The sequence below is a fragment of the Apis cerana genome, linkage group LG14 (assembly GCF_029169275.1).
Source record: "Apis cerana isolate GH-2021 linkage group LG14, AcerK_1.0, whole genome shotgun sequence".
NCBI classification, from domain to species: Eukaryota; Metazoa; Arthropoda; class Insecta; order Hymenoptera; family Apidae; genus Apis; species Apis cerana.
The window spans coordinates 6498811-6710189 of NC_083865.1; the positions used below are offsets into that span (position 1 = coordinate 6498811).

Genomic DNA, 211379 nt, shown 5'->3' on the forward strand with positions numbered 1-211379 from the left:
ATAGTGAGGAAATTGAGGAATTAAGGATGGCAAAATGATCATATTGCCTTGAAAAATAGGGAATATTTGTTTGGAAAACGAATCAGAGTGGGAAAAGCGAGGTTGCTTTTTTTAATAATAAAAAGAAGAAGAAGAAAAGAACATCGTTTATAAATCCCATTTATCAAAAAGCTAAATGTTTCGTCTACGATCTACCCTCTACCTAATATAAAACGAATTGATGATGATGAAGTAATCCGTACCATTGAAAGCTGAAGAAAATTCCTGAAACAGATTATGAACAGAATTAGTGAACAACAGAATTAGTGAAATAACAACAATAATAAAGGTAATTAATTTATAGCAAATGAGAATCACACATTATTTCGTATCTATTTTTTCTTGTTTATTTTCTTCAATTCATACCTGTAACAAACTCAATTATTGGATTAGTAATTAAAAAATAATTTACATCTAGGAATAAAAAAATATTAAATAAAAAAAAATCAAATTATCAAAATGTTGTTAAACAATTCGTGATTTTAAATGAAAGATATTCATCGATAAAAAGAATAAAAACATTTTTTAACAATAAACAAATGCTCTTAATAAGGGGGATGCTGAAAGAGAAAAATGACAAAAAGGTAACCAGAAGGGTTACTAAAATAATTATCCACTCAACAAACCGAACAAATCGTGAGTGGAATTCTTTTTATTTCTTCGCAACACTAATATATTAAAATCTCAAAAGAAAAACGCGAAGAGTGCTTATTATATTTTTAATGCATTTCTTCATCAATAAAAAGAAAAAAATAAAAAAAGATAAAAGATTCGCGAAAAACATATACGAAACTCTAATAAATTAATTAATTTATGCACTGTTAACTTATTATAAACGCAACACTAATAGCGGAAGATTGCAGCCATAATCAGAGATTGTTGTCGTACAATCACCCTTTGTACAGTCTGGCTGTAATAGGTGATTCAGGAACTGGAACGTACTTCCACAGTCCAAGTGGAAGAAATATGGGCAATTTGGGTAAATAGACGCAACACTACTATAAAAACGCGATATTTCATCAACGCAACACTAATTCTTCAAATGAATTTAATATAAAATTTACTATTATTCTTTAAATTTAAAAAACTACTTTTCATATATCACGACATCATAAATCGTAATTATATTAAAGAATAAAATCAAATTTATATTAAAAAAATAATAATAAAAAAATAGACTAATTCATAATGAAAATAATTAAAAGCAATCGCGATATTCTTTTCAACGCAACGCTAATAGTAAACGCGATTATCATTTTGTCGCAACTCTAATTCAACCCGTTATTTATCATTCGCAACACTAATGCAAAACCGCGATTTGCCCAAGATGATTGGATGAACGATGGGCCAGCATGCAAATTGGCCAGATACGATACAACAACATATACTACGTATTACTAAAACGAGCACAATGACAAAGTAGTAACAATGACTTCCCATTCTTTGGATCCAGATAAAATTCAAAAAATGAGAAATCATTCGTTGCAGCCCTCTTCGTGACAGTTTGTCGGGCCTCTTCGGTCTTCTTTCTTCGGGTGCAATACCCGCTGAAACTTAAATCTAGGCTCGAGATTCACTAATCGCAAACCAAAGAAAAAAAGAAAAAAAAAGGACTAAATCGCGTAAGCTAAGTGCACATGGACGACCAACAATCGCAATGATCGTTCTCCGTACATGCACAGAATCTCGAGCGCAACGTTCGTTTCGAAAGCAAATCACGACCGCGACCGCGAAATTCGAAAACTCGACGAGCAAAACCAGAGACGAATGGCATTGTCATCCATTCGTTTCAGCTTCGCTCTCGATTTCTCAAATTTTATTTCCTGAAACAGATTGTCACGCGAAAACGCGCCTACCCGATCGGAGACTGTGACAACCTGCCCGGCCCTACCTACTTATAATTAACAGACACACCAGAAGTATACTACCTATCCTACCTAGCCCTATATTTAAAAAAATTTGGCAAAACAGGCATACCAACACATTCATTCCACGATTCTCACACATAACACTCGGGCGCAAAAGCCTACACTAGGAAAACGTCCCGGGACGCCTCCGACACCCGAGCTTGGCACACTACTCGCATACTCTAACTTTACGTACCATTTTCCTGAAATCGACTGACGATAGCTAGTGACCATTGCGTGAAACGCGATAAAAACGCGTGTATCTATATTTTAATTGTGAATATTTATGAATACGTAACATTTTTTAAAATACTAATCACCAGATTAAATGTTACCATTATTGTAACCATTATTATAAACCAAAATTGTACAATTATTGTAATTTGAGATTAAAAATTAATCTTACTATTTATTACTTATTCGCAATATTTAATTGCGAATGTGATTGCAAATTGTGATTGAACAGTGAAAGAAATAATAATTGGAACGACGCAATTCCACAGCCTAACCATACACACACAATGTGGAAATTACGTCGTGCACGATACACTAACGCATCGTCAGTCGCTAAAAATTTGTATTAACTTATGAGCTAAGATCATCATACCCATTGCCTCTCTCTCACTCAAGTAACACCTGGGCACGTGAGTGAGTTCCTGGCAATGAACATGGAAAGGGTTAAACCTGAAAATCCTGAGCTAAAAAGATATTAATATATCCATTTTGTATCTAACGGGCTAATATTCTTTGACTTTGCATTATATATTTCAAATTGTATAATTATATAAACTATATTATATATTTCAAATTTTTATTATATTTCAAATTATTTGTGACTCTATTTCATATTTTATTTCATTAATTATTGAACAAATTATTGAATATTAAATTTTTAATATTGAATTAATTAAAAAGGAATTAGAATTCATTGCAATTTAATATAAATATTAATAGAAATACCCTCAGGCGATTCCTTCATCAGAGCATATTTTCAAAATCACAAGAACAATATTCAAAACTTATTGCTCTGATTCTAAAATCTACCTGTCGCGAAATGTCTTCTTACACAAAATTTACTTCATATTTGTACGAATAAAAATTGAAAAATTTACTATCTACCAGTTGTTGTAAATCATATTGAAGTTATATGAAATTATGTGACAATCACAATAATCAAATTGATCAAATAACTTAAAATGTTATTCTGAAGGATTTTGAATTAAAAAATTCAAACTAATTATTGTATTACACTGATAATTATATAATAATAATTATTATATGTTTTGGCATTATTAAAATTACTAAACATTTTATATTAATCAAAACGCGAAGCGTAAGAAGACCCTAGCCTGAACTAATAAATAAAACACAAAAGAAATAATCGTTACTACTCGCGGATAATTATTATAAATAAATATCCGCGGTCATTGTGCTCGTGCAAAATTCTACGTATACAACCAGTCACTCGTGTCGATTCGGATCTTTCATCCTACGACATGGTTGAATGACCGGAGGAACCAAAAAGCATGCGACTCACCATATGATGCGACGAACGCCTTCACTGTTACCGTAGCCCATCAGGTACATCAGGAAGTCATCAGGTAGAAGAAATCTGTGACAAAATATCATAATTAAAAACACGGTTCTGATTACTTGAAAAATTCAAAAATTAAAATAGGAAACTATTAAATATACAACATGTAATAATGATATTAAAATTCCAGTTAATTTCTATTTAGAAGAATAAAAATTTAGATATATAAAAGCGTAATTACCTCTTCGCGTGATGGATGATCGCCTTATTCTCTTGAGAGAAGCACTGACTCTACCCTGTGCCGAAAACGAATATTTAAAATAAAAAAATAAAAATAAGAAGTTAACAACGCGTCCGTATAAATTATAATCGGCGAACAAACACTGATTCTATCTTCGCGTTTGATCATTCTAATTAAAATTTAATTTAAGAGCTGTTGTGCTCTAAAAAAATATTCAAAATACTATAACGAAGCAAACACTGATTCTACTAACCACATTGCACGTGGTCACAAATATTTTTTAAGATTAAAATCCAAAAATCTTCATAAAGATCATCAGCATCTGTGAAATAAAATATGAAATATTGTATTGTAATTTTTTTCTTAAAAATATAACATTCGTTATTTAAAATCGTAATAATAGTAATACAAAATAAAACTATATTTAACTTCAAATATTAATAAAAAAATTAAATTTCTAATAAATTTTAATAATAATAAAAGTATGAAATTCTAATGTAAAAGATTAAAATCTAAAAATGAAAATCTAATGATTCTTCTTACCTCTTCGCGTGGTGGATGATCGCCTTATTCTCTTGAGAGAAGCACTGACTCTACCCTGTGCCGAAAACGAATATTTAAAATAAAAAAAAATAAAAATAAGAAACTCTAATAACGCGTCCGTATATATTATAATCGGCGAACAAACACTGATTCTATCTTCGCGTTTGATTATTCTAATTAAATTTAATAAGAGCTGTTGTGCTCTAAAAATATTCAAAATACTATGACGAAGCAAACACTGATTCTATTAACCGCATTGCGCGCGGTCACAAATATTTTCTGAAATTAACATTAAATTAGTAGAGGGATGGGGAATAGAAGAAAAGAAATATCTTTTGATACTTTTCTTCTTCTTATCGAGCATTTGTTCTGGAAATATTGCCTTTCCATTTTAACTAATCATGAATTACGTATAAAAATGTTACCAATTATTTATTAATATCTGAAATTTAATAAAATATTCCTTATCAGATTTTAAAATTTAATTTCCAATGATAAATCATTAAAATTTTCTCATAAATTTTTAATTTTTCATTTTTCTTTAACTAGAACGTAATTTTATTATGAATTGCTTAACAACAATCTAAATTAAATAATTCAAGAAAACAGAATAAAAATTTATACATACGAAATATAAAATTTTTACCACGAAAGAAAGTCACCAAGACGTCCATGGCGTCCATATTGGATTTTTTCCCGCCTTCGAGAATATTACCATACGCTATCAATTAAATCTGCGCAGAAGAAAATCAAAACTTCTAAGTAAATGAATAATATGTATGAAATTAGATTATATTAAAGTATCAAAATAAACCAAATCAAATAAAAACTCACGATATAAGCCATCTTGTAATTCGACACTCGAATTATATATGAGATACGAACGAGGAATTCAAAATTATTTAATTGTCAAAAACTACCAATTCTAACAATGTTGAATAAAATACTGAATAAACGTGTATTAATTAACGCACAAATAATAACAAAAGTAGTATAAAAAAAATAATAATATTAAAATACTGTGCAATAAATAGAACATATATCTCGAGAAAATTTCAAACGTCTAATCGTCACTAAGAATCAACGAACAATGTCACTTTGCGCTTCGATTTCGCGCATCGAATAACAAGATGGAGAGGGGATACGCTCGACAAGTCGAAACATGTTTGAACACAAATCCAATTTCTCAGAAGTGAAATATCATAAGAAATGTTTCTAGCCTCGAGCAAAGTATAAACGATAGACCAAAAAAAGTAAACAATAAACATATACGCGGGAAGACGCAATATATATACATTCGGAAAAATATGCTATACTTGAATGATACTTCGACTTCACGAAATGAATACGTAATAAACCGTAAAAAAGTTCTTTTACTTTAATATGACTAAAATGATAAAAAATAAAGATCAAGAAATTGTAAAATAAACGTACGTAATACGATTAAAATTATATCATAAAAAAAACCAATATATGATTTCAAATTCTGTCTCGAAATATTCCGATACGGGACACTAATGACGCAATAGACGCAAAATGAACAATCGAAGGAAAAGACACAAAGATACGCAAAGAACTAATTAATTTCGTTTTCACTATACCGAATGGATTATTTGAAAAACTAAATTAACAATAATTGATAAATTTGGTAATAATAAAAGTAAAATAACTTACTGCGTAATCCGAATTCGCGACGACACATCCACTTCGCACAATTTTCAACTGTAGACTGACGACATGCGCAGTGTGATGCGCACTGCGTTGCGCACTCCGATGCGCACTGCGATGCGCACTTATTCGTCCCGCGTTTCGAATTAAGGGATGTTCTGATTGGCTGGCTCTTAATGCTTATTTTTTTCATTCAAAAATCGCGCGAAAAATTGAAATATAATATAATACATAAATTAATTTTTGTTGCTTGTGGAATTGGAATCCTGTAAAGATATACCTATTGGAAAAAAAAAATTATTAGTAGAATTACTAATTTAACAAGATAATGAATAATTATAATGGAAAGAAGGAATTCAATAAAAAAATTAATTAAATTTAAATAAAAGTAAAAACAAAAATAAAAACAGAAAAGAAATTTAATAAAAAACTTAAATAAATTCATAAAAAGTGAAAAAATAGAAAGAGAACATAATATAAAACTGAATTTGACAAATTTAATAACCGAATTTAAAATAATCAAAACACAACAATTGAATTTAACTTTAAAATAAATAAATTTAAGGAATTAAATTATATTAAATAAGAGAGAGCAATGTCGATGTAAAAATCAACAAAAGAAAAAGCAGAAAAAAATATTTAACATAATTAATTCTGAAAAAAAACGAGAAAATATATCTAAGATTCAAAGAGGTTAGGAAAGATTGAAATACAAGTAAGATACTTTAAAATGGGATAAACAAAATCTGAACAGAATTAAAATATAAAGAAAAAATAACATTAAAGGTGAATAAATCTAAAAAAAATAGTAGAGAATGTAAATAAAATTTGAAACATAAATTAATTTAATTGGAAGAATAAATATATATATATATATATATAAATTAATAATAGAGTACATAAATAATGAATAATGAAAAAATTAAAAGAGAATATAACACAAAAAGTTAATTACTATAAAATAAAAAATAAAAAGAAAGAAAGAAATAAGAGAATAATTTTATATCAAAATTAAAAAAAAATTCAAAAACCTAAAACAACAAAGAAAGAATTTAACATAAATGTTCTTGAGTTAGAACAAACATACATAAAAAAGAAAATTTAATTATGTTTAAACGTTTTTCTTGATTTAGATAATATTTCTGTTAAATCTTTGTTCTTTATTTCAATTCTTTTAGACTTTTTAACTTTGAGGTTAAATTCTTCTCCAATATTTTAATTTTCTTTTATTACTTCATGATAGTTAACTTTTATATTATAATCTCTTATTATGTTTTATTCATTATTTACATATTACAATGTAAAGTATATTTTTTATATGTTGCAGCATTATAAGATTTAGTTAATTGTTAATGTTGCATCATATAAAAGAACTTATTAATATGATATATATAAATAATGACAAAATATAAAAACATAAGAAGAAAATATAACATAAAAAAGTTAACTATAATAAACTAAAAAAGGGGTTAAAACATAACTGAAGAACGTTTTAACCTTAAAGTTAAAAAATTTAAATTTAAATCTAAATCTAAAAATCTAAAAATCTAAAGCATCAAAAAATTTAACAAAAGTGTTAATTAAATTAGAAAAAACATACATAAAGAAAAACATTCAACATTGTAAATTTGATAATTTTTTTTTCCAAATGTTTTCCTTGATTCAATATATATATTTAATATAAATATATATATTAAATATTTATGTTAATATTTGATATGATAATATTTCTGTTAAATCTTTTTTTATGTTTCAATTCTTTTAAATTTTTTAATTTTCAGATTAAATTCTTCTCCTATTTTTTTCAATCTTATTTATCTCATTTATTACTTTATAACAATTAATTCTTATATTATATTCCCTTTTTATGTTTTATTATTTATGCATCACAATGATGAATTCTTTATATATTTATATATAAATAATGAATAAATAAATATATATAAACATATAAGAAGAGAATGTAACATAAAAGTTAATTATAATACAATAAAAAAAGACTGAAATATAACTAAAGAATTTAATTTCAAAGTCAACAAAAATCTAAATCTAAAAAAAAATCTGAAATATAAAAAAAACAAATTTTTGTTGTTGTTGTTTCTGTTTAAATGTTTCCTTTAATTTAAATAATATTTCTATTAAATACTTTTTTATATTTCATTTCTTTTAGACTTTTTTTAACTTTGAGGTTAAATTCCTCTCCAATGTTTCAATTTTTTTTATTTTATGGTAATTAACTTTTATATTATACTCTCTTTGTGAGTTTTATTCATTATTTATGTATTACAATGTTAAATTCTTTCTTTATATGTTGCAGCATTGTAAGATTTAACTAATTGTTATATAATTGCAATATGTGAAAGAATTTAATATTGTAATATAAAAGTAATGAATAAATAAATAAATATGCCAACACATAAATATATATAAACACATAAGAAGAAAATGCAACATAAGGATTAATTATTATAAAGTTAAAACAGATTGAATAGCTGAAGAATTTAATCTCAAAATTACAAAAATCTAAAAAAACTAAAACATCAAAAAAGAATTTAACAACAATAATGTTAATTGAATAAAGAAAAAAAAAAAGAAAGCATAAAAAAGAAATTTAACATAACAATTAATGAAATCTAACAAAGCTGCAAGATATAAGAGAAGAATTGAACATTCTAATATACAAAAAGAATAAGAAAAATATGGAAGAATTATTTAATCTAAAATTTAAAGAAATTCAAAGAATGTTAAAACATAAAAAAGATTTAATGTAAATATCAATTGAATTAGAAGAGACATATATAAAAAAAAGTAACATAATACTTAATTAAATCTAACTGAACTTGAACAATAAAAATTGTATATTGCAATAAATAAACATAAAAACATAAAAAGAGAATATAACACAAAAATCAACAATTATAAATTAAAAATGATTGAATCACAGGATAAGACTTTTCTCCAAAGAGGATAAGGTAGGGTAAGAATGAAGTATTATTGCCATCTCTTAGTGCTTCTAGAAAAATATTTCTTTAAAAAGATGTTTCTAGCTTGCAAGAGATGGTGCTCATGTTCAATTCTTATCTTATCTTTATTCACCATTTCTATTCATTGCTTATTTCTTATTCTTTTCTACGTGTTTCATTAGTGACATACGTAAAATTAACGTATAAATGAAATACGGACGAGAAATAGATTGACGCGACATCTCATAGGACTTTGTAAAATATGTTCTGAACCGAAAAAAGATTAGAGCTACGCCGTCTAGCGTAGTATACTCTAATTACGTACACAATTATTATCACTCAAAGTCACAAAGAAAAAAAAAGTCTTACACTTTATAATTTTCACAAATTATTTTATTCACAAATAAATTTTCCTTTCATTGTATGTTTACAAAACGTTCAAACTTTTGATCACTATTATTTCAATAAATCTTAACTAATAATCTAACTACAAAATAAAAAAAATAATCATTGAAATCGCGTGCGCAGCCAATTAGCTCATCTTATTTGCTATAAAATTTATAATTGTATCAAGGATACGATTATGAAGAATATAGTAAATAATAATGATTTTCCAGGTCTCACCGCGTGGAGGTGCTGCGAATTGGAGACCCACCCTATCCACGATCCCATCCACCCTCCTTTACGCAAAAATTTATTTAAAATCAATAATAAATAAATCTTCCTTTTGATATAAATTTGCAAAACGTTCAGATCCTTCGATCGTTGTGCAAAACAAACAGCAAAAGGAATTCTAAAGAACCCGGCGCGGAAGACTAAACGTGAAGATAAAATTAAAATTAAAAGATTTTCTATCAATATTTTACATTTCCATCGGTAGGAAAATGAAAAATGATCGATAGTAAAAAGCGTGCGCAAAAAAAAAAGAAAAAAAATAAGCAAAATAAGCATCCCAAAAAGCGTTACACCATTTTACCCATCTACAGTGTCTACTTTTCTACAATACACTACTTTATTTAATAAACCCTTGATCGTGCATGCACTTAATTCTAAATACGTTTTCTTTAATCAGTATCATACAATCTTCTGTTCCTGTAACAAGAAATCCTGAAACAAATTTAAATAAAAATATAACATTAACATTTTACTTATTCTAAAAGTTCTTTTTCGTATTTCCTATCTATATAAGCATTCAAACATTTTGTTTCTAACTCTGCCTATTGAACATCTAACAAATTCTCTTCATATCAACATTCATACTCATTGAAGACACACAATTTTCAAAAAATTTATGAAATGACATGAAACCGCAAGAGGAGATCAGTACATACTAATGATGGTTAGTGAACAAAGTCACTAATGCAAAATCAAGTATCAAGTACTTGTTTATAGTGAGGAAATTGAGGAATTAAGGATGGCAAAATGATCATATTGCCTTGAAAAATAGGGAATATTTGTTTGGAAAACGAATCAGAGTGGGAAAAGCGAGGTTGCTTTTTTTAATAATAAAAAGAAGAAGAAGAAAAGAACATCGTTTATAAATCCCATTTATCAAAAAGCTAAATGTTTCGTCTACGATCTACCCTCTACCTAATATAAAACGAATTGATGATGATGAAGTAATCCGTACCATTGAAAGCTGAAGAAAATTCCTGAAACAGATTATGAACAGAATTAGTGAACAACAGAATTAGTGAAATAACAACAATAATAAAGGTAATTAATTTATAGCAAATGAGAATCACACATTATTTCGTATCTATTTTTTCTTGTTTATTTTCTTCAATTCATACCTGTAACAAACTCAATTATTGGATTAGTAATTAAAAAATAATTTACATCTAGGAATAAAAAAAATATTAAAAAAAAAAAATCAAATTATCAAAATGTTGTTAAACAATTCGTGATTTTAAATGAAAGATATTCATCGATAAAAAGAATAAAAACATTTTTAACAATAAACAAATGCTCTTAATAAGGGGGATGCTGAAAAGAGAAAAACGACAAAAAGGTAACCAGAAGGGTTACCAAAATAATTATCCACTCAATGTAAATCCGAACAAACCGTGAGTGGAATTTTTTTTATTTCGCAACACTAATATATTAAAATCTCAAAAGAAAACGCGAAGAGTGCTTTATTATATTTTTAATGCATTTCTTCATCAATAAAAAAGAAAAAAATAAAAAAAAAAGATAAAAGATTCGCGAAAACATATACGAAACTCTAATAAATTAATTAATTTATGCACTCATAATTTATTATAAACGCAACACTAATAGCGGAAGATTGCAGCCATAATCAGAGACTGCTGTCGTACAATCACCCTTTGTACAGTCTTTTTGGCTGTAATAGGTGATTCAGGAACTGGAACGTACTTCCACAGTCCAAGTGGAAGAAATATGGGCAATTTGGGTAAATAGACGCAACACTACTATAAAAAACGCGATATTTCATCAACGCAACACTAATTCTTCAAATGAATTTAATATAAAATTTACTATTATTCTTTAAATTTAAAAAACTACTTTTCATATATCACGACATCATAAATCGTAATTATATTAAAGAATAAAATCAAATTTATATTAAAAAAAAAATAATAAAAAAATAGACTAATTCATAATGAAAATAATTAAAAGCAATCGCGATATTCTTTTCAACGCAACGCTAATAGTAAACGCGATTATCATTTTGTCGCAACTCTAATTCAACCCGTTATTTATCATTCGCAACACTAATGCAAAACCGCGATTTGCCCAAGATGATTGGATGAACGATGGGCCAGCATGCAAATTGGCCAGATACGATACAACAACATATACTACGTATTACTAAAACGAGCACAATGACAAAGTAGTAACAATGACTTCCCATTCTTTGGATCCAGATAAAATTCAAAAATGAGAAATCATTCGTTGCAGCCCTCTTCGTGACAGTTTGTCGGGCCTCTTCGGTCTTCTTTCTTCGGGTGCAATACCCGCTGAAACTTAAATCTAGGCTCGAGATTCACTAATCGCAAACCAAAGAAAAGAAAAAAAAAGGACTAAATCGCGTAAGCTAAGTGCACATGGACGACCAACAATCGCAATGATCGTTCTCCGTACATGCACAGAATCTCGAGCGCAACGTTCGTTTCGAAAGCAAATCACGACCGCGACCGCGAAATTCGAAAACTCGACGAGCAAAACCAGAGACGAATGGCATTGTCATCCATTCGTTTCAGCTTCGCTCTCGATTTCTCAAATTTTATTTCCTGAAACAGATTGTCACGCGAAAACGCGCCTACCCGATCGGAGACTGTGACAACCTGCCCGGCCCTACCTACTTATAATTAACAGACACACCAGAAGTATACTACCTATCCTACCTAGCCCTATATTTAAAAAAATTTGGCAAAACAGGCATACCAACACATTCATTCCACGATTCTCACACATAACACTCGGGCGCAAAAGCCTACACTAGGGAAAACGTCCCGGGACGCCTCCGACACCCGAGCTTGGCACACTACTCGCATACTCTAACTTTACGTACCATTTTCCTGAAATCGACTGACGATAGCTAGTGACCATTGCGTGAAACGCGATAAAAACGCGTGTATCTATATTTTAATTGTGAATATTTATGAATACGTAACATTTTTTAAAATACTAATCACCAGATTAAATGTTACCATTATTGTAACCATTATTATAAACCAAAATTGTACAATTATTGTAATTTGAGATTAAAAATTAATCTTACTATTTATTACTTATTCGCAATATTTAATTGCGAATGTGATTGCAAATTGTGATTGAACAGTGAAAGAAATAATAATTGGAACGACGCAATTCCACAGCCTAACCATACACACACAATGTGGAAATTACGTCGTGCACGATACACTAACGCATCGTCAGTCGCTAAAAAATTTGTATTAACTTATGAGCTAAGATCATCATACCCATTGCCTCTCTCTCACTCAAGTAACACCTGGGCACGTGAGTGAGTTCCTGGCAATGAACATGGAAAGGGTTAAACCTGAAAATCCTGAGCTAAAAAGATATTAATATATCCATTTTGTATCTAACGGGCTAATATTCTTTGACTTTGCATTATATATTTCAAATTGTATAATTATATAAACTATATTATATATTTCAAATTTTTATTATATTTCAAATTATTTGTGACTCTATTTCATATTTTATTTCATTAATTATTGAACAAATTATTGAATATTAAATTTTTAATATTGAATTAATTAAAAGGAATTAGAATTCATTGCAATTTAATATAAATATTAATAGAAATACCCTCAGGCGATTCCTTCATCAGAGCATATTTTCAAAATCACAAGAACAATATTCAAAACTTATTGCTCTGATTCTAAAATCTACCTGTCGCGAAATGTCTTCTTACACAAAATTTACTTCATATTTGTACGAATAAAAATTGAAAAATTTACTATCTACCAGTTGTTGTAAATCATATTGAAGTTATATGAAATTATGTGACAATCACAATAATCAAATTGATCAAATAACTTAAAATGTTATTCTGAAGGATTTTGAATTAAAAAAATTCAAACTAATTATTGTATTACACTGATAATTATATAATAATAATTATTATATGTTTTGGCATTATTAAAATTACTAAACATTTTATATTAATCAAAAACGCGAAGCGTAAGAAGACCCTAGCCTGAACTAATAAATAAAACACAAAAGAAATAATCGTTACTACTCGCGGATAATTATTATAAATAAATATCCGCGGTCATTGTGCTCGTGCAAAATTCTACGTATACAACCAGTCACTCGTGTCGATTCGGATCTTTCATCCTACGACATGGTTGAATGACCGGAGGAACCAAAAAGCATGCGACTCACCATATGATGCGACGAACGCCTTCACTGTTACCGTAGCCCATCAGGTACATCAGGAAGTCATCAGGTAGAAGAAATCTGTGACAAAATATCATAATTAAAAACACGGTTCTGATTACTTGAAAAAATTCAAAAATTAAAATAGGAAACTATTAAATATACAACATGTAATAATGATATTAAAATTCCAGTTAATTTCTATTTAGAAGAATAAAAATTTAGATATATAAAAGCGTAATTACCTCTTCGCGTGATGGATGATCGCCTTATTCTCTTGAGAGAAGCACTGACTCTACCCTGTGCCGAAAACGAATATTTAAAATAAAAAAAAATAAAAATAAGAAGTTAACAACGCGTCCGTATAAATTATAATCGGCGAACAAACACTGATTCTATCTTCGCGTTTGATCATTCTAATTAAAATTTAATTTAAGAGCTGTTGTGCTCTAAAAAAATATTCAAAATACTATAACGAAGCAAACACTGATTCTACTAACCACATTGCACGTGGTCACAAATATTTTTTAAGATTAAAATCCAAAAATCTTCATAAAGATCATCAGCATCTGTGAAATAAAATATGAAATATTGTATTGTAATTTTTTTCTTAAAAATATAACATTCGTTATTTAAAATCGTAATAATAGTAATACAAAATAAAACTATATTTAACTTCAAATATTAATTAAAAAAAATTAAATTTCTAATAAATTTTAATAATAATAAAAGTATGAAATTCTAATGTAAAAGATTAAAATCTAAAAAATGAAAATCTAATGATTCTTCTTACCTCTTCGCGTGGTGGATGATCGCCTTATTCTCTTGAGAGAAGCACTGACTCTACCCTGTGCCGAAAACGAATATTGAGAATAAAAAAAAAAAATAAAAAATAAGAAACTCTAATAACGCGTCCGTATATATTATAATCGGCGAACAAACACTGATTCTATCTTCGCGTTTGATTATTCTAATTAAATTTAATAAGAGCTGTTGTGCTCTAAAAAATATTCAAAATACTATGACGAAGCAAACACTGATTCTATTAACCGCATTGCGCGCGGTCACAAATATTTTCTGAAATTAACATTAAATTAGTAGAGGGATGGGGAATAGAAGAAAAAGAAATATCTTTTTGATACTTTTCTTCTTCTTATCGAGCATTTGTTCTGGAAATATTGCCTTTCCATTTTAACTAATCATGAATTACGTATAAAAATGTTACCAATTATTTATTAATATCTGAAATTTAATAAAATATTCCTTATCAGATTTTAAAATTTAATTTCCAATGATAAATCATTAAAATTTTCTCATAAATTTTTAATTTTTTCATTTTTCTTTAACTAGAACGTAATTTTATTATGAATTGCTTAACAACAATCTAAATTAAATAATTCAAGAAAACAGAATAAAAATTTATACATACGAAATATAAAATTTTTACCACGAAAGAAAGTCACCAAGACGTCCATGGCGTCCATATTGGATTTTTCCCGCCTTCGAGAATATTACCATACGCTATCAATTAAATCTGCGCAGAAGAAAATCAAAACTTCTAAGTAAATGAATAATATGTATGAAATTAGATTATATTAAAGTATCAAAATAAACCAAATCAAATAAAAACTCACGATATAAGCCATCTTGTAATTCGACACTCGAATTATATATGAGATACGAACGAGGAATTCAAAATTATTTAATTGTCAAAAAACTACCAATTCTAACAATGTTGAATAAAATACTGAATAAACGTGTATTAATTAACGCACAAATAATAACAAAAGTAGTATAAAAAAAATAATAATATTAAAATACTGTGCAATAAATAGAACATATATCTCGAGAAAATTTCAAACGTCTAATCGTCACTAAGAATCAACGAACAATGTCACTTTGCGCTTCGATTTCGCGCATCGAATAACAAGATGGAGAGGGGATACGCTCGACAAGTCGAAACATGTTTGAACACAAATCCAATTTCTCAGAAGTGAAATATCATAAGAAATGTTTCTAGCCTCGAGCAAAGTATAAACGATAGACCAAAAAAAGTAAACAATAAACATATACGCGGGAAGACGCAATATATATACATTCGGAAAAATATGCTATACTTGAATGATACTTCGACTTCACGAAATGAATACGTAATAAACCGTAAAAAAGTTCTTTTACTTTAATATGACTAAAATGATAAAAAATAAAGATCAAGAAATTGTAAAATAAACGTGTACGTAATACGATTAAAATTATATCATAAAAAAAACCAATATATGATTTCAAATTCTGTCTCGAAATATTCCGATACGGGACACTAATGACGCAATAGACGCAAAATGAACAATCGAAGGAAAAGACACAAAGATACGCAAAGAACTAATTAATTTCGTTTTCACTATACCGAATGGATTATTTGAAAAACTAAATTAACAATAATTGATAAATTTGGTAATAATAAAAGTAAAATAACTTACTGCGTAATCCGAATTCGCGACGACACATCCACTTCGCACAATTTTCAACTGTAGACTGACGACATGCGCAGTGTGATGCGCACTGCGTTGCGCACTCCGATGCGCACTGCGATGCGCACTTATTCGTCCCGCGTTTCGAATTAAGGGATGTTCTGATTGGCTGGCTCTTAATGCTTATTTTTTTCATTCAAAAATCGCGCGAAAAATTGAAATATAATATAATACATAAATTAATTTTTGTTGCTTGTGGAATTGGAATCCTGTAAAGATATACCTATTGGAAAAAAAAATTATTAGTAGAATTACTAATTTAACAAGATAATGAATAATTATAATGGAAAGAAGGAATTCAATAAAAAAATTAATTAAATTTAAATAAAAGTAAAAACAAAAATAAAAACAGAAAAGAAATTTAATAAAAAACTTAAATAAATTCATAAAAAGTGAAAAAATAGAAAGAGAACATAATATAAAACTGAATTTGACAAATTTAATAACCGAATTTAAAATAATCAAAACACAACAATTGAATTTAACTTTAAAATAAATAAATTTAAGGAATTAAATTATATTAAATAAGAGAGAGCAATGTCGATGTAAAAATCAACAAAAGAAAAAGCAGAAAAAAATATTTAACATAATTAATTCTGAAAAAAAACGAGAAAATATATCTAAGATTCAAAGAGGTTAGGAAAGATTGAAATACAAGTAAGATACTTTAAAATGGGATAAACAAAATCTGAACAGAATTAAAATATAAAGAAAAATAACATTAAAGGTGAATAAATCTAAAAAAAATAGTAGAGAATGTAAATAAAATTTGAAACATAAATTAATTTAATTGGAAGAATAAATATATATATATATATATAAATTAATAATAGAGTACATAAATAATGAATAATGAAAAAATTAAAAGAGAATATAACACAAAAAGTTAATTACTATAAAATAAAAAATAAAAAAGAAAGAAAGAAATAAGAGAATAATTTTATATCAAAATTAAAAAAAAAAATTCAAAAACCTAAAACAACAAAGAAAGAATTTAACATAAATGTTCTTGAGTTAGAACAAACATACATAAAAAAGAAAATTTAATTATGTTTAAACGTTTTTCTTGATTTAGATAATATTTCTGTTAAATCTTTGTTCTTTATTTCAATTCTTTTAGACTTTTTTAACTTTGAGGTTAAATTCTTCTCCAATATTTTAATTTTCTTTTATTACTTCATGATAGTTAACTTTTATATTATAATCTCTTATTATGTTTTATTCATTATTTACATATTACAATGTAAAGTATATTTTTTATATGTTGCAGCATTATAAGATTTAGTTAATTGTTAATGTTGCATCATATAAAAGAACTTATTAATATGATATATATAAATAATGACAAAATATAAAAACATAAGAAGAAAATATAACATAAAAAAGTTAACTATAATAAACTAAAAAAGGGGTTAAAACATAACTGAAGAACGTTTTAACCTTAAAGTTAAAAAAAAATTTAAATTTAAATCTAAATCTAAAAATCTAAAAATCTAAAGCATCAAAAAATTTAACAAAAGTGTTAATTAAATTAGAAAAAACATACATAAAGAAAAACATTCAACATTGTAAATTTGATAATTTTTTTTTCCAAATGTTTTCCTTGATTCAATATATATATTTAATATAAATATATATATTAAATATTTATGTTAATATTTGATATGATAATATTTCTGTTAAATCTTTTTTTATGTTTCAATTCTTTTAAATTTTTTAATTTTCAGATTAAATTCTTCTCCTATTTTTTTCAATCTTATTTATCTCATTTATTACTTTATAACAATTAATTCTTATATTATATTCCTTTTATGTTTTATTATTTATGCATCACAATGATGAATTCTTTATATATTTATATATAAATAATGAATAAATAAATATATATAAACATATAAGAAGAGAATGTAACATAAAAGTTAATTATAATACAATAAAAAAAAGACTGAAATATAACTAAAGAATTTAATTTCAAAGTCAACAAAAATCTAAATCTAAAAAAATCTGAAATATAAAAAAAACAAATTTTTGTTGTTGTTGTTTCTGTTTAAATGTTTCCTTTAATTTAAATAATATTTCTATTAAATACTTTTTTTATATTTCATTTCTTTTAGACTTTTTTTAACTTTGAGGTTAAATTCCTCTCCAATGTTTCAATTTTTTTTATTTTATGGTAATTAACTTTTATATTATACTCTCTTTGTGAGTTTTATTCATTATTTATGTATTACAATGTTAAATTCTTTCTTTATATGTTGCAGCATTGTAAGATTTAACTAATTGTTATATAATTGCAATATGTGAAAGAATTTAATATTGTAATATAAAAGTAATGAATAAATAAATAAATATGCCAACACATAAATATATATAAACACATAAGAAGAAAATGCAACATAAGGATTAATTATTATAAAGTTAAAACAGATTGAATAGCTGAAGAATTTAATCTCAAAATTACAAAAATCTAAAAAAACTAAAACATCAAAAAAGAATTTAACAACAATAATGTTAATTGAATAAAGAAAAAAAAAAAGAAAGCATAAAAAAGAAATTTAACATAACAATTAATGAAATCTAACAAAGCTGCAAGATATAAGAGAAGAATTGAACATTCTAATATACAAAAAGAATAAGAAAAATATGGAAGAATTATTTAATCTAAAATTTAAAGAAATTCAAAGAATGTTAAAACATAAAAAAAGATTTAATGTAAATATCAATTGAATTAGAAGAGACATATAAAAAAAAGTAACATAATACTTAATTAAATCTAACTGAACTTGAACAATAAAAATTGTATATTGCAATAAATAAACATAAAAACATAAAAAGAGAATATAACACAAAAATCAACAATTATAAATTAAAAATGATTGAATCACAGGATAAGACTTTTCTCCAAAGAGGATAAGGTAGGGTAAGAATGAAGTATTATTGCCATCTCTTAGTGCTTCTAGAAAAATATTTCTTTAAAAAGATGTTTCTAGCTTGCAAGAGATGGTGCTCATGTTCAATTCTTATCTTATCTTTATTCACCATTTCTATTCATTGCTTATTTCTTATTCTTTTCTACGTGTTTCATTAGTGACATACGTAAAATTAACGTATAAATGAAATACGGACGAGAAATAGATTGACGCGACATCTCATAGGACTTTGTAAAATATGTTCTGAACCGAAAAAAGATTAGAGCTACGCCGTCTAGCGTAGTATACTCTAATTACGTACACAATTATTATCACTCAAAGTCACAAAGAAAAAAAAAGTCTTACACTTTATAATTTTCACAAATTATTTTATTCACAAATAAATTTTCCTTTCATTGTATGTTTACAAAACGTTCAAACTTTTGATCACTATTATTTCAATAAATCTTAACTAATAATCTAACTACAAAATAAAAAAAATAATCATTGAAATCGCGTGCGCAGCCAATTAGCTCATCTTATTTGCTATAAAATTTATAATTGTATCAAGGATACGATTATGAAGAATATAGTAAATAATAATGATTTTCCAGGTCTCACCGCGTGGAGGTGCTGCGAATTGGAGACCCACCCTATCCACGATCCCATCCACCCTCCTTTACGCAAAAATTTATTTAAAATCAATAATAAATAAATCTTCCTTTTGATATAAATTTGCAAAACGTTCAGATCCTTCGATCGTTGTGCAAAACAAACAGCAAAAGGAATTCTAAAGAACCCGGCGCGGAAGACTAAACGTGAAGATAAAATTAAAATTAAAAGATTTTCTATCAATATTTTACATTTCCATCGGTAGGAAAATGAAAAATGATCGATAGTAAAAAGCGTGCGCAAAAAAAAAAAGAAAAAAAATAAGCAAAATAAGCATCCCAAAAAGCGTTACACCATTTTACCCATCTACAGTGTCTACTTTTCTACAATACACTACTTTATTTAATAAACCCTTGATCGTGCATGCACTTAATTCTAAATACGTTTTCTTTAATCAGTATCATACAATCTTCTGTTCCTGTAACAAGAAATCCTGAAACAAATTTAAATAAAAAATATAACATTAACATTTTACTTATTCTAAAAGTTCTTTTTCGTATTTCCTATCTATATAAGCATTCAAACATTTTGTTTCTAACTCTGCCTATTGAACATCTAACAAATTCTCTTCATATCAACATTCATACTCATTGAAGACACACAATTTTCAAAAAATTTATGAAATGACATGAAACCGCAAGAGGAGATCAGTACATACTAATGATGGTTAGTGAACAAAGTCACTAATGCAAAATCAAGTATCAAGTACTTGTTTATAGTGAGGAAATTGAGGAATTAAGGATGGCAAAATGATCATATTGCCTTGAAAAATAGGGAATATTTGTTTGGAAAACGAATCAGAGTGGGAAAAGCGAGGTTGCTTTTTTTAATAATAAAAAGAAGAAGAAGAAAAGAACATCGTTTATAAATCCCATTTATCAAAAAGCTAAATGTTTCGTCTACGATCTACCCTCTACCTAATATAAAACGAATTGATGATGATGAAGTAATCCGTACCATTGAAAGCTGAAGAAAATTCCTGAAACAGATTATGAACAGAATTAGTGAACAACAGAATTAGTGAAATAACAACAATAATAAAGGTAATTAATTTATAGCAAATGAGAATCACACATTATTTCGTATCTATTTTTTCTTGTTTATTTTCTTCAATTCATACCTGTAACAAACTCAATTATTGGATTAGTAATTAAAAAATAATTTACATCTAGGAATAAAAAAAATATTAAAAAAAAAAATCAAATTATCAAAATGTTGTTAAACAATTCGTGATTTTAAATGAAAGATATTCATCGATAAAAGAATAAAAACATTTTTAACAATAAACAAATGCTCTTAATAAGGGGGATGCTGAAAAGAGAAAAACGACAAAAAGGTAACCAGAAGGGTTACCAAAATAATTATCCACTCAATGTAAATCCGAACAAACCGTGAGTGGAATTTTTTTTATTTCGCAACACTAATATATTAAAATCTCAAAAGAAAACGCGAAGAGTGCTTTATTATATTTTTAATGCATTTCTTCATCAATAAAAAAGAAAAAATAAAAAAAAAGATAAAAGATTCGCGAAAACATATACGAAACTCTAATAAATTAATTAATTTATGCACTCATAATTTATTATAAACGCAACACTAATAGCGGAAGATTGCAGCCATAATCAGAGACTGCTGTCGTACAATCACCCTTTGTACAGTCTTTTTGGCTGTAATAGGTGATTCAGGAACTGGAACGTACTTCCACAGTCCAAGTGGAAGAAATATGGGCAATTTGGGTAAATAGACGCAACACTACTATAAAAAACGCGATATTTCATCAACGCAACACTAATTCTTCAAATGAATTTAATATAAAATTTACTATTATTCTTTAAATTTAAAAAACTACTTTTCATATATCACGACATCATAAATCGTAATTATATTAAAGAATAAAATCAAATTTATATTAAAAAAAAAATAATAAAAAAATAGACTAATTCATAATGAAAATAATTAAAAGCAATCGCGATATTCTTTTCAACGCAACGCTAATAGTAAACGCGATTATCATTTTGTCGCAACTCTAATTCAACCCGTTATTTATCATTCGCAACACTAATGCAAAACCGCGATTTGCCCAAGATGATTGGATGAACGATGGGCCAGCATGCAAATTGGCCAGATACGATACAACAACATATACTACGTATTACTAAAACGAGCACAATGACAAAGTAGTAACAATGACTTCCCATTCTTTGATCCAGATAAAATTCAAAAAATGAGAAATCATTCGTTGCAGCCCTCTTCGTGACAGTTTGTCGGGCCTCTTCGGTCTTCTTTCTTCGGGTGCAATACCCGCTGAAACTTAAATCTAGGCTCGAGATTCACTAATCGCAAACCAAAGAAAAAAGAAAAAAAGGACTAAATCGCGTAAGCTAAGTGCACATGGACGACCAACAATCGCAATGATCGTTCTCCGTACATGCACAGAATCTCGAGCGCAACGTTCGTTTCGAAAGCAAATCACGACCGCGACCGCGAAATTCGAAAACTCGACGAGCAAAACCAGAGACGAATGGCATTGTCATCCATTCGTTTCAGCTTCGCTCTCGATTTCTCAAATTTTATTTCCTGAAACAGATTGTCACGCGAAAACGCGCCTACCCGATCGGAGACTGTGACAACCTGCCCGGCCCTACCTACTTATAATTAACAGACACACCAGAAGTATACTACCTATCCTACCTAGCCCTATATTTAAAAAAATTTGGCAAAACAGGCATACCAACACATTCATTCCACGATTCTCACACATAACACTCGGGCGCAAAAGCCTACACTAGGGAAAACGTCCCGGGACGCCTCCGACACCCGAGCTTGGCACACTACTCGCATACTCTAACTTTACGTACCATTTTCCTGAAATCGACTGACGATAGCTAGTGACCATTGCGTGAAACGCGATAAAAACGCGTGTATCTATATTTTAATTGTGAATATTTATGAATACGTAACATTTTTTAAAATACTAATCACCAGATTAAATGTTACCATTATTGTAACCATTATTATAAACCAAAATTGTACAATTATTGTAATTTGAGATTAAAAATTAATCTTACTATTTATTACTTATTCGCAATATTTAATTGCGAATGTGATTGCAAATTGTGATTGAACAGTGAAAGAAATAATAATTGGAACGACGCAATTCCACAGCCTAACCATACACACACAATGTGGAAATTACGTCGTGCACGATACACTAACGCATCGTCAGTCGCTAAAAAATTTGTATTAACTTATGAGCTAAGATCATCATACCCATTGCCTCTCTCTCACTCAAGTAACACCTGGGCACGTGAGTGAGTTCCTGGCAATGAACATGGAAAGGGTTAAACCTGAAAATCCTGAGCTAAAAGATATTAATATATCCATTTTGTATCTAACGGGCTAATATTCTTTGACTTTGCATTATATATTTCAAATTGTATAATTATATAAACTATATTATATATTTCAAATTTTTATTATATTTCAAATTATTTGTGACTCTATTTCATATTTTATTTCATTAATTATTGAACAAATTATTGAATATTAAATTTTTAATATTGAATTAATTAAAAAGGAATTAGAATTCATTGCAATTTAATATAAATATTAATAGAAATACCCTCAGGCGATTCCTTCATCAGAGCATATTTTCAAAATCACAAGAACAATATTCAAAACTTATTGCTCTGATTCTAAAATCTACCTGTCGCGAAATGTCTTCTTACACAAAATTTACTTCATATTTGTACGAATAAAAATTGAAAAATTTACTATCTACCAGTTGTTGTAAATCATATTGAAGTTATATGAAATTATGTGACAATCACAATAATCAAATTGATCAAATAACTTAAAATGTTATTCTGAAGGATTTTGAATTAAAAAAATTCAAACTAATTATTGTATTACACTGATAATTATATAATAATAATTATTATATGTTTTGGCATTATTAAAATTACTAAACATTTTATATTAATCAAAAACGCGAAGCGTAAGAAGACCCTAGCCTGAACTAATAAATAAAACACAAAAGAAATAATCGTTACTACTCGCGGATAATTATTATAAATAAATATCCGCGGTCATTGTGCTCGTGCAAAATTCTACGTATACAACCAGTCACTCGTGTCGATTCGGATCTTTCATCCTACGACATGGTTGAATGACCGGAGGAACCAAAAAGCATGCGACTCACCATATGATGCGACGAACGCCTTCACTGTTACCGTAGCCCATCAGGTACATCAGGAAGTCATCAGGTAGAAGAAATCTGTGACAAAATATCATAATTAAAAACACGGTTCTGATTACTTGAAAAATTCAAAAATTAAAATAGGAAACTATTAAATATACAACATGTAATAATGATATTAAAATTCCAGTTAATTTCTATTTAGAAGAATAAAAATTTAGATATATAAAAGCGTAATTACCTCTTCGCGTGATGGATGATCGCCTTATTCTCTTGAGAGAAGCACTGACTCTACCCTGTGCCGAAAACGAATATTTAAAATAAAAAAATAAAAATAAGAAGTTAACAACGCGTCCGTATAAATTATAATCGGCGAACAAACACTGATTCTATCTTCGCGTTTGATCATTCTAATTAAAATTTAATTTAAGAGCTGTTGTGCTCTAAAAAAATATTCAAAATACTATAACGAAGCAAACACTGATTCTACTAACCACATTGCACGTGGTCACAAATATTTTTTAAGATTAAAATCCAAAAATCTTCATAAAGATCATCAGCATCTGTGAAATAAAATATGAAATATTGTATTGTAATTTTTTTCTTAAAAATATAACATTCGTTATTTAAAATCGTAATAATAGTAATACAAAATAAAACTATATTTAACTTCAAATATTAATAAAAAAATTAAATTTCTAATAAATTTTAATAATAATAAAAGTATGAAATTCTAATGTAAAAGATTAAAATTTAAAAATGAAAATCTAATGATTCTTCTTACCTCTTCGCGTGGTGGATGATCGCCTTATTCTCTTGAGAGAAGCACTGACTCTACCCTGTGCCGAAAACGAATATTGAGAATAAAAAAATAAAAAATAAGAAACTCTAATAACGCGTCCGTATATATTATAATCGGCGAACAAACACTGATTCTATCTTCGCGTTTGATTATTCTAATTAAATTTAATAAGAGCTGTTGTGCTCTAAAAATATTCAAAATACTATGACGAAGCAAACACTGATTCTATTAACCGCATTGCGCGCGGTCACAAATATTTTCTGAAATTAACATTAAATTAGTAGAGGGATGGGGAATAGAAGAAAAAGAAATATCTTTTTGATACTTTTCTTCTTCTTATCGAGCATTTGTTCTGGAAATATTGCCTTTCCATTTTAACTAATCATGAATTACGTATAAAAATGTTACCAATTATTTATTAATATCTGAAATTTAATAAAATATTCCTTATCAGATTTTAAAATTTAATTTCCAATGATAAATCATTAAAATTTTCTCATAAATTTTTAATTTTTTCATTTTTCTTTAACTAGAACGTAATTTTATTATGAATTGCTTAACAACAATCTAAATTAAATAATTCAAGAAAACAGAATAAAAATTTATACATACGAAATATAAAATTTTTACCACGAAAGAAAGTCACCAAGACGTCCATGGCGTCCATATTGGATTTTTCCCGCCTTCGAGAATATTACCATACGCTATCAATTAAATCTGCGCAGAAGAAAATCAAAACTTCTAAGTAAATGAATAATATGTATGAAATTAGATTATATTAAAGTATCAAAATAAACCAAATCAAATAAAAACTCACGATATAAGCCATCTTGTAATTCGACACTCGAATTATATATGAGATACGAACGAGGAATTCAAAATTATTTAATTGTCAAAAAACTACCAATTCTAACAATGTTGAATAAAATACTGAATAAACGTGTATTAATTAACGCACAAATAATAACAAAAGTAGTATAAAAAAAATAATAATATTAAAATACTGTGCAATAAATAGAACATATATCTCGAGAAAATTTCAAACGTCTAATCGTCACTAAGAATCAACGAACAATGTCACTTTGCGCTTCGATTTCGCGCATCGAATAACAAGATGGAGAGGGGATACGCTCGACAAGTCGAAACATGTTTGAACACAAATCCAATTTCTCAGAAGTGAAATATCATAAGAAATGTTTCTAGCCTCGAGCAAAGTATAAACGATAGACCAAAAAAAGTAAACAATAAACATATACGCGGGAAGACGCAATATATATACATTCGGAAAAATATGCTATACTTGAATGATACTTCGACTTCACGAAATGAATACGTAATAAACCGTAAAAAAGTTCTTTTACTTTAATATGACTAAAATGATAAAAAATAAAGATCAAGAAATTGTAAAATAAACGTACGTAATACGATTAAAATTATATCATAAAAAAAACCAATATATGATTTCAAATTCTGTCTCGAAATATTCCGATACGGGACACTAATGACGCAATAGACGCAAAATGAACAATCGAAGGAAAAGACACAAAGATACGCAAAGAACTAATTAATTTCGTTTTCACTATACCGAATGGATTATTTGAAAAACTAAATTAACAATAATTGATAAATTTGGTAATAATAAAAGTAAAATAACTTACTGCGTAATCCGAATTCGCGACGACACATCCACTTCGCACAATTTTCAACTGTAGACTGACGACATGCGCAGTGTGATGCGCACTGCGTTGCGCACTCCGATGCGCACTGCGATGCGCACCTATTCGTCCCGCGTTTCGAATTAAGGGATGTTCTGATTGGCTGGCTCTTAATGCTTATTTTTTTCATTCAAAAATCGCGCGAAAAATTGAAATATAATATAATACATAAATTAATTTTTGTTGCTTGTGGAATTGGAATCCTGTAAAGATATACCTATTGGAAAAAAAAAATTATTAGTAGAATTACTAATTTAACAAGATAATGAATAATTATAATGGAAAGAAGGAATTCAATAAAAAAATTAATTAAATTTAAATAAAAGTAAAAACAAAAATAAAAACAGAAAAGAAATTTAATAAAAAACTTAAATAAATTCATAAAAAGTGAAAAAATAGAAAGAGAACATAATATAAAACTGAATTTGACAAATTTAATAACCGAATTTAAAATAATCAAAACACAACAATTGAATTTAACTTTAAAATAAATAAATTTAAGGAATTAAATTATATTAAATAAGAGAGAGCAATGTCGATGTAAAAATCAACAAAAGAAAAAGCAGAAAAAATATTTAACATAATTAATTCTGAAAAAAAACGAGAAAATATATCTAAGATTCAAAGAGGTTAGGAAAGATTGAAATACAAGTAAGATACTTTAAAATGGGATAAACAAAATCTGAACAGAATTAAAATATAAAGAAAAAATAACATTAAAGGTGAATAAATCTAAAAAAAATAGTAGAGAATGTAAATAAAATTTGAAACATAAATTAATTTAATTGGAAGAATAAATATATATATATATATATATATATATAAATTAATAATAGAGTACATAAATAATGAATAATGAAAAAATTAAAAGAGAATATAACACAAAAAGTTAATTACTATAAAATAAAAAATAAAAAAGAAAGAAAGAAATAAGAGAATAATTTTATATCAAAATTAAAAAAAAAAATTCAAAAACCTAAAACAACAAAGAAAGAATTTAACATAAATGTTCTTGAGTTAGAACAAACATACATAAAAAAGAAAATTTAATTATGTTTAAACGTTTTTCTTGATTTACATAATATTTCTGTTAAATGTTCTTTATTCTTTATTCTTATTCTTGTTCTTTATTTCAATTCTTTTAAACTTTTTTAACTTTGATTAAATTGTTCTTCTCCAATATTTTAATTTTCTTTTACTACTTCATGATAGTTAACTTTTATATTATAATATCTTTTTGTATTTTATTTATTATTCATATAAAAAACATACAATGTGAAGTATGTTTCTTTTATGTTGCAGCATTGTTGCAGCATTGTAATTTACTTAATTGTTATGTTGCATCATATTTATTATTATGATATTATGATATTATGATATTATTATATATATGATATTATATATATATATAAAATGATAAAATATAAAAACATGAGGAGAGAATATAACATAAAAAAGTTAACTATAATAAAGTAAAAAAAAGGGAACATTGAAATTGAAAAACTTAATCTTAAAAAGTTTAATTTAAAGTTAAAAAAAATTAATCTTAAAGTTAAAAAAAATCCAAATCTAAATCTAAATCTAAATCTAAATCTAAAAATCTAAAATATCAAGAAAGAATTTAGCATAAATGTTAATTAAATTAGAAAAAACATGTATAAAGAAAAAAATTAAATATTGTAAATTTAATAATTTTAGTTGTTTTTTTATAATGTTTTTTAATATAATGTTTTTTTATATGTTTATTTTATAATGTTTTTTTATATGTTTTTTGATTTATATTTTGATATTTTTCTTGATTTATTAATATTTTTGTTAAATCTTTTTTTATGTTTCAATTATTATATATATGTTTTAAATTTTTTTTAATTTTCAGATTAAATTCTTCTCCTAATTTCAACCTTATTTTACTTTATAACAATTAATTCTTATATTATATTTCCTGTTTATGTTTTATTATTTATGTATCACAGTGTTAAATTCTTTTTTTATATGTTGCAGCTTTGTAAAATTTAATTAATTGTTATGTTGCATCATATAAGAAAATTTAGTATATTGATATATAAGAAAGTTAGAAATACAATATTGAAATGAATACCAATTCTAGATAAACTAAATAAACTAATAAAAATATAGACAAAGTAAAAATAGTGCAAGAAAAATTGTAATAGGATAAGAATTGACTATCAGTGCCATCTTTTGAATGATGGAAACAAAACTTCTTGCTGAACAAAATAACATAAAATAAGAATTATACTCAAAAGATGGTATTAATTCTTAATTCTTATTTCTATTTATCTATCTATTTTTAAAAAATGTATCTATTATTCAATAGATAGCATTAAAAATCAATTCTTTGTTTTTTTGTTAGTTATCAATATTTATTTTATTTGTAACACTTTGGATATGATCCTGATTTCTCAATTTTTATCCTGTTTTTCTCCTATTATTTGCTCCTTTATCTCATTGTAAAAAATTCATGCGCTCAAGAAATGCCGATTTCTGAAATTTAATCTTCTTTTTTCTAATCTATTGATTAAAAATAATAAAATTATAATTAATATTGATTAATAAAATTTATTCTATTATTTATATATTGTACATATATTTTTTAATATTCATGAATCTAAAAATTTGTTATAAAAGATATCTCAAACATTGATATTTTTTGTAATTGGTATTTTAAAATATGATATCTCACAAAATGTAAGTTTATATTTTTTTCATCTAAAAATATGTTTATTTTATATTTAATTTTTAATAAGATTAGTTTATTTATTATTTTTACTATTTCAATTATGAATTATAACAATAATATATTACAATTATATCATAATAATTTCTTCTTATAATACACGTTAATAATAATAAATTCTTATAATACATATCATTTATATATAAGAAAATACTTATAAGATAAAAATTATGCAAAATTATATAATTCAATATTGATAAAGTTTTATTTAAAAAATAACAAAATTCGTATCTAATATTTTTCGATAAGAATACATAAAAACATTGAGAATTTTATTGTCTTTTCTTTATAAATGTTCAATTTCAAAAATATAATTTAAATAGCATTTTTTTTGTTTTCATTGAAGGATATTTATCTTTGATTCATTAATAATAAATAGTGTATTCATAAAATATAATTTATTAATTTTTAATTGGTTATTAATTCTTATTTATAAAATTTAACATTAGTTCAATGAATTTTGTTGCATGATTAAAATTAATTCTGGAAAAAGTTACAATAAAATTAATATAATTTACAATTAAGAAGAAAAATTAAAAAGAAAAAAGAATACAACAAAAAGTAATGAGCGAATGCTCAAATTTATTTTATTAAGAGCAATAAATTTACAGAATGTTTAGGCGATACTGCTAGCATTGGATGCAATCCTGGGCCATAAATCTGCACATTCTTTTGCAACAGGTCCTGTAATAGCTGATCCTTTCATTTCACCTTTATTATTCACAATAACTCCTGCATTGTCTTCAAAGTATATAAAAACTCCATCCTTCCTTCGAAATGGTTTTCGCTGCCGTATTACCACTGCAGGCATAACTAGAAAAAAATAGAAGAAAATAATATAAAAATATTATTTTTTATATTATATTTTTATTTATTTGAAATCATAAATTTAATTATTAATAAGGATATAATATAATTTAAATAATAAAATTAAACATTCTATACAGTTAATTTCTGCATAAAGAATAATGTAAATAATACAAAAATTAATATAAATTATACAGATTAATAATTACAAATAAATTTATTCATTTTTTGAAAAAATATTGAATTGAAAAATGATTCTAATTACCCTTTTTTCTAAGTTCAGGTTTTCCTTTTTTAACTGTGGCAACAATCATATCACCTGATCCAGCAGCTGGCAAACGATTTAATCTGCCTTTTATTCCTTGAACTGCGATAACATATAAGTTTTTAGCACCTATAAAAAAAATTTAATTATAATAATACTACAGATTTAATCAAATTGAAAATTGAATATCAAATGGTGCATAATCAAAATTGTTAAAATATTGTATTTTATAATCTCATTATTTTTTTCAATTTAAAATTATTTAAATAGAACATATTTTCATAATTTAGTAATTATATAATCTTCACAATATTATTTTCTTTGAATAAACAACTTAATATTTATGATATAAAATAATGTTATTTATATATTTTAAAATTACAGCAATTTATTTATATAAAAATATGTAAGAAATTTTTAATTCTAATAAATGAATAATTTTCTATTATTTTAAATAAAAATTAATATATAAAAAAATATTTGTGAAATTCAAATGACAATTATTAACCATGTGTTACTTTTTCATAATATAGCCAATTTTTCTAGGTTAAGTATTATTTTTACAACTTTTTTGCAATTACTTACCAGTATTATCGGCACAATTTATGACTGCACCAACTGGTAAACCTAATGATATCCTAAATTTTGCTCCTGCAGAACCACCACGTCCTTAAAGAATAATAATTTCATGTTAATTGTTACTATCAATGGATATATCTAACATGGCATTTCTTTCCAAACAATCATCGATTTTTTGAAGTTCCATTATTATTAATGAAAAATTATTTTTGCAGTTGTATATAATAATTATTTATTCAGCTTTTGTATATTTCTTTTTTAACTGATAATACATATTTAAATGGATTTCTTTGGATTTTCTTTCACCCTGAAAAACAACTTACCTCTCTTCGACATCTTGCTGTATTTAAAAGAGAAAGAAACTGTCGTTTACCGCGCACTAGCTTTGCGCAATCTTGACTGTTTCCGACGCGGAAATACTCTCAATATTTAAATGATTTTAGAAAAATTGTTATAATTTTTCATTTAAATCATATCATAGAAAATTGAAAATTGCAATTTTTAGTATTTTTTCTTCCATGTATCATTTATAATCATTTATGATATTTAAGTACATCTATAGATTTGGAAATTTATGTTAATTATATAATTAAATGAAAATCTTTATTTTAAGAAATAAATAAATTTTTATTTTAAATATATATATTTTTTCAAATTCATAATTTATATTATAAATATTTATTAAATAATCTAATTTATATTATCACACACCAATTCTAATATAAAATATAAATAAAAATATTTAATATGATGTAATAATTGAATAACATTTAATTATAATATATAAACTTATATAACTCTATAAATAGTAATATAATATTTTATTGAAATGTTAATGCATTAATTTTACAATAAAAATGTAAAATAATCAATACATAAAAGTTCCTTTTTCCGCTAAAACGTTCACTTGTTTTGCCATTTGATGAGGTTTGGAATATTACGAAAAAATTAAATTTCATCGTTATTAACATAATATTTAAAAGATGCCTTGTCCACTATTAGCAGATTCTATTACTTTAGAATTGGAAGGTAATTTTCAAAATCTCAGTTTTAACATATATATTATTTAAGTTAAAATATAAAACTTAACCTTTTAAATATGTATTATTTATTAATTTTCCTTTTACAATATGTATGAATAACAATTTCATTTACACACAAAAAAATTTCTTGTAAGTCACAAATCTTTATTTAATTCTATTTGTTTTTTATTTTATAATTATGCAAAAATATCTATTAACTATCTATTATTAATAAATTTTTGAAATTCTTTTTTTTTATTTTTTTAGCTCAGGAACCATGGCCTCAAGAAATTATCTTATATCAACCATATGAAGTTGAACAAATATTACTACCTGATAATGCAAATTGTTTAGCTGTGCAAGCTTTTCTTAAAATGTGTGGCATTGATTTTCAAATAGAACCAAGGAGCAATGCAGAATATATGTCCCCATCTGGTCGTGTACCATTTATTAAATGTGGAGCATTTTTAATACCTGAATTTGATAATATTGTGTCATTCATAGGAAATAAAGGCACAAGTTTGTCTGATCATTTAACTGCAAATTGCAAGGCTGATATGAGAGCTTATATGTCATTAGTAAACAATGTTTTTGTAAATGCTGAATTATATATTTGTTGGGTTGATGAATTAACTTTAAATGAAGTAACTAAAGTAAGACATGGAAGTGTATATCCATGGCCATTAAATCATTTTTTAAATTGGCAAAAAAGAAAAGAAGTTATAAAAAAACTCAATGTACTTGGATGGTATAATAAAACTATAGAAGAAGTATGCGAAGAAGTAAAAAATTGTTGTACAGCATTGTCTGAAAGATTGGAGGGTAGTGATTACTTTTCTGGAGATAAGTAAGTATAAATTATTAATTTTAATTGTTATATTTTTAATATTTCAATTTTTTCTTTTTTTTTAAAATAATTTTTTTTATTAAATTAATATTTAAAAATAAATAAATATTAAAAACATTTCATATTCATCTAAAATATAATTTGTTGACAAGTATGCTTATTATTATTTGTTTTTGGAAAAGACCTACTGAAGTAGATGCTCTTGTATATGGTCATGTGTATGCTCTCACTTCAACCAATCCTCTCCCATCCACTGTTCAAGAGATTGCTTTAACTATACAAGAATTTCCTAAATTACTTGAACATACATCAAGAATTGATCGAAATTATTTGAATAGAACTGAATGTCCTGTTGGTGATTTTGAAGTTTCTGCATCTTCTTCAAAAAAAACATTATGGAATTACTCTGACTCAATTGAAGCATTACCACCACTTTCAGATGATTCTTTTGAAATTCTTTTTTTGAATCCTTAAATTTCCTATTTTAAAATAATTTTAATATTTCAAATATTCATTTCTTCAATTTATGTATATGAAATATATTTATTCAACTAATTAATTCATAGTTGACAATTTTTTTATTTCATTATATTTAGGACACCTAATGAATTGGATGCCTTAGTTTTTGGACATATTTTTACAATAATTACAACACCATTACCTGGTAATAAACTAGCAAATATTGTCCAGAGTTATCCACTGCTTGTACATCTCTGCAAACGCATTGAAATTAGGTATTTCCAGCGTTCGGAAGATTAGGTAGAATTTTCCTCGGGCTCTAGATATGTTGAAATAATGTGCTCTGATTGTACTGATATGAAGTTCCTGTGTTATGCACGCATCCTTGATAAAGAAGAAAGTAAACGTGTAAAGCCAAAAATATGTAATATTTTATAAATAATTATTTTCAAAAAAACTGAATAAATCATTTTATTAGATCATTTTTATTATATAATATAATATATATATTATATATATTATAAATATATATATATATATATATATTATATATTTTATAATAAATAAATAAACATTCAACGTATCTAAAGCCCGAGTCAGAAAACATAAGAAATAGTAAGTTAAATAAAAAATAAAGAAAAATATGATAGTTAAACTTGTTATAGCTGTTAAATATATGCACATTATATTAGCATTGAACATGAAATATCGCTGAATGTATTACTGTAAACATATAATACTGCACGTGACATTTTTCAGCATTTTTTCTCCTCAAGCGATAGGAATGAAATAAAATAACAAAATGTTGGAGGCGAGAATTAAGTAACACGACTTTGGAGATTTTCATATGTATATTCTTGGAAAACGACAGGAATGCATAACCGATAAAAGGTATTCGTAAATTAGACGTTTTATAAATTTTGTTTTTTTTATTTGTCAAATATTGTTGAAAACGATTATGTTTAATGATCATTGTTTATTTTTTCTGCGATAATTATTTTCAATGTACTTGTTATCAACATTTATTTTTAATTTGATTAAACTATTTAAAAGAATTATGTACAATAACAACTGTTCTCATATTAAGTATATGGTGTTAATTGACAATAAGTACCTTTTTATCATAAAAATTGTATATATTTAATTAATAATATTTGTTATTTTGTACTTTAAATAACTCTTATCCATTATTTACTTTAATTGAAAGATTTTGTTAGTTACACGAACTAACTTATATTTTTGTGTAAAAAATATGTATATTATTATTAATGTGCATTAATTTTTCAATGCATATTTATATTACATATATCTTTTACACAATATGATTTTATTACTCTTCTAGTCAATTCAATTTATAGCATATTTTTGTGTGAAATTGTAAAATATTTTTAAATATTATATGTAAATAATATAATGATGTACAATAACGTTTAAATTAAATGTAAGTTATTGGAATAATATTCGAATTATTTTTTTCATTTTTTTAACTAATTTGCGAAATAAATATTTAATGACAATTGCATAATTATCCCCTATAATTATGATAGTATATCTGTTACATATTTCTTGTCTCCAGCGTTTAGTTAGAATAAACAAAAATTATATTTTCATCTTCAATTTTTTTTATTAAAACTTATATTTTATTAATAGAGAAAAATTCTTGTTTCGAAATATTGTTTGTAATTTAATACCTTTGCGTATAGGAATATCATTAAATAAATAGCATTTATTTTCTAATCACAACAATTTATGTTTAAATATATTCATTCTTCAATGATAAATAAAAGATTAAATAACATAAGGACTTATTTTATATGTAACAAGCATGTATTTTCCTCAGCTCCCTACTATTTTTATTTCTTCTAGTAATTTTTCAATAACAAATATATGTGAAAATTATGATTATAATACATATGAGAATACAGTATTCTAAAGAAAAATATAAGTAGTTCATAATTTGTTATTCATAAAGAAAAAAGCTATTATATGGAAAAAAAATACATACTGCAATTTACAATGATAAATCAGTCATTTTTACTATCATATAATATATTCATAGAAAATTAAATTAATAAATTAAATCTTATTTGATAAATTTATGTAACATCTTAATACTTTAAAAAATTTGAAAAAAAAAAACAATAAAAGAAAAAATAATACAGTACAGAAAAATCAAATATTTTCATATTTGTAATAAAATGATTGATCTTACACATCTGTAAATTCGTGATGTGAAATGCGCATACAATCTTGAAGTATAATAAACTACAAGATGTAACATGGCTTTACTAAATTATGATTTTTCGATATAAATTTCTGACTATAAATTACACGCAATTCTATAATTTTATTAGATATAGCAGGGTATAACGATATAATTGTCACACACACGCTTATACAGATACGTACATATCAACATGTACTTGTATAATTAAAAAATTATGAATATATATATTCATACTCAAAGAACTTGTAGTCTACACTGATTTATACTTGCAGTGCTCAATTGAAAAATTTAAAAATTTATATTTTTAATATACCGATTAAAGATAATTAGAGATCATATTTATTTATAACTAAACTTGAATAGAAGACATATTTTCATAAAATGAAATGTATATATTACTATATGATAGAAAATATTTAAAAATATAACAATTATTTGCACAAAATGATAACTATAAACAATAATTATTTATTCTAAAAAATTTATAGCATATTTTAACTAAAAATTGAATTATTTGTGCGAAAATGTTTAAAAATATATAATAAGTCAAAAATATAAGCTATAATTGTAATTAACATAAACATATCTTTGTTTTAAAAGTACAAGTTTAATATCTCCTCAAATCTTTTAAGTTTAAAACTTGTTAATATATGATTTTTACTATGTATGGATTATTCACAGAAATAAAAACTAGTGAAAACGGAAGTTATTTGAAAATGGAAGTTTATATTTTGTTCATCTATATTTATTCTATCAGTATATTTTGTTACTAATCAATGAATTTACTATTTTTTTAAACAAATAATTAAATTATTGCAATAATTTCATCTCATAAATGATATTTCTGTTTAATTTATTTTATAATTAGATAAATAATATTTTTTATTAGATAAATTAGATAAATGTTTTTCATATCTCCGTATATAATGAATAATAATAGTAATTGATTTCATAATTTTGTAATTATATCATTTAAAAAAAAATTAAAAGTTGAATTTGATTGAATAAAAATTTTTGAACAAAAAATGTGAATAAATATGTTTTGATTTCTAGCATCTCTTAATTCAATGTATCTTTTAATTAACTTTTAGTTATTTTTTATTATAAGAACATGATATATATTTTAATTGAAAGTTATTTATAATTTGCTAGAGCAATTTATCAACAAATATGTAACTTTGATTTTAATCAATTTGAATTAAAATATTTATAAAATTTACTTGCTCTAGCAATTATTAGTATCAAATCTTGATTGGTCTCTATGTAATTCATAAAGTTTTATTATTTGATATTTATTAATTGGTACCTGCCCAAAGTTTGATAAATATAGATTCTAGTAACTACTATACATTGTAATATTTCTTAACAATGTTAAGATATTGATTTTTCAAATACATTTTTAAATTTTGTAATAAAATTAATTTAAGTTCACATTTAAGAACACAAGTACAAAATTTATTATATTTTATAATAAATTAACTTCTTTTTTATATATCTTATGAAAATCATAATAATTATTTCAATTTGTATTAAATTGATTAAATTTTGGTTTTTAGTCAGTTTAATGATTTTTTTTATAAAACATTATTTAATACACCGGTATTTTTTTTTTTGTATTATTGCACGTTTTGTATTAATATCTTACAATTATCTGTAAGATATTATACATATACGTACCTATGTAGGCTAGCATATTTTTTAAATTTTAATTTTGCTTATCAACTAAATTAATTTGATAAAATTAGAATTAACTAAATTAATCTGGTGGTAAAAAACTGAAGAGTCGAAATTGTTCTCTAATACGTGGTCTAACATCTCCACCCTAAAATGAATATTTATATTATTATACATAGCAACAATTAATATTTAATATATATGATATTATATCATTAGCATTATATGATATAATAATATAATATAATATAATATAATATAATTATATTATTATTATATATCATATTATATATTATATTATTAGTTATATACAAATCTCTTAATAAAAAATTACTTTATAATTAATAAATACTTACCCAATTTACTAAATTTTCTAAGAAAGGTAACAATTTCATTAATTCATTATCTGAACGATCAGCAAACCAACTTTCTATAGGAATACCATTTTCTAACTGTAAAACAATATTTTTCAAAAATAAAAAATAATTTATTTTTTTTTTTACTTTTTTTAATATTTCAAAAATATTTTTTTACCTGGTATCCAAATGCTTGTGGACTATTATCAATAATAACAGTTTTAGATAAATCTCTACCAAGTATAGATAAATCCTTGATATAATTTCCATTTACGCAAACACAGTGTTCTCTGAACAGACGATACTTGATCAATTTTCGTGTTGGATCTAATAGATTCATTAATTTATTTGCATAAACTCGTTTACTCGCAGTAAAAAGAATAACTTCATATAGTGATGAAACATGTTCTAAAAATTCACGAAAATAAGGTCGTGTTCTGACAAACACTGTGTACGTTACATCTTGAAAGACGACAGGAAAACGAAATGCTGCATCCGAAAGTTCTTGTAAACTACAATGAACTAATGTTTCATCCTATAAAAAAAAAAAATTTTTTTATATTCATTTATCCATTTTGTAATATTTTTTAAAATTTTATTAAAATTTTATTTTTATTATTTTCTTTTTTATTTTCATATTAATTTATATTAATTATTTTTTAATTAATTAAAAATAATTTAAAATATACATACTAAATCTAATACGAGACTAAATTCTGGACTACTTCTTGTTTTAAGAGGAAGAGCAGGACATCTAGCTCTCATTGCTGGAGTTAAAGGTGGTAAGTGTTTAATGAAGACATAAGGATCAAATGGTTCCCAATCTTCTTGGACATGAGTAACCATATTTTCCATATCACAACTTTCTACTATTTCCTCACTTCCAACTTCCATATATTCAATATCATGATAATTATTTTCAATATCATCGGAATCGTATTTTTCAGTAACATTTCCATTTGTATCAGATGGATGATGATGGCTTAGACTGTACATGGTTGATGTACCATACTTTGTAGTAGCAAAATTAGAATCATATTTTGACAGATGACTGTCAACAGAACATTGATTTTTTGACAAATTACTGTTATTCGCATTATTATTGCTAAGTGCGTATTTTCCATTTGGAAAATACTTTTCTAATGAATAAGAACGAGTTCCATACATGGATGCAGAATGCATTAAACTATAACATTCTTCAGATATTTCTGTTTGTGAGCAAGAAGTGGAGTAATATAGCGATCTAGTATCTGTAACAAACAGAATTTATCATTTGTAAGTATAATATAAATGTACATATGTAAAATCAAAGAAATAAATAAGTTATATATTATTTTTATAAATATATATATATATATATATACATATATAATATAAATATATATACCAATATTTTTACTTTCTTCATCATCCAATATATATGAAAAATCTGAATTTGATCCTATGGATGCTGGAGGCATTAGATTTGACAGTATTGATGCACTTGGAACTGAAGATTTGAAATCATTTATACTGGATATGGAGGAACAACATGTGTCTGTATTTAATATGGATGAGTATAAAGATAAACTAGTTACATTCCAGTTTTCTTTAGATTCTTCAGAAACTTTTGATACTGTTGTACATTTTGCTGGCTAAATAATTTATATTTATTACTTTTTGTTTAAAAAGCAAATTAACTTATAATAAAACTTACAGTAACTGCATTTTTTGTAGAAGTTCGATGTAAGGGTGTTGAAGTAACCATTGATCGTTTTATGCATTTTCTTCTACGAGGTCCTCTCACTCGTCTACTAGGCGCAGATTTTGCGAAACGTAAAACATTTTCTTTACAAGCCTACGAAGATAATAATCTTTTTAACAAAACTGAAGTGAAGTCTTTACATTAACCAAATTGACTTCGATTGTAGTTCTAAGAAATCTAAGTGCATAATATCCTTGAGAGTTAGTCAGTCACTCATTAACCGTTGATTAGTTAGAAAGTATTTCTTTTTAAGCAATAGTGAAGTTTGTTTTAATAAATGACCTGCAAAGATCATTTATAATAAGCTAATGATAATAATATAGTTTGAAATATAATTGAATCCATATCTTGAATAGAAACATAAAAAAATGCAACATATGTAAGAATTTAAGTTTAGAATTAGAAAGAAAAAAAAATAAAAAATAATGCATACCTCTTTTAAAAAATGAGTACATCTACGTCTCCATCGTGTCAGCCTACCATATTTGTTTGGTACATTAATGCGATGATTATTATTATTTACAGAAGGAAGTTTTCGTATGTTTCTAACTTGTACCCGATAATTATATATTTTAGTTTCAGATGTACAACTTATATTTAAACGACCACGTAGTCTTCTACTAACATGTTCACTTCGTAACCACATTTCAGACAAATATCTAATTGGCCTAAAACAATAATGAAATTATAAATCATTACTACATTGTTAAAAATAATAAAAAAATACATAATTGGTCCTTAAATATAATAAATTTTTTTGAATGTAATCAATAAGATAAATAAATTTACAAATACATTACATAATTTTAATTTGAAGATTAAATAATTTCTTCATTCATTTTTCATAAAAATATAATAATTTTTAATTAAAAATATTTCTCTTACTTATTATAATGATTAATATATTTAATACTCTAATATATTATTATTTATTTATTATTTTTCTTTTCTTTTTGATTAATCATTTAAACAAAATATTTTTTTTAAAATCATTTTAAATACAAGCTTTATTATAACTTTAATAAAATTAAATACAATTGTAATATAATTTTAATATATTTTTTAAATTTTTATAAATTTTTTATATGATTAATTACTTATAAATTTTTTAAATTGTATTAACATATTTAAAAAAAAGAATATTTATAAAATATAATAAAAAAAAATTACAAAGAAAAAAATAAATTATTGCAGAAAAATCAATTCATACATTAAATAAAAATATAAATAATTAAAACTATTAATTATAAATGTTTCATCATATCTTAGAAATTGCGCGGGAAAGAAATTCGATCGCATCATAAAAAGGGGCGTTCCTAATCCACAATTATTTGTAGTAGTTATATATATGAAACATACATATATTTGTAGCAAGCGTCACACTACGTACACACAACATATACATATACGAACACATATATGCATACTCAGAGTGTATATCGATTTATATGCAGTGTGATACTCGGTTATATTTTCTAGTATCCTCAGAAATAGTATGTATTTCAGATACATAATCAATATAATCATTACAAATCAAATAAAAGACGTATTATAGAATAAACTCTACACGATGCTCATTTTACTTTATGGTTTTGCATATTGAGTATAAATCGGTCGAAAGTTTGAAAGTACAATGTTGTGCCGCGGAAGCGGCGGCACCCAACAATTGTAACGCCTGAAAATTCCCGCGAAAATTATCTTGCATGAATAAACACCTAACATATGTTTTAACATATGATATCGCTTACCATATTTCTCAATTAACAAACACACTCATTAAATAAAGAAACAAGTCGATATGTTGCGATCACACGCGTTTCATTCAAATCCGTTGCTCGCATTCACTTTTCATCCCCCCGAAACTAAACAATCATGGCTACGGCGTCACTCGAAAATACATCACGAATCAAATTCAACACTTCTTTATTAATATACATTAATTCGCTTGAACATAGTTAAAATTTTTAAATTGATTATTTTCTAATTTAATCACTGCAAAATAATATCGTAAAATTTTATCTTGTAATAAATATTTATTGAAATTTGATTATTACTAGAAGTTTTCCGGTTACAGATGCGACATCTATATTTTAAAGACATTTCTTTTTAAAGCGATTATCTATTAAGAGAAATCGAATCAAGTATTGTTTCTAAATATTAATTAATTGTAGGAATAATCCAAAAATTCAAACTACATGTATAAAATTACATGTACAGAAAGATTATATATATGAAATTTTTAATATATAATAAAATAAATTCAGATATTTATTTCGCGATAATTATATTTAGATAATCTCTCTAATCTTTTCTAAATATGTTACATATATTTTAAATAAATTTGTATTATATACATATCTAAAGATATATTATATACATATCATTTTAAATATAATAAAATAATACAATAACTAATTATATACAAAATAAAAATAATTTATAATAATCAGATAATTCATTATTTAATATTTTCCAAGATAAACTTTAATATTTTCTATCGTTTACAAATATTTTCAAAAACATAATAAAAAAATTTGTGCTTTTTTTTTACAAAAACATTAAAAAATATAAAGCTTAAAAATGTATGAAGGCACAATTTCTATACAAAAATAGCAATAAATATTTCAGACTTTTATTGAATTTTTGTGTGGCTATTTACATTATTATATCATAATTTTTCAATATTATATCAATGTAAGAATAGCGAATAATTCATATTATTTATAAAATCGTACTATATACTCTAATCGCAATTAATTCAATATTTACAATAGCCAAGTTGTACATCAAATATGTACAGCAGCATGGCATGTATATATAATTTATAATAATATAATAAATCAATTTTCGCTTAATCAAATACATATTTAAAACAATTTTTGTATACTTGCTTCGACTTCCTAAGACTACATGTTTTGATGTGCTATTTCATTCAAACACGAAAGACCACATTATATTACTTTTGCTTTTGCTCAGTACAAATAATAATGCTAACTCAAAATTAATAAATTTTGTTATTTATAAATATTATGCTATATATAGCAGTTATTTTGTTAAGATACTATAATTAAGAAACATAAAACAAATTCGTGGTTACTTTTATACAAATCAAAGTATTTGAAAAAAATATAAATTTAAAAATGTCAAATAAATAATTAAAGTTATTATGATTAACATCTTAAGTGTTAAAATTGATAATTGAATATATCATTCTATCAAAATCTATTGTAATTTACAGAATTAAAATATTTATATTACAAAGATAAAGATAACATTTTTACCTTTGTTGTATGTTAATGGAGAACTTATAAGATTTTCGGTATACAAATTGAAGATTCTTTTAAAAATATTTCACCTTAGATTCTTTACCTTATACGTGTACATGAAAGTAAAAATTTTATGATAAAATTTATTGTACACGTAATTATAGTTATAAAAAGTTTACTACTTGGTTATGTAGCAAACATTGTTATTTCGAATTAGAAGCAAAGAATGCAATGGTCAAACACCATTGGATGCTGTGGAACTATGAAGTGGTGGTTTTAATAAATCATGATATTGCAACAAAGCTTCTCGTAATGATCTTGATACTTGGCCTGATGCTGTAGCTATTGTACATTCTACTAAACAAGGATATAGTCCAATAAGTTGTTCCCAAACTGATCTCTCAACTAAAAAATAAAATTCATTTATAAATAAAATCTAATAAGTTATATATGTTACTATAAAAGTATTAAAATTAAATACATAAAAATATTAGAAAATATTATTTTTTGTATATATAATTACCTTTATTAGGTGGTGCTTTTTTTAGTGAAATCACAAGTGTCGCAACAGCTTTCAAAACAAATGAAATTTCTGATAATCTGTACCTAGGAAAGGTTAATATAATAAATAATTATATATAGGATGTCCCATTTTAATCTCTCATAAGAGGAAATTAAAAAGAGACATCCTATATATATAAATATAATAATATAAATAATATATATATATATATTATTTTCAAAATAGTATTGTTCAATTATTAATATAGTTAATTAAAATAATTTAACTTATCGAAGTTGTTATATGTTTATTATAATATGTTTATTAAGAAAAAAATGTTAAACTTTACACGAAACTATTACCTAGGTAATGGACATTTTCCACTTCGTCTCTCATTTTCAATATATCGTCGCAAAACTTCTTGAAACCTATGAAGGAGTGCAGTTACTGCTAATCGTCCAGCAACACCTCCCTCATCGTTTTCAGAGTTCTTGGTTGTATCATGATCTGATTCACTATTTAATCCATCCAATAGCGAAAATTGAAGTAACGTTTCAAAACATGTTTTTGCGAATTCTTCTCTTAATTTGGTTTCTCCACTATTTTCTAGAATTAAAAACAAAAATTTTATATTCACAGTTTTTTTTTCAATGAATATAAATAAAAATTTACCAATATTTGTTGTAGTTGCTGAATGTATAGAACCTTTATTTAGTAACATAACTACGCGTAAAATAAACTGATGAGGTATATGCTGAGAATGTGGTAAAACTTCATCTCGTAAAAGTTCCATCACTTGACAGTCTACTGCTTCATCTGCTTGAATTTCTTCAACACCTCGTTCTACATTTAATACACTGTAATAGAATATCAAAATATTAATTTTAACAAAAAAAGATAAAAATAATGAAAGTATATTTCTATTCTATAATTTTTCTTATAATATAATAATTTTGTTTCTAATTACCTTTTTGGAAATAGAAAATCATCTAAGGTACTCGCAAGTTCCGGCCACATACTTTGAAATTGTTCTGAATATTTTCTAGCTAAAGGTAAACCAGTATGTAAAACAGCAAGTAAACTAGTAACAGCTAATTTCCAAGTTGTTGGTGATGGGCAAGCATATTTCATTGATAAAGGCACATGCAACGCTTCTATAATATGCTTTAAAACTTGTCCCTCTATAACTGCCATTTCATGTGCTGTCTTTTGATACAATGTTACAATCATTGATAAAGCTTTCTCTCCAAAAGGAACATAATTCATAGTTACCCAATCAGTCTAAATAAATAAAAAAATTAAATAATATTTGTTTAACAACAATAGTGATTAATTAAATATTAAAATTAAATAAATACGTACAGATACACCTCTAATTTGGGAAATATGTTTTGTTGGAATTTTACCATAAGTGGGAGCTTCACAAGCTAATTTTGAAAAATTTAAAAGTTGAAGAAATATTAAAACAATCATGGTTCGTAAATTATCAGGTCCATTTAGTGCTTCCTAAAAACAATTTTATTAATATTGAATTTAAAAAAAAAATTTTGATAATGAAATAAATTATATACTTTTTGTAAAAGCTCCATTGAATGAAGTACGCCATCTTGTAAATGAGTAAGAACAACATCTGGCATAGTAGGTAAAATATATGGTGTTGATTCACCATGTACCGGAACTGCAACTGCATTTTTCAGTACAATACAAAGTTTTTGTAAATCAGGACTAGTAAATCTAAGAAACAAAAAAAACAACAAAAAAATATGTATATATATATGAATTTTTTCTTTAAATAGGAATAATATTAATTACATGAAAGATACAATAAATATAAATATACTTGTTTCTAATATGTTGAAAAACAGCTGGAAATATATGAACTAATGCTGTTAAAAATGCTTGAGATGGTACATAAGGTTCTGTTTCTCCTTCTTGAGGTGGTGTTGTACTTTCCATTCCGATATTAAGCCAAACGCGCCAAGCAACAATCCATAATGCTTCCGAATCATTTGAATGAATTACTTCATTATTATCACTTCCTTTTTGAAGATATAAAATCTCTTGAAATGATTTTAAAGCTGCCAATGATACCTATAATATTAAATATATAATAAAATATAATTATTTCATACATATATTCTTTTATAACTATAAACATTATATGTGTATACCTCGTTATTTTTACTGAGTGCAGAATTTTCTATAAATTCCAATAAAAGAGACCAAGCTCTAGGAAAATCGCCCAACATTTGCAATAATTGTCGTTTTGTATTAAATACTCTTCCAACACCACTTAATGTTAATACCTACATGGATTAATCCTTTCATTAATTCACATATTAATGCATGTTATAAGTACATATATAATACATTTATATAAGTATTAAATAAAATATTAAATAATATATATTATCTACCTGTGTTTCTGCCCATTGTTTTTGTGCTGTGTTTCTACTATGATGAATAAGTATATTTCCACTAGTATCCACTTTTTCACTACTGGCAGAATTAGATAAACTTCTTACTTTATCTAGCAATGGAAAAAGAACCTGCCAAAGTACAGCTTGCCATGTTGGTTGATGTAACAAACTACCATGTGCAGATATAGTAGAAAATAGAGTTTGACTAGCTGATTTGCGTACAGCAGGTCGAGAATCCACGCATAAATCACCTTAAAATATATATATATATATATATATACATAATAATTTTTTATATTTTATTTCATATATAATATTCCACAATATAGTATATTACCTAATCTTGCATATAAACACATCCAAAGTTTATCAAAGGGTGGCATATTTGTTGTACCAGGAAAATCCGGAAATACAGATGACGAATCTCCTTTTAATGATACACAAAGTTTCTCTTGATTTTGATAAAAATAATCACTTATATTCCACTGAAAAAATAATATAAAAATATAAACATTAAATTAAATATAATTTATAAAACATATAAAAATCTATTTAATTGAATTATCAATATATTTTTTAAACGGTACAAAAGAATTATATGAACACGATCATAATAAATTTTATTTGCCTGATTTGTCTTGATTTTAATTTTATTCATTTGAGACATTTTTCACTTCAATATTAATAATTTTAGATGCTTCTAATTTCTTCTACAACTGAATATATGTACGTCTTTTAATTATGAGTTTCTGCTCTGATGTATTTGAAAGGAATTCCATAATCTGTAATCGAAAGTTTAAACCAAAAGTCACCGAATTCGCGTAATACGTTACATTCCAGGCTTTTCTCATATTAAAAAAAAGGAAAGAAATAAGAAAAAAAAAAAAATATATATACATAACAAAATTAATAAAAATTAAAAAAAAAATTAAAATATTTTAATCATAGGTAATCCATTCTTACCATTAATCCAACAGCAGTTAATGAAATATTTAATTCTTGTGTCTGAGAACCAAACTTTGCGGCTGTGTCAACACAAAGTGGAAGACATCGCCAAGGCATCACTGGTAGAAAATCAGTTACTACCAATTGTAAACATTGAAAAGCTATTCGAACTAAAGCTTCTCTGTAAAATATATAAAATTAATTAATAAAATTAATAATTTATTATAAAATTAAAATAAATTATATTTCATTAGATCAAAATCTTATATTATATAATTATATTATTTATATTGTATAATTTACCCATGATGATCAGATACTGCTCCAATAATACCAAGTACCAAAGGCCAGCCATGATATAATGTTTCTCCTGCTCCATGTAAAACTTGTAAAACACACTCCAATTGTCGTTGTCTTACATCTCCATGACGAACTGATGATAATTCTGATAAAGGTCCTAAAAGTAATGTCTGCAACTTCTATAATGAAAAAACAAATTTTATCAGTTTTATTTTATTTTTCATTAAAAAATGATTTATTAAATAAACATACTTGATTATCGCGCAAAGGTTGTGGATATTTGTGCTGAAGTGCCATTTTTACGAGATATGTAATAGCTTCGACTCCCCATTCTCTCATACGAATGTGCGGATGTTGACAAACTTCTAGCAAATGATTTGTTAATGGTCTCCATAAAACTTCTACTCGCGGTAAGTTTACTAAACCAGTTTCTAAAAGTTTAGCCACAGCAAACAAGGAAGGTTCCTAAGACAAATATATAAACTATTTTTTCTCTTTAAGAAATTTTAATAAATAAATTGCAAATTGTAATTACTTAATTATATTGAAGTAAATTTAATAGAGATAAACCTAGAATTACCCGTGTTAATTGATAAAAATTAATTGATAAAAAAAATAATAGAATAATCACAATTATCTAAGCAATATTGGATTCATTTATCAAATAAAAACTGAAATATATTTAAATAAACTTCAGACATTCATAGATAGTAGACAATACTAATTTTAGTCAAGATTTAATTCTAGATCTATCTTTTCTAGTTTTATCTCTAAAATATATAATAAATATATAATAAATATTTTTTTAATCTTAATATTATAATATAGAAATTATACTTACTCTATTAGAATAAGCTAATTCCATAGCTTCGTGACTTAACTTGCACAGCGCATCTATTAAATGATGTAAAGCTACATCGTCAAGATGTTGACTACTTTCAAATAACCTGCTAAGCATTGCGCTAAGTACAGGTAAATCTGCCATAACTGCATTTGTAAGTACTGCATTTGGATCAGCTGCAGTTCTTCCAGCTTTCAAGGATCCTCCTGTAGAAGGCTTTAAGCCAAGTATCCAGACAAGATGTTGTAATGTTGTAAGTACCAAATGCCATGCACCACCAAGTATGCTTCCATGACAATGTGCAAGTGATAATAAAGCGCGCATACATTGTAAATTCTTTGCTGTTAACATAACTGGACCTTGATGTGCACCTATCAATAAATAAATTTTTCATTTTATTTAGTTATGAATAACTCTATAAAATATTTATCAATTTTAAATTATCATTACATACCAACTGGTAAAGAAGCAGTAGGTAATGGAGTACCAACTGCTACTACCTGTTGCCTATAATCTGGTTCACCAATAGTTACATTATATTGAGTAGATTCTTGTTGCCTTGCAGTCGGTATACCTTGAGGAGCATTGTATAATACAGTTAATGCATAATTAGGAGGCAATGATGCTTTACATATTGCAGTAATGAATGCATCACGTGGAGTTTGCAACTCCAATTGTCCACATAAGGATGCAAAAGTTTGTATTGCTTTTAATACATTTTCTGTTGCAGATTCATCGGTGCTAATAATTATAATACAAAATTATTTCTATACATTATTAATAAATTTTAAATATCATATTAATAAAATAATTAACAAATTAATATTTTTTACCTTGCATCTATAAGAGGACTTAGTGCTGCTAATAAGCCACACCAACTAGAATTAATGAGTTGAGTATGAAGTTTTCGTTCAAATTCGGTAGGTTTATAAGATTGATTTCCAGTTCCAGTATCACTAGTACCATTAATTGCAAGAGCTATAGATCGTATAATATCTAACAAACATGCATAAGCTATGCTTATTCCATAACCAATAGGAATCTGTGGTGGCTCAACTTTATCAAGCATATCTAGGCTAAAAATTAATTAAATCATTTATAAATTTTTATAATTATATTATAAACAATTAAAAATATATTTACTAGGTTGATTTAGCTTGACCACTTGTAAATGTTGCAACAACTGGTAACCAAATGCCACGCGAATAAAAACCTGGTTGAGGTGAAACACCAGGTCCAATAGGCATTCCCGTAAATAATGGAGAAGCTGCACTTTGAGGAATTGTTGTACTTGTGGCTAATATCATAGATATATTAATGATTTTAGAGGTAATATTTTATTATTGTTATAATAAATTAATATTTACCCATATTAGTTTGATTCATCATTTGAGGATTAACAAAAAGACTATGTACATAAGCACCTAAACTATTTACGATATCTTGAAAAATATTAGTTGCATGAGGCTTCAAATCATAACATTCACAAAAGTTCGTCAAAAGATCAGCTTGTACTGTCATCTTATGTAAAACCTCTAAAGCTAAAGCTCTTTGCCATGTTGGTTTATCAGGATCCAAAAATTTAACAATTAGAGATAAAAATATTTCACATTCTGTCACCTAAAAAATTCAAATTCATTATTTTAATTTTAATATTTTTTTTAAAACATTAAAAAAGAAAGAAGTAAAATTAAAATATATACCAAGAGAGAATGATACTTTTGTATCAAAATAGAAACAACTCGAAGAAGCCGCATACTAATAGGAAAATAAGGTTTATCTAAAGGTGTAGCTTGTTGAAGTGATGCTGGTACTGAATTACGATATTTGATATTAGGTGAAAATAATTTGATTACAAGTGCACATACTCTTTCCTTTAGCAAAAAGCTAAATTCTGGATGCTGAAAAAATTAAAAGTTGAATAATTATGATATACATATAAATTCATTGTTATTCATTATTAAATACCTTAAAAAATACTGATGAAAAATTTGTTAATACAGATTCTAACAATTCCAATCCAAATGTACGTGTCATTTCTGTAATTCCAATTAACCAATAAGGTTGATCTGCATTTACTAATTGCACTAAGTCCTAAAATGATTTTACTTGTAATTATATTGAACAATTTAATAAATTATATAAATGAACTTACTTGAAACATTAAATATGCATCAGCAGCACATGGTCCTAAACTTTTAGGTGCCTGATTAGTAGGAATTTTTAATTCCTCCAAATTTATTTCATCTGAGTCTTCATTGTCAGGACTTTGTTCATCTTCTGCAACAACACGCTCAAATACTAATGAAACTAATTGTCTTACTGTAGCTCCTGCTGTATTAATTGTTGTAGAATCTTTTGTAAAATGTAAACGAAAACACAAAACCAAATTCTGAAAATGAAATATATATTATTCTCATATATTACTTAAAATATTGATATTACAACTTTTTTAGATAAAATAAATTATTACTCTTGCAAGTGTTTCTCCATGAACAACAGTATTACTAGTAAGTAAGAGAGTTACAGATTGTAAAACTTTAACTTCTTCTGTTCCTGTTTCCATCAACATCCATAATGTATCTGTAATATAACGAGCACCTTTCTGATCAACAGCTTGTTGAGTAATTAATCTTTGCATCATATTTAAACAAAACTGAAATAAATAATATAAATAATAAATATAAAATCATTAAAATTAATATAAATTTATGACTTCAAATATACCTTAATAATTTTTACATCTTTACTTTCACAACCTTGAACTAAAGGATATAAAATTTGATTAACAATATAATAAATTGGAGCACCTGAAGCATTTGAAGCTGTTCTTATTTTTGCAATTCCTTCCTCACATGACTATAATAAAAAATATATTTATTTTAGTTTTTTAAAAAAAATGATATAAATAACGTTATGGGAAAAAAACTTGAAAGACACAAAGTTAAAAAACTAACCTAACTTTTATTTAATGTTATATAATAATATGCAATTAAATATTATAATTAATAATAATAACATACTTCTTTGATTTGTGGATATTTTTTTTTCGTCTCAGAAGCGAGGACTTTTAAATCAGCTTGTAGTGATTCCAAAAATTTGGAAGTATTTTCCGAATTAGCTCCGATAGTTGTACTTGCCATTATATCAAAATTCTTTTTTTATAATGTTATCATAAAAATCTATTTCATTGTAAGTTATAAATAATTTCTTGAGGAATACATATTGCCATAAGAAAATTCGTATCTAACTGATAGTAGGTGAGTTGGCACATCCCATACCGATTATCAGAAATGACAACGAACAGGTGACAATCTAGTGGATTTGTCTCTACGCATTTTTAAATTTACGTCATTTTAATAACACTTTATAAAATAATTACTTTGATATATTATTAATCTTTTGATTAAACTTTTCTAAAAATCGTGTTTTCTTACGATTATCAGTTATTTGCATTTTAATTGTAACACATTCACGTAAATAATAAACTGTAGAATGCAATGGCGCTGATAACTTATATATCGAAATCATATTTTATTATTAATCATGAATCAATTTATAAACTAGAGTGGAAACTCATACTACAATCAAACAATATATTATTTGAAATTATATTTATATACATAAAATATTTTTATAAATTCTAATATTTATTATGTATTTTAATTAATTATATTTTTATAATATTACATATTTTAAATTAAATAAAATTTGTAGAAAATTTTTATAATATGAACTTATAGAACTTTTTTTGACAAATCACTAATACTGAACAATACCATACAGTATTTCATCCTACATGATACATCCAATCTCAAAGATTTATAGTCTGAGATTTCCAGTCGTTTCTTCGGCGTGTTTCAATCGTGCTTTGATATTGAGAGGAATTATATTTTTTCTTAAAGTGTTTGATAAATTATAAGAAAAAGTGTCGCGAGAAACCATTTCTAATACACAGAGGAACGAAGTTCCTTACAAACTCGCGTATAAACTTCGCAATCAACCCGACTTAAGAAACGTAACTAACTTGTCGAGAATGACTGCAATTACGGCAAGCGGCGATGGGCGAAATGCTCATGGACAAGCTTATAAAGATAAAAGTAAACCAACGGATATTCGTAGCAGCAATATTAATGCTGCAAAAGGTAAATACATAATAATATTAAAATGTTTCACTTTTCATTGATTATTTTTTATACTTTTAATAAAAATTTTACCTTATATGGTCATATTGTAACATACTGTAATTATTTTATCATTACAAATCTAAAAAAAATATTAAAATTTATTTTATAAAATTTAAAACATATTAAATATATTTAAATGAATGTAATACATATATATGTATAATGTAACGCATATATGTGTATGTGTGCATGTGTATAATTGAAATTATTTAAATTATTTAAATTATTTAAATTTTTTATTCAAATTTTATGAATAAATTATATTGATGTATATTTATATATTTTTGAATAAAATTTTTATCTAAAAAATATTTAATATTTCAGCTGTTAGTGATGCAATTCGTACTAGCCTTGGTCCCAGAGGAATGGATAAAATGGTAAAATTAAATCTATATGTTATCAATTAAACTTCTTCTTTTTTTAATTAAGTTATTTTTCTTTCTTCTTAATTGTTTTTAATTAAGTTATTTTATATAGTAATTATATTTTATTACATATATTTAGATTCAAGCAGGAAATGGAGAAGTTACAATTACAAATGATGGTGCTACTATTTTAAAGGAAATGAATGTTGTACATCCTGCAGCAAAAATGGTAATTTTTTATTAACATTAAAAACATTAAAAATAGTCTTTTTATTTTCATATTTTTTTGTGTTTTCAGTTAGTTGAATTATCAAAAGCACAAGATGTTGAAGCTGGAGATGGTACTACTAGTGTTGTCGTTATAGCTGGTTCCCTTTTAGAAGCTGCAGAACGTTTATTACAGAAGGGAATACATCCTACTTTGATTAGTGATTCTTTTCAAAAAGCTGCAGCTAAAGCTGTAGAGATATTGACAAATATGTCTATCCCTGTTGATTTAAGAGACAAACAATCATTAATTAGAGCTGCAGCAACCTCTTTGAATTCAAAAGTATATATATATAAGTTTATAAATATTATTTTGAAATACTTATAAAATATAAATTTAAATTGAAATAATATTTTAAGTTCATAAAATATTAATATTTCTTTTTAAGGTTGTCTTTCAACAATCAAGTCTTTTAGCACCATTAGCTGTAGATGCAGTATTAAAAGTTACTGAAGAAGGAAAAGAAAGTACTGTAGATCTCAATGTAAGAAAATAGATATTTACATTATATTTAAATAATAAATATATTAAATTTATATCTTAATATCATTACATTTATAGAATATAAAAGTAATCAAAAAATTAGGTGGTACAGTTGAAGACACTGAACTTGTAGAAGGATTAATCTTTACACAAAAATCCTGTAATGTTAATGGACCAAAGCGTATTGAAAAAGCAAAAATAGGTTTAATTCAATTTTGCATTTCTCCACCTAAAACGGATGTAAGTACTACAAAAGAAAAGAATATATGAATGTGAATTTAAATATAAAATTTGATTTAGCAAAACATTTTTATTGGTTTAGATGGATCACAATGTAATTGTATCTGATTATGCTGCAATGGATCGCGTTTTAAAGGAAGAAAGGACTTATATATTAAATATTGTGAAACAAATTAAAAAAACTGGTTGTAATGTACTCTTGGTACAAAAATCTATTCTCCGTGATGCTGTTAGTGATTTAGCTATACACTTTTTAGATAAAATTAAAGTTATGGTAATTAAAGATATTGAGCGCGAAGATATTTCGTTTGTATGCAAAACATTAGGTTGCAGACCAATCGCATCATTAGATCATTTCGTTGCTGAAAATCTTGTTAACGCAGAATTATGCGAAGAAGTACAAACCGGAAGCTCTAAATTTGTTAAGGTTAATATATTTAAATGAAATATGATTTATATAAAATTATAATAATATTTTTCTATTGTAAATATTATTTTTTAAATTATTTTACTCTATTTCTTTTTTTTTTTTTAATTTTGTAGATTACTAAAATACAAAATCCTGGGCCTACAGTAACAGTTCTTGTACGTGGCAGTAACAAATTGGTTTTAGAAGAAGCAGAACGTTCGTTGCATGACGCATTATGCGTAGTGCGCTGTTTAGTGAAGCAAAAAGCTTTAATTGCTGGAGGTGGTGCACCTGAAATAGAACTTGCATTAAAATTAGGAGCATATGCCCAAACTTTAACAGGTGTTGATGCTTATTGCATTAATGCTTTTGCAAATGCATTTGAGGTAAATTATATATAACATTTTTATAGTTTAGTTCTAGAAATACATGTAAATTTTTAACACATTTTTTAAATATGTATTTCGAAATGTTATAGATAATTCCATCAACACTAGCAGAAAATGCAGGATTAAATCCTATTGCAACTGTAACAGAACTTCGAAATCGGCATGCTAAAGGTGAACATACTACTGGAATTAATGTGAGAAAGGGTTCAATTACTAATATTTTAGAAGAAAACGTGATTCAACCACTTTTAGTTTCTACAAGTGCTATTACACTTGCTTCGGAAACTGTTCGCAGTATATTAAAAATCGATGATATTGTGAATACAAATCAATAATTTGTATCAAATTTAAATTGCAAAATTTAAATTTTGTCTGGATTATGAAATATCACATTACATTTTTGACTTCATATTTAGCTTCTAATATTTTTATGATTTATTAAACTAATAAAATTTGTTTTTTTCATTGTATTTTAAAATAAAATAAATCTGCTTCACAAAATAATTTATTTTATATTCTTCTTATAAATTATATTTTTTAATTTCATTAATATTAATATATACTAAATAATATGTATAATTATGAGGAATGAAAGTTACTTTCTTAATAAAAATAATAAACTGCATGTAAAAAATTATTTTTATTTTGTATGATTTTTGAAAATTAATGCTGAACAAAACACAGAAGTACAAAAATTAATTTAAATTTTATTATCCGTCTTTGCAGAGTTAAATCTAAGCTCTTTATGTCATGTAAAAAAAACAAATATAATTTTCATACATATAATAATATTGAAGATTAAAAAGATTATATTTTTTTGTACATTTCTATTTTTAATAAAATATATCATCCATTCATTGAATTGAATATTAATACTATTAATAATTTTATAAAATTTTAAAGATTCTAAAATCTTTTTAATATAAAATATATATTTAAAATTTAATATTTAAATGCAAATTAGATGTTCCAACATATTGCACAATAAATTAAAATATTTTAAGACATATATAACAAACATTTAGTTTAAATCTTAATATAATTTATCAGAAAAATCTTTTAAACATTTATATACTTTTCCATTTAAAAAATTTTAAAATATATCGCCCAATAAAATAATCTGTAATTACATTTTGTAAACAAATAATAAAATATATATAGCTTATTTATAGCTTACTTTATATTGGACAATAAAGGACTTTATATCCTAAAATAAAAATCATGATAAAAATGAGATACAGTCAAGTAAGTGTGAGACCAAATCTCTGGGCTATTTCTGGTGTGTGTGAAGTTGCAACTGCGAGTAAAAGTGGTACATCTGCTGCATCGAGATCGAGAGCATATGTCAGATTTGCAATACTAGCATCACATATTTCTGTTGTCAATAACATTTCTGCTAATGCTTCACTTTTTAACCACATTTCTCTTAGTTTTGCTTCCAATATACCTATACACTATAATTGAAATAAAAATTATAAATATATGCTATCTTATTTTAAATAAAATGATTATTTTAAATATTTTTATATATTTAAAACATTTTTTGATATTTCTATCTAACACTTAAAATTAATAATAATAATTTCTTACTTGCGAAGCTGAACGATATTTTCGCCATAAATAAGCAAAGCTTTCCAACATATTCGCTACAAGTCTTGACATCCCAATCGGTAATGGTGCAGTATGTAAGGGCATATTATTAGATATAATTCCAACATGCCAAGTATCTAAATCGGCTAAAATACAAAGTGATTCGGCAATTGATTGATCAATAATCGGAAAACGTACACTGGCAAGACATTCTTCACGTATGCAGTACCACCATTCTTTGTTTATTTCAGATTCATTTTTATTTTCTTCTTGCTGAACAACTTTCTTTTTTCTTCTTTTTTTCTTTTTTAATAAACCTTGTAAGACTAAACCCCATGTATAGGATGACTCAGAATTATTTAATCCCTGTGATTCTTCAGATTTTATACTATTTTGTAGAAGTGTCCTTGTAAAACCAGTATCCTGGGGTAAATCAGTCTTCTTTATTTTTTTTGTTCTGTAATTAGAAATTTTACATCTACAATTAATCTTATCTGTTGTCAATATTTATTATAGTCCGCGACACTAACCGCGGCATAGGTAATTCAACGACACTGCTAGCTTCCATCAAAGTTTCTAGACTATTTGATCTAGATAATCCAACATTTCCATCGCCTACAGTATTACCACAAGTACGTAATACTTCTGTTGCATTTGTAGGAGTTTCAAGAACTTGTTTATAATTATCATAATTCTGTGATGGTATATAGCCTTCCCCGTTACATCTTTGGCAAAACCTTAAAGATCTTGGAGATACTCCTGGTGACTGAATACTTTTAGATGATTCAGGAAAGTTTCTTTGAATAATTTTTCTCAATACACCTTCCGGCAATTGTGCAGATGTACTTGGTACCCTTGTGAACATATATGAACATTGACAATTATATCCAAGTCGTGGTCGTGACAATGTTTTCATAGATTTTTCTTCATCGCCAAGTGTAAAAAAGACATAAGAATCTTTCATCTCATTAACTGTACTTTGACCAGTTTCAAATTCTGGTCTGGTGGAATATAATTTTAATGTACGTGTATCATCAAATTCTTGAAAAGTATCTATTTTAGAATTTATATATGTTTCTTCTAAATCATCACCATCCATTTTTTTTTCAAAATTTCGCAGAGAAACTTCAGAATAGTTTTGTATATCAGTCTTTGTCATGTCAATATCTTGTGATACAATTTCGTTAACTATTATTTTAACTTTGCTTGATGCACAAGTTTTTTTATCAACAATACTCTTTATATTACTATCATTATCTTGAGGGAATTCTTTCAAAGTAAATTTTGTATTTCTTTCAGATTCTGATGATTTCAACACAAATGAATCTAGATTTGATTCCATTGTAATACTACGTTTAAGAGAGCTGATAGATCCTTCTACTCTTAATCTTTCGACGTTGTATTGAGGATAAGAGTTTTGCATAATAGCATTGTCATTTTCTGTATCATATGAAACCTCTTGTACAGGAATTTTTTTTCTAATAGATGTATGTAATACATGTTGTGATGCCAATGATTCTCGATCATTACATGTTATTTTTGTTGTGAATAAATGCGGTCGTTTCATTTTCGCTTGTTCTAGAAGATTTGCAGCTTCTTGAATATCTTGTTCAGTAACGCAACAATATTCTTGTCGTTTCTGCACTACTCCACTACGAATAAAATATGACAAAAAAAATAAAACAGAATTAATCAAATTAACTTTTTGAGGATCACCCGCAACAACTGTATGTGCAATCTTGATAGGATTACTTAATGCACCATATAAGTCACCTAATTGAGCCCATAATGGATTACAAGGATACCAGGTACCTAATTTCTCCATCTGAAAAAAATATAATAAATATATTTTGTTCCTAAATATGACATGGCATATTGAATTAAAGCAAGGAATTATAAAGATCTGAATTATTTACCAATTGTCGATCATGAATTGGCAGTGTAGTATATATCCAACCAAGATGATACGTTAAAACAGCAGTTACAACAGTACTTAAAAAACTAAAATATATAAATGTTAAAATTTCAATTTAAAAACATAGTATTTTTCATTTAAATACTTACAAATTAGTCGATTTTGTATCAGTATTATCTAGCAATTGACACATTTGTTCCAAACTATGATGCAATATACTCATTTTATGTTCTATTTTCACTGAATTAAGTAATACATCATGCCATAATAAAGGTGTACGTGAATATAAATCTGCGTTTATATTTGTAAGTAAACGCAATAACGAAACAATGATTCGTGAAGAAGATCTATAGAGTCGTTCAGGAAGCTGCATTCCCTTATTTTGAACATTGATATTAGCTGATTCAATAGAGAAATATCGTAAACGATCCAGCATTCCTTCTAATAAAGCCATATGCTCTAATAGACAAGTTTCTATTTTTCTGTAATGCAAAACAACATGCTTTTTTAAATTATTATTTTTGATATAATAAAATTTTATGTAAAATGAAGTTAAAATTAAAATAAATTAATAATTAAAATATTCATTAATAATCTTAAATTAAATTTCAACCTTTCATGACCTTCAGCTAGTTGCACTAACATCGTTAATCCAAGTCTCGTTTTATGACGTTTAACATGACTATTTTTATTATCACTTCCATTTTCGGTCCAATATTGAATTCCGAAAGTATCATCGGAATCTGATCGTGTTAAAGAAGTAGATGCTGATCGTAACCACCTTCGACGTAAACTCGAAAGACTACCAATACCGGAAGATCCATTACTCTCCAACGATTGTGAACCTGAATTAATATCGTATTACATCTCAAAAAATAAATACCAATAAATTGTTTTTATATAGTTCAACTTGAATCGATATAAATATATATATTTAACTTACTCCCTGATGGTGGTGGTATATCTATATTCCATCCACTACCAGTACTAGAACAAGAATTTTTTCTGATATCAGCGTTTAATTCTGATCCCGATAAATTTCCAGAACTTGGTCGAGATACTAAAAAATTAAATTTTCACATATATATCTAATTCCAATTGACTTAATTTAAATTAATAATATTATTGTATTATTTTGAAAATGCTACATACACATGGTTTGCATACTGGAATTAGAATCAAAATTCACGGAACGACCTAATCCTTCGTCCGAAACTTTCTCGCTGAAACATGATTGAATAATAAATCAAATATTGTATCCATATATCAATTGTAATGTGAAATCGATAACTGTCTTATTAAGAACGAATAAGCTTACCTCTGTTTGCATATATTGTGTTCTGTAATTGGAAAAACTTTTGTGCACATGATGCGAGATGGTGAATTCATTGAATGGATCTTGAAAATAAAGAATACATGAAAGATTATTTTATATTTTTATAAAATATTAATATCATTTACTTTCAACAGAATTTTGTTTTTATATTTTACCTTAAATGAAGATCCTCTGTACGTCATCGCCACCGTACCAAATACCATTTCGCTTAATAAGCTCACATCATCTTCGCTTATTTTTTCTCGCTAAAAATTTATAATTATTTATATAAAATAATATTTTGAAAAATATATTCATTAAATACAATTTTTTATATAATATTAATTAAAAATTGTTTTTTTTAATAATTTTTCTTTACCTCAAAGATGCGATTGTTTCCGAAATTAATTGAATCATCATTCGAACCAATATTGTTTTTAAGCTTAAACATAGCTGTTTTATTTTTACACCATTTTTTCTCCAAAGAAAGAGAATCAAAAAGAAGTTTTCTTCCGCGCCATTCGCATTCTCGAAACAATAAGATTCGAACTCGACTTGTTCCAATGCATAACGCTGAAATTCTACAAATATTGAAAATCATATACAATGCAAACTGATAATAATATCAAAAATAAAAAATTTGTTATGGTTTTCAAAAAATATTATCATGCTAATAAATCATAGTATATTTAAAAAATCATGTAAATAAATAAAATAAAATTGTTTTTTAAATTACATGAGAAATTGTATGAAACAATTTTAATCTTGTAATCTTCTAATCTTTAATTTGTAATCTTCTAATATTATACTGAAATAATATAGTTAGTTTTCCTTATGTAACTTTATAATCTATGTATAGCAAATATCAATTTTAAGTACATAGTAATTTCACGATTATTAAAAATAATATTCCTATCATGCAAAATTTAATATAATTTATAATAATTAAATCTCTTATTAAATATTTTTATTCAGTATTTATTTATTATATATTATATATCGTATTATATATCAAGATCTTAATAAAGATATAATTTTTTTTTATTAAAATATAATAAAAAGATATAAATAATAAATGTGCAATATAAATATTTAAATAGATTAAAAATGTTTAGAATAAATATTCGTAAAGAATTAATATATAGAGGTCAATTTTGCAGATCGATGCATAAGCCAAGTCACGAGCATGTTAGTAACGATGAGATTATGTCTCCCGCCAACGGACAAATAGAAACGAACGTAACACAAAATAGGTTAAGGTAGATTGAAAATATGGACTTCAAAAAAAATGGCAAGTAATATATTTTTTTCTTTTTTTTTTTCAATAAAAATTGATTTTCTCTGATAGGAGAAATGTAGAATAATTATTGGAATAATATGGAAGGCTTCGATGATCGATACGCTATGTCAGCAATAGATATCGAAAGCATGAATAAGATCGATAAATATAGAACAATGACGATATAAAGAGATATGTACAAATAAAATGAATGGGAATAAATAATGAGGTATACTCAAAAAAAAAAAAATAGGCAACTATTCTCACCTATCATCTTCTTCTGTTCCAACGTTTGATGCTACAATAGTTTGAACGTTGTTTTTGAAACTCTTCCTCGAAAGGAACAGCTTATCAAGCAAAGGCATCATAAACGAACGATCGTTTATAGCTACCGCATTGCTTGCTAACTTTGTTTCGTTTTCGGTCTATCATGTCACAAGGAACTGCACCATACATGTTCACGAGTATCAGTCAACTGTAAATAAAGTCACGTGCGGAGGAGTCATATGATTGTCCGAGATTACTATGTCTCGTTCAGTCGACATCGAATGGAATGTTTTCCGGCTCTTTTCGTTCTTTGCCGTCACTATTTATTTCACTTCTCGCAGGCCAGGGAACCGGTTCAATGAAATGCTGATAAAAATATCAAAAGCATGATAAGAATAGGAAAAAAAACAAATTCGTACAATCGAAACCGATTATTGACTGCGCATGATAATTTGATTATGATAGAAGTTGTAAAATGTGCCGCAAGAGTGCAGTACTTATCAATATTAACGATTTCGTTGCAATCATATTTGAATTTTTTTTCCATTTTAAAAGTTATTAGACGATAAAATATTTTCAAGACGGTAACATAGTTTCAAATAGTTAGTAAGTTTCCTATTTATTTTATTTTTTACATAAAAAAAAATTATATTAAAAAATCTCGATAAAACAATAAGAAGTGTAAAGTATCTATAGAAAAGAATGTTATTTTAGAAAGAGAATCAAGAATTTTAAAAAATATTACTCATTACATACATATATATTAAATAACATTTATTAAATTGGTAAAATCATTTAACGAATCGAAATATATAGTGATTTTATTTGCAAAAAAATAATGTATACATCTAAAATTAAATATTTAAAGAATTAATAAATCGATACATTAAAATAGTTGAAAATATGGAAAAATTAAATGTTACAAATAAAGTCTAATTCTTTTGCTTCATAATCTTTAGGATCTCGGCGTACAGGAACATCAAAATCAATATTTCTACGCATTTTATTAGCCAATATAAGACGATGGACATATTCTGTATCCCTAATATCTTCTGATGTATCAAACGCTCGCTTAACATAATTTTTATTCGATACCGGCATATATACCGGATATTCAATGTTAAAGGTTATAATTAGATCTCCTTTTCCTTTTGGATTTTCTGGTAATGGTAATCCTTCTCCAAGTATGCGTTTCTTATAATCTGGTCTATTTTATAATAAAAAAGAATGTTATATATTTTTTTTATAAATTATTATTATATTATTATTATAAAATATTATAATTATATTTTATAATTATTATTATAAAATGATAGAATTAATATAAAACAATATAAAATAATATAAAATATTGTCAATTTTTTTTATTTAAGAAGAATCTGTCAATAATTATATTTATTTCTAGGATTTATTATATTAAACGTAAAATAATTATTCATAATTATAAACAAGCAAGGAAGGAAAGTAAAATGGATTGGAAATGGAGATGGTGACACGTACGTGATGACAGACGTTAGTGGTATTCGAAGGGTTCTGTCGTCGAGGGTGTCGACGGTGACCACTGTTCCGGTCAGTGCCTCTCGCAGAAAGATATCGACCGTCATGTGCAAGTCAGAGCCCTCTCTTCGGAAGGTCTCGTGAGGCCGGTCCTCCGTGATGAAGATTACATCCGCTACGCTGACGTGCTTAAGACTGAGTAAAGATATTATGCGAACCACTACGATTAACCCATTTCTGTCCGTCATGAAATGATGCATTTTAAATGCATCCTTGAAATTCGACCCAATATAAGCAAAAACATTGTAATAAATTTTTATGAAAAAAAAAAAATGAATTTGATTCTATTTTTATTTACGTATTATAAAAGTACGTAATAAAAATACTTTTATTTTACAGAACAGAAATGATTTAAATTTGAGCATATTTTATTAAATAAAAGAAGACAAAAATATTTTTTTTAATTATCATTAATAATTTACCAGGTATTTTCGTGGGTCCTTGGTCACCTTCCTCTGGAAATGTTATCCTCGTTCCTGTCGGTATGCCTGGTTTAATAGGTATTGTTAAAATTTTTTCTTTTACCACTGTCATAGATTTATCGTCTCCCACCAAAACCAATCTCTGTATTTTCATTTTCTTAATTCCGCCAAGAAAAACCTATTCATATCAATCGAAAGAAATAGATCTCTTAAAATTGATTATCAATACAAATAAAGGATTAGGATCTAGATTAGAGTATTTGATAAAATACACTTGATCAATTGTATAAATAATGATAAGGGATTAACATAACATAATGAATAATAAATTTGTATTCATAAATCTTAAAATTTATAATTTATGAAAATATATAAATAAAAAAATATAATTTGACAAGTCACACGTTATCTACTGATTAAAACTGGGAACAGAAAACTATAAATAAATAGAATATCGATACGATACCTCCAGAAGGGTTAAGTACAAGGTTTTTATCAGAGGCTCTTCTTTACGTTTTATACCCCGCCCCTCGGGAAATTCGAGCAGAGATGGAGACTGCGTTACTGCGTAGATTAGATCAGCATAAGGACTTTCGGTACCGAAGAATTCCCTGTAGAGATACTTCTAATGAGAAAGGTGTAGATAGATCGGATCGTAAATATTCAAAGTTTTCAAATGATTGTTAAGTTAATCATACGCTTAGATAAAATTACGGATTATATAATTGATATAATTGATATAATAATATTGAAATGTATGAAATTAGAAGAAAAAAAATAGAATATAAATAAAATTACGAAAAAAGACTATATTCTATGAAATTTCATTTATTTTAGTATAATATTATTAATATTTATAATATTTATATAATATTTTATTTATATTCTTATTGTAAAAATTAAAAAAAAATATTCTATAATAATAATACGATTTGAATACCTATAAGTTCTCATCGGTTCTCCATGATAAACATATGGACAGATGAATTCTTCGGCTCCAGGTATGCCATTTTTAAGACCTTCCTCACCGAATTGATCATATACAGTTCTTTTAAGAGGATCTGAAAGCACATCGTATGCTTCAGTTACCAAAGCAAAAATAGTACTTAAACTTTCATCCTTTGCTCTTTTAGGATTGTATCGTATCGCTAAACGTCGAAATCTGAAAATTATAATGTAATTAATGTAATACATAAATTATTTAATTAAAAAATTAAAAATTATATTGAAAATAAATGTTTATTCTTATATTAAAATAATAATTGCAATATAATCTGATCAATTAATTATTATTATTCATTATTAATGTTGATGAGATTTTGCAACATAAAACTATTGTCGAATTAATGAAGAAGATAGAAAATAAATATTAATATTATAAATTATATTGTCTTACTCACGCTGTTTTGATTTCCAAATCGTCGCAATCTTTTGTCAATGATAATACACCATAGTAATCTATACCACGCTTATCGCATGTACAAGCTTCGTCGCATGACATGATTATTTTATTTTTATTCTTTTGCTAAATTTTTAAAAATTGTTTTATTTAAGTAAAAAAAAAGAATTTGAACAAGATGGTGGAAGAAACACTTACACAAGCGACTATCTTCTGTTGTTACATATACACGGCTGATGTCATGGAAGAATGTCGATCAAAAAATAAAAGAAAGAAAATCGCATCGTTTCTTAACGATTTTTCAAGTGTTATCAACAACCAACGCGCCCCTCTCGACAACGAAATACAATCTACGCTCGTGTGTTAGCTTTTGTAATTATTAAACGTCTCATGTCCGACATTTATTGTTGAACACAGAACGATCATTAAATAGCTATTTATTGATATTCCATCTAAAGAAAAGATTCTCATGGATGCTTCTGAATTAATTTTGAACCTCGTGCAGAAAGGTGAGAATCAAAATAAGAATTTCTTTGTGAATTTTATTCATTATTGTTGCCAGAATTATTAACAACGTAATAAAAATGTAATTGATACTAATACTTATACAATTTATTTCTTATTACGATTTTTTGTTTCAAAACACCATCATTAATATCGTTTGAAATTTTATTTTTTTAATTTATTTAATTCAGTTTCATTGTCTAAATATTATCTAAATATATATATATTAACTTTGATTATGAAAATATATTTTTTTATTAAGAAATATAAATAAAATGAAATAATTTCTAGCCGCGGTTAAAACGGAAGTTAAGGAAAAAAATTTAAGCGATTGCGAAGGATTTTCTAATTGTGATAGTCCATCTCCTAGTCAACATGCAATCGACAACAATTCATTTTCCTGTAGCGCGCCTGAAAAGTCGCGAGGAAATTGTAAAAAGGAAAAATCTGAAGAAGAAATGTTCAAGGTTTCCTTGGCGACGAACGATGAAGATTTGGAAAACGATAAAGAGAATGTATTAAAGAAGAAGATACGGTTGGAAGCGAGACAGATTTGTAGTAATCGTGAAAAAAGCGATGAAGAGAAAATCTTCGTGCTGCAGCAACTCGGTCGATCGCAGATACGTCCAGAAGGATTCCCAGCATTTCTATGCATCGATGGGAGAATTGCCGATTCGAATGGAGTTAAACGAAAAATCCCACGACCAGCGAACGCTTTCATGTTATTCGCCAATGAATGGCGAAAAAAGCTCGCTGCGGAAAATCCTCGGGAGTCTAACAAGGACATTAGTGTTAGGCTAGTTTTTTTCCTTTATAATACATAATATTAAATAATAGTAAAATATTTATATTTTATATTTTTATTTTATGTAGAACTTATTCTTTGTATTAAATATCTTCTTTGGGTACAATCAAATTTTATATACTTTCAATAATTTAAAAAATAATTTAAAAAATATATATGCATATATAGAATATTGTAAATTATATTTTTTATGTTGTACAGATTAGGCATTCTTTGGAAGAACATGGCAAAAGACGTAAAGGAAAAATACTTTGCCCTGGCCCGGGAAGTGGACGCGGAGCATAAGAGGAAGTATCCCGGTACGCTTTATGCCTATAGTCTCTCTTCAAACCAATATGACCTCGTTTTCGCGTTTGTAGCGGCTCGTCGAAGTTTACCGATACGACTGAATGTTCGTGCCTCGCGTTTGGTAGGTACACGATAGTTTCTTGTATCCTTACAAACACAAAAAAGGATAAAACATCGTGAAAAATGATAGATCAAATTTGAATGAATTCATACATTTATCAATCATCTATGTACAAATTCTATAAAGAGAAATTGTAAATTAAATTTTAAGCGGTAATCAATATTGATTTTAAATTTTTTTTTAAATCAATTTCTATAAAAATAATTTCATTTTCAATTTATTTTTATTTTCAGCGATTAATAACTTTGATAATTTACATTTGATTTTCTTAATATTTTGCAAAAAAAAAAAAAAATTGCGTTTGGTTAATAGGAGAAAAAATATTACCAGTCATAAATGTGTTAATGATCGACACTAAACATTTAAGAAGTTCTCACGGATTTTGCAGTGAGGATCTGCATACAGCTAGGAGGACATTTAGTCGCGTGAATGCTCAGTAACACGGGATATGTGAGGAATAATCGCGCTTGTCGGTGGGTGTAGGTAGTAGGTAGGTAGGTAGAGCGCGGTCGTGTATCGGGCAGGTTCCTAGAGTCGCGTCGCAATCAATACCTCCGGTCTCTACTGTTCCCTCCTGCCCGTTCCCCGTCACTCACCCGAGAATATTTCTCCGCTTGCCACCCTGTGCCCTGTACCTCGACCCGCAAAACTCGTATCGCTCTGCTATCCCACCCACAAATCGACGAGCTATAATCGCATTTTAGCTCCTCCGCGATCGTTCGCTTTCTCCTCTGTTAGCTAATCACAGAATTCAGGACGAAAAAGTGCAAGAGACACATATGTATATTCATTGTGCATAAGTAATAGACGTAATGATTGCAACATAATGATTGTAAAATGTAAATTTGTCTGATACAATACATAAAATAGATACTTTACAGAAATTATGTAAATCAAAGTTGAAAAATAATTTTCATGATATAAAAATAATTTTATAGGCTTATGAGTACCTTATGAATTCATGATACTTTTCATTTTTTTAAAGAAAAAATAGTGATTGAAAAAAATATTAAGCAAATTTTTAGAATTTTTGTTTGTAACTATAATGTTATAAAAATAGAATTTAATAATGTAAATTGATTGGGAAAAAATGTTGCATTGTAATGCAATAATTATACTCATAATGTATTTTGAAATTGGAAAAAATTCTAATTTTAGGAGGTATTATTTCCTTTATACTTTTGAGATATAATTTTTTATATTTAGAAAAAAGGGACTCATTTCTTTTTCTTGCTCGGTTATTTTGATTCTATTTTATGATTATGCTTTTTAATGATAATATGATGTTTTGATCATTTGATTATTTCACGATTATTTGATTAAATTATTTTGATTATTGGCTATTGATTATGCCGTTTCTGCGATTCGATGCATCAGTTTAGTTGCACGAATTGAGTGACATTAGAACGGTTTCGTAGGGGATACGAGAGTGTGCATATTCAACTATTGTAACTGTTTTAATTAATAGCGAATAATCCATGAATGCCATAGATGAACCGATACATCGAACGCAAATAGTAATTGCATATTAGACGGATCGATCGTTTGAGCCAATATCTGTTTCACTCTTAACGTAATCACATTCTCTTTTCTATTATCATATTTCCAGTGAAATTACATTAAATTAACATTAGTTTAATAAATAGTTGAACGAGAGTTTTTCTCATGAATAAACGAAAATTAAATAGTGACAAATGAATAAAAAAAATTTAATAATAACATTCTTTCACAAAATGTTTCAAATTTAAAAATTAAAACTCCTGATATGAAAAGAAATGAAGTAAAGAAAAAAAGTGTAATAAGTAACAAGGATTGTGAATGGTATTGTTTCATCGAATATTATAAAAATGAAAATCATAAAGATCAAGAATAATCAAAGAAAAATGACAAATGCCTATTAATTCTATAACAAGGTAGGAAAAATATATTTCATTAAAGAAACTTTTCAAGAACTTCTATTAAAAAATCATATCATAAATCTTTTTCCAATAATATTTTAAAAAAATATTTTCAAAATAGCTTCTTTAAAAATTAACTTCAAAAATTTCTATTTTTTACAGAGATTCTAATCCAACATCTCAATTTATTGATAGATAAACAGTACATTGATTATAAATTATTATATAAGAAGAAGAAAAGAAAGATGAATCGTCTTCGCGGATGAAGGGCAACGAGCAACCACATAACCAGTATCGGATTGAAAGGGTGCAAAGATTCGGGCTAAATACACTGCTAAACGGTAGTCGTGCAATCAACGATGGGCCAGCGCATAGCGAGCAAGCCGAGTGGTCAATTAAGATCACCGGAAAGTGTCGATATGCTCTGCGCGAGCGTCCGAGGACGCGGGCGAGCGGACTCGCGTGCATCTGCGCGACTGCATCGCACGCGTGACGAGGAAAAAGAGGGGTGACGCACGGTCGCACCAAGGGAAGCCGTCAAAATGTCGAGGCTCGTGCATCCAGCAGGCATATCGAGCCAAAGACACGCGAGGGAGGAGTATTCCTCGCTCTCTCCTTTCCACTTGCTCTCCCTCTGTTTCTCTCTCCTCTCGCTGTGTGTAACGATCGCCGGTCATCGATCCGCTATCGCATCGACGCGATGCTTGGTTACTCGAGAAAACGAGAGCCTCCCGTTGCTGCGAACGTCACGCGGATTTTCCTTGAAAAGCTCAGGATTGATCGGATCTTATGTTTGATTAGATTTGGAATTTTAGAATCGATGATCCAGAGATCTACATTAACGCTAGAATTACGCATGATTAATGTGAAATTTATCAAAATGACACGCTGTTTTGTAATTGCTAAAGATATACACCTGATAAAATTATGTTAATTTTATTAATCTTTATATAACTTTATAAAAAATGCGTTATTATATAGAATTGTTTTTAAAATAGCAATTGAATAAAATTAACCGAATAGATAATGAATTAAAATTTTGAGGAGAAGAGATTTTTGAGCTAAAGTTTGTAAAATGATTTTTACATCTTTGATTGGTGTAAAATTGTTTGGTACTTTTTCAAAATGAGTGCAGTAGATGTTGATATAACACGATAAAAAGATTACTGCAATACTCCCGTATAACAAGGCGAAAAAAATTACTGCAGTCCTTGTAACGTGGTAGATAAATTTCAAAGTACAACAAAAAACGAGGGACTTACACTTATGCACGAACTTTTTAATAGTTAAGTATGCTTTTTTATTATAAAAAATAATTTAGAACTCCATCAAAATATTTGTTTTTTTAATTATAATAATTTTTCGAATTTTAAATATCATCTACGTCTTACTATATAATTAAGATAAATATATTTATTACATTTTCAGAATAGTAAGAATATTTTCAGAAGAGAACGAATAAATCTCGAAGTAAGACTATAATAAAATTTATGTTCCAAATATATATAACAAATAAAGAAACAATGAATGACGAAATAACGCATAATATAGAATCACGATTCAAGTTAAATGGAAAAGAAGAACCGATATGGACCAATACACAGCAGCCGGAGTAAACGATCCATTTAAAAGGCGAGTTCGAACTCTGGGGTAATCGATGAGAGTTGCCGAGTGGAGGGATGGTAGCAAGAATAACACGACACCTCGATCAACTCTTCTCTCTTGAACAAAAACACGTTCAATTTCAAGTGAGACGGATCCTTTGACAGAGGATCAACGAGGAGGAAGCTTTTGCAAATCGATAGGCGGACGAAAAAGGGTTTCTTGGGATATTTTGCGCACATCGGGGGAGACATTGAAGGCCGGAACTCTTTTCGTTCACCTCGTGGCTTGAACGCTCTTCGCTCACCAGGGTGGGGAAAAAGCCACCCTCTTGCTAGACCAGCCCCTCCCTCTCTCTCTCCCTCCAGCTCTGTCGGATTCGTCGATGACGAAACGCACACGTAAATTCGTCGACGTGCACGGTGCTGCCGCTCGCAAAATCAGTGCGATCCAAGTGCACCGCGAGGCAGGAACACGGGTCTCCCGTGCGCGGCCTATCGTTCCCGCTTGCGGCACGCGCGCCTCTTCCTGAGAAGAGTATCAGTCAGATAGCGGGAGACGCTCGCGTAAATAGGTCGTTGGATACTGCGTTAGACGAAGAATAAATAGCCAAGAGAAATAACTTCGAGGAGAATAGAAATTAAATTTATGATTGTGATTGGAATCGAGAGAGTGATAATGAAAAGCGTAAAAAATCGAATGGAAGAAATCATAAGCTCGATACAAAAGTGATAGATGATATTTTAACTGGTTGAAAGTGATTCATCAGTAGATTTTGTCCAAGTAATTGAATAAACATCGTGAAAAAGGAGAATAATTGGAGAATAAAAACGATCAGTGCGTTAAACATTGGAGTTTTGCATTGGAGATTAGGTGTACGTGGTTGAGTGTATTTTTAATAAATCATCATGATTCGAATGATGAATAAAACAAATAGGGTACATCTATTTGTTTGAATACAAATGAATTTTCAATCATATCATTGATCATACAAAACTGTTTAAAAAGAAGAAAAGCTTCTGTAAAAACTTATACAAAAACACGAAGCGAAATTAAAACATTCGTGCAGAAATAAAAATCAAATTTGATTTAGATGATTGAAAACACGATTCTTTGTTAAACAGATGAAAATAATTTCGTTCAATTGCTCACAATAAACTGAAATAAACTACTGATATCGATTGTCGTCAGAAAAACGTGAATTCGAGATACGTGACGCTCGAACAAATTAGAAGAAAAAAACGGGAGTGTGGGAGGTGTTGAAAGAAGAGAAAAAGCTTCGAGCATCGATCTTGCGCCCGATGCAGTTACTATGACGCGGCTTGTCCAATACGTTCAATTGTATCCACTTTGGAATCGACAGGTCGCGTGGCCCTCGAGCCAAGATCGTCGGGTCTATAGTTAGTAAGTTTCTATCAGCCTTTGCGAATTGGATCAACGGCTACGTGGGGTAAACGATGACGACGAGGAGGACGAGGACAACGTCGGCGGGGACAATAATGACGCCACGCGCGACGGGACTAAAAACACTGGGTCTTCCCGACGGAATGCAGGAGGCCGATCGAACGCCTCCCGATGTACCCTTCTCTTACGTGGTCTTCCCACGTAAATTCTATTTGCTGACATATATGATAAAACAATAGAAAAGAAAGGAGAAGACGAAAATTTAAGAAAGAAGATAAATTGTAAAGAAGCAAAAAGAAGAAAAAGTAAAAAGGGGCCAATTTTTGCGATTCTTCCAATAATAAAAAAGAGAGAAAGGGAGAGAGAAAGAGAGGGAGAGAGGGAGAGAGAGAAAGGGAGAGAGAGAGAGAGAGGGAGAGAGAAAGAGAGAGAGTGAGAGTGAGAAAGAGAGAGAGGGAGAGAGAGAGGGAGAAAGAGAGAGAGAAAGACATTCGATCTCGAAAGATTTGAAACGATTCGTAGATAAAGTAAATTTGCCTCTGGTTATGTGTTCAAGGCTCGCTTGATAGGATTTAACGCGCAAACGTGGCTGATAAGCTTCGGGAAGTAAAGAAGTCATTCTTTGCGGCGCGATAAGGACCGCCCTTGGTCGCAAAGATGGACTGTTGCAACTACGTCGAGGCTTACGCGGCAGGGAGCCACTTTTATCAACAACAACATTACTTTTGCTATGATAACATGAACACCGATTACGGTGGTTATGAACCGCCACCGATCTCCAATGCAATCGAAACGAGCGCGCGATACAACGGGACTGTAACGCCTGCGTATCCTATAGGTATTTAAATGTTTAAAAGAATTTGTGAAACAAGCACTTGTTATTCATTTCAAATGTTAATTATAGTTATGTTTTACATTTATTTAAAATTATTAATTAATGTAGTGTTTATAAATGATTGATTAATTTACTTTTAATTTTAAATTGAAAGAAAAAAGAATTGTCAGCATAAATTTGTCACTAAAATTTGTGACAAAACTATGAAAATCAGTTAAAAATGAGGTGGAATTTAATTATATTGTGCATTGAATCTTAAATAGACTAATAGTGAGATCTAACGCACATGCGTGAAAGTCACGATTAGCTATTAGTAATATAGAAATATTTTTAAATGTTATATTATTTTCTCTTGTTGCAAGATTATTTGAAAACGGTAAAATTAATTTTTAATTGCGTTCTTATTGCAACAAGTTTTAATATTGTGAAAAAATATGCAAACTCTATGGAATTATTTAAAATTGCCCAGGAGTAATATGTAAACTAAAAATGAAATATCTAATGCTTGAGAAGATCTAATCTTACATATATATATATATATAAGATTAATAAGATGTTAATTCTTAGTATTTGCATTTCTTATCTACTTTTTCGCGAAGCAAAAAGACTATACAAAGTGACTCAAAAAGACAATCGATAATTCATTACTTACTCTATTTATTACTATTCATTTTTAACAAATTTTCCCTTTTAATCATGTAAACTTAAAATAATGTTACTTTTGTGTCATTTATAGATTAAAAATCATCCTAATCATCTTTCCTGTAGATATTATTTTATTAATGCCAATCTAATACTATTATAATATTTTACGTGTAACAGTATAATAAATATATATTATAATTTCATTATAAAATTTAATAATCTGTAAAAATTTATAAAAATTAAATTTCTAATAATTTTAAATGTTTTACCTGTTTCACAGATTACGTGTACAATCCCAAAGAAGCGAGACTACGAAAAGCGATGCGCGAACAGAGCCGCGAATTATCCAGACGATCGATCTTGCAGAGCGCGATCGCACGTGCGAGCGTGATCGCTGGTCCAGTCACTTCCGGCGGCTTCCTAGATCATCAGCATCGTTTCGGCTGCGTTTCCTCGGCTAACATACCGATGAATTCGTCCATGGAACCGGTTCGAGTCGCGGAACCTTGGTTCCAATCGACGCCTCGTCCAAAACCGATCCATTCACCCCGAATGACCGATTGGTACGGAAACGTGGCCGATCCTATCGAAAGACTGCAAGTAATGGGTGCAATGCATCAACGTGGCCTCGATAAATGCAAAGACGTGATGAGAAATCAAGCTGTGGCCAGCGTGGCCAATACCGTGTCTGCTGAATGCGGTGCTACGTTTTCGAATAACGGATATCCGGTCGATTTCAGCGATGTTAATAGGGAAAGGGAGTTGCGTCGCCAGGAGAATATGGAGTACAATGAATTCACTGATGGTCAGAAATGGCATCCTTATCAGGTGAGTGTTTTTCTTGGAAATTATACAGGGTGTCTCTGTGGAATCGTGGTGGTTTTTGAAGTCGGTTAGTAATAAAATGCTTTTTTGTAAAAAAATTAAATGAAAATAAAGAATAAAATTTTGTAAATAAAAAAATATCCTATATTATGATTTGATTGAAAAAAAAGATTAAACAGTCTTAATGTTAAAATAGCGAAATTATTCGTTTATAGATGATAACTGAATAATTGAAAATTTACAAAATTTTAATTATATACATGGACAAAGATTTTTTTTCATCGCTAGAATTCTTTTATCAGATTTATTCCATAGATAATAATTTATTTTCCTAAAAAATTTCTATAAATTAATGTTGATCATAGAATGGCGGGAGTGCTCATCAACATCCCAGAACGTCTCATCCTTCCCAAATGAGCAACATTCTTCACCCAAATATTCAGAATCCTGGTCCACATGGACATGGGCCATGGGGTCAATTTTGCCATAACGTATTACCACGTAAGCGAAGATAAAATCCGATGAAAAATCTATGAGATCAATGAAAAATGAATTTCTATCGTTCTTTCATAGATGCTTCGTCTATGCCTCGAAATATTGGAGTTCGAGGGCCGCGTCACACTGTGTTATTACGGGATCGTGTACCCGTTAGACACTGTGAATTTCCTGAAGAAACAGCGCGAATGATGTACAATCCAAGCAAACTCGATATTGAGAATGTACGAGCATCGTATACGCCTCCTGAACATCAGGTTTTCCTTTTCCTATTTTACACAATTGCGGAATATATCTACGAATAACAAGAAAAGAACAAAGAATCCGTCCAATAGAAAACTTATTATTGTGAATAATACAATAGATAACGACTATATAAATTTTTTTTCAGATGCCAAGAATGCTAGAAACTTCGGTAAATTCTGTTATGGATTCTGCGTCCACAATGAGGATTCGCCGTGAAGATGATGGGCCCAGATGGGAGCCGAGCGCTATAAATAATAGAATGTCTATGGATAACCTAGCTGCAACAACGGTACAACATGCATTTACGATCCATCCTTCAAACTAAAACTTCATAAATAGAACGTAACTAATTAATTATTAAATATTATTCAATTTATAATCAGGAATCTAGCATATCATGCGAAAAGGAACGCGAATCTCGGCGATCTGTCGAAAGATTTGAGCCGAAGAAGAAAACTGTCAGTAAACAGCCGTTGCCTGGTTTTCACCAAGCATTCGGTTCCACAGAGATCGGCAGGTTCTCCAGATCCGAGTTTTTCGTGAATATGGTGGGCGAGAGTGGTGCAAGCGTGGAAGTCGCCGACACGGAAAGTACTAATGTAAGTACGGATCGTATGTCAGAGATAAATGGGGTTGCAGTTACAACTGCGACGCACGATACATCCGTGGTCACCACGACCGCAACGACGACCGTGAGGTCATTCGATGGCGATGATAGTGAAGAAGCGAGCTTCGAAGACTCGAATAACGATCTCGTCGCTTCTACGTCAATGGGCATGTATTGTGACCAGCCAAATATTCCTCGATGGCATAGTCCTCACGTAGGCGCTATAGGTAGCGAAATTTAAACGAATCTTTAAATTTTTTCGTGGGCTAAGTATCTTTCCATTGAAAGTCTTACATAGAATTCTCAGTCAGTTATTTTCAAAGTGTGAACATTAAAACATTTTCTCATAATCTTCATTCTGGATATTCTATTGCAAAGGAACGATAAAAAAATGAAATTAAAAAATTTGTATATTTTGAGATATATATTATACGTAGGTATTTACAAATTCGATTAATTATCAATTTTAGTATTTTCAATTTTGCATGTATGATCAAATTATAAATAAAGTTGTACTTAACATGAACTTTTTTTACAAGTCTACGAATGTTGCATTTATTTATATCTTATTGAATAATTAGCCCTCGAAAGAAATTAGCGATTCATCATGGACGTGAATTATGTCCAATTGTTTGTAGAATTATAAATTATTTTCTTCGACGTTCAAATAATCTGATAATATTTTATATGAAGGAAGAATCATTTGTTGTTTGTAATTAATAAATTTCAGCGAATTTATTTAAATCAATTTCTTAAATAATTATAATTTCTTTTATTTGTATAAATATTTTTAGGACAAATATTTTTGATTCGTCGAAGATTAATAAATGACGTACGAAACATCCCGACAAACCACATGTTTTACTTACATGTTTGTCGAGATTGTGCCTTTAAGAGAACTGTGAAACTATTAACACATTCTCTACCCCATGTACTATTTTCGATGTACATTGAAACTTATTTTCAGGCCAAGTGATATTTTTGTCATTGATAGATAAAATATAAAAAAATTCTTAAATTAATTTTCATTATACGTATTTCCTAGTTGAATGTTTTATTAACGTAAAAGAAAAGCAGAGACAAGAAGAAGATTAATCACATATGGCCTGAAAATATATATTTATTCAAAAATGAACTGGCAAAGAACGTGTTAAAGGTCTTCAAAATTCTTAATCAAAAAAGAAAAAATCAAAAGCAGCACGATATTTGCGGGTCTCGTACGTCAACTATATTAAGCTGAGCAACTTTCATTAATATATTAATATTGAAATTTTTCAGATAAAATATTTTATATGATTTAAAAAAAAACAATTTAATATAAATTTTTTTCCTTCCAAAATTTCAATTATCAGAATATTATTTAAGATATCTTTTTATTATAAAAGATATTATAAAATATTAATATAATTTGTAGGTTGCTTATACTTAATAAAGAAATATAATCAAAATGTGTCGATAAAAGTACTTAATCGGCATCTTCCATCAAGTTGTTAGATATCGCCGATGATACACTTAAGATTAGTGTACCGACGATGAATTATATGAATACATTAAATATATATATATATATATATGTATTATATATATATATATATTTAAAGAATATATTGTACTTATATGTATAATGAAGAAACGAAAACGCGCGACGAAGAAGTATATGAATTATTTAGTAGAATAATTAGGCGACACGTATTGCCGCGCGGAGAAACGTATAAATAAAAGTGATTAATATTACGAACGTAGGAAGTCGAGAAGCCGACGAATACATGCACTTCTGTTCGTGAAAAATATGTTTCTCTTAAGGGTGTGTACGGTAGTTTTGCATTCAGAACTCTTTTATTTCTCGAAAGAATTAAATATTGAACAAAAAAAAAAGAAGTAAAAAGAAAAAAAAATATCACCACTTAGTATGTTATTCTTCTAAAATAAGTAAAAAAATTGGATCAATTTTATAAGTTAAGACTATAGACAAGTATAGATAAGATTATAGTTGTAACGCAAATTCGAAAAACGGGGCACATAAGATTTATTGGAATTTTTTATACATCCATTTTAACGTATATTTAATATTCCATTTACTATGGCAACTTTGGGACCTTTTTGAATTATAAAATAGAAGAAAAAAAATGTTCGCATTAATATTTCTGAGAAGTGCGATATTATATCTAATGATGCAAGATTTATTTTACTCGTTAAGTTCATAGTAAAGTCTACAATATTTGAATTAATAGGAAAATACGATAATATTTGGATAAGAATATCTTCAAGCAGAGAAACTTTCATCTTTTATTAATCTGAGTTAAAAAGATTATTTTTTCTCTTATTTTGAAAATAATATAATTTCTATTTGTATTCCTTTTATAATCGAGTTCTGAATCCCGTGCAGGCACCTATAACTCGTGTTGATTGATCTATCGGTACATCGACTTGACATAATTCGTGCCAGCTATCCTGTACCTATAATGGGACCAAATTAAAAGAGAAGCTTTTATTTCGCGTTCACCGTCGCGCTTACGTCCCACGTAATTTATCGCGTATGAAGAACCTTCCCTTGTTTCCGTTCGCTCGATTGCTTCGAACAAAGAATGTCATGTAAAATATCGCTTAACACACTCAATGTTATTTGATATAAAATAATTTTAAAGAAAGTACATTTAAAGATTATATTGAATTTTTTCTAACGAGGATAATAATTTCTTTAAAAAAAGAAATTTCTTTCTAAATAGATATTAATTAAACACAGCAATATGTGTTTATAAAATTTTAGACAATAACGTAACATTAAAAACAAAATATATTTCAAATTTCTTTTTCCATTTTCTTCTAATTTATTTGACCATTAAGATACTTTTGTCATTATAATATTGTGCGTGTTAAGTGAGAATTAATGTGAAAGTAAGTGAATTTAATTGAAGGAACATTACTTTTTAACAAAAGAATAGAATAAATAGCTTGAAAATTGTGTGATGATTATTCGATCAAGTTGAAGATTTATAATAAATATTGATCGAGCGTAATAGAAACATTTAATGATGATAACATTCAACTTTTTTGTTCTTGGATGTATAAAAACATCCAAGAGGCATGAAATGATGTAAATGCTGTGATTTATTTTAAAATTAATCGTAGTTTATAGTGGAACACAGCGGTGAAAAACGCTGAATATCGTCGCGACGTCAGGAAAGACGAGTTGTGATAAAAAAAAAATTCTTTAAGAAATTTTAACGATGTGTATGTAATTGTTTGTCTAGAACAATTGATCATTTGTTGTTTTAACTTTTGGATTATTATTGTAAGAGCACTTCATCGAGGTCCAATCTTTTCAAATTTTTCACTAGTAAGGAATATAACGATAGTCAAAATCTTTTCGCTGTACAGTGTATACTTCCATAAATTAATTTCATGTTTTAAAATTTTTTGAAACTTTATCGATATAAAATATTGATATAGATATATCAAATATTTATATTTATTAAAATATAAAAAAATGCAAATGATCAAAGAAAAAAATCCTCTCATTGTATAATATGTATAATACGTCTTTATAAATTAATTTTTTATATTTTAACAGTGATAAAAGATGGACCTAATATATATTCAAAGAATCAAACAAAGTATCTCATAAATGGATCAAAAGTTAAGACAACCAAGGAATTATATCACGCCAATCTCGTCATCTCCAAAACGTGAATCCTATGACGAAAATATTAGAGATGCGTTAATTACTTGAAAATTTTAATAATTTTGTTACTTTGATCTGTCTTGTTGGCGATGCAGACTGTAATATAGAATTACGACTTACGTCTTACGATTAAGGACGAATAAACTATAATCCGAGTTTCATTATTGGCAACGATATTAAGCGTAGAAGTAGTGATGTTCAAACCACTGAAGGAAATGTGAAAAGATAAAAAAAAGTAATGAAAAATAATGAGAGAGAGAGAGAGAGAGAGAGAGAGAGAGAGAGAGAGAGAGAGAGAGAGAGAGAGAGAGAGAGAGAGAGAGAGAGCAATGTCAAAATAATTGTGACTAAGAAAAGTTAACCCATATTATAAACTCGTAAATGACTTTCTGTCTAAATATTAGCAAACCTATTCATTCTAACCGCTAGAGGAATGTGTTAAGCGATCGAAATGTATAGAAATGAGAAACGATTATGAACCATTGTACATCTCTTAAATCCTACAAGTGCCAAGTTGGTGAGAAAAGTCCTTACAAAGGCTCGTGTTATTAAGTATCAAATTCCAACTCGAAAGAAAGAAAGAAAGAAAAAAAAGTATATTTCGCGGCGATTTTAACTCTATCAGTTTTTGAACATTGTAAGAGCAAGTTTAGCTCTTAAGCTCGATTTAGTATCTATTTTACTATCAGATAAACGAATAGTCGACATACATAATTTTAAATTGGATCAAATTCGTCAAGAACGAATTTGCCTATTTCTTCAAAAGTAAAATAAGTAAAAAGAAAAAATAATAATAATAAAGAAAGATAGAAACTGATGGAGTTAAGAGCAGCAAGATGGAACTTAATGATGACAAACGTTCTTTTATTAGTACAGTTATTATTATGTATAATGTGAACTACAATAATACCGGTATTATTGAGCTTAAATTCACTTTTAATTCGAACACCAGCTTAAGGAGCGAAGTCCTATAATAAATTTGAACAGAGAAATAACAAAATGTTTAAAACAAAGAAACGTAAACAGTGTAATGAAAATAAACTAATGCGACAGTAAAAAAAAAATTTAAAAAAAAATAAAAGACAAAACAAAAAATGATAACGTTATTGTAACGTTGTTATCTTATTTTCTTCAGTTACTTCCGAAGACTTACCTCTCCACTCCTGTCATCTTCCCTTTCTCATCGAGATCCTGTGGGATTATGGGAACTTCGGCTGCCATTCACAGAATCACGGAAAGTGGTGAGATTTTGTCGCGAATCACGCCGGAAGAATGTTGCTGGTTCGCCACTCAATCCAGATGTGGAGTATCTAGAATTTCGGACAATGTCGTGGTAAACAATCATAATTAAGTATTAAATTAATAAATTAAAATGATTCGTTTAATTTGAAAATTAAATATAAAAATCTAAAATCTTTCGATATCGCATAATAATTGAGATTCTATAAAAAATTCCATGAAAAATAAGTCGAAAGTGCAAATTTGCAAATGACTTTGCTTCGTTTTTCTAGGAAAACGACGTTGAAAATTCATCAGGTCAATTTAAAATCATCCCTTTCACAGAGACACCCTATGTAAAATATTACGAATTTAATGTAAATTATACATATACTATAGAAATATTAAATATGTATATGTCACATACATATTAATTGAAATTAATTGATATAAAAATTTATAGAATTGTACGGCTTATTTGGATTGCTCTCATCACGCAAGAGATAAAGAATGGTACTGTCAAACTAACACGATGAACACTCATCCGTCGAAAGTGCATCGTCAACGGGAGAATTACGAATCTTTTATGAGCGAAAGAGGTGATGGAAGCTACATAATAATCGGCACACCAAGTAATGGAAATCGAAGTAACAATGGTAGAGTTGGGGATGATGATTTTGATAATGATACTCGTAAACAAACAGCTGTCAAAATGGAGAATAATGATTCTCCGAAGCATACGAATTTTTCTTCTGGAAAAAAAGATGGAAACATTTGATAATATCATTTCAATGGTCTTATAATGTTTTATAAAAAAATGCTAATTTTTTGTCTAGTAATTATAAGATTTTTTGACAAGTACTACTATGTACAATTTATAGATATTACAGCCAGTGAAGAAATCACTAAAACAATTGCGTTTAGTTCTTTATCATCTATTTACTATACTTTATGTAACAGATTAAGTAATTATAAAAGTTGTTTTTTTTTAATACTTTCTACCACTCTTTACTTTTAATATATTGAAAGTTTAATAATATGATAAATAATATATATATTATATATATATATAATATATATACATATTATATGTTCTCTTGTACATTTATCTTGAGTTGAAAAAAATACACAATTTATAAACTAGAACCAGAGTGGTTGCAATTTTGTTCAAAAATTTTAAGAAAAAACATCTTCTATTTAAAAAATATTGATATATCAATACTTTATACTTAATTTTTTTACTTAACAAATGCTCAAAAATATATTAATTTTAAAATTATATTAACATTTTAAAAGTATAATTATTATAATTATTCTTTACCTGATAAAAAAATATATTTTGATATGAATTATCTTGGTATAAAAGAAGCAAGAAAAGAATTATCTGAATTGAATTCTATTATGTTCTCGGAAAATTTCATTCATCAAATAAAAAAAAAAGAAAAAAGATGTTTGAAGACCGTCGGTGACCGGTAAAAGGGATTGATCGCTTCCGTTTCTGTGTAAGAATCCACCGGTAGAATGCAATTTGTAAATAGTGGAACAAAGACCCTATGGGTATGCTTTATCACGGTGATCGTAATCGTGGATGTTTATTATAGATGAGCCAGCCGAAGGCGGCATTCTTCAAACGTGATGAACGAACATCGTGGATTGGACCTCCCAATCCGTCAGGTGAGCTACCTAACCGGCAGGTAATGACGGACGGTATATCCGTATCGTAAACGAGTCGTACAGTCGGTGGACATTGCGTAGAATTTTCGAGGTAAAAGTTTTTCTTTTCCTTTTATTGCCACCGTTGATGTATCTGTGTAAATTGTGGGATGCTGCATCGATGATTCTGTTGTCTTATTGAATTGTTAATACATATCCATAAAAAAGTTACAATTAAAAATTAATAACACATCACGTTATATTTTTCAGGAAACAGTTCAAATTCAAAATAAATTCAAATCTGCGATAATTTTTGGAATTCTGAGAATTAAAAATGATATCAAATTGATACTTTTATTGATTATAATATAATAATCAATTCTGAATTTCAATGACTCGAAGACATTTGATAGTTTTAAGAATTTTACGAGTTACAAGATCACTTTCAATAAGAGATATATGATTCTTGAAATTCTGAAAACTAAAAATGACTACCTTTGACAATTTTATGAGTTTTATGAGTTATAAGTGATGAAGTTGCAAATGAAATTATATATCCTTCCTTGACTTAGTTTGAGAATTATCACATGGCATCAATTTTGCTAATAACCGAAGTGCACAGGTAACCGTTGAACAAATTAAGGATCGACTATGGTATATAGTGTTCGTGTAACAGAGATAACTTCTCGGTTACGTCTTCGTTGCTTCGCAGCACCGATATCGCGACTTTTCCTTCCACAAAATTACTAGGACAAATATCAGCCAGGGCTGAATGATTGCTTTACCAGCCAAAACCGCGCACGATAGCAAACAAGGAACGGTCCTGCTCAAATATCTACTCGCGATACATCGGTCAGTCGAATGTAACTTGCTGTTGATTTTTGTCATTTGACTCGAAATGGTCAGTCTGACTGACTGCTCGTCGAAATGGTTAACTGTTTCGCTTTGTAGCTTCAGTTTCTTCTAACTTTTTCGAGGAACGAATTATCTTCGTATAATTTTGTTTTCCAAAGTGAAAAATTATATACCATGTTCGACGTATTAATTTATTTCATCGATCTTTTAATTGTTATAAAATAAAAAAAAATAATAATTACCATCATGCAGTTTATTTCTTCTTTTTCTTTTTCTTCCTTCTCCAAATAAATTGAAGTCTTCAAAATCGCACAGCCTTAAATAACACATCTATCACAATGTTCTCACCCTTTTAGAGTCTTCTTCATCACGACGACTCTTAATCGATCTATGCAACCAATGGACCTTTTCCTTTCGCTGCACTTTCATCTTAAATAAAAAAAAAAAGAAAAGAAAAAGAAGAAGAAAAAAACCATCGACTACTACTCGTCGAACGTGAACCATCGAGAACGAGCAAACAAGTGGTGGGTTGACGATGAAGAAGGAGAGGCTGATCGAAGAATCGCAAGCTCTCCTCGGAGGTGATCGGAACGCGCGTATACCAGCGAAGACGACTGTTCGCGACTGTCGCGTGGGCGGACTGGCAAGCCTCGTGCTTTCAAAAGGATCGACCAACCGTCGTATAATCGTAAAATGGTCCCGTGCATGGATTGGCCGGGGAAACGTAGGAAAGGCGGCGACCAATGTCCTCTATCTTCGAAAAGAATCTAACCGCCAGTGAAATCGCCGTTACGAAGCATGGATCCTTGCGACCAATCGACGATTTTGCCTTCGAGGCCTCGGGGGCTCTCGAGAGTCCGCCATACTGTCCCCGGAGCTTTCCTAATTTAGAGTTTAATTAGCACCTGAGGAACAGGAGAACCGTGCACAAGCATCGATTGGATGGTAACCATCGTGGAAACAGAGAGAAGAAAGACGTCGAACAGAGACGACGATATGTCAGCAGTCAGTCTTCGGATCGTCTTCGCCGACTAGTGTGAAATATCGCGCCCAAGTGTTACGAGCACGGCCACGCGGCCGCGGGGACCGAATAGTCTCGCCGAGGAAATAGATTTTCCGTCCTTCTTCCCGTTCTTCTTCGACACTTTTGTCTCCTCTTCTGTCTTCCCCCTTTTTTTCCATTCTTGGGAATCGTTAATTCGATTTGAAAATCGAACTAAATTTTATAAGTTGAAAGAAGGATCTCTTCTTCCTGTTTCCTGTTTCCATTAATTCTTCGATTTCTTCCTTTCATCTTGTGATCTTCTTAAGCCAGAGAGATAGTATAGTGTTCGTTGAGAGTAATATTTGTATTTGATTGAAAAATAATACAATAGAAGAGATTAGTTAGTTTTTCTGTGAATTGGATTACGGAGGTGTAAGGAAGAAATATTATCGTAGAAGTCGAAGAAAATATTTCTTACTTCTTCCGAGTCGCACATCTCGGGTCAGAGAGATCGAAGAACGAATTCTGGAGATCGGAGACAAGAGAAAATGCAACCAGCTCCGGCTACACCCGGTTCTCCAACACGGTCATCTTGTTGTGAACGAGATCGCGAACGGGAAGTTCACGAGGATCGTGGAAGAGAGCGGAACAATACTGGAAGACAAAATCGAATGACTCCGGAGGAAGATCACGAGGAAAGAGGCAATGAAAGGACGGTGATTTCGGGACAGAATCTTGGTGTTATGACTGTTAGCGGAAATCAGGGATTATCTCTTTCATTGTCACTCGAAGACAGAGATCTATGGACTAAATTTCAATGTTTGACCAATGAAATGATTGTAACAAAGAATGGAAGGTGAGTGATGATCGAAAAAACTTGAATAAATTTAAAAAATTTTGAGAAAAACTTCTATGAAAAAAATATACATACATGAGATTATGTAGGAAGTTGGAAATGATATTGATAAAACGCTTTTCTTTCTATGTTATTGCTAGTCATCGTTAAATCTGATGATATTAATTCGATTTTATTTTATAACACTAAAGTGGCAACTGTCAGTTTGGAAAAAAAACATTGATGCATTAAGTATGAACGATTTATCGATGATTATTTATGCATGAGTCATTTACACATTTAAAATAGTATATCACAGGTTTCACATTTAAGAAACTTGAAGGATCTGTTGGTTGAAAGGTCTGAAGTAAAGATGGCTCTTCTTCATGCATAAAAATGTATTAATTAGAACATCAGTGCGAACAAGGCAGAAGGTAAAAATAATAGTTCATATACACTAAGATAAAAAGAGAGGGAAAAGATACCGCTCGTGGAATGAAAAAAAGATCATTACAAAATGTTACGAAAAAAATTCACGCAATGAATATTTCATGTTTGCTTCAAAAACAGGATAACATTCTTCTCTTGTAATTGAATTGACTATTTGTAGTCTCTTTCACACCGATCTAAATTAATAAAAAAAACACAATCAATTACAAATATTTTTCTTTCAATCAAATTTTATATTATGCATCAAATTTGATTCTTCATTTTTTTTTCTTTATTTGATTCTAATATAACGTTTGGTAAACTTTTTTTGGATTTTATTATATCTAAAAATGTTAATATTATTTTAATTATTATGATAATTGCCACAATAATCAAATATTATGTATTATGCTACAATATACAACACTCTTCCTTTACATTGAAGAAAAATGTTTCAATTCAGAAAATGAAGAACAAGATGAGCAAAATCTAGTCAAGGAAATACCTTTAAATGTCTAAGGCCGGCAGATCAAAAGATTTGCCACAGCATATCCTGCCCGACTACTTTTATGATTCGTATATTATTAAAAACGATTACAGTTTGTCGACCGCGTTTTTCATGCAGGAATATCAGTGTTTGTGGGCACACTAGCAGAAACCAGGGAGTTTTACGCAGGATTGTGGGCATCGTAAAATTTTATTGTCGGTGTGCCGGCTCGATTCTTCTGCTATCCGCCGCCTTCAGTGTTACTTTCATTAGTGTTTATAAAATTCTCTTCTTTTCGAGATATCTTCTTCGTTATCACTTTACAAAATATATCTTGTGGTAGCTAATACAATCGAAAATTAAATAAAGATAAAAGAAACATATTGATAAAATATCTACATGGAACTTATATTCATCTTCGATTTTACTTTCAGACGGATGTTTCCTGTTGTTAAAGTGGTTGCAAGAGGATTAGAGCCAAAAGCTATGTACACTCTTCTTCTTGAATTCGTTCAAGTGGATCCACACAGGTAACAAAGTGTATAACTTAAAAAAAACAGAAAGAAAAAAATTTTTAATAAACTTATTAAACTTATTAAAAATTATTTTATAAATGTTATAAATGTATAATGTGAAAAATATATATTTGAAAATTTTATTTATAGATGGAAATATGTTAACGGAGAATGGGTCCCAGGTGGAAAAGCGGAAGTCGCTCCTCCGAATCCAATTTACATTCATCCAGAGAGTCCAAATTTTGGATCTCATTGGATGAAAGAAGCGGTATCGTTTGCTAAAGTGAAATTGACAAACAAATCCAATGGAAACGGGCAAATTATGCTAAATTCATTACATAAATATGAACCTCGAGTGCACTTGGTTCGCGTAGATGCAGTGGAAGAAAGAACGGTATAAATTTCTCCAATTTATAATTCTATATAATACTAATTAAATGCAAACAAATATTAAAATTATTTTGTTAATTGTGCTATTTCGATATGTAAATGATATTCAGGTGCTCACCTATCGTTATCCTGAGACACAATTCATAGCGGTGACAGCTTATCAAAATGAAGAAGTTACAAATTTAAAAATTAAATACAATCCTTTTGCGAAGGCGTTTCTTGACGCTAAAGAAAGACCTGCTGATCCGCAAACTTATCCGCAATGTAAGTTAACTGATTACAGATTATTAACATTAATTTATAATTTCATTGAATACATATTGTTCATTGGTTATATTGAAAATTAGAAATATATTTCAAAAAAATGTGGAATTATAAATTACAGACACTGGCGCTTGGTTTTTACCACAACCTACGATGGGATACGAATATAACACAGCCACGGCCATTGCGGCCGCACAAAATCAAGCATCAGTGACAGTCAATAATCATCTTTCTAATTCTTGTACCGTTTCCACAGCTGGTCACAGGAGTACTTGTAGATCAACGCCTTACACTTTGAGACATAAATACATTCAAGATGGTAAATATTTATATTTTTTATTAATTTTATAATTTTTTTATTTTTATAAGATATATATTATTCAAAATAAATAAATCTTTGGATCATTACAGAACAACGCGCGGATCCGTATGGTTCAGTACAACTTTTGCATTCTACAGCATATGTAGCACCACCAGGATGGTCACCACGTAGTCCAGAATCTCTGCAAAATTTGAATCCAGCTTGTCTTCCACCTACGCAGGAATGGCCCACATCTCCTTCACCTTCACCAACTTCATCTTCACATGCAGTATTCAGTAGAAGCGTTGTTGGAACAGCATCACCAACCACAGCTACAGGATGCACTTTATATGTGCCATCAAACCTATCTTCTGTTCCTCAGGAACACAATCATTGTACTGATACTTCAGCTTGGATTCATCCTACTACTCTGTCAGAGCAACAACAACAGCAACAACAATCTTATTTAAATTTAAATTTACATTTACATCATCAAATGTCATCTTATACGTCAGTTCCTCATACAGGATTACATCATACTTTACACTCAAATGGAACAGATACCGTTCCTCCTGTTGACGAATATGTTCATGAATATCATGCTTCTCCTGTTCAATCAACAACGCCCGATCGTCATTCACAACATCATCATTCTCAAATGCTACATTTACAACCAATCCAACAAGCTGGAACAGTCTCTCCTGTTAGTGTCGAATACGATACTCCTTCGAAAGAACATCATATACCTGTTAGTTATTCTGAACAAAATGCAGACACATTAAATGATGTACAGTCAGATGAAAATAGAAGATATCTAACAACGGTGATTGATAGACATCATCGACAAGATTCAGATATTGCAAATAATGATCATCAAGCTACTGCTTGGACACCATTGACACCACCGCCGGCACCACAAACTACAGCAATTTGATTTCTGTACATGATACAAATGATCTTATTTAAGGTATGGAGTTGCTATTTGATAATTTCTATATTTCTTTTAATAATTAGGTGACTAAGTATGAACGAAATCATATTATATTTACAAATGCATTTGGAGTGCAATAGAAATGATATACATAAATAACTAAAATTATTAATAGATATATAGATATGTTAAAAAATATCATTCATGAAATGAATATTATACGAATATATAATAATGAATACCAATATAAGCATTGAAAAAAATATTAAAATAATAAGATTAATGAAATAATTTAATAGATTGTCAAATTATATATTTCATAATTATTTAATATCGAATTTAATGTCGAATCCGTCCTAAAATCGTGTTAATGTTTTTAGATAATATACATTAAGTATAACAGTAAAATATGCATATACCGTTTCCTTGGAATTAAAAAAATATCGTAATATCATAAGTTGATTTGTTTATACTTGACATATGATAATTTATTCATAGACAAATATTCATGTATATACATTTCTTAAATAGAAAAGCATAAAGGCACTTACATTTTCTTAATAATTTTAAAATTTATATGCAAATATACATTGATAAATATATTATATATACAATAATTAATTCTGTAGAATTGTTCGTAATCAAAATTCTATAGAGCAAAATTCTAATAAATCAATAATTTATATAAGTATACAAAAAAAAAATAGTACAATTGAAAAAAATATATAAATATTATTCCTCACTTAAAATGATATCCAAAATTCTATAAAATTTGTTTTTACTTGCTATCTTGAATTAATAATTATACTAGTATAATAACTAGTATAATAATTTATGATGGCAATCATATTTCTAATTTTTTCTTTGTAATTTATATTTATAAAAAGAATAATATTTTACTGATATAAATACTTATGTATTATCCAAACCAATGATTACCCATACAATCTCTTGTCCATTCTGTTTGACATATCCAACACCAATGATAACCACATCCTGCTCTAGTGCAAACCATATGCATGCATCCTCCTAGAAAATAATTTCATTAAATTAAGAATAGAAAATTTATTGAAATATAATTTTTTTTATTTTTAAAGTACCATCTCTTTCAGTTGGTGTTCTACATTTTGGACATGGTTTTGTTGAGATTTTAATAATTTTTTTACTAGCTTCATCCCATTTTGCCTAAATAAAAAATCGTGAAATATAAATCAAATAATTTTAATTAATAAATAAATGTAAATATTAAAAGTATATACATACATCATTAACTTTTTGTGGATCAAGTAAATATCCCGATTTATGCAAAGCATTTGATGATTCTGATTGTTGCAATTCACATTCTCCTAAATGATAACCTTGTAAACATCGTCTACAAAAAACATACTAGAATATAAAAGTATATTATTAATATTGTAATTAAGTAAAATTGTTGTATTATGTAGAATTTTTTATTTATATAATTACCCCACAACCACCAAAACATTGAATTTTTCTGCATTTATCACTACCATCATCTGGAGATTCTGGTATGATACCCATACCACAATCTGGTCTTGGACATAAAAGTCCACCAGCACGTAACACATATTCTTCTGTGCTAAATCTTTGATACTGTTCATACTGTATATGTATTATTATTAATATTTAAAAATTATTTAAGATTTATATAAGTACTTTATTTTCTTATATAAAGTACCTGTTCTGGAGTAAGAAGATGAAAATGATGTATTTCAGGAACAAAAGAATTTGCACATCCTGCTGGACATGGTAAAGTATAATAACCACTAATATTATCAAATTGGAATTGACGTTCTCTTAATCGAATTGAACAATAATCTTTAAAGCAATCAAGACAAGTCACATGACCAGCTTCACATGGGAAAACCAAAACCATATCCCTATAAAAAATCAATATTTAAAACTATTATAAATTTTTACTCATATAAAATTTAATATTTCAATATTTAATTACCTAACATCTGTACAAGCAAGACAAGGTATTTTTCTTAAGTTTGGTTTTATAAGATAAAGAGGAACTGCTTCATCCTCTTCTCCTAAACTAGTATGTTTCCCACACTTAAAATAGAAATGTGCATATAAAACTTGTGATTCTGTATCATCATTAACAGTTATAGGTATTGGACAAAAATTATTTTCACAATGAACTGTTATTCTTTTTGGTTGTAATACATCTGGCCAGCATTGAGGATCTCTATCTACTGTAACTGCTCCACTATTACAAGTTGCACATCTTACTCTTAATTTTCCAATTGTCACAGATTTACATGGTGTTGTACAATATACAAAAAAATGTGCTCGATTCTCTTGTTTCTCTATAAATATAAATGCATATTATTTATATAAAATTATAATTAGTTACCATTATATATTGATAATTATTTAATATTTGTTTATTTAATATTTATTTCATCTATATATGTTTACCCTTTAAAAGGTTACGATTATTCTACCTTCCATGGATGAATTTTCTTGCAGATCTGATTCATCTAAAGGTAAATCAGTAAGAGTTTCATTCATTGGCTTTCCACCACTATCATTTAATTCAGAAATTTCAAGAGATTCATCAATGATATTGGTATTTTTATTTTTATTTAGTCTTTGTGATGGAGTTCGAATTGCATGCAATATACTTTGTTGTCCCAAATCACACTCCTATAATACAAAATTTGATTAAACGAGGTTAAATTTGATTAAGTGAGGTTATCACACTTAAATTGCTTTATACTTTGAAAAACATGATTGTTAGCAAATAATTTTGCAAAATAAACTTACTTCTATTATCGTTGAATTATGTAGTTCTTTTCCTGCGAATATTATTTTTATATCTTCAGGTGATGTTCCCATTTGAGAAGCTACTAATTCTTTTACGTTTTTTATATCCCATTTTGGATCCAAATCAACAGCAAATGTATTTCCCGTATTAGTTTTCACGTATATGCTTAATGAATTAGTTATTTTTCGCTTACTAAACCAAATTAATTGTAACATCTTAAGAAATACATTTCGTATAAAGCCAAAAAAGAAACTCATACCGTTAATGCGAATGTCGTTTATTTTGACGCTTTTTAAAGACGAAAAAGGATAGAAAATATTATTGAAAGCACAATAAATTCAGTGAATATTTTTGATAACAAATAAAGTATTGCAATTTATAATTTGAAAATGAGGAAAAAATCAAATAATAATAGAATGAATTCTGCAATATTTTTAATATTATAAATAAATAAGGAAAATATAATTTCATTAAAATTAATATAAAAACTTTTTAAATACATCAAATATATATTTATTTCATATATTCATATTCTTTGCAATACAAAAGTTATCTTTCGATAGATTTCAATTCTTTTTATATTTTTCATTCTGTGAATTATAGAAAAATTTAATTATAATGATAATTCTTTTTAAGCAATAAGTATATTTTATGTGATTTTTTTGGAATTGCATATAAAATTAAGAAATATTAATAAATGATGATAGAAATAATAAATAGAAATTATTAAATATCATTTTTACATAATTTCATTCTTAGTTTGTTTTTCTGGATGCAAACATATACATATATTCGAATCATAATTCGAAAATATAATGTAAATTTAATTATATAAATATAAATTTGAATATATAATCATAAAAATATATATATAATTTATAAAGAGTCAAGAAAAAATGTTTATCTCCATTGTGGAAAAAATATTGTGGAAAATTAAAGATTATTCAGCATTCTATAATACTGAACCTATTTTTAAATAAATATAAATATAATTTTACATATATATAAATAAGTTGTTCTTATTTAAGAACAATTTATAATTGCTCATTTTGTTTGTTTATATTATAATTTACTATTTTTATTGATTTAATCACAGGTTTTTTTCTTTTTTCACTCAATCTTTCTTTTTTGCAATCTTCTATTTTACCATCTGATTCCTTTTTAATTATTTTTTTTAATGGAAATACTGTATGTTCAGATTTAATGTCCTTTGAAATTGTGGGTGACATATTGTACATTTTTCTTTCTTTTTCAAATAATCGTGATGCAAATCGGCGAACTCTATTTATCCTTTGTAATTCCGAATCTGATACATCTAATATCATTTTTCTAGATTTCTTAGATTTAAGCTGGAAATTTTCAATATTTTTTTTTTTTCTTTTTCTTTTTCCATTCGGACTATTTAAATCTTCAAACTTCTGATTAATATTTTGCTGTATTGAAGAAGAAGAACTAGATGTTAGTTCTATTACATGTTCTTTCTGATTTTTACATTTGTGAAGAAATTGATTTAAGGTCATCCCTTTGCATTCATTGTCTTCATTTTCGGGGTATTTGTATTGGTCATAAACACGAATCCATTTTTTAGAAGATTTATCCCAATATCCACGCACAGTATCCATTTCTTTATATATTCTGTTTGATTTAAAATCTTGTTTTTTTCTTGCTATTTTTTCTTCATATTGCATCTCAAAATTTTTACCTAAAATATATAATATGTGATTAATATGTACTAATATTATACATACGTTAATATTTAATATTTAATATTTAACAATATTTTAATAAAATAAAATTTTATTTATTAATTTATTTTAATTAATATTTTCAGATTAATTTTAATATACTTTTTTCATTTTCGTTGCTCATTTTTTTAGAATGTTCTATTGATGACACATCTGCTCTATAAACAGGTGATTTAAGATATCTACCAATATTTTCATGATTATCTCTAACAAAATTTTCCCAAAGAAAATCACTTTTGGTTGTTGGAACCGATACATCAATCAACCATGATTTACATTTTTCAATTCTTACATCGTTTTTAATTTGTTTTTTATTTCTAACTCCTAAATACGTTTTAATTATATTTTCTTTTTCTAAAAATACAAATACAATTAGTTACATATTATCTTTTATTTTAAATAAGTTAAGTATTAATTAACTAATTTTAATATTAATTAATAGTATAATATGATTAAAAATAATGAAATATTATAAAAAATAAAAGCATAATAATAATATAAAATAATATGAAATATAATAACTAAAAAAATAATTACTTAGAAATAACTTATCGTTTTCATCATCAGAATCATTGTATTGTACATAAGACAACGGTAAATCCTTCAAGGGCAATAGTTCATTTTCTTGAAAATTAATTTTTTCTGGACTTTCGATCTTCCATTCTCGAGGGCGTAAAATCGGTGATTCTAAACATTCTTCAATAAAACAGGGTGCTTCTCGAATTTTTTCTGGCGATTTTAAATCTCCAAACAAGATATCATTTTCAGATCTTGAAATAATCTTTCTAATTGAAGATTTTCGCGAGACTTCATCGCATGTTTCCCAATTTTCATCAGAATGTATTTGTATTATTTTTTCTTTTGATCTTTTTTTCTTTTTTTTCTTTTTCTTTTTCTTCTCTGTTTTTTTCTCTTCCATTTTATTAATATCTTCTTTTTTCTGCTTTAATTTCTTTTGCTTTAATTTTGTTTTCTTTTTTTGTTTCTTTTCAATATCTTTAGTTACAATTTCTCTTCTTTTTTCTTTTGTACTCGATGAAGAATTAGTATCAACTGCAGATACACTTATACTATCTGGTTTATTTATTTTACCAAACACAGGTGTGCTACAAAAATTGAAACTCTTTTTAGATCGACCACTTATGTTGGATTTTCTTTTTAATTTCTCAGCTGAAGAAGACATTTTATATCTCTTAAGTCAATGATATCTTTTCTAATAAATTCAATATATGATTCATACGTATATCATGATTCTATTTGAATAATACATTGATAAATTTCCGATATCATTCGGAAGTCTTACTATTCTATTAAACGAAGGGTTACAAATACTGATGAATCACGTTCAAAAGGGTGTCGATGTCGATAAGCTTCCTGTTTCTTTTTTTACTTTTAATAGGATAACATATAAATTTGTTCATTCTTTTTAAGAGACAAAACAATTAATTGAATATTTAAGATTATTATTATTTCTTCATATAATCAATTTTTTTGAATGAAAATTTAGAATTTGCTTGATATTTTTTTAACTTATTGTTTAGTAATTGCAATTTAAAATTTTTTAATTTAATTCGATTAAGATTAACAATTTGATTTTTTATAGTTTGATACTTTTCACAAATTCAAAATTCAAGGATTATGACTTTCTTCTCTCAGTTCAAAGTTGAAGGATTCGATAATTTGCACAATTAAAAATTTTCATTTTTATGATTTTCTACAATTTATATATTTTAATGATTATTTTAATTTCGAAATTTTAGAATTTGGCAATCCTTTAATTCAAAATTTCACTATTTCTTAATCTTCCGCAATTCAACATTTGAATAAATATATTCCATTTTTTAATTATAATAATTTAAATTGAAATGCAAATTTTTATTTTTAATGCTAATTCCAAAATTCCACTTTCAATGCTTGTGAATATTAAATATTTTCGACGTGAATGTCAGCACACGACTGGAAACGTTCCCAATAAAGTCTTCCACGCACAAATTCAACCTACAAATTTTCCATATGTAAATATATTCAACCTATAATAGCCTCAGGAAACAGTTTTTGCTCATAAGAATACCAAGATTTAAGACAATATATATAAAATAGAATGCTTATATGAAGTAATGTGTTAATTTTGTATTTAAATAGGTAAGTGTTTATATTTAAATTTTAGATATAAAGTTACCGAAAATGAAACGATAATTAAATTATCCGCATAAATAAATGTCAATTTTTCTAATTTTTAGAACAATTCATTTTAGATTAGTAAATCGTAAAAATCATCGCGAAAATTCTTCAAAGGTTATTATTTCTATCGAAATAATCGAATCGATATGAATCAACTTCCGTAAAAAACAAATCACAAAATAAAAATCTGAATAAAGTTTTAAATTTATTATGTATAATTTATAATTATATCATAAAAATAAAAGTTTTTTTTTCTAAAGAAATTAATATATTTTACGAATATATTTTAGATTTAAAAAAAAATAAAATAAATCAAAATGCGCCATTCGCGATGTCATGTTGTTACGGCACTGGTTTCCAAAGGTACCTACTACCCGCCAGCCACGCAGTAGACCGTCAGTGCACGTTGGCTCATCGCATCGGTTACGTTGTTTTCGTTCCATTAGTTTTGAATTTGACAGTTAACGTCGCAATTTTCAAGTTACGACTTCACCTTTCTTTTTAGTATTATATTTCGCGTAAAACATTGCCTTGCAACTTCATTTTCTGCTCATATATTTGTTCGAATCGAGTATTGAACAGATCGATTGGTCGTATATCGCAAAATCGATATTGTAAAGGTTAATAACAAGAGATCGAAGGGTGAAACGATTACAATGCCGGCAGACGCGGAGCTCAGTAATCTGCTTAGCAGGAGGCAAAGGATCAACGACGAGCTTGAAGAAGGAAAAGATGTGAAAAAGCAATACAAATTCGTGAACGTTTATACTGAATTCCACGAGTTATCCCGTCGTGAGATCAAGCAGTATGAGCAGACCTTCAACAGGTGAGGACCTTCCGTTTCTTTCTTCTCATATCCATTTAAAATTTTATCCGTGGATCGTGAATAGAAAAAAGCCAAAAAAATTTTGTCATTTTTCGTCATTCTTAGAACAAATTCCTAGACCTATATTTTTTTCCACTAAAGATCTATTTTCATGGAATTTTTTTGTGCGTGATAAAGTTTATATAGAATTGTTAGATCTATATGCTTATATACGTAGATTAGATATTGAATGTAGATATATATATATATATATATATTTTATATAAATTTTCTAATATCAATCACACAATGTATATTAAATTTAAAAAAAATAATGTGAAATATTAGAATATGTTTGATTTATTATTTTTTTATAAATCAGATCTTTATTGACAATAATTAAGATAATAATAAAGATTAAATGAAAAATTAAAAAAAATGGTGATTAAAAATATAATTTCATTATAATAAATCCAATACATGTGCATAAAAATCCAATAAGCAGCTGTTTATAAAATAATTTCAAATAAATCTATATTTTGTATTATTATCTATAATATGTGTAATGGATACATACGAAATATATTTTGAATTGAAATATATATATACATATATTGCTTTATTCAACCATATTTGATTTTTTATTATCGGAGCCAATAATAAATGGCTATTTGATTCAATAAATTAATATCGAAATAAAAATTTATGCGAATAATTAACAATTAAAATTGGTTGAATATAATATCATGAATATTGTTCAAAAAATTTTGTTCTTTTTCATTCTTAATATTGCGAGATAAAATGTAAAGAAAATCGAGAGTGAATCATGACTTTTGTCGCGTTTACTGTGGTTTTTCTGTTTGTTTGTGTTTACTCGCTCGAGTTTACGTTACTCCCTACAGAAAGATCATGTTCCTTTGGTCAGATATTTACTTTTTACGTATGAGAATATACAAAATAATACGCAAGATATCAGTTGTAATATAATATAACCTATTTAATTACATTTGGTATTTTGCTTTGACTAATCATTAAAACACTTTTGTTTATTAATGTATATTTTATTTTTAGCTTATAATTTAATGTACAAAACTTCAAACATAATATATATAAAATTTTGAGAGCATGAAGATATTATTTGTTTAGAGCATTCGTTTGTAGAAATTGATTCGAAATACGTATAAGTACATTCTAATTCCATGATTGATATTTGTTTGTATAGTGATCTTTGAAAAAAAAAAGAAAGAAAAATTGAAATTAAGACATTATGAAATCGCACATAACAATTGGTAATATTAATAGTTTCATAATAATGATAAAGAAAAGAATCTTCTCCATGAATTCGTATAACCGTATTGGAGACCAGAACAGACGACCTCGAGGTTTGTCCTCTGTCTCTCTTGTTCTTCTTATAGGTATTTCGGAGTCAACCGGACAGCAGGTTTGACAAGGCAAAAGGCAGGGTGGACGACCACTTGTGGTGCATCCTCGAAAGCCTTGTGCACGATTATTTCGCGGTCTAGCTACAAAATTTTAGCGATGCAATTATTATTATTTAATCATTATGACTGCTGAAGTTATCAGGATAAAATAAGGAGCATATTTTCGCGCGTTTTTTATTGACTAAAATAGTGTTAAATAATTAAAAAAATATTAATTGTAGAGAACGAATTATGTCGATATTTTTGATTCATTAATATTTGTTAAATGACAATTTTGACAATGGTACACAATTATCATGAATATTATTTTGAAATTATTAAAGAAAGTAAGTGTTAAAATTTTGTATAACTACATAATTTTAATTTCTATCTTACATCTTTTTTATATAAATGATAAATTATTATAAATTATCATAAAAATTAATAGAAACATATTATATATTATCATCTTATTCAATTTTTTATAGATATCATTATAGATAGATATTTTTTTTCAATCTCATTACCAAATATACTTATGCAAATTCATATTTTTATAAATGCAATAAAAAAATGAAACGTTTTTTTTATTACATTAATGAAGATGATTTTTAAATATAATAATGTATATTTTAAATATGTTAACATATTATATGTATCTATATATTTTTGCATAATTCAATTTTCTAAAAGTGCATCTTATTCATTATTTTTGATATGAACCGCATACAGTACATTATATCAGCAAACGAAAATAGCTGAACTGCATTCCTCACGGCATAGGCGCTGATAAAACAAACGTCATTCAATTATTTATACGAGATCCGAGTCGATGTATCCGGTACAAAATTTCACTGTGAAACATAAACACGTGGATGAGGTATCGTACACACGATGGATGATACCTCAACCGGAAAGACTCCTGGTACTCTGCAACGCTATCACCATCCAAGGAGTTGTCCTTGTCTTTAGAGAAACCAGTAAGTACATATCTACTTTTCCTCGCTTGTTTCTTGGTCTTGCCGATCTTACCATGGTCAAACAACTTTTTTCCTCCCAATGAAATTGCAGCATTGAATTTTACTGCACAGGAAGAATAGTTCAAATCCTAACTCTATTCAATTTTCCAGTCTCTAAAGAGTGTAATGGTGCTTTTGTTTTTAGTTTACGGGATCTTGAAATGAATCGCTCGCCTTTTATGAAAGAAGTAACGAATATGGAACGAATCTTATGCTTTTAGAAACTTGTAAGAAGATTTGGATGTAAGGTCTTTATTGATTTTGAAATCTAATGAACAGTTTATGAGAATTTTATGTAGGATTTTCAGTCATGTAATATTGAACAAATTAAAGATAATGAGTTATAAAAAGATGGATTAAGAAGTATTTGAAGGTTATCAAGATTCTAGGTTTTGATGAGAATTTCGTAAAGATTTTGTTATAATTTCTTGTTCAGCTAAAAAGCTGATTTATACAGCTTTTTCTACAGTTTTATATAGTGAACTTTATATAGAACTTTTATAGATGTTTCTGTCATATCTTGAATTATTTTAAAAATAAAATATTTGTTTCAATATTTGTGATATTTATAATATTTCAATATTTTTATAAATCAAGTGAACAAAAATGATAAGTGATTTATCATTAAAAGCAATTTCATTCGAAAGTTGGCTAAAAGTTCATCTATTTACAAAAAAAGAGACATCCTCCCAGAAAAGAGATATATACAATATCCTATAAAGTTTCCAACTTTTGGATCAATAGTATCGTTAAAAGTTTTAACGTTTTTCTCCTTAACAATCATTGATAAAAAAAGTTTCGGAATTTTAGAGATAAAAATTTATCATATCGATTTCCGTGCGACTTCCAAGAAAAAAAATCGAAATAAAAATTTATCAATTGGAGTACCTTTCGTAGAAAGTTGTAATAAAATAACAATCGATTCTTCAAAGAATATTAGCAATGTCCATTGATTCTTATGGATTTTTCTTGAAAATATAATTATTATTCCAATCGTATTTTCTGCTTAGAAGTAGAATTTCAGTCATCAAAGCGATGCAAGTACTACTCACCTTACCATCCCACATGTGAGTGCAATTTAATCCCATAGTCGTAAACATTCTGTAAAGAAATAGTAATCGTTTTTAATAGCCATTCAAACTTAAAAACACATACTTATGAGCATTTTTTGTCTTAGGTCATAATGTCGAGCATGTATGCTGAAATAATTAAAGGATTTTTTTATTCTCCTTCTTTCTCCTTTTTTTCTGATAAGTATTATTATAAATTTAAATTTTTTTATTTTATAATAATTAAAAAATTACATATTTATAATCTAGTCTCAATTTATCTTAAATTACAGTTAAACAATTTCTCAAGATACTAATATGTATACAGAAGAAAAATCAGGTCTCTTGATACGTATACAATATATACATAACTTTCATTTGCGTTTTCTGAATTGAGAGCGGTTCATTATATTCATAAATGTATATTCAATTCAATACCGCATTTCATTTAAAAATTTATCAAGTGAATTAAATGCGAATGACAAGCTCGGCAACGTGATGAATGAATCAGAATTGCATGTATACATTATACTACTTAGACGCGTGTGAATCAAAACGTTACATAGGTTACGTAGCTTTACCTATAGTTAGTCACGAAACGAATTTACTGTGCATGTTCTTCGATCACTTCCTGTATAGCGCGACGTAACCTCTGTCGCATATGAAATTTGGAAACGGCCAGACTTTGAACGTGTCTACCATGAAAAATAATTTTCTTGCACAGTGTATACAAGCAGGATACAAGCTGGAACAATGTAATGAATACGTTATATCGTATTTTATACCGGTTTTGAAGATATGTGTACAACTGTTTTATAAAAAAGACAAAGAAAGAAAAAGATTGATCGTCATATAACACGCAGACGGAATATGCATACCTCTGACGCATATAATTTAGTGGCAACAAATAGATCTGTATCTCTTGCTTCTCGAATGGTTGGCCATCTGTAATTTATTGTCGGTCAAATTCAGCTGCTTTGCATAGTCTAACAATCGATTTATTAATTTAATCATCGATTTATTAATGGTCATTGTTTTGGAAATTCTTGAAAATCACGAGGTAAGAATAGATTTCTTTAATTCGTAAATTGATTATTTTAAGTTTGAGAGTTTTATAAATGAGGTATAGATAGATAGTGAAGAATAAGTGCATACTTCAGAAGAAAAATTTGTTTGGAAAAGATAATAATAACATTTTAATGTTTATGAAAATATTTTAATATTAGAACATGTTGTTAAATGAAGTTAGAATATTATACGTATGAGACCAGTTATGAGACTGATAATGAAAACTGATCATCCAACAAAAATAAACAGCTATGAGATATTCTTCAAACAGATAACCAACTAGCATTATGAATGACAAATAATGACACATTAGCGACATGACATTAAGTAGCTGTCACACAATCAGCTACAACATTTACAATTTAAAAGCGGAAGTAATTTATCGTGATATGTATTATTGTTCTATGGCGCTAATATTCAATAATATTATGCACTATATATGATCATTGAACGGCATTATAATTTATATTATGCATATGAGAATGATCAGTATTGTCATAATTATTTTATGTTTGAATATTTTCATGATTTCTTTTTAAATCACTGTGAAAAAATAGAATTAAAAGAAAAAATTAATCCTTTGATAAAAGACGAAATCAAAGAAGGAATAATTATTATTATTTTATTTAATATTTAAAATGCAAGATCTATATTCATATGGTATTTTTTACTCAGAAATATTTTTCAAACAATTTTTCAAAGTTTTTTTACATTCTAATATATCCTGTATTCGATACATAGTTAATTAACTATAAAACTATTCATTATAAATAATTGTGAAAGTAAAATATCTAATTCTCGTAGAAAGAAAATGATTTCTAGATATTAAGCAAGAAATAAAAATACATAATGATGAAATATCGAGAAAACCAATGTAATGATAAATAGTCAAGTAATATTTATCACGCTTGAACGATTATAAATACGTATATCTCATTTTTGTATCAGATCTGATGTAAAGATTCGTTAATATTTGATAGTAAACGTGTAGTTTGTCATTTTCTCTAGGATGCAACCAAGTAGATTGCAATTATCTTCTCGCTAGTTCCGGTTTCAATAGCTATCTAACCTCATTTTACTTCAAATTTCTATTATCTTGTAAATAATTTTAAGAAGAATAATTTTTTGAATTAAAAAAGATATTTTTAAAGATTTTATTATAAAAAAATAAATTATTTCATGATAAAAGTAGTGATAAAAGTCATGTAAAAATTTCAATTTAATTTCATATTTTCAAATTAATCATAAAAGTTAAATTATATGAAACGTTTAACATTTGTAATTTGTAATTTAACAAAATAATATTAATTTAACAGATATAACATGGAACGTTAAATGAAATTACTCAATTTAATAATATTTATTTATAGTTCTCCATTTCTTATTCCACATACTGGTGGAAAATATTTCTATCGCATTAAGATACATTTAAAATCATTTAATATCGATTTGAAAATCATGATTAGGCTAAGAAAGTCATTAAAAATCTGGAAGTTTCATCAAACATGTACGATGTGTCAGTATTTGCGTGAAATTTCTATCGTTAGAAATGGCTGGGTGGACAGATGTAATTACATCCGAACGGATAGAACAGTTTTCTGAAATACTATCTAAAATACTTAGAAATCGCATTGTGAAATTCGTGAATACCAACAACCTTTTACTTTTACACGACAAAGAAACCGCGATATTGCTTGTTATTTGCCTCGATTGCGGTTCAAATCGAACTATATTTTTTGCATTGTGTAAAAGATCTTTTCTCGCGGTTGTTCTATGGTTTGGTGTATTCGACATTTCATCTTAACCAGAGATACTCGATTAAATTATGATATTAGATCGATACGTGCACTGCTACAATTTTATGATTGGAATATGTTTAAAAATATGAAATTAAAACTGGAAAGTTGCTTTCAAATGTTATTTTTTGTTAGTGGATATTAAGAGCAAAAATTATTCTCGAATAATCGCCCTCAAAATGTTCATTTGCGAAAAATATTCATGAGAGCAACGATCCAGAAGAAGAATTTTCATATCAGGCATACATTATAATTCATTTAATGTGTAAATCGAGTAAATCTTAATTATATATCGTATTTTCTTCATTTTCTCGTAGAATGTATAATCGATCGATAATTTCCACCACATAAAAGTTGAGATTCAATGTTATCAGAAGAAATAGATTCATACGGAATGCGATTCTAAGTTTGGGAAACTTGTACAACGAAGGTAGAACCGTTACTTCAAAATCATTCGCAACAATCGTGCGTACTGAATATATAAACAGTGTTAGATATTTATTCGACGACACGACCATGAAGATATTTTATATCGATCAGTTCGATGCTTTTATGGTTAGCTTTTATACTGAAACAATGTCAGATATTTGCGTCAAGAATGGAATCGTGTTAACCTAATTTTTTCTCTTCAAAGTAGATATTATTATTAGGAGGTTATTATTAGAGGGATGAAGATTGATCAGTATTCCTCTCTATCTATCTTATTGATCATTATCATGTTTACGTTACATTTCGTTACTTTTTTAGCTTTTTAAAAAAAATTTATTCCATTTTTAAAACACTTTTTTGTACAGTTGCATTAGTATGATTGCAAATTTAAAAAATTCTTAAAAAATTGAAACAAAGATTTAATAATTTAATAAGAATACATGTATTTAGGTATATATTTATGTATTAGCGTTAATTTAAACGTGCTATTCATTGTCTTCATATAGTCTAGAGACTTGTACTTGAATAGTTAGTCATTATTGTACCCTTCAGCCGGATTTAAGGGTGTTTCTCAGAGTCAGCGAAAATCAAGTGCATTTCTAACGCACGAGACCATGTTAAGTATCGTGCACAATAAAACCGTTTCGTCGTCTTTTTCATTCTTATTCAACAGTCATGCTCAATTGCACTTTTCTTTATACCGTTCCTCTTTTGTCACACTCTCGGTCGCATAATCTTCATCATACATCATACTGGATGCATACGTTGCTTTGTATACCGGTTATGATTTTGAGCTGTTCAAATTGTAAGATTTGAATTATCGAGTCTCTATTCCATTATGTATTTGAATATGCATCTTGATTATTCTAATTTTTAAAAAATAATTTTTAAAGGAAACTTTAATATTTACAATCACTTACAAAAATCTTTATCTATGCTACAGCCATTTTTACTAAATTTAAAATTTTATTTTAACTTTACTATGAAATTCATATTCAAAATTACTCATCAAATTTACTATATTTAATAAATAATTAATAAATAGATTGCGAATGTATAAATATCTATTAATGAAATTGATCAATGAATTTTAAACTAAAAGAAAAATTTGTTTCCAAAGATTAATAGATGATAAATAAAGCACATTTGCAACTTTTTGGTGATCGTGGATAAGAAATCGAGTAGTTGGAAAATAAAATTTCAGCGCCAAGTCGCAGAACAACGATGACGTCTTTCTGAATACAAAAGAAGAATCTCTGCATCGATCTTGGAAAGAATGGTAGTAGAAGGGTGAGAGGAAACATATCAGGCAAAGTACCGACAGTCACCTTGACCCAGTTCCCTCTGGGATAGTCTTGGGAAACGATGAGGAACGAATCGAGCACGACCAATAATGCAAGAATTGATTTTGCGATAACAATAGTTGGCTACTGTGTATAGTCATAAAGTAACTGGCCTGATTTTAAATGGTTCACATGATGATTTTTTTTTTAAAAAACTTAGGCTAGAAAAAGAAAAGAAAAATCGATATACTAATAATATCACGAAAATTGAATTTATTTTTTGCCTCTTTTTTAAATTTCTTGATGAAACTGTAATAAATGGAGTGTCAGGGATAGAGATAAAATTTTAATGGATCAAAAGGTCAAGCATGAAATAAATCATGATCGTTTCGCATCTAGCTTGAGAAATTTATAATATTGAATTGAAAGTAAATCATTGTTTTCTTTCAATTATGTTAATTAGTCGTGATATATAATTAGTCGAATTTTATTTTATCAAAGAATATTTTATATTTATCAAAATATTGTTCTCTTATAAATTTAGAGTAGACATAATAAAAACTAGCTTGGGTATATTAATATAAATTGAATAAGAATGATAGAAGACATAGAAAGAAATTATGCTATTATAAAGCTTTATAATTAAATTACGTGATAATATACTTATAGATAATATATAGAAATATTAACAATTATTTTATAAATAATTAATTCGTAGAAAAATTTAATTGACAAACTAATCAACATTATAAAAAGTTTTAAGAAAAATATTCTATTTATTAAAACTATTTCACTGACTAAATCGAAATTAGTATTCATTATTATCATTCGAATAATTTCGCTTCTTTAATTACGTGAATCGAATGTCGAATCATTGAAAGATTACATTTCACCATAACGTTGTTATAAGTCTTTCAAACGAGACGTTCACATTGATATTCGTGGATTAAACAGACTTATCAATTCAATATTCAAATTGGCTGTGAAATCGCGAATGAATCACGTATAAAAGGAGAGATAGAGTTCACCAGATATATATATATATACACACACCTATACTCGTCTCCCACTCATATTGATCAGAGCTGTTTGACCGTGCTTATAAACGTGTAACCTCGACCTTCAGACGATTCTTTCTCTCCACTTCGGCCAAAAAGAGCTTCTTCAAGTTTATACCTACAATCAAGTTTTACTTATATAATGTGTTTGAAGAAAATGAAAACAAACTTTATGATAAGAAAATAATTAATCGTTAATGTATAAAAATCATTAAATAATTCAGGAACATGTAATAATTAAGATATTTGAAAAATTACAACAAAGAAAAATTGTTATGATTTTATATTTACTTATTGAAAATTTTTGTTAAGAATTTTATTAATATTTAATCGTTAATTTTAATATTTTTCTTCAAATTTATATTGTACATGAATATTGAATTTAGAATTATCGTTAAAGTAACCGCTAAGAATTATTTTTCCTACATATCATCCGGACTGGAAATTAAACGTATGTTAATCACATAGAATTATCGAACCTATATATGTATATTTATTAATCGTAGTGATTTAAAAAATCTTGGAAAAAAACACAAGATAGGTCGGATATCATGAATCATCGTGAATTTTATCCGCGAATATGGGTATAATAATGATTATGCAACACAATTTACGTATATCAAATTACTATTTTTTGCAATATCAATTCAAGAGAATTAGAACCGGTTTAACAACCTTTCCAATCATATGTGTCAGAGATTTTATCCTCCGTTTGGCCTGATTATGCTTATGCGATGATTAAAAAAAAAGAAGTACATGTGATTATTTAACCGCGAATGGTTATCTGATAAAACCGTTATCACGTCTGTAAACTAGAGATGGAGGAAGTCGAGCGATATCCCACTCGAGTAGGCTCGATTTTATGAAGAATTTCAAGATTCGTTTCAATCCTAATTCTTGAAAATATAAAAGTTTATTTATATCAAAATATCTTGAAAAAAAATCCAAATGCTATAATTTTTTATATTAGATTAAAGATTTCGTTGACAAAATGTTACACGTAATATTATGCAATGATCGAATTTGCATCAAAACATGTTATAAATATCGTAGAACAACCGTAAAATATTCTATATCTTTTTCCAGTCCATGAAAATTTTCAGACTTGGATCAGATCAAACTGAATTCCACGGATGTTATCGAGCGATGTGCTCCGTTGATTCCGCGTGCAACATGCGGTATATAATTCCCTTGGAAAGCTATTCGCGAGTTGGTTATCGGGATCGTTTACACGGAAAGTCGATTTCACGAGCTTCCGGCTCGCGGACAAGCCTCCAACGAACTCCTTAACCCGTTGACATTCTCTTATTCCCGATTTCGAGATCGGTACACCAACGATTGTCGATCGTTCTCACGTCCTCCCTTCCTTCATATAATTGCGTTACACGCTAATTAAAGTAACGAGTTGCTCGATCAAAGGGGGCCAAACGCTTTCGTTTGCATTCATTCAGGACGAGATACTCGAAAAAAATGCGGCCAGACGTTGGTCGGGAAGTTTGTGAAAGAAACTTGCCAACAGGATATACATATTTGTGTTTCTGGAATATTTTTATCCTCGCATAGCGAATTTTAGTGCTTAGTCGTTTTATAATATTGTGAAAAAAATGTGTAAAAGATATTGAAAAATTGATTTTTAGACTCTTGAAATTTTTTAAAAATATAACATATCTTTTTTTTCCGTTTTTGTAAGGAGATTTTGATTGATATAATGATTTAATTCATTCAAACGTGGTCATCAGTGATCCTCATGGGGGCTATATCCGGTGATTCAATATCTCTTCCTGACTAATTTGTTAACCCTTCGACAACGGATGTGGAAATTTCATGTACAAATTTAACTCTTCTATTATATTTTTAAAAGCAGCAGTAATAGTTAAAATTTCTTATATAAATTTCTAATTTTTTTTTAATTTTTCTAATCTTTAAATACATATAATATGAATAAAAAATATTAATTATTGTTTTATTAAAATATATATATATATATATATATGTTTCATCTAAGCAATGAAAATTTTAATAATCGAGAATTAAGTTTCTTGTGCGATCTCTATATTAATCTTTATCAAAGTCGTCATTTAAATAATTCATAATTAATTATTCACAGATTCGATGATGGTCACGATGGATTTCTCGATTTATCCGAACTGAAACGTATGATGGAGGTTTTGGGAGCACCGCAGACCCATCTTGGTTTGAAAGCGATGATACAGGAAGTAGACGAGGATGGCGATGGACGTATTTCCTTCCGTGAGGTTTGCAATAATTTCTTATCTTGATTACCGTTCATTTTCGAGAAGCTCATTGAATGCGCAGCTACCAGTTTCAACCAGTTTTCCTTCCTCTATTACGAAATATAATAACACGTGAAAAAGCCGGAAATAATTCCATATTTATGTAACGATTCGTTACGGAAATTGATCATATAGTATATTATTTTCGCGAATACTTTCGTTATTTCAAGTTAGTTTCACCATTATCGTTCGATAGATCATTGGAAATATGTATTCCATAGTAGTAGACTCGAAACTTTCGAAATTAAAAATATTCATATTTTTTTCCTTGCGAGGAATTTTGATTTTTAGATTTCTTCAAATTCGATGATGGCCAATTTAAAAGAAATTACCTAATAGAATTTTTTTTACTTTCCAATGTGGAAGTCGTTTTTATTCTTCTCGACGAGCATCGAGTTCAACGCGTGGCAGCACGTGCCATGTACACACTCCATAAAAATAGTGCCGCCCCATGGGGTGCTCGACGCGATGTTCTTTCACCATGGTCTGTGTTTGTTCTCCATGTGTGGCCCTGGCACATTTGTGGGGGTCAAACCGTTCTATTTCAGTGAAATACATTGAAGTAAACTTCTTTTTCGAAATAACTTGGTAAAAAGCTTGGTGACTAGCGGCAGAATGCTATGAATATTATACGCGTGATAAATAGTCCATGAATGTTTATGGAGTTGTGGATAATTTTAATATTGAAAAAAATACGATACACAAATAAAAGTTGGGTCACTCGAAATTTCGAAACTGTTCGAAACTCTAGATAAGGAATAATTTATATAAATAACTTACAGGAATTTCTAGTTTAATAAATTTATTTTTATCTCATTCAAATTTATCTTTAGACTTTAAGCTTTTAAGAGTGATTTCAATTTATTTAAAAGATAAAGATTCAAATTCAATATTCGTGTCTTAAAGTAACTAGAATTTAAAAGTTTTTAAAAATACTCATTCAAGTCTGACACGCATGTTTCTATTTAGTTTTCTGTTTTAACAATTTTATTTAAAGAAAGTGTTCGAATATTTTCCCTGATTAGCGTATTCCATTGTACTCCGCGCTACATCGAATGTCGCAACACCTGTTGAAAAATCGGGAGCGTGCGAAGTGTATTTTGCATGCTATCAAAGAAAACTTTCGCTAAGGAAATCGATGTGTCGACGTTCGTCGTACATAGAGAAGAATAAAGTGGCGAGTGCGAAAGACACGCGTGTACGCCAAGAAGAAAAGTCTTCGATGCAAATGCATACCTGGACGTTCCTACGTGACTTTTCATGGCCCGCGAACAAAGCGTTCGATCTCCATACACGCGATCGCCACCCGTTTCATAGATCATCGTGAATCACTCCGCGTCACTGAACTCGACCGTGCTGACCAATGTTCCACCTTCCGTTCCTTACTCATCGCTTCCTCGATGCAGATCTCGCACAGTTTTATATCGAAATAACGAACAGCGGCTGCTAAACGTTTCCGGCCGAATAATGATAATAATTTTATTTCTGTTTTTGAAATATATGCTGTGGATAATGATGATAAGTTTTTAATGAAATGACTATAGCATTTTATAACGTAAATAACGTAGTATTTTATTACATATATTTTTTTATTATATGAAAATTAAATTTAATAGATCGAGAAATTAAAAAATAAGATTCGTATCTTAATCTAATGTAAAAAGAGAATGATATTTTGTATCGATGTATTATTTTTATTTAATCGGTAAATCGATTCGAAATAAGTAAAATATTTATGCAATGATTTGATAATCTCTAGGATAATGTAGAAATTTTTCTTGATATAGAAAAACTTTAAATATAATAGTCTATCTAAGAAATCTTTTTCTTAAATAATTTTTTCAGATTTTAAAAATTAGAGATTCAAAACAAGATTCTGTAAAAAGAACTTCTTCTCTTTTAATAGTTAAACACATATGATTTATAACTTGTTACAGTTTCTCTTGATTTATCGTAAAGCACGAGCTGGTGAATTAGAACAAGATTCTGGATTGGGCCAGCTTGCACGTCTTACAGAAGTCGATGTGGATGAAGTAGGAGTAACAGGAGCTAAACATTTCTTTGAGGCTAAAGTATGAATAATTTCTTAAGTTTTAATTATTGAATTGTCTGAAATTATACCATATTATTTTTCTAGAACTTAAAATTTAATATTCATGAGAATTGTCAATAAATGATCCAATTATACTTTATAGATTCAAAGTTGCAGATCCCAATACAAATTAGTTATTAATTAGTAGAGAGGAAAAAAATAATAAATAATTTAATACTTTGAGTCAGCAAATCATTTTACTTAAATATATATATTACAATATTTTTAAATTGATTTCATTAAATTGATTACAAAAATGATTAACTTAGCTATTTATTTTTCTTATTTAATTATCGTTTTTTTTAATTAATATTGTAATTATTTTCTATAAAATTTATTCACGAAAAAGTTAACGAAAATTAACTTTTCTTTCTCTCTACAATATATCGATAATCAAACTATAAGTATTTTGCATTGTTTCATCATAAAATTATTATTGAAAATCGATTAATAAACTTAATTTTTTTCGTTTGTATACATATTATCGATAAAACTTCAAATCTGGAAAATAACGATACAACAAGTCATAGCCATGACAAATTCAAGATTCACGAAAGCGTATCCGTGTTAATTAACGTTTCCTGATGCATCAATTACTGTTTTCACAGATCGAGCAACTACGGAAGGCGAGTAAATTCGAAGATGAGATTCGCATGGAACAGGAGGAACGAAAGCGAGAAGAGGAGGAGAAGGCAGAAAGACGAGCGCAATTCAGACAGAAAGCAGCTTTATTTGGCAATTGAAAGTAAAATATGCGAATCGAAAGTGTTGAGCTCGTTCTCTGTACTTTAACGAAATTACAAACGAACTTCTTTAATTCGATTCAGTAATTTCGTACAGAAATTGGCCCACTAAGAGAATTACGTAGATCAAATATAGTTTTACAATAGCATAATGCTGAAATCGAACAAAAAAGTTTTTTATTCTGATTTATATTAAGTTCGTAGAAAATTTTTAACAAATTGAAATATATATATATATATATATAGAGTGATGTTATTTTTAAGTTAACTTTAATAAAACTTTATATATTGTCAATCAAATGATAGATTGCAATGTTGGATAAATTCATTTGAAAAATTTTCAAAATAAAAAAATTTCAAAATAATTTTAATAAAATATATGATTTAAAATTTTATTAAATACGAATTAATATGAAATTTATTTGAAAAATAAATTGTATTTATCATTGTTAAATTTTATAAAATGAAATTTTTTAAAATAATATATTTATTGTAAATCATATTTAAATCATGTTTGACAATATATTAAAATTAAGAATTATCGATATTTTATCTTTTAATTTTATTACAATAGATAATAAATGTTATCTGTGAAAACAGAATAAATTTCTTATAACACATTTTAATTTTATAATGTTTGCGATGTTTTTTGAGCTTTTCACAAATTTATATTAAGAATATTTTATATGATTGAAATTGTTAAAGAATAAGAAGATAAAAATTGAACGTTTTATTAAAGTTTCTTTTAATATTCTTAGATTATTTTGAATATATAAATTAGAATTATAAAACTTTTAGCAAATGCACGACTGATATTGATATAAGTATATCTGAATTTAATGTGTACATGTATATATATATATATATACATATATACATGTAATATATATATATATATATATTAATTTATATGATAATTTGATTTTATGCAAAGATATGACTTCAAAAGGAAAACATTTCGCAACATATGTTTGATTTTTTTTTATTGTTTCTAAATTAAAATGTAATTTTATCGAGAATTTTTTAAAATTTTTCTTCTATTTATACATTTCTACAATATTTAACATAATTAAAATACATCGAATTTTTTTTTTATTGATTATGAGACTTCAATAATTATGCAATTATGTTATATTTTATCGAAAAATTAAAATTATTCAGTTTTAAATCAATATTAAACAAAATATTATAATAATATATATATTATTTTATTATTGATTTAAAACTGACTAATATTAATTGTTCGATGAAATATAATATAAAACAATTTCAAATTATTTTTATACAATTTTTATAAATAATGTGTTTCACAAAAAAAATATTAATGTATAATTGTTGCGAATTGTACATAATGAAATATATAGCTTAAATAAGTTTGTAAAATTATAGATTGTAAATAAATTTTTTGTTCTAAAACATCTTTTAAATACTTTAATTAATAATTAAGATAAAATTATATTATTTTATTATGATTTTGATATGTACAAATTGCATTAAGCTTGCGATATACATATGTATTAGCATATTGCAAATTAATATAAAATAAAAAACAAATACTAATTCAAAATTAATATATATAAAAAGTTTTATTATTATAATAATATATAATTTTTCTTAAAAATAGAAAAATTTCATAAATCATATTTTCTCAAATTATATTTTCTTAATATCAAAATCACAATTTATAACATTAAAAAAAATTCTTGTTCAAATTTATAATTTTGTATTACAAGAATATAGTTGGAAAAGAAGTAATGTTCAAAATTTTTCTTAATTATAAAATAAACAAGTATCTTATCGGTTTTTTATAAATTTATATTGAATGAATATAATTTGAGAAGTAAAAGAATGAAAAAATTTTTTTAAATTTAATGTAAGTATTTATTTATTTTATACTTATTTTACTTAATAATTATTCACATAGAAATTAAATACATTTTAATCATTTTTTAAATATAATTATGAAATTTAATATACTTACTCTGTTTTATATCTATTTTATTAAACTACAAATATATATATAACTACAAATATATATATAATGTGTATATGTAATATATATAATAATATTATAATTATAAATTAGCAAAAAAATTAAATTAAAAAAAATTTACATACTCGTGGTGCCATCTCGCGTTTGGACATTGGAAGTTCTGACTTATTAGTAGGAACATAGAATATACAAAGAGGTATTCGTGACGTCATAAACAAAGACAGTTCTGTGTGAGAAAGATAGAGAAGTTACGTGCTACTAATTCTAGTTATACGGCTCCTATTATTTCTCACTTCGAAAACATTATATTAAAAATTAATTAATTATTGTTTTTTTTCTAGTAATTTCTTTACTTTTAAACTCGTATGTTAGAATTAAAATCTTAAACAATTTTCTTATATAAATTTTAATGAGAAATTTTTTTCATTTAATTATTTATTAACGATTAAACTGACATAATCAATATATGGTGGATTTTTATATAAATTCTTCATTAATTTTACATTATTATAAGATTTATTTCTAAATAAAAATGTATGTATTTCAAACATTGTTTTCTTATCTATATTTCCATATAATTTTTATTTATAATTTTGTCGTTATTTAAATGAATAAATTGTTTGTTTATTATTCGATCACAGATCAAAAATTTGTAATTGAAATATATTCTATGATGATCATTAATAAATAATTAATTGAAAAGAATTTCTATAAAATTTATATAAGAAAATTGTTTAAGGTTCTAATTTTAAGATATGAATTTAAAAATGAAAAAATTATTAATAGAAAAATTGTAATTAATTAATTTTTAATGCTTTGAAAGAAGTAAGAAGTATTAGGAACCGCATAATTAAAATTAGTGGCACGTGACTTCTCTATCTTTCTCACACAGAACTTTCTTTGTTTGTGACGTCACGAATACCTCCTTACATATTCTATGTTCCTATTAATAAGTCTGAACTTCCAGTGTCCAAACGCGAGATGGCACCACGAGTATGTAAATTTTTCTAATTTAATTATATTTAGAAATATATGAATGTTTCAAAATAAGAAATTGACAGAAGTATTAGGAAAACATATAAAAATAGTATGTATATATATGTATATATATATATATATATATGAATATAATATATTTATAATATAAAAATATTTATATACTAAAAATTATACAGATTGAATTTATTACATGTTTTTATCTTTCTATTATACGATTTTATTTATTACATGTGATTATTACATATGTGTAGTTCTTAATATTATACGTGAAGACTTCTAATTATTTGCTATCATTTATTTTATTAATAAATAATATTTTCTATATAAATTTTACGTAAAATATAAAATAATTTAAAATTTTTATCTGTTTTAAAAGATATGAATTATTAACATATTTTTACTTAAAAATTATCATTTATCAGCAATTAAAGGTAATATTAAACATTGATACAAATTTTTCACGTTAAATTATTTACATTTGTTATCATCTGATTCTTATCAATATTTAAAAGTCTTCATGTAGCATATTTTATACAGATTGATAATAGACTTTGATAATATATTGTGGAATAAATATCTCCATATAATGGCATCAAATCAGGTATATAAAATTTAAAGATATTAAATCAGTTTTTTTTATAAAAAATATTTTTAAAAAATTAAAAAAAAATATTTTTAGGTTAAAAAAATTGTTAATTTGTATAAAACATTAGCACAATATCCATCTCTAAATGGTGCAAAAATTTTTGAATTAAGTGAAAATAGAATATCAATTTTAAGTGCATGGTCTCAAAGAAATTTGGAAAGGAAAACAAATCAAAAATTTTGTCAGGATCATATTTTAGATTCAGAACTACAAATACAATCTGAATGTTTTCCTATTGATATTACTACAGAGTATGATACATATATGTTATAGAAATAAAATTTATTTTATTTTTATGATGTACATCTAAGAAAAAATTTTTTATATTAAAGGCTTTTATCAGATTATACTGAAGATCAACAATATAAAGCTGTATTAAGACAAACTACAATTGAGAATACTACAAAGCAATTTATTGAAATTTGGGATAAACAAAAACTTATAAAAAATTATGATTTAGCAGCATTAGATGTGCATGGAGATGTATACACAGATTGTAATTATTAATTCTAAATTATATATATATATATATAAATATATATAAATATATATATATAATGTATTTAATTAATAATGATTAAAAGATTTTGTTCTTTCTGTTTTAGCTCAATTTGCTTCTTTTCAATGGTCTCCAGATAAAACAAAAATATTATACATTGCTGAAAAAAAACTACCAAAATCTGAACCATTTTATAAACAAAAACCATGTAATAAAGAAGATAAAGATAAAAAAGAAGAAAAAGAAATAACAGTGGTAAATTATTTTATTTGTTTTTATAATGTATAATTAAAATTTAGAATATATAATTAAAATTTTGTCAATAAATATTTAATATAGGGTAATGAATATATTTACAAGCCTCATTGGGGAGAACAATTGGTAGGTAAATACCGTCCAGTTGTTGCTGTCCTTGATACAACAACAGACACAATTTCAGTTCTCTCAGGTATACCAGATGAATTATCGCCTGCTCAAGTATTATGGGCTGAAGATAGTGAAAGTATAATTGGTGTAGCATGGAAACATGAACCAAGACATTTAGGTCTCATTGCCTGTACTAATAGACTTTCTTGGATATTTTTATTGAAAAATGGAGAGTACAGTAAGAAATATTTTATTACTTCTTAATTTATAAAATATATATTTTAATAATAAATATATATTTATATTAATAATCTTTTAGAAAATCTTTCAAATGATGGATGTGCCGTCCATAGTCCTAGGTTTAGTCCTGATAGAAAATATCTAATTTGGTTGGAAAGAGAAGCAGGTGGTGCACACCATAATGCTCACAGACTTATGCATCTTGAATTCAATTCTGAAAATTTGAAAGTATTTATATTAAATACAATAATATATATTAATCATAATAATTGTATAATTTAATACTATTTTTAAATTTGTATTGTTATTTTTTATTTAGGTTAAAGTACTTATAGATATTGTAGAATCAAGTATATCTATTCAAAATGCTGATAAGTTTTATGGTTTGTATGGTCGTTTACCAAATCGATGTTGGAGTAATGATTCACAATATGTATTTTTGAGTACACCTCAACAAAATAATACACGATCTTATATTATTCATACAAGTAAAAAAACAAAATATATTTAATATTTATTAAATATTTTTCTCCTTAAAATGAGATTGTAATATAATAAAAACATAATTTAATTATAGAAACGAAAATAATAACGGAGATTCAAAACGATAAAAGTAGTCTTAATATTTTGGATGTAAAAAATGATGTTATTGTGTTTTTGGAAACTTCTCTCTTGGAACCACCTTATCTTACAGTAGGAAGATTTGATTCAGAAATAATTAACAATGGTTTTATTAAAAGAAATAAAATTTCTATTTCCACAATGATTCCTGGATCTGAAAATTTAATGTACGAAGCTTCCGAATATGATTACGATAATGACGAAGAAATAAGTAAGTAATTTATTTTAACGATAAAAAATATAAATTAAATATTTTTTAATGATTTTGTAGAACATTTTAACTTTATTTATTTTGGACCAAAAAGTGGAAATGATAAATCTGTACCTTTAATAATTGTAATACATGGCGGACCTCATTCTAACTATGCAAATTCATTTATACTCGACTACTTTTTGTTTGTTTTATCAGGTAAATATTCGTTTTACATTAATGATTAATATTTAATATTTGAATTATCATAATACATAAATTATTTATTTAAGGTTTTGCAATAATACAAGTTAATTATCGTGGTTCTACTGGAATGGGTTCAAAAAACGTTGAATATCTTCAAGGAAAAGTTGGAAATGTTGATGTAAAAGATTGCATAACTGCTACAAATGAAGCTTTACAAAAATACTCGTGGTTAAATCCAGATAAAATAGGACTTTGTGGTGGTTCACATGGTGGATTCTTAGTCACTCATTTAAGTGGTCAATATCCAGTATGTTCATAAATTGCTTGGTATTTTTATCAAATGTTGAATTGAATAAATATATTTTTATCTAATTTGTAAAATTAATATAACAATTAATAACAACTTATTTTTGTAGAATTTATATAAAGCTGTTGTTGCAAGAAATCCTGTAATCGATATTGCCGCTATGTTCACTATATCAGATATTCCAGATTGGTAAAACATTAATATATTTTTATATATTTTCATGTTTTTTTAATTGAATTTCTTTTGGAATTATTTCATTTATATTGCAGTCGCAATACTCTGAATAAGGAAGAAAGAATTAAGTAAGCTTAATAAAATTAAGCACAATAAAGTTTAATAAAAAAAAACTGATGATAGAAAGATTGAATGTAAAATTATTTTAATTATAGATTTTATAAAGCATTTTTATTTCAGGTGTGCTGCTGAAATTAATTATTCTTTTGATGAAAATATACCAATCTCAGAATCAGATCGAGTTGAAATGTTTGTGAAGATGTTTAAATGTTCTCCAATTATTCATGTTGACAAAGTAAAAGCTCCAACCTTATTATGCATTGGTTCAAATGATTTACGTGTACCTCCATCTCAAGGAAAGTTATGGTACCAACGTCTTAAGGCAAATAATGTTAAAACTAAGTAAGCAATTAAAATAAATCAAGTGCAAATCATATTGTATAATGTTTCTCAGGCTAAATTTTAAGATAATATAATATTCGTATCTTTATTTTATTAATAATTATTTATAATTATTGAAAAATCTATGATTTTTTTTATTTCAACTTACAATAATTTCTTAATTTTGAATTTCATTATATAATTTTGGGAAACATTATTGTATTTTTGTAATTTAAAAGCTTTGTTAAGTTGCTTACATTATTTTGCAATTAATTATATTACAGGATGCTTCTTTATGAAGATAATCATCCATTGGCATCAGGAACTGCTGAAATTGATAATGTTATCAATGCTTGTTTATGGTTACATGAACATATCTCAACATGTAATACAGATTCACAGTAATGAAAATTATATTATAATTTTATAATTAAATATAAATTAATATTAATTAATAATTAATAATAATTTTTTTAATATGATTAAAAAACAATTTTATATAAATATTAAATTTATTAAATACTGTATTTTTACAATATTAAAAGACACTTACAAGCTATAAACAAAATATGTCCTAAAATAACTTTTTGTTGCTGAATAATTGACATTTCATAATGGCCATTATATTTTACACATTATAAATCTTATACTTATATTTCAGTATAGTTTTTTTTATAATTACGTATACTTTTTTTAGAATGTGTAACATAAAATATAAAAATGTTCAATTATAAACGTTAATATGTATAATATTGATCAAAAAATTGATATAAAATGTTAAAAAAAAATTGATATTCTTTCTTCGAGTACTTGTTTATGTGACTACATTTAATTCATTCAAAAAGGCACTCATTCATATCATATATTTGAAGACTGTATTATGTACAGCAACATCTAATTAAAACATTAGATAATATGCTGTCAATATGTATTAGTTATACATAAGAACTTATGTTCAAAATTACGATCTAACAGAATTAGTTTGTTCTGGAAACAATGAGTCGTAACTAGGTGGTAAATCTTTATCGGCAACTGCTGAAGAGACCGCGATTTCTAACATTGGTGCCGTGGGAACTGGTGGATTTACAGATCGTTCGGTATCGCGTGATAATGGCGCTGGTCTCGAACATACATTTGGATCAGCACAATCCATAGACCAACATAATTTTTGTGATCTTTTACATATCCATAAACACATAACAAATATGATAAAGCATAAAATCAAGGTAGTCACTGCACCTACTGTTACTTTTGTGCCAGTACCAGTGCTAATAATTTCATTCATGCTACTTGGACATTTATCTTCATCAGAACAAATACCTGGTACACAATTGTATATTCCATCACAAAAAAAATCATTCAACATACAAGTATTGAGACCAATTGGTGTGTATTTATCTGAATCTATATTACTGCAATCTATAATATTATATAAATATATTAGATTAAAAATATAATTTATTTTAATCTTTGTAAAAAATTATTAACATTAAATAAACTTACTTGTAAAAGAAGTATAAGCAATATTAAGAGTAAGAAATTCTCCCTCTTCTAATTTTTTTTTTGAAATGAATATTTCAGTTTCTAATTCTGCAGATTTTTTACTACTTGGATCATATTCAGCATAAATTCTTGTTAATGATTCAGATAAATGCATTCTGTTTTCTGGTTCAGGAACTTCATAATATTTTATTTTACTGCGATCAAGAAAACCACAAAACTTCTCTGTCCGATGATCATCTTTTCGTTTAAACTAAAATAGATTTTTAAAAATTGCTATATTTATTATTATTATTAAATACTAATTATATATTATATATTTAATTATTTTATTATTAATGTAATATTAAGTTTATAATTTTAATAGTAATTCTAATAATATTAGAATAACTTTAATAATTCTAATAATAATAATTAAACATAATTAATACTTAAGTTAATACTTACTTGTATATAATCTATACATTGTGTTTCATTTTGTCTAAAAGACATTTTTTGAATGACTCCAAATAGTCCATATCCTTTAGCTGTTACAAGTTTGAACTTGCAATGAAAATTAGTATGAACATTCCATCGATCCAGCATGTGTTTTGCTCGGACTATCACTGCACCAATTTTCATATCGATAGTTGACATTTTACTATTAAGTATATGACACAATTTTTCCATATTCAAATCGTCTACAAGAAAAAATTATATATTAAATATCATTTTTAGAAAAAAATCTATTGTATTTCTTCAAAAAAATCTCACATTCAACATAGTGATTGGAATACGCGCACGAACTATAATTCATGCAATTGTTCACAAAAAATAATAATAAGCAAAGAAAATATAAAATATTCCATTGAGCCATTTTTATAGCAACTGTCAAAAAGCCATAAAGAAATGGATAACGTCACCATCGATTACCAGTCGATGATGTCTATGGCTAATTTCTTAGAGAATATGAGTAAGAAAAAGAGAATTATAAGAATTATTGTAAAATGTTTTCAAAGAATCGATTAGATTTAATTCACCATCTATGCAATTCGGATATGTCATTCCTTGCGTATCAAAACAAAACGAATATATCCCAAGTAAACTAAGATACGAGAGATCGAGATTGAAATCGATAATCTCGACAAAATATATTTTAAATGAAAATATATACATTTCTGTAAAAATATAATTATAAAAAGAATAAATAAAATTCTTGAAGTTTTGAAAACAAAATGAAAGTTATGAAGATTGACTATGGAAATGTGGAAATTGGTAAAACGGCAACAAAGACAATAGAGATATGGAATGAATCTTATGTAAATATATTTAATATAATTAATTGTATATACCTCAAGATATAATACTATATAATATTAATATACATGTATACATTAATATTATGTATATTACTTATACATTAATATAAAAAAATAAATTTTATAATCTCTTTATTTTTAAATATAAAATTTATAAATCTTTTTAAGCATTTTTTTTATTTTATTACTCTATTAATTTTTTTCTATTAAGTTTTTTCGAAAAAAATTGCATTTTTGACATATTTTTAAGAAATTTTATTAATTTATACGATATTGCAGAAAGAACAATTATATCAGGTTCAAAGAGATCCGATTACAAATCCTTTGGATCATGTATTTCATTTACATTCTTATACTTGGACTCTAGGTCCTGATGAAAAATTTTTATGTGAAATTTATTATCGACCTTTAGTCGTATCTTCTAGGAATGTTGATTATTTTATAATCATAGATAATAATGGAGCATATATGAAAATTATTACGTATGGATCTAGCATTGGTATCTTTATCTTATCTTATATTAAAATTTTAATATATAAAAGTATCTAAATATTTAATGATATAAATTTTACGTTTATATTTAGCGCAAGTTTTGAATTTAATTTTTAAATGAAATTATGCACAGAAAAATTAATTTTATATTTTAATTTAATATTTCATTTAATATTTTGATTTTCTTTTAAATTAAATTTTAAATTAAATTATATTATTTTGATTTTTTTTAATTTTATACATTTCATATTTTAAGGTCCTAAAGTAATTTCTTCAACAAAAAGAATCTTTATGAATACAAATAAAAATTCTAAGGTTAAAAAACGAATTAAATTATCGAATAATTCTAAAGTTGCAGCGACTTTTATGTTTAATATAGACGAAAAACATAGGATTTTTCAATTAGACTCAAGATATGGTGTTATTAATGCTTATTCTTATAAATATGTTACGATTACATTTATGCCGCCAAAAGAAGGAAGATATACTTATTATTTGATTATTTTAATTTTATATCAAGTAAATAAAAAAAATTTAATCAAAATTTATAATACTTAGTAGAGAATTATTCTTTTATCCATTTATTTATAAATTTGATTATAATATAGGAACCAATTATTATAGAATTATATGGTTATTGTTACTCAGTATTTATTAAAAAAGAAACTTTAAAATCTATTCCTTATCCTTGGATGGAAAAAGATGGTTTTAAAGGATATATGAGAGATGCTACTGATACACTAGAATATTTGCCTCCTGCATCTTTATCAAAGCATTATTTCAATTTTGGTCAAGTAGATGTTGATGTAGAAAATATTATTCAGAGAATACCTCGCTCAATATGTCTCACAAATCATATCCATTCAAATTTATTAATCATTTGGGAAAAAGGTATGTCTGGAAGAAAGAATTTATATACACAATTAATTTTGTTCATTGACTTTTTAATTTATTTCTTATATAGATACTGATGGAATTTTTTACATAACACCTTCTGAAATGGTACTTCGTAAGAATCAATCTGCTTTATTTGAACTTACATTTAATCCTAATATAAAAAATAATCTTTTTGGAAGAGAGATTATTTGTTCTGTTTTCTTGGAACAAGAGAAGCTTTTTACTTTTCCATTTGTTTTATCAATGACAGTAATAGGTTTGATATTATATCATAATAAAAATATTTAAAATTTGAAAAATATTTTATGCTAGAGTTTAAGATTTTTTATTTACATTAAAAATTGAATATGAATTAGAAATGTTTCAAATGATAATGAAATATGTTACAATGAAATATTATATATAATATAAATAATATAATAATATAAATAATATATTATATAATATAAATAAAACTTTAAGTATGTTTTAGGTCATTCTTTTCCTATTACATCAAGTGGGTGGATTCCACAATATGAAATTCCTCAAACAGTAATAATGCCACCAAGTGTACCACCATATCCAGTTTATACCACTTTTCTGATTAAAAGATTTGGTCATTTACCTCTTATGTTTCAATTTGTTTCACCATCAGCAAGTCATTTTATTGTAAAACCAATGCTTGGTGTAATTTATCAGTATGACAAATAATTTAATATATTTAATATATTTATGAATTTAATTTTAATTAAAGATTATTAATTATTAAATAAATTACAGAGATTATCAAATAATTATTGTTGAAATGACATCTAAACCTAAAAATGAACAAATTTATATAGAAAGATGGACAATATACTTTAATGGGAATACAAAAAATGAAAATTATATAGATTTTAAAGGATATGCAGAGTATGCAAATCTTGTTTTTAATAATAATAATTTATTAACTTTTCCATCAGTTTTGCCAGGTTGCCAACAATTTTTACAACTTGGAATGAGAAATGTTACTCGTCATCAAATAAAGTAATTAATATTTTTATTTAAAAAGATCTATAAAACTATCTTTAAATAAATAATAATAATAATTTCACATATTCATTTACAGATATGAATTTTATAAGTTACCATCTGAATTTAAGGTACAATATATCCATGGAAAAATCGATGCAAATGATACATTTTATCAAGAATGTATGTTTGCTCCAAATGAAGTAAATAGAGATTATGATTTCGAAATACAATGCCTTTTGATTGTTATAAAAAATGGAGCTTCTATTGGTTCAAAAAGCTTTGTAAATCTACGTATTCGTGGAAGTAGTGAAATGGGATTATTAGAAGTAAAAATTATATAAAATAACTTTAAAAATCGATATGAAATTAATATGAAATTATTGACATTCTTATAATTTCAAATTTTAGGCACATCCAAATAAATTAAATTTTGATGAATTAGAATATAATAATACTAAGACATTATCTTTTGATCTTGTTAATTCTAGTTTGGTAGATATTTATTATACATTGATTTGTACTCATCGTAATTGGGAACTTGGAGATATTAAAAGAGATGTTAAATTACATCCTTTATCAGAAACTATATTTGCGGGATCAACTAAAAAAATTCTAGTTTCTATTACTCCACACACAGCAGTATATTATGAATTTATAATTCAATATGTAATAAGAATTAATTTTAATTCAGATATATTAGTAAATAGATATGATCCAATAGAAATTTGCAGTGTATCTTGCATGTGTATTTTGCCCACAATAAAAGTAAAATTAAAATTTATTCAATCATAGAAATGATTAAAAATTGCAATATTTATATATATAATATATATATTAGGTAGACAATTTATGTGCCTTTGGATATAATCAAGATTATTCAATACACATTAGCAAACAATTTTTATGGAATCGATTACAAATAAACAAGTATATATATTTTTTTGATTGATTTTTTTTTAATCGATTATATGACTGATTAAATTATATTATTTATTTGTCTTGTTTTTAGATTAAATGAAATTTTAGTAGATTTACTACCAGGAGAAACAGAAACTGTAAATATTAACCTTTTACCAATGACTCTAAATAAAGGAACTCTTTTATTAAAATGGGTAATAATCAATCCTTCAACATTGCCTATTTCTCTAAAGATGAAAAAAATCAAACAATGTTCTTGTGAACCTATTATAAAAACAATTGGTTATTTGCCTCGGCGAATAGAAATTGATTGTATTCATAAAAATATTTGTGAAATATATTTAAAATCAAAAATGCTAAAAGTATGATTTTTTAAATTGTAAAGTATTTAAAAAAATATTTTCTTAAATTGAATATAGATTTAGAGAAACTATTGATTGATTTTGCAGCCAGAAGAAGAAACTGTGATTGGTATGAACATTCATTACATATTAGCTGGAAAAACAATTATGTCTTGGGATCTAAATATTGGACATGATCGTCACATTATTTTTAATGTGACTGTTGATTGTTTAACAGAACATGATTCACAAGATAATTTCTTAAGTACTCCATCAATAAATTTTGGAAAAGTTTATTTTGGAAATAAAGAGCCTACATATAGGGTATAATTTCGTATATCTTTCAATAATATTTTAAATTAAAATAATAAAGATTAGTATAATATTTTAGGCACAATGGATATTTAATATTACGAATAAGGATTTACCATATTCCGTAGATATTAATAATATTCATAAAATGAATGAGAAGTATCAATGTGAAATTTTTGCATGTTTAACACAAGATGGTATCATAAAAAGTGGAACAGCTGTACCTCTTTTATTTAAGTTTCAACCAAGAATGTTTGGTGAATATAAGGTAATATAAATTAAATAATTAGATAATTTGAAAGTTATTAATATATATGTTTTTAGATAATATTTCCAATAATTATGGGTGATAAAACAGAAGAATTGACATTACAAGGAGAATCAATTTTTGATTATAAATTAGTTAGTATTTGGAGAAGAATACCAGCTTTTTGTGCTTGTAAAACTCCACTATTTCCTATATATTTTAGTGTTGATTCCATGAACTTATGGAATATACCTACACATAATATTATTATTAGAATGCTTTTAATATATAACAATTTAGATTTCGATGCACTTGGTTATAAATGGAAATGGTATTTCTTAAATTTTTAAATTTTCTAAAATTTTTTTTCATTTTTCTCTAAATTTTTAAATATAATTTCCATAGCCAAAAAATACCAGAACTATTGAGTGTCGATATATTTCCTCGGAAAGGTATATTGCAGCCAAATTCGGTACAAAGTTTTAGAGTCAAAATTAAAACTTCAGGATATCCTGGTCGAATTGATTTTCATATACCATGTATGTTTTTTAATGCTAGTAAAAGACGAGAATATCAAAGAAGCATCATTAAACATGATATTTTAAGTCAAGAATTAAAAGAACAATTTACTATTACGGAAAAAGGCATTTATGTACCAGTAAGTAATTAAGATAATATTATTTATAATAAATTCTATTATAAATAATTATTATGTTTTATATAGGAACCATGGATAAAAATACTTGATAAACCAAATAAATACTATAAAACATTAAGTATACGTTGTTGTATATATTCTGTGGAAGATGAAAATATAAAAGTTAAATTATTAAGAGAACTAAAAGCTGCTCCTTCAAGTGTAATTCATTTTGATGATAATAAAAATTATAATAATGTTATAAATGAAAAAGAGCTCTATATAATAACACTTATTTTGGAAAATTTATTATGGTAAAAATTTTTTTTTGCGTTATTTTTATAATTAATTATTATTAATTATTAAAAATAACTTTCTTTTATAATAAGTCTATATAATTAAATTATATAAACTTTTATATAATTATTTTATATAATTATATAATTAAAAGTTAAATTAATAATTTTCAGGGATATTGTTAATACTAAAAGATTTATAAAAGTAATTGAAAATAATTTAATCCCTATAAGAAATTTGTATTATACTCAATTTACAATGGATATTTCGGAGCGAAAAAGATTAGTACGAAGATCATATATATCACCACCATTAAAAATTATAGAAGCAATACTAGAACGAGTAAAGAAAAAAATAAATTTTATTTATATATCAATTTTTTATCAAAAAATAAATTATTATTTTATAGATGTCATTTGATATAATTCATGAAGAATTCACTTTAAAAGTTAATCATTTAATTCCTGATGAAGATGTTCGGCATCGAAACTATTTCAAAATGTTACCTAAACAGAAAAGAACAGATCTTCAATTTGAAATTAGAGAAGGTAGTTTATTAATTTCAATTTTTTGAATTATAACTAAGATAATGTATATTTAAATAATATATAATTTTTTATTAGATGAAGATGATGAAGATGAACTAGATATGCAACATATGAAACCAGGATATAGAATATCTTTTGCAAATACTAATACAATCTAATATGATTATAAAAATTTTCATTTATTTACAAATATATGACATTTATAATATATTTGACATCAACTAATTTTTTTTTCAAATGGATCTGGAATACGTTTAAAGATGGCTAAAAACTTATCTCCTTTATTTCTTGTTACTTTTTGACCTTCTTCTGTGCTTTCATATAATTTCTCAATAATGGGATCTTGATCCTTTAAAAAAATAATTTTCAACATAATTATAAATTTTATTTTTTTTAAAACATAGACTTACCAATTCTTCTTTAGAAATATTATCAAATAATGGGTGTTCTTGAAAATGTTTTACTATCCATTCATGTAAGTCTTTAACATCTGTTACTGTATATACAATGGCCTTAAAATAATATTTATATAATTATTTATTGATATAAAAAAAAAAAATAAAAGTGTTTAAATAATATTATATAAAATATTACGTCTTCAGCTAACACATAAGCATATTCTGCCAAAAGTGTCTTATTTATAATTCTCCATTTGTGTTTGGATTTTTTAAAATGTGGATCTGGATATAAGAAAAACATCTTCTTCAACTACAAAAATATATTTAATAAAGATTATTTTTAATAATTAAAAATATAATCAATATAGATTTAAAAACATAACTGTATTTTTATTATACCTGGCCTTTTTGAAAATAATTTGGTAAATATTTCATTGCATTAGTTCTCAAACATGCAATATTTTGATATTGTCCAGGATATTGTGATCTTAATGCAGCTATACGATCCATAACATAATCAGAAACTTTAACTCTAATCTCCATACCAAGAATTAAATTATCAGGAAACATTGGTGATAATGTAACTATTAAACAAATATTTCATTGATAAGAGATAATGAAATATAATATAATATAATATATTATAATATACTATAATATACTAATATAATAAAACATAAAAAATATTTTTATACCTAATAATCCTCCATAGCCACAACCAATATCTACAAATTCAACACATTTCTTTGCATCATCTTCTTTAGATTCTTTGTTAAATGGAAAATAAAATGGATATAATGAATTCCAATTCATTAAATCAGGTTTAATAGGACTGAAATTGCATTTAAAAAAAGAATGAAAGATGTTTATATAAAATTATTTTTTATATTTATTTTAATATATATATTTTTTTATAGAAAATAATTACATACTATTCTAAACAGTGGTCTGCTATAGGATTCGAATGTGCACGTTGTCTATAATATTTTTTTTGTGGTAATGGTAGTGGATTTGACATAGTTGTCAAAAAATAATCCACGTGGGTAATGCACGAATAACATAACCTAAAGAATATTAACCATTATAAAAAAATAGAATAAGGAAACAATAATATTGACTAAAATATGTTACATATTGATTTTTTTAACACAATATAGATATAAAATAATTATTATATTAAGAGAAATAGAAATTATTTATTATAAAACAAATATAATTATATATATTATATATATAATTATATATAATTTGTTCTGTATAAAGATATAAATTAAATTAATATTAAACAAATTAAATATTATATATAAAACTTCAATTTTTCAAGATCATTAACAAGATCATTAAAAGATTTATTTTTTCTTATTTATTATATGTTAATCATTTATCATAATATTACACTTATCACTTTTCCTCCAATGACTTAAACGAGTTAATTTATTTTAAAAGTTAATTTATATAAAATATAAATATAAATTAATTTATTAAATATCATAGAGAATATATTAAGTATGAATTGATTCAATAAATAAAATATAAATATTTATTCTTATTAATTCTTACACATAAATTTTAAATTTTTCATAATAGATGTTTTATTATTAGTTACAAATAAAAATGAATTACTAATTATTTTAGAATTCTGCTTCTAATATTTTTGATTCAATGTTAAACAAATAATAGAATGAGTGTGAAAATCATTAATAAGCAGCTAGATTAGATATAGTTAGCTAGAATAAGAAATGTCACTAATTTTATCTCATAATTTATTTTGCTTTTGGATATATGGGATGCATTTGGATACATAATAAGAATATAGAAATATTAGACAAGATATATATAAGATGTAAAAATTGCAAAAGAAAAATACATAAATTACTAACATTATTTTATAATTAAATTTACTTCTATAACTTTCAAATAGAATAATGAAATATAAAATAATAAAGATTTTTTAATGAGAAAAGCAAATATTAAAAAGAAAGATATATATCTCATTAATGTTTATTTGTTTAAAAAATTAAAAATATTACAATTAAGTTTGAAAAAAAAGTCTTTTATTTTTTAATTAATATATATTACTTATTTATAATTTATTTCACTTTAAATATATTTTTAAAATTGTATGTGTAAATACAGTTCTGTAATAATTTTCATACTGAATTTAAATTAAAAATATTTAATCTTTTGTTTAATTTTAATTAAAATATTCTCTGTGAAAAAAATTTAAATAATTAATAAAATAAAATAAAATTTTAAAATTCTTATAATTTTTTTAATTTTCATTAAAAGTTTTTTTTCATAATCTTTTTATAATTAATCTTTCTTTCGTAATCTTTTTTTCATAATCTTTTTTATTTTGATTTATCTTGATTTTTATTTGCGAAATTAAATTAAAAAATTTTAAAATTAATTTATATTATACAGTTTTATATATAAATGCCTGACAGAAGTATGGCGCACGTGCATAAGAAATCAGCTGTTCAATGTTCGTAGCACCGCCTGGTGGTGATGCTATGAACGTTGAATGAAAAAAGACGAAATACGTTTGGTGTTACGATTTTATCGTGTGATTGGATGATTTTCTCAAATCGTGTAATTGACGCAATGTGATCTATGATTTAGTCGAGAATCATGTTTCTAAATTATATCTGTGCGATCCATGTTATTGAATAACGGGATTCGGCTTAGAAGTTATCGCGTTCTCTCAGGTGAGGTTAGAATACTCTTGATAAAAAGCTATTCATTACTTCCGAATAACAGAAAATCGCTTTGAAAAAATTTACTTAGTACCAAAAAAAAAAAAAAAAAAATTTGCAGTTTTTTTATATGATATATATTTATATTGAATTTGATAATTAAGAGTACGTATTTACTTTCTTCATGCATTTAATGAGATTTAAATAAGAAATGTTTTTATTTTTTCTTTGTCACATATTTACAATAAAGCAAATTTTTATATATCATTATTTAAAAATGTATACTCTTTTCGGAAAATTAATTTTTTTATTTCAAATTTAGTTTTATCGATATATTTTTATAATTTTTTTTTTTTTAGATTGAATAACTACGGTTTTCAATCTTACATGACGACGGATATCCGAGAAAATCTATCTTTTGTTTAATTGGTAAGTTTAATAAATTAAAATTATTTAATATTTATAATGTGTATAATACTAATGAGTGTAATATAATATTTCATGTTATTATTATCTTTTTTTTTTATTTAAAATTATGCGAAGTTACTGGTATCATGTAGAATATCAGTAACTGATGCTTTTAATTTGCATAACTTTTTTTTAAATAATTTTTTTTATAAGAAATTGATGAAATCGTATTTTATTATATATCACTATATTATAATAAAAATATTTAAAATGAAGGAAAAATTTGTTATGCATATTATAAAAATTGTAATAACATGAAAAAAATTACTGATAGCTAATCATTTAAATTATTAGACAAAAATTTGATAAAGTTATAATTTTGTAGCAATTTTATTTCTTAAATAACATTAATAATGTATAGAAATTAAAGTTAAGTGGAATAATATACTTTTTATTTCAACATTTCTCATATAAAATCATATAATCTTAGAAAGAATATAAAGATTAAATTCATTAAAAAAGAAATATTATATCATATTAAATAATGTTTATACGAATTATAATAATTATATATGAAATTTAATATGGAAGCTTTGTTTCAAATATTTTTAATTTATTTGTTTATTTCGAAAAAAATAACAAATTTTATTATTTTTCATTTTATGTAATGAATCATATTTATACTCATAAATAATTATTAATCTTTTTTTTGGATATATGAACAAACCCAATATTCAATTTTTTTCCAAAAAATTCCATAAATTAATCCCATAGATTAATCATAAAAAACACAAAATCAAGAATATATATATAATGCCTTTGTGTTGTACATTTATATTCATGAAACAACGAAATCGTTGGCACAAAAGCAGACTTAATGGAAACACCTATTATTTATTTCCAATGAGGAGATTAGGTTTCTTATTAGCAAGTGGAATCGAATTAACTTGCTTTCTTCTATATACATATACATAACCGAACATAATACGTCTCGGCAATGAAATGATACTTTCATTATTTGAAATAGACGCCGTCATAAATATATGTGTGGCAGGTACTAAGTAATTTGTCATTGATGTGTTAAATACTTTTTAACTTCTGTTATTAAACAAAATGAACGCATGGCTACCAGATCCACGAATGTGGTTGACATTTGAGGCAGATTCTAACTGGGTAAATAAATTTTGAAATTCATTTTCTAAATATTATTGCGCGATAAAATAATTGAAATAATATTAGATTAACATTATCTATAAATTATTAAACATAAACTTGGATAATATATTTGTAAAATATAACTTATTATTAAAGTAAAATTCTTCTATTTTTATAATAGAATGATTGTACACCATCTCTAAAAATTTTTATAATATTTATATAATATATAAATTATATTTTATAATATTTATATATTTATATAATTATATATAAACTATAATTTTTTATGTGTAAAATAAAAAACGAAGAATATTTAATTGGAAAAAAATAATTAACAATTTATATTCATTTAAATGTATGATTCATTTATATGTATAAAATATAAAGATTTATAAAATAGAATGTCGATTTGATACAATATATTACATTTCAGTGAATTATCAAATTAAATATAATCAAATTAAATAAGAATATATTTTATTCTAACCTAATTTAATTTTTTTATATAATAGCTTAAAAAGAATGATAATCGATTAACTATTACTTAAAATATTTTATGTTCGTTTATAAAATTTGCATGAACATCATTAATATTTTGAAGTTTCTTAGAAAAAATAGTTCAGAATATATCATTAATTCATGGATCGATCTTTTGTGTTTTATATTTTGTCAATTCATAAAACCTCGAAGAATGCGAAAGTAGAATCGTGACTTGGCATCGAATACCATAATATATACAAGTTTTGATTCATTTATTCTTATTTGAAAATTCTCTGTTCCATTTAATATTTATATTTATGTATTTGAAACGGTGACCAATGATATGATTTGTTATCGTCAGTGTGACCGAGATTCGCATTAAATTTGTAAAGATCTATCATAATCTTGTTCATTTTTTTGATTTGATAAATCACTGAAATATATTAAATGCAAATAAATGACAATGTGAATCATTAAATGATAAATAGTTTGATAAAAGGGTAATAATATATAAGTAATAAGTTTTGAATATAACTTAATTAAAAATTAAAAATTTATTAGGTTAGGAATACATTTTAATGACTCTAAAATATAAGAAATTTTAGTTAATATAAATATGTATCTATATAAGTAATATATAAATATAATTTTTTGAATTATATTAAACTTTTTTTACTTTACTTTAATTTTTTTTTATTTTTTAATTTTCGTAGTTTAAAATGAATATAAATTTTTTATAATTTTTGAATGAAGAAAATAGTTTAAAATGTGAAATGTAAAGAATTTTAAGTATTAAATATTAAAATATTAAAAAGAAAAATTCTGAGAATATTAAAACTTTTTGCAACATCCTAAGTATCGATTATTTTTCAAAAAAGTATTTCAATTTTTATGAAAAAAATTATAATTACATAAGTTATTATACAAGTAATTAAGAAATATGTATACATCGAAAAAAACTTTTTATTTAAATTTTTGATGTTCAATTACTATCAAAATGTGTGCAAAAAAAAATAATTTATAGAAACATGTCAAATTGTGATATATTAAAAAAAAAAGAAGATTTATAGAAATCACTTAAAAAAATAAAGATTTGCAGATAATTGTTTCATAAGATAAATTTTGTTTTTAAGTATTGTTATCTTTGTCTTTTTTTTCATTGATAAAGCAGGAACTTGGAAAAATGTAATATTCTGTTATGGAAAAGTTTTCTTAACAATTAATTATCTTTTAAATATTCTTCTGATATTTTATATTTTATATTTATATTTTATTATTTTTTATGATGTATATAATAATGTATTTTGATTTATCAAAAATTATAAATTTCATTATAAAAAAAAATCTAACTATTAAAAAAAATCCAAAATTAAAACTTTTAGATTAAGTTTAATTAGATGCATCATTTAGTAATTTAAAAAATTTTATTCGTTTAAATTTTTAAATATTTTATTTTTATTTTTTAAAAATAACATTAATAAATATTGGTTATTATAGAATAATTCACGAAAAGATAACTAAATAAGATATTAAAAATTAATTCAATATTTTTTTTTTCACAGCAGATTCAAAAGCATTTTTTCATTATTTCTATTTTTCTAATGTCCTTTTTATTTTCTATTATCATTAAGAAATAAATAGAGTCATTCTATTGAATCGTTTTCTATCAAATCTTTTTTTGTAAAATAATTACTTTGTATTGCCAAAAATATTATAGATTTATTTCTTCAGAAAAGAAATGTATTTCATAAATATTAGATATATTAAATGCTGTTAAATCTTCTTTGACTATATTCAGCATGGAATGTTATTGAATTGTATATACTATATTTTATTATTTATTTTATTACAAATACATTTGATATTTCATATATTAATAAATAAAGAACAAGTAATTTCAAATGAAAAAATAAATCATATATATAAAAAAAAATTTTGTTACAAAAGTTAAAATTTAAATAATTATAATATTATTTCATTCAATTAATTTATAAATCTTAACATAAAGAATTTTTAAATAAAAGATAAATTCATAATATTTGACATAGATATTTATTATATATTATTTTAAATTTTTTTTTATATAATTATAATACAATTGTGCTATTTTCTATGCTACATATATATTATAGAAATTTTAGAAATTTTATTATATATTATAGAATATAAGATTTCAATCTTTTTATGAGATAATTTATTTAATTTATTCTTACATAATAACAGATCATATTCATATGATCATATTATCATATATACATTTTTGCTCAAAGAAATTTATGATAGATTTAATTAAATACACATAATGAATGGATTCAGAATGGAAAAAATAACAATGGAATTTTATCATACATGTTATTATTTATATAATATTTTTATAAGCATTATTATTTATAAGTATTCATTTTAATGAAATAATTTGTAATAAAACATTTTATATATATATATATATAAATAATTTTATTAATATATTAATAAATTATTTATTAATATATTTATTAATATATATTTTAATATAAATTATATATATATACATACAAACTAATAGAATTAATAATTTATTATTTCTCAATGGAATCTGCAAATTATAAATTCAAATCATTCATTAGAAAAATTAATCATATGTATTTTACTATATTATACAATTATTGCGAATAACATCAGTAATAGCTGAGTGTTACTTTATTCATAATCCAATGAATGCATTATATTTTATAGGAACTTTTATAAGATTGAAAAAGTTAAAAATCAATTGAAAAAATCAATTGATTTTCTAATTAAATTATATTCTAAAATCAATTTATATCTGCATACTATGTAAATGTTATTATACATAAATTTCTCTGACTTTAGGTTTCCTAAAGATCTATTAAAGTGTGATGATGATATTAGTTCAGTTAGCAGTTGATCCAGGAAGGTTACCCTTTAACAAATGAACAAACGATAAGGATAATTATTGTGCATCGTCAAAAGAGAATCTATTTCAATTTTAGACGAGTGTATAAATCACGATACCGCCATCCCACTCGTTGTTTTCTAGCCAGTGAGCGATAGTAGAGGATGATCCATCCACGTGGATTGCCCACATGAGTCAGGTATCGTGGTTAATTGTTCTCGCGTCTCAGTATACGAAGGATGTTAGTCCGATCGAGTAGCGTGTTTGTTCTGCTCCTCAAAATATATACATTCACACATTTACTGATTGCATTTTTTTTGATCGTTTTTCAATACTGATTCTTTAAAAAAACATGAAATTTTCGTGTAAATTTTTAATCAATTATTTGAATTGTAAAAGTGATTTCGAATCATTGTATTTCATGTTGTATTTTACGTTTTAATGCGTGCATGAAAATGGTGTTTTTATGTAATTTTTTTGTTATATAGATTTAATTCTGTTTTATTTTTTTGATCTGATATTTTGGTGATTATGTGAAAATTATTTTTAGTGATTATGTCTAATTATAAGTTACATATAAGGTTGATATTATGCATTATTTATAAGAATCCTTAAATTGATATTGTGTATCCAGTTTTTAATTGGAAAAAAATTAATTATTCATATTGATAATATTTTGATAATATTTTTATAGAAGATTCTTTGTTTTTTGGTATATCGTTTTTATTAATGATCTAGTTGTATCATAAAATTTTATCATTTACCATCATTTGTGCAATTTTTTAAATATTTACACATAGTAAAATGATTATGAGTATAAATGATTAATTATATAATTATATGATATGATACGTGAGTGATCTTTTTTTATTTCATTTATAATAAGTTTCAGTGATTTTCCAGTTTTTTAAAGGATTATTAATAATTTAATTGATTTTGAAGATTTTTTTGTCTCTCGTAGATATTAGTATTTATTCAATTGTTGAATAATTCAATATACGTACGAATATCATCATGATTCGTTCAGGTGCTTTAAATCATCCTTGTAATCTTGTAAAGGAATTATTAACTATTTTTCTATAAGAAAAAATTTACAAAAAAAAAGGATAAAAAAATAAAAAATATAATTATAAAAAAGATAAAAGAGATTTCGTAATTGATAAAAATTGTGGAAAATGATGAAAATTATTATATATATAGAAAGAGGAAGACTATTAACATTTTTAATAGTCATTTAAGAAACTTTGTTTTATAACTTTTGGCATTAAAGTGGCGAAAATACCGTATGCGCTTATTTATAATTTGATAAATATTTAGATGAATAAGTAATTTATTGATATTTACATTTTGAAATTTTTCCATTTATAGCACATACGTAAATGAAAAACATGACAAAAATTTTTTTCAAAAGAAGAGAATAGACAGAAACTGTGAAAAAATAAATAAATTAAATTTAAAAAGAACAACATTTATAAAAAAATATCTGATATTATTTTGCAATTATTTCTGGATATTGGATATAAATAATAAAAAAAATTATTTTAAAAGGTATATTATGTCTTAAAACAATATTGAAATATTTTTTATTTAAAATTATCGTAATATTATATATAATATATATTTTAATTGATTTATTTTCCTATAAATCTACTAAATCTATACAAATTATTCGTTTGAAAGGAAGTTTCATAATACTTGTGATCAGTGTTATTGAATTGGTAGATAATCGAATTCAAAGTCATGAAACTAAGTGCAGATAATTATCCTTGGAATTTGGTTCGAGTTATTAGAAAATTATCAGATTAGCTATTAATACATTTTCACAGAATGCGTTACCTTGGCTCCAGTCGTAATATATTATAGTTCGAAAGAGATATAATTATTTAAAACTGATAGTGAACAATATTTTTTTGTTTTACTTTTTTTTTTTTATAATATTTTTAAATGTTACGTTATTTAATGATAAATTGTCGGAAAGTTTCGCATTTATAAAAATAGAGAACACGTAGGTGAGCATCGATCAATATAAGAAGATAAGATTTTATGTATTTTGTCGTGTTAAGTGATATTTCAAAGGACTTTTGAATCAATAATTTGTATAGAAGAAGTTGTATTTAAATTTTATTTAAATTTAATTCTTCTTTATTTTATTCTTTGATTAATTCATTTTTTGTTTTATCTTCTTTTTAATTTACAGGATTTTTTTTTAATTGCAGGATTACAGGATTGTATAATTTTTTTAGGAAGAAATGTGAAAATCAATCAAGAAATTATTTTTCACATATATAAATATACTATATATTAATCATATATTAATTGAAAAATAGATCAAGCATTTAAAAATCAAGCAAAAACTATTATATTTACAAATATTATAAAAAATAACAATTGCAAAATAAAAAATTATGAATAAAATTCGATTGAAAAATTATTAGAAAGAAAAATCAATCAAAATTTATTTTATTGAAATTTTCCATGTCTTTAAAGTATAATTGAACAAATTAAAATCAAAATAGATATTACCTTGAAGCAATAAAAAAATACATAGACTTTTATCTTGTTTTTATCAAACACTTTAAAAAGAAGTGATATATTCGCAAGATAAGTATAAAATTGTACGATAATGATAGATTGGATTGTAACCGAGCCTTATGCATTGGTTGAACTTTCTTTTCTGCCTGCACAAAAGATATTTCAGTGAAAGTTTAGTACTCGTTCGTACAACAGCTGACCCATTGATTTCCTCTCGAACACAGTTTCGCATTAGTTTATTCTAGCTATTTTTTAATTCATTGTTTATCATGGACTCTTTTAAATTATTCTTTTTATTGCTCCTCAGACATGATATTAAATATCGATATATATTATTTTGGAATAGTGTTCAAATTTGAAGAGAACAGATTTACTATAAATAAATAAAACCATAGATATCATGTTTTCTTAAATTTATTAAATTTTCTTAAATTAATTTATAATAATTATTCATTTACATGTATTATATTTCTCTAGGGATATCTTACAAGAATTGTTGGCTTATATCGCTATATATATGTCATTTTGATAAATATTTGCAACAGATATTTGAAAACAAAAATAATTTTTTAATCTTTTTATTAATTTGAATTTATGATGATTAATAAATGAGACAATTTGAGATGATTGATAATAATTTTATTTGATGGATTATTATTATTATTAATATAAATAAAATAAAATATATGTTTTTAATATAAATATAACGATGCATTAAAAAAACAAAGAATTTTTCAAAGAGAATTATCAAAAGATATTGATAATTGACAAGTTAATTCGTCTTTCTTGACTTTAATAAGATTAAAGAATCTTGATTTGATTTGAGATATGACAAGAAGCAATATTGGATTGTTCATTTGAAACCTTATAATTATTTGTCAAAGTATTAATTGCATATTCAGTTTTTTATATAATATTTCAAGAAAAGAAGAAATTTATAAGTCACTCGATTTAATAATTATCCATTCGTAAACTGTTATCCAATAAACGTTTGATGTAAATTGTAATAAAAATGTAAATCTGAAAACGTGATATTTTTAATACTTATTAACGAGATATTGAAAAGATAAGATATTTAAAAAAGTGTTAAAATTTAAATGTTGGAACGATGAATTAACATGTTTACTTCGTACTCGATATTTTATATTTTTACTGTATATTTACAACAGAATATTTATAACAGAACATATAAATAGCTTATAAAAAGTGATAAAAAAATTCCTATCAGCAGCGAACGTGTTAACGCCAAGTTAAAGTGCAGTTTGTTAAAAGTGCTTTCATTATCATGGATATCTCAACTTCGAGCGGTTTACGAAAGAATGATAATTTTTAAGCGATCAGGAAAGGATCTATTCGATAATTGATCGATCGATAGCGGGGATTTATTTCGAAACGTTTGTGTGAAGAAAAGTGAAAATGTCACATTTTCGATTGAAAAGTCGGAAAAATTCAACCGATTCAACGACAAGTAAGAAATCGAGACAGATTTCGAGCCATGGAGAGTATCGAGGGATTCAATTCACTTTATTGAAGAGCCATTTTCACGAGGTAATGAAACTTGAAAGAAACTTTTAGATTTAAAGTATTCTTATAAGATATTCTTCAAATATTTGGAATAAATCATTTTTAAAGTACAATATTTATGGAGATCAAAGAAAATAAGATCTTTTTTCTTGTTGAAATTATTCTCCTAAATTCTTTCTTTTTTTAGATAGCAAGGATTCTAAATGGAAATTTTAGATTTAACATTTTTTTAATTGAAAAATACAATTGAAGATATGATCTTGTTTAATTTCAAGTTTAATTTATCTCTAATATCTTATGATTTTTATAAATGAAATTAATCCGAAAAATTGTTCCAAATTCAATTTACTACATCCCATATAGTGTGATATCTCTTGAAATAGTCACTTCATCGTTATGAAGCGAGCCATCCTGAGATTTTTTGCGCGCAGGCGTTGCGGTCAGAAATATATTTGGCCGCTTTGCCTTCTTCTTTCATATACTCAATAATTCTTCGCCACTTCCGCTGTATGTGTTTAATTAAACCACTGAATTCGCGAGAATTTTTTGTTCTCGTTTTCGTTCATCTTTATTCATCGTTCGAAGTTTCTTTTTAATGTAAATCGAATTTTATTGCGAGCTTTAAAAGCTTTTCAATAAAATCTGATTCGAGATACATCCGATTAGTTTAATATACGGCTAGTTGGAAACCGTTAATCTATAGGATAGAAATATCTATACAATTGAATATTGAAAATTACAAAAGATTGGAAAATTAGAAATTTGATTTAGGTTACATTTTATTGTATCTTTGATTTCTAGATCGATTCGCATCCGTTTAAATTTCCTGTGTATCGTTAAATGGATATTCAATAGTTGTAAACAGGATGTGTCCAACATGTTATTCCAATAATTGAGAGACTAAACTTGGATTTCCATACAAAGAACGATACGTTTGTGTTATATCATGCTTGACAAGTAGAATAGAATTCGATCAATACTCGATACTGCGGATATTTTCTAACCTAGAATATTGTGATTTTTACAATAAGTCTTTGTGCAAGGATTTATGTTTCAAGGAAATGTCCTGAAAATCGTATCGAGAGATGTTTGAAGTTAATACACAATACTTTTATTCCGTTTATTTTTAAGAAAAGTCTGTAGTTTGAATAAAAACTTATTCATAGATATTCATTCATAGATATTCATCTCCACGTTCTCTTAGATCGAGTTATATAAATAGTACAATCTCTATAGCATTACAATCAGCAAAACTAGCAAAACTCAGTCACATTTGATCGTTTATTCCTCACCAATAAAATATCTCTACGTGGTTTCATTTCACATGTTACACGTAAGTAATCCTGATCATCTCAAATAACCAGTCAAAAATAGATTATTAGACAGAGAAACCCGTTTTTAATTACAGATCGTTTCCTGTGTCTCGTATCTCCAAGCTCACCTCAATTACTCAAACCTGTCCAATGAAGATAATCCTTGGATCGAATTTAAATGCCAACTTCCAAGAATTTATTAGGTGTTCCAAAAGTTCTATCTGTTATTTTTATACGCGGTTTCTTGGTGCAAGAAATGTATAACGTGATTTATTTTTCATTTTCACTCGTTTCATCATTATACTCCAGCTCCAGTAAGTTAAGCGTTTCTTTTATTTAAAAATTGACAATATTATAAATTAATTAGATTACAGATTATTATTTATTATTTCAAATAAATTCAAATAAGTTAAACTCATTTTGGAAAAATAGAATAGTACAAATATTTCGATTTTCTTTACGTAAAGCATATAAAATTTTACAAAGCATCATTGAAATGTGTAACTATGATCCACTTCATTATTTTATTTCGTTATTCATTATTTCGGAAAACTATTGAGAAAAATTTTTTAATAACAAACCGAGTATATATCTCTCTCTCAACGATATATCGCGCGAAGCGATTCAGCGTCTTCGCCTTCTCTAAATCCAAGTTTAGATATATTTATGATAGAGGGGCACGACTATTTTCGTTTACCTTCGATGGTACGTGCCAATGCACGAACACTGGGTGCGACAGTGATTTATCCGTCTCCGTTCATACGGAGACGGCGAAATCCGCGTGTGCCAGAAAGAAACCTCGTTGTGACAAGCTTGAACATCCCTCAGTGTCACGAAAGAGGGTGTTTGCATGACTGCCAGAAGGAATACGAGAACGTCGTGATCGTTGATCGACGAATAAATCGAGGAACAGACGATGTCCTCTATCCTTATTGACATATCACGAATCCACGAATCTTTTCGATCACTGTGCACAGGATCTGATTCGGTAGTACTTTTATGATACTTGTGTGTGGTAGAATATTATTCGAATATCAAACATTGTGAATTCTAAATTGAAGATGTTGAAAAGTTGTTGTGAATGAATTTTGAAAAGGCTTGGAAAATAATTGTGCAATTCTTCGAGAATAATGTATAAAGATGAGTTGTTATAGGGATTTAAATATTAATTAATGGTGTCTTAAATATCAGTGGATTTCGAGAAAAGCATTTTGATAATTGTGTTGTAATTGTGTTGTATTCTTAAACTTTATGAATTTGAAATTGAAGATATTGAAAGTATAAAGATATTATACGTTATGAATGAATTTTGAAAAAGCTTAGAAAATAATAAATAATAAATTTTAAGAAATATTTAAAAATAATATATGAAGATGAGTTATTATAAATATTTCAAATATTAGTAAAATTTTGAGAAAAAGTTTTTGGATAATTAATATAAAATTGTGTTTTAAAAATTCATATATTCGAATTTTGTGAATTTAAAATTGAAGATGTTGAAAATGATAGTATTATAAGTTTGTGAAGTGTAGTGAATTTTGAAAAGTCTCTGAAAATAATGTGTAAAATAATATCAAATGACGTCTAAAAAATTATAGAATAAATATTAGTGAAATATTAGTGAGAATAGCTTTTGGATAATTAATGTGAAATATCCATACATTAAACATTATAAATTTGAAGATGAAAGTTTAATGTTAAAGGTATAAATATATTAAATGTTATTTATATATTAAATAGAAATGAAATTTTGAGAAAATATTCTGAATAATTAATGTAAAATTATATTACATATAATTCTTTTAATAGAGCATATTAAATTTGAAAGGAAAGCTTTTAAATCATTCAAATATCATCATTATAATGTATATATATAAAGTTTTGAAATAAGTAAGAGATTCATTCATTGATAAATTAGGTAATCGAATTCTGATCATCAGTGAACGTATTAAGCTAGTTTTGTAGTTTAAACTATTCGATTTGATTGATAGTTCGTGTTTCTGACGTAAGCTACATTGTCTTGTTTTATAATTGGCTCAATTTATAAATTATATCTATTTGAAGTTTAATTCGATTATTCGAAAATGATTTTGGAATTTTTCTTTAGATATTTCTTTATTTATTGATCATTTTTAACAAATTCACACAGAAATGAGAAATATATATAAGCTGGTAAATATTCGTAAATTGCAGTTGTAGGTTTGATTTCTTCATTCTAGATTTAATATAGATGATTCTAATTTTTAGGAAAGTGTTAAAAAAATATTGTATTTCATAGTGACATTATTTGTCAATTATAATCTCGTTGAATATTTGGTTTGATTATTAATGTGAAAAAATTTCAGTGAATTTTTGTGTGATTATTATTTCTATTGTATCATCTATCATTATCCAAATGAAGCGAGATGATATGTTAATGATTGGATTGACGTGTTTAGTAGCGAGTTCTGTTTTTATATTTTTAATTTTTTGATTTATTTTATATATCCAATTAATAAAAAGAAATAATTTAATATATAATAAATTCTAAAAATTTACTTTATACATATATATTTGAACTATCTTATTAAAATATATAAATAACTTTTAGATTTATAATTGACTTTTTATTTATTAATCATTTTTGAAAAATTTACATGGAGACTCTTTAACTCTTTGTTAATTAATCATTTTCTCAGATTCATTACTATTCAATTAAATCAAATTAATCGTTATATTTGTGATATCGCCAATACGATCATTATGAATCATGATAGTAGTCATTGCATAGCAACATGATGCCAAAAATGCTTTTACGTGATATCTCTCAGTGTGAATGTTATTGGGTGCCAGGCTGAATTATAATATATATTTTGATTAATTTGATTTCTATTTATTATTCATAATTTATTATATGACAATTTATTAATTAAGATCATTATATGACTATTTATTAAGTTTATAAATTAGCAATTTTTTTGTTAGTAATTTTTCACATATAAATATAGAAAATATTAAAGTTGAAATAAATAAAAAACTTCAATCACTAATATTTTATGTATATTATATTGTATATAATAATTATAATTAATTTATTTTCTATCAAATCATCCATCACTTTGGTTTTAATTAGCATCATTTAATTTTACTTTGCACTCTATATTTTTCACGATAAAAATTATTAAGCATCTTTATCATATGTAGAATACAAATAAAAATTGAGTAACCTGATTAAAGAAAAATTTGTTCAATTCTTATATATCAATTCCATATATGTATCAATCATAAAAATAAGAATTAAATTATTTGCAAATTTGCACCCTTTATCCACGAAAAATAAAATTATTTAAAATACAATATTAAAAATCTGTGATTATAAAAATATATCAAGAATTAATTTTCACGATCAAAATCATATTATTTTGATCGTTTTTCTATCATTGGATGAATATATTTTTTTGATCGATAGCATATCAATTAAAAACATATTTTATCACGATATTATCAAATTATAAGATAACGATAATTATCTATTCGATTGGCTTTGATTTTTTAATTTACTTCTCAATAAGCAATCGAACGTGATACATATTTTTAAATCGTGTCTAATAAAATTACAATTCGTATATAGACTGCGCATATTTATGAAAAATTTAAATGTAAAAAAACTTTGCCGAATTCTGATATTCGAAGAAGCATAAAATGATATCTGAGGCAGAGCAAATCTTATAAATTTTGTTTTGCATAAACATCCAGTCTATTCATATACCAGTGTTTAAACTATTTTCTATGTGTAAATTTTCCAACGGCGTATATGTTATTTTTATTGCAAAAACCATTCTAATTTTTTATTTCAATTTCGTGCGTTGCAATTTCGCGATAACAATTCTTGCGCATATATTTTGATGAAAAAATTTTCGAAACTTTTATCTATTTCAAGAAATATTTATTTATTTATTCATCGATATTGATGTGATTTGTTTTTAAAGTACGGTTTGAATATGAATACATTTATGCCAATTTTTTATCAACTATTTAAAACGTTTTCTGAAATTTTTGGTTGTAGTTTTTATGCGCATTTATGGAAAATTTAAAAATGTGCACAAAATACGCATTACAAAATATAAAAAAGCACAGAATATTCAAAGCAAAGTGATATTTAAAAACCTTTATTCGATTTTATCTTTATGATGGCGATACCTTTTATTTTTGTCGCATAATCGCAACAATTTTTATTATAAAACGAGTGATAATATCTTCAATGTTTTATTTCATCCGAAGAAGAAGAGAACCAAGAAGAAGACAATGTTATTTAACATGACGTTACAATGTTCTCTTTTGACAAATATCATTACACGATATCTAGCTTCAAAATGGAAAAAAGTTCGGACATTGTACTCTACGAGTGGAAGATTTTTGTTTAATTAATTAAGATCATCCATATTAGAAAAAATATTATATATAAAAATATTATCTCACGATTTGCTTCATGTTACGAAATAACTTTCGATTGTACAACACATTGATTGATAAGATAAGATCAATAATTCTTTATATTACGTGTTTATATGTGCAGCAACAGAACGATAAGTACCGGACAGCGTGGACAAGGTATGAAATATTGTTATTCTTAATGGAAAACGAAATTGAATGGTCAGTGATCGATAAAAAGAAAGTATAATTGATCATAAAGAGTAATAATTTGAAGAACGAGTGATTGATCGCAAGTAGAGACGAAGATTCGCGTGTCGAAAGATGTTACTTGTGTTTAATTTTGATTTTCCAACAAGGAACATCGGTAATTTCATTAAGTTCGTGTAAAGAGGAAACACGAGGCAATGATCCAACGGTTCGTGTACGCTTGGTTTCTCAGTGAAAATCTATATAAGTCGAATGTAACACGAATATGAGCGATACATCAACGATGCGTGACAAAAATGTTGCGTTTAAAGCTTGTTGACTTGCATGTCGTATGGAATTGGAGTGTGTTCTTGGATATCGTGAGTATTGATTATTCCGGTTATTTTAAAATTATGATTAATTAACTCGTCGTAGAGCAATGAGAGTAAAGTAATACTATATTTTCCAGAACGTATAATTTATCTAAGAGAAGAGATTTTGTATTGTTTTCAAGGAGAATTGTAATCGATACTCTATTTCCATGAAACAACATCGATTTTTGTAAAAAATACAAGGAAATTTTCTGTAGGAAAAAAGAAGATTTGTATCGGCAACAAATGAAATTAAAAAAAATATTGTTTTCTATGCTTAACATCCGATCTTCACGAAGATTCAATATTGATTTTTATAGAAACACGAAAGATTTTTCATGGGAAGAAAGAAATTTATATCAAGAATAAGCGAAAGAAAATAATTTTATTTTTATCTGTAATTCTCGATATTTAGAATTTAATTTATCCAAGAAGTAATATCAATCATTTTATATGAAACATAGAAGATAAAAATATAGTGCAATAAGACAAAGAATAGAGGAAAACATATACGAATCGTTAGAAACGTAAAGAAACATTGAAATTTTATCTTTTCCAAGATAATTACGCAATCCAATATCCACAAATTAATAGGAAATACTAAATTATTTTCAAGTAACTGCAACACGAAAACATCTCCCCTCGAGGATTCGATTCTATATCTTCCACATTTTTTATTCTATTTTCTTCTCGAACGTTTTCCATAGATATGACGAACGAAATGGTAAGCAACGTTTATTCGTTTAAAAGTTTCCTTGGATGTTGTTTCTAGATACATTTCTCAGAATTGTCTCGATAATATCGTGTCAAACTGTCCGAAATTGTGTCATTCTTAAATAAAACGTAGTAAAGATTGAAACTTCTTTCTATATGAATTAAACGATCTGAATATAATTGGACAAAATTTTTAACAAAGATATTTTTGAAATTTTAATATTGACAAATAAAAGTGTTGATTATTTGTGCACAAATGTGATTTATGTGATGAAGATTTTTATCATTGAAATTTGTAACATTTTCATTTGGATTTTTCAAGAAGTGATAAGGAATAAAATATCTTTATTTTTATTAATGATTTATTTATTGTTAATATTTTTTATTAAAAATAGATATAATTTTTAAAGTTATAATATAAGTATAATTTTACATTGAATGAAAATTTAATTTCTATTTCGAAGCAGATGTATAGATACACAGCTTCGAGAATCATTACTTCGCTGGATGATGTGATAAATTGTACTAACGAGAAATAAATTATGATTGTGTAATTCGTAAATCGTGCGAATTGTTTCGTAAACGTGATTTCGTAAAAGATTGCACGTGATTTAAACATCATATGAAAAATCATTAAGTTTTTTTTATCAATTTGAATGAAAAACTTGGAAAGAGAGAGTTTTGATACAAATGAATTAATAATAAATATTGTTGAAATATATTTTAAGCTTCGATAGAAATCTATTGAATTGCTTAATCATAAAAGACAATGAATTTTTATATACATATATAAAAGAATTGCATAAAGTTTAAAGTGAAAAGAGACTGCATCGAGTAAAAAGAGATTGATGAAAAGAAGATCTAGTGTTTTAATGATGACTTTATCGACCTCTGCTGCCAATTATAATTATCATTACTAGAATATGAGAGTATTTCCTGACATTGACCTGCTTTCTATGGAATACGCGAATGAGAGGAGCAATTTACTGAATTCTAATCGAGAAAATGCCGCGTCTCTCTCATCCTTGGTTCCACAGGGATTGGCACGAAGTTACGGATCATTTTCTTCTTATCAACAGGTGATACAATCGATCTGGAACAGAAGCAAACAGGTACAGAAAAAATAATGCCGATAAAATATGTTTAATCAATCGGTGAATAATTATTTACTTGACAAAAGAAGACGATTATAATATTTTTTCTTTTTTTTAATTTTCTTATTTAAAAATAATTATTCTTATTATTTATAATGAATGTATTGAATGTTAATTGATGTTAATTGTTGTTGTAAGAATACATTTTTAAAAAATTTGATATTGAAAAATATTATTATTTAGAAAAATTTTATATATTTTCAAAAACTGGAATTAACAAATCTTATTTCTGGAATTCATTCTGGAGTTCATTCTTGATCTATAGTCAAGTATGTACTATAGTAATGTATAATAATTTTTTCATAAATTTAATTTTCTGCTTGAAAGAAAATTAAATTTTTATGCTTTATTCTTTTTTCATATAAATTATTTTAATGATATCGCATTAATTTTTTTTTAAATGTGAAAATTAAATTTCTGAAATTGTGAATTGAAAATGATGATTTAAAATTAGATCGAGTTTTTATTTCGAGCAAATAAATTTCAACGAATTCTAAAGGATTTCAAAGATTTTCCATAGGTGAGCCAATTCTAAGGTGATGTAATATTTTACATTCTTTACGGTTCGTTTGTATTTATATATATATCCAAGCTATAAGTTGAATGTTATATTTACTTCATAAATATGAGGAAACCGGGAGCAAGATTTTGAATTGAATTAAACGAAAACGATTTAGTGTCGTTTTGTCAGTTTGCCTGGACAACGTGCCAACATTTTTCGACGTGTCTCGAATGAAGAATGATAGATGCAACAGTGTCTTTAAACGTTTTCTGTACACCTTGAATCGCGTTTGGATTCAATTAACACGATTTATTCGTCTATGAAATTTAGAACGATTAATTGCACATACATGAAGTTAAATTGATTGAATTAGTGTTTTAAGATTTTTCATTTTTTTTTCTTTTTTTTTAAATCCTTTTTTCAATTTTTCTCGACTTTCTTCTCTTTTATTTATTATTATAATATGATCTTCTCCAATTATTTTCACGGATCGATCAAAATTTTATAATCGAATAACGTAATGTATAATGACATAAAATACATGTAAATATATGTAAAAATATGACATATGATATGATATATTTTTACATTTTTTAATGGTCGCAATTGTATGTTCCATTATTTCAATAAATGAAACCAGATACTGATCTTTATTACTCACCAGTTATGACGTTCCAATATTTGCTCTCCTCCGCGACTTTTTGCCGCCTTCCTGATCAATTTACAATAGTCGATTCATGGAGATAACGTGAATAAATAATTGGTTCTAGATCTTTATTTGCTGAATGTAAAAATCAAATACACCTACTATCACATTAACACCGTAAATTTCCATAAATAATATAATTTTTTTAATGAAATTTGATCGAGATATCTAGAAAAATTAAAATGTGAAAAATATAATTATCTGTGAAAGTTATCAAAAGTTATCCAGAAGAGAAAGCAAGATTTCTAAAAATTGTAAGAATTAAATAGATAAAATCGCATCATAGCACGTTGGAATTAAATGTCCCCAAGCGCAGTTACATATTTCTTTTTATAAGATCTAACAAACGACATATTGTACAATTGATTAGTTTGTTGAGTGCTTTAATTGGCCCAAGTGCTGTGAGTAGTGCAAGGACGCGCAGTCTCTTCGCCTAGTTCTATAGAGTAAAAGTATTTTTCTAACTGAAAGTTTCTATAAAGGTTATTCTGCTCTCCTTAGTTGTTGCATTAACGTTTGCATTCGTGATTTTATTTTCGTCAATAAATAATTGCATTCTTTGAAATTGATTATATTGTATTTTTTAAATCATTATAAATATGAAAAGAACTTTCAAGAATTTGTCTATTTTTATTGGTATTACAATATTCTAAAAATTCTAAAAATTTAATTCGTTTATGATAATGACAAATAATGACAATCTATGATAAAAATAAATTTTAATATAAAAAGGAAAAATGATGAAAGAAAATTACAGAACTTCAAAATTTTTGAAATATTGGAATTTTGATTAAAGAAAGAACTGTTATTGTTATTTGTTGATTTAAAGATTAATCGATAAAATTTTTTCTTAAATTGTTACATTGCTGTCGCGATTAAAGAATATCAAAAGACTATGCACAACAATTGCGTGATTAGACTGTACTTATCGTGGAATGCAAACGAATGAAAGAAATCTCTGTTTGACAAATTTACCATCCAATATTGCATTCTTAACAATGGAGTATCTTTATTTAAACGCACAATGTTTGCGCATTGAAAAATAACAAATGGCTCATATTTTTTTTTAAATTTATTGCAAATTATATTTTTATTTTTGTTCCATTCTTCGATTCAAAAGAAATAATAAATTCGTTCATTCTTTTTCCTGAAGAATTTTAATCTATTATTATATAACGCAAATTAGAATATTTAAATGCATAGTTTTTATGAAATAGAAAAATAAAATTAAAAATTTATATTATAAAATATCATAAAATAATTAAAAGAATATATCTTATTTTCTCTATAAATTCTTCGTAATTCTTCCGGATTTTTTTTTTATTTGGAGAAAAAATTTTATCGCCAAAATAAATACAACACTACTATATGAAACATATGAAATTCAGACTAAACATCGCGAAAATCGAATAAATTATTTCTTGATTGTATAGCACAATTTCTAAAGTACTTAAACATGATAACACTCTAAATATAAAAGACAAAACAATTATGAATAACACTGAGATGTTTGAGTTACAGCGTGCGAAGATAATAAAAAGGAAAATAATTTATTTCTGTGGATAGATCGTTTATTCTCTGAATACTTTATGTTCCTTTGTAATACGAACACATTGTGTCGTAAGTGTGACGCATCTACTATATCAGACAATTAGTAGTATTTCGTAAAAATGTCATTATGCACTTCAAAGTTAACCAATCTTTTCAAAGGATTAAATTTGAGAGGAAAAATAAAAAAAAAAATCTGCATAAAAAAATTGCAATCAACTTCTTTCTAGTGTCAATTAACAACAAATGTTAATGAAGCTTTTATGATAGAAGGATAGAGATAAGACAATAAAGAACCGTTTATAAAACTTATGCTTTCGCGTAATTTCTAAATACAGCTGTAAATAATCAAGACTTGAAATTGAAGGATATTAAAATTATTTCTATATGAATTCATCAAAAAATTCTTCATAAGATTCTTTATAAGATAATGAAAATTTCTTATTTTCTTCTTTTCGTATTGAATTATTATATATACAATTTTTTATTGAATCTAAATAATTCGAGCAAAATTAAAGATAAGAAGCAAAGATAAGAAAATGTTCACTTTTAAAAATTCATTTTAATTTTTATTCACAAAAATTTTTTTCTAACTAAAAAATAAAATTCTAAAATAAAAATTTATTTTTTTGCATTTTTCTTTTCTAAGATAAAAGAAGATAAAATTGTTTATTCGTTTAAATATCAAATTACACGAAACATCGATACCAAGAATGAGAAAAATCCCTCGATTAGGAAGATTTCCTCTATCAGCTGGTATTGTAGCGTAATCAAATGAAATTTACGACGGTCAGTCTTAAACGATTAAATCAATTTATTCGATTACGTCACACAATACGATTCTCCGTGTTCTCGGCACCTATATAACGATCGTTCCTCTATCGAATCCGACGACCGTCTGCCTTTTGTGTCGATTCGATTTTCAATCTCCCCCCTTTACGATATTTTTGTCCTTGTGACGCGTGAATCAATGAATAACTCTCTTGCGAATTTCCTCGTTTCGAAATTCTTCGAATTTATTTTCGTATTAAATGATATGGATTATCGAGAATTGAACATTTTTAGAAATAAAAAAAAAATAAAAAAATAAAAATATACAAAAATATTCGAAACTATATTATGTTTTAAGAATGAAAACAAATTTTTATTCAAGCTCCATTTCTTTAATCAGGTTCATAAAGTTTCTGCATAAGAATTCATACTCATAAGTAATTAAAAAGATTAAGACTAAAGATATTATATGAATGTTAATTATATTTGTGATATCTTTGGAGAATCGATTTTAAAAGACGAAACAAAACATGAAAGTTGGTATATAAAAAAGTCGATTGAAGCTTATTTATTAAATTATCATAATAATTTAAGATTGATAAATAATATAATTATTTTAATTTCTAGAATTCATGTATATAATAATGATGATAATTTCACCGATGCAAAGGAATATATTTATTATTTAATCATTTAATGTTATTCCATAAATTATTCCATGAAATTCACATTAACACAATTATTAATAATTTTATTATTTTATTTCATAAAACAAGAAGCTCATCACGATATCCTTATTCACTTATTTTGTTCATTGTAACATTTTCTAGCAAAATATTCGACAATAATTGCACTATTATATATAAAATAAATAATCTTCCAAAAGAAATATTTTAAAAAAGCTGTAAAAGCTTCATAATGTCAGCCATTCAAAAATTTTCATTCTTTCCATCGAAAAGAATGGGGCGCGTTTTACATTAATGCGAAATAAAAATCTATACAAACTCAGACTTAATAACTAAGTAAAATACGCACTACGTTTAGTTACACGTAGCAGGGTTAATCAAATGGCTTTCCGCAAACAATAGTGTACCGATGTGGATGACGACTGGAGCACGACGAGAGAGCACGTTGTTAATACACGCGATTCCGCACGACTTGTGTACACGACTTTAAAGATCCTACGTCGGATATATAAATGTCGCACGATATGCCAGACGATGCTCTTAACCGATCTGTTGGCGTCGCGGATCGCACGCGTTTCCCAGTGGATCTCGTGCGTTTTCAAGAAGCCATAAGTAAAGGTGCGTTCGTTTCGAGGAGGTGACGAAGGAATAGAAGGAGGATTGGAAAAAAAAGGGGGAAAGAGATGACGACCAGAAATTTGGAAAAGATGCTAAGGCTCACCACGTTGTCGAGGGTCCGTCTTTTACGGTATTGAATATATTATTGTCGATGAAGGAAATATAATTTTGGATTTTATAGGGTTTATATTTTAGTCCACGGTTCACAATATTTATAGTAATCGATGGAAGATGTTATTTCGTAATTTCAACTTTAGGATTCGTTGGTTTGATGTAATAAGGAAGAGATAGATGATATTTTATAGAAAAAATATCTAGAATAGATATACAATAGAATATCTGTGGCGTTGGTTATGTAGAGATTTGATTGAGAATCTATCTTTGTAAAGTATTGATTGTGACTTTAAAATTCACAAAATGTAAAACAGATAGATTATATTTTACTATATTTTTGTTTCTATAGAAAGTAATGCTTTCTTTTTATTTAAGGCTGTTGAAGAATATTATATAAAACTTGGATTTTGTAAAATTTATGGTACTGAATAATGGTGATTTAAAGTTCATAGTATAGATATATTTTACAATTCATATGATGGAGAATATTTTTATCTTTTTGATTATGGAATTGAATGTGTGTTAAGATTGATGGGATGGCAAATATTTTATTATATTTTGAATTTTATGAATGAATGTGATTTAAAATTGAAGAATATCTGATCATATTTTCTGAATTTTGAACAGTTTGTATTTTATGATATTGAATGTGGTTTAAATTTTATGAGATGGAGAATATCTTATCGTATATTTCCAAGTATAGGTGTTTAAAATGAATAGGATGGATGATATTTTATTGTACTTTGGATTTTATGGTTTCCTTTGGTCGATCAAGGTATTTTTATCTATGGATTTTCTTTTTTTAAACATTCCTCTCATAAAAAATTTGAATGATTCTTATCATTTGTATTAACATTATAATTTTTGATAACTTCTCAATGGTAAAATCTGTTCCTTGAAATAAACACTTATTTTACGATCTGTCTCTATTGATCTAAGATCTTATGATACTTCCTTAGTTAGATAAATTAATCGATAAAGTAAGATGTTATTAGAACTCGTGACTCATCTTTCACAATACAAATCGTGGAAAATTCTTACTTTTAAACATTGTCTTTAAACAAATAACATAAATTTTTATAAAATTTTATTAGTGAATGAATACGAAATAAAAAAAAATTCTTGGAACATAATATATCGATCATTTTAATTTCGTACATATTTATCATCAAACACATTGTAAATTCAATTTCATCTACACTATGTGCCATAATTTTTCAAAAAGTAATCACAAATTTTTTTTATCAAAGTTATTCGATAAAAGAGTTACAAGTTAAAAACACGAGATTCTAATATTTGAACAGATGGCCATATTCCATTGAGAATATTGATATTCCACTTCTATATTTCTCTTTTTAAAGAATATTTCAAGCGTACATTTTTTCACGTATTTATGCATAGTAATCTTTATCTCGGATTTTCGTTGGAGCACATCGAGAAAAGAATGCCATGCGGAAGACCAAAGATGATCGTGTTAAAATCACGACGCATCATTTTCGAATCAGTATCGAGGAGGAGGAGGACGATGAAGACAACAAAGAAGCGGAGGATCAAACAATCAGAGAGATGGACAGAAAAATTTCCATCACGATAGAAACGGATTCCAATGTAACGATCGGTGGACAAGAATCTGGAATAAAAAATTTTTCATTCGATCAGGAAGAATCTTCGTTTTCGATCAATGATCAATTGCCTGAAAAAATCTTGAACAAGAACGTCGAGGACAATTGGAACGAACGTGAGAGGCAGAGAACAAGCGATTTTCAATTCGGAACATCGATCGATTCCGATAGTTCAGAGGATCGAAACGATGATCAGAAGAGGAGGAAAATGGATGAGCTGGCGGATGAAAATTTTTCTGACGATTCTGGGAGAAGCAGGAAGCAGTTGGAGAAGATGCAAAGTGACAGTTTGGAAAGCGAAACACGATCTTTGGCCACCTCCACGGAAGTTTCGAACGAGAATCGTGGAATCTTTGATTCCAGCAACGAGATCCCTCCACCTTCGACCAGTTTTGAACAGAAGGGAAACTTTGGCCCAGTTTATTCGACGATCAAGTATTCCATCGAAGGACGCTCCTACGAGAATGCAAATTCGATCAACAAGTTGGATCACGTTGGTTCAATCTCGACCGCCAGCTACCTTCCTTTCGTTGAAATTTCCAATCCCGTTACCGGCTCCACCATTAAACGTCATGGATCTCTTTCCACGTATGAAACGAGATTATCGAGTATGAATTCTCCCGTTGAGCGCAAGAGGACCCAGAGTACGAACGAGAAGATGTTGCAACATTCTAAGAAAGCACTTCCTCGATCGAGCGAGAGGAAACAATCAATAATAACTACACCAGAAATCCAAGAAACCTCCGCGCTTGACCATCCAATTGTTTCTTCCGAAGTGTCTCCGCTTCTAGTCAGACGATGTTACAAATTCATGCCCACGATTCCACCACACTCGTCGAGTCTGGAAACTGGAGAAAATTCGCTCGAGACGAGAGATATCGTCACGAATAAATCGGGAACGAGAAACACAGAATCATCGTTTACGTTCAACGTTGATCCAAATTCCAAAGATGCATCCAAATCTTCCAAGATCGAAGAACTCGCCTGTCCATCCATCCCTCGAGTCTCCCCACTTTTACTCAGACGATATTACAAAATCATGTCCACACGTTCGTCCAGTCTGGAGGAGATTTCGCGTAAAAACCATCAAGAAGAGGACCAAGATACGAAAGAACCTATAACCAATAATCAAAGCATTAAAAATTCAGAGGAAGCGAATCAGTCGAACGCAGCTCAAAGAAGATCGACTTTGCCTACGTTGAATATCGATCTAAATTCAAAAAGTGTATCCAATTCGCCCAATTATCAGGACGGGCAATTATCAGTGTTGTCGGGCACGAGCGTTAATCCCATCAGGCGATCAAGTATCGCCAGTGCAGCTATTTGCTCGAGTTTAGCCCCGAGTTTGGTCAGCGCGTCTCAAGGTATTCCAAATTGTTTATTGCCTATCTCGGATGAGAAGGAAGTATCGAACGTTTCTACGAATATTGGCGACCATGGAAGAAGCGGTATCCGGTTGAAATTGCCGTTTCTAAAGATTCATATACCCGTACAACAACCAGCGACTAGTAGTTGGTCGGCCTCGAAGGAGGATGTTGGCCATCATTATTCGCATCATCATCATCACCATCACCATCATCACCACGTGTTTCCTCATTTTCATGTACCTACGTTTACGTTCACCGCGACGGCCACCGATGGCACCGAATCCGGCCGGAAGTTCAACTTTGGGATTCGAAGGCACTCGCAGATGGTTAGTTAGCGATTTTTGACGAGTGATTTGTTCCCTTGAGATGGGAAGAAGCAGCTTTGATTAACGACGAGATTATTTATCGAGTGATCGCAGGCTTTTTTCGTGTTTGTTTCGAGGTTTCCGATGTCGATTGTTTTCGATTAAAATTGAATTTTGATACGAAATATCAAACTTCTTAAATAATAATAATAATAAATAAATAAATAAAAAAGGTACAATCTATACCTGGAAACCTGAAACATTAACAAAATGTTTTACATTAAAAAAATGCTGTTTCATTTGCACGAAAATCGACGTATAGCTCGATCGTTTGTGAGAAGGAATCCATTGCAAAAAAAAAAAGTTTCCAACGATTTTAAGGAAAACATGACAAATATGATGCTTTAAAAGAAAAATAGATTTGATCGATGTTTGTCTAAAATAGAGATTACAATGATCATGTTTTCTTTCGGGATTTTTATCTTCCATTTTTTAAATAATTGACGTTTAGATATTTCTTATAAATATTTAATTATAGAAGATTCAACAAACATGTTTAATCACGTTTAATCGAATCATCTTAGAAACGTCTTATTTCTTAATTAATTTTTTGCATTCGATCGTTTTATTTTTTCTTTGTTAATTGATTATATTCAAAAATTGATTTTCTTTGATGTATTATCATTTTAATCAGAATTTCTTTAAAATTATAAATGCGAGATTAAAGACAGTGAAATCATAAAATCTCCATTCAATTATACTATGAGATATTGCTTTACTTACGAAATTCAGTTTCACCATTTATACGGTGATAACGTTTCATTATTTATCTTCATTCTTTTAATTTATTAGCCAATTTAGATAAAACAAGGTGTAGAATTTAGTAATACCATAAACTTTTAGATAATAAGTTATTATATCTATTATAGTTATAAATTAATTATAGTCTCGAACTTGTCGTATTTTTTAAACGATTAAATTCTTTCGTGTAAAATTTACACTGTAGATAAAAAATATTATTCATTCATTTTTTGCAATGTTGACTAATAAAAATATTTGATTGGATGGCATTACGAGATAACTTGTCCAATAGAATTTCGCTGGTCTCTCATCTTATCAGTTTTTATTTGCAACGATATTGTATTTATCCATAAGTAAATTATTTTTTACATCGTGTATTCGATGTAAAAAATACTTCAATATATTTTATCAGGTGGATCCAATGTGTATTTCAACGATTGAGATTTGATTCGCATGGATTGATTAAGATTGTGAATGTGAATGAAAATTTATGTGTGTGTACATTTTATCAAAGTACATTAACACTAAATCTAATATTTAATATATATTCTGTTTTATTTAATATGTAAAGCTATTTTATACACGTTGCTTCTTAAATTTTAACGAAAGATTATATATTGATATATTAAATTTACCTTAAAGCTTGAAGTATTAATTCTTTTCAATAGCAAATATTAACAGCCTTATTACAATCAAGCTTCATGTTTGATTTATAATATAGAAGTGTTTATTGTATGTAAAAAAAAAAAGAATAATTTGCATATTTCATTTTTTGAAATATTAATCATTGAATAAATATTTCAATGAATTGATACTTATATCTTAAAATCTTATATATTATTCAATCAATTATCTTTACTTTCTTTAAAATTTTATTTTAATCCTCGAAAAAAGAATAAAAAGTTTACGAACGTTGAAAGATTTTACGAAAAATCGTTGCATAAAAATGTTATAACAATATCCAAATTATTTTTTGCATTTTATCCTTTTTTTTATATTTTTCTTTCAATTAACGTTCTGCTGTTTCTGATTCAGTCTTTATCGTTGACCCATATTCCATTGTGTTCCCTTGAAATATGTATAAGTTCTACGTATACTTTGCCTCGCCCAGAAACCGTGAAAATTATTTGCTGCTCATGTGGTTCCATTAATGAACAATGAAATTTTCTATAATTTTTGTTCTAAATAAAAATCATCTTAAATATTCTGATAATTTTTCAATTGTTTTTCTAACACATTATTAGATCATTTTTTTCTTTTTTGTTATAAAATCGATATAATAATATAGATTAAAAAGTATTGAAATATTTAAAAATACTAAAATTTTATTTTTGATAAATTTTTGATTATAAATTTATTTGTCTCTTCTTATTATTTTTTTTTTTGCTTGTTTTTTTTTTACAGATTTTTGTTTGTTTTCGATGTTAAAAATATTGTACGACTTATTAATTTAACTTTTATGACAACAGCAAATTGCTTGTATATATATATTTTATGTTTTAAAAGCAAGTTATCATAAAACTCTAAGTATATCTCAAATTTCAATATATTTAAAATAAGAACAATAATTTAATCATTTAATTAAAAAAATATCCAATATAAATAAAATTTAGTGTGATTTATTTATCATTTGATCTGATTTATTTTTCGATTAAGATATAATTTTTGCAAATTGTGCCTTTACTTACACAGTAATTAATTTGTTTTGCATTTAGCTTCCAATTAGAGAATATAAACATAAACAATTCTCCAATTTTTAATCATCTATTGATCTAAATCCATTTTTAACAAGCTAATACTATTTTTCACAGACCTTGCATCGGACTGACTCGATGGTATCGCTCTGCTACCGATCTCTTGCCAGCTATATCACAGATGATAATCTCGCTGGTCTTCAAAATTTCCTCGAGAATAAAAGAGTGCAGATCGATGACCGAGATGAGGTAAAATATTATTAAAATAATCACTTCAATTCGAATTAAATTATTTTTCTTCAATTTCTCTTTTTTGTTCCATATGATAAACTACTTGTCTCACTTCTGAATCTATATCTACTTCTGTATCTTTGCATTAAGATGATGTATAAAAAAATTTTTTATTTTTTACATAAATAAACTGAACCATTTTCCTAATATCTTTATTCTCTTTTCCTAATCTTTATCAGGCGTAGAATAGAATTTTCATATCTATAAATTTACAATTTCAATAGATTTATATTGATTATAGATTACATAATTATCGAATTGAATTTTCAATGGTCAGACTCTAGATAGTTCATCATTGTTCTTATAATAGAATGGTAGCACAGCCCTCATCCTTGCAGCAACTAAGGGGAAAATACATTTTGTGCGAGAGCTCATCAATCATGGAGCGGATGTCAATGCGGAGGACGGGGTTAGTTGTTACTGTGTATTATATCATCTATGAAATTTTTGAACATTTCTTTCATTCAATTATACAATAATCTAATCAGTCAATTTAATTTTTTTTTAGGATAATTGGACAGCGTTACTTTGCGCGGCCAAAGAAGGACACACGGATGTGTGCCTTGAGTTACTCGAGCATGGTGCTGATTTGGAACACAGAGACATGGTGAAGTATTTTTTTAACCTTTTTTCCTTTTCTTTTACGATAAAAAAATTTAATTATATTTAGATAATTTCATGGTTTAATAAAGATCACTTAGTTGAATGAATAAAATTATTGATAATAATAATAATAACAATAATAATAATAATAATAATAATAATAATAATAATAATAGAAGGAAAATCGTGCAAATAGTAAGTATGGAAAACATTTTATTTTTAGGGAGGATGGACAGCACTTATGTGGGCGACCTATAAGGGTAAATCGCCGACGGTGACGATGTTGCTAACACGAGGGGCTGACGTCAATGCACACGGAAATTTTCATATATCTTCGTTGTTATGGGCCGCAGGGAGGGGTTACCCTGATATTGTTAAGGATCTCATTGCTCATGGTGCTAAAGTCAATGTTGGTGACAAGGTAATTTATTTTTACTTTTTTTCAAGTTCATGTACGATGTACTTTATAAAAATGAATAATTAAAAATAGAAGAAAATCAATATTTTATGGATGTAATATTTTATTCATGTATTTCTCATCGAAGTAATACTTATATAAATGCTACTTGTCAATTTTTAGTATGGTACTACGGCATTGGTATGGGCGTCACGTAAAGGACATGTAGAAATTGTAGATACACTTTTAAAATCTGGTGCTAATGTAGATACTGCTGGCATGGTATGTCTTCAATTTTAATATTCGTGTATGAATTATTCATGATAAATAAAAATTAAATTGATCGATTATTTTTAGTTTTAATAAAATAATCATGAACAATGAATTTTAAATTTAGTTAGAATTAGATAATTAATGAAATTTTGTATGTATACAGTATTCATGGACAGCTCTTCTTGTGGCCACTCTTGGAAATCATGTGGATGTAGTATTACTTCTCTTGGAGCATAAACCAAATGTGAATGCGCTAGATAAAGATGGTTGTACGGCTTTGGCAATAGCATGTCGAGAAGGGCATCATGAAATAGCAAATGCGCTTTTAAATGCTGGTGCTTATGTAAATATTCAAGATAGGGCTGGTGATACAAATCTAATTCATGCTGTAAAAGGCGGTCATAGAGGGGTGGTTGAATCTCTTTTAAAAAAATATGCTGATGTTGATATTGCCGGCAAGGTAAAGATATATTTATTTAAAAATAATTAATCCGTCCAATTTTTATATGAATAGAAATTATTTAAATGTTTAATTATTTTTAACAACCGATCATCGATATATCAGAATATTTAATAAATATAATCACAATATTTAAATTTTATAAATATTTTAGGATAAAAAGACAGCAACTTATATAGCAGTAGAGAAAGGAAATATACAAATATTGAAGTTGTTACTAAATGCTAATCCAGATTTAGAGATTGCGACAAAAGATGGCGATACTCCGTTATTACGCGCAGTTAGATCACGAAATGCTGAAATAGTGCAATTATTATTAGATAAAAAAGCTAAAGTATCAGCCACTGATAAAAAGGGGGATACAGTATTACACATAGCTATGCGAGCAAGATCGAAAGCCATTGTCGAAATATTATTGAGAAATCCGAAAAATAGTCAACTACTTTACCGTCCAAATAGACAAGGAGAAACTCCTTATAATATCGACATTAATCATCCAAAGACAATTCTTGGACAAATATTTGGTGCACGTAGGTTATTAATTATTAAGTTATATTGTGATGTAAATATAGTAAATTATATAATAATATATTAATGTATATTAATAAATATATTAATGTTGAAATATTTGTTTTTTTTTATAAAATAAAATATTAATAACAGTATGTTTATTTTAGGGCGTCTTAATACTAATGAAGATAATGAAAATATGCTTGGTTACGATTTGTACAGTAGTGCATTAGCGGATATCCTTAGCGAACCATCATTATCGACGCCTATAACTGTTGGTCTTTATGCAAAGTGGGGTTCGGGGAAATCATTTCTGTTAAACAAGTTGAGAGGTAATATTTGCCATGATTCATAAGACATTGTAAGCTATTATTTTATATTTTATAAAATATTTATATATTGATAATAATTTTTCAGAGGAAATGAAAAATTTTGCGCGTCAATGGATAGATCCTGTATTTCAGTTTTCTTTCTTACTCTTCATTGTAGTAACTCACGTATCTTTATTAGTGGGTATTACTATAGGTCTTGCTCTTCAATCATGGATTATTGGTCTTGCCTGCGGTATAAGTCTTATTTTTATTACATATGTTTTTTTGATACTTGTTTGGTATGCTAATAAAAGGTAAGATTATAAATCTAAAAACCTATATTTTATATAGTTTTCCAAAGTTTAATTTTTAAATATTTCATTGTAGATACGATTGGTATTGGCCATACAGTTTTACAGTAGCTCTAACTACAAAATTAAATTCATTGAAATTACTATTACAAGTAATTTTTTGCCATCCTCCTGGTGGCCAAGTTCACGATGGTGTTACTGTTCAACCAATAAAATTCTATTTCACTGATCAGACCCGAGTCGGTACGACTGCTGCTGGAGAGAATGCAGTAGTACAAATGGTAGGATCTCTTTATGACTCCATCGAAAATGATTTTGGTTCTTTATCTACACGACTATACAGAGCATTCAGACCAAAACCAGATAAGTCAAGAACAACGTGGAAATGGAGACATCTTTGTTGTTTGCCATACATAGTTATATTTGAATTCTGCTTTTGCAGTTTACTTGTTGGTATCTCTGTACTTACAGTCTACCTCATCGATATTTCTAGCAGCGAGTGAGTAAAAATAAAATAAAATGTGATTTTTTAGAAAAAGCAAATTAATTAAAATTATTATTATTATTTATTTATTTTTTTCTAATTTTTAATACAATAGACCAACAATAGAAAGAGTTACGGCACACATAATTATGATAACCGTTGCCTTAATATTAGCTATTAGTATAATAGCAAACTTATATACATGGAGTCGAACATTACAAGCGCTAGTTTTCTCTCAAAGACGACATCTACAACGCAGCATTTCTAAATTAGAGACTTTAAAAAGCGAAGGTTTTATACAAACATTAAGAAGCGAAGTCAATTTAATGACAGATATGGTATAACATATTATAGAGTAATATTTTTTATCATATTATTTTTTATATTTAATAAAATTTTTATAAAAAATAAAACAGGTTAAATGTCTAGATAGTTTTATGGCACAACAAAGCAGATTAGTAATAATTGTGGATGGTTTGGATAGTTGTGAACAAGATAAAGTGTTATTAGTTTTAGATGCTATACAAGCATTATTCAGTGATAATGGTTATCCATTTGTTGTTATATTAGCAATTGATCCACATATTATTGCTAAGGTATTGTAATATCATTTTTTTTATGAAATGCTATATATAAAATGAATTTTTAAATAATAAAATTTTTATTTTTTTCATTCAGGCAGTAGAAATCAATAGTAGAAGATTATTCACAGAATCTAATATTGGAGGGCATGATTATTTACGTAATATGGTTCATCTTCCATTTTATTTGCAAAATAGTGGTTTGCGAAAAGTAAAAGTTGCTCAACAAACTGCCCAACATACTAGAAAAACTACATGGACCGAAGCCGAAGAAAGCGTTAATTATACTGCAACTAGTACGATGCATCATTCTGTTTCTAATAGAAGACTTAGTACAGAATCTGCTATAATGAATAGCAATGAAAAATTGAAACCACAAAGTAGAAAAGGAAGTAGAAAATTGCGATTAAGCGAATCAGTCGCTAGTAGTATTGGTAGTAACTTAAATCGATTAGGCGGAGCTCAGGATCTTAATAAAATGCTTCTCACTGACGATTATTTTAGCGACGTTAATCCCCGTAGTATGAGAAGATTAATGAATGTCGTTTATGTCACTGGTAAGAAGATAATTAATTAGAGATATTCATTTCTATATGTTCTATTTATTTTTAATATATTATGTCTGTTCTTAGGGAGATTATTAAAAGCATTCCAAATTGATTTCAACTGGTATCATTTAGCTAGTTGGATCAATATTACTGAACAATGGCCATTTAGAACATCTTGGTTGATTCTTCATTATGATATGTATGAAGATAGTTTAGATGATTCCATGTCGTTAAAAAATCTTTATGATAAGTATGTTTTTTTTTAAATAATTATTTTTATTTAGTGATTTATATAAAACATTTCTATTTAAATCATTAGAATACGACCCCAAATTCCGGTGCTTAAAGAAGTTCAACCTTTATTAGAAATGGATAGGGATGAACGTAAATTGGACATTTTTTTGACATTTCATCGTTCCAGTTTACTTGTTAGTGATATGAAAATATTCTTACCATTCACAATAAATCTCGATCCTTATATTAAGAAAAAAATAAAAGAGGAACAACAAAGTATGGAAGAAGAAACAGGACATGGCCCATATAAACAATATAGTCCTTGGACTTTACATAGTAATACTCATGAATTGTGGAATGCAAATAGAAATGGTTTAGCAAGTCGTACAATGAAATCTATTAAAACGCCAAGTATACAAGGACAAATAGGACCAGTGCCATCAACATCATCATGGATACAACCATGTATGCAACCAACATTTGACTGGCAGACATCACCGTGGGTGCAAATATCTTCTATGGAACCAGTAATTAAACCACTTTCTGCAACTTCAAGCTTACCGGTATAAAATGCGATTATTAGCTCACATTATTATTATTACAATATATAATAATATTTCTATATAATTTCTTTTTTATTTTTTAGTCCGAGATTTTGGAGATAAGACTTTCTTCTTTAACAGTAAACGGAATTTGCGATCTTATTGATAGAATCGAGAATATAAATCCTAATCAAGCACCACAGTACAAACAAGTTATTAAAGAAAATAACATTAATGGTAGAGTTTTATTACATTGTGAATTACAAGAATTAAAAAAGGTAAATTTTATTTTTGTGAAATAAGTAATATAAATAATAGAATAATAATTTTTTAATAATAATAATAATAATTTACAGGTTCTTAAAATGGCTTTCGGAGATTGGGAATTATTTCGTATGGTAATTGTATCTCTTAGAGAATTAGAAATTTCATCATTTAGCACACATGAAGAAGGTCCACGAAGTGTTCGATTTACTGTAGGAACAGAACAAATTCCACGAAAAGGTACAAAAATAATTTAAGCAAATTATAGTAGATTGTTAGATTATAAAATTAAATATATTATTGTTTTATATTATTGTTTCACATTATTGTTTAAATATAGATCATACTTTGCAAAATACTTCGATACGCGTACCAACTCATGTTGAAAAAGATAAAACAACTTCAAGAACTGATGGTCCTCCTAGACGAGATCAAACTAAGCAATCAATTATGGAAAAACAAGTAAGCTTTCTTAAAACGTGATAATAAAATAATAAAAATATAATAAAAATATTCTAATAATTAATTAATTAATTAAGTATAATTCTTATTACAATCGTGCTCGGTTTTAGTATCAGGTAAGCGCAATTTAATATTTTGTATTACTTTTTTTCGGAAAAAGATATGAATAATTGATATGATAATAAAAAAAAACAAATAATTTAAAAATTTTCTATAAAACTATTAAATACAATAGAAAATAAATAAATAACTTATTTTTAGGTAACTTTAGAGGAACAGATGATTTGTGGAGCATTACAAACTTTAAATGAAGAAGCGTGCGAAGATGTATTAGATGTACCATCTTCTGCAGTAGTACCATCAGACTCACTCTCAGGTGAGCCCTCTTCCCTACCACTTTCACTGCCTCTGGTTATAGTTCAAGAACCACCGCAGCCAGACCAAAAGCGTGACACCGTACTAGAATATAGTACAAATTTTTAATGAATTTAGATCGAATATAGTTGTATAATTTAATCATGCGTGTATCATGTGTTTTTAGCATCGATATGACCACATCGCATTCAAAAATAATTCTACGAAATCCATCATTTACTATTCTCCAGACAATATAACTGTTTAAATGTTTCTTATTACACAGATTCGTATATCGGAAAAAAATCATACCAGTATTATTAATAGATAGGTGTATTTACATATAACAGGCAGTCAATAAAAATTTAATTTATTTATATATATATATTTTTTTTTTAAGTACAATATATGTGGTAGAGATTAAGGGAATTATTATTACCTTCATCCTAATGAACCTCCACATGTGTCATAAAAATGTGCCAACACGTTACGAAAGACTGGATCGTTACTATTGACAAAAAATATAAAATGAATGTTTCTTATAAAGAAAGAAAAAAAAAATAATTTTCATTGTAATACTTAATACTGTTATAATGGTTTGAATGTGTGCGTTATCATAGATATAGAAAAATATCATATACATTTTCATGTAATAATTTAGAATATTAATGATATAGCGAAGAAAAAAACTATGTTTTTTGTATTCCTAAAATTATAGAATATCTTCGTATTCTTATCTTAAATAATTTGATGCTAATACTCAATTGGTTATTGTATTTTTAATTGTAGATTCATAATACTAAAAATACTGTATTTTTTTAACAAACATTTGTAAAACAGGCTGTGATAATTGTTATCATCATTGTCAAATGAATATATTTTTCTTTTCGGGATGTTTATGCTAATAGATCTTGTATATTTAGAAAGATAAGTTTCTATATGAAAACATTTTATATACTAAAGTAAATTGCTGATATTTTTTTCCTTATTCGTGTATTCTTTTGTACTGTATGTACAATTATCCTAACTAATTGTTGAATAATTATGAATGCGAACGATAATAAAATTTTATTGAAAATTTAAGTGATATTATCTTTCTTAAACTAGATCTATAAGCTTATTGGATATATATGCTTTCATTTTATATTTTTATTACTACAACAATATTACAAATTAAATCATTTTATTAAAAACATGAATTTAATATTTAATCGTGTTTTATTTAGGTATCCTTTTATGTTTAATATTTAACATAATATTTAACATTTTATTAATCAATTAATGTTTAATAAATTAACGTTTATATTTAATCCATTTCAAGTGATATAAATGAAAAATTGGATAACGGAAAGATTTGTTTTAGGGTCCATCTCAACGGCTCCTCAAGATACAGATTATGTGATACTTCAACCTAATCCACTTTTGCATTGGGTGCCAGTCAATGATGAACCAGAAACGTCAGACGACAGTTCATTTGAATCAACAGTTCATCTTCAACGTACAAATTCACAACGTAGTATTACATCTCAACTTAGTACTAGATCAGCTTGTTCGTTTGGACGTAAAGATTTAAAAAAAAGTGGAGCCAATTCCACTAGTAGTAGACCTGCATCACTTTTTGTATCACCTCCACCTTCTCCTAGACCTGCTTTCAGATCTAAATCAACAGATGAAAATTATGTAGTTAATAATATGCCCATGAAATCGACTATCTCCACACCTATCAAGAAACGACGCTCAACGTCAACATTAAATGATGAAATAGTTTTATCAGTCCCTGTTCCAAATTCCAGCTTAGAAAAATTAAGCAAACTGAAAGATCGTCTTATGGGAACATTACCTGTCTCACCTGCTCCAGGAGAAAGCGAAGATGAATCTACACCGTTAGTTTCCGAATTATCTACTCCAACTCATTCACAATCTGATAGTGTATTTAGACATGACTGCAGTGAGGAAAACAGTAGTTCTATTTCTTCTAATAAAAGTTTACCTCGTGATGGAGAACGATCTATTGATATTGTTGATTATTCTGATACAGTTAGTTTAATGGTACGTGAGTCTTCGCATGTGCAATTTTTATCACGTCAAGATGTCGAAGAATGGGACAATCCAGAAACACCTGTTTGATATCTTCTGCTACATAATTATTAGTAAGTCTCGATATACTATTATATAATAACATACACTAATATATAATAGAAAAAAAAACCTTCAATCAAGTCGTACTTAAATCGTTTGTGATATATATTTTGAAAGATAGTCAGGCAATTCAGAATTTCACTTTGTATATAGCAAATAAAAGATGTTGAACTTTTTAGATAAAGTATTTAAAGGTGTTCATGCATTATAAAGTTATGCATTAGAAAGAACAATGACAATGCTGACAAATAATGCCTTTTATGCAACATATGTAGATAATTTAAGTTTTATAAAAGATATGTTTAATCATTGTATCGTAACATTCCTTCATAATAATTTTAATGCATTTAATCCTAGCTTATTAGTTTATTAAAAAGAAACTGATAAACCAGAAGATGTTTTTATTTTATTATAAATATATTTTGAAAAATTAATTCAAATCAATTCATAAAAATGAAATTAAATACAGATAAATAAACATTTAGTATTTTACATATATAAATATAACATATTGTAAATATAAAAAAATGTCATATTTACTATCCTATTTGACTCATATCGCCTGATACTAATTTTAAATATTAATTGTCAAATATTATGAGTAAATACATATTGATGATTTATGCAATGATTGATATTATAAATTCAACAAGATATTTTATAATAATCTGTGTTAGTAACATGTAAGTTCTCTCTTTTGCATTGTTCTTATTATCGCGTGCGTTTAATATAAAGTTATAGAAATTTTGAAATCAGAAAATAATTATTACTTTTCAATTTGAGAAATAGAATTATTTATATTATTGAAGAATAATTTATATGTTAATTTTTATTATTTGAATATATAAATTTTTACTGAAATTTTTTTTATAATTTTGTAGTAGTATTTAGTTATGTTATAAATTTTTATTTTAAAGCTTATAAACTTATGAAGACAGCATCATTTTTACAGTATTTTTAATAATTAAATGCCTAGTTCATAAAATATATAAAACATGAATTAAATATATCTTTGACAAATCTATAATATAATTTTTTAATAATATCTTTTTTATTACAAAGCGAAAAATTATACATATGTATATAACAATGTATGTATATATATATATAATAATACTTTAGGACGGAATACATTAGGGTATCAATTGATAATAGCATTGTAAAACACAAATAACATATATATTAGATTTTCAAATAATAATATTATGTGTACTCTGCTTATTACTATTAAATATAGTATATTTAAATACATAAAACATCGAACAGCGCCTTATTCTCATCATAAATGCTTATATATGAAATACAATAAGTACTTTAACAGCCTTTTGTAAGTCGTCGAAATGAGTTCTATTTTTATAATTTATATTTTGAGAAACATATTTCATGTCTTTTAAATGCATTACATAGAACAAATTTCGTAATACAATAAATTAATCAGATTTCTAAATATGAAACAATATTTTTTATCAAACTAGTCATTGTTCTTTTGTTTGAAAAAATTCTTACAGTATTTTCTCAAAATATTTTTAATTCATTGTATTACAATCTTAAAAGACATATTTTTTTTATAAAATACTGATATGTTAGTTACAAATATTAAAACTACATAAACAATAATAAAAACTATAAAAAAGAAAACATTTTGGCGGTATAATATGTTTACATAACATGATAAAAAATTAGATTATCATAAGTACAAACATATTGAAATATAAATTGTAAATTTTTTTCTATGAAAGATGCAATACATCATTGATCCCGCCTAATTTTTTATAAATAAAAATTGATAAAAAAAATTATCTTTTATGAAATGATTATATTTATAATGTAAATATCTTTAGGATAAAGTTATTTTTAATAAAATGTTTTATGGTAAATAAAATATAAATCGATAGGAATGAGCATAAATTTCAATAGTGATATTTGTTTTTCATTGTCATCAAAGGCACTATGGCAAGTATAAAGTATTATTTAAATATTATATAAATACTTTTAATTAAACTATCATTTATCTAGGCACCAAGAATTTATTTGCAAATTTGAAATAATATATAAGGTTTTTCTAATTATGCATAATATATAATTAGCTATGAGAAACTTGAAAAATATAAAAATTAGAAAATAAATCAATTTAATAATAGTAGGAGCACCATATATTATTTATTTTTTAATATATGTGTAATGTGTGTTCTTATTTATGTAATGATGCAAAATCATTTAATTTTTTATAAAAATTATAAAACAATAAATATAGAACATACATAAATAATTTGCATGGCATGAATTGATATTATATTAAAATAAAACAATTAATGGCATAGATAAAATACAAAATAAAATTTTTGTAACATATTGTACTTAGTAAAAACTATGCATAATTTTTATATTAAAGAGTATTAACATAATTGCCAAATAATATATTTTATACATTTAGAAAAATTTTTTATAATTTGAAAATATATCTTATTATAAAAAAAAAATACCAAGAAAACAATAATCTAATTTTCTAATTAGAAATTACATTTAGGTAATTTATATTTTTATTTTGATTTCTCAAAGAATTCATATAATTTATTTAAATTAAGAGTTAAAATCAAATAAAATACTTACATGAATGTAAATTATTTATAATTTGCAAAAAATACAAATACAAACTGGTCCCATTGATATGTTATTTCAAATTATTTTATATTGTCTATTTAGACAATATTATATTGCAATAGGCACATAAAGTATATCAGTGTGTATATATATATCTTAAGGAAGACAAAATTTGATAAATACTTCTTCTTCTGTTTTAAAAATATTATTCGTTATTTTTTTTGTATTTTTCATTGATTAATATTTTAAAGTTGCGTTGTAATTACAGTCTTCCTCGTGATTACAGTATGTTTAATTGGGGTTTGATCTGTTGTTGTTGTTTGTGGATCGGCTACTAACCAAGGACTTATATCGGAAACTGCCGAATTATCATCCTGAAACACAAAAAAAATCATTTATACTTTAAATTTTTTATGCATAAAATTTTAATTAAAAATATAAAAAATATCATAAACAATTTAAAAAAAACAAGCACATATTTGCATACAATTTGCTTAAGCTAAAGCATTTTTAAATGAAACAAACCAAAAACTGTTACAATTACTAATTATCAAGCATTTAAGATTGAGTCACACCTTGTGAGTAAGAGTCGTAGTAGTAGTTTGTATCTCTTCAGTTTTCACGACTCTCGCTCCATTTTTTTCTATTTCCGCTTCAGCTTTCTTTTCAACCATAGGTTGTATTTCTTTAAAAGGATTAAGTAAGCCCAAAAATGGATTTGAATCAATAAACGGGTTTGTATTTGTTTTTTTTTCTTCTTCTGTTTTTCTATCTTCTTCGATGTTTTCAGAGATATTATTAGTAATTTCGTTGTTATTATCGCTAGTAAATGGATTGAATGGATTTTGAGATTGATTTGAAATTTTAGGATTCAGTTGTGTTGTTTTTTGTTCAATTTGTCCCCAGCTATCTAGAGAAAAGTGTGTTACAGTCACGTTGTCGTCAGCAGATGGATTTATCATTGTAGTTCCGCTTACTGAAAGTGTCAGTTTATCTCCTCCCTATATAAGAAATAACGCGAAAAAAGCAAACAAGTCACATCTAAAGCTTAAAAGCAATAAAACAAACAAAAGTAAAAAAAATGAAATAAATTATTTATATAATAAATACAAAATATATCTAAAAATGCAATATGAAAATAAAAATAAAATTAAAATAAAAATATAAGTAAAAATATCTCGAATTTTTCAGATCTATTTTAGGTATTTGTCAATGACATTTACATTTTATTACTACATAATCCTAATTTAAATCGTAATACAATCTTTTATAATGTATTTGTTTAAAAAATGTTTATAATGTAAAATAATTTAATTAATGAATAGCATTCTAAAAATTGAAAAGAACTTTCAACTTTTTACTATAATAAATATATTTGAAATTTACTTATATATTTTATACGTTAATGATATTATAAAAGTTTAGTTTTCTTACCACTGATACAATTGTTGCTGCATCAGAATGCTGATTGTTTTTACCAATAACTGTAGGTGTATCCATAGACGTAATTGAAACTAAATTTGAATTCTTTCCTTGTTCTAAAGACTTTGCTTTCAATATATTGCATTTTAATGATTCTGGAGGAATAGGTGTACGCGGAGGCAGTGAAGAGGTACCACCAACTTGATTATTTGGTACTAAGGATGTTTGATTACTTATATTTTCGATAATTAAACTTGTTTTCACTGGTTCTGATTCTTTTTCCGTATTAACAATTGTTTGATTTCTAGGTTCTAAAGGTTGCTGGTCTTTGGCCAGAGATTTCAATAAGGAATCTACTAAAGGCGAAGGTGTAGGATGTACGCTAGAATCTGAAGACTTCGTACTACATTGACTTGATTGACGTTGTAAAAATTCTTCTTCGTCTAAAAAAGAAACAAAAAAAAATTTATTTGGAGAAAATTTCTATTTATATAATTATTCTGAATTTTTAATTATTGAATTATTTGAATATTCATTAACAGAATTAAAATATCTTTATGCATACTAGTAATCACTGGAGCTGATTGTGGTTGCTCCACTTGTTGACGTTGACGTTCTCTTAAAACATGACTTTGACGGCGTGCGTATCTTTGACTTGGTCGTCTTTCAAACTGTACTGTTCTACGTGCTCGATTCAATTGAGTAGTTTGAAATTCTGTCTTACCACTATAACGGAAACGCGAACCCATACGAAAGAAGTTTTGACGTCCACTAGCACCTTTAACAGGTGCACGTAATCGAAAGAAAGCATGATGTTCTACAGCACATTTCCATAAATGTTTACAAGCCTTTTCATTAACAAGCCTAAATACAAATGTATGTTCTTGTTCTCCTCTTCCTTCATCATCTTCTTCTACTACAACTAATGTTAATTTTTTTTTTTTAAAATCTAATCGACCAATTTTCGGCCAAAAAAATAATCCTATTTTTTGTGTTCCTTCAAAAACTAGGATTCCGGTTGGCGTTAAACCCAAAGAATATTCACATGCATCTTTACCAAGAACAGTATGCATATCTACACCATACATATCTAACCATTTTGCTTTACTGAGATAAGCTGATTCAGCCTGTGCTGGACTAAGACCAGAACATTTAGTATATTCTTCTAATATTTCAAGTTCCATTTGCTCTGTTTGACCTGGTACAAATCTAAATTCTGATACTGTAGCTGCACTATGTATGGCAGGATCATAATCACCAAGTTCAGCTAAAAATACATATAATTTTAAAAAATATTAGAATATAAATTTTTTTTAACTTATTCATTTTTTTTTTTTATATATATTTTTTTTTAATACATACATTGAAGAGCTAAAGCAGCCAACTGTACAGCAACTTGATGAGGACAATGAAGTTTTCCTTCCAAGACATCTTGTTTAAGTTGTAAAAAAAACTGATATCTTGTTAATTCTTCACGTAAAGTATTAGGTTCTGATGAATAAAACTTTACTTTAAGCCGTAAAGTATATGGTGGTCCAACTATATAAAATATTGCTTATTAATATTAAAGAAACAAATATAATAGATTTTAATAAATAGTTTTAAAAATGATATATTTATGTTAATAAATAAAAAAGAAAAACTATATATAAAACTATAAGTATGTAAAAAACATACTTTTTACTTGTTTTTTTATTGGTTTTGTAGGATCTAGCCAATGTTGAACATTATTACTATCTGTATATTGCAATCCAAAATAATCTTTTTCTATTAAATCTAAGCTATAAAATACTTGTTCATATAAATCACTAGCCAATGCTTTTTTCTGTAACACAAAAATGTTTATAAAAATAAAATATCAAAATTCATAATAAAAATCTATATATAAAAAGCTAGAAAAATATTATTTTCTTTTCTTTTATTTATATTAACTACATATATTCTCGACAAGAAATTAACACTTAATAGTACTGATTCCATCATGATGACATTTTCCAAAAATTTATTTTTTAGAAATATAAAAATCTATTTTTAATAAACTATTTTTTAATAAACTATTTTACTTACTGATAATTCTATAGGCAAATCTGTACCATCAAGTAACACAACTCTACATTGAACAACATTTTTATTACTTAGCAATCGTTGATTTTTAATTTGAGAGGACGTAGTTTGTCCACTAACACTACGAGCCCTGCGTCGCGATAGAAATCTTAACATTTTATTTGACATACGTCAGAATAAATTTGCTGGTAAGCAATAACGATATATTGACCCAAAATGCTACATTCCTTGTTTTACATAGATATATGTTTTTTCATGATACGTTGCGTCGGTTAATACGCCCACTTGTACACGAAACACAAGTATAATATATTAAAACGATCACAAAAAAAATGATAGTTAAATGGACATATTAAAAATAATATTACAAAAAAAATTTTAAGTTATATTTATATTTGTTGACTAGACATAATAATTCGCGAGTAATCGCGAAATTCAAAGAATCCGGAGAAGATACACATCTCTCGGTTACAATAAAGCTATAGATATTTTTTTTATCGCTAATCAGATGGCGTTAGTCTCAATTTTGAGAATACTCAAACCATAGACAAAATATAAAATAGATCTACTATCTTAGAGAATTTTGTGTTTAATATTTTGAAGTATACAAATACCGAATAAGAAATCATAAATCATAATACATAATACAAAAAATTATGAAAAAATAAAAATGTATTGTCACATTTAGAAAATTAATTAAGGTGAAAATTTATAAATTGAATTAATAATTATAATGTTCTTTACTACATAGAAAAGTGTTTCTAAAATAATTATGATAAATTATAAAAATATACGATAAATTATGAGTATTAAAACTTTTTATAAAATTAATAAATGTGTAAAATTATAATATTAGAAATTAAAAATTGTTATAATATATTGTTATAATATAATATATGATAAATTATAAAATTAATTAAATATATTAATATAATATTAAAAATTATAATATTAAAATTTTTCATACTTTAAAATATTCGTTTAAAATATGACTATTGCAAAACTATTTTTTATAAATTAGTTCCAGTTTGATTATTGAAATTTTTAGAGATGTCGAGATTATTCGACTCTATTCGATTTCGCATGTAATTTAAAATTATGAACAAATATCATGTTTAAAATATATATTTTATTCGCAAATATTAATTTCTTTTATTTTTGAGTATGTATATTATGTATTGTTGTTTAAAAGTGCTTTAAATACATTTATTCGTAATTTAGTTAATTTATTAATTTAGTTAATATATTTAGTTAATATAATTAATTTAGTTAATTATAATTAGTTTATTAATTAGTTTCGCGTGTCATATTTGCAAGTGTCATACATTTCATTATTATTATGAAAAAATGAGAATTTTACTAAATAAGTAATTCTTTTATGAATGCCTAATTTATTTTTAAAATGTAAATGTTATTTTTTATTCAGTTTTTATTATTCCAATTTTTATTTAATTTTATTATATAATATATAATATATTTTTATTATATATAATTATATATTTTATAATTATATATTATATATAATTTTATTTAATTTTAATTATATTCTATTTTTAATTTAATATTTTATGCTTCTTAAATGTGCATTAAATATAAATTCGATTTTCATTTCATATAAAAAGCAAAAATGAGAAATCATTTAAATATTTTCTTCAATCAAATTTAAAAAATTGATATGTAATGAATAGATTAAAACTTGAAACTAAATTTTAATAAAAGCTAAATTTTAATAAATTTTTAAAGCATAAATTTTATACTAATAACGATTTTTTTTATAAAATGACATTTAAAATATTATAATATTATAACAATATTATAATAAAAATACAATACAAATCGAAAAATAATATAAATTTTAGTTTTAATAAAAATATTGATTATTATATATAATGTCGTAATGAATTATTAAATCCATAAATTAATTATAAAAATTGATCATTATAAATCTTTTTGTGATTATTTTTTACATAAAATGATTTAAAATATTTTAATATTGTATAGATTGAAAATTAATATTTATATATATCGATAGATATGTAATCGATAAATCGAATTATAACAATCGGCAAAGTACTATCGCCGAACTTCGTAACTATTCTTCTTCCGTAAATATAAAGCAGGTCGCGTGAAAGCAGTCATTTGTCGATGAACTTAATCGAGAGGAGGATGTTACAACATTTTGATTAAATTTTTATTTATAATATAAAGAATAATTTTTTTTATTATTTAACAAAATTTATTTTACATTAACATTTAATATTACTATAAATATATTATAGTATACACAAATAAACTATTATACTTGTTATTTAATTTATTTTTTAATTATTATTTATTTATTATATATATATTTTTAATTATTATTTATTTATTTATATATTTATTTTTTTAAACATTTATTTCTTAATTTATTTATTCCTATAATTATTCATGTATTTATTTATTAATTTATATTATACTTATATTTCATTTATTTATTGATAAATTTATTATTTATTTATCATTTATATTATATTTATATTTTAATTTATCATTTATACTTTTTTATTAATTTATATTTTTACTTCCATTTATTACTTAATTTATATTTTTATTTATTTATTTATTGATATATAAATTCATTTTTTTTTTATAATAGCATATAAATTTTAATATATAAATTTTATTTTTTATTATGAGTCTTAATGTAGTCACTTCCTCGTTGGTGAGACCTGGTAATTGATATCTATTTTTATATTGTATTAATTAATTAAAAAAATATTTGAAAATTGTATTAAAAATGTTAAATTAAAAAGATTGTATTATTGAATTATATTAGAAAAATTAGTTTTGAAAATTGATGCCAAGCTAATAACAATACTAATTTTTTTTTTTATGTTTCAGATATATTTTATATAATTTTTAATTTCTATAATCTAGATTTTGATAATGAATAATAAATAAATAATATAAATTATTCTAAGAATTGAACATGAGTACCATCTCTTGCAAGCTAGAAACATCTTTTTAAAGAAATATTTTTCTAGAAGCACTAAGAGATGGCAATAATACTTCATTCTTACTCTACCTTATCCTCTTTGGAGAAAAGTCTTATCCTGTGATTCAATCATTTTTAATTTATAATTGTTGATTTTTGTGTTATATTCTCTTTTTATGTTTTTATGTTTATTTGTTGCAATATACAATTTTTATTGTTCAAGTTCAGTTAGATTTAATTAAGTGTTATGTTACTTTTTTTTATATATGTCTCTTTTAATTCAATTGATATTTACATTAAATCTTTTTCTTATGTTTTAACATTCTTTGAATTTCTTTAAATTTTAGATTAAATAATTCTTCCATATTTTTCTTATTCTTTTTGTATATTAGAATGTTCAATTCTTCTCTTATATCTTGCAGCTTTGTTAGATTTCATTAATTGTTATGTCAAATTTCTTTTTTATGCTTTCTTTTTTTTTCTTTCTTTATTCAATTAACATTATTGTTGTTAAATTCTTTTTTGATGTTTTAGTTTTTTTAGATTTTTGTAATTTTGAGATTAAATTCTTCAGCTATGCTTCAATCTTTTTTAACTTTATAATAATTAATCCTTATGTTGCATTTTCTTCTTATGTGTTTATATATATTTATGTGTTGGCATATTTATTTATTTATTCATTACTTTTATATTACAATATTAAATTCTTTCACATATTGCAATTATATAACAATTAGTTAAATCTTACAACATATGCTGCAACATATAAAGAAAGAATTTAACATTGTAATACATAAATAATGAATAAAACTCACAAAGAGAGTATAATATAAAAGTTAATTACCATAAAATAAAAAAAATTGAAACATTGGAGAGGAATTTAACCTCAAAGTTAAAAAAAGTCTAAAGAAATGAAATATAAAACAACAACAACAAAAATTTGTTTTTTTTATATTTCAGATTTTTTTTTAGATTTAGATTTTTGTTGACTTTGAAATTAAATTCTTTAGTTATATTTCAGTCTTTTTTTTATTGTATTATAATTAACTTTTATGTTACATTCTCTTCTTATATGTTTATATATATTTATTTATTCATTATTTATATATAAATATATAAAGAATTCATCATTGTGATGCATAAATAATAAAACATAAAAAGGGAATATAATATAAGAATTAATTGTTATAAAGTAATAAATAAGATAAATAAGATTGAAAAAAATAGGAGAAGAATTTAATCTGAAAATTAAAAAATTTAAAAGAATTGAAACATAAAAAAAGATTTAACAGAAATATTATCATATCAAATATTAACATAAATATTTAATATATATATTTATATTAAATATATATATTGAATCAAGAAAAACATTTTGAAAAAAAAAATTATCAAATTTACAATGTTGAATGTTTTTTTTTATGTATGTTTTTTCTAATTTAATTAACACTTTTGTTAAATTTTTTGATGCTTTAGATTTTTAGATTTTTAGATTTAGATTTAAATTTAAATTTTTTTTTAACTTTAAGGTTAAAACGTTCTTCAGTTATGTTTTAACCCCTTTTATAGTTTATTATAGTTAACTTTTTTATGTTATATTTTCTTCTTATGTTTTTTTATTTTGTCATTATTTATATATATCATATTAATAAGTTCTTTTATATGATGCAACATAATAATTAACTAAATCTTATAATGCTGCAACATATAAAAAATATACATTTACATTGTAATATGTAAATAATGAATAAAACATAATAAGAGATTATAATATAAAAGTTAACTATCATGAAGTAATAAAAGAAAATTAAAATATTGGAGAAGAATTTAACCTCAAAGTTAAAAAAGTCTAAAAGAATTGAAATAAAGAACAAAGATTTAACAGAAATATTATCTAAATCAAGAAAAACGTTTAAACATAATTAAATTTTCTTTTTTATGTATGTTTGTTCTAACTCAAAAACATTTATGTTAAATTCTTTCTTTGTTGTTTTAGGTTTTTGGATTTTTTTTTTTTAATTTTGATATAAAATTATTCTCTTATTTCTTTCTTTCTTTTTTATTTTTTATTTTATAGTAATTAACTTTTTATGTTATATTCTCTTTTAATTTTTTCATTATTCATTATTTATGTACTCTATTATTAATTTTTTTACATATATATATGTATATATATATATTTATTCTTCCAATTAAATTAATTTATGTTTCAAATTTTATTTACATTCTCTACGTTTTTTTTAGATTTATTCACCTTTAATGTTATTTTTTCTTTATATTTTAATTCTGTTCAGATTTTGTTTATCCCATTTTAAAGTATCTTACTTGTATTTCAATCTTTCCTAACCTCTTTGAATCTTAGATATATTTTCTCGTTTTTTTTCAGAATTAATTATGTTAAATATTTTTTTCTGCTTTTTCTTTTGTTGATTTTTACATCGACATTGCTCTCTCTTATTTAATATAATTTAATTCCTTAAATTTATTTATTTTAAAGTTAAATTCAATTGTTGTGTTTTGATTATTTTAAATTCGGTTATTAAATTTGTCAAATTCAGTTTTATATTATGTTCTCTTTCTATTTTTTCACTTTTTATGAATTTATTTAAGTTTTTTGTTAAATTTCTTTTCTGTTTTTATTTTTGTTTTTACTTTTATTTAAATTTAATTAATTTTTTTATTGAATTCCTTCTTTCCATTATAATTATTTATTATCTTGTTAAATTAGTAATTCTACTAATAATTTTTTTTTTTTCCAATAGGTATATCTTTACAGGATTCCAATTCCACAAGCAACAAAAATTAATTTATGTATTATATTATATTTCAATTTTTCGCGCGATTTTTGAATGAAAAAAATAAGCATTAAGAGCCAGCCAATCAGAACATCCCTTAATTCGAAACGCGGGACGAATAGGTGCGCATCGCAGTGCGCATCGGAGTGCGCAACGCAGTGCGCATCACACTGCGCATGTCGTCAGTCTACAGTTGAAAATTGTGCGGAGTGGATGTGTCGTCGCGAATTCGGATTACGCAGTAAGTTATTTTACTTTTATTATTACCAAATTTATCAATTATTGTTAATTTAGTTTTTCAAATAATCCATTCGGTATAGTGAAAACGAAATTAATTAGTTCTTTGCGTATCTTTGTGTCTTTTCCTTCGATTGTTCATTTTGCGTCTATTGCGTCATTAGTGTCCCGTATCGGAATATTTCGAGACAGAATTTGAAATCATATATTGGTTTTTTTTATGATATAATTTTAATCGTATTACGTACGTTTATTTTACAATTTCTTGATCTTTATTTTTTATCATTTTAGTCATATTAAAGTAAAAGAACTTTTTTACGGTTTATTACGTATTCATTTCGTGAAGTCGAAGTATCATTCAAGTGCATATTTTTCCGAATGTATATATATTGCGTCTTCTCGCGTATATGTTTATTGTTTACTTTTTTTGGTCTATCGTTTATAATTTGCTCGAGGCTAGAAACATTTCTTATGATATTTCACTTCTGAGAAATTGGATTTGTGTTCAAACATGTTTCGACTTGTCGAGCGTATCCCCTCTCCATCTTGTTATTCGATGCGCGAAATCGAAGCGCAAAGTGACATTGTTCGTTGATTCTTCGTGACGACTAGACATTTGAAATTTTCTCGAGATATATGTTCTATTTATTGCACAGTATTTTAATATTATTTTTTTTATACTACTTTTGTTATTATTTGTGCGTTAATTAATACACGTTTATTCAGTATTTTATTCAACATTGTTAGAATTGGTAGTTTTTTGACAATTAAATAATTTTGAGTTTCTCGTTCGTATCTCATATAATTCGAGTGTCGAATTACAAGATGGCTTATATCGTGAGTTTTTATTTGATTTGGTTTATTTTGATACTTTAATATAATCTAATTTTATACATATTATTCATTTACTTAGAAGTTTTGATTTTCTTCTGCGCAGATTTAATTGATAGCGTATGGTAATATTCTCGAAGGCGGGAAAAAATCCAATATGGACGCCATGGACGTGTTGGTGACTTTCTTTCGTGGTAAAAATTTTATATTTCGTATGTATAAATTTTTATTCTGTTTTCTTGAATTATTTAATTTAGATTGTTGTTAAGCAATTCATAATAAAATTACGTTCTAGTTAAAGAAAAATGAAAAAATTAAAAATTTATGAGAAATTTTAATGATTTATCATTGGAAATTAAATTTTAAAATCTGATAATGAATATTTTATTAAATTTCAGATATTAATAAATAATTGGTAACATTTTTATACGTAATTCATGATCAGTTAAAATGGAAAGGCAATATTTCCAGAACAAATGCTCGATAAGAAGAAGAAAAATATCAAAAAGATATTTCTTTTTCTTCTATTCCCCATCCCTCTACTAATTTAATGTTAATTTCAGAAAATATTTGTGACCGCGCGCAATGCGGTTAATAGAATCAGTGTTTGCTTCGTCATAGTATTTTGAATATTTTTTAGAGCACAACAGCTCTTATTAAATTTAATTAGAATAATCAAACGCGAAGATAGAATCAGTGTTTGTTCGCCGATTATAATATATACGGACGCGTTATTAGAGTTTCTTATTTTTATTTTTTTATTCTCAATATTCGTTTTCGGCACAGGGTAGAGTCAGTGCTTCTCTCAAGAGAATAAGGCGATCATCCACCACGCGAAGAGGTAAGAAGAATCATTAGATTTTCATTTTTTAAATTTTAATCTTTTACATTAGAATTTCATACTTTTATTATTATTAAAATTTATTAGAAATTTAATTTTTTTTAATTAATATTTGAAGTTAAATATAGTTTTATTTTGTATTACTATTATTACGATTTTAAATAACGAATGTTATATTTTTAAGAAAAAATTACAATACAATATTTCATATTTTATTTCACAGATGCTGATGATCTTTATGAAGATTTTTGGATTTTAATCTTAAAAAATATTTGTGACCACGTGCAATGTGGTTAGTAGAATCAGTGTTTGCTTCGTTATAGTATTTTGAATATTTTTTAGAGCACAACAGCTCTTAAATTAAATTTTAATTAGAATGATCAAACGCGAAGATAGAATCAGTGTTTGTTCGCCGATTATAATTTATACGGACGCGTTGTTAACTTCTTATTTTTATTTTTTTTTATTTTAAATATTCGTTTTCGGCACAGGGTAGAGTCAGTGCTTCTCTCAAGAGAATAAGGCGATCATCCATCACGCGAAGAGGTAATTACGCTTTTATATCTAAATTTTTATTCTTCTAAATAGAAATTAACTGGAATTTTAATATCATTATTACATGTTGTATATTTAATAGTTTCCTATTTTAATTTTTGAATTTTTCAAGTAATCAGAACCGTGTTTTTAATTATGATATTTTGTCACAGATTTCTTCTACCTGATGACTTCCTGATGTACCTGATGGGCTATGGTAACAGTGAAGGCGTTCGTCGCATCATATGGTGAGTCGCATGGTTTTTGGTTCCTCCGGTCACTCAACCATGTCGTAGGATGAAAGATCCGAATCGACACGAGTGACTGGTTGTATACGTAGAATTTTGCACGAGCACAATGACCGCGGATATTTATTTATAATAATTATCCGCGAGTAGTAACGATTATTTCTTTTGTGTTTTATTTATTAGTTCAGGCTAGGGTCTTCTTACGCTTCGCGTTTTTGATTAATATAAAATGTTTAGTAATTTTAATAATGCCAAAACATATAATAATTATTATTATATAATTATCAGTGTAATACAATAATTAGTTTGAATTTTTTTAATTCAAAATCCTTCAGAGTAACATTTTAAGTTATTTGATCAATTTGATTATTGTGATTGTCACATAATTTCATATAACTTCAATATGATTTACAACAACTGGTAGATAGTAAATTTTTCAATTTTTATTCGTACAAATATGAAGTAAATTTTGTGTAAGAAGACATTTCGCGACAGGTAGATTTTAGAATCAGAGCAATAAGTTTTGAATATTGTTCTTGTGATTTTGAAAATATGCTCTGATGAAGGAATCGCCTGAGGATATTTCTATTAATATTTATATTAAATTGCAATGAATTCTAATTCCTTTTTAATTAATTCAATATTAAAAATTTAATATTCAATAATTTGTTCAATAATTAATGAAATAAAATATGAAATAGAGTCACAAATAATTTGAAATATAATAAAAATTTGAAATATATAATATAGTTTATATAATTATACAATTTGAAATATATAATGCAAAGTCAAAGAATATTAGCCCGTTAGATACAAAATGGATATATTAATATCTTTTTAGCTCAGGATTTTCAGGTTTAACCCTTTCCATGTTCATTGCCAGGAACTCACTCACGTGCCCAGGTGTTACTTGAGTGAGAGAGAGGCAATGGGTATGATGATCTTAGCTCATAAGTTAATACAAATTTTTAGCGACTGACGATGCGTTAGTGTATCGTGCACGACGTAATTTCCACATTGTGTGTGTATGGTTAGGCTGTGGAATTGCGTCGTTCCAATTATTATTTCTTTCACTGTTCAATCACAATTTGCAATCACACTCGCAATTAAATATTGCGAATAAGTAATAAATAGTAAGATTAATTTTTAATCTCAAATTACAATAATTGTACAATTTTGGTTTATAATAATGGTTACAATAATGGTAACATTTAATCTGGTGATTAGTATTTTAAAAAATGTTACGTATTCATAAATATTCACAATTAAAATATAGATACACGCGTTTTTATCGCGTTTCACGCAATGGTCACTAGCTATCGTCAGTCGATTTCAGGAAAATGGTACGTAAAGTTAGAGTGTGCGAGTAGTGTGCCAAGCTCGGGTGTCGGAGGCGTCCCGGGACGTTTTCCCTAGTGTAGGCTTTTGCGCCCGAGTGTTATGTGTGAGAATCGTGGAATGAATGTGTTGGTATGCCTGTTTTGCCAAATTTTTTTAAATATAGGGCTAGGTAGGATAGGTAGTATACTTCTGGTGTGTCTGTTAATTATAAGTAGGTAGGGCCGGGCAGGTTGTCACAGTCTCCGATCGGGTAGGCGCGTTTTCGCGTGACAATCTGTTTCAGGAAATAAAATTTGAGAAATCGAGAGCGAAGCTGAAACGAATGGATGACAATGCCATTCGTCTCTGGTTTTGCTCGTCGAGTTTTCGAATTTCGCGGTCGCGGTCGTGATTTGCTTTCGAAACGAACGTTGCGCTCGAGATTCTGTGCATGTACGGAGAACGATCATTGCGATTGTTGGTCGTCCATGTGCACTTAGCTTACGCGATTTAGTCCTTTTTTTCTTTTTTTCTTTGGTTTGCGATTAGTGAATCTCGAGCCTAGATTTAAGTTTCAGCGGGTATTGCACCCGAAGAAAGAAGACCGAAGAGGCCCGACAAACTGTCACGAAGAGGGCTGCAACGAATGATTTCTCATTTTTTGAATTTTATCTGGATCCAAAGAATGGGAAGTCATTGTTACTACTTTGTCATTGTGCTCGTTTTAGTAATACGTAGTATATGTTGTTGTATCGTATCTGGCCAATTTGCATGCTGGCCCATCGTTCATCCAATCATCTTGGGCAAATCGCGGTTTTGCATTAGTGTTGCGAATGATAAATAACGGGTTGAATTAGAGTTGCGACAAAATGATAATCGCGTTTACTATTAGCGTTGCGTTGAAAAGAATATCGCGATTGCTTTTAATTATTTTCATTATGAATTAGTCTATTTTTTTATTATTATTATTTTTTTAATATAAATTTGATTTTATTCTTTAATATAATTACGATTTATGATATCGTGATATATGAAAAGTAGTTTTTTAAATTTAAAGAATAATAGTAAATTTTATATTAAATTCATTTGAAGAATTAGTGTTGCGTTGATGAAATATCGCGTTTTTTATAGTAGTGTTGCGTCTATTTACCCAAATTGCCCATATTTCTTCCACTTGGACTGTGGAAGTACGTTCCAGTTCCTGAATCACCTACTACAGCCAAAAAGACTGTACAAAGGGTGATTGTACGACAGCAGTCTCTGATTATGGCTGCAATCTTCCGCTATTAGTGTTGCGTTTATAATAAATTATGAGTGCATAAATTAATTAATTTATTAGAGTTTCGTATATGTTTTCGCGAATCTTTTATCTTTTTTTTTTATTTTTTTTTCTTTTTTATTGATGAAGAAATGCATTAAAAATATAATAAAGCACTCTTCGCGTTTTCTTTTGAGATTTTAATATATTAGTGTTGCGAAATAAAAAAAATTCCACTCACGGTTTGTTCGGATTTACATTGAGTGGATAATTATTTTGGTAACCCTTCTGGTTACCTTTTTGTCGTTTTTCTCTTTTCAGCATCCCCCTTATTAAGAGCATTTGTTTATTGTTAAAAAATGTTTTTATTTAAAATGTTTTTTTTATCGATGAATATCTTTCATTTAAAATCATGAATTGCTTAACAACATTTTGATAATTTGATTTTTTTTTTTTTTTTATTTAATATTTTTTTTATTCCTAGATGTAAATTATTTTTTAATTACTAATCCAATAATTGAGTTTGTTACAGGTATGAATTGAAGAAAATAAACAAGAAAAAATAGATACGAAATAATGTGTGATCCTCATTTGCTATAAATTAATTACCTTTATTATTGTTGTTATTTCACTAATTCTGTTGTTCACTAATTCTGTTCATAATCTGTTTCAGGAATTTTCTTCAGCTTTCAATGGTACGGATTACTTCATCATCATCAATTCGTTTTATATTAGGTAGAGGGTAGATCGTAGACGAAACATTTAGCTTTTTGATAAATGGGATTTATAAACGATGTTCTTTTCTTCTTCTTCTTTTTATTATTAAAAAAAGCAACCTCGCTTTTCCCACTCTGATTCGTTTTCCAAACAAATATTCCCTATTTTTCAAGGCAATATGATCATTTTGCCATCCTTAATTCCTCAATTTCCTCACTATAAACAAGTACTTGATACTTGATTTTGCATTAGTGACTTTGTTCACTAACCATCATTAGTATGTACTGATCTCCTCTTGTGGTTTCATGTCATTTCATAAATTTTTTGAAAATTGTGTGTCTTCAATGAGTATGAATGTTGATATGAAGAGAATTTGTTAGATGTTCAATAGGCAGAGTTAGAAACAAAATGTTTGAATGCTTATATAGATAGGAAATACGAAAAAGAACTTTTAGAATAAGTAAAATGTTAATGTTATATTTTTATTTAAATTTGTTTCAGGATTTCTTGTTACAGGAACAGAAGATTGTATGATACTGATTAAAGAAAACGTATTTAGAATTAAGTGCATGCACGATCAAGGGTTTATTAAATAAAGTAGTGTATTGTAGAAAAGTAGACACTGTAGATGGGTAAAATGGTGTAACGCTTTTTGGGATGCTTATTTTGCTTATTTTTTTTCTTTTTTTTTTTGCGCACGCTTTTTACTATCGATCATTTTTCATTTTCCTACCGATGGAAATGTAAAATATTGATAGAAAATCTTTTAATTTTAATTTTATCTTCACGTTTAGTCTTCCGCGCCGGTTTCTTTAGAATTCCTTTTGCTGTTTGTTTTGCACAACGATCGAAGGATCTGAACGTTTTGCAAATTTATATCAAAAGGAAGATTTATTTATTATTGATTTTAAATAAATTTTTGCGTAAAGGAGGGTGGATGGGATCGTGGATAGGGTGGGTCTCCAGTTCGCAGCAACCTCCACGCGGTGAGACCTGGAAAATCATTATTATTTACTATATTCTTCATAATCGTATCCTTGATACAATTATAAATTTTATAGCAAATAAGATGAGCTAATTGGCTGCGCACGCGATTTCAATGATTATTTTTTTATTTTGATATTCGTTAGATTATTAGTTAAGATTTATTGAATTATTAATAATGATCAAAAGTTTGAACGTTTTGCAAACATACAATGAAAGGAAAATTCATTTGTGAATAAAATAATTTGTGAAAATTATAAAGTGTAAGATTTTTTTTTTTCTTTGTGACTTTGAGTGATAATAATTGTGTACGTAATTAGAGTATACTACGCTAGACGGCGTAGCTCTAATCTTTTTTCGGTTCAGAACATATTTTACAAAGTCCTATGAGATGTCGCGTCAATCTATTTCTCGTCCGTATTTCATTTATACGTTAATTTTACGTATGTCACTAATGAAACACGTGGAAAAGAATAAGAAATAAGCAATGAATAGAAATGGTGAATAGAGATAAGATAAGAATTGAACATGAGCACCATCTCTTGCAAGCTAGAAACATCTTTTTAAAGAAATATTTTTCTAGAAGCACTAAGAGATGGCAATAATACTTCATTCTTACTCTACCTTGTCCTCTTTGGAGAAAAGTCTTATCCTGTGATTCAATCATTTTTAATTTATAATTGTTGATTTTTGTGTTATATTCTCTTTTTATGTTTTTATGTTTATTTATTGCAATATACAATTTTTATTGTTCAAGTTCAGTTAGATTTAATTAAGTGTTATGTTACTTTTTTTTTATATATGTCTCTTTTAATTCAATTGATATTTACATTAAATCTTTTTCTTATGTTTTAACATTCTTTGAATTTCTTTAAATTTTAGATTAAATAATTCTTCCATATTTTTCTTATTCTTTTTGTATATTAGAATGTTCAATTCTTCTCTTATATCTTGCAGCTTTGTTAGATTTCATTAATTGTTATATCAAATTTCTTTTTTATGCTTTCTTTTTTTTTCTTTCTTTATTCAATTAACATTATTGTTGTTAAATTCTTTTTTGATGTTTTAGTTTTTTTAGATTTTTGTAATTTTGAGATTAAATTCTTCAGCTATGCTTCAATCTTTTTTAACTTTATAATAATTAATCCTTATGTTGCATTTTCTTCTTATGTGTTTATATATATTTATGTGTTGGCATATTTATTTATTTATTCATTACTTTTATATTACAATATTAAATTCTTTCACATATTGCAATTATATAACAATTAGTTAAATCTTACAACATATGCTGCAACATATAAAGAAAGAATTTAACATTGTAATACATAAATAATGAATAAAACTCACAAAGAGAGTATAATATAAAAGTTAATTACCATAAAATAAAAAAAATTGAAACATTGGAGAGGAATTTAACCTCAAAGTTAAAAAAAGTCTAAAAGAAATGAAATATAAAACAACAACAACAAAAATTTGTTTTTTTTATATTTCAGATTTTTTTTTAGATTTAGATTTTTGTTGACTTTGAAATTAAATTCTTTAGTTATATTTCAGTCTTTTTTTTATTGTATTATAATTAACTTTTATGTTACATTCTCTTCTTATATGTTTATATATATTTATTTATTCATTATTTATATATAAATATATAAAGAATTCATCATTGTGATGCATAAATAATAAAACATAAAAAGGGAATATAATATAAGAATTAATTGTTATAAAGTAATAAATAAGATAAATAAGATTGAAAAAAATAGGAGAAGAATTTAATCTGAAAATTAAAAAATTTAAAAGAATTGAAACATAAAAAAAGATTTAACAGAAATATTATCATATCAAATATTAACATAAATATTTAATATATATATTTATATTAAATATATATATTGAATCAAGAAAAACATTTTGAAAAAAAAAATTATCAAATTTACAATGTTGAATGTTTTTTTTTATGTATGTTTTTTCTAATTTAATTAACACTTTTGTTAAATTTTTTGATGCTTTAGATTTTTAGATTTTTAGATTTAGATTTAAATTTAAATTTTTTTTTAACTTTAAGGTTAAAACGTTCTTCAGTTATGTTTTAACCCCTTTTATAGTTTATTATAGTTAACTTTTTTATGTTATATTTTCTTCTTATGTTTTTTTATTTTGTCATTATTTATATATATCATATTAATAAGTTCTTTTATATGATGCAACATAATAATTAACTAAATCTTATAATGCTGCAACATATAAAAAATATACATTTACATTGTAATATGTAAATAATGAATAAAACATAATAAGAGATTATAATATAAAAGTTAACTATCATGAAGTAATAAAAGAAAATTAAAATATTGGAGAAGAATTTAACCTCAAAGTTAAAAAAGTCTAAAAGAATTGAAATAAAGAACAAAGATTTAACAGAAATATTATCTAAATCAAGAAAAACGTTTAAACATAATTAAATTTTCTTTTTTATGTATGTTTGTTCTAACTCAAAAACATTTATGTTAAATTCTTTCTTTGTTGTTTTAGGTTTTTGGATTTTTTTTTTTTAATTTTGATATAAAATTATTCTCTTATTTCTTTCTTTCTTTTTTATTTTTTATTTTATAGTAATTAACTTTTTATGTTATATTCTCTTTTAATTTTTTCATTATTCATTATTTATGTACTCTATTATTAATTTTTTACATATATATATGTATATATATATATTTATTCTTCCAATTAAATTAATTTATGTTTCAAATTTTATTTACATTCTCTACGTTTTTTTTAGATTTATTCACCTTTAATGTTATTTTTTCTTTATATTTTAATTCTGTTCAGATTTTGTTTATCCCATTTTAAAGTATCTTACTTGTATTTCAATCTTTCCTAACCTCTTTGAATCTTAGATATATTTTCTCGTTTTTTTTCAGAATTAATTATGTTAAATATTTTTTTCTGCTTTTTCTTTTGTTGATTTTTACATCGACATTGCTCTCTCTTATTTAATATAATTTAATTCCTTAAATTTATTTATTTTAAAGTTAAATTCAATTGTTGTGTTTTGATTATTTTAAATTCGGTTATTAAATTTGTCAAATTCAGTTTTATATTATGTTCTCTTTCTATTTTTCACTTTTTATGAATTTATTTAAGTTTTTTGTTAAATTTCTTTTCTGTTTTTATTTTTGTTTTTACTTTTATTTAAATTTAATTAATTTTTTATTGAATTCCTTCTTTCCATTATAATTATTTATTATCTTGTTAAATTAGTAATTCTACTAATAATTTTTTTTTTTCCAATAGGTATATCTTTACAGGATTCCAATTCCACAAGCAACAAAAATTAATTTATGTATTATATTATATTTCAATTTTTCGCGCGATTTTTGAATGAAAAAAATAAGCATTAAGAGCCAGCCAATCAGAACATCCCTTAATTCGAAACGCGGGACGAATAGGTGCGCATCGCAGTGCGCATCGGAGTGCGCAACGCAGTGCGCATCACACTGCGCATGTCGTCAGTCTACAGTTGAAAATTGTGCGGAGTGGATGTGTCGTCGCGAATTCGGATTACGCAGTAAGTTATTTTACTTTTATTATTACCAAATTTATCAATTATTGTTAATTTAGTTTTTCAAATAATCCATTCGGTATAGTGAAAACGAAATTAATTAGTTCTTTGCGTATCTTTGTGTCTTTTCCTTCGATTGTTCATTTTGCGTCTATTGCGTCATTAGTGTCCCGTATCGGAATATTTCGAGACAGAATTTGAAATCATATATTGGTTTTTTTTATGATATAATTTTAATCGTATTACGTACGTTTATTTTACAATTTCTTGATCTTTATTTTTTATCATTTTAGTCATATTAAAGTAAAAGAACTTTTTTACGGTTTATTACGTATTCATTTCGTGAAGTCGAAGTATCATTCAAGTGCATATTTTTCCGAATGTATATATATTGCGTCTTCTCGCGTATATGTTTATTGTTTACTTTTTTTGGTCTATCGTTTATAATTTGCTCGAGGCTAGAAACATTTCTTATGATATTTCACTTCTGAGAAATTGGATTTGTGTTCAAACATGTTTCGACTTGTCGAGCGTATCCCCTCTCCATCTTGTTATTCGATGCGCGAAATCGAAGCGCAAAGTGACATTGTTCGTTGATTCTTCGTGACGACTAGACATTTGAAATTTTCTCGAGATATATGTTCTATTTATTGCACAGTATTTTAATATTATTTTTTTTATACTACTTTTGTTATTATTTGTGCGTTAATTAATACACGTTTATTCAGTATTTTATTCAACATTGTTAGAATTGGTAGTTTTTTGACAATTAAATAATTTTGAGTTTCTCGTTCGTATCTCATATAATTCGAGTGTCGAATTACAAGATGGCTTATATCGTGAGTTTTTATTTGATTTGGTTTATTTTGATACTTTAATATAATCTAATTTTATACATATTATTCATTTACTTAGAAGTTTTGATTTTCTTCTGCGCAGATTTAATTGATAGCGTATGGTAATATTCTCGAAGGCGGGAAAAATCCAATATGGACGCCATGGACGTGTTGGTGACTTTCTTTCGTGGTAAAAATTTTATATTTCGTATGTATAAATTTTTATTCTGTTTTCTTGAATTATTTAATTTAGATTGTTGTTAAGCAATTCATAATAAAATTACGTTCTAGTTAAAGAAAAATGAAAAAATTAAAAATTTATGAGAAATTTTAATGATTTATCATTGGAAATTAAATTTTAAAATCTGATAATGAATATTTTATTAAATTTCAGATATTAATAAATAATTGGTAACATTTTTATACGTAATTCATGATCAGTTAAAATGGAAAGGCAATATTTCCAGAACAAATGCTCGATAAGAAGAAGAAAAATATCAAAAAGATATTTCTTTTTCTTCTATTCCCCATCCCTCTACTAATTTAATGTTAATTTCAGAAAATATTTGTGACCGCGCGCAATGCGGTTAATAGAATCAGTGTTTGCTTCGTCATAGTATTTTGAATATTTTTTAGAGCACAACAGCTCTTATTAAATTTAATTAGAATAATCAAACGCGAAGATAGAATCAGTGTTTGTTCGCCGATTATAATATATACGGACGCGTTATTAGAGTTTCTTATTTTTTATTTTTTTTTTTATTCTCAATATTCGTTTTCGGCACAGGGTAGAGTCAGTGCTTCTCTCAAGAGAATAAGGCGATCATCCACCACGCGAAGAGGTAAGAAGAATCATTAGATTTTCATTTTTTAAATTTTAATCTTTTACATTAGAATTTCATACTTTTATTATTATTAAAATTTATTAGAAATTTAATTTTTTTTAATTAATATTTGAAGTTAAATATAGTTTTATTTTGTATTACTATTATTACGATTTTAAATAACGAATGTTATATTTTTAAGAAAAAAATTACAATACAATATTTCATATTTTATTTCACAGATGCTGATGATCTTTATGAAGATTTTTGGATTTTAATCTTAAAAAATATTTGTGACCACGTGCAATGTGGTTAGTAGAATCAGTGTTTGCTTCGTTATAGTATTTTGAATATTTTTTTAGAGCACAACAGCTCTTAAATTAAATTTTAATTAGAATGATCAAACGCGAAGATAGAATCAGTGTTTGTTCGCCGATTATAATTTATACGGACGCGTTGTTAACTTCTTATTTTTATTTTTTTTTATTTTAAATATTCGTTTTCGGCACAGGGTAGAGTCAGTGCTTCTCTCAAGAGAATAAGGCGATCATCCATCACGCGAAGAGGTAATTACGCTTTTATATCTAAATTTTTATTCTTCTAAATAGAAATTAACTGGAATTTTAATATCATTATTACATGTTGTATATTTAATAGTTTCCTATTTTAATTTTTGAATTTTTCAAGTAATCAGAACCGTGTTTTTAATTATGATATTTTGTCACAGATTTCTTCTACCTGATGACTTCCTGATGTACCTGATGGGCTATGGTAACAGTGAAGGCGTTCGTCGCATCATATGGTGAGTCGCATGGTTTTTGGTTCCTCCGGTCACTCAACCATGTCGTAGGATGAAAGATCCGAATCGACACGAGTGACTGGTTGTATACGTAGAATTTTGCACGAGCACAATGACCGCGGATATTTATTTATAATAATTATCCGCGAGTAGTAACGATTATTTCTTTTGTGTTTTATTTATTAGTTCAGGCTAGGGTCTTCTTACGCTTCGCGTTTTTGATTAATATAAAATGTTTAGTAATTTTAATAATGCCAAAACATATAATAATTATTATTATATAATTATCAGTGTAATACAATAATTAGTTTGAATTTTTTAATTCAAAATCCTTCAGAGTAACATTTTAAGTTATTTGATCAATTTGATTATTGTGATTGTCACATAATTTCATATAACTTCAATATGATTTACAACAACTGGTAGATAGTAAATTTTTCAATTTTTATTCGTACAAATATGAAGTAAATTTTGTGTAAGAAGACATTTCGCGACAGGTAGATTTTAGAATCAGAGCAATAAGTTTTGAATATTGTTCTTGTGATTTTGAAAATATGCTCTGATGAAGGAATCGCCTGAGGATATTTCTATTAATATTTATATTAAATTGCAATGAATTCTAATTCCTTTTTAATTAATTCAATATTAAAAATTTAATATTCAATAATTTGTTCAATAATTAATGAAATAAAATATGAAATAGAGTCACAAATAATTTGAAATATAATAAAAATTTGAAATATATAATATAGTTTATATAATTATACAATTTGAAATATATAATGCAAAGTCAAAGAATATTAGCCCGTTAGATACAAAATGGATATATTAATATCTTTTTAGCTCAGGATTTTCAGGTTTAACCCTTTCCATGTTCATTGCCAGGAACTCACTCACGTGCCCAGGTGTTACTTGAGTGAGAGAGAGGCAATGGGTATGATGATCTTAGCTCATAAGTTAATACAAATTTTTTAGCGACTGACGATGCGTTAGTGTATCGTGCACGACGTAATTTCCACATTGTGTGTGTATGGTTAGGCTGTGGAATTGCGTCGTTCCAATTATTATTTCTTTCACTGTTCAATCACAATTTGCAATCACACTCGCAATTAAATATTGCGAATAAGTAATAAATAGTAAGATTAATTTTTAATCTCAAATTACAATAATTGTACAATTTTGGTTTATAATAATGGTTACAATAATGGTAACATTTAATCTGGTGATTAGTATTTTAAAAAACGTTACGTATTCATAAATATTCACAATTAAAATATAGATACACGCGTTTTTATCGCGTTTCACGCAATGGTCACTAGCTATCGTCAGTCGATTTCAGGAAAATGGTACGTAAAGTTAGAGTGTGCGAGTAGTGTGCCAAGCTCGGGTGTCGGAGGCGTCCCGGGACGTTTTCCCTAGTGTAGGCTTTTGCGCCCGAGTGTTATGTGTGAGAATCGTGGAATGAATGTGTTGGTATGCCTGTTTTGCCAAATTTTTTTAAATATAGGGCTAGGTAGGATAGGTAGTATACTTCTGGTGTGTCTGTTAATTATAAGTAGGTAGGGCCGGGCAGGTTGTCACAGTCTCCGATCGGGTAGGCGCGTTTTCGCGTGACAATCTGTTTCAGGAAATAAAATTTGAGAAATCGAGAGCGAAGCTGAAACGAATGGATGACAATGCCATTCGTCTCTGGTTTTGCTCGTCGAGTTTTCGAATTTCGCGGTCGCGGTCGTGATTTGCTTTCGAAACGAACGTTGCGCTCGAGATTCTGTGCATGTACGGAGAACGATCATTGCGATTGTTGGTCGTCCATGTGCACTTAGCTTACGCGATTTAGTCCTTTTTTTTTCTTTTTTCTTTGGTTTGCGATTAGTGAATCTCGAGCCTAGATTTAAGTTTCAGCGGGTATTGCACCCGAAGAAAGAAGACCGAAGAGGCCCGACAAACTGTCACGAAGAGGGCTGCAACGAATGATTTCTCATTTTTGAATTTTATCTGGATCCAAAGAATGGGAAGTCATTGTTACTACTTTGTCATTGTGCTCGTTTTAGTAATACGTAGTATATGTTGTTGTATCGTATCTGGCCAATTTGCATGCTGGCCCATCGTTCATCCAATCATCTTGGGCAAATCGCGGTTTTGCATTAGTGTTGCGAATGATAAATAACGGGTTGAATTAGAGTTGCGACAAAATGATAATCGCGTTTACTATTAGCGTTGCGTTGAAAAGAATATCGCGATTGCTTTTAATTATTTTCATTATGAATTAGTCTATTTTTTTATTATTATTATTTTTTAATATAAATTTGATTTTATTCTTTAATATAATTACGATTTATGATATCGTGATATATGAAAAGTAGTTTTTTAAATTTAAAGAATAATAGTAAATTTTATATTAAATTCATTTGAAGAATTAGTGTTGCGTTGATGAAATATCGCGTTTTTTATAGTAGTGTTGCGTCTATTTACCCAAATTGCCCATATTTCTTCCACTTGGACTGTGGAAGTACGTTCCAGTTCCTGAATCACCTACTACAGCCAAAAAGACTGTACAAAGGGTGATTGTACGACAGCAGTCTCTGATTATGGCTGCAATCTTCCGCTATTAGTGTTGCGTTTATAATAAATTATGAGTGCATAAATTAATTAATTTATTAGAGTTTCGTATATGTTTTCGCGAATCTTTTATCTTTTTTTTTTTTATTTTTTTTTCTTTTTTATTGATGAAGAAATGCATTAAAAATATAATAAAGCACTCTTCGCGTTTTCTTTTGAGATTTTAATATATTAGTGTTGCGAAATAAAAAAAATTCCACTCACGGTTTGTTCGGATTTACATTGAGTGGATAATTATTTTGGTAACCCTTCTGGTTACCTTTTTGTCGTTTTTCTCTTTTCAGCATCCCCCTTATTAAGAGCATTTGTTTATTGTTAAAAAATGTTTTTATTTAAAATGTTTTTTTTATCGATGAATATCTTTCATTTAAAATCATGAATTGCTTAACAACATTTTGATAATTTGATTTTTTTTTTTTATTTAATATTTTTTTTATTCCTAGATGTAAATTATTTTTTAATTACTAATCCAATAATTGAGTTTGTTACAGGTATGAATTGAAGAAAATAAACAAGAAAAAATAGATACGAAATAATGTGTGATCCTCATTTGCTATAAATTAATTACCTTTATTATTGTTGTTATTTCACTAATTCTGTTGTTCACTAATTCTGTTCATAATCTGTTTCAGGAATTTTCTTCAGCTTTCAATGGTACGGATTACTTCATCATCATCAATTCGTTTTATATTAGGTAGAGGGTAGATCATAGACGAAACATTTAGCTTTTTGATAAATGGGATTTATAAACGATGTTCTTTTCTTCTTCTTCTTTTATTATTAAAAAAAGCAACCTCGCTTTTCCCACTCTGATTCGTTTTCCAAACAAATATTCCCTATTTTTCAAGGCAATATGATCATTTTGCCATCCTTAATTCCTCAATTTCCTCACTATAAACAAGTACTTGATACTTGATTTTGCATTAGTGACTTTGTTCACTAACCATCATTAGTATGTACTGATCTCCTCTTGTGGTTTCATGTCATTTCATAAATTTTTTGAAAATTGTGTGTCTTCAATGAGTATGAATGTTGATATGAAGAGAATTTGTTAGATGTTCAATAGGCAGAGTTAGAAACAAAATGTTTGAATGCTTATATAGATAGGAAATACGAAAAAGAACTTTTAGAATAAGTAAAATGTTAATGTTATATTTTTTATTTAAATTTGTTTCAGGATTTCTTGTTACAGGAACAGAAGATTGTATGATACTGATTAAAGAAAACGTATTTAGAATTAAGTGCATGCACGATCAAGGGTTTATTAAATAAAGTAGTGTATTGTAGAAAAGTAGACACTGTAGATGGGTAAAATGGTGTAACGCTTTTTGGGATGCTTATTTTGCTTATTTTTTTTCTTTTTTTTGCGCACGCTTTTACTATCGATCATTTTTCATTTTCCTACCGATGGAAATGTAAAATATTGATAGAAAATCTTTAATTTTAATTTTATCTTCACGTTTAGTCTTCCGCGCCGGTTTCTTTAGAATTCCTTTTGCTGTTTGTTTTGCACAACGATCGAAGGATCTGAACGTTTTGCAAATTTATATCAAAAGGAAGATTTATTTATTATTGATTTTAAATAAATTTTTGCGTAAAGGAGGGTGGATGGGATCGTGGATAGGGTGGGTCTCCAGTTCGCAGCAACCTCCACGCGGTGAGACCTGGAAAATCATTATTATTTACTATATTCTTCATAATCGTATCCTTGATACAATTATAAATTTTATAGCAAATAAGATGAGCTAATTGGCTGCGCACGCGATTTCAATGATTATTTTTTTATTTTGTAGTTAGATTATTAGTTACGATTTATTGAATTATTAATAATGATCAAAAGTTTGAACGTTTTGCAAACATACAATGAAAGGAAAATTCATTTGTGAATAAAATAATTTGTGAAAATTATAAAGTGTAAGACTTTTTTTTTCTTTGTGACTTTGAGTGATAATAATTGTGTACGTAATTAGAGTATACTACGCTAGACGGCGTAGCTCTAATCTTTTTTCGGTTCAGAACATATTTTACAAAGTCCTATGAGATGTCGCGTCAATCTATTTCTCGTCCGTATTTCATTTATACGTTAATTTTACGTATGTCACTAATGAAACACGTGGAAAAGAATAAGAAATAAGCAATGAATAGAAATGGTGAATAGAGATAAGATAAGAATTGAACATGAGCACCATCTCTTGCAAGCTAGAAACATCTTTTTAAAGAAATATTTTTCTAGAAGCACTAAGAGATGGCAATAATACTTCATTCTTACTCTACCTTGTCCTCTTTGGAGAAAAGTCTTATCCTGTGATTCAATCATTTTTAATTTATAATTGTTGATTTTTGTGTTATATTCTCTTTTTATGTTTTTATGTTTATTTATTGCAATATACAATTTTTATTGTTCAAGTTCAGTTAGATTTAATTAAGTGTTATGTTACTTTTTTTTATATATGTCTCTTCTAATTCAATTGATATTTACATTAAATCTTTTTCTTATGTTTTAACATTCTTTGAATTTCTTTAAATTTTAGATTAAATAATTCTTCCATATTTTTCTTATTCTTTTTGTATATTAGAATGTTCAATTCTTCTCTTATATCTTGCAGCTTTGTTAGATTTCATTAATTGTTATATCAAATTTCTTTTTTATGCTTTCTTTTTTTTTCTTTCTTTATTCAATTAACATTATTGTTGTTAAATTCTTTTTTGATGTTTTAGTTTTTTTAGATTTTTGTAATTTTGAGATTAAATTCTTCAGCTATGCTTCAATCTTTTTTAACTTTATAATAATTAATCCTTATGTTGCATTTTCTTCTTATGTGTTTATATATATTTATGTGTTGGCATATTTATTTATTTATTCATTACTTTTATATTACAATATTAAATTCTTTCACATATTGCAATTATATAACAATTAGTTAAATCTTACAACATATGCTGCAACATATAAAGAAAGAATTTAACATTGTAATACATAAATAATGAATAAAACTCACAAAGAGAGTATAATATAAAAGTTAATTACCATAAAATAAAAAAAATTGAAACATTGGAGAGGAATTTAACCTCAAAGTTAAAAAAAGTCTAAAAGAAATGAAATATAAAACAACAACAACAAAAATTTGTTTTTTTTATATTTCAGATTTTTTTTTAGATTTAGATTTTTGTTGACTTTGAAATTAAATTCTTTAGTTATATTTCAGTCTTTTTTTTATTGTATTATAATTAACTTTTATGTTACATTCTCTTCTTATATGTTTATATATATTTATTTATTCATTATTTATATATAAATATATAAAGAATTCATCATTGTGATGCATAAATAATAAAACATAAAAGGGAATATAATATAAGAATTAATTGTTATAAAGTAATAAATAAGATAAATAAGATTGAAAAAATAGGAGAAGAATTTAATCTGAAAATTAAAAAATTTAAAAGAATTGAAACATAAAAAGATTTAACAGAAATATTATCATATCAAATATTAACATAAATATTTAATATATATATTTATATTAAATATATATATTGAATCAAGAAAAACATTTTGAAAAAAAAAATTATCAAATTTACAATGTTGAATGTTTTTTTATGTATGTTTTTCTAATTTAATTAACACTTTTGTTAAATTTTTGATGCTTTAGATTTTTAGATTTTTAGATTTAGATTTAAATTTAAATTTTTTTTTCAACTTTAAGGTTAAAACGTTCTTCAGTTATGTTTTAACCCCTTTTATAGTTTATTATAGTTAACTTTTTTATGTTATATTTTCTTCTTATGTTTTTTATTTTGTCATTATTTATATATATCATATTAATAAGTTCTTTTATATGATGCAACATAATAATTAACTAAATCTTATAATGCTGCAACATATAAAAAATATACATTTACATTGTAATATGTAAATAATGAATAAAACATAATAAGAGATTATAATATAAAAGTTAACTATCATGAAGTAATAAAAGAAAATTAAAATATTGGAGAAGAATTTAACCTCAAAGTTAAAAAAGTCTAAAAGAATTGAAATAAAGAACAAAGATTTAACAGAAATATTATCTAAATCAAGAAAAACGTTTAAACATAATTAAATTTTCTTTTTATGTATGTTTGTTCTAACTCAAAAACATTTATGTTAAATTCTTTCTTTGTTGTTTTAGGTTTTGGATTTTTTTTTAATTTTGATATAAAATTATTCTCTTATTTCTTTCTTTCTTTTTTATTTTTTATTTTATAGTAATTAACTTTTTATGTTATATTCTCTTTTAATTTTTTCATTATTCATTATTTATGTACTCTATTATTAATTTTTTTACATATATATATGTATATATATATATTTATTCTTCCAATTAAATTAATTTATGTTTCAAATTTTATTTACATTCTCTACGTTTTTTTTAGATTTATTCACCTTTAATGTTATTTTTTCTTTATATTTTAATTCTGTTCAGATTTTGTTTATCCCATTTTAAAGTATCTTACTTGTATTTCAATCTTTCCTAACCTCTTTGAATCTTAGATATATTTTCTCGTTTTTTTTCAGAATTAATTATGTTAAATATTTTTTTCTGCTTTTTCTTTTGTTGATTTTTACATCGACATTGCTCTCTCTTATTTAATATAATTTAATTCCTTAAATTTATTTATTTTAAAGTTAAATTCAATTGTTGTGTTTTGATTATTTTAAATTCGGTTATTAAATTTGTCAAATTCAGTTTTATATTATGTTCTCTTTCTATTTTTCACTTTTTATGAATTTATTTAAGTTTTTTGTTAAATTTCTTTTCTGTTTTTATTTTTGTTTTTACTTTTATTTAAATTTAATTAATTTTTTATTGAATTCCTTCTTTCCATTATAATTATTTATTATCTTGTTAAATTAGTAATTCTACTAATAATTTTTTTTTTTCCAATAGGTATATCTTTACAGGATTCCAATTCCACAAGCAACAAAAATTAATTTATGTATTATATTATATTTCAATTTTTCGCGCGATTTTTGAATGAAAAAAATAAGCATTAAGAGCCAGCCAATCAGAACATCCCTTAATTCGAAACGCGGGACGAATAGGTGCGCATCGCAGTGCGCATCGGAGTGCGCAACGCAGTGCGCATCACACTGCGCATGTCGTCAGTCTACAGTTGAAAATTGTGCGGAGTGGATGTGTCGTCGCGAATTCGGATTACGCAGTAAGTTATTTTACTTTTATTATTACCAAATTTATCAATTATTGTTAATTTAGTTTTTCAAATAATCCATTCGGTATAGTGAAAACGAAATTAATTAGTTCTTTGCGTATCTTTGTGTCTTTTCCTTCGATTGTTCATTTTGCGTCTATTGCGTCATTAGTGTCCCGTATCGGAATATTTCGAGACAGAATTTGAAATCATATATTGGTTTTTTTTATGATATAATTTTAATCGTATTACGTACGTTTATTTTACAATTTCTTGATCTTTATTTTTATCATTTTAGTCATATTAAAGTAAAAGAACTTTTTTACGGTTTATTACGTATTCATTTCGTGAAGTCGAAGTATCATTCAAGTGCATATTTTTCCGAATGTATATATATTGCGTCTTCTCGCGTATATGTTTATTGTTTACTTTTTGGTCTATCGTTTATAATTTGCTCGAGGCTAGAAACATTTCTTATGATATTTCACTTCTGAGAAATTGGATTTGTGTTCAAACATGTTTCGACTTGTCGAGCGTATCCCCTCTCCATCTTGTTATTCGATGCGCGAAATCGAAGCGCAAAGTGACATTGTTCGTTGATTCTTCGTGACGACTAGACATTTGAAATTTTCTCGAGATATATGTTCTATTTATTGCACAGTATTTTAATATTATTTTTTTTATACTACTTTTGTTATTATTTGTGCGTTAATTAATACACGTTTATTCAGTATTTTATTCAACATTGTTAGAATTGGTAGTTTTTTGACAATTAAATAATTTTGAGTTTCTCGTTCGTATCTCATATAATTCGAGTGTCGAATTACAAGATGGCTTATATCGTGAGTTTTTATTTGATTTGGTTTATTTTGATACTTTAATATAATCTAATTTTATACATATTATTCATTTACTTAGAAGTTTTGATTTTCTTCTGCGCAGATTTAATTGATAGCGTATGGTAATATTCTCGAAGGCGGGAAAAATCCAATATGGACGCCATGGACGTGTTGGTGACTTTCTTTCGTGGTAAAAATTTTATATTTCGTATGTATAAATTTTTATTCTGTTTTCTTGAATTATTTAATTTAGATTGTTGTTAAGCAATTCATAATAAAATTACGTTCTAGTTAAAGAAAAATGAATAAAAATTTATGAGAAATTTTAATGATTTATCATTGGAAATTAAATTTTAAAATCTGATAATGAATATTTTATTAAATTTCAGATATTAATAAATAATTGGTAACATTTTTATACGTAATTCATGATCAGTTAAAATGGAAAGGCAATATTTCCAGAACAAATGCTCGATAAGAAGAAGAAAAATATCAAAAAGATATTTCTTTTTCTTCTATTCCCCATCCCTCTACTAATTTAATGTTAATTTCAGAAAATATTTGTGACCGCGCGCAATGCGGTTAATAGAATCAGTGTTTGCTTCGTCATAGTATTTTGAATATTTTTTAGAGCACAACAGCTCTTATTAAATTTAATTAGAATAATCAAACGCGAAGATAGAATCAGTGTTTGTTCGCCGATTATAATATATACGGACGCGTTATTAGAGTTTCTTATTTTTTTTTTTATTCTCAATATTCGTTTTCGGCACAGGGTAGAGTCAGTGCTTCTCTCAAGAGAATAAGGCGATCATCCACCACGCGAAGAGGTAAGAAGAATCATTAGATTTTCATTTTTTAAATTTTAATCTTTTACATTAGAATTTCATACTTTTATTATTATTAAAATTTATTAGAAATTTAATTTTTTTTAATTAATATTTGAAGTTAAATATAGTTTTATTTTGTATTACTATTATTACGATTTTAAATAACGAATGTTATATTTTTAAGAAAAAAATTACAATACAATATTTCATATTTTATTTCACAGATGCTGATGATCTTTATGAAGATTTTTGGATTTTAATCTTAAAAAATATTTGTGACCACGTGCAATGTGGTTAGTAGAATCAGTGTTTGCTTCGTTATAGTATTTTGAATATTTTTTTAGAGCACAACAGCTCTTAAATTAAATTTTAATTAGAATGATCAAACGCGAAGATAGAATCAGTGTTTGTTCGCCGATTATAATTTATACGGACGCGTTGTTAACTTCTTATTTTTATTTTTTTATTTTAAATATTCGTTTTCGGCACAGGGTAGAGTCAGTGCTTCTCTCAAGAGAATAAGGCGATCATCCATCACGCGAAGAGGTAATTACGCTTTTATATCTAAATTTTTATTCTTCTAAATAGAAATTAACTGGAATTTTAATATCATTATTACATGTTGTATATTTAATAGTTTCCTATTTTAATTTTTGAATTTTTCAAGTAATCAGAACCGTGTTTTTAATTATGATATTTTGTCACAGATTTCTTCTACCTGATGACTTCCTGATGTACCTGATGGGCTATGGTAACAGTGAAGGCGTTCGTCGCATCATATGGTGAGTCGCATGGTTTTGGTTCCTCCGGTCACTCAACCATGTCGTAGGATGAAAGATCCGAATCGACACGAGTGACTGGTTGTATACGTAGAATTTTGCACGAGCACAATGACCGCGGATATTTATTTATAATAATTATCCGCGAGTAGTAACGATTATTTCTTTTGTGTTTTATTTATTAGTTCAGGCTAGGGTCTTCTTACGCTTCGCGTTTTGATTAATATAAAATGTTTAGTAATTTTAATAATGCCAAAACATATAATAATTATTATTATATAATTATCAGTGTAATACAATAATTAGTTTGAATTTTTTAATTCAAAATCCTTCAGAGTAACATTTTAAGTTATTTGATCAATTTGATTATTGTGATTGTCACATAATTTCATATAACTTCAATATGATTTACAACAACTGGTAGATAGTAAATTTTTCAATTTTTATTCGTACAAATATGAAGTAAATTTTGTGTAAGAAGACATTTCGCGACAGGTAGATTTTAGAATCAGAGCAATAAGTTTTGAATATTGTTCTTGTGATTTTGAAAATATGCTCTGATGAAGGAATCGCCTGAGGATATTTCTATTAATATTTATATTAAATTGCAATGAATTCTAATTCCTTTTTAATTAATTCAATATTAAAAATTTAATATTCAATAATTTGTTCAATAATTAATGAAATAAAATATGAAATAGAGTCACAAATAATTTGAAATATAATAAAAATTTGAAATATATAATATAGTTTATATAATTATACAATTTGAAATATATAATGCAAAGTCAAAGAATATTAGCCCGTTAGATACAAAATGGATATATTAATATCTTTTAGCTCAGGATTTTCAGGTTTAACCCTTTCCATGTTCATTGCCAGGAACTCACTCACGTGCCCAGGTGTTACTTGAGTGAGAGAGAGGCAATGGGTATGATGATCTTAGCTCATAAGTTAATACAAATTTTTAGCGACTGACGATGCGTTAGTGTATCGTGCACGACGTAATTTCCACATTGTGTGTGTATGGTTAGGCTGTGGAATTGCGTCGTTCCAATTATTATTTCTTTCACTGTTCAATCACAATTTGCAATCACACTCGCAATTAAATATTGCGAATAAGTAATAAATAGTAAGATTAATTTTTAATCTCAAATTACAATAATTGTACAATTTTGGTTTATAATAATGGTTACAATAATGGTAACATTTAATCTGGTGATTAGTATTTTAAAAAACGTTACGTATTCATAAATATTCACAATTAAAATATAGATACACGCGTTTTTATCGCGTTTCACGCAATGGTCACTAGCTATCGTCAGTCGATTTCAGGAAAATGGTACGTAAAGTTAGAGTGTGCGAGTAGTGTGCCAAGCTCGGGTGTCGGAGGCGTCCCGGGACGTTTTCCCTAGTGTAGGCTTTTGCGCCCGAGTGTTATGTGTGAGAATCGTGGAATGAATGTGTTGGTATGCCTGTTTTGCCAAATTTTTTTAAATATAGGGCTAGGTAGGATAGGTAGTATACTTCTGGTGTGTCTGTTAATTATAAGTAGGTAGGGCCGGGCAGGTTGTCACAGTCTCCGATCGGGTAGGCGCGTTTTCGCGTGACAATCTGTTTCAGGAAATAAAATTTGAGAAATCGAGAGCGAAGCTGAAACGAATGGATGACAATGCCATTCGTCTCTGGTTTTGCTCGTCGAGTTTTCGAATTTCGCGGTCGCGGTCGTGATTTGCTTTCGAAACGAACGTTGCGCTCGAGATTCTGTGCATGTACGGAGAACGATCATTGCGATTGTTGGTCGTCCATGTGCACTTAGCTTACGCGATTTAGTCCTTTTTTTTTCTTTTTTTCTTTGGTTTGCGATTAGTGAATCTCGAGCCTAGATTTAAGTTTCAGCGGGTATTGCACCCGAAGAAAGAAGACCGAAGAGGCCCGACAAACTGTCACGAAGAGGGCTGCAACGAATGATTTCTCATTTTTGAATTTTATCTGGATCCAAAGAATGGGAAGTCATTGTTACTACTTTGTCATTGTGCTCGTTTTAGTAATACGTAGTATATGTTGTTGTATCGTATCTGGCCAATTTGCATGCTGGCCCATCGTTCATCCAATCATCTTGGGCAAATCGCGGTTTTGCATTAGTGTTGCGAATGATAAATAACGGGTTGAATTAGAGTTGCGACAAAATGATAATCGCGTTTACTATTAGCGTTGCGTTGAAAAGAATATCGCGATTGCTTTTAATTATTTTCATTATGAATTAGTCTATTTTTTTATTATTATTTTTTTAATATAAATTTGATTTTATTCTTTAATATAATTACGATTTATGATATCGTGATATATGAAAAGTAGTTTTTTAAATTTAAAGAATAATAGTAAATTTTATATTAAATTCATTTGAAGAATTAGTGTTGCGTTGATGAAATATCGCGTTTTTTATAGTAGTGTTGCGTCTATTTACCCAAATTGCCCATATTTCTTCCACTTGGACTGTGGAAGTACGTTCCAGTTCCTGAATCACCTACTACAGCCAAAAAGACTGTACAAAGGGTGATTGTACGACAGCAGTCTCTGATTATGGCTGCAATCTTCCGCTATTAGTGTTGCGTTTATAATAAATTATGAGTGCATAAATTAATTAATTTATTAGAGTTTCGTATATGTTTTCGCGAATCTTTTATCTTTTTTTTTTATTTTTTTTTTTTCTTATTTATTGATGAAGAAATGCATTAAAAATATAATAAAGCACTCTTCGCGTTTTCTTTTGAGATTTTAATATATTAGTGTTGCGAAATAAAAAAAATTCCACTCACGGTTTGTTCGGATTTACATTGAGTGGATAATTATTTTGGTAACCCTTCTGGTTACCTTTTTGTCGTTTTTCTCTTTTCAGCATCCCCCTTATTAAGAGCATTTGTTTATTGTTAAAAAATGTTTTTATTTAAAATGTTTTTTTTATCGATGAATATCTTTCATTTAAAATCATGAATTGCTTAACAACATTTTGATAATTTGATTTTTTTTTTTTTATTTAATATTTTTTTTATTCCTAGATGTAAATTATTTTTTAATTACTAATCCAATAATTGAGTTTGTTACAGGTATGAATTGAAGAAAATAAACAAGAAAAAATAGATACGAAATAATGTGTGATCCTCATTTGCTATAAATTAATTACCTTTATTATTGTTGTTATTTCACTAATTCTGTTGTTCACTAATTCTGTTCATAATCTGTTTCAGGAATTTTCTTCAGCTTTCAATGGTACGGATTACTTCATCATCATCAATTCGTTTTATATTAGGTAGAGGGTAGATCATAGACGAAACATTTAGCTTTTTGATAAATGGGATTTATAAACGATGTTCTTTTCTTCTTCTTCTTTTTATTATTAAAAAAAGCAACCTCGCTTTTCCCACTCTGATTCGTTTTCCAAACAAATATTCCCTATTTTTCAAGGCAATATGATCATTTTGCCATCCTTAATTCCTCAATTTCCTCACTATAAACAAGTACTTGATACTTGATTTTGCATTAGTGACTTTGTTCACTAACCATCATTAGTATGTACTGATCTCCTCTTGTGGTTTCATGTCATTTCATAAATTTTTTGAAAATTGTGTGTCTTCAATGAGTATGAATGTTGATATGAAGAGAATTTGTTAGATGTTCAATAGGCAGAGTTAGAAACAAAATGTTTGAATGCTTATATAGATAGGAAATACGAAAAAGAACTTTTAGAATAAGTAAAATGTTAATGTTATATTTTTATTTAAATTTGTTTCAGGATTTCTTGTTACAGGAACAGAAGATTGTATGATACTGATTAAAGAAAACGTATTTAGAATTAAGTGCATGCACGATCAAGGGTTTATTAAATAAAGTAGTGTATTGTAGAAAAGTAGACACTGTAGATGGGTAAAATGGTGTAACGCTTTTTGGGATGCTTATTTTGCTTATTTTTTTTCTTTTTTTTTTTTGCGCACGCTTTTTACTATCGATCATTTTTCATTTTCCTACCGATGGAAATGTAAAATATTGATAGAAAATCTTTTAATTTTAATTTTATCTTCACGTTTAGTCTTCCGCGCCGGTTTCTTTAGAATTCCTTTTGCTGTTTGTTTTGCACAACGATCGAAGGATCTGAACGTTTTGCAAATTTATATCAAAAGGAAGATTTATTTATTATTGATTTTAAATAAATTTTTGCGTAAAGGAGGGTGGATGGGATCGTGGATAGGGTGGGTCTCCAGTTCGCAGCAACCTCCACGCGGTGAGACCTGGAAAATCATTATTATTTACTATATTCTTCATAATCGTATCCTTGATACAATTATAAATTTTATAGCAAATAAGATGAGCTAATTGGCTGCGCACGCGATTTCAATGATTATTTTTTTATTTTGTAGTTAGATTATTAGTTACGATTTATTGAATTATTAATAATGATCAAAAGTTTGAACGTTTTGCAAACATACAATGAAAGGAAAATTCATTTGTGAATAAAATAATTTGTGAAAATTATAAAGTGTAAGATTTTTTTTTTTCTTTGTGACTTTGAGTGATAATAATTGTGTACGTAATTAGAGTATACTACGCTAGACGGCGTAGCTCTAATCTTTTTTCGGTTCAGAACATATTTTACAAAGTCCTATGAGATGTCGCGTCAATCTATTTCTCGTCCGTATTTCATTTATACGTTAATTTTACGTATGTCACTAATGAAACACGTGGAAAAGAATAAGAAATAAGCAATGAATAGAAATGGTGAATAGAGATAAGATAAGAATTGAACATGAGCACCATCTCTTGCAAGCTAGAAACATCTTTTTAAAGAAATATTTTTCTAGAAGCACTAAGAGATGGCAATAATACTTCATTCTTACTCTACCTTGTCCTCTTTGGAGAAAAGTCTTATCCTGTGATTCAATCATTTTTAATTTATAATTGTTGATTTTTGTGTTATATTCTCTTTTTATGTTTTTATGTTTATTTATTGCAATATACAATTTTTATTGTTCAAGTTCAGTTAGATTTAATTAAGTGTTATGTTACTTTTTTTTTATATATGTCTCTTTTAATTCAATTGATATTTACATTAAATCTTTTTCTTATGTTTTAACATTCTTTGAATTTCTTTAAATTTTAGATTAAATAATTCTTCCATATTTTTCTTATTCTTTTTGTATATTAGAATGTTCAATTCTTCTCTTATATCTTGCAGCTTTGTTAGATTTCATTAATTGTTATATCAAATTTCTTTTTATGCTTTCTTTTTTTTTCTTTCTTTATTCAATTAACATTATTGTTGTTAAATTCTTTTTTGATGTTTTAGTTTTTTTAGATTTTTGTAATTTTGAGATTAAATTCTTCAGCTATGCTTCAATCTTTTTTAACTTTATAATAATTAATCCTTATGTTGCATTTTCTTCTTATGTGTTTATATATATTTATGTGTTGGCATATTTATTTATTTATTCATTACTTTTATATTACAATATTAAATTCTTTCACATATTGCAATTATATAACAATTAGTTAAATCTTACAACATATGCTGCAACATATAAAGAAAGAATTTAACATTGTAATACATAAATAATGAATAAAACTCACAAAGAGAGTATAATATAAAAGTTAATTACCATAAAATAAAAAAAATTGAAACATTGGAGAGGAATTTAACCTCAAAGTTAAAAAAAGTCTAAAAGAAATGAAATATAAAACAACAACAACAAAAATTTGTTTTTTTTATATTTCAGATTTTTTTTTAGATTTAGATTTTTGTTGACTTTGAAATTAAATTCTTTAGTTATATTTCAGTCTTTTTTTTATTGTATTATAATTAACTTTTATGTTACATTCTCTTCTTATATGTTTATATATATTTATTTATTCATTATTTATATATAAATATATAAAGAATTCATCATTGTGATGCATAAATAATAAAACATAAAAAGGGAATATAATATAAGAATTAATTGTTATAAAGTAATAAATAAGATAAATAAGATTGAAAAAAATAGGAGAAGAATTTAATCTGAAAATTAAAAAATTTAAAAGAATTGAAACATAAAAAAAGATTTAACAGAAATATTATCATATCAAATATTAACATAAATATTTAATATATATATTTATATTAAATATATATATTGAATCAAGAAAAACATTTTGAAAAAAAAAATTATCAAATTTACAATGTTGAATGTTTTTTTTTATGTATGTTTTTCTAATTTAATTAACACTTTTGTTAAATTTTTTTGATGCTTTAGATTTTTAGATTTTTAGATTTAGATTTAAATTTTTTTTTAACTTTAAGGTTAAAACGTTCTTCAGTTATGTTTTAACCCCTTTTATAGTTTATTATAGTTAACTTTTTATGTTATATTTTCTTCTTATGTTTTTTTATTTTGTCATTATTTATATATATCATATTAATAAGTTCTTTTATATGATGCAACATAATAATTAACTAAATCTTATAATGCTGCAACATATAAAAAATATACATTTACATTGTAATATGTAAATAATGAATAAAACATAATAAGAGATTATAATATAAAAGTTAACTATCATGAAGTAATAAAGAAAATTAAAATATTGGAGAAGAATTTAACCTCAAAGTTAAAAAAGTCTAAAAGAATTGAAATAAAGAACAAAGATTTAACAGAAATATTATCTAAATCAAGAAAAACGTTTAAACATAATTAAATTTTCTTTTTATGTATGTTTGTTCTAACTCAAAAACATTTATGTTAAATTCTTTCTTTGTTGTTTTAGGTTTTGGATTTTTTTTTTTTAATTTTGATATAAAATTATTCTCTTATTTCTTTCTTTCTTTTTTATTTTTTATTTTATAGTAATTAACTTTTTATGTTATATTCTCTTTTAATTTTTTCATTATTCATTATTTATGTACTCTATTATTAATTTTTTTACATATATATATGTATATATATATATTTATTCTTCCAATTAAATTAATTTATGTTTCAAATTTTATTTACATTCTCTACGTTTTTTTTAGATTTATTCACCTTTAATGTTATTTTTCCTTTATATTTTAATTCTGTTCAGATTTTGTTTATCCCATTTTAAAGTATCTTACTTGTATTTCAATCTTTCCTAACCTCTTTGAATCTTAGATATATTTTCTCGTTTTTTTTCAGAATTAATTATGTTAAATATTTTTTTCTGCTTTTTCTTTTGTTGATTTTTACATCGACATTGCTCTCTCTTATTTAATATAATTTAATTCCTTAAATTTATTTATTTTAAAGTTAAATTCAATTGTTGTGTTTTGATTATTTTAAATTCGGTTATTAAATTTGTCAAATTCAGTTTTATATTATGTTCTCTTTCTATTTTTCACTTTTTATGAATTTATTTAAGTTTTTTGTTAAATTTCTTTTCTGTTTTTATTTTTGTTTTTACTTTTATTTAAATTTAATTAATTTTTTTATTGAATTCCTTCTTTCCATTATAATTATTTATTATCTTGTTAAATTAGTAATTCTACTAATAATTTTTTTTTTTTCCAATAGGTATATCTTTACAGGATTCCAATTCCACAAGCAACAAAAATTAATTTATGTATTATATTATATTTCAATTTTTCGCGCGATTTTTGAATGAAAAAAATAAGCATTAAGAGCCAGCCAATCAGAACATCCCTTAATTCGAAACGCGGGACGAATAGGTGCGCATCGCAGTGCGCATCGGAGTGCGCAACGCAGTGCGCATCACACTGCGCATGTCGTCAGTCTACAGTTGAAAATTGTGCGGAGTGGATGTGTCGTCGCGAATTCGGATTACGCAGTAAGTTATTTTACTTTTATTATTACCAAATTTATCAATTATTGTTAATTTAGTTTTTCAAATAATCCATTCGGTATAGTGAAAACGAAATTAATTAGTTCTTTGCGTATCTTTGTGTCTTTTCCTTCGATTGTTCATTTTGCGTCTATTGCGTCATTAGTGTCCCGTATCGGAATATTTCGAGACAGAATTTGAAATCATATATTGGTTTTTTTTATGATATAATTTTAATCGTATTACGTACGTTTATTTTACAATTTCTTGATCTTTATTTTTATCATTTTAGTCATATTAAAGTAAAAGAACTTTTTTACGGTTTATTACGTATTCATTTCGTGAAGTCGAAGTATCATTCAAGTGCATATTTTTCCGAATGTATATATATTGCGTCTTCTCGCGTATATGTTTATTGTTTACTTTTTTTGGTCTATCGTTTATAATTTGCTCGAGGCTAGAAACATTTCTTATGATATTTCACTTCTGAGAAATTGGATTTGTGTTCAAACATGTTTCGACTTGTCGAGCGTATCCCCTCTCCATCTTGTTATTCGATGCGCGAAATCGAAGCGCAAAGTGACATTGTTCGTTGATTCTTCGTGACGACTAGACATTTGAAATTTTCTCGAGATATATGTTCTATTTATTGCACAGTATTTTAATATTATTTTTTTTATACTACTTTTGTTATTATTTGTGCGTTAATTAATACACGTTTATTCAGTATTTTATTCAACATTGTTAGAATTGGTAGTTTTTTGACAATTAAATAATTTTGAGTTTCTCGTTCGTATCTCATATAATTCGAGTGTCGAATTACAAGATGGCTTATATCGTGAGTTTTTATTTGATTTGGTTTATTTTGATACTTTAATATAATCTAATTTTATACATATTATTCATTTACTTAGAAGTTTTGATTTTCTTCTGCGCAGATTTAATTGATAGCGTATGGTAATATTCTCGAAGGCGGGAAAAAATCCAATATGGACGCCATGGACGTGTTGGTGACTTTCTTTCGTGGTAAAAATTTTATATTTCGTATGTATAAATTTTTATTCTGTTTTCTTGAATTATTTAATTTAGATTGTTGTTAAGCAATTCATAATAAAATTACGTTCTAGTTAAAGAAAAATGAAAAAATTAAAAATTTATGAGAAATTTTAATGATTTATCATTGGAAATTAAATTTTAAAATCTGATAATGAATATTTTATTAAATTTCAGATATTAATAAATAATTGGTAACATTTTTATACGTAATTCATGATCAGTTAAAATGGAAAGGCAATATTTCCAGAACAAATGCTCGATAAGAAGAAGAAAAATATCAAAAAGATATTTCTTTTTCTTCTATTCCCCATCCCTCTACTAATTTAATGTTAATTTCAGAAAATATTTGTGACCGCGCGCAATGCGGTTAATAGAATCAGTGTTTGCTTCGTCATAGTATTTTGAATATTTTTTAGAGCACAACAGCTCTTATTAAATTTAATTAGAATAATCAAACGCGAAGATAGAATCAGTGTTTGTTCGCCGATTATAATATATACGGACGCGTTATTAGAGTTTCTTATTTTTTATTTTTTTTTTTATTCTCAATATTCGTTTTCGGCACAGGGTAGAGTCAGTGCTTCTCTCAAGAGAATAAGGCGATCATCCACCACGCGAAGAGGTAAGAAGAATCATTAGATTTTCATTTTTTAAATTTTAATCTTTTACATTAGAATTTCATACTTTTATTATTATTAAAATTTATTAGAAATTTAATTTTTTTTAATTAATATTTGAAGTTAAATATAGTTTTATTTTGTATTACTATTATTACGATTTTAAATAACGAATGTTATATTTTAAGAAAAAAATTACAATACAATATTTCATATTTTATTTCACAGATGCTGATGATCTTTATGAAGATTTTTGGATTTTAATCTTAAAAAATATTTGTGACCACGTGCAATGTGGTTAGTAGAATCAGTGTTTGCTTCGTTATAGTATTTTGAATATTTTTTTAGAGCACAACAGCTCTTAAATTAAATTTTAATTAGAATGATCAAACGCGAAGATAGAATCAGTGTTTGTTCGCCGATTATAATTTATACGGACGCGTTGTTAACTTCTTATTTTTATTTTTTTTTATTTTAAATATTCGTTTTCGGCACAGGGTAGAGTCAGTGCTTCTCTCAAGAGAATAAGGCGATCATCCATCACGCGAAGAGGTAATTACGCTTTTATATCTAAATTTTTATTCTTCTAAATAGAAATTAACTGGAATTTTAATATCATTATTACATGTTGTATATTTAATAGTTTCCTATTTTAATTTTTGAATTTTTTCAAGTAATCAGAACCGTGTTTTTAATTATGATATTTTGTCACAGATTTCTTCTACCTGATGACTTCCTGATGTACCTGATGGGCTATGGTAACAGTGAAGGCGTTCGTCGCATCATATGGTGAGTCGCATGGTTTTTGGTTCCTCCGGTCACTCAACCATGTCGTAGGATGAAAGATCCGAATCGACACGAGTGACTGGTTGTATACGTAGAATTTTGCACGAGCACAATGACCGCGGATATTTATTTATAATAATTATCCGCGAGTAGTAACGATTATTTCTTTTGTGTTTTATTTATTAGTTCAGGCTAGGGTCTTCTTACGCTTCGCGTTTTGATTAATATAAAATGTTTAGTAATTTTAATAATGCCAAAACATATAATAATTATTATTATATAATTATCAGTGTAATACAATAATTAGTTTGAATTTTTTAATTCAAAATCCTTCAGAGTAACATTTTAAGTTATTTGATCAATTTGATTATTGTGATTGTCACATAATTTCATATAACTTCAATATGATTTACAACAACTGGTAGATAGTAAATTTTTCAATTTTTATTCGTACAAATATGAAGTAAATTTTGTGTAAGAAGACATTTCGCGACAGGTAGATTTTAGAATCAGAGCAATAAGTTTTGAATATTGTTCTTGTGATTTTGAAAATATGCTCTGATGAAGGAATCGCCTGAGGATATTTCTATTAATATTTATATTAAATTGCAATGAATTCTAATTCCTTTTTAATTAATTCAATATTAAAAATTTAATATTCAATAATTTGTTCAATAATTAATGAAATAAAATATGAAATAGAGTCACAAATAATTTGAAATATAATAAAAATTTGAAATATATAATATAGTTTATATAATTATACAATTTGAAATATATAATGCAAAGTCAAAGAATATTAGCCCGTTAGATACAAAATGGATATATTAATATCTTTTAGCTCAGGATTTTCAGGTTTAACCCTTTCCATGTTCATTGCCAGGAACTCACTCACGTGCCCAGGTGTTACTTGAGTGAGAGAGAGGCAATGGGTATGATGATCTTAGCTCATAAGTTAATACAAATTTTTTAGCGACTGACGATGCGTTAGTGTATCGTGCACGACGTAATTTCCACATTGTGTGTGTATGGTTAGGCTGTGGAATTGCGTCGTTCCAATTATTATTTCTTTCACTGTTCAATCACAATTTGCAATCACACTCGCAATTAAATATTGCGAATAAGTAATAAATAGTAAGATTAATTTTTAATCTCAAATTACAATAATTGTACAATTTTGGTTTATAATAATGGTTACAATAATGGTAACATTTAATCTGGTGATTAGTATTTTAAAAAATGTTACGTATTCATAAATATTCACAATTAAAATATAGATACACGCGTTTTTATCGCGTTTCACGCAATGGTCACTAGCTATCGTCAGTCGATTTCAGGAAAATGGTACGTAAAGTTAGAGTGTGCGAGTAGTGTGCCAAGCTCGGGTGTCGGAGGCGTCCCGGGACGTTTTCCTAGTGTAGGCTTTTGCGCCCGAGTGTTATGTGTGAGAATCGTGGAATGAATGTGTTGGTATGCCTGTTTTGCCAAATTTTTTTAAATATAGGGCTAGGTAGGATAGGTAGTATACTTCTGGTGTGTCTGTTAATTATAAGTAGGTAGGGCCGGGCAGGTTGTCACAGTCTCCGATCGGGTAGGCGCGTTTTCGCGTGACAATCTGTTTCAGGAAATAAAATTTGAGAAATCGAGAGCGAAGCTGAAACGAATGGATGACAATGCCATTCGTCTCTGGTTTTGCTCGTCGAGTTTTCGAATTTCGCGGTCGCGGTCGTGATTTGCTTTCGAAACGAACGTTGCGCTCGAGATTCTGTGCATGTACGGAGAACGATCATTGCGATTGTTGGTCGTCCATGTGCACTTAGCTTACGCGATTTAGTCCTTTTTTTTTCTTTTTTTCTTTGGTTTGCGATTAGTGAATCTCGAGCCTAGATTTAAGTTTCAGCGGGTATTGCACCCGAAGAAAGAAGACCGAAGAGGCCCGACAAACTGTCACGAAGAGGGCTGCAACGAATGATTTCTCATTTTTTGAATTTTATCTGGATCCAAAGAATGGGAAGTCATTGTTACTACTTTGTCATTGTGCTCGTTTTAGTAATACGTAGTATATGTTGTTGTATCGTATCTGGCCAATTTGCATGCTGGCCCATCGTTCATCCAATCATCTTGGGCAAATCGCGGTTTTGCATTAGTGTTGCGAATGATAAATAACGGGTTGAATTAGAGTTGCGACAAAATGATAATCGCGTTTACTATTAGCGTTGCGTTGAAAAGAATATCGCGATTGCTTTTAATTATTTTCATTATGAATTAGTCTATTTTTTTATTATTATTATTTTTTTAATATAAATTTGATTTTATTCTTTAATATAATTACGATTTATGATATCGTGATATATGAAAAGTAGTTTTTTAAATTTAAAGAATAATAGTAAATTTTATATTAAATTCATTTGAAGAATTAGTGTTGCGTTGATGAAATATCGCGTTTTTTATAGTAGTGTTGCGTCTATTTACCCAAATTGCCCATATTTCTTCCACTTGGACTGTGGAAGTACGTTCCAGTTCCTGAATCACCTACTACAGCCAAAAAGACTGTACAAAGGGTGATTGTACGACAGCAGTCTCTGATTATGGCTGCAATCTTCCGCTATTAGTGTTGCGTTTATAATAAATTATGAGTGCATAAATTAATTAATTTATTAGAGTTTCGTATATGTTTTCGCGAATCTTTTATCTTTTTTTTTTTTATTTTTTTTTCTTTTTTATTGATGAAGAAATGCATTAAAAATATAATAAAGCACTCTTCGCGTTTTCTTTTGAGATTTTAATATATTAGTGT

General features: G+C 26.3%; 20 protein-coding genes and 7 long non-coding RNA genes across 66 annotated transcripts in view; 13 read left to right on the plus strand and 14 right to left on the minus strand.

Moving 5' to 3' along the window:
* The window catches only part of LOC133667302 (uncharacterized), an 8358-nt gene extending 1583 nt beyond the window's left edge, over nucleotides 1-6775 (minus strand). Inside the window, exons 1-3 of the long non-coding RNA XR_009832671.1 lie at nucleotides 5939-6775; nucleotides 4893-4998; nucleotides 243-264 (exon numbers count right to left, since the gene is read on the minus strand). This is a non-coding gene — a long non-coding RNA (uncharacterized LOC133667302). The remainder of the gene's footprint in view (nucleotides 1-242; nucleotides 265-4892; nucleotides 4999-5938) is intronic.
* On the minus strand, nucleotides 3293-4337 carry LOC133667305 (uncharacterized). The gene is made up of 3 exons (XR_009832674.1): nucleotides 4265-4337; nucleotides 3722-4043; nucleotides 3293-3558 (listed from the first exon to the last, which is right to left on the minus strand). It is a non-coding gene; the product is annotated as an uncharacterized LOC133667305 (long non-coding RNA).
* Nucleotides 6776-13151: 6376 nt separating the features above from the next.
* LOC133667229 (uncharacterized) lies at nucleotides 13152-15239 on the minus strand. The gene is made up of 3 exons (XR_009832533.1): nucleotides 14561-15239; nucleotides 14013-14336; nucleotides 13152-13848 (listed from the first exon to the last, which is right to left on the minus strand). It is a non-coding gene; the product is annotated as an uncharacterized LOC133667229 (long non-coding RNA).
* Nucleotides 15240-29908: 14669 nt separating this feature from the next.
* Nucleotides 29909-31451, minus strand: LOC107995410 (large ribosomal subunit protein uL14). Its single transcript, XM_017052914.3, has 4 exons — nucleotides 31321-31451; nucleotides 31004-31087; nucleotides 30419-30547; nucleotides 29909-30159 (listed from the first exon to the last, which is right to left on the minus strand). The coding sequence occupies exons 1-4, from the start codon at nucleotides 31331-31333 to the stop codon at nucleotides 29963-29965; spliced, it is 423 nt and encodes a 140-aa protein (XP_016908403.1). The 5' UTR covers nucleotides 31334-31451; the 3' UTR covers nucleotides 29909-29962.
* Nucleotides 31452-31593: 142 nt separating this feature from the next.
* LOC107995424 (metaxin-2) lies at nucleotides 31594-35123 on the plus strand. 2 transcript variants are annotated; one of them, XM_017052938.3, is made up of 4 exons: nucleotides 31594-32026; nucleotides 32287-32866; nucleotides 33463-33600; nucleotides 34085-35123. In XM_017052938.3, the coding sequence occupies exons 1-4, from the start codon at nucleotides 31981-31983 to the stop codon at nucleotides 34116-34118; spliced, it is 798 nt and encodes a 265-aa protein (XP_016908427.1). In that variant the 5' UTR covers nucleotides 31594-31980; the 3' UTR covers nucleotides 34119-35123. The 2 variants fall into 2 exon arrangements, with proteins under 2 accessions (XP_016908427.1, XP_016908426.1); XM_017052937.3 differs by lacking the exons at nucleotides 33463-33600; nucleotides 34085-35123 and adding an exon at nucleotides 33049-33425.
* LOC107995426 (CTD small phosphatase-like protein 2) lies at nucleotides 34925-41233 on the minus strand. 3 transcript variants are annotated; one of them, XM_017052939.3, is made up of 9 exons: nucleotides 41075-41233; nucleotides 40686-41001; nucleotides 39760-39994; nucleotides 39279-39419; nucleotides 38970-39216; nucleotides 38276-38832; nucleotides 37761-38117; nucleotides 37583-37678; nucleotides 37096-37374 (listed from the first exon to the last, which is right to left on the minus strand). In XM_017052939.3, coding segments are annotated over exons 2-9 (1701 nt in total). In that variant the 5' UTR covers nucleotides 40688-41001; nucleotides 41075-41233; the 3' UTR covers nucleotides 37096-37308. The 3 variants fall into 3 exon arrangements, with proteins under 3 accessions (XP_016908429.1, XP_016908428.1, XP_016908432.1); XM_017052940.3 differs by lacking the exon at nucleotides 40686-41001 and having other exon boundaries at nucleotides 34925-37374; XM_017052943.3 differs by lacking the exons at nucleotides 40686-41001; nucleotides 41075-41233 and having other exon boundaries at nucleotides 39279-39608; nucleotides 39760-39898.
* Nucleotides 41234-41944: 711 nt separating this feature from the next.
* Nucleotides 41945-51134, minus strand: LOC107995418 (protein MON2 homolog). 2 transcript variants are annotated; one of them, XM_017052932.3, is made up of 25 exons: nucleotides 50624-51134; nucleotides 50328-50459; nucleotides 50074-50256; nucleotides 49756-49992; nucleotides 49569-49694; nucleotides 49304-49501; nucleotides 48968-49220; nucleotides 48744-48897; nucleotides 48434-48676; nucleotides 48055-48341; nucleotides 47601-47971; nucleotides 47012-47224; nucleotides 46763-46938; nucleotides 46478-46640; nucleotides 45852-45999; nucleotides 45512-45765; nucleotides 45266-45400; nucleotides 44935-45185; nucleotides 44666-44828; nucleotides 44457-44600; nucleotides 44062-44375; nucleotides 43767-43951; nucleotides 43457-43700; nucleotides 43116-43192; nucleotides 41945-42997 (listed from the first exon to the last, which is right to left on the minus strand). In XM_017052932.3, the coding sequence occupies exons 1-25, from the start codon at nucleotides 50741-50743 to the stop codon at nucleotides 42828-42830; spliced, it is 4941 nt and encodes a 1646-aa protein (XP_016908421.1). In that variant the 5' UTR covers nucleotides 50744-51134; the 3' UTR covers nucleotides 41945-42827. The 2 variants fall into 2 exon arrangements, with proteins under 2 accessions (XP_016908421.1, XP_028521353.1); XM_028665552.2 differs by having other exon boundaries at nucleotides 43116-43198.
* Nucleotides 51135-51411: 277 nt separating this feature from the next.
* LOC107995417 (T-complex protein 1 subunit delta) lies at nucleotides 51412-54442 on the plus strand. The gene is made up of 9 exons (XM_017052930.3): nucleotides 51412-51745; nucleotides 52112-52164; nucleotides 52292-52381; nucleotides 52451-52702; nucleotides 52809-52904; nucleotides 52982-53143; nucleotides 53226-53570; nucleotides 53687-53938; nucleotides 54031-54442. The coding sequence occupies exons 1-9, from the start codon at nucleotides 51637-51639 to the stop codon at nucleotides 54274-54276; spliced, it is 1605 nt and encodes a 534-aa protein (XP_016908419.1). The 5' UTR covers nucleotides 51412-51636; the 3' UTR covers nucleotides 54277-54442.
* Nucleotides 54443-54562: 120 nt separating this feature from the next.
* Nucleotides 54563-60487, minus strand: LOC107995423 (folliculin-interacting protein 2). Its single transcript, XM_017052936.3, has 12 exons — nucleotides 60308-60487; nucleotides 59141-59342; nucleotides 58938-59027; nucleotides 58765-58844; nucleotides 58599-58669; nucleotides 58390-58506; nucleotides 58060-58291; nucleotides 57596-57928; nucleotides 57448-57532; nucleotides 56062-57356; nucleotides 55532-55988; nucleotides 54563-55395 (listed from the first exon to the last, which is right to left on the minus strand). The coding sequence occupies exons 1-12, from the start codon at nucleotides 60406-60408 to the stop codon at nucleotides 55183-55185; spliced, it is 3276 nt and encodes a 1091-aa protein (XP_016908425.1). The 5' UTR covers nucleotides 60409-60487; the 3' UTR covers nucleotides 54563-55182.
* A 614-nt stretch (nucleotides 60488-61101) lies between these two features.
* Nucleotides 61102-64013, minus strand: LOC107995408 (dnaJ homolog subfamily B member 13-like). The gene is made up of 7 exons (XM_017052912.3): nucleotides 63884-64013; nucleotides 63687-63811; nucleotides 63227-63448; nucleotides 62753-62897; nucleotides 62287-62464; nucleotides 61808-61979; nucleotides 61102-61514 (listed from the first exon to the last, which is right to left on the minus strand). The coding sequence occupies exons 2-7, from the start codon at nucleotides 63785-63787 to the stop codon at nucleotides 61220-61222; spliced, it is 1113 nt and encodes a 370-aa protein (XP_016908401.1). The 5' UTR covers nucleotides 63788-63811; nucleotides 63884-64013; the 3' UTR covers nucleotides 61102-61219.
* Nucleotides 64014-64062: 49 nt separating this feature from the next.
* On the plus strand, nucleotides 64063-65013 carry LOC133667246 (uncharacterized). The gene is made up of 2 exons (XM_062084342.1): nucleotides 64063-64194; nucleotides 64481-65013. Exons 1-2 carry the CDS (start codon nucleotides 64155-64157, stop codon nucleotides 65011-65013), a joined length of 573 nt encoding a protein of 190 aa, XP_061940326.1. The 5' UTR covers nucleotides 64063-64154.
* Nucleotides 65014-66729: 1716 nt separating this feature from the next.
* LOC107995422 (uncharacterized) lies at nucleotides 66730-77962 on the plus strand. Of its 3 annotated transcripts, XM_062084340.1 has the most exons (8): nucleotides 66730-67316; nucleotides 67464-68586; nucleotides 68730-71145; nucleotides 72068-72615; nucleotides 72978-73113; nucleotides 73186-73364; nucleotides 73499-73642; nucleotides 73737-77962. In XM_062084340.1, the coding sequence occupies exons 3-8, from the start codon at nucleotides 70965-70967 to the stop codon at nucleotides 74199-74201; spliced, it is 1653 nt and encodes a 550-aa protein (XP_061940324.1). In that variant the 5' UTR covers nucleotides 66730-67316; nucleotides 67464-68586; nucleotides 68730-70964; the 3' UTR covers nucleotides 74202-77962. The 3 variants fall into 3 exon arrangements, with proteins under 3 accessions (XP_061940324.1, XP_061940325.1, XP_061940323.1); XM_062084339.1 differs by lacking the exon at nucleotides 66730-67316 and having other exon boundaries at nucleotides 68366-70612; nucleotides 70864-71145; XM_062084341.1 differs by lacking the exon at nucleotides 66730-67316 and having other exon boundaries at nucleotides 68364-71145; nucleotides 73186-73331.
* A 779-nt stretch (nucleotides 77963-78741) lies between these two features.
* On the plus strand, nucleotides 78742-79771 carry LOC133665629 (uncharacterized). Of its 2 annotated transcripts, XM_062084343.1 has the most exons (3): nucleotides 78742-78975; nucleotides 79154-79237; nucleotides 79324-79771. In XM_062084343.1, the coding sequence occupies exons 1-3, from the start codon at nucleotides 78844-78846 to the stop codon at nucleotides 79636-79638; spliced, it is 531 nt and encodes a 176-aa protein (XP_061940327.1). In that variant the 5' UTR covers nucleotides 78742-78843; the 3' UTR covers nucleotides 79639-79771. The 2 variants fall into 2 exon arrangements, with proteins under 2 accessions (XP_061940327.1, XP_061940328.1); XM_062084344.1 differs by lacking the exon at nucleotides 79154-79237.
* A 2519-nt stretch (nucleotides 79772-82290) lies between these two features.
* On the plus strand, nucleotides 82291-87066 carry LOC107995411 (T-box transcription factor T). Of its 2 annotated transcripts, none has more exons than XM_028665546.2 (6): nucleotides 82291-83209; nucleotides 84539-84634; nucleotides 84770-85013; nucleotides 85120-85273; nucleotides 85530-85592; nucleotides 85685-87066. In XM_028665546.2, the coding sequence occupies exons 1-6, from the start codon at nucleotides 82902-82904 to the stop codon at nucleotides 86506-86508; spliced, it is 1689 nt and encodes a 562-aa protein (XP_028521347.1). In that variant the 5' UTR covers nucleotides 82291-82901; the 3' UTR covers nucleotides 86509-87066. The 2 variants fall into 2 exon arrangements, with proteins under 2 accessions (XP_028521347.1, XP_016908404.1); XM_017052915.3 differs by having other exon boundaries at nucleotides 82302-83209; nucleotides 85395-85592; nucleotides 85685-86814.
* LOC107995409 (E3 ubiquitin-protein ligase parkin) lies at nucleotides 85594-89609 on the minus strand. The gene is made up of 8 exons (XM_017052913.3): nucleotides 89302-89609; nucleotides 88980-89181; nucleotides 88481-88841; nucleotides 88205-88406; nucleotides 87973-88128; nucleotides 87769-87891; nucleotides 87606-87690; nucleotides 85594-87534 (listed from the first exon to the last, which is right to left on the minus strand). Exons 1-8 carry the CDS (start codon nucleotides 89557-89559, stop codon nucleotides 87425-87427), a joined length of 1497 nt encoding a protein of 498 aa, XP_016908402.1. The 5' UTR covers nucleotides 89560-89609; the 3' UTR covers nucleotides 85594-87424.
* A 436-nt stretch (nucleotides 89610-90045) lies between these two features.
* On the minus strand, nucleotides 90046-93018 carry LOC133667320 (transcriptional regulator ATRX homolog). The gene is made up of 3 exons (XM_062085147.1): nucleotides 91585-93018; nucleotides 91150-91401; nucleotides 90046-91004 (listed from the first exon to the last, which is right to left on the minus strand). The coding sequence occupies exons 1-3, from the start codon at nucleotides 92228-92230 to the stop codon at nucleotides 90337-90339; spliced, it is 1566 nt and encodes a 521-aa protein (XP_061941131.1). The 5' UTR covers nucleotides 92231-93018; the 3' UTR covers nucleotides 90046-90336.
* Nucleotides 93019-93523: 505 nt separating this feature from the next.
* LOC107995420 (EF-hand domain-containing protein D2 homolog) lies at nucleotides 93524-109868 on the plus strand. Its single transcript, XM_017052933.3, has 4 exons — nucleotides 93524-94054; nucleotides 105264-105411; nucleotides 107388-107522; nucleotides 108151-109868. Exons 1-4 carry the CDS (start codon nucleotides 93885-93887, stop codon nucleotides 108283-108285), a joined length of 588 nt encoding a protein of 195 aa, XP_016908422.1. The 5' UTR covers nucleotides 93524-93884; the 3' UTR covers nucleotides 108286-109868.
* On the plus strand, nucleotides 95816-105257 carry LOC107995421 (uncharacterized). Its single transcript, XR_009832564.1, has 3 exons — nucleotides 95816-96434; nucleotides 96619-98582; nucleotides 102020-105257. It is a non-coding gene; the product is annotated as an uncharacterized LOC107995421 (long non-coding RNA).
* Nucleotides 109869-111200: 1332 nt separating the features above from the next.
* On the plus strand, nucleotides 111201-115707 carry LOC107995414 (acylamino-acid-releasing enzyme). 3 transcript variants are annotated; one of them, XM_017052925.3, is made up of 15 exons: nucleotides 111201-111271; nucleotides 111815-111878; nucleotides 111957-112174; nucleotides 112256-112419; nucleotides 112529-112677; nucleotides 112762-113026; nucleotides 113108-113256; nucleotides 113348-113516; nucleotides 113606-113860; nucleotides 113921-114058; nucleotides 114133-114353; nucleotides 114463-114542; nucleotides 114623-114655; nucleotides 114768-114989; nucleotides 115253-115707. In XM_017052925.3, exons 1-15 carry the CDS (start codon nucleotides 111216-111218, stop codon nucleotides 115371-115373), a joined length of 2304 nt encoding a protein of 767 aa, XP_016908414.1. In that variant the 5' UTR covers nucleotides 111201-111215; the 3' UTR covers nucleotides 115374-115707. The 3 variants fall into 3 exon arrangements, with proteins under 3 accessions (XP_016908414.1, XP_016908415.1, XP_061940353.1); XM_062084369.1 differs by lacking the exon at nucleotides 111201-111271 and adding an exon at nucleotides 111348-111365; XM_017052926.3 differs by lacking the exon at nucleotides 114623-114655 and having other exon boundaries at nucleotides 115253-115551.
* Nucleotides 115462-117357, minus strand: LOC107995415 (uncharacterized). Its single transcript, XM_017052928.3, has 4 exons — nucleotides 117222-117357; nucleotides 116916-117148; nucleotides 116472-116721; nucleotides 115462-116387 (listed from the first exon to the last, which is right to left on the minus strand). Exons 1-4 carry the CDS (start codon nucleotides 117322-117324, stop codon nucleotides 115930-115932), a joined length of 1044 nt encoding a protein of 347 aa, XP_016908417.1. The 5' UTR covers nucleotides 117325-117357; the 3' UTR covers nucleotides 115462-115929.
* A 285-nt stretch (nucleotides 117358-117642) lies between these two features.
* On the plus strand, nucleotides 117643-123658 carry LOC107995416 (cilia- and flagella-associated protein 65-like). 5 transcript variants are annotated; one of them, XM_017052929.3, is made up of 19 exons: nucleotides 117643-117766; nucleotides 118046-118265; nucleotides 118515-118777; nucleotides 118867-119149; nucleotides 119223-119411; nucleotides 119628-119832; nucleotides 119915-120160; nucleotides 120243-120474; nucleotides 120557-120913; nucleotides 120987-121075; nucleotides 121158-121428; nucleotides 121516-121731; nucleotides 121799-121987; nucleotides 122044-122297; nucleotides 122372-122624; nucleotides 122691-122917; nucleotides 123074-123242; nucleotides 123310-123448; nucleotides 123524-123658. In XM_017052929.3, the coding sequence occupies exons 1-19, from the start codon at nucleotides 117683-117685 to the stop codon at nucleotides 123604-123606; spliced, it is 3969 nt and encodes a 1322-aa protein (XP_016908418.1). In that variant the 5' UTR covers nucleotides 117643-117682; the 3' UTR covers nucleotides 123607-123658. The 5 variants fall into 5 exon arrangements, with proteins under 5 accessions (XP_016908418.1, XP_061940349.1, XP_061940351.1 ...); XM_062084365.1 differs by having other exon boundaries at nucleotides 120557-120814; XM_062084367.1 differs by having other exon boundaries at nucleotides 119223-119267.
* LOC107995407 (tRNA (guanine-N(7)-)-methyltransferase) lies at nucleotides 123607-126323 on the minus strand. 4 transcript variants are annotated; one of them, XM_062084372.1, is made up of 7 exons: nucleotides 126292-126323; nucleotides 124779-124910; nucleotides 124542-124678; nucleotides 124246-124430; nucleotides 124043-124156; nucleotides 123859-123960; nucleotides 123607-123797 (listed from the first exon to the last, which is right to left on the minus strand). In XM_062084372.1, the coding sequence occupies exons 2-7, from the start codon at nucleotides 124862-124864 to the stop codon at nucleotides 123666-123668; spliced, it is 756 nt and encodes a 251-aa protein (XP_061940356.1). In that variant the 5' UTR covers nucleotides 124865-124910; nucleotides 126292-126323; the 3' UTR covers nucleotides 123607-123665. The 4 variants fall into 4 exon arrangements, with proteins under 4 accessions (XP_061940356.1, XP_061940354.1, XP_061940355.1 ...); XM_062084370.1 differs by having other exon boundaries at nucleotides 126269-126316; XM_062084371.1 differs by lacking the exon at nucleotides 126292-126323 and adding an exon at nucleotides 125407-125561.
* A 27-nt stretch (nucleotides 126324-126350) lies between these two features.
* LOC107995412 (kinase D-interacting substrate of 220 kDa) lies at nucleotides 126351-165840 on the plus strand. 19 transcript variants are annotated; one of them, XM_062084353.1, is made up of 26 exons: nucleotides 127828-128123; nucleotides 131439-131949; nucleotides 132032-132333; nucleotides 132443-132764; nucleotides 132850-133029; nucleotides 133698-135561; nucleotides 154540-154671; nucleotides 155024-155122; nucleotides 155222-155320; nucleotides 155540-155737; nucleotides 155897-155995; nucleotides 156150-156446; nucleotides 156601-156976; nucleotides 157124-157288; nucleotides 157374-157581; nucleotides 157655-158077; nucleotides 158178-158400; nucleotides 158479-158658; nucleotides 158741-159200; nucleotides 159276-159441; nucleotides 159511-159988; nucleotides 160072-160245; nucleotides 160324-160471; nucleotides 160572-160693; nucleotides 160955-161069; nucleotides 162411-165840. In XM_062084353.1, the coding sequence occupies exons 6-26, from the start codon at nucleotides 135430-135432 to the stop codon at nucleotides 163172-163174; spliced, it is 5058 nt and encodes a 1685-aa protein (XP_061940337.1). In that variant the 5' UTR covers nucleotides 127828-128123; nucleotides 131439-131949; nucleotides 132032-132333; nucleotides 132443-132764; nucleotides 132850-133029; nucleotides 133698-135429; the 3' UTR covers nucleotides 163175-165840. The 19 variants fall into 19 exon arrangements, with proteins under 19 accessions (XP_061940332.1, XP_061940340.1, XP_061940338.1 ...); XM_062084348.1 differs by lacking the exon at nucleotides 127828-128123 and adding exons at nucleotides 126351-126554; nucleotides 126902-126971 and having other exon boundaries at nucleotides 131439-132764; XM_062084356.1 differs by lacking the exons at nucleotides 127828-128123; nucleotides 132032-132333; nucleotides 132443-132764 and adding exons at nucleotides 126351-126554; nucleotides 126902-126971 and having other exon boundaries at nucleotides 131439-131680.
* LOC133667247 (uncharacterized) lies at nucleotides 142879-146215 on the minus strand. The gene is made up of 2 exons (XR_009832563.1): nucleotides 144852-146215; nucleotides 142879-143627 (listed from the first exon to the last, which is right to left on the minus strand). It is a non-coding gene; the product is annotated as an uncharacterized LOC133667247 (long non-coding RNA).
* On the minus strand, nucleotides 162247-169779 carry LOC107995427 (band 4.1-like protein 5). 2 transcript variants are annotated; one of them, XM_017052944.3, is made up of 8 exons: nucleotides 169277-169779; nucleotides 168887-169034; nucleotides 168572-168748; nucleotides 167775-168476; nucleotides 167222-167652; nucleotides 166363-166788; nucleotides 162888-166161; nucleotides 162247-162704 (listed from the first exon to the last, which is right to left on the minus strand). In XM_017052944.3, the coding sequence occupies exons 1-7, from the start codon at nucleotides 169439-169441 to the stop codon at nucleotides 166033-166035; spliced, it is 2178 nt and encodes a 725-aa protein (XP_016908433.2). In that variant the 5' UTR covers nucleotides 169442-169779; the 3' UTR covers nucleotides 162247-162704; nucleotides 162888-166032. The 2 variants fall into 2 exon arrangements, with proteins under 2 accessions (XP_016908433.2, XP_016908434.2); XM_017052945.3 differs by lacking the exon at nucleotides 166363-166788.
* A 4381-nt stretch (nucleotides 169780-174160) lies between these two features.
* Nucleotides 174161-188329, plus strand: LOC133667314 (uncharacterized). 3 transcript variants are annotated; one of them, XR_009832690.1, is made up of 6 exons: nucleotides 174161-175286; nucleotides 176220-176325; nucleotides 180988-181009; nucleotides 185310-187255; nucleotides 187480-187803; nucleotides 187965-188329. It is a non-coding gene; the product is annotated as an uncharacterized LOC133667314 (long non-coding RNA). The 3 variants fall into 3 exon arrangements; XR_009832692.1 differs by having other exon boundaries at nucleotides 176220-176307; XR_009832691.1 differs by lacking the exons at nucleotides 174161-175286; nucleotides 176220-176325; nucleotides 180988-181009 and adding exons at nucleotides 177286-177500; nucleotides 177662-177736.
* Nucleotides 188330-205686: 17357 nt separating this feature from the next.
* On the plus strand, nucleotides 205687-208777 carry LOC133667250 (uncharacterized). 2 transcript variants are annotated; one of them, XR_009832572.1, is made up of 5 exons: nucleotides 205687-206129; nucleotides 207062-207167; nucleotides 207519-207801; nucleotides 208025-208348; nucleotides 208511-208777. It is a non-coding gene; the product is annotated as an uncharacterized LOC133667250 (long non-coding RNA). The 2 variants fall into 2 exon arrangements; XR_009832571.1 differs by having other exon boundaries at nucleotides 207062-207801.
* The last annotated feature ends 2602 nt before the right edge of the window (nucleotides 208778-211379 follow it).

Bases quoted from the DNA above. Each gene is read 5' to 3' on its own strand.
- LOC107995410 (XM_017052914.3), bottom strand. The intron at 30,548-31,003 runs GTAAGTAATTGC...TTTTTTTTATAG, and splicing joins AAATTGTGCCGATAATACTG to GTGCTAAAAACTTATATGTT. The intron at 30,160-30,418 runs GTAATTAGAATC...ATTTTTTTCTAG, and splicing joins ACCTGAACTTAGAAAAAAGG to TTATGCCTGCAGTGGTAATA.
- LOC107995424 (XM_017052937.3), top strand. From the start codon at position 31,981: ATGCCTTGTCCACTATTAGCAGATTCTATTACTTTAGAATTGGAAG. The intron at 32,027-32,286 runs GTAATTTTCAAA...TTATTTTTTTAG, and splicing joins TATTACTTTAGAATTGGAAG to CTCAGGAACCATGGCCTCAA. The intron at 32,867-33,048 runs GTAAGTATAAAT...TTTTTGGAAAAG, and splicing joins GATTACTTTTCTGGAGATAA to ACCTACTGAAGTAGATGCTC.
- LOC107995426 (XM_017052939.3), bottom strand. The intron at 39,217-39,278 runs GTAAGTTTTATT...TAAATTATTTAG, and splicing joins CTACAAAAAATGCAGTTACT to CCAGCAAAATGTACAACAGT. The intron at 37,375-37,582 runs GTAAGTATTTAT...TATTCATTTTAG, and splicing joins TAGAAAATTTAGTAAATTGG to GGTGGAGATGTTAGACCACG.
- LOC107995418 (XM_028665552.2), bottom strand. From the start codon at position 50,743: ATGGCAAGTACAACTATCGGAGCTAATTCGGAAAATACTTCCAAATTT. The intron at 49,221-49,303 runs GTATATATTTTA...TGAATTTTTTAG, and splicing joins AAAAGTATCATTCTCTCTTG to GTGACAGAATGTGAAATATT. The intron at 46,641-46,762 runs GTAAATTATACA...TATATTTTACAG, and splicing joins GCAGTATCTGATCATCATGG to AGAAGCTTTAGTTCGAATAG.
- LOC107995417 (XM_017052930.3), top strand. From the start codon at position 51,637: ATGACTGCAATTACGGCAAGCGGCGATGGGCGAAATGCTCATGGACAA. The intron at 51,746-52,111 runs GTAAATACATAA...TTAATATTTCAG, and splicing joins CAATATTAATGCTGCAAAAG to CTGTTAGTGATGCAATTCGT. The intron at 52,703-52,808 runs GTATATATATAT...TTTCTTTTTAAG, and splicing joins CAACCTCTTTGAATTCAAAA to GTTGTCTTTCAACAATCAAG.
- LOC107995423 (XM_017052936.3), bottom strand. From the start codon at position 60,408: ATGATGCCTTTGCTTGATAAGCTGTTCCTTTCGAGGAAGAGTTTCAAA. The intron at 58,507-58,598 runs GTATGTAGCATT...TTAATTTTTTAG, and splicing joins TTCCAGTATGCAAACCATGT to TATCTCGACCAAGTTCTGGA. The intron at 58,292-58,389 runs GTAAGTTAAATA...ATATTAATTCAG, and splicing joins TATACCACCACCATCAGGGA to GTTCACAATCGTTGGAGAGT.
- LOC107995408 (XM_017052912.3), bottom strand. From the start codon at position 63,787: ATGTCATGCGACGAAGCTTGTACATGCGATAAGCGTGGTATAGATTAC. The intron at 63,449-63,686 runs GTGAGTAAGACA...TATAATTTTCAG, and splicing joins GATTTGGAAATCAAAACAGC to ATTTCGACGTTTAGCGATAC. The intron at 62,465-62,752 runs GTATCGTATCGA...TGATATGAATAG, and splicing joins TGTACTTAACCCTTCTGGAG to GTTTTTCTTGGCGGAATTAA.
- LOC133667246 (XM_062084342.1), top strand. From the start codon at position 64,155: ATGGATGCTTCTGAATTAATTTTGAACCTCGTGCAGAAAG. The intron at 64,195-64,480 runs GTGAGAATCAAA...AATAATTTCTAG, and splicing joins TTTGAACCTCGTGCAGAAAG to CCGCGGTTAAAACGGAAGTT.
- LOC107995422 (XM_062084340.1), top strand. From the start codon at position 70,965: ATGGACTGTTGCAACTACGTCGAGGCTTACGCGGCAGGGAGCCACTTT. The intron at 73,114-73,185 runs GTAAGCGAAGAT...GTTCTTTCATAG, and splicing joins TTGCCATAACGTATTACCAC to ATGCTTCGTCTATGCCTCGA. The intron at 73,643-73,736 runs GTACAACATGCA...ATTTATAATCAG, and splicing joins ATAACCTAGCTGCAACAACG to GAATCTAGCATATCATGCGA.
- LOC133665629 (XM_062084343.1), top strand. From the start codon at position 78,844: ATGGGAACTTCGGCTGCCATTCACAGAATCACGGAAAGTGGTGAGATT. The intron at 78,976-79,153 runs GTAAACAATCAT...TCGTTTTTCTAG, and splicing joins GAATTTCGGACAATGTCGTG to GAAAACGACGTTGAAAATTC. The intron at 79,238-79,323 runs GTAAATTATACA...AAAAATTTATAG, and splicing joins TAAAATATTACGAATTTAAT to AATTGTACGGCTTATTTGGA.
- LOC107995411 (XM_017052915.3), top strand. From the start codon at position 82,902: ATGCAACCAGCTCCGGCTACACCCGGTTCTCCAACACGGTCATCTTGT. The intron at 84,635-84,769 runs GTAACAAAGTGT...TTTTATTTATAG, and splicing joins GTTCAAGTGGATCCACACAG to ATGGAAATATGTTAACGGAG. The intron at 85,014-85,119 runs GTATAAATTTCT...AATGATATTCAG, and splicing joins ATGCAGTGGAAGAAAGAACG to GTGCTCACCTATCGTTATCC.
- LOC107995409 (XM_017052913.3), bottom strand. From the start codon at position 89,559: ATGAGTTTCTTTTTTGGCTTTATACGAAATGTATTTCTTAAGATGTTA. The intron at 88,407-88,480 runs GTAATTAAATAT...GATTTTTTATAG, and splicing joins CTTGCTTGTACAGATGTTAG to GGATATGGTTTTGGTTTTCC. The intron at 88,129-88,204 runs GTACTTTATATA...ATACATATACAG, and splicing joins ATCTTCTTACTCCAGAACAG to TATGAACAGTATCAAAGATT.
- LOC133667320 (XM_062085147.1), bottom strand. From the start codon at position 92,230: ATGTCTTCTTCAGCTGAGAAATTAAAAAGAAAATCCAACATAAGTGGT. The intron at 91,402-91,584 runs GTAATTATTTTT...TTGTATTTTTAG, and splicing joins AAACGATAAGTTATTTCTAA to AAAAAGAAAATATAATTAAA. The intron at 91,005-91,149 runs GTATATTAAAAT...TATATATTTTAG, and splicing joins GAGCAACGAAAATGAAAAAA to GTAAAAATTTTGAGATGCAA.
- LOC107995420 (XM_017052933.3), top strand. From the start codon at position 93,885: ATGCCGGCAGACGCGGAGCTCAGTAATCTGCTTAGCAGGAGGCAAAGG. The intron at 94,055-105,263 runs GTGAGGACCTTC...AATTATTCACAG, and splicing joins TATGAGCAGACCTTCAACAG to ATTCGATGATGGTCACGATG. The intron at 107,523-108,150 runs GTATGAATAATT...CTGTTTTCACAG, and splicing joins AACATTTCTTTGAGGCTAAA to ATCGAGCAACTACGGAAGGC.
- LOC107995414 (XM_017052925.3), top strand. From the start codon at position 111,216: ATGTTCCTATTAATAAGTCTGAACTTCCAGTGTCCAAACGCGAGATGG. The intron at 112,175-112,255 runs GTATGATACATA...TTTATATTAAAG, and splicing joins CCTATTGATATTACTACAGA to GCTTTTATCAGATTATACTG. The intron at 114,354-114,462 runs GTATGTTCATAA...TTATTTTTGTAG, and splicing joins ATTTAAGTGGTCAATATCCA to AATTTATATAAAGCTGTTGT.
- LOC107995415 (XM_017052928.3), bottom strand. From the start codon at position 117,324: ATGGCTCAATGGAATATTTTATATTTTCTTTGCTTATTATTATTTTTT. The intron at 116,722-116,915 runs GTAAGTATTAAC...AATCTATTTTAG, and splicing joins AATGTATAGATTATATACAA to TTTAAACGAAAAGATGATCA. The intron at 116,388-116,471 runs GTAAGTTTATTT...ATAATATTATAG, and splicing joins TGCTTATACTTCTTTTACAA to ATTGCAGTAATATAGATTCA.
- LOC107995416 (XM_017052929.3), top strand. From the start codon at position 117,683: ATGAAAGTTATGAAGATTGACTATGGAAATGTGGAAATTGGTAAAACG. The intron at 119,150-119,222 runs GTATGTCTGGAA...TTTCTTATATAG, and splicing joins ATTAATCATTTGGGAAAAAG to ATACTGATGGAATTTTTTAC. The intron at 123,449-123,523 runs GTAGTTTATTAA...ATTTTTTATTAG, and splicing joins TCAATTTGAAATTAGAGAAG to ATGAAGATGATGAAGATGAA.
- LOC107995407 (XM_062084370.1), bottom strand. From the start codon at position 126,312: ATGCACGTGCGCCATACTTCTGTCAGGCATTTATATATAAAACT. The intron at 124,911-126,268 runs GTATAATATAAA...AATATTCTTTAG, and splicing joins AGGCATTTATATATAAAACT to GTTATGTTATTCGTGCATTA. The intron at 123,798-123,858 runs GTAAGTCTATGT...ATTTTTTTAAAG, and splicing joins ATATTTCTAAAGAAGAATTG to GATCAAGATCCCATTATTGA.
- LOC107995412 (XM_062084345.1), top strand. From the start codon at position 150,083: ATGCGGAAGACCAAAGATGATCGTGTTAAAATCACGACGCATCATTTT. The intron at 159,989-160,071 runs GTATAAAATGCG...TTTATTTTTTAG, and splicing joins CTGCAACTTCAAGCTTACCG to TCCGAGATTTTGGAGATAAG. The intron at 160,694-160,954 runs GTAAGCTTTCTT...ACTTATTTTTAG, and splicing joins AATCAATTATGGAAAAACAA to GTAACTTTAGAGGAACAGAT.
- LOC107995427 (XM_017052944.3), bottom strand. From the start codon at position 169,441: ATGTCAAATAAAATGTTAAGATTTCTATCGCGACGCAGGGCTCGTAGT. The intron at 169,035-169,276 runs GTAAGTAAAATA...TTTGTGTTACAG, and splicing joins ATTTGCCTATAGAATTATCA to AAAAAAGCATTGGCTAGTGA. The intron at 168,749-168,886 runs GTATGTTTTTTA...TATTTTATATAG, and splicing joins AATAAAAAAACAAGTAAAAA to TTGGACCACCATATACTTTA.